At 42.1% G+C, this 288,358-nt stretch overlaps 4 protein-coding genes, 1 long non-coding RNA gene and 1 pseudogene across 13 annotated transcripts; 3 read left to right on the top strand and 3 right to left on the bottom strand.

Annotated features, from left to right (window-relative positions):
• The first annotated feature begins 15,030 nt into the window (after positions 1-15,030).
• On the top strand, positions 15,031-23,208 carry LOC123632498 (aquaporin-8). The gene is made up of 6 exons (XM_045542828.1): positions 15,031-15,042; positions 15,180-15,427; positions 18,283-18,409; positions 20,128-20,342; positions 21,766-21,900; positions 23,124-23,208. Exons 1-6 carry the CDS (start codon positions 15,031-15,033, stop codon positions 23,170-23,172), a joined length of 786 nt encoding a protein of 261 aa, XP_045398784.1. The 3' UTR covers positions 23,173-23,208.
• An 8,170-nt stretch (positions 23,209-31,378) lies between these two features.
• On the bottom strand, positions 31,379-45,217 carry LOC123632499. The gene is made up of 3 exons (XR_006733376.1): positions 44,991-45,217; positions 42,306-42,385; positions 31,379-31,663 (listed from the first exon to the last, which is right to left on the bottom strand). It is a non-coding gene; the product is annotated as an uncharacterized LOC123632499 (long non-coding RNA).
• A 13,538-nt stretch (positions 45,218-58,755) lies between these two features.
• Positions 58,756-134,760, top strand: ARHGAP17 (Rho GTPase activating protein 17). Of its 5 annotated transcripts, none has more exons than XM_045542819.1 (21): positions 58,756-58,920; positions 85,943-85,982; positions 88,001-88,105; positions 93,115-93,188; positions 94,892-95,003; positions 95,259-95,335; positions 98,466-98,577; positions 101,439-101,507; positions 101,668-101,749; positions 105,680-105,807; positions 107,258-107,369; positions 108,268-108,349; positions 110,671-110,751; positions 112,833-112,946; positions 116,260-116,351; positions 117,930-118,086; positions 119,967-120,197; positions 122,259-122,440; positions 124,981-125,601; positions 128,538-128,586; positions 133,915-134,007. In XM_045542819.1, the coding sequence occupies exons 1-20, from the start codon at positions 58,868-58,870 to the stop codon at positions 128,543-128,545; spliced, it is 2,532 nt and encodes an 843-aa protein (XP_045398775.1). In that variant the 5' UTR covers positions 58,756-58,867; the 3' UTR covers positions 128,546-128,586; positions 133,915-134,007. The 5 variants fall into 5 exon arrangements, with proteins under 5 accessions (XP_045398775.1, XP_045398774.1, XP_045398773.1 ...); XM_045542818.1 differs by lacking the exon at positions 128,538-128,586 and adding an exon at positions 126,738-126,785 and having other exon boundaries at positions 133,915-134,000; XM_045542817.1 differs by lacking the exon at positions 128,538-128,586 and having other exon boundaries at positions 133,915-134,760.
• Positions 134,761-136,733: 1,973 nt separating this feature from the next.
• Positions 136,734-182,947, bottom strand: SLC5A11 (solute carrier family 5 member 11). The gene is made up of 17 exons (XM_045542815.1): positions 182,934-182,947; positions 181,297-181,493; positions 171,800-171,958; positions 169,161-169,232; positions 165,156-165,260; positions 162,826-162,885; positions 157,084-157,188; positions 155,855-155,960; positions 153,351-153,431; positions 149,424-149,629; positions 147,719-147,854; positions 142,105-142,212; positions 141,641-141,791; positions 139,956-140,124; positions 138,957-139,172; positions 138,167-138,335; positions 136,734-136,975 (listed from the first exon to the last, which is right to left on the bottom strand). Exons 3-17 carry the CDS (start codon positions 171,932-171,934, stop codon positions 136,770-136,772), a joined length of 2,025 nt encoding a protein of 674 aa, XP_045398771.1. The 5' UTR covers positions 171,935-171,958; positions 181,297-181,493; positions 182,934-182,947; the 3' UTR covers positions 136,734-136,769.
• A 9,324-nt stretch (positions 182,948-192,271) lies between these two features.
• TNRC6A (trinucleotide repeat containing adaptor 6A) lies at positions 192,272-285,238 on the bottom strand. 4 transcript variants are annotated; one of them, XM_045542811.1, is made up of 25 exons: positions 285,110-285,238; positions 284,693-284,740; positions 265,061-265,148; positions 257,919-257,940; positions 236,121-236,552; positions 223,229-225,814; positions 221,688-221,864; positions 220,624-220,799; positions 219,408-219,440; positions 217,759-217,839; positions 217,348-217,399; positions 211,641-211,783; positions 211,108-211,254; positions 210,807-210,944; positions 210,216-210,344; positions 209,665-209,742; positions 208,822-209,032; positions 205,895-206,026; positions 202,204-202,362; positions 201,428-201,568; positions 199,786-199,893; positions 198,261-198,482; positions 196,359-196,429; positions 195,500-195,639; positions 192,272-195,063 (listed from the first exon to the last, which is right to left on the bottom strand). In XM_045542811.1, exons 1-25 carry the CDS (start codon positions 285,112-285,114, stop codon positions 194,688-194,690), a joined length of 5,895 nt encoding a protein of 1,964 aa, XP_045398767.1. In that variant the 5' UTR covers positions 285,115-285,238; the 3' UTR covers positions 192,272-194,687. The 4 variants fall into 4 exon arrangements, with proteins under 4 accessions (XP_045398767.1, XP_045398769.1, XP_045398768.1 ...); XM_045542813.1 differs by lacking the exon at positions 211,108-211,254; XM_045542812.1 differs by lacking the exon at positions 219,408-219,440.
• Positions 266,445-267,398, top strand: LOC123632494 (annotated as a pseudogene). Its single transcript, XR_006733375.1, has 2 exons — positions 266,445-266,731; positions 266,766-267,398. The product of XR_006733375.1 is annotated as a 60S ribosomal protein L15-like (transcript).
• Positions 285,239-288,358: the final 3,120 nt, after the last annotated feature.

Genomic DNA, 288,358 nt, shown 5'->3' with positions numbered 1-288,358 from the left:
TAAACAGTGGGAAGTTACATTCCACCTCCCTGAGGGTGGAGATTCCACAAAAATTACTGGGAATTCTTCTGCCTGGGAGATTTGTTTCTTTTCCCTCATTAATTAATTAATTAATTTATTTATTTGTTGAACAATTTATTTATATCAGTATGGCTTCGTGGACATTTATTTTATATTTTATACTTTTTCATATTGGTTTATAATCTAACACTACTTTATTTATTTTGTCACGTATAGGTCTTTTAAAAACTATCAAACTGTTTTCCAGAGTGGCTGAACATCCCCCGCAGGGACATGATATGAGTGATCCAGTTTCTCCACATTCTTGCCAGTTTGTTGTTATCGCTTTTTTTTCTTTTTAAGTGTTAGCCATTCTGATAGGTGTGTAGGCATGTCTCATTGTGGTTTTAATTTTCATTTCTCTAATGTCAAATGATGTTCAACATCCTTTCATGGGCATATTTGCCACCTGTGTGTCCTCTTTGGTGGTTACATGTTTCTTTATATCTCTTGCCCATTTTCTAATTTTTTTAAATTAAAGCTGTTGAGTTCTTAGAGCTCTTTATATGGTCTAGATACTAGTCCTTTATCAGACATGTGGTTTGCAAATATTTTCTCCCAGGCTGTGGTTGTCTTTTCATGGCCTTAACAGAGTCTTTCAAAGAGCAAAAGTTTTTATTTTGATGAAGTTCAATTTATCAATTTTTATTTCTACGAATCACACTTTTGGTGTCAAATATTTTACTTTGCTTAGACCTAGATGCTGAAGATTTTCTCCTATTTTTTCCTAAAAGTTTTATAGTTTTAGGATTTATATTTAAGCCTGTGATCCATTTTGAGTGTTATTTTACATGAAATGTGAGACATGGGTTGAAGTTCATTTACTTACCTATGGATGGCCAATTACACCAACATAATTTGTTAAAAAGTCTATCATTCCTCCATCGGATTGCTTTTATACCTTTGCGAAGATTGTCTGTCTTTTTCTGTGTATTTTATGTTTGTGTCCTGCTCAGAAAAATCTTCCCCATTTCAAATAATAAAAATTAATTAATAGAGAATTCTTTTACATTTTCTACATTAACATTTTTTCTCTACCAGATAATTATTTTCTTAAAAGAGGTAAGTCTCTAGCTTTCTTTTATTTTCCAAAAGGTTTTCCTATTTCCCCACTATTCCCATTGATTTGAAAGTTTACCTTTATCATGAAGTAAATTCCTAAAAAATATTTGGGGACATTCCTAGGCTCTGTATTCAGTTCCAGTGGCTTGTCTATGTATTTCTTCCCCAGTTCCAAACTATTTAATCTATTTTAATTATTGTCATTCGGTATCTGGTAGAGCTAGTTTTCTCTAGTTCTTTTCTTTCTCATATGTTCCTGGATATTCTCACACATTTACTTTTCCTTTGGAAATTTAGTGTTGGCAGATTTAGTTAGTGATGCCTTGAAGATTCATTCTCTTCTTCCACAGGGTTGCGTAGGTGGGTGGGGGCAGCTGCTGCTCAGTCTGAGACTACATTTCCTGGTCTGCTTTGCATATAAGCTGTGGCCATCTGACCAGATCTAATATGGGTCACTTTTGGCCTGAAGTGGCCAAGAAATGGGTCTGCCCCTCTACCTTTTTTGTTCTCCTTCTCTGGCAACCTTGGAAGCCAATTATTAAAAATGATGGAGACACAAGATGGAAGGAACTGGCCCCTGAATCCCTACGTAGATGGCCTCCTGCTCAACACCAACGAGTGATTAAAAAAGAACACCAACAAAAAAAAACCTTTAATAGGTTCAAGCCTTTGAGAGAGGCTGTTACAGCAGCTAGTGTTATTATAACCAATACATTTAATATCGTGTTGCCAAGTTCTCCCAAACTCCTGTTGTGTCTTATTTAGGGTTACATTACATTTATAACTTCAAGAGAGAACTGACATCATTACAGTATAGAACATGATGTCTTTCTATTTGGTTAAGCCTTCTTTTAGGGTCAAAGTAGAATTTAAAATATAAATTTTGTATCATTAAAGGATAGTGACAATTGATACATTGGTAATCATATTTCAGATCTCTCTTTGTGCAGTTACATATTGTGCAGTCTATGTATTTAATTTTACCAAAATGGAATCATAGGATACATGCTGTTTTATAAACTGCCTTTTTGCCCCAACATTGCTACAATCTTACATAGAGATCTACAACAGGGGTTGGCTCTTTTTTCTTAAACAGCTATAAAGTAAATACTTTAGACTTTGTGTAACAGAAGGATATTACACAGATGCTTGATAACCACTTAAATGCAAAAATAAACCTTCTTAGCTTGCAGTCTGCAAAATAACAAGCAACTAACCAGAGTTGGCCCAGAGGCTGCAATTTGCCAACCCTTAATTTAAATCATCATTTTTAAAACTAGGTAGTCTTCTATTAATACACATTTATGTAGCTTCCATATGAATTTGCTACTTTGTGGGAATGAACATCCTTGTCAGTAGATCTTTTTACACTTACCAGCTTATGCCCAAGGGTAAATTCCTAGAAACAGTGTTATTGGGGTCAAAGCATTTGACAGTTTACTCTTTGATTCACATCGTCAAATATATATATTTATATCCTTATCAAGTATGCACAAGAAAGCCTGTTTTACTATATCCTTATCAACACTGGACATTAGAAATGTTTGCAATTTGCAGCCCAATAAATGAAAAATAAAAGACCTATCTTTGATGTTCATATGCTTATGTCTTTGTTGAGTCTATTACTATCTTTTCACACATTATTATGAATTTATTATTTATGAATTCCTTATTTGTGTCTTTTGCCCATTTTTCTTGGTAATTTTTTTACATTGATTTATAAGAACATTTTACATAGTAGGGATGGTAACACTGTGTCACTTATATGCACTATTTTCCCCCAGTTTTTCATTTGTCCTTTAATCTTATTTCTGGCAATCATTTTTCTTTTCTGGTTTAGAGGTTCTGTTCTTTATCTAGTCAAGATCAATGGAATCTTTTCCTTTATGAGAAATGTCTAGTATTCATGTCAAGCCTCTCCCCTATCATCATTATAAAAATATCCACCCACGTTTTATTTTAGCACTTTTATGATGTGTCTTTTAGATTGTATGTAACCTTTGGCTCATTGCAAAATTATTTTGAGGTTAAGAATGAGACAAAGATCCAATTTCATTTGCCTTTATCATGAGGCTTCCTAGTTTTCCTAACACTGCTGAGGGGCCAAGGGAAATCTTCTCCTGTGCTTTCTGCAGACTCATGGAAAATTACTGACAAGAGACACATTCATAGGAGAAAAGGCAGACAAACTGATTTCGTCATAGTTTTATAGGACACGGGAGCCTTCAGAATGAAGACTCAAAGACACTGGCGAAACTGTCCATTTTTATGCTTAGATTCAACAAAGTAGGGACAGCCATGTAGAAATGAGATTGGACTTGAAAGGTACGATCTACTGCTACCAGGCTGAGTGGGGAAACCAAGCAAGGCCTGTCGGGTTAGGTCCTTCTTGGCCTCTTTGAGCAGCCTACCTTCCTTCTGGGTGTTAGGCAAGACCCTCTCTGGAATGAGGGTCTTATGACCTACAATCAACCAACGTAGGTCAGATAAATCCTTTATGGCTAGTTTTTCACGGGAAGGCGGGGGAAAGTTCCAGTAATATTTTTAGGTTTTATGGCTGGCTTTGAGCAAAAGGGGTTCTGATTTCTATGACCTGCCTTAGGGAAGAGGGATTCTAGTTTCCATGGCTAGCCTGCAGGGAGAATGAGGGCTTGGAGACAAGAGGGCAGGAGAAGGTCAAAGAAAAACTTTTGTTTTGGGGGCTGCTTCTGAGGCCTTTATTTGGGGGTATTGTTTTATGATCCCCAACAACTATTTAGATTAGACATCTTTGACTCATGACTGTAAACTTCAATATAAATTTCCATGCATGTATTTGAGTCTAAAGGACTCATTACAAAAACGTACCAGTCATTAAGGATTCTTGATGTATTTTGATTCTTGCAAATGTTCACTCCCGGTCTCAACTAAAGAATTCCTTGAAAAACAAGGTATGCCTTATCTTTCACTGGGAAGCTATTTTACTGGATAGCAATTTGTATCCCAAAGATAAAATTCTCATTATTCAGGTTGATAATATTGTTTGTATTTAACCTGAACAGAGGGACAAAATTATTTAGAATTAAGAAATACAGGTATCCTGAAGCTATATATTTTTGCTCCATCTGTATACATGTGTAACTGTGATTATGGAAATGACATAGTTTGCAGAGTGCGGTGCCAGACTTAAAGAGTTAAAAAATGATTGTAAGATGACATTTCCCCAAGTTAGAAGAATGAAAAGAAGTAAAGCACTGTCTTTGGAGGCAGAGTCAGTTGAATTCGAGCTCCATTGTTCACAGATGTGTGGTTCTGGTCTATGGCCCTTTACCTCTCTGGGCCTCAGTTCCCTTGTCTATAAAATGGGTATAATAATTATACTAGCAGCCTCACACAGTTATTGGGAGGGCTGAATAAAATGAAGACAGAATGCACGGTACCTGGGGTCGATCATGGACATCCAGTTACCCTTGGACCTGTAGTCTTAATTTAACCCCCACCCATCTCACACTGACAGCTCCAGCTGGGTTTCAGCTTCTGTTTTGTATTTACCAAGGCAGCTCCTGACTGCACAGCACACTTAGCTGAACCTTGACCCCCTGCCTTGTTCCCGTCACCCCCTATCCCAAGATTCCTATTACTGCCTGGAGTCCTGCTTCCATTACAGGCCACTGTCACCTGACTTCCATTCTTATTCCAGCCAGGAAAGGCCTGGCCCACCCATGAGTGAGACCTTGTACCTCCAGCCAGAGGTCACCACACCCTTAGAGCCTTGGGCTGCTGGCTGGGGTCCTCTGGGTCATGCCACCTTTGCCTTCTTATGGCCCATGGTACCAAGGTCCCAGGGGACCTTGTGGATAAGTAGGATACTTAATTCTCACTGAGTCATTTGCATTCCCAGGGAGGATGATTGGGAATGCAAATGACTACTCATACTGCCAGAATTTCTGGCATTATGACAAAGTAGGGGTCCGCCCTGCGTGTTGACCCAGGGTCGGTTCATCTGTGTTAGCCATAAACTCCAGGGCAGTTTATCTGATCATGGCTTTTGCCCTCAGGTTGTGGTTTATGGGACAGGTATTGATGTGCCTGACACATGTCCCTGATTTGACTGTAAATTGCATGAGAGATGATCTGTTACTCATCTCTCTTCTGGATAGATGGGTGTGTTATAAGGTAACTAAAGTGTTGCCCTGCCCCAGCCCAGGAGCAGGGGCCTGTCGTCCACGTACACCAAGGAAATGTCAGCTTGCTCCGGTGTGTGGGCTCCAACGTCTCCTAGGAATTCTGAAATCTGAAATGCAAATGGTATTTTGGAAACAGAGTGCAGGAAGCAGGATTCCTCTTTTTTTTGGCAAGGAACAAAATCCCAGCTCCAATGGGTTTAAGATAGGAAAAGACCTGAAGAGAGCAGGGCTGGCTAAGGCATAGCTGGACCCAGGGCACAGTATGGATTCACCAATTCACCTCCTTCTGCCCCCTCCTGGCTCCCTTCCCTTCAGCATCCTCCTTCCTGGCAGTGACCCTGGCTGCCAGCAGCCTCAGGTCTCTCTCCTCACTCTCAGCGACCCCACCGAAAGGGCACGTCTCATTCCCAGCGGTCTCCAGGAAAATCCCCAGAACAGCCTGTCTTAGATCATGTGTCCCTCTCTGAGCCAGTCAGTGTGGCCTGGGAGATGGAACGTCCGACTGGCTGACACAGGCTGGATGCCCAACTTCGAAGGGGTGGGGAGAATGAGGTCAGGGGAGCTGAGTGAAGGTGGGTGGGCGTCTGCTCTGCCCAAACCGTGTGAACCCAGAGTGCAGGAGCGGTGGTTTCCCCAAGGAAAACCAAGATGCCACCACCCAGAAGGAGGGAGCAGATCTTGAGTAGATATTCCTGCCAGATGCCCACGGGGTCATGGGACAGAAGACAGTGAGACAGGCTGTTAGGGAAGCCAAGCACCGAGAGGGAAACAGGAGACTTTTGGGATTTTAAGGAAACAAGTGCCTTGTTTTGTTTTTTTTTTTTGAGATGGAGTCTTGCTCTGTCCCCCGGGCTAGAGTGCCATGGCATCAGCCTAGCTCACAGCAACCTCAAACTCCTGGGCTTAAGCAATTCTCCTGCCTCAGCCTCCCAAGTAGCTACAGGCATGCGCCACCATGCCTGGCTAATTTTTTCTATATATTTGTAGTTGTCCAGATAATTTCTTTCTATTTTTTAGTAGAGACGGGGGTCTCGCTCTTGCTCAGGCTGGTCTCGAACTCCTGACCTCGAGCGATCCTCCTGCCTCGGCCTCCCAGAGTGCTAGGATTATAGGCATGAGCCACCATGCCCGGCCCAAGTGCCTTGTTACTATGACCAAACAATCATTGCATCAATATTCGTAGCAGCATTATTCACAATAACCAAAAGGCAGAAGCAACCCAAATGTCCATGGACTGATAACTGACAAACAAGATGTGGCCGAACAAGATGTACATACAATGAACTGTTAAGCAGTCATAACAAGGGATGAAATTCTAACAAATGCTACAACATTCATGGTCCTCAAGGACATCATGCTGAGAGAAATAAGCCAGACTGAAATGGACGAATACTGTGTGATTCCCCTTATAGGAGGTCCCTGGGGTAGTCAAATACACAGAGACAGAAGGTCAAGTGGTGGTTCCCAGGAGCTTTGGGAAGGGGCAATGGGGAGTCGTTTCAGTTTTGCAAGATGAAGAGTTGCCGAGATGGATGATGGTGATGGTTGCACAACAATGTGAATGTACTTAATGCCACAGAACTGTACACTCAATAATGGTTAAAGCGGTAAATTTTATAATCTAGAAGGTATATTTTATCACAATAAAAAATTACATTAAAAAGACACAATTACAGTTGGGACCAGGAGGAAGGAAGTCATTTTGCCCCATGCATCCTTGGCAATACCCTTAACTCAGACTTTGCCTGGAGCAGTGCTCTGTAGAGAGAAGAGGTCAATATGAATTTGCCGGATACATTAAGAAAGCATCTTACAATGTTCTGGCTCCATCGCCAAGCCAGCAATAATTTCTGAGCAACATTAAGACCCTCATCCCCCGAATGCCATGTCACAGCACTAAATGTTCGGGTCGGTACAGGGACCTCAGCACTGTCTCACAGAAACATGATCATTGCCATGTGCATGTGAGACAGAGGAGCCTTCTCCCAGTAGCCCAAGTCCCCTTAGGTTCCCAACCAATTTTGCCCCCCAGAGGATATCAGGCAATATCTAGGGACATTTTTGGTTACTACAATGGGGATAGGGGGAGTGGGACAGTCGCTACTAGCATCAGGTGGGTATAAGCCAGAGATGCTGCTAATGTACAATGCACAGGACAGCCCTCCACACCAAAGCCTCATCCTGTCCTAAATGTCAACAGTGTGGAGGGTGAGCCAGCCTAGGAAGTCTTCTTACATAACCAAGGGCTCAAACACACACACTCTCACCTGTGTCCTCTGAGTTAACTTCCTGGTTTTTATTTTCAATGAATCACATGAGTTTACAGCATAAAAATAAACTTATAAAACTAACTTCTTGCTCAATATCCCTTAAAGCAAAGAGCCATGCAATAAATCTGCCTTGGATTGAATTCTGTGACTGGGATTCTGCAGTAACAGTGCAGAGATAGGTAGTGGAAGGAAGAGGGTCATTGACATGCAGCTGTATCACAAATCAGGGCCAATACACTGTCCCTTCCAGATGGGCCCCTCTGAACCATCAGACCTCAACAGATGGATATAAACCACCCAATAAAGTCTGACGCACAGAATAGACGTCTGGAGGTTGGAGAGGGGGTTAGGGGTAAGGAAGCATGCTGTTTGAAAAAATATGTTTAATATGATCCTGTAGTTTTGAGAAAGGAACACATATTAGCTTTTTCTCTGTTTATTGAAAGGTGGTGTCACTTAAAGGATGTTGCAGTTTGACACTTTTTATCAGTCAGAAGTTACATTTTCTACTTGATTGACAAAATTTCTCTTTTAAAAGAAAGTCCCACGGCTGGGCGCGGTGGCTCATACCTATAATCCTAGCACTCTGGGAGGCCGAGGCGGGTGGATTGTTTTTGCTCAGGAGTTCGAGACCAGCCTGAGAAAGAGTGAGAATCCCATCTCTACTAAAAATAGAAAGAAATTATATGGACAACTAAAAATATATAAAGAAAAAATTAGCTAGGCATGGTGGCATATGCCTGTAGTCCCAGCTACTTGGGAGGCTGAGGCAGGAGGATCTCTTGAGCCCAGGAGTTTGAGGTTGCTGTGAGCTAGGCTGACGCCACGGCACTCACTCTAGCCCGAGCAACAGAGTGAGACTCTGTCTCAAAAAAAAAAAAAAAAAAAGAGAATATTGTTGGCTCCTGTTATAGGTAGTTTACCTCTTAAAAGCATAGTCTTTGGAGTTAGCAAACTGATTCAGACCCTAATTATATATGGCCTTTATTGAGTCGCTAGGTCTTTGAACTTCATTTCCTGTCTGCAAAATGGGAACAATAACTACCTTAGGATTGTCATGAGGAGTAAGTAGGATAATGTCATGAGGAGTAAGTAGGATAATGTCATGAGGAGTAAGTAGGATAATGCTTGTTGAATGCTCAGTGCAAGGAGTGAGCTCGCACTATGGGTTGTTAACCTTTATTGTTATTGCTATTGCAATAACAATAGTTATTGCTAACAACTTTAATTGCTGGAATAGTAAAGTGCATAGCAAAGGCTTCTGATTTTTAAAGGCAATTTTTTAAGGCATGTTTTTATATTTCTATTTTATGGTGATAAAATGTCTTAGCTGAAAGCATGGAGAATGAATTCAGTATTCTCTTCTTAGGTGCCATAGATCCACCTACAGATTTCCTCTCGGTGATGTCCAGGAGGTAACTTCCTAAGAACAGATTGGTTTTATTTATCTTCTTATTCAAGTATAACATACATTCCTAAAAATGCACAAATGGTAACAGTTCTATGAATTTTCGCAAAGTAAACTCACCCATGCAGCCAGCATCATCACCAAGAAACAGAGGTGACAACACCCCAAAAGTCTCCATGTCCCCTGACTTCCATGAGGAAAGAAGCTGCTCAGGTTCAAACTCATCCTGCAATTTGAGCAGACAGAACGTTGAAAATTAGACTCACGTCCAGCAGCTAAGTTGCCCTGAGTTCCCAGTGAGCATACACTGAAAATAATTCCAGAGCTATTTGGATAGACGAAAAGCCACAGTTTCAGAAGAGAATGAGAGCTTTTGCTTGAAGTTTCTGTGGTTATCCACAGGGAACAAATCTCAGGATTAGCCCAAATGATCAACCATCTGCGTTATAAATGGTGGCCAGTTTCAAGAAGAAATGATTCAACTGAAAGTCCAGTATCTCTGGAAGGTTGGGGATGATGTATCAGCTAGAAATATTCTCTCCTGCAAGTACCTGGAATAGAAGGACATAGTGTTTATTTCAGAGGCCTCCAAACTTTCTTGGTTCACTCCAGACATGGGCCAAAACGAATAAAAAGTAGTTCTGTTTATTAAATAGCTAGGTTCAAAAAACTTAAAAAGTGCTTATGTTCTAACAATTTAGTCACCATTTGAAGAAAAAATACATGTACATAGAAAAAAATAATACACATTGTCCATACATACAATAATATGCATACATTGGAAATAATATACATACACTGAATAGTATACATACATTGAAAAAACACACATATTTTATTTATATTTTTATTTCAGTCTTAAATAACTATAATTAAATAGCTCAATTTATTTGAGTGCTTAAATAACTTTCATTTTTAAATACTGCAGTTATTTACCATGGAACACGTGTGCCTTTGGGGCACTGTCCAATTTCATAGACCTCGGAATCAGATTGGATACTGCCACTCTCATTTCCTCTTCCACGCTGGTTTTCATGGAGTATTTGCATGTTATCACGGCAACTGCTATAAAACCAACATTGCAAAGATCTAATGTCATTGAAAGGAATGTAGGACCATCTAATATTAAAACAGTAAACTATTGAGCTAGTAGATCCTATGGTGTCTGACATATTGAGCATCACTGTGTTTCTCTTGAAAATTTAAAATATCCATAGCCCCTCTGTGAGTTCACTGTCGCTCCCTGGGGTCCCCTGGCACAGAATCTGGAAACTGTAGGTTAATTTAACAAGAAGTGGAGAGCAGGTGGTCTTAGAGTTGGTCTGGTGGCTTGGTGATGTCCTCAAGGATCCACCCTTTGGCAAGTTGCACCTCATGGTCTCAAGATGGCTGCCATGGCACCAGCATCACATTCTTGCATGACATTGCAGCCATCAATACAAAGAAGGAGGGGAGGGCAATGTGCCTGGGTAAAATGTGACCTGCTTTCATTTTCCATCTTCATTTGGTGGTGGATGTTACACGGGTGCCTATAGATGCAGAGACATATTAAACTCTTGCCATCCAAATAGGGACAAAAATTAGTGGCCTTGGTCATGTCAACTAGACCTGGAACTGGAAGACTGAGAAGTTTTCCCTGCCAAAGAAATTCTTAGGAAGACACTATTTCCTTAGTCCACTGGGTTTTATAGTGGTTTTGGGGAGACCAGTACATTGTGTATTAGGACATAGGGCCGTGCAAACATTCTCATGCAGTGAAAATACGTTGTTTTGTCTGAATGACATTCAGATTTTCCCTGTAGAGCCATTGGTTTTGGAGCTATGGAATCCCACCTTGCCTCTAGCAAGGGAGGGGCTTGTCTAGAGCTAACATCTAGTTGGAGCAGGAGTCAGGGAGGAGATCAGATATCAGATCTGAGATTTCAATGAGGAGTAGAAGTTGGCCAGGAGGGCAAGCAAAGAGCTCCAAACAAATAGAACAGCATGGACAGGCGGAGGTGAGGGCATGTGGTTAACCTGAGAATGTGTTTTGGGTTTATGAGATGAATTGGGGCTAGGACTTACGGCCAGCGAAGGGAGGATGTTTTTATCCTGACACCATGAGAGATACTGAAAGGTTTTAAGTCAGGAAGGACTTGACTGTATCTACAGTGTTGGGAATAACAACTACTATGGGGCAGAAATTGCTCGGTATTCATAAAATGCCTTTCTTTTCCTCCTGGGCACACAGTAGGCTACATCTCCCTGATGGATTGCAGTTAGGTGAAGCCATGTGACTGAGTTCTAGCCCAGCAAATACGGATGAAACGGATATTTACCAGTGTAGGCCCAGCCCATAATAACCTCCTGCACAACCCTCCACCTTGTCTCTTTCCCCATTTGGTGGAGATCCAAGGACCTAGATGGTGGAGCTCCAAGATGGAAGCAGCCTGGGTCCCCAAGTCACCATCTGGTGAAGAGCCTGCTATGCACTATTATGTGAGCAACAAAGCAATTTTTCTTATGCTGAAGACTTGCAATGTTGGGGTTATTTGTTACAGCAATTATCCTACTCTGACTAATACAAACCATAATAAGCGCTACTATCTGTTGGGGACTTGCTCTGAATTGGGCAATGTGCTAAGTGCATTACCTCATTCCACCTGCACAGGGATAGGGACCGCCATTAGCCCACTTTTATAGACGAGGAAACTGAGGCTGAGAGAGCAGACAGTAGGAGGACAGAGAAGCCTGACCCCAAGCCCCTGGACTCAAGTGCCAAACTGTGCCCTGCTGGCTCCCAGTGTGAAAGGAATTGATGACGGCTGGGTTAGGCAAGGAGAACAGATGAGGAGTTATCACAACAATCCACTCCAGCAGGGCGTTCCTGCTGTGAAATGGGCTAACTAATAGGGTTTTGTAGGATGAATTGAGAGAGTATGTCTGAAGTATGCAGCGCAGGGCCTAGGATCTGGCATGTGTACAATGAATGTTAGTCTGATGTTTCTCAAGGGACAAAGCAAGCACTGATGAAGGGCTGGGTGAAAACAGGAGAGAATTATCCTCATACTCCACCTGCAAGGAGGATCCCATGGTGTCGCCCCGGAAGCAGCACTGGCAGGAATTCAGCAAAGCATGAGGGAGACAGAGAAGCTGAGGGTTGGACGATTGTCTTACATTGCTATTTTTTTATTATTGATTTTTTAATTTTTAATTATGAGTACATAATAGTTGTATATCTTTATAGAGTGCATGAGATGTTTGTTCCGGGCATACAATGGTGAATTAATCAGATCAGGGTAATTGGGGTATCCGTCACCTCAGGTGTTTAACATTTCTTTGCGTTAGGAACATTCCAGCTCCACTCTTTTAGCTATTTTAGAGTGTAGCCTAACTTATTGTTGATTATAGGCACTGCTGGGCTATCAGATAGCTTATGTTGCTATTTACATGAACACGGAAGGAGGCCTAAGAAACATCTTGTACAATGTGTTGTAGGACACGGAAGAGGGAGAGGACCAGGCTAAAGACAACAAGCAAGAAAGCAGATCCTGAGACCTTCTAAAATGAGATTTGTTCAACAAAGGCCTTGGATTCCGGGCCTTGGGCTGACAACAGCTGTCAACAAGCTGTCCCGCCTTGTCCACATGTATCCACTTCTGTCCTGAAGTAGATACTTTTCATCTGCACAATCATGGGCCAGTTCTTTCACTTCTTTGTGCCTCAGTTTTATTATCTGAAGATGGGAATAAGAAGTAATGGGACTTCCAGCCTGAGCAAGAGCAAGACCCTGTCTCTACAGAAAAATAGAAAAATTAGCCGGGTGTGGTGGCGCATGCCTGTAGTCCCAGCTACTCGGGGGGCTGAGGCAGGAGGATCACTTGAGCCCAAGGACTTTGAGGTTGCTGTGAGCTATGATGATGCCACTGCACTTTAGCAGGGGTGACAGAGCAAGACCCTGTCTCAGTAAAAAAAAGGAAGAAGAAGAAGTAATGGAACTTATAGGGTTGCTGTGAAGATGTGCAGAGTGCTTAGCACGGTGTTGGAGATGTAGTGAATAGTCAGTAATGGTAGAAATGATCATTAAAATTCCCTTATCTTCTACATTGTTTCTGTCTCTGGCGATACATACAAACACGCAGACATGGCTATAAGCACGGAACAGAATCCTTTCCTGTCCTGTTCATGCTACATCCAGCCAGCCCTTAGAAGAGTGACTGGCTCGCTGCAGCTATTTACACATTTGGTGAATGAAGGAATAGGGAAAGCCACCTCACTGTATCTCTCCTCCCTCCCTCTCTCTCTCATCCCCTTCCTTCCTTCCTTTCTTCTCTTTTTCCTTCCACCCATCCAGCCAGCCAGCCATCCGTCCATTTTAGAAAGGCAGCAATGGCATATATCACGAGTGTTTTTTTCAATTGTAGTAAAATACAAATTAGATAAAATTTACCATTTTAACGATTTCTAGGTGTACAGTTCAGTGACATTAAGCACATCCATATGGTTATGCAACTATCTCCATCGTCCATCTCCAGAACTTTTTCATCCTCCCAAACAGAAAATCTGTACCCATTAAACACTAACTCCCCTTTCTCCCTTCTCCCCAGCCCCTGGGAACCACCATTCTGCTTTCTGTGTCTATGAATTTGACTACTCTAGGTGCTTCATATAAGTGGAATCATATACAGTATCTGCCATTTTGTGACAGCCCACAAGTTTTGTGATCACATAAGCTGTGTAATACTGGGAAACTCAACCTTCCTGAAACTCCACTTCCTCATCTGTAAAATAATTGTAATAATAGTACCTGCATCATATTGTTGTTGTGAGGTTTAAATGAGATTCTATATATAAGGTAGTTAGTCCAGTGCCTGGCACATAGAATGTGCTCAATAAATATTAGACCTAGCTATATTTTCTATTTTTATTTATATATATTTTTCTTACAGACTGAGTCTCATTCTGTCGCCTGGGCTGGATTGTAGTGGCACAATCATAGCTCGATGTAAGCTTGAACTTCTGGGCTCAAGTGATCCTCCCACCTCAGTGTCCAGAGTAGCTGGGACTACAGGCATGTGCCACTATGCCTGGCTAATTTTTTATATTTTGTAGAGTTAGGATCTCACTATGTTGCCCATGCTGGTCTCAAACTCTTGGTCCAAAGTGATCCTCCTGGCCCCGGGCTCCTAACGTGCTGGGATTGATTATAGGCACAAGACACCACAGCCCGCCCTAAGCAAATATTCTGAATGAATGGACACTGGTATTATGTTTATTGTTTGCATCTGGCACTGTCTTGAGCACTTTATGAATAGTAACCCATCTAAACGGCACAACAACCCTGTGACATGGCTACTGTCACTACCACCCACACTTGACAGAGGAGAAGACAAAGGAGCAGGGAGGTTGAGGCACATGCTCAGGGTTACATGGCTGGTTCACGGCAGAGCTGGGATTTAAATCCAGGAAGCCGGTTTCCAAGATGCACGGGTTTTACCACCGCACCACGTGGCCTCTTGCTAGTCTGTGCAGCTTCCCCCAGTGGGGGATCACTTTTTGCCACTGGGTCCCGGGTCAGGCCATCAGGGTGAGGGCAGGTGCTGGGGCCTCAGGTAGAAGGAGATGCCTGTGGGCATCTGTGGAAAAACAATCGAAGATGAGTTTGCTGTTTCTTAACCTGAGAGGTCCCAACGCGATGGGGCTCTCTGCGTGCCCCTTGACACGCGCTGGCCTCCTTTGGACAGTGGGGGGCTGGGGTGCAGGATCTGGGCTGTCCTGTCCAGGTGACGTAGCCAAGCCAGCGCCTTTCCCCTGGTTGGCAGGAAGCTCAGCAATCCTTCACTCCCCACCCCAGCCCTGCCCTGGTGAGATAAAAAAGTTTCTTCTTCTGGGCCTCAGGGCCACCTCCCACCTGGACTTTATTGGCTTCTGAGCACTGTCAGTGACCCTCTGCAGTCCTTTAAAAGGGACACAGCCTGTAGTGGGACCAGCGGGTCCTGTGTTGGAGATAAGAGTGTCCAGGACAACAGGTGCGGGTTTCCCAGCAGCTCAGCAAGAACCCCGGGGCTTGTGCCATCGCGTCCTGATGTCTGGAGAGGTGAGCCCACCGCCGAGTCTTCCTCTGCAGCCTGGCAGGGCAAGGGGTGGCTGCGAATGAATTCAAGGTTGGGGGTCAGGGCCTCCTGTCTGGGTTCTCCTGCCACCCATGTCCACTGTCCCTTTTCCCTGCGGCAGGTAGCTATGTGTGACTCTAACTTTGGCAATGTCAAGGTGAAGGAGCCGAGCGTGGGTGGCAGGTGGCGTGTGTCCTGGTACGAGCGGCTGGTGCAGCCCTGCCTGGTTGAGCTGCTGGGCTCTGCCCTCTTCATCTTCATCGGGTGCCTGTCTGTCATCGAGAATGGGCTGGACACCGGGCTGCTGCAGCCAGCCCTGGCCCACGGGCTGGCCCTGGGGCTCATCATTGCCACACTGGGGAACATCAGGTGAGACCAGCCCCAAGCACTCAGCCTGGGGCTCCCGTGGGAAGCTGGGGTGGGGGCAAAGCTGTGGTCAGGCCCTGTCACCACTCAGGACTCCAGGGAGCGCTGTGGGGTGGGGCCTCAGCCTGCCTGGGGTCCTCTCCTCACTCTGCAGCCCGTGAGCGCCTGGCTTCGGGCAAGTCCCTCTCCAAACTATAAAATGGGAACAGGAGTGTATTTTTTCAATGAATTTTTTCCAACCCAACATGGATATCTTGCTCACCACGTACCAGGCAATATTCTAAGCACTTTATAGATATTAATCATCCAATCTTTACAAGAACCTTGTGGGGTAGGTCCTGTTATTAGTCCCATTTTACAGCCGCAAATGAGGAAGGCCATGTAACCTGTCCCAGGTTATAGGGCTAGAAAGTGACAGAGCCAGGAACCAAGTCCAAGCTGTCTGGCTCCAGCACCCAAACCCAAGTGCCTTAAGTTGGGGAGCAGGGGGCCATTGAGAATGAAATCAAGCATTCAGCACATGCCAAGCACTCAGCCAGTACTGGTTGCTGTGTTGTTGTTACCACTACAAGGGGTTTAGGGAAAGCAGAGAGATGTGCAGAGGAACCGACCGGGGCCTTCCCCACTCGGCCGGTCGAGTGGTGACCAGGAGGGCAGGCAGAGGGGACAGGCTCCTCTGGTTCAGCTCTCACCTGGGTGGGGGCTCACAGGGGAGGTTGGCGGGTTCCCAGGAGTGGCAGCTGTAATGATGATCTTGAACAGGGAGCCTGGCAGGAGGATCTGGGACAAGGTTGGCCTATATTTAATCTCAATCAGGACATAGATCTGAATAGGGAAACTGAAATACTGTTTCTGAGAAAACCAGAATGGAAAGAGAACATCTCTTTCAATGTCCAAGGGAGGCTTCGACAGGAATGAAAATCATGTGATCCGTGAAAAGCTACATCTTACCTGGGTCAGCAGGGCAAGTTGATGAACCTCTCTGTGTGCAGTGGTATAAATGTGGGTAATAATAATAGCTGATATTTATTATATACTAACTATAGAGTCAGTACTATCTGCTGTACATGACGTAATTCATTATAGCTTTGCAACAACCCTGTCAGGGGGGATCGTTGAGGCACAGAGAGGTTATGAACTTGCCCAAGGTCACACAGCTATGCAGTGGCACAGCTGTGGTTTGAACCCAGGCCAGCTGGCTAGAGAGACCATTTCTCTGGCATTGTAGTAGCCTGCCTCTCTGTAATACCAACCTTTTATTCAATCATTGACTTTTTCCACAAATAATGATTCTTCCTGCGACACAAATATTGACATGTCCTGTGTCCAGGCACTGACTTTGAGGTTGTTGAATGGATCCAAGGTAAGGTGTGGAAAGCACCCAGCACAGCACCTGGCACATAGTGTTCAATAAATATTTGCTGAGTGAGCAATCAATGAATGAACAAAGTATTTTGACTGTTAGTCTAGGGAACATGTGTGGTCCTCAGGGCATCCAGCCCTCTCCTGTTGGAGCCATGCTCAATCACAGTCTCTCCCCAGGTTGGGCAGGTGGGATGGTGGAGGAGAGGCCAATGGCCTCAGGGGTTCTAGCTGTCCAGGATCCCTGGGGAGCCACCCCATCCCCCTGGGGAGCCAAAGCATCCCCTGTTTGCTTTGGCAGAGCCCAGGCTGAGCTACCTGAGGCCAAGTGGACCTGGCAGCCCCTCTTCCTGACTTTTGGAGACTGAGCACTGGCTGGTGCTTTCATATCATGCGGGAAGCTCACCTGAGGGCCTGGGTGTAGAGCTGGGCCTGACAAGCTGGGGGCAGCTGGTCAAGAAGCATCAGAGTATTGGACAAAGTCCTTTTGTCAAGAGCCAAGGTCCTCTGTCCAGTTTCAGCTCAATGCCCTGTGTCCTTTGGGGGTGGGCAGGCTCACTGTTGGGCTCTTAACATCTGGGGGAACTTTGGGTCTTGTGTGATGTGGGGGGTCATTGGGTCACTTTCCCCCTTATTGGGGGGTATCCCTTCCTGGGAACCAGAGGGATGTAATGGGCCAAACTCTGAGAGAACAGTCCCTCCTTCGGAGTGGGGCTGGCTGGGACACCAACTCTGATGGGGGTGCAGGAGCTTGGGGACCTCCTGGCTCTGGGGCCGGGGCGGGTTGAGCATCTTTATGAACAGGAAGCTCTTTACCCACGAGAAAGGCAGGGGCCAGACAACTGGAAGCTGCCCTCTGACCCCAGGTTCTGACTCATGTAGCTCCCACGCTCATCCCAAACCCCTGATCCAAATCCCTGATGCTATCAGGAGCCCCCACCCTCACCCCCGGTTCTCAACGCCAGTTCCAACCTGAATCCTAACCTCCGAGTTTCACTCCTCACACTCTCAGACCACAAGTGGGGATTGATTTCCTAGCTGAGCAGTTACATCAAGAGCTCTCATTCTAGCCTCGCTACTCATAAGGGGAGGCCGGGACATGGCTCTTGGGCTACTAACTCGGAGCCTGGGGTCTCAGTCTGAGCTGCGGCCACCTCTCTGGAGGTGGGAGGGAGCTCGGAGGGAGTCTGCAAGGAGTTAAGGGACAGTCTCCCTGCATATTCTTCCTCTGAGACCACCCTGAGGTCTGGGCTCAGGCTTGGGGGCTGCTCTCCCCTTCCTTTAGCTCCCCCTGTGTCTGTCACCCCATCACCGGACACCTCAGGGAAAATGGTAGCCATCTGGTGCCTCTTCCTATCTGGGCTGGACCCTGGATGGACTCTGGCCCTGCAACCTCATCTGGGGGGCTGGTTGGGACACATTTCTCTCAGGTGACAGACTCGTGGTCGGCCCTGGACCGTGGCCTCATGACTTCCTTCTGCTCTTGTGGGTTACAGTGGGGGACATTTTAACCCTGCGGTGTCCCTGGCGGCCATGCTGACTGGAGGCCTCACCCTGATGATGCTCGTTCCCTACTGGATCTCCCAGCTGCTCGGGGGGCTGATCGGGGCTGCCCTGGCCAAGGTGGGTGACCCCCAGGGGACTGGGCTGGAGGCTTCGGCTGACGGGACGGCTGGAGTTGTCTGTGTCGGTGGGGAGACGGTGGGCAGTGGGGAAATGCCCAACTCTTGGCTTCTTTCTGCCCGTGGAACTTGGTGGACCCTTTCCTACTGAGGAGGGGCACATTCTGTGGGGCTTGTTCCTTCCCAAACTACCCTGTTCTGTTCCCGTTTGGACACAGCCCTTCCATGCAGACCGTGAAGCAAATTCAGGACGTGGCATCTTCTTCCTGAGCCCATTTTTGGCTTTGGAGTTGATTAGGATAGTTGTAATGGCTTTTTTTGTTTGTTTTGTTTTTTTTTTTATTCACTCATTCACTTGTTCCTTCCTTCTACAAACATCTCACTAAGCACTTGGCTGAGGATTCCGGATGAATATGATTATTATTCTTGAGAAATTCCTGGATTAACTTCTGTATGTTCTCCACTTTGCTTGCCTTTAAACTAAGTTACCTTTGATGGGAGTGGATATTCAATTCCTGGTTGGAATCTTCCCATCACAACAGGAAGGCTAGCTCTTCCTCTCAGCCACAAGATTTATATAGCTCTACACACAAATCTATGGATGGACTCCTTCCCTCCTTCCTTCCTCTTCTTCCTCCTCCTTCCCCATCCCTCTTTCCCTCCTCCCTTCTGCCCTTAATTATCAGTGGAACCTGAGACCCCTGGAGACCTGGGCCTTGCGTGCCGTGTGTGGTGGACGGGAGGGCCGTTAGCCTGGCTGCGCCTGGGTCTGAAGCTCTCAGTCCTGGCCCACTGCAGGCTTTGGTCCAACGTCTCATTTTGTGTCTTCCCCTGCCCTGGTCTCTCCACGCCACCACGTGAGACCCGCAGCCTGTTGCCCTGTCCGTGGAAGGCGCCCTGGATCTTCCCCCTCTGAATCTCTATGGAAAGTGGGGCCCAGACCGGCCCTCAAGCCCTGCCACGTGAAACTTGCCGAACATGATTCTGACAAGTGCGCAGCAGCAGCTGCCGTTCACGGAGCACACCCTCCTTGCTAAGCACTTTCCACATATTCTCCTAATCTCCCAGCAACTTCACGAGAATCCACAGTGAGTCCTTAGAGAGCGCTCACTAAGTGCCAGGCATGCCAAGACCCTTACCTGTGACCTAGGAGCTGTCATCATCACCCCCATTCTGTAGATGGGGAAACGGCGGCACAGAGAAGTCAGTAACTTGCCCAAGTTCAGACGAGCTGGTGAGCAGCGGAGCCCAGGAGCCTGTGGGCTCCACTGTCCTCCTTCTCCAGGTGCTGTGACCACCTGAGGCCCATTTCCTGTGGAGCTCGGGGAGCCTCAGCTGCAGGGCTCTCCGTGCACAGGCCCCGCCCAAGGTCCTGCGGGGCCTAGCGCTGGGTTCACCTGATCTCATGTGTTTATGTTCTTTTTCTCAAAGAGGGCCATCTAAGTTACATAAGCTCAGGCCCATAACCCCTGGAGCCACTGCTGGGTCGTCCCCACTCCTCAGATGAGCAAAGTGAGGCTCAGAGAGGTCCCATAGCTCACACAGAGTCACACAGTCAGAACTGGGGGAGCTGGGACGTGAACCCAGATGTGTCTACCTGCGCATTAGCCTAACCCGTCACTGGCTCTTAAGGTGGGCAGCGTGCACAATTAGGCCTCCTCCCCTCAGCTCCCAGCTGTCTCTCTGCCCCCTGTGAGGCTCAGCGGCTTCTCTCTGCAGGCAGTGAGTCCTGCGGAGAGGTTCTGGAACACATCTGGGGCAGCCTTTGTGACAGTCCAGGAGCAGGGGCAGGTGGCAGGGGCGCTGGGGGCAGAGATCATCCTGACGATGCTGCTGGCCTTGGCCGTGTGCATGGGGGCCATCAACGAGAAGACCAAGGGCCCTCTGGCCCCATTCTCCATCGGCTTATCTGTCACCGTGGACATCCTGGTAGGGTAAGTGTCCCTTGGCAATGGGGCAACTGTGCCCAGATCTGGGCTGTCCTGGCTCTGGATGAGGTCAGGCCTGAAGGTCACAGACTCAGCTACTAATAGGGGCCAGGCTGCTACTGCAGATGGGGGCAGTGGGCTGGCCCTGGGCAGACAACAGTGGGTGGTGGGGACTTGGTGTTTAAGGACTGTTATCAATTCAACGCCAGTCAGTCAGTGCTTTGTGAGAAGATGGGTCTGGGGTGACCCTTTAATTTCATTCAAAAAAAAAATACAGAAATCTGGATTTTTATGCAACGTTTTCCAATTTTGATAAATAAAACATTGCTGCAGACTGTGTTCATTCAGTAAGTGGGAAGCCAGGTTTTAGCCTCGGGCTTACAAAGAGCATCTACAGCCACTGTGTCCTTGGTTTCCAGCCTCCCAGCAGTCTTGGAGAGGGAGGAAGGAGACAAAGTTGGGTCAGGGATTATTTCTCCATTTTATACCATGGATGACGAACCTGAGACAGAGAGGATGGAAGGGACGTAGTTAAGGTCAGTGGGCAGTGGCAAATTAAGCGACAGATCTGGGACAAGGGGATTCCTAATATACAACCCCTTCCTTTCTTTTGCACGCAGAGCCTAGTCTAGCCCTTCTCCTGGGTCAGCTCTGACATCTTCGGGAGGAGCAGTCCAAGCTGGGCTGGGGAATGTGTTCAGCTGTGGCCGTGCTTTGCTGCCCCCTAGTGGCCTGTGGTTCACATACAAGCCTTTCAACTGGTTGCTGAACACAGGGTGGGATGTGGTCTACAGGACTCCAGCTTGAGTGAATGGGCTGAGGATGCAGACCCAGAACTAGAGAGGTGCACCTGGGACCTGGGGAACAGTCCCCCTGTAGGAGACTGAAGGCCCAAACTTGTAGCACCACAAGAGTCTCCTGAGTTGGCTGGATTATAGTTAATGCTGCTATACATTAATTATATGCGAGGCATGGGCTCTATATGCATTTTCTCTTTGATTCCTGACAACCACCTATGGGATAGGCACTTTCACCTCAGTTGAAACACAGAAGGTTAAACGAAGGTCTCACAGCTCAAATGGGCTGTGAGTCTAGGTCAGCTTGACTCCAAAGTGGGTGACAACTGCTTGACTTTGCTTTATAGACTTCGGAGAAGACTGAGATCCAGCCTCTCTCCCTGCCATCACCGAACAGGCATTCTTTGCTGGTCATTTTTCCCTTGGGTGTATGGGAAGCGCCAGACTCTATGCTCAGAGAGGAGCCATGCTTTTTGCTTCCCAGTGTTAAGGATGCACCCTGGGAGTCCATGATATGGAAGTTTAGAGAGGGTTTCCAGGGTCTGTGTGCCATAGGCCTAGTTGGGGACATGACTTTGGGGGAGGTGGGGCCTGGCTGGGACTCTGGTGACCAGTGTGCTGGCTGTTTGCAGGGGTAACGTGTCTGGAGCCTGCATGAACCCTGCCCGTGCCTTTGGACCTGCCGTGATGGCCAACTACTGGGGCTTCCACTGGATCTACTGGGTGGGCCCACTCCTGGCTGGCCTGCTAGTGGGACTGTTCATTAGGTAGGAGTGTGACTCTGTCACTGGCCCACCTGTGGGCACCTGGTGACTGCTCCAGAGCATCCAGGAATGGAGGGTAGGCTCTCACTTCAGTTTGGAGAGGAAAGAAGGATCCTCTTCAGACACAAAGAACACGGCTCTATCTAGGGCCTTCGGTTGCAAGCGACAGAAACCCATCTCACAACAGTGTATGTCATAAAGGGGAATTCATTAACTCACATAATCCAAAAGTTCACAGGTAGCAGTGGCTTTGGGTAGAGCTCAAATGTCTTCAGGACTTGGACTTTCTCGTAGGCTCTTTCTTCTGTGTGGGCTTCCTGCTTAGACAGGCTCTTCAACAGAGAAGGTGCTCACCAGACTCTCTAGGCTTCTATCCTAGCAGCTTAACAACTCAAGAGGCAACAGAACAAGAGCTTTAGCAAAAACCCTGGGTCTGATGTTCCCTGGTTTGGACTGGCCCAGCTTGGGTCACATGCCCACCTTTGAATCCATCACTGCAGCTGTGGGGCTCAGACGCCCTTGTTGGCTGTGCCTGGAGCATGAGCCGAACCCTGGAGTTGGGGTGAGGCCAGCCCTACCCAGACAACTGAGAGTAGCACAGAGGGTAGGGGAGGAGTGGTACCTACAGGGGTGTGGTACAACTCCAGGGGGCCCATCCACATAGGAAAACCACGTAAATGGTGTGCCCAGCAGCATGTGTGTCAGGAGATGACTTCACATAAAATACAATGTGAAAACATAAGGGCGATGTTTCCAGAAGGGGATGTGGAGTCCAGTTAGGAAATACTACTGAGTTCCCTCGGGCTCTCCTCTTACACTCTGTTCCTTCTGCTCCAGGCAGCACGGGGATCTGTCTGGACTTAGCACATACAAGTTGGGCTTGCCTCACACTGTCTGGGGGAGGACAGAGCTGGGCTGGGCTGGTCTAGACGGCCTACACCACTGCCCACCCGCCGTCCTGGGGGCTCTTCAGGACCCAGCCTGTGGCTCCATGAAATGCATCGCTGATAATTGTCTGCTGCTTTCAGAACGGCAGCAGTGAGCATCAAGAAAATGGTTGGAAACCAAATAGGAAATAGTGTCTCTCCCTTTCCCCAGGGGGATCTAGCTATGAAGGCTGGGAAAGCTCAGGAAGTCACCTCTCTGGAGAATTCTGGGGTGGAGACATGATGAAGGGCTGGGTTTCTCCCCTCCAGGGCTCAGACCTCACTGAACCTCTTTTGTAGGTTCTTCATTGGAGATGGGAAAACCCGCTTGATCCTGAAGGGACGGTGAAGCTGAGCTGGTGGGATCCCTGCTGCTACTGCTGCCCTCAGCTGAGCCATCCTCTACTTGGGACAGGACAGCTTCTGCCCTTCCTGCCAGGACAGAGGCCCATTGGAGCGACTGACTCACTTCCACTAACTCGGGCCCGGCTTCTCACACAGACTGCTGCTCAGTCCTGAGGAGGCTCTAGGTTCCTGGAGTTCCTTGGTGCTCATCAGAGACCTCAGCCTGGGGAGCGTGTTGCCAGCACTGCCCAGAGAGGTGGAAGCAGCACAACAGAAGATTTTTCTTGAGAGGAAGCTCCCAGCATTGGGAGAGGAGGCTGTTCCCGTGCATCAGCTCATTTCCTGCATCCCGTCTGTCTCCCTGTCTTGTTCCTTGGTTCCCATTACAGAAGGGGCCTGACCACTTTTTCTTGCTTCCCGAACTGACAATCTTGCTTTGCAATAAATAATCCAGTGTTTCCTTCTGTGTGCCCATGGGCTTGCCTTTCATTTGAGAAATGGGCGCCACTAGGAGACATCCAGAGTCTGAGGTTGTGCCGTGGCTGCCCAGAGAGGCTAAGCCTAGGACCCAGCCTAGAGTCCAGTGCCACGGGAGGTAGAGTTCAGGCCAACCCAGAGCCTGTGTCCACTTGGCCAGGTGCATCCTGGAGCTCAGTCTAGAGCTCAGAGTCCATTCTAGACTCCAATGTGGACTATAGTCAGAGTCAATTCCAGATCATAGACCTCTGGGCCCTGCTGAAAAGTCCAACACAGAGCTCATGGTCTGAGTGACAGCCCAGTGTTGTCCTGGACACACATCAGCCCATTCACTGCACTCCAGCTGGGGATGTGGGTGGAGGTGGGGCAGAAAGGCAAGAATTTCCTGAGGATGTAGCATCCTGAGCAAGTGGCACAGTATAGGCCTGATGAGACAGTGGCCTTTGGATGGAAGATATGAGTGTAATGAATAAAAAGGGATAAAAAGACACATTCAGAACTTCACACCTTTCAAGTAGAGCATGTATCTTCTCTGGGAGAATCTATGGGTCATTTATAGGAAATGATCGTTACAATACCATAAAGGGCTATCAGGGAGATATGATTCTCAATAGCTAATAAGATGAGCAAAATGCTCACTGGGGAAAATGACCAATACAATAAGAGACTTCCTGTCGAGGAAACGGATACAACATATATCCAAATATCCAACATATTCCTGGAGAAAGAGAAAATAAGAATGAATGACAACATCCTAAAGGAGGAAATATGATGAAATCAGAAATAAACTACAACACTCACAAAGAGTAAAAAATGTTAAAAGTTACTATTTTATTTGGTGAAATAATGAAATAAACTCTTGACAAATGTAGCAAACAAAAGTTATATATACATATATATTTATACATACCCACATACATCATGTACACAGCTAACATTGAGTGTACACATGTACATGATGACATATGATTTCATCATATGCTGCTGGGAGCAGATCTGTGCAGCCCCTGGAAGGGCAACTGGGCAGGGCACATCCATTTCAAATGCTCACCCTGTCACCCAGCAATTCCTCTGACAGCAATTTACCCTAAGATGTGAGACTGTTTACTACAGCATTAGGTATAACAGGAAGAATCTAGAAATAAATACTCATCATTTGGAGTTAAACATATTCTGGCATATGCATACTACTATATAGCCATGAAATCAGAAAAGATAAATACATATATAGACATAAAATGACCTCTAAGGTAATCTCTCGAAAAGCAAAGTATAGAACAATATGCATAGTATGCTCCCATCTGTCTTTAAGGAAAAAAAAAATCTCTCTCTCTTTATATGTATATAGAATAATTCTGGAATATGCCAGCATTGCTTCCCAGGTTAAAAGGCTGAGGTCTAGGGTAGGAGAGAGATTGACTTTTCCTTGTCTACCCATTTGTATTGTTTTACTTTTGTATTCTATATGTGGTATTACTTTTTGAATTAAAAAGCTAGTTAAGAAAAACATAATACATATATATGCAAAAAGTCAAGACATAATATATACTGTTGTAGCATATACATTATTACTTTGTCATATACAAGGTATCAAAAATTCATCACTTTAACAATATGTAAAGTGATTCCTAGAGTTCATATGACAACATTGCCAGTCAAGAACCAATATTATTCTTTTAGTGGAGGAGTAAGGATTATGACCCCAAAGATCAGACTACACAATCTTCAGTCGGGGTAGAAGGTGTTTGTGAGCATACTCCATCATTTCGTTGCCTGGATTTGAATCCTAGGTTGACACTTAAGAGCTGTGAGGCTGTGGACAAGCTGCTTAACTTAACTCTCTGTGCCTCAATCCCCTTACCTGTAAAATCAGAATAGTACTAGTACCTACCCTGCAGATTGTGGTGATAATTAAATACGCTCATATATGTAAACCTTATAGAACAGGGAGGGCATGGAATATAGTAAGCAAAACCTGAGAATTTGCTATCATTGCTTTAGGATTATTGAAATTATTATCATCTATGTGGTCCTACATTTTAAACTACTGATTAGGAGATAATTTAAGGTATGTGAGCAATCAATATACATTGTGAGGAGGCTGATTTTGTGTTTGTTTGAAAATTATTGAATTAAGTTAAATGTTTATCGTTTACAAGGTGAGGGTGGTGGGTGGGAGTTAAGCCAGTTTAGGGACAGCTGCAGAGAACATATTACACACAGACACATTCCCAAGCTTGCTCCAAAGTGGCAGGGTCTTTGGTCAAAATTCACTAGATCCATCATCTCTCATCTGATGCTTTTTGAGCAAAAGAATACACCAGTGAAACAAGTGAACAAAGCTACAAATACCCGAAATGTGTGGAGACACAGAAAGGGGAATCCATACTCCCAGGTGTGGTATCTGAAAGCAAAGACAGGTTCCTGCATTCATTCACATCAAAATAAAAGACTGATATGGACAGCTACCTTCACATCTATTCATCAAGATGAAAGACAGAGTCTGAGGAAGGCTCCCAATTAAAGGGAAGGAAGGAAGCAACATCAACCAATCAACCATCTATGGCCAGGCCTGGTGGGTCACGTCTGTAATTCCACCACTTTGGGAGGACAAGGTGGGAGGATCACTTGAGATCAGTTCAAGACCAGCCTGGGCAACATAGCCAGACTCCATCTCCTAAAAATATATATATATATATATATATATATTTTTTTTTTAATTAGTCAGGCATGGTATTAATAGCACACACCTGTAGCGCCAGCTACTCAAGAGGCTGAGGCAGGAGGATCACTTGAGCCTAGGAGTGAGCTATGATAGTGCCCCTGTACTCCAGCCCGGGTGACAGAGTGAGATCCTGTCTATTTAAAAAAAAATGGTTGTGTGCACCTATAATCCCAGCTACTTAGGAGGCTGAGGCAGGAGGATCACTTGAGCCCAGGAGTTTGAGGTTGCTGTGAGCTGGGCTGACACCACGGCCCTCTAGCCTGGGTAACAGGGCGAGACTCTGGTCTCCAAAAAAAAAAAAAAAAAACAGTCAAGTTAAAAACTTAAAAGTTTATAAAGTAAAAAAGTTACAGTAAGCTAAGGTTAATTTATTACTGAAAAGGGGAAATTTTAAAAAATAAATTTAGTGTAGCCTAAGTGTATAGTGTTTAGGAAGCCCATAGTAGTATAGTAGTGGACAATAATGTCCTAGGCCTTTCTCACTCACTCACTCACTCACCTAGAGCAACCTCCAGTCTTGCAAGGTCCATTTACAGTTAAGTGTCCTATACAGGTGTACCATTTTTTATCTTTCATACCATATTTTTACTGGACCTTTTTTATGTTTAGATACACTTAGATACACAGATGCTTGCCATTGGGTTACAATTGCCTATAGCATTTAGTGGAGTAACAAGCTACACAGGTTTGTAGCCTAGGAGCAATAGGTTCTACCCTGTAGCCTAGGTGTGCAGCAGGCTCTACCATCTAGGGTTGTGTAAGTGCACTTTGTGATGGTCACACAACCATGAAATTGCCTCAGAATGTATCCCTGTTGTTAAGAGACACATGACTGTAGTCCAGCAAATGTCAACACTTGAATAGGTACTACTTGTAATTTGTATGACGGAAACAAAGGGTAGGGAAGATATTTTCTGTGGAAACTTTATTGGGACTCCAGTCACTAAGAGGATGAGTAATGCACTATGGTTGTACATGAAAGGGGGCTTATCTAGTTGCCTGATGTTTACCGTGTAATCCATGTTGAACATTTGTGAAGGCCATCCTCTCTGAGCTGAATTAATAATATCTCCCTTGATCTTCTAAGTTAGACACAAATGGAAAACAATGGAAGACTTACCCATGATTTGAAAGGCTCAGAAATGAGAAAAGTGTTGTTAGAAACATTCATAATTAAAAGTTGAGGGCAAAAATTGACTGCAGGGGTCAAACAGGTCACAGAAATGAGAGAAGCAAGGCACAGGTAAGACAACAGAGCAGTGGGGACAGAACCGGAGAATGCATGACTCAGCTCCAGGAGGGCCATCCCTCAGTTATCGCTGTGCAGGAATCAGGGTCTAATGTTGCCATGTATTCTGATTTTTCCAATGAAAGCTGGAAATCAAGATTTTCAGGAGAAATCTATTTTTGAAATGTTGGCAACTAAATCAAATTCTTTAAAAAAGGATTTAAGATTGGAGACCTAAGGACATCATATAGAAAGTTGTTTTACATTTGCTCATGGATACAAGTGCAGGGCAATACAACTGGAAATGTATCAGAAATATACATTGTGTAACATTACACCCTCTAATACGCATTCCATCTTTTTAAAAAAAAAAAAAAAAAAAAAGACATAACCTCTCATAGTACTTTAAGTACCATTTCCCCCAACTGTGTAAACCCCCCTTCACAGGGCTCTCATATTAACTCAGAACATCTTGTATGTAAAAGCACTTCATAAGTGTTAGTGGTCATATCATGAAAGAAGAATGCAGAGAGAAACAAATGCCAAGACCATGTTGAGGCCGCTGACTTCTCACTTCAGTAAGAGAAAGGTTGGGAGATCTGATGACCAAAGACCTTCTTATTAGGTGAGCTGATTAAGGACAAAGTAGATATGCAGGACTTGGTTTATGTCTGCAAGAAATCTGGGGAAATATACATACCATTATGCCACATGACCGACCTGATATGAAGAATCAAGCAAAATCTGTACAAACCTACAAAAAAGAAAATGCAATCAGTGAGGACTTTGTAGGGAAAAGATATGCAGTAAAAACCAAGCCAAAGACTAGCACTTTAGTCCTGGTTCTGCCACCACCGAGACCCAAGTCTCCTTCCCTGTGAGTGGTGTAATTATATCAGCATCCATACCCTAGCAGGGCAGTTAAGGGACCAAATCAGATAATGACTACAAAAGGACTTTCATATTAACACTACCTAGCCTTGTCAATCTCCAAATTTTATGCAAGATGCCACTGTGCCAACAAAATCTTTATCATCAAGATCACAAATGCTCTTTGTCCCAGGAATTCTACTGGTGGAATTTTTCATCCTGATATATTATATTTGCACACATACAGAGGGAAATACATGCAAAAATTTTTATAATAATTCCATTTGTAACAACAATTAGAAACAACCTAAAATATTCATCCCTAGGGCCCTGGTGAGACCAAATATGGGACTGATGGTGGTCATGGGGGTGTCTAAGCAGGTGGGGGCAGGGCTGGGAGACAGGCTGTCACTGCATGCCTTTAATATATATTTTTAAAATTTTCAACCAAGCGAACATCTTCAAAAAATTAAATCTAAACAATTGGGGAGGGAAGAGGGGAATACTGACTTACCTTTAATTTCTATAAGGCGGTATCCATCCCAGCACCAAGGTTGAGAATTTGACAATGACATTCTGTCTTTCATAGAAATGCCTTTATAATCTGACAACACCACAGACTTGAGCAAAATATAATGTCCTGAGACAGGGACAGAGAAACAATCTATCACCCAATAAGGACAGACATTACCCCTGCAAAGCCCACATTACCGGAAGATCAAAACAGAAAAATCATTCCCTTCCTCAGTGTCAGAGGTTCATCTGTAGATTTTACGGGAAAAACAGCAATTTTCAAATCCTTTTCTGTAAAAAGCCATTTGAATTAAAGTAAGTATAATCTATTAAGTGGAGGAATTAACTACCTTAAAAATTGTTCTATAGTTTTTTGCATAAAAGGCCAAGTGTTTTGTTTCAAAATATCTGACCCAAATGTCTCTCTTGAAAATGTCCCTTTCATGGCTATAGTGAAAGCTACTTGGGACTGCGGTAAAACTTAAAATTGGGAGGTCACATGGAAAATAATATTTTGCATAAGGCAACTGGACAGATGAATGTTAAAGCAAAGGAAGCCACATTTTTTATCCTTTTCATCTCCACACTGAATGGGTCATCATCTCTATGCAAAATAAGAGGTTTAGGGCATACACAAACGGTTGCCTAATAAAATGACTTGTTAAGCTTTGGGGCAGAGGGTTGGAGAAAAGGAGATGGAATTAAAAAAAAAAAAGACGACAAACTGTCTGCATTCTAAAGCTCTCCTGCTCAAAGTGTGTAGGCAACTGTTAATAGGACATGATTATATTAAGAACAAAATTTAAGAAGAACAATTAGAAACTTTTACTGCAATCTGAGAGAGGAATTATATGTCTATTCAATCTGCTTACTAATGAATAATTTGGAGTTGCATTTTGCATGTCTTTTTCATTTTATTTTTCTAGTAAATCATTTTTATTGTATTTTGCAAAGATGATATCTGTGATGAATTGGATATCAGGGGGAAAAAATCCTCACCAGACACAATAGGAGAGTGTTTGGGAGGCACTCTCCTATTGGGCTGCAATCCAGGAGAGGAAGAAGGCAGGCTAGCTGACACGCTGCCAGCAGGAGTGGGAGAAGGGAGGGGTGTTTCTGACTCTGCAGCATTTGGTACGAAACCTGCGTCCAGAACACGGGAGAGAGTACAAAGCAAAACAATGCGTCCTTGTTCTCAGGAACCACCGCTTTAGAACTTCTTTGCATTTCTTACAGAACCCACGTACAGGATCCATCTTTAGAGCCAGGGTTCCCTGCACACACAAGAATTATGGTCATTTCATCAATTTCTCCATCTGGCTGAGAAGAAGTCAAGCACGTATCTCAAATCCTTTGACTTCCTTGATTAAAATTACTGGCAGAGCCTAGTAGTGTTGCTAGCACTATCACATGGCAACAAAAAGTAATTCCGCATCTATTCCCTCTCAGGCTCTACACTGCTAAGACAGAGAGGAGCTGAATTCCTAGCATTCCTGCATACTCTAAACTGTTTTCTGGGATGGAAGAACCAGGAATTTAACTACTTCAGGCTGCTTCCATTCAGGTGTTCCAGACAGTACACACACACCCAAAGGGAGACTTCTTTGCTCTTTGTAGCTTATGAGGAGCAGGTGTTTGAAACTGCACCCAGTAGCCATACTCCAGAGATGTTCCTGAACAAGATGCCTATTGCTGCAAGCTTTAAGAGGGATAAATGGCCAACCCCATTCATACTGTGAGTCAGGAAAGGAAAATAAATCTGTTGAAGAATCTTGAGGGCCAAATCTGAGCCTAGGCCTACTGTTGTTAGCATCTCAGAGACCTCCTTTATTTGAGAATTACCAGATCTGAAAGCACTTTCTCTCCAGCCTACACTGAAGGACATGAAAGTTGTAGAAAACTCAAGTCCTCTAGACATACAACCCTCAAGGTGTGAAGCTCGGCAGGAAACTTATAATCTCCATCCTTAGGGAAGATTCAGAAAGACAGACTAGAGGGGTGAAAACTCAAGTATGCTCAGCTTGAAACAGACAAATGCCTTCAGAAAGTCTCCCACAGGGAAGAACCCAATTAAATCCACAGAATTAGTCCACACATCTAGATGAGCTGCAGGCAAAACAGAGTCCTTTCTTCCTCTACCGCAACAGTCTAAGTCTAATATAGTACTGTAAGAGATGTTCCTCCTCACACCAGTTTTATAAAGCAGTTTCACCATATTTATTTTAATCAGTGTAACAGGTGTGAGGAAAATAAAGATTTATATTTTTTAAAATTAGAAAAAAGTAATTCCTGATATGAACAGTTCACAGTAAAAGATGCATAAATGGATTTTAAACATATGAAAATGATGATTAACCTCAACTATAAATATAAGAGGAGCATAAAACAAAATTACAGTAAGATGCCATTTTTCATTTATCAGATTAACAAAGAGCAAAAAGTTTCATGATACACCGTGTTGGTGAGGATGTTGGGAAGTAAGCACTTTCCTATACTATCGGCAAAGATGCAGGCTGGAACTCCCTTGTAAGAATCTCTACAACCTCCGGCCTCCAGGCTGATGAAAAGAAGTTGGGGAGGGAGATGGTCACTTGCCTCTGTTAATTTCCGGGGCCTTCCTCTCTTTAGTCAGTCTCACAAAGTGCTGGGTGGAAGGGTCATGCCAGTAGCCTTACTGCAAACCTGCAAGGGATGGAAAAGGAGGCAGGTGAGGAGAGATCAGCAGGTTCAGGCCAAGGTTCCGCAGCCAAATTCCCAGGAACCAGAGGAAAATCATCCACCTCAAAAGGCCAACAAATGCACACGTAGTGCCTCACTACAAATGTACAGACTAGTCCAACTATTTATCTTTATATTCACATTTTCTGCAGTGGACGTTTTTCATCTCTCTTTCCTCATATTGTTAACTCCTTTCCCAGGAAATGGCAAGAGCTAGTCAGATACTACTAAACAAAAAGCTCTGAGGCCAAAGGAATGGAGACTCAGAAATATCTGGCAAACATCACTAAACCTAAGTATTTCTCCTGACTCTGTATTAGGTGCCAGTCATTTCGCCCTTAGGGAGGTCATAGTGGGGAAAACCAGGAAAAAATGAACAAAGCAAGTACAACTTGGAAAGTGCTGTGGTAGCCTAAATTCTCTCTACCCCAGTCTGCACCAAGGAGTCAAAGCTTAGTGTTTCAAGCCTGGGAGCTGAAGCCCTGATTAGCACTGGAAGCCTTCTTGCAGCCATCAGAAGAACCAGCTTCAGGACAACTGAGAAGTCATGAAAAGAACCTGGATCCCTAAGGCCATGCTCGGCTGCTGTGGGCCTGAAGACTGCTCTACAGCTCAACGTATATTTTGTAAAATAAGAAGTGTTTTCATCCTTTAAGCAAACCTGAGTTGGGCTTCTGTTACTTGCAGCCTAACACATCCTAACTGATACCCTGAATAATAACCCTATTTCCATATTGCTTGATAAGTGAACTGAAAATTAAGGTATTTGTCTTTGTATTTCCATGCTAGATTCTGAACTCCTCGAAGCAGATAATACAGCTTTTCCTTACATCAACAGACAAGGCTTACTTCTGCCTTGACTACAGTATGTGCTGAATTATGTACAAACATGTCTCCCACAGTGTCTCTCATCCACAGACACCCATAAGAAAGCACATATGTTCAGCTACTCTGTGTAGCAACTCAACAGACACATGTAAAATATTCACTAGTGGGCAGGATTTGCTAGCCCAGTCTTTCCAAGGAAAATAGCATACTCACAGAGTTTTATAACAGTAAACTGGTTCAGTTACCCAAACTAGTGGTTTCTAAACAGTGAGTTGTGACTCCTTAATATCATAAAATTAATTAGTTTGCAAACCTGCATTTAAGAAAAAATGAAATAGGATAGAATGAAATAGAAAATAACATGCATTACACACAGTAACAGTAAAACTTTCATGAAACTTTAGTTTCAAGTGTCTTTTGAGGGTGTAAGTGCAATGAAAAATATATTTTCTCACTGTGGATAGCAGTTTTAGAAACACTGATTTCAAAGGAATCATCTAGTGCCACCTAGTGGTAAAAGCCAGGGCTGCAGTTGAAACAAGAACGGTAAACTAGGAACTGCACAAATGAGAATACTCATCCCACAGTTTTAAGGGTTGGAAAGGGCCTTAGAAATCATCTAGCCAACCCCAACATCTACTGCAAGAATCGTTTCAATGGTATCAAGTCACTGCCTGACTACTCCTCCAAGGAAGGCACTCGCTCCACTGCTGAGCAACTTTGTCGAAAGCAGATCAAGTTGCCTCCTTTTGGAAGCCGTAACTTGTTGGACTTACTGCTGCTCCCTTGGACAACAAAGAACAGTTTCTGTTCCTCTCAGCTCTGGATTATTCAACACTATTCAATATGACTGATTTAGTCAAGCAACCTTTGAGTGTCTGCTAAGTGCTAGGCACTGGGGATAGAGTGGTGAACAAGAAGAGAAAGGAGACAAAAGATTATGAGGAATGAAGGGTATGACTAATACAGAGGATGAGGGTGAAAAGGGGAAGGCGTCTCTGCAGAGGGGATGGTCGTGCTGGGCCCTGGAGAATGGAGAAAGTCAGCTGTCCAAAAAGCATTGCAGACAGGCAGAGTAGCAGAGAGAAACACCCTGGGTGGGCACAGATGTGAGCCCTCCAGTAGCACAAAGGAGGCCTGAGGGCTGGAGATCAGTGAGAACCTGGAAAGGAGGGTGGAGGCAGAAGCAGGCTCAGGTACCCTGGGACTGGCAGGTGTCTGGGAATGTCCTCCAGAGCACACCGTCCGTGGTCAGTCAAGTACAGGAGGACAAAGAGGTGGTGAGATGCCTGGGACATGACATAAATATATCCAATCACTAATTCCCATCAATTCCCACTTCCTAATGCTTCTAACATTTGTCTTTTTCCATTCCTCAAAGCCAGATCACTGCAAGAGGTTTCCATGTCCCTAAGGAGAAAGGATCTTACTGTTTGGCCTATCAGAGTGGCAAAGAGAAAAAGACTGATGACACACTGTTGGGAAGAGTAAGAAAGAGGGCACTGTTGGGCCCCACTGAGAAGAGTTCTGAAGGAAGATGAGCATCAAGTTTCAGGATTTACAGCCATTATATATTAACTCAACAAATTACAGTGTATCCATATTACAAAATACTAACCAGTCATTTAAAATATAAACTAGATGGCAAAAACACATGTAGTGTGCATATGCATAAACACATATGTGTGTGTCTATCATACAGAGATTTATCAGGGGATTGATATCAAATTAATAAAAATTATCTCTCAGATTTCTGGTATTTTTTATTCATCTATATTTTCTAAATTTTCTACACTAACCATATGATACATTTCATCAACTTGAAGATAGTAACAATAGTAAGATAAACCACCAAGAAAGAAAAAACCCTGCCAATTAAATTAATTTTCTTATCACCTAGAATTTTAATTTTGTGGTTATTGAAAAAGTTCTTTCAGGCTTAAACACATGGTCATCATATCTCTCTGGCACACACATAAAAAGGAAAAGATGAGTGGAATAAGTTGGTTAAGTCTTCAATTCTAGGATGTTTGTGAGTTTTTACACATTGACTCTACTGCCATCAGGCTCCTTGGCAATGTGGCATTTTTAACAGAGCTCCACCATCCTCTCTTAGATTTTCTTCCAAGTCCTGACCCTCACTTTAAGGTGTTTTTTTTGTTTGTCTGTTTGTTTTTTTGAGACAGGGTCTTGTTTTACAGCCCAAGCTAGAGTGCAGTGGCACAATCATAGCTCACCGCAGCCCACAGCCTCAAACTCCTGGGTTCAAGTGATCCTCCTGCCTCAGCCTCCTGAGTAGCTGGGACTACAGGCACATGCCACCACACTCAGCTAATTTTTTTTACTTTTGTAGAGACAGAGTCTCACTACATTGCCCAGGCTGCTCTAGAACTTCTGGCCTCAAGTGATCCTTGGCCTCCCAAAGAGCTAGGATTACAGGTGTGAGCCACCACACCTGGCCCCTTTGTAAGTTTTAAGACTGATTCTTACTTGATCTCCTCAGAAGTTATCAATAGATGGTTTTCAAACAACAATCAGGATTTGTGCTCCTTCTTCAAATGGTCCCTAAATGGTTTGTGAACCACAGCATCCATGGGCTGCAGTCACAGCTGCCCAGCCATGCCACCTGGAATAACCACCACATCCTCAAGCACAGGTAAAGACAACTCTAACACGACTGACAGTGGCTGCAGGACACAAAGAATGAGTCACATCTGATTTCAAAAAAGTTAAATGAGACCATGCTTGTTATCCCAGTGCTTTGGAAGGCTAAGGCAGGAGGAGGATAACTTGAGGGCAGGAGTTCGAGACCAGTCTGGACAACACTGGCAGACCACATCTCTGCAAAAAAAAAAAAAAAAGAACATGTGAGTCATAGAATAAATCAAATATAGTTCTGCCTTCACAACAACAACAACAAAAAAGACAGTAAGTTTGAATATTATAAGTGAACATAACAGGAAAGTATCAAACTAGGAAAAATATCTGTAATATATTACAAAGTACTGACATCCTTACAACGTAAAGAACTCTTATAAATTAATAAGAACCCTAAAATCCCAGATTAAAAAAACAGGCAAAAGACTAATTGGAGGCAATTCACACAAGAAGAAACACAACTGATCAACAAAGACACAAAAAGTTCAGTCTTATCAATAATTGAAAAAATGCAAAATGAAAGCAAAAATAGAGCAATATTGCTATCAAATTGGAAACAAAACTATTGTTTAATCGAACTTGGCTGTGGAGAGGGATGAGGAAGAGGGTACTCAAACCACTAGAACCGTAAGTGGGCACAGTCATGCTGCAAGGCACTGTGGCAACAGGTATAAAAAGCCTGAAATAATATGCATACATGGTGACCAAACAATCCCACCACTAGGACCATCCTAAGGAAATCAACACTGGCACACCCATTTCTCTACAAGAACACTGAACATGGAGTTAGAGTATCAGGTGAACAAAGCAGGCTACACAATTACATGCAAAGGATGTTCCCATTTTGTTAGAAGACACACACATTTGAGTGCGCACACACACACACACGATTACCCAGAGCAGACACCTAAATGTAAATAGCAGTTATTGCTGCACCATCTATGACACTGAGCATCGAGTTCTGCCTGTCGATTTCTACTACAGTCCTCTGCTCACAAGACCCAGAGAATATCCCTTCTGTTTTTATATTCTGATTTCATATGGAAAGCCCAGATTCAAAGAATCAAAAATCTCAGATTTGGAAAGGCCCCAAAGGTTTTCCAAGTCTTCTTTCAAACTACTACTGCTTTCAATTTCCATGACATTCACACACCTGTTCCATTTAGTATGTCTTTAAAAGCCACTCACTTTTTTAGTACTCAGGTCTGATGTGCTACCTAATATTTTCTTTTAACGCAACACTGTTATAAATACCTGTCTATTAACATGAAAAATGTCTGCCTGTGTACCACCTGACGTCATCTCACATTCCTCCCGTGGGAAACACTGATCTGGGCCAACCACTTACTCATTCCAGAAACATTACTGTCTGTCCTATCTGCATGAGTGTCAACAGCAACAATGGGTCCTTCACCTGAAAGGTGTGACATCCACCTCCAACAGGTGTTTCCTCACCTGAGGCTTCAGGGAATGGGAGGGGCCTCCCTGCTCTCCCAGCCTGTAAAAATCAAGCCTGGCGCCTCACCTACTACTTTAAGCCACACGGCGGGAGCCAGGTAACACAGGCATTGACTATATGCCAGGCATTATTCCAAATACCTGATGAATGCGAGCACATATAACCCACATAACAACCCTACAAGGACGGCAGTGCTTTACAGAGGTCAAGGTACTTACCTCAGCTGTGGAACTTAATTCTATTAATGTGGGAACTTAAGGCTATTGCTTTTCAAACCCACTTACCCACCTGCATTTAGATTTCCCACACACACTTGTTTTTTCCCCCTCATAACTCTTGCATTGCTCAAATGGTATGCATATGTATGTTTGTGTACATACTATTATGTGCCACTTAACAATAGGGATACATTCTGCAAAATGCATTGTTAGGCAATTTCACCATTGTGTGGACATCACAAAGTATACTTACAAAAACCTAGAATGGTATAGCCTACTACACACCTAGGCTACATGGCATAGCCTACTGCTCCTAGGCCTCAAACCTGTACAGCATATACTGTACTGAATACTGTAGGCAACTGCAACAAAGTATTTATGTGTATAAACTAAAAAAGGTACAATAAAAACATGGTATAAAAGGCAAAAAGTGGCACACCTGTATAGGGCACTGACCATGAATGGAACTTGCGGGACTGGAAGTTGCTCTGAGTCAGGGAATGAGTAGTGAGTAAAAATGTGAAGCCCTAGGACCTTACTGTAAATTACTGTAAACTGCAAAAACACTGTGCACCCAGGCTATACTACATTTATTAAATTTTTTTCCTTTGTTCAATAATAAATTAATCTTAGCTTACTGTAACTTTTTTACTTTATAAACTTTTAATTTAACTTTTTGACTGTTTGGTAATAACACTTAGCTTAAAACAGACACTACACAGCCGGTATAAAAATATTTTCTTTCTTTATATCCTTATTCTATAAGCTCTTTATATAGTTAAATTTTTTGTTCTTATTAAATTTTTTTGTTAAAAACTAAGACACAAACACACACATTAGCCTAGGCCTACACACGGTCCAGATCATCAATATCACTGTCTCCAGCTGCACATCTTGTCCCACTGGAAGGCCTTCAGGGAGACTAACATGCTTAGAGCTGTCATCTCCCATGAGAACAATGCCTTCTTCTGGAATATGTCCTAAGAACCTAAGGTTGTTTTAAAATTCACTCTTTTTCTTTATAAGTAGAAGGAGTGCACTCTAACAATAAAAAGTATAGTAAGTACATAAACAAGTAACACATTATTATTATCAAGTATTATGTACAGTACATAATTGTATGTGCCATACTTTTACACTACTGACAGTACAGATTTGCTTACACCAGCACTGCCACAAGCACAGCCATGCCTTGCACTAGGACATTACGATGGCTACAATGCCAACAGTCGACAGGAATTTTTCAACTCTCTGATAATCTCATAGAACCATAATGGTATATGCAGTCATTAACTGAAATGCATCACTAGATGTTTTCAGGATTGCAAAAATCAACTGTTTTTAGCAACAAAATTTCATATACCAAATTTTAACTATATACTGCTGTGGTCTTTACAATTTGCACCACCTCCAATTTTAATTTTCCTGTTTTTCTTTTACACCTTTTAGTTTCATTTTTAGTTTTTATTTCCTATTGGTTTTATTCTTGGTTTATAAAATGGAAGGCAGGCAGCAAAGTCTTAAGGGGTAAGAGACTCTGGACCTAAACAGACCTTGGATTTATTTCCCTTCCTATGAGGCCTGTCAGTTTCTTAAGTGGACCTGCCAGAATTTAAGCGTACAATCAGCTGCAAAACTGTGTCTCAATAACTAGGAAGAATCACAGGCTACAATTCCCTCCCACAGCCGACTATGGGTGTTGCCTTTTGGCTTCATCTAACATCTATTTATTTTACAAGGATTAATATGATCTAAAATCGATGACTGTTGTAAGCAGTCACTAAATATTGGGCAAAGCGTAATAGGAAAAGGGATCACAGTCACAGGAGGGTGACATGAGCAGGGGAATCCAATCTCAGAAAGTTCCCTTGGATCAATGGTCTGTATCTAACTTAACAAAAAACCTGTTAATATGGAATATAATGGCAAGATGCTGTAGACCTAATAATGCTAAAGTACTTCAGGAAAAAAATAAAACATTTAAGAACATGTACTGTAAATATTTGATGGTTTACCTGTTCATTTTCTATTTTTCATTTATAGTTAGTGCTTTTTGTGTTCTACCTATGAAATATTTGCCCACTCCAAGGTTGCAAAGATAGTCTATGTTTTCCTATAGAAGCTTTATGATTCTAGCTTTTATGTGTAGGTTTATGATCCATTACTAATTAATTGGTTTGTATGCCATGAGATAGGGGTCAAGGTCCACTTTTTCCCCACCTGAACATCCAGTTCATCCAAAATTTAGTTTAAAAGACTTTCCTTCCCCCACTGAATTGACTTACCTTCTCTGTGCAACAATCAAATGATAGTATATAGGTCTATTTCTGGACTGTTTCATTGATCTATTTATGTATCTTTATGTAAAGATCACAATGTTTACATTACTGTGGCTTTATAGCAAGTCTTAAAATTAAGTAGTATAAAAAATAAGCAGAATAAGTTCGCCAACTGTGCTCTTCTTTTGAAGGAAGGATCTGGCTGTTCCAGATCCTTTGCATTTCCATACACATTTTAGAATCAACTCATTAATTTCTTTAATAAAAGAAATAGGATTTTCAGTAGGACTGCATTGACTCTAGAGATCAATTTGGGAAGAACAGAAATCTTAATAATATCAAGTTTTCTAACGTATGCACAAAGGATACCTCCCATTTATGTCTTCTTTCAACTGAATTTTAGCTCGAAAATGGCATATCTTCCCAGGGGATGAAAAGCAGCACCTGCCTTGAAAACACTGCAGATCAAAATCTCAACCTCGCTCTCTGAGGCATAGCCAGGAAGACGCAGTCAGTGTGCTGCAAAGGCCCAGGGCTGAAGCCCTCAGGACAAAGCTGCCTTTGCCAAGAGGTGACCCCATGACCTCCTTCCATGTCAACAAGGAACACTGTTTGATTCAGTCGAGAAATGAGATTAAGTTCTATAATTTTCACAATGAAATGTCGACTTTATAAGCCTTAGTCTAGTTTCAAGAACACACAGACCATTCAAAACCAGTAACATAGAAAACCAGAATTTTAAGACATCATCAGGAAATATCACCTTGAACATTTATATTCAGTTTGTAGTCATTTTGGCCAGCTGACAAATGTTTACTTGTGCACATGGCCCAAAGGTAGGCATGGTCCCTGCTGGGTATCCAGTTTATCTCAATGGGAGAGACAAACATTAAACCACGAATTTCTGAATTACAACCAGGCCAATAACCCCAAGGAAAAGCACAAGGTGTCATGAGAACATTCAACAGGGGCTAGATCTTGTCTATGGGTGTTAGAGAAGCCTGTTGGAGGGAGCCCCATCCCAGCTAAGCCAAAAACCTTGGAGTCACTTTGGCCCCAGAGTCTCACCTCACATCCGCTGTCACAATGTTCTAGCACCTCGACCTTCACAACACATGCAGAATCTGATGGATTCTCAGCACGTGCACCACTACTGTCCTGATCCAAGCACCAGCCTCTCTCATGTGGGACACTCCCACAGCTGACTAACTGACCTCCCTGCTTCTGTCCTTGCCCCCTCCAGTCTACTCTCAGCAGAGAAGCTGAAGTGACCCTGGTCAAACCCAAGGCAGGTCACCTCACTCTTTAGTTCAAAATCCTCCAATGGTGCCCACCTTGCTTAGAGTAAAAGCCAGGTCCTCACAAGGGCCTACCGTGCATGGTCTGCAACATCTGCCCCCACTGACTCCCAGATTCCACCTCCTGCTCTTCCCCATCACCTGCCCTGGCCTTGCTCCTGGAGCGCCTTTCTCCTCTCTGTTCCCTCTGCCTGGGAGACTGTTTTCCTGGAAACCCACAGGGCTCAGGGCTCACTCCCTCACCTCTGCAAGTCTTTCCTCTACACTGGCCTCCTCAGTGAGGCCTTCCCTTGCCACCCCACCTCAAATGACAACTCTTCCCAGCGTCTACCGCCATCTGACATGCCAGATATTTAGCTTCTTTCTTTCCCGTTGCCCCCACTGGAATCAATGCTCCTCAACAGCTCCAGTTTTTCTGTTTTGTTCACTTCTGTGTCCACAGTGTCTAAAGTGGTGCTGCCATGAAGTGAGCAGGAACTCAGTAAAGAATGTTAAGCAACGCCTTAATCTGAGAGATGATGTGGAACTAATTAGGCAAGGCAGGGTGGGAGGATGCATTCCAGGCAGAGGGAACAGCATGTTCAAAGCCCTGCCCCCACCACCACCCAAGGAAAGGACACAGCACCTGTGAGGAAATGAAAGGATGGCCCAGGAGAGGGGACAGTGGTATGAAGTGAGCTGGGGAAGTAGGACAGGGCAGGCGGGGCCCTGGAGACCACGGAAGGAAAGATGAGATCAGGTTGGAGAGTGTTGCACTGGTCATCTGTGAGGCAGTGAAGCATCGGGAAGGAAATACAGGGCATCGTGGCAGGAAGAGGTGACAGAATCTGATGAGAAGAGATAATCACTGCAAACAAGGCATTCAAGAAAGTGAGTGGCTGTGTGTAGGCTGCCTTCTTCGAATGGACACTGAGGTCACCTAGGATGATGTCAAGAATTGAGGTAGAGAGGAAGTCTGAGGGCCAGGCACCGAAGTCTTCAATAAATTAGGTGAATAATCAGGAGAAGGTGAACAGCAGCAGCAGAGTGGTCCAGCTGAGTATGATGGAACCCAAAGAAATGGGATGGCAAACAAACAGCAGGGAGTCCTGGAGAGAGCTGGAACCCATTCTACTAAGTGAAGTATCCCAAGAATGGAAAAATAAGCACCACATGTACTCACCATCAAATTGGTTTCACTGATCATCACCTAAGTGCACATTTAGGAATAACATTAATCGAGTGTCGGGCAGATGTTTCGGGGGAGGGGATGGGTGTATACATACATAATGAGTGCGATGCGCACCATCTAGGGGATGGGCACGCTTGAAGCTCTGATTCAGGAGGGATGGGGGGCAAAGGCAATATACATAACCTAAACTTTTGTACCCCCATAATATGCTGAAATAAAAAAAAGAAAGAAAAAAAACCAGCAGGGAGTACACAAATCTCAAAGCCCCTCATCCTGAGATATGCAGGCTATAAAAGAAGGGAGGCACCACTTGAGGGGGCTTCGAGAAAAGGATGTCCCTAGGGAATGGTAAGAGTTAAGGCAAAGGGAGGGAGAGAATGGTTAAGGAGAGGCTGAGGAAATAGAGGCACCTGTGGATTTAGGAGTGCTAATTTCTGAGGACACAGTGAGGGTTTGGTGGGAGAGTTGGGTCACAGGTAAAAAGAAGAGTAGAAAACTGACTTAGGGGCATAGCATGATGGGTATGATAAGGAGAGAGCACGGGAGAGTTAGCTACCACGGTAATAAGTAAGCAAAAACCTAATATATCCAATCAGAAAAGTTCTAACTAATAGTACAAGTCCATGGTGGTGGTGATGATTTGATGACAATGGGGGTGGTAATGATGACAGTAACTATCAATTTTGAACACCTACCGTATGCCAAGCACTGTTAGAAGCACTCCACATTTAATGTTCACAATAACCCTCTGAGACAGGTAATATTCTCATTATCCCTAGAAGGAGAAAGCAAATTTAAACATAGGTAACAGAACTCTAGGTGCCCTGGAAGGCTAATTGGCTTTTTAAGTGTTATTGTAGGGATTTTATGGCTGTAATTCACTTAGGGCCAGCCTGACCCACAGCTACTACATACTCAGCAAATTCAACCAAATAATACGCAGACTGGAGGGAAATCAAAACTACCAATAATAATTTACTAGCGCCTTCACTTTGTGCCAGACACCAACAGCTTTGAGTCAATTATCTCATTTAATCCTCACACCCAAAAGGTAAGTTACCCTTATTATCCACCCCTGCTTCTTTTTTGAGTCAGAATCTCAATCTGTTGCCCCAGCTAGAGTGTAGTGGCGTCATCATAGTTCACTGAAACCTCAAACTCCTGGGCTCAAGCGATCCTCCTGCCTCAGCCTCCTGAGTAGCTGGGACTACAGGTGCTGCTGATTTTTTCTATTTTCAGGAGAGACGGGGTCTCACTCTTGCTCAGGCTATTCTCAAATTCCTCACCTCAAACCATCCTCCCACCTCGGCCTCCCAGAGTGCTAGGATTACAAGCATGAACCACCACACCCGGGCTACCCTCATTTTTAAAATGAAGAGACTGAGGCAGACAAAGGAGGGTAATTTGCCCATGATTCACACCAGGGATTCTTATTTAATATTGTGATCTTTGGACAATATTTAGGGGCTTAATACATTATAGTGAACATGCAGATCACAATATCACAGAACCTGAAAGATAATTTAACTTCTCACAATCTCCTTGCACATTTTTTGAGGGAAAATCCAGTACAAAAAAACTTTCATGAGATGCATCCCAGATGCCAAACACCTGTGGCCTTAAAATCCAGGACTTATTCCAGAAGATTGTGATTCATGAGTCTAGAATAGGTCCTGAACATCTGTATTTTTTTTATTAAAAATCTCCACAGGCTATGCTGATGTGCAGTTCAGGTTGGGGCCTACTGCTTTATGTAACCTTGCAGTTCCAAACCCAACCTTCCCCTACTGTGTTTAGATGTTTGTAGACCCAAAGGGCATCAGAAACTGAGTCAGAGAAGACTTAAAATTATAGAAACTAGCCAACCGAGAGTCAATGAAAGGCATGAGCTAGTTATGCTGTTCCTCTGTACTTTGATTTGCATCTCAACTATTTATACCTAATTAATATTTTAAGTAAGTTTGTGAAAAATATTACCAACAATCAAATGAATCTAACCCTAACGTGCTACTTAAAAGAATTTTATTTCTCTCTGACAATTTTGATGGCACTTCAGATTCTCTTAGCAAACAGCAGTTAATATGAGAAAAATTATTTCTAATCCAACAGTGCTACAGATGTGGTCAATCCAACTGAAAGCTGGAGAAGAAACAGCTGAGTGTAATCCATTTACGTTCACAAACTTCACCTGGGACTGCCTCTAACCCTTTAATACTTACGTATTTTTTTATTTACTTAATCAGCCACTGCTGACACCTACTGCATGCCAGAGACTACTCTAAGTGCTCTACTACTGTTAAATACCATTTAATCTTCACAACCACCTACAAAATGGGCACTATTATCACTCCCATTTAAAGATCAGAAAACTGAGGCACAGAATTTTACACAATTGTACACAGCTAGTAGGGGGCAAAACTCAGTTTGACAGAGTCTGGCTCCAAAAAGTCCACGTTCTGCATCATTACGCTTAGTCTCCAAGAACCTACAAACAGTGCAAGCCTTCATTCAAAACTTTGGTTTTCCCCACTATACAATCCCTTTTGTTCTCAGCATAAACATCACTATCTAAATAATAAACTCTAATGGCATGCAGTATTTCTCAGCGCTCAACACAAAACTGTAATTATGTATTTCACGGGTTATTATTTGTTTCCTGCCTGTCTTTCCCAACTTGGCTGTGAGTTTCAGTACCTCTGACACTACGTCTGTCTTGTTCATCATGTATGTATTCCTATCATTGAATTCCTACTAACCAGCCCAAAGTAAGGGCCTGACACAAAAAAAGCTCTCAATAATTTTTGTTGAAGGAATGAATAAAAGAAGAACACTCAAGACTCACGTTTTCTCTTTCTGCAACACATACTTGTGCTGGCAACGCCCCCACCCCCTAAGAGTGGAGCCAGCGTGGTACCGGCTGCACAAAAAATATTTTGTGAACCTGTACGGGTCATTCCCCCCTCAGTGGCCTGAGTTACAGGTGCACAACGGGGATCATGACAGCCCTCAATAGAATGCACAAATTAGGGAGAACCTGTACTTCTCTTCCTCATAACTCATCAACTCATTATTTGTTTCATGTTTGTTTTTCCAGCAAGACTTTAGCTCCGAGAAGCACAAGACCACGTCTGCCTGGGTACTCCCATTCACGATACCCCAGGCTTGCACCACCCCGGGCACACAGCAGGAACTCAGAAATTATCACTATTATTATCAATGACCTCCTGCTCAGTGCACTTCACAGGTGTGAAGCCAGAATCCCTCGAGTCTGGTACCGCATCCCTTTGGGCGTCCAAGTGTATTCTTCAGACACGGGCCCGCCTCCCACCTGGGCCCCGGCACCCTGGACGCCGGCCCCTAACCCCGCGCTCCACACGCACCTTTTTCACAGAGAAGCATCTTCGCAGGTGCAGCGCACGCCCTCGTCGTCTGTCCCGCAGCTCGAGACAGAAGAGTGGGTTGCAGAGGGCTCCCTCTGGCCAGTGGCCATGGGCCTGGAGGTTCCCAGTACAGTGCCACCAGAGACATGAAGCCGGGTTTACAGGCGACATGGGCAGGTGAGTGAAGCCGGGAGAAAGCAGCAGCGAAAAAGCTGGTCTCCACCCAACACGCCTGGCGCGGCCTAGTGACTCCGCCCAGCAACCTTCGCGCTCATTGGCGCCTCTGCCGTGACGCTCATTGGGCAGTTATCCCGCCCTCTCAGCCCGCGGAGGCGCTTATTGGATGACTCTTTTGGCCCCGCCTACGTAACCCGGAAGTTAGCCGAGGGAGAAAGGAAACTGAAATTGGGCTGAAGAATGTACCGCAATGCTCTCTGGGAAATGTAGTCTTAGATACTTTGTAAGGCCAGTTGGTCACCCAGGTGAAATTTTATCGCTGTAATTCAGTTGGGGTGGAAGAACCAGCTGTATTCCCAGTATTGGGGTGAAGGGTAGGGATCCAGCCAGAACCAAGTGTAAGTTGTTACATTCGTTGGCTCTCAGTGTCATTCAACAATATAACAAAATTTTTTGAGTGCTGATTTTGTGCTAGGAACTGTGCTAAGGGCTTTGCACACATAATCACCTTTGAAATGTGAAGGAAATGATGTGTAGAAGATTAATACAATGGAAAAATATATACAAATGAAAATGAATGAACTAGAGCTATCAAGTGCAAGCATATATGGCTGAATTTCAGAAGCATATTGTCCAGTGTAAGAAAGAAGTATAACAACATTTTTATAGAGGTCAAACCAAGTAAAACTAATGTTGCTTAGAGAAACATACTTATGTGGCAAAATACTATATAGAAAAGTGAAGGAATGAAAAACAAAACAAGGAATCAGAATATTGGTGATCTGTAGAGAGTAGGAAGGGTAGGACGCAAAAGAACAGGGAAAGGGACTAGGGAAGGAGTACATAGATATCCCTTCAGTGCCTCAAGTTGAGTATACCTATGTTTGTTTCATTACTATGCATATGCAAGATGTTCATTACATATGTTTTGTACTGGATTTATTACAAAACATTCTAATGAAAAAAAATGTGTTACCTGTCATGTGTCGGGAATAGGGATGGATATACTCAAACTTTAAAAAGTTATGAGTAACCCCCATGAAATAAAATTTAAAAAGCAAAATAACAGCAAAAACCCAGGACACACATCTTGGGGGGAGATCAGATATCAAACCCTTGCTTAGTATTCAGTTGAGGCACAAGAGCTCACTGATAACCAAGGTAGAAATGACAGTGGGAGGCCAGGTGCAGTGGATTACACCTATAATCCTGGAGCTTTGAGAGGCTGAGGCTAAAGGATCGCCTGACCATGCTTGAGGAAAGTGATAAAGATTTCAAGTGACCCTTGAGGAAATGGGCAAGGGAGTTGACCACAGACATTTGATAAGATTTGGGGTAGAAAATGATAAATGCTGATCCATAGGAGCTAAAGTGGAGTGATTTTTTTTAGAAAGCAAGTCAAAGAATAATATATTAATACTTTCAGATATACAAACATATATATTTCTAAAAGATATGAAATAAAACAGGTTAACAATAAAGTGGTTTCCCGGGTAACAGAAAGGAGAGTAGGACTTAGTCAAAAGAAGAGAACTTTCATTGTTTTAATTTTAAGAATCTTGTACTTTTGTGCTTTTTACCTTTTTTCTTATATAAGGAGTGTACATTAGTGTATTCTATGATTTTTTAACCTTAAGACGTTAATGTTTTGATTTCCCAAGGTATAGTCAAATACTTGCTCCTTGTAAAAAAAAATTAAAGCATTACAAATACTCCTTCAAGTACCCTTTGACCACAACCTCCAATCCCACCAACACTCACCCTCACATGATGTAACCTGTTTTAAGTTTCGTGAATACGTTTGTAGCCCTTAAGAGATACTAAAAAAATCATTAAGAATATTTTTATTAAATTTAAAGAAAGGAAAACTGTACCCCTGTAATATTCTGAAAAAAAATTAGGAAGTAAATCTAAATGTTTTTCAATAAAAGCTTATAAAATAGATTTCTAATAAAAGTTAACTTCCAAATTCTTAGCAGTCAAAAAAAAAAAAGAAAGTAAAACTGAAAACAAATAAATGACTTTTTTCAAAAGGCCACTTTGCGATAAAATACATACATATAAGTGGCTTGGTTTCCTTAAATGTCTCTGGCTTGAGAATCTTCTATTGCTTTGAAAGGCCTTTCAGTACCACTCCTGCACTCTCACCAGGTGACACTAACAAAAGTGTATTTGTGGGCAACACCTCTGCAATAGCATGGTTTTTTAAGTCCATCTGGATTTATAAGAGACACAACTGTGGAGCAGGGATTGACATCTGCCCTTTTGGGTATGGATCCTGGGGTATTTTTAAAACTTTGTGCTAAGTTTTTAGGTAGTCTTTTCCCTCCTGGTGAATCTAGAGGCTTCTTATCATGAGGAGAAAGCCTCGTTGGCAGAGTAGGTAAATGAGATTTTGCTTCTAGAAATTTAACGTAAAGTTCTAAAAAAAAACTCTTAAGCACAGATTGCTGGTTAGGCCCCAGAGGTGTGTTGGGACACATTTTTTTTTTTCTGAGACAGAGTCTCACTCTGTCACCCCAGCTAGATTGCAGTGGCATCATCATAGCTCACTGCAACCTCAAACTCCTGGACTCAAGTGATGCTCCTGCCTCAGCCTCCCAAGTAGCTGGGACTACAGGTGCATGCCACCATGCCCAGCTAATTTTTTCTATTTTGAGTATAGACAGGGTCTTGCTTTTGCTCACCCTGGTCTGCTGAACTCAAGTGATCTTCTTCCTTGGCCTCCCAGAATGCTAGGATTATAGATGTGAGCCACCACACCTGGCCACTTTTTGATCCTCTTCCAAGCCACCCAATCATCCACCCAGTGACAGCACCTTGATCTTCCTTCAACAACTGCTCCATTTCCTCCCATTTGATACCCAGAGCACTTCCCACTAATCCTGACACTTCATGTCGTTCCCGTTTTGGTGTTTGAAAATATCCAATGAAGAGGTTTCTCATGAGAACTTTGTTCCCTTTTCTTCTGTGCTGTTTAGTAAGTCTATCAATTTCTTTGGTACATACTCCAGCTCTTCCCATTGGACCTCATTTTGTTTTTTCAGTTTTTCAATTTGTTCTTTCTTCAGCTCCAGGATTGCATTTGCTTTATCCAAATGCTCCTACAACAACACCAGTTTGCCTTCTAGATGTTCTGCCTTTTCTTTCCATTCAGCCAATGCAAGAGCATACTGCTTTTCTTGTTGCTTTGAGACAGAAAGCTGTAATGCCATTTCCTCTTTCTGTCTGGAGACTGTATTCGATTTTTCATGCAATGATACCACCTGCAAGCTAGCTTCCTGGCTTGCCTTTTCCATTTCCTTTGCAGGTGAAACTAGGTTTTCCTCCAATACTGTGACTTTCTTGGTTAATTTACCCACTCTGTCTTTTACAGCCAAAGCTTCACGAATACAAGAATCTTCTGATTCTAAAAGTTGTTTATGTAGTCTCTGTAGCTACTGGTTTAAATGTGATTCTTTGTCACATAAATGTTGAGCCTCATTCTGGAGCGCTTGGTTTTCATTTGTTTCTGTTGTGGGGCCAATGTGGCTTGATCTCTCTCCTGCTGAAGCAGAACTGATTTCTCCTGCACTGACTTAAGTGTATTTAAAATCTCATGTAATTCTCCACTTTTGCCTTCTTTTTCTTTCAATAGTTGCTCAAAGTTGTGGGCCTCCTTCCTCATTACACGACAGTCAAACACTTTTTCTCACAGTGTCGTAGAATACTTCATATTAGTCTCTTGTAATGCCTGGTATTCTGTCTCCTTTTCCCTGGATGCTTCTGCTATTTTTTCATTCTGCTGTTTCAGTTGACATGTCCATTTCTAAAATTGGCATTCTCTCCTTCAGATTTCTCACTGCTTGCCTCAAAATCTCATGTTCATTTACTTTATTAGTGAGATTTTTTCTCTCCAGGAAAGTAATTGACCACTTTTGGCTTTCATGAAAAGGCTTTTCCCCTTAAGTAACTTTTGCAGAACATCATCTTTCTCTTTTAGCTGCTAAATTTCCAAATCCATTTGTCTGTGTGTTCTTTTCTTTCTAGTTCTGAGGGTGCAGCAATCCAATGGGACAATCTCGGATTATCTTCCTGGAGGGTTCTAATGGTTGCATCTTCTTCCTGTACTTATTTTCTTAGTTCTTCAGTCTCTTGTTGGAGCAATTTAGAAGGCTCACTCAATGTAGCAGTTTACTTGTCTCAGGAGATTCTGCTGACTGTGGGGAGACTGATGGTGGGTAGAGAGTTGTAATAAAATATGGACGTGCCCTGAAAGACTCTCCTTCTTACTGCAAAGCTGCTCTATCCTGTGCTGAATTTGTGCTAATTCCTGCCCCCAATTTTTGAGTTTGGTTGCATTCCCTTCATAATTTTGGATGAGTTCGGTATAGTTCATCTGTAGTTTACAGTTATTATCACTGTCAAGTAAAATCTTTGCTTTAAGTTGGCAAAGTCCTTGAAGTTGGGCTGCCCCATGCTGCTTATTTTTTACTGTGGTAACTACTTGCTGTTGCCATTCTTCTATTTTCTTAACTTGCTATTTTAATTTATTATGCTCCTGTAGAAGTTTCTCAAATTGGTTACTACCAATACCTCTTGTCTCATTACCAATGCTGGATGTTTGCAAAATTGTGAATAAAGTCTGACACTTTTCTCTAATGAGACATGATAAATTCTGCACAGTGTCTCTAAATACTTCCTGACCACTACTTTCAAGTCTAGTGTACAATTTTTTATTTTCATCTTGCGACTTTCTGATGGCTGCTTCTTCGGCAACAATGATACCATCAATTTGTGATGCTCTCTTTTTAGATAGCTGTTTTCTTTAGCCTTCTCACTCCAAACAGCTAACATGTGTTCTTTTTCCAAAGCATATGCTTGCAGTTGCTGCTCAAGGTAAGCAATACTGTGGGTGTAAGAAGCTGAAACTATTCTAGGGTGAAGACCCTGTATCTCCAAATCTATCTGCTGGATAATCTGAATTAGTTTATCAACTTCATCACTGGACAACTAGCTGATCCATCTGTTTAGTTAAACACGTACTCTTTTCATTGAGCAGTTTAATCTCCAATTCTTATTCTTTAATTCCTTTCACTAATCTTTCAGTTTCAGCTTTAGATAAATCATGCCTTTCACTTCCTTTTTCTATATTCAGACGCTGAGCTTTTTTTACTTGAAAAACATCACAGTCTGTTGGAATGTCTTGTCCTGTTTCCTGCTGGGTTTTGATTTGTTCTATTGTATTTTGCAAATTCTTAGTTTCTTCATCTTTGGCTGAAAAAGCTGAGTATGTGTGACATTCATTTGCTCATGCTGGCATTTAAAATATATTATATCCATTTCCTGATTCTGCTCTTGGCAAAACTAAAGTAGTTGCATCTTTCTTTGTTTTTGATCTTCAGTTATCTTTGGATGATATTTTATTTCCTCCTCAAGCTTACCTTTGATTACTTTCAGTTGAGATGTCTCAGATTCTAGTTGCATAATAGTGTCTCACGTTTTAGGCCCAGCCATCAGAGCAGTTCCACTCCAGTTCTTCCTTCAGATAGTTGGTTTTTTTTTTTTTTCCTCTCATGAATGCAAGACTTCTACCTTTTTCCTCTATGGTTTGCTGTAAAATTTCATTTTTGCTTAAGGCTTGAGTATGTTTATCAAATCCCTCTGGAAGCTCTGAACTTCCTTTGTTTTTGTATTAAAATGTCTTTCTCTTTTATAAGAGAATCGCTTCTGCTCTTTTAAACTCGATGATAAAATTTCTTTAGTTTCTTTATGGTCAGCATCCATCTGCCTAGCTCACAGCAACCTCAAACTCTTGAGCTCAAGCAATCCTCCTGCCTCAGCCTCCCGAGTAGCTGGGACTACAGGCATGCACCACCATGCCCGGCTAACTTACATATATATATATATATGTATGTATGTATATATTTTTAGTTGTCCATATAATTTCTTTCTATTTTTAGTAGAGACAGCGGTCTCGCTCTTGCTCAGGCTGGTCTTGAACTCCTCAGCTCGAGCAATCCTCCCACCTCGGCCTCCCAGAGTACTAGGATTACAGGCATGAGCCACCACGCCTGTCAGCATCCATCTGTTCAATATTCTTTTTGAGTGCTGACATTTCAAAGTCTTTCTCTTGACTGAGTTTAAGTACTCATGCTCCACCTGTAAGGCAGAACTGGAAATTCCTATTAACAATTAACAATTCTGCCAGAGCTATCTAGGTTAGATGCACTGGACAGTTCTTTGACAGTTTGCTCATACTGGTTTGTTTCTTCCAACAGCCTCTTTTCAGCTAGACACAATTCTAATTTTAACTGTCCTTTGTGCATGTTTGGAGACTCTAAAATAGTGGGTTTTTTCCAGAGAAATCTGATTGTTACCAACAATAGATTCTTTCAGTTGATGATTTACATCTTCATGAGCTAAAACCAACTTTTTATTTTCCATTTTGAGATAAAAAATAACTTTAACTTTTCATTGAGCTGTTTTATTTTTGAAAGATTTTGCTTTAAGTTTCTAACTTCAGCTTCCCTCTCTTTAAGTCACTCTTAAAATTCTATGTGGTCTTTATTAGGTTTTGATTAACTAAGAAAACTGAACTTTAAAAGGGTTAAGATTTTTACACCCATATAACTTTCTGTATTGCCTTTGAAGTCTTTTGATGACTATCATTCTTGGTTAAATGAATGATTATCATTTTACATTGACTGATGGTTCTATTTTAAGCAAGTGTTTTAAACCTTTGATATTTGACAACTTTCCAAAATCAGAATTTCAAATTACCTCAGACTAACTTTTTGATATTAGGACTACTGGAAGTCCAAGAGATATATTAGACTTACTTAGTTTGTTAAAATTATACAGGAAACATTGTCACATATGCAGTGGTGTTTAACTTTCTTTGAGTTATATTTATATAAACATTATTAGTATGTGCTCCAAAATTATATGAAATTCCTAAGATTCTGATATGTCTTATTATATGTTATCTGGTAGTAATTATGATTATTATGTTAAATTGTTGCGTGCCATAGAAATAACAAAATTTCCTTTGTATCTTTAATCATGGCTATTCTAAGACTTTTGTCATCCACAGATAATTATTGTTTTACTTTGATTCTTTGCAAAAAACAGTTTATAATCAACTACAGTCCAAAATTTGCTGCTTCTTTAAGGAATGTCATGGGACAAAAGGATGATATGTACTCTTGAATATACGTTTTTTATAACTTTGGAACCTAGTACCTTAGCATTGATGAAAACTTGCAGGAGTTTAATTTAAAAGCTGATGCATACATGAAGATTGCAAACCCAACTGCAAACAGAACACGAGTGAATTATAATTACATGGGGCTAAACTAATAGAGGACTGTAATATTTTTATGACTTTTTGTTTAAAATATTACTGATTCTTTGTTTTATTTTCCAGAGTCAAGACAATTCTTTGTTTTATTTTCCAGAGTCAAGATAAAAATTAAGTAAATAGCAAAGTTTACCTGGTATCTCCAGAATTTGAAAACTATTCAATCCTACTGGACCCAATCTGTTCTCCATTGCTAATGCCCTGTTGTCAAAACTATACAAACATCCTCCCTCTAGGCCCAGGGACTATAGCGGAAGAGGTGGGCGTGCGAGATTGTACGGGCCGATTTCGAGGGATGAAGTTAGTTTAAACCCTCCAAATCAAGAACAGTCACACAGATGCCTAAACAGCTGGCAAACTGGGTGACCTTACCCCTTGGGCTATTATGTGGCCCCCTTTTCATTCATCCCAATCATAAACAATCCCCTGCTTCCCTTAGACTTAAAGGAGAATTACTGAGAGGATATCAAGATACCTGGTGGCAAAATCTGTTCTCAGTTTATAAAAATAAAGATATAATAAGGAATGTATTGGCTAGTTTAGGACAAATCACTAAAACAAAAAATATTGCAGTACAACAAAATTCTCTAAATTCCTTAGCTGAAATGGTTTTAACAAAATGCTTATGTTTTGCATAGCAAATTGCTACAAGTCTGCAACTAAAACCAAGACTACAGTAGCTCAACACTTAAAGACAAGCTAATTTTGTAATCTTGCTTTTGGCATTTGGGTTTTGCTTTTCTGTTGCTTAAAAGGCACCAACTAAAGGACTCCTTACAACCCTGCTGGAAAGGACCTTACCAGGTAATTTTCACTAACTCCTGTGGTGCAGAATTAAAGGGAGTGACTTCTTGGATTCACATCTCACACCTAAAATGAGCACCCAACCATGTTACCGATCATAACTGGATCTCCAGGCTGACACCTGCCTGTGATTTCAGAAAACATCCGTGGCTCAGCTGGTCTCCAGAGCAACAACCAAAGTAGACATTCTTCCAGAGACATGGGACCAGGCCAGTCCTCATGAGCACTGAAATAACTCTCATTCTTACTTGACTTGCTATAGAATATATTGCTGAAAACCCTGAATGCTTTAACCAAGACCCTCGAGAGGTAGTTTGGGATCTGTGGAATCTTCCTTGGTATAATTTTCTAAATGGGTATGGTTACTAATTTCTTTGTTAAAATTACAAAAATGTTTTACCTATTCACACTCATTCCCATATTCTCCTCTATTTACCTACCCCACTCTCCTCTCTTCAAACCTGAAAACTTCTCCTGATTCCCTGCAAACCTCACCAATTTCCCTGCTGACACGGCCCACATCATTTGGTATGCCCTTAGATTGGGATGAAATGAAGACCACTGAATAGAACAGTTCCACTCTAAACATTCCTCGAGGTGCCCCCTTTTCAGGATACCTCAATTATAAGGCTCGCACCAAATTAATTCCCTGCAGGAATATTTACCTAACAGCACCTTGGGAAGATTATTGAGGGGATCTAATCAGATAAAATATTGTATAACAATAGATATTGGTGATGATAAGCTTAGGAAATTGCCTGGGTATGTTGGAAAAAAACCTAGCTGCCTCTTGTGTAAACCGTCGCAGCATAACCTGCCCAAATGACCACCAGCCCTGTGCTTGTGGCTGGATGCCCTTATCTGGCACCAACCACACTGCCACTGTCTTTAAAGAACTATTTATGGGAGTCAGTTGGTGGACAGAAGTCCCTGACAGTACAAATTCCAGCCTAAGGCAAGGGCACCTCCAGAAAGCCTTATGGAATACCCAGACAAGGGCATACTTAGGCATAACCTCTGCTCACCTGACAATGGTTTGGGACACCCAGCAGTTCTGGGTTGACTCCATTTATCCAAATTGCACTGATGCCATTAACATACAATGGCAATAGCATTCCCGGTGGATACACCAAAATTGGCCATCCATAGAACTAAAATGTGACCCCACTGAAAGAAGTGGAACTGAGCTAGGCATACCGGGACAAGCCGAATTCATAGCTGATGAAGAGAGGCATTCCATACACAAAAATTCCGTCTCAAAAATAGACCACACAGAAGGAACGTTATTCCAAGAAGAGGGAAAGGGATGGGAAGCATTCATTAAATGGATAGAAGACATAAGACAAGCCATAAAAATATACTCCCAAACCAAAGGTGGGAATGGGTGTATACTCTAACCCAACAAGGGCTCAAGTCCATGTTATTACAAATGGCATTTGAGGTAGCCATAAAGCAATGGCCTACAATTCTCAGTGCTGAGGCTCAATTTAAGCACCTATAGAAAATTTATGATCCCTCAAATTTATGGAAATTTTTAGATGGTAAATGTGACCTCAGACATTGTATTCTTAAAGCTCAAGCACCAAAGGTGAACGAGGCTCAAGGTGTTCTGTAGCTCAACAAGCAGGTATTGGGACCACTGTAAATGACAGGAGGATACTCCCACGGGGAAGTCAGTGGGCTATTTTAGCTGGTGAAAACACATGACATCCTATTTCCCTCTCAGATTGTGAAAATAGAAAAAGAGAGTAGTTATGCTCTCAAACCACTTGGAACCCCAACTTCTTCAAAATTTGACCCCTAATATCCATCCCCATTGGACATAATGTTTGGTATATGGGAAAGGGCCATTTTGTTGGGAGGAATGACAAAATGATATTGTAGAATCATATGATTTCTTCTGTAACAAAACCTCTTTTTTTTTTCCCTCCCAAATACCAGTATATGGTGCAACACAAAGGTGGTGGGAAAAATAGATTGGTCAACTGTAAACAAGCCCAATGACAATTTAGACACTGAAGACCAGTGTTTCTCAAATTTGATTTATACCCTCTTCAGTATGTTATACCTACAAAGACCAAGTGGCCAGAAGAAAAATTAAATTTATTAGACTCTGATTTGGTGTTGGTACTATAATCCTCAAATAAAATGTACTGTAAGGTTCAAATGACCGTTGGTAAGGAGAGTAAACATATTGTAAGTCTGATTAAAGAATATAGTGATCTGTGCAGGGGATTTTTCAGCTGGTTATGTTGTTTACTGTCTTCTGATTCTACCTATAACTTTCTTGGATGCCTAATCTTCACTATTTTTATGACACTTATGCTATATTGTCATTATATATCTCTTAGAAATGCTATGCCAGATACAGGAAAAGGAAAAAGACACAAAAACTCAAATCATGATAGCTCATATTAATAGAATAGATCTGATTAGGATGTTTTCTCATACTGAACCCTAGGCCTGACTCTCTCTGGCCCCTTAAACGATTGGCTATTATTATTAACTATGAAATGTCCAATTTCCTTAAATACTAAGTTTGACCACTGATATCTCTGATATTTCACTTTGACACTTCCTTTTTTATATTTATTGTGAGGGAACATCCTCACTCTTTCAAACACATGGTTTGGCTTGTGATTATCATTCAAATTTGTTTTAGAGCAATTTTTGTGAAACCATGGATAAATCAAAAATTCATGTTATTTTCAAATGAGTTCTGTCATGGAGCCAGTGCTGCACAGACAGCTCAAAATATCAATGAAGTGTTTGGGAAGGATGTGGCTAATGAATGCACAGTATGTCAATGATTTGAGAAGTTCTGTTCTGGTGATTTTAGTCTTGACAATGAGCCACGTGGGTGACCTGAGACCAAGGTGGATAATGATGAGCTGAAAGCTGTAGTGGAAGCGAATCCATCTCAACCTACGCGTGAATTAGCAGCAAAGTTTGATGTTACTATTCAAACAATATTGGACCGTTTGAAACAATGGGCAAAGTTAAGAAGCTGGATGCATTAAACAAGTGTCAGAAGAAAAATTGTCTCAAAGCTTGCCTTTCTTTGCTGTTATAACATAAAGGCGAATCGTTTCTACACCACATTGTTACCTGTGAAGAAAAATGGATTCTTTTTGACAATTGCAAGCGTTCGGCACAATGGTTGGATGAAGATGAAGTGCTGAAACACAGTCCCAACCCAAATATTCATCAAAAAATAAGCTAATGGTGTCTGTTTGGTGGTCCAGCACTGATATTATCCACTATGGTTTCATAAATCCTGGTCAATTGATGACAGCAATGTCTACTGCAACCAATTGGATGAAATGATGAAGATGCTTGCAATTAAGCAGCCGAGATTGATCAACAGAGACAGGCCAATCCTTTTGCAAGACAACACTCGACTACATGTCACACAAAAAACACTGCTCAAACTACAGAAGCTGGACGTGGAAACTCCCTGTCATCCAGACCATATTCACCAGACCTTGCATGGACTGACTACCACTTCTTTTAGGCTTTGGACCACTTCTTGTTTTTTTTTTTTTTTTTGAGAGAGAGTCTCACTCTGTTGCCCAGGCTAGAGTGCCATGGCGTCAGCCTAGCTCACAACAACCTCAAACTCCTGGGCTCAAGCAATCCTTCTGCCTCAGCCTCCCGAATAGCTGGGACTACGGGCATGCGCCACTATGCCTGGCTAATTTTTTTAATATATTTTAGTTGTTCAGCTAATTTCTTTCTATTTTTTTTAGTAGAGACGGGGTCTCGCTCTTGCTCAGGCTGGTCTCGAACTCCTGAGCTCAAACGGTCCTCCCACCTCGGCCTCCCAGAGTGGTAGGATTGTAGGTGTGAGCCACCGCGCCCGGCCTTTGGGCCACTTCTTGCAAGGAAAAATATTCAATTCTCAACAAGCTGTGGAAGATGCCTTTTGTGATTTCATTGCCACTTGGTCTCCAGGCTTCTTTGGTGCTAGCAATAAACAAGCTTCTGTTAAGACAGCAAAACTGTGTCAATAGTTCAGGCGCATACTTTAATTAACTGTACCACTTCTTGTTTGAGATATAATACACTTTTGATTCAAAATCGGACATTTCATATTTAATGACCTAATAAATCAGGTCAAACTATGTCCTTCCTTTAAGATTCAACATTGCTAATATTGAAACTATCATCACCAATGCCAGATGACCAAATAGACAATTCTAGGAACGCGCTTTCCTAGCACCATGGGATCTCCGGCTGGTTGTTGGCCTGCACATGCATTCCATGGAATGATCTTTGGCCAAAAGGGGGAACTGAGGACTGAGCTTTGACCTTTCTTTTTTCTATTGCCCAAATTCCTTCCTAAGAGGCCTGGTGAGTCACGCCTACAAATGATAAAAACCTCATTAAATGAGTTTTTATTAACTGCATATAATGTGGTTTACTTTCCAATCTGATTCTGCTATACCATCACATGACAGAAAACCTCCTTATCTGAACTCAATCATTCCTTTCTACTGACTTTTGGTCTTTAGACAAAGCTTAACTCTTTCAACCAATTGTCAACTAAAGAATCCCTAAAATCCACCTATGACTTGTAACCCCGCTTTGAGAGATCCTGCCTTTTCAGGCTTAACCAATATATATATTTCATGTATCGATTTATGGTTTTACTTGTAATTCCTGTCTCCATGAATGTATAAAACCAAGCTGTAGCTTCTTGAGACCATGTTCCCTGGGCTGCAGCCGCACATATTTGGCTCAGAATAAATCTCTTTTAAATTATTTTACAGAGTTCGGAGGGTTTTTTTTCAGTAGTGAACCACATCCATCTTAAGAGTGCAAATCGGTGCGTTTTGACGAGTGTCTGCACCTGCGCATAAGCACTACCCTGGGGAAGATACTGAGTATTTCCATCACCCAAAAAGTTCTCCGTGCCCTTTGGCATTCCACCTCTGCCCTCCTGCTCCAGCAAGCCCGGTTCCGGTATCTGTTCCCGCGGATGAGTTTTGTCTGGTCCTGGAGGTCGCACACAGCGGGCGGCACGTTTACACTCTTGGTGTCTAGCTTCTTCCCACCCGTGTTTGAGATCTCAGGGGAGTGAGTTCTTACTCCCAACCGGTGGCTCTATTGATCGATCAGTTGATCGATCAGCCACAGAGCCTAGAGGTCCTAGCAGACTGCAAGGCACCGAGCTGGTGCCCAGCACGAGATGATTTGCATGCACTGGAATCCACTAGGGGGTGGCCGGGCAGCGGAGGCCGTGCGGTTTCGGCGCCCTGGGCCTGCTGCTCCACGCGGGGCCTGGCCTGGCCAGATCGGGGCCGCTCGGCTCGGCTCGGCTCGGCCCGGCCCGGCTCGGCCCTGCTCGGCTCGGCTCGGCTCGGCCGGGCTCGGCCCTGCTCCGCCGGCCCAGCGGGAGGGCGGGCGGCGCCGCTGGAAGTGACGCGGCGAGGGCGGGGCCGCCGGCCTGAGGAGCCGCCGCCGCCGCCGCTTGGGCCGGGAAGCGATGTAGGAGCCGCCAGGCCGTCCCCAACCCTGCCCGGCCCGAGCCCCGCGGGCCGCCGCCGCCACCATGAAGAAGCAGTTCAACCGCATGAAGCAGCTGGCCAACCAGACCGTGGGCAGGCGAGTGCGACGAGCCAGGCTGGGCCGGGCCGGGCTGGGGGTCGCGCCGGGGCGGGGGGCGGGACGGCTCCTCTTCGGGATCGGTGACTCTGGACCGGGCCGCGGCCCCGCCCGAGGCCCGCTGGGCCCGGGGCCGGGGTCCGCGCCGCGGCGTGGCCGGACGCCGAACTCTGGGCAGCCCGCCTGCAGCCGCGCCACCGCCCGGCCCCCGAGACCAGCCGGGGCGGGCCGCCACCTCCTCCGCAGCACCCCTCGGGGTCCCCGGTGCCCATTGTCCCTGCCCCGTGCAGCATCGCCTTCCGGGACTAGACCCGATCCCTAGGTTGTTCCCGGGACCGAGCCAGCCCGGGCTCGCTGCCTTGAGCGAAGACTCCGAAAACTTCTGTGCCCGTCGCGGTGACGAGCGCTGGGCTTTGGGGGGCGGTATTCCCAGCCTTTCCGGGCTGACCTGCTGTCGCGAGCCCTTCTACAAGTGCATGGTGGCAATAGATAACTAAAGGGTTACCGAAGCCGGTCGGATTTGCTTAGTGAGTTTCAAAACGCCCCGTGAGGGAATTCGGAGGTGGTGCTGTCTCAAAACCAGGGCTAATAGCGGAGGAACTTGACTGCTGTCGCAAGTTCTTGACATTTAGAAATTTGGAATTGGGAGAAAAGGATTGTGGAGACACCTTGCGCCAATTAAAAAAAAAAATCTTTCTCACTTTGGATTTGGAAACTGATACTTCTCCATGTTCCTTTGGTGCTGCTTGAATGCTTGACAGGAAGCATTATTGATTCTGAAATGACAGAACAGACCAGAGTTTGCAGATGATTAGGCTGTTGGAACAGGAATGATTTGTGGTTTTGAGAACTTCGAGAGGTGATAGTCATGTGCTATATGATCTGGGGCGAATATTTCAAGGTCTTTCAGGGCAGCTGTCTGTTCTGTACCAATTTACTGTTTATTCTGCGGAGAGATATGAAAGTGTGAATTTTTCACAGCTCTTGCTTCTTTTGTTTTTCTTTTTTTCAACAGTTAAGGGGAGTTTGGCTTGGCTGAAGCACATGGGGGCACTTCTTTTTTTGTGAGTGTATGAAAATACTTTTACTTCCTCTTGAGTTTTCTATATTTGCTTTTTTACTGTTTCATTTCCCTCAACTTTTTGCTTAGTTTTCTTGTGTAATTTTTCTGATACCCCACCATGTTATCTTGGTGTGCATTTATCAGTGATGAAGTGATTCCAGAGTTATTACCTGCCTCTTAAAGCCTAGACATGCTGCTTTTCTGTTATTTGCAGGAAAATTAAGGAAATAAGGCTGAGAGGAAGGTAGACACAAGTAGTAATGGGGGCTAATGTTTCAAGTGAATCTAAAAGCAAATGAAAATTTCTGATGAGTTCTGTACCCCACTTAGTGTTCTCAGCAATGTGCCCTGTGGAGCCGGTATTTATAGTAAGTGGTAAGGTACAATTGTCAGATTGTCATTTTGGCCTGTTTTTACATTGTTTGTGTCAGGCAAGGGATGTTTGCTCTTCTTATACAAAGTTCTGAGACTTCTAAATCTGCAAAGCTATTTAGGGTCTCTCTGGCTCCTGCTTCCTCTTGGCCGCTTCTCCTTTCAGGCTTTTAAATTCCGGCCGTACGTGCCTGCTTTCAGTTTCCAGAGGAGGCCTTGCTTTCTCTTACCTTATTAGTCTCTACCTGGATTTCTGGGAAGCCTCTTTTACGACGCCTTCCCTGTACCCCACATCCTACTCATTCTTTAGGTCTCCCAGTAAAGGTCTCTGTGCCTCTGGAAGGTCTTCCCTGATGCTCAGCATAGATTGGATCTTCCTCCTGGGAGTTTTCCTTAATCTTATGTAGCACCTGCTTTTCTGTAATGTAATCGCCTCTTGTCTGTGTTGTGCATTAAACGCCTTGAGAGTCCTTGCTCTATCCACTTTGATTCCCAGAGTCTGCTTTGGTTCCTATCACATGGTAGATGCTTGATAGACATTGTTAATTCCCGGATTCTAGTTCTCACTAGATTGCCTTGGTGGTGTGGGTCCAAGTATGTGAAACTGTGAACTGGATAGAGTGGATGGTGATTCATACTGGGACTGTAAATTCTGGGCCTGACCTTTGACTGTTTGAAAATCTTTATTGCTAGGTGCCAGTGGAAGCTGAAGCTATTACAGAGCTATTAAGGGAGTGGCAATTATGCACCCAAAGTCAGAACATATGTTCTTGCTGGGAAACCTGTTGCTTCCCTGCTGTTAATTTCCTGGATATTTTTTTATTTTTTTCCACTTAAGTAATCATAAAGGACCAGGGAAGAAAAATGGAGGCAGGGGAGAGCCTAGAATTGTTACTGTGTGGAAGCAGGTGTTTGGTGGACACCAGAATTGGGATTCTGGGAGTATTTGGGTCAACATGAAGGCTAGAAAGCAAAGGGTTTTTTTTTCCCCCTTGTGATCTAGATGGAGAAGAAAGTTATATATGTAAATGGCATGTCCATTGCGTGTTGGTTTATCAATTCTTCGAGTTCTAGGTGGTGTCTTGCAGTGAGGTACTCTACCCAGAACGGAGACATTGTAAGAAACCCAACAGTAGGGTTCCATGGGATGGACATGTGGAGAATTAGTAATGCCTGGAAGGAGTGAGTTCTCATGATGCAATTTGTTTACAATGGGTGGATGAGTCTATTTGAGGAAAATGGTCTGTGTATCATAGGGGCAAGGCTTATGAGGTGGTCTCATGATATGGGTGTCCCAAAGGAGAGAATTAGGATGGTTCTTTTTGTCCACTTGCCTTTTGTTGATTGATACATTCAATAGACACTTGTTGAGCCCACACTGTTTGCCACTGTGCAAGGTATTAAAGAATCAGAGGTGAATATGACATGGTTTCTGCCCTGAAGGAGCACAATAGTTATGTGGAGGATATAGGCAAGCAAAAAATAATGATTAATGTTTATGTTAGATAAGTGCTTACAGAGGGCTGGCTGAGGCACAACCTAGGTGTCATTGGCTACAGGGAGGTAACAAAAGCTTCCCAGAGGAGACAATTTGAGCTTTGTTTATCTTCCATCTTCAAGGACTTTTTCTTTGCATTGATTAGACCTCTTTTGGTTGTAAGAAAACCCAACTCAAAGTGCCTTGAGCAAAGACAGAAATTCATCAGCTCATATGTGACCAAAGGAGTCCAAGAACAGTGTGGCTTCAGGCTTCACTGCATCCAGGGGTTCCACTCTTTAGACAAGCTATATCCATCCACAGGGAAGGAATACTTTTCTCCCAGTCACTGTGGCCAAAGTCCCAGGATTGGCTTTGAATGCTTCTGGGTCACATGCCTGTCTCTGAAAAAGGAGTGAAATCAGCCCCACCCAAGCCATAGGGATGGAGATTAGAGGAGAGCTGGTTCCCCAAGGTAGGCTGGGGTGCTGTTACCAGCAAGAGGGGAGAATGGGTGCTGGTCAGGCAAGGAGTAAACGTCATGTTGTGTCTTTTGTAATCCTGCTAAAAAGAGAGATAATCTTGTTTCTTGAAAATGCTTAGATACAGATAAGCCAGTGGATGCAGATGGTGTTTTGGGGGAGGAGAGGGCCTGAATAGAGGAGAGTGTACACTAGGATGAGGAGAAATGAGGTTGTAAACATGTCAAGGGGAAAAGGAGTTAGTTGGAAGGACCTAACCAGGAAAGCATTGTACTTAGGCTGTGGTAGGGAGTGTCTCATTGGGCGCTGATTTCTGCTGCGATGGAAGTTTCCCCTGGAGGCCTGAATGCTTTCCCAGATAGTTGCCTTTAGATAAGCCAAAGTTACAAACTCTAATGCCTAGGGGGCCGGGCCAGTAAAATAAATGAGTGACTTGGGCCTGACAAAGGCTGAGGGTGTGGGGCAAAGGGGCTGTGTGGGAATGTGGGCCCAGTGTGGCAGATCTTTGGGATTTCAAGAAAAGATCTGCATTTTGATTAGATGGCATTTAATTCAAATTAAACAACCACTTGAGACACTACTAGGGACTAAAGACAGTGCAGTACCGAGAGAACAGATTTTGTCTGTGGGTCACCCTTTGGTAACCCCTTGTCTAGAAGAACCTGGAAATTAACAGTCTGTTATTCTTTTTCTCCGCCCCCCATACCTTATCCTGATATTAATACATTCTCAGTTTTTGGATTTGTGGAACACCATCCTTTACTGAAATCTTCAAAAGGTCTAATAGTAATAATCATCAACATTTCTATAGTGGTTTAGTTTACAAAGTGCTGTACTAAACCACCTGGCTCCATTCTCACCTATTGGTGATTATCATTTGTCTTTTGTAAAGAAGGGAAAATGACTTGCCAAGTTTGCACAGCTACTAAGTGGCCAAGCCAGAACTTGGGTCCAGGGCTTCTGACTCTGGATCCCATGTGCTTTTGACTACAGAAACTGGGCTGCCTTTTCACCAGCAAAGGATTAACATTTATTAATGTTTATTAAATGTCTTCTGTGCTTATTAAGCTGCTGGACTAGGTGGTTCGCATAAATTTATTTCACTGCACTCTCACAGCAACTCTCAGAGGTGATATTATTTATTCCTGATTGAATGATGAGGAAGCCAGAGATCAAAGAGGTCACCAAGCTAGTAAATGACAGAGATGCAAATCCAAACCCAGATTTCTGATTTTGAAGCAGCTATAAACCCTGATCACAGAGATCTAATGACCTTCTCCAGGAGTGGAGGGAGGACTCACTACCTCAGGAGATAGCTGGATCCATTACCAGCAGCACAAATTCTCACGCTGAGTTAAAAGGCATGTCTACCTTCTGATCCCAGAACAGTCCTCTGGTGCCACATTGATTAAATCTCATTTCTCTTCCATGAGACAGCCCTTGCTACGTTTGATGATCACAAACCTTATCCTTACTTGGCCAGCAGTAACATTCGACATCCTTCACCTACTCCACTGTCTCCTTTTCCTCCCACTGATTTTTACTCTGCCTTTTCTAGGGGAGCTCAGAACAATATTTCTGAGAAAGGGTAGTAGGTGTGTATTCTTTGCTTCCATCTGAATGGGTTCCATCCAGCTTCTGCGTAGAGCAGGGCTGGAAAGAAGTCCTGTATCTTTGTCGCTTCTTCTCAATTTGATCTTTCATGGCCTCGTTATGTAGTTTACATGTTGTGAAATCCTGGAATATCAGAGTATTTATAGGTGAGTGAAAATCCATTCTTCACTGGGGAAAAAAAATGAGCCCTAAAAGGATGTGGTCATTTAGCATCATCTTTATATGTGAAGGCAGCAGTATTATATAATGAAGTTACCTTTGTGGCAGAGGCTCTCAGTGTGTATGAGGCAAAACCTCCAGGGTAGAGGGTCCTAGAATCAGTACGTGCACCATGCATTTTTATTAGACCACAGGATGTTTTGCATATATCATTCTATTTCCGTTTCCCAAAAGTAGGTAATCAAGTACTAATCCATTTAAAAATATTATTACACTCCCATCTGCTTTGTTGTGTGCATATTTTCTTAAATGTAAACATTAAAGGTACAATAGACCCACAGTCCCTTATCTGGAACCTTTGGGACCAGTTGAAATTCAGAATTTTTTTTTTTAATCACATCTCAACCTTTGGCTAAGATCAAGTGCAGAATTCAGAATGTTTCGGATTTTCTAAAAGTAATAATGTACATATGCTGTTGTTATTAATATATAATACCTTTAGCAGGGTCTGAGGCAGCATCCTGTAATCAAACATGTTATTATTTCTGTAGCAAAATGTATGCACATATTCACACTGAATGGATATGTAAACATTATAAATAGCTTCATGTCAGTTCAGGTCAAGTTTTATTGCCAAATGAGTTACAAAAAAATTTTCGTTTCTTAGAGTTATTTGGATTTCAAAATGGTGGCTAGGGATTGTGGATCTGTCTTACCTGTAATAATGTACCTATTAAGAGAGTCTGTGAAATTTTTTTGCTTTAAATAATGTTTCCCATACTCCAAAAGGTTGGAAATCACACTTATATTGTATAAGCAGGGGTTACAAACTCAAGTGCTTGGGCAAGTAAAATAAATAAGTGAAGTGGGAGGTGAGTATAGGACAATAGGGAATGGTGGGGACTGCAGTGAACTGCTAAGTACATGTTCAGTTAAAGGGGATAGTTGCTCTTTAGCTCTAGCCACTTGTTGCCATGGTGAATGTGGGTATATCGTAGCCACATCTTCTCATTTTTAATGATACCCCAGAATGCTGATTTCTTTTTTTTTTTTTTTTTTTTGAGACAGAGTGTCACTTTGTTGCCCTGGCTAGAGTGAGTGCCGTGGTGTCAGCCTAGCTCACAGCAACCTCAAACTCCCGGGCTTAAGCGATCCTACTGCCTCAGCCTCCCGAGTAGCTGGGACTACAGGCATGTGCCACCATGCCTGGCTAATTTTTTCTATATATATTTTAGTTGGCCAGATAATTTCTTTTTATTTTTAGTAGAGACGGGGTCTTGCTCTTGCTCAGGATGGTCTCGAACTCCTGACCTCGAGCGATCCGCCTGCCTTGGCCTCCCAGAGTGCTAGGATTACAGGCGTGAGTCACCGCACCCGGCCTAGAATGCTGATTTCTAGGTAAAGTTTCTTGATATTTAAATGTTGGCAACTAAAAGGAAATAAAAGACAAAACACTGTGTAGGCCAAAGAAAAACATGTCTGCAAGCTTTACCTGCCTGCTTGGACCCCTAATTTAGAGGCGATGCTTATGGTATGAAAAGTTGTCAGTGGTGTTGGTAATGAACTACTTCTTAAGATGGTAGTGGGTACATTTGTTTTATTGTTATTCATTATACTTTATATATGTGCTAGATGTTTTTGTTTACAAAATATTTCATAATAAAAATAAAACATAAAAGTTGATAGGTATTTTATTTTCGAGCTGCCTGATTTTCTAGCCAATAAGAAGTTTTCTTTTTCATGTAAAAATTTGAAGCTTTAAAGTTATTTATCTTGGAAAAGGAATTGAAAACCCCACTTTAAAAATAGCAGCCCTCTTTCTGAAAAGTATGAGATAAGGGAGGTTAGATTGTAACGTTCCTACCTTTCCAGGGCCGTAGTGATCCAGGGTAATGTTGGGTATCCACCCTTGTATTTGGACAGTAAATGCCCTTGGTTTCCCCTCCTCTCGGCCATTTCTCTGGGTGATCTCAGCCCCAAACTATTACCTCATGGTTGATGACTGTTTTATGTTAACTCTGGCATTTCTTCATCCCTAGATTGATGCTGCCATCTCTGTCTAGAATGTCTCTGCTGTCATGTCCCGCTAAAATTGAACTCGTGAACTTCATCATCAAATTGGTCTCATTTCCCTGTATTCTCTAGCCCTTGGGTCAACAAACTTTGGCCACAGGTTAAATCCAGCCGACTGCCTGTTTTGTAAAACAGGGTTATCGGAACACAGCTACTTACTACAGCAGCAGAGTTAAGCAGTTGCCACAGTGACCCACAAGGCCCACGGAGCCAACGGTAGTTGTTGCTGGCCCTTTATAAAAAGTTTGCTGATGCCTGCCCTAGGGCATTGAATGGCATCACCACCACTTCCTCAGTCACCTGTCAGTCCTCCTCTTTCTCCTCCATCTTCTGATTTCCAGGCTGTCACCACGATCTGGCAGTTCTTCCTCTTTGGTTATCTTTGACTTGGTCTCTGCTTTTCAGTGCCCATGCTTCTTGTTACCGTAATCAGGAGCTCACTGTTTTTCATCCGGACTCAAAACTTTATCTTCCAACTGGCTGTGTTGGCTTGAGCTGGATTTTATCCCTTTTGTCAGACATCTAGGTGCCCCACCTCTGTTTGACATAATCAGTCTCCATTTTAATGATGATAGCTGTTCCCCTCTAGATTATTTTTTTCTGATGAATTCTCTAGAGTTTAGAATCAATGCATTTGTAGGAAATTAATATTTATATAGCCACAGTAATGCCAAATTGTCTTTTAAGATGATAATGCCATCATTTAGTTTATAGTGCAGAAAGTAATATTGCACCGTAATGCACATCATTATGCATGACATGAAGAATATCATTTTCACCATCACCTTAGTATTATGGCGTTAGATATTGTCTTTTAAAAAATTTGTTACCTATTTAAATTTTTTTCCACTAAGGTTAGAATATTTGTCCTTATATTTGTATTAATATTTATTTTTTTATTTAGCATATTATGGGAATATAAAAGTTTAGGTTATATATGATTTTTCTGTATGTGTCATTTGTTTAATTGCCATAGAATTAATGTTTAATTATCAATTTCATTGTTCAGTTACCAATTCAATTCAACAAATGTCTGCTGAGAACCTGTCAAATGGAGTTAAAATATAGAGCCAATATAGGGGCTGAGGTTAAAAAAATATAACCAATACCTGGGGACTTGAGAGAGGAGACAGACATACAAACAGTTAATTTGAATATAACCAGTTGTACCTATGCTAGCAGACCTTAGGTGTTGTTAATGAAATTTTAATGCCATTCCTTGATTTATTAATGTATTTTAATATAAACAAGTTAACATTCTTGTTCTCATACATTACTTAACAAGTACAGTGATGGAATCTTGAGAGAGCACATTCATAACTAGGTGTAGGTTCAATGCATGTTTCAGAAGACAGAGCGGATTCCAAGTTTCTATCAATATTGCTCAATATTTATATCTGTGATATATATAAAAAACTGTCTTTTGAATAGGTAGAGCCTATTTATAGCAAATAAAATGAGAGGCACATCTGATAGGAAAATAATATTCAGTTCATTTCAGCCATCCAGATTATATGACTGTGTTTCCTATGTCATGATACTTCACAGTAAATGCAGCTTATTGATTATTTGCATTGGTTACTTTTTTTTGATTGTCCTAAGATGTTTGTCTCTGCCTCTCCTTTCCCACAGTTGTTCTTTTTAGGTGTCTTCCTTATCAGAGACGCCTTTTGGTCCAGTAGTCAATTTGATCTCTCCTTTAATGTTTTATTAGCATTTCATCTATAGTTTCTCGGTGTTCTTCCACATGGTTCAGCCAAATGTATGCTTCTTACAGAGTTTAAGTCATAATCCTAGACTAGGTAAACAGGTGCTCAAATGAACATAAATCTTTAAATAAATAAATGTTCACAAATGCACAGAAATTCTTCCAAGCACCTACCAGCTACCAGTCACCTGTCAGTGTGAACATGTATAAATCAACCAGCTTAGATTTCACGTGGTCATTGGATACTTACAGATGCATAGGCTGAAGTGGCCACTTGAAACCATTCCCATTTGTACCTCAGGGAAATCCACCGAAGTATTTCTATTTCACTAGATAAGGTTAGTGCTAGGATAGAGGGAGCATGGGCACAGGCATGGGGTAGGGTTGGGGGTTCCTTAGGGATGTGTCTGGGGGTTCAGTGAGGGTTTGTTTCTCTGGCTACATAACACTTGAGGAATATTGATAGCAGGCAGGTAGAGATAACAGGTGATAGAGAAGTCCAAGAGGGCAGAAATAGGGGAAACCTAACACTGAAAATTTTATCCTTTAATTTAATATTTTTGGCTATAAATTGGAAGAGGGCAACCATTATCTCATTCTTGGGATGGGGAGGAAGAAAGTTGAGAACTGCTAAGTGGAGTTTTAATGGAGCATAAGTGGCAATACGTTAATGTCACTTATAAAGAAGTGGTTAACAGGTCACAAGGCAGTGGACTTAATTGTAGGCTCCAAATCCCAGGGCGGTCTTTAGGAATAGAAACCTTATTGCCTGTAGATTTAGATGGGGATTCTAACCACCCTCTTGTCAGAAAAAAAATCACCCTCACGTACAGATTTGCATATAACTTATTGATTTCACAGACATCTTCAAGCCCATGGACAAGAACCCCAGGATTAAAGAAAACCCATTAACATGGTTGGCCTAGTAGAAACCTACTCATCCGAGAGATGCTTAGCTACAGTGTCATATTAGGAACTGCTCTCCAGAGAAATGTTGTTTGTAGATATGTACCTCATGCATCTGTTTGTGTGTGTTGTTCTGCTAGTCTTCAAAATACGCCCTGAAGTTCTAAATGAGAGCCTTTCCCCCAAAAAGCAGAAATGTGGTTCTCTCCGTGGTGAGATTTGGTGATTATCAAATTACTTTCCCTTAAGAATCAGCTTTCTTGGCAATTAAAACTTTAAAACTTTTTGTTTTAAAACTTTTAGTTGAGGTCTTTAAAACTTTTAGATGAGGGCTGTAAAAAACTAAAACAGCTTTAGGGTAGTTGCAGTATAGTAAAAAATATATTGGATTTGAGTCTGAGGGGGCTGAGATCCTGTCTGTGCTAGGTCTCTTTCTGACGTTGGCCCCTTCAGCCTCTCTGCTGTGTTCCCATACTTGTGAAACATGGCTCCTGATACCGCACAGGAAAAGGCCCTGGTAGGTTTAAGAAGTTGACGTGTGATAAGGAGGCATCATAAGATAGTGAGGAAATAGTAGAAGAGGAGAGGTTAGTATTGAGAAAAATAGGTTCGATTCCACCTCACTGCTATATGCCAAAATAAATTCCGAATGGATTAAGTGTTTCTTGTAAAAAATAAAATCATAAAATAAATAGAAGAAAATAGAGCTTATCATGGAAAGTACTCCATGCTTTGGCATAAAAGTGCAGAGAAAGAATGATAAAAAATAACCTGTAGATTGTAACATTCCTACCTTCCAGGGCCATAGTAATCCAGGATAATGTTGGGTATCCACCCTTGTATTTGGACAGGTAAATGTCCTTGGTTTCCCCTCCTCCCAGCCATTTTTCTGGGAAATCACAGCCCCATAACTATTACCTTGTTGTTGATGACTCTGTTTTATGCCTCTAACCCTGGTATTTCTTCATCCCTAGATCATTGCTGCCATCTCTGTCTTGAATGTCTCTGCTGACATGTCCCTGGACAACTCTCTCCAGCTCTTTTATTTTCAAATCGGGTAGGGAATGGTTATTTGAAGATCCATTTGTTCTTAAGTCCAGAGTGACTGTGGTACTTAAATTTCCAGCCCCTGGTTGCATTTCCATCCAACAGAAGATGGAAGTTGGTTCTTCAAAGCTTTAAAAAGCTTTAAAACCGGCATGCTTTTGTTTTCTTTATATCAGTATAAACTGATGGACATATTTCCCCCAAATGGATAATTTTGTTATGCATTAAAAATCTGTCATATCATTTCTGACAGTGTAACTTTTTATTCTTTGATTAGCCCTAATACTTTGTCCCCCATCTGACTGCAATCTCTTCTCCTTTCAGAGCAGTTTCCCCAGCAGTTTCTTCTGCCCTCTGTTAGTTCCCCGTCCTTCCTGACTTGAGTTAGTCATGCTGGTTACTCTTTGACATCACTTGCACAGCTCTGTCCAGCTGGCCTTTTTCTTTCACCTGTTCTGCAGAATAACAGCCTGACTCACTTCTCTTTTTGGCTTTTTCACTCCCATACCTGGGATGCAGGGTGTGGCCCAGAAAGATCATCCACTTGTGTGATTTATGGCTGCCAAAATTTTATGGCCTCCAAGCTCAGCTGGGCTTTTAACACTACCTTTCAACCCTTGGCTAAATTTCCTATCCCGTTTTCCTGCGTGCTTTTGCCAGACTCTCACTCTTCTTTCTCAAACCCTACTCCTCCCTACCCCAGACACACCCACTCTCCTCAGATGACCTGTCTCCTAATTTCCAGAGAAAACTGGATACGGCCAACCCTTCCCCTAGTCTGGCGCTCAAGTTGGTGGTTGTCATGGTCGCCATTACTGCCTGTCAGTCTCCATCCTGCCCTCTGTCTAAGATGGCCCTTCCAGCCTGTGGCACTTTCCTGGGTGTGTCACTTGTTGGTCTTCCCCTCGCTGCTCTGCATTTGCAGCCTCCTTCTCTCTACTACTGCCTTCTCAGCTGCTAGTCATGTGCAAGTTTTCTCAGCATCCCCTTCCTTCACATGGCTTGCTTCGCCCTCTCCCATCAGTGGCCCACATTCCGGTTTCCAACAACCATCTCACACTTTCCTGTCCCTGCCTTTCCTGTGCCCTGGGACATTTTGCATCCTCAGGCAGTCACTTGTCCTTGCTTCATTCACGGCTTACTCTTGGCGCCTTCCCTGGGGACTCCTTTTCTGTTCCCTGCTGTGGCTCTTCCTGCTGTGTTCCCGAGGTTTCTGTCCTTAGCCTTCATCTTCTCTGCAGGATCTGAGTTCTGAGTGAACTCCCCCAAATCCATGTTTGCTGCTAATACTTAACGGCATGCTGTCTGGTCCAGATGCCTCTTCTGTGCTTCAGAACCATCTAGAAAAAAAAACCACACTGGACATCTCCACCTGAATGTTGAACAGATCCTTTAAACTCAGCATGTCCAGAGCCAACGTCAGTGGCTGCACCCTCAAATCCTCCCCAGTTTTCTCTCTCTGTGAAGGGTCTTATCAGCCAGTCCCTCAAGACAGAAACTTGGTGGCTATCCTAGGCTGCTCCCTCTCACTTCCCACCCACACCGAAGACAGTAAGTCCTCTTCATCTTACCTTTGTAGTAGCTCTCTGTCCCCTCCTTTACATGCCAACTGTTTCGTGCAAGCCTGCTTCCCTGCTCACTTGGATCTCATATTTTTGGGCCTTTTAATCTTCTTTTCCTTGGTTTTCTACCCTCCAGTAAATCTTCCCTCTCAACATCTTCCATATTGTTGGCAGAGAAATCCTTCCAAAAAAAAAATGGTAATGATAGTGATGATAGTGAAGATGTATTTGGATGTTTACCAGGTACCATTAAAAAAAGGCCATTCCAAGTGCTAGTTGTGTGTTGACTCATTTAGTACCCGCCAAACCCTGCGCGAGCAGTACTGTGCTATCCCCTTTTACAGGTGAGAAGGCAGAGGTACAGCAAGCTTGTGCAACTTGTCCGAGGTCATGTCTCCAGAGTCCAGACTCTGAATCACCTGTGTAATAACAAGAACAGGAACCATTTTTTGAGCTTTCTAGGAATTAGCACTTTGCTTATATTATCTCTTTTAATCCTTCTAATTCTGTAAGTTAGATATCGTTAACATCACCATTTTTACAGATAAGGAAAGAGAGACACATGGATGTTAAGTAATCTGCTGATAGTTACGCAGCTCTTAGGTGGTGAACTGGGCTTTGACCCCCAGTGAACTTGCTCCAGGCTCTCACTCTTAGCCACTTCACCCACCCACAAGGAGCCAGCATCTTGCTGGGGTTGGAGGTGGGGTACCTTGTGAACACACTTTAATGGGTATTTTTCTGTTCTGCTTTTTAGAGTTGTGGGTAGCAAAGGAGATATGTGTGTATAAGATGTTCTCATTAATAGGAGTGCTTGTGATTATAAGAACAGAGCAGTATCCTGTTTGAACAATATCCAGATAAGATGGAATGCTAGATTTGCCCCGTAATGCTGGAGAAATTCCTTTGCTAGTTCAAAATGTTCCATCTCCTGAATAGTCCTCCTCTTGCCATCATATCAATTGATTTTATAATTTGAGTGTTGATGAATCCTTAGTAATGCAGCTATCATAATAACATGTTATAGCATAACAGATTGAACCGTTGACTCCACTGGTAGGTTCCTGAAATCATTGATGGCAGGAAAATTCTCCAATGAGGAGAGGGACTTAAGACATTATGGGAAACATTTTAGTTTAAGGTGGTTGACGGAACACATGTGTTTATTCTCCCCCATTAAAATCCATTGAAATGTTAGTTAGAAAAGATGTTTTTAAAAAGTCTTAGAAATTAAAAAGTATGGTACTGAAAGCTATTCGGGAAAAGTCCCAGGTGTACTTAAGACATAAGTCTATAGAGAACTAAAGTAGTGCAGTTTTATTTGTTCATTCATTGTCCTAGATGTAACAGCCTTTCTGAAGATTTTTTCCTTATATCTGCTGCCTCATTCTCATTTTAAGGCCCAAAGTCCTGCAGGATTTCTCTCAGTTTTTCCATAACCCATTCAGCAGGCTCTGTGCACCTGTGCCTTGGCCTGGGGGAGGAAGGGATGTCTCTCTGCTCTCCTGTCTCTCCCCCAGTGGTAGATCCCTACTGCCTCCTACTCAATACCAGGCCCAAGGTCTTAGAAGCTTCCTCTCAGTTTTCCTGCTTTGCTGGAAGACTTAAGCAGGCCCCACGCATCTGAGCTTAAGGGGAGGGTTTCTCTCCCAGCTATATCACCTGTGTCTGTTCCTCCCATGCTCGCTCTTACCTCTCTTCTCCCTGCCCTGATTGTACTTTTGTACCATCCAACTTCCAAGTCTCCAACTCATCCAGTAGGTCTCAGAAGCCATCGCCAGTTTCAGAAAACCTTTCTGGTATCCTGGGTCTGCATTCAGGACCCCTCCTGTCATCTCTGTTATCCTTCAGCAAGTTAATCAGCTTCTGTGTGCCTGGGTTTCTAATTTCTAAAACGGATATATTAACAGTATTGATCTCATGGTTACCTTGGGGATTAAATGGGTTAATACATATAAAGTGTGTATTAGGTGGTTAAGAACAAGATCTCTGGAGTAATATTGCCCAGATTTGGAAGCTGAGCTGTGACACCTTAGGCAAGTCACTCAATTTCTCTGTGCCTCAGTTTCCTTGTCTGTAACATAGGGATAATACCCCATAGAGTCTTTATGAACTTTAAGAGAATTTATTCTGGCAAAGTACCGGAAACAGTGCTGAGCACATGATGTGAGCTCAATTGATGTTAGCTGTGATAATGATGACAACTCCCAGAGGACCCTGCACTTCCGCTATTGGAGCAGCCATGGCACTGAAGTATAATCACTTATTTTCCTCGATAGTCCTCGAGCTCTGTCAGAGCAGGGGAGGTATCTCTTACTCATGATGGCTCATAGAAGGAAACCCAAAAATATTTGTTCAGTGACTAACCAAATGAAAAGGTTAGTGGCAAATTATTCATGACACTAGCCTGTGGTTGAATTCAGTGATGGACTGCATAGCTCTGCTCAGTTCACATTTAATTATTGTGAATATTCTTTTGGGAAAAAGCCTCGTTTAAAAAAAAAAAAAAATCAGTTTTCTATTTTGAGTCATCTACAGAGTCCTTTCATCCATTAAGCAATCTTTTCTTTGACCTTTAGAAAAGGGCAAGTGAAGATTTATGGTGTTCCCCACCCAGAATCTACCCGTCATCCCATAAAATCTGCCTCACCCTGATTTTCCAGGTGAATAGTTTTTCCCTTCATTTTGTGCACCACAGTTAATCATGGAACTTTCTGGGCTACATCTGTGATGTGTATTCATTGTACAAACCTTCAGGGGCCAAGATTATCCAAATTCTCAGCACTGTGTGCCTTTTTAAACCATGTAACATTTATTGTTGTCTATAGAGATACAGTCTTGTATTTGCAAAGCACAGTTGTGAAGGTTTTGAAATGTTCTCTCCTTTGCTATTTTACTGTAGTCTCTTTAAAAGTCGTGTGAAAATGTTGATGCACATATAAATAAAGTGAGGGGCAGAAAGGTTAAGGGATGTATTTTTAGATCATATGGTTAGTTTGTGGTGAAGCAAGGACCAGAATCTAGCATGAAAATTTAAAAGAAACTTAACTTTGGCCGATGACCTTGAAGTTACTGTCTTTCTGAAGGTTCAAAGACTGATTCACATTGTGTAATCATTTAATGGGTGCCCGAACACCCACAACATAGGGATAATAAAAATTGCCCTATATAAGGGTACATGTAATATAATAAAATGAAATAGTATAGGTGAAAGTGCTTTCATAAAAGAAAATAATGTACAAATGCAAAATAATACTGTTTAAATTTTTTTTAGTTTAGCATTGGAAATCTGGTGTTAAATAAGCTCTTCTGATGAAAGTATGTTATGATCCATGAATTTTAGTTTCTATGTTGGATTAATTTCTTGACCAGAGAGAGTGCCATATTTTATACATTTTTCTTGTACTTTCTGAAATGGTTTTCAAGTGGACAGTCTGGAGTCAGAGTCTGCTGTACTAATTCTCTTAAAATAGCTGCGTGTTGTCAGGATCTGACCGCCAGGACTCTGTCTGGGTCTGTGCTCTTTCTAGAGGCCTCCAGGTGCTCTCTCTACCTCCATCCTGGACTCTGCTTTCAGAATTTTCACTCTAAACCTCAAACCTGATCCTTTATTGGAAAACCATCAGTGGCTCCCTGTTGCCCCCTAATTCCTTATCAGGCAAAGCCTTTCTTTGCAAGCACATCCCCCACTCCTATTCTGTGCCCTGTTGAGTACAGATTCCTCCCCATAGCCCTTCTCCCCATGTCTTTGGTTGTCCTGACTTAACCTGAGTTCTGCTTGGACTGCTTCCCTGTGAAGTCTTTTCTGGCCACACAGTCCATTACTCTCCTCTCAGTACCCTATAGCTCTCTGAAGGAGGTTGACTGTTGACATTTCTCTTTCCCATGAGCTCCTCCAGGGTGGGGACTGTGTCTCATTTCTCTCCTTTTTTTTTTTTTCTCCCCAGTTCTTGACATTTAGTGAGAGCTCCATAAATACTGGCTGAATGAATGAAGATCCGTGACCTGAATACCTTGGAGCAAGCCCATCCTGGGACGGATGGTTTATGTTTGGAGAATTGCTTTTACCCCTCTATGAATGCACACCTGAGCTCTGCTGGCACAGGTGTCTTTATAGCCCTATTACCAGCGTTGTGATGCATAGCAGCTTAAGAGGTTGAGCCTTTGATGAAAGGTTGCTAACTCTCCATGTATTCTGTCCCTAAGTTTCTGTTTACTGTGTGTCTGTGATTCTCTTTGGTGGCCACCATCCCACGCAGCGTTATCACAACCAACCCTTTGTCTTAATTGAGCAGCCTGCCCTGCTCCTGCTCTAAGTCTGGCATAGCTTTTTGTCTTTGTGTGGTCTGGGCTCACCAGTAACTCCTTCCAGAGAGAAGCTGGAAGAGCTTGGTAACTTCAGAAAGGTCATTCTTAGGTAAGACTTGGGATTTATCTCAAGGTTATTATTTGTTGTAAGTCTCAGAACACCTAACACTCTGTGAACCCTCACCAGGTGCCAGGGACCATGTTAAATGAGATGCATAGATGGTGTTTCTAAACAACCACTGTGGCAGTATTATTATTCTTCCTGTTACATAGTTAGGATTGTTCCCGTTTTATAGTGGAGGAAATGTCACTTACTAAGTTATAACTGCAAGTGTCCAACACTGGGATTCAAAGTCAGATCTGTCTGACTCCAGAGCCCAAATTTTACCTCCTGATGTATCTTTTATCCTTGTCCTTTGCCAAAAGTGAAACTTAGAATCTGGCATCTATCAGTTTCTTGTCACTTAGTTTACTCAATCTGCGAAGACGAGAGTAAACCCAATTATGAATCGTGCACACAAGAGCGACTTCTGGGCAGCCCTAGAAAGAGTGCGTTGATGGCCTAGTGCATGGGAACACTGTAGTCTGTCCTCACTATTGCCATCTGGTACTGCTGGGCCCCCTCCTACTCTGACCTGCTGGTCACTCTGCCACCTGCCAGCTATTGCTACTCTGAGCCTTCTCCTGCCATGCTCCTCTATGCCAGCTGCCCTTGGGAAGTGCCTGGGGAGCTTAAAAAAAAAAGGCCAAGCCCTACCCACTCGCGTTCTGATTTAGTTACTCTGGGTTGGGGTCCAGGCATTAGCGTTATTTTCTTTCAACAATTTTATTGAGGCATTTTTTTATAGATCATAAAATTCATCCCATTTTTCCCTTTTATCTTAGTTGACTCAATAATTGTACATATTTATGGGATACAGAGTGATATTTTGTACATGTATACAATGTGTAATGATCTAATCAGGGTAATTAGCATATCTGTCACCTCATTTATCATTTCTTTGTGTTGTGAACTTTCAAAATCCTCTTCTAACTTTTTGAAAATATACACTAAATTGTTAACCATATTCACCCTACAGGGCTACAGAACACGAGAACTTATTCCTCTCATCTAGCTGTCACTTTCTATCCATTAACTAACTTCTCCCTATCCCCTCCGCATGGCCCTTCCCAGCGTCTGATAACCACAATTCTACTCAACTGTGGGCTTATTTTTCACCTCCCACATATGAATGAGAACATGCAATATTTACCTTTATGTGCCTGACTTGTTTAAGAAATTTTAAGTGTACAACTCAATGATTTTTAGTAAATTTACACAGTAAATTTGTAATCCAATTTTAGAACATTTTCATCACCCCAAATAAGATCCTTCATGCCCCTTTATAGTTAATCCCCATTCTTAACACTCCCTGCCCCTGCCAACCACTCATCTATCTACTTTCTGCCTGTATAGATTTGCCCTTTCTGGCCATTTCATATAAATGAAATCGAATCATCCATATTATTTTTAAAGCCCCTAGGATTGTAATGTGTAGCCCGGGTTGAGAACCACTGTTGCCTCCTAGATTTTTTTTTTTACTATGGTCCCTCAGTTCAGAGAGGCTCAGAAAAATCAGTAGGCCTTTACCAGGGCTGTCTTTTAGATAAGCTGGGAGATAAGTGCGTTCTTGTAAGCTAGACTGAGAACTTGATGATCATTTATAACCTGCTTTTTATGGGAACATGCTTTTCAAAGTCCAAGTGTGCTGACCTTAGGAAGAAACGTTTATATGGGAGCCTACACAACCTGTCTTCAGATGTGGGGTGCCTCCCGGCCAGCACCAGGGGCCATAGCACTGAGTCAGAGCTGAGGTGTGGAGAGCTGAGCCCTTGACTTTGTGTGGCCTGCCCTTGGCACTTTTGCTTTAGATTTTTCACGGGGCTTTTCAGCTCCTCCTAGCCTCTTGTGTTGCCTTACCATGGCAGTAAATTGGACTCCCTTCCTGCACCCTCCACCTGTAGGTTGTAGCTCTGTGTGCATGCACTATCTGCATTGCAATATTTTGCAGATATTTTTCATGTGTTTCTGACTGCTTAATAAATTTGGAAATCTCAAACTCAGCTGTCTTCAGGTGCAAGCAGGTACCATAAATGACTAGAGCAAGCTGCGGAATGAGGCACTTGAAAGTCCCTTGAGGAGGTCGTTGAGGTGATTGGTGGCTGGGAGATTTCCTCTGGACTTTGCCATAAACAAGAATCATTGGTGGAGCTTTGAGATAGACCATGTGGTTAGCGCAGGGATAGCAAATAGATTCAATCTCATGTGCCAGAGGAGAAAAAAGCCAACTGACCAAACAGAAAGCTGTGTGGATAAGTTTACATGTGTAGGAAAATGATAAAACTCAATTCAATTTATTGTAAAATATAACCATTCATCTTAGTCATTGATTGGAATTCAAATAATATTATGAAGATTAAGCTAAGATTGATAGGGTTTTGTTAATATTGTTTAAAGTAAAAAATAAGTGTTTTAACCCTGTCTTAGAGAAGCTGTAAATATGTGGGCAAAATCCCATCATTTGGGGAAATAATTCAGGATATAGAACTGTTAGATCTATTTTCCCTATGCCATTGTCAAAATATCTTCTGTTTGATCATTTTCCCCCTGATAAATATCCTTTTTCTTTTCAGTGTTATGCATGGGAACAATTTTTTCCCAATACCATCCCTTTAGAGTTCTGTAAACTCTTTTATGACTTTTTAAACTGCTTTGTGGAATGTGTAACAAATTGTTTCATTTATAAAGTTTCAGAGCGTCCTTTATTTTTAAAATCCACCCAATAAAATCCAATTAAGTAGATTTCAGTTTCCTTCCCAGAAATTTAAGAAGACAGCTAATCCAATGAGATAAAACAGTAAAAACTCACTGAGAAATTGAATTATCGCATCCAAACTCAGCGCAAAGGCTAAAGTGGATTTTGTAAACATTTGTAACAGAAGATGACAAAGTTGCGCAAAATTGAGGTTCCCAGCAGAATGAAATATACTGGGTCTTAGCTATGGGTCTGGTCACTATAATTTCACTGTGAATACAAATTGTGTTGCATGCAGTATTGTTTATATTGTTGCCCTATGTTCAATATTCAGCTTCCTTGGGAGCTTAGTCATAATTTATCTTACTCCTCAAAGATGCATTTAAATATTTCCATGTAACTAGAGTTTAAAATCAGTTCATTAACAATTCCCTCCATGCCCCATTTCTTTTGTTCATTTAAATTGGTGTATCAAAGTGAATGTGCAAGTAAGAAAAACCAACAGAACCGTGAGCTCTTGTGTGAATTTGTAAACCAAAACCCAGCAGCACTGTGAGCTCAGGAGCAGTGGGGAGCCCTTGACGCTTGATGTTGGTATTGGTGCCCCAGCTGCATATTTGCCACCGCAGAGTAGAGAGTGCTCTGGGTGGTGGAAAGATGAGCCCCTTGCTCTCAAAGCGCCAGAAGGGCTGAAAGGATTGAAAAGGAGCAATTTGGTGAAGTCTTGAAAAGCCAGTGTCTCTCAACCTCTGAAATGCAAGTTGGGAAAGCGCAGAAATCCCCCTTCAGAGTAAGAAGAATTTGGATTTGGGAAGTGATTAAAAAGGATTGAAGTTTCATGGGAAAACTTACTTAACTTGTACATAGATCAGGGGTCAGCATACTACGGCCTGTGGGCCAAATCCGGCTGCCACAGGCTCAGAATGGTTTTTCACATTTTTAAATAGTTGAAAAAAATTAAAAGAGGAACAGTTCATGACTCATGAAAATTATGTGAAATTCAAATTTCAGTGTCCATTTATATATATAAAGTGTTATTGCAACACAGCCAGGTTCATTCATTTATATGTTGCCTATGGCTGCTTTTGTGCTATAATGGCAGAGCTGAGTAATTGCAACAGAGACAGTATGGCCTGTAAGCCTAAAATATTTATTCTTTGGTCTTTCTGGAAAAAGTTTGCTGAACCTTACATGGAGAATTGTGTTTGTTTAGATCTTGTCCTGACATATGTTTATAAGTAGAGATCAGAAAGAAAACAGTAGTTACAATATTTCAGTGTATTTGGGGGGAGATGAGTGGGTGGAGGTGGGTAGGTGGAAAAGGGACATAATTTCTGATTTCTTTCTGTCACCAGTGTCACCAGCACTGGGCTGTGCCTGCATATCTGGACTGCATTATTAGAGGCAGCCACCTCTGTGCATTTTGGCAGCTACTGCTTGAATTTGAGGCAGAATATTGAGGAAGAAAAAATACACCTCCAGACCCGCCTCACCAGTCCTCAAAGTGATTCTAAAAAGGGAGCAAGGTTTGCACCCACATCCTGTGAGAATCACTGGTACAGACCTGGGGTCGGCAATGTTTTCTGTAAATGGCCAGATAGTAAATATTTTGAGCTCTATGGGCCATATGGCAGTCTCTGTCGCAACCACGCAACTCTGCTGTTTGTTGTAGCTTGAAAGCAGTCATAGATAAGACATAAACAAATGAGCCTGGCTCTGTTCCAATAAAACTTTATTTAATACACACTGAAATTTGAATTTCATATAATTTGCATTTTTTTACATAACATTATTCCTCTCTTGGGTTTTTCCAACCGTTTAGAAATAAAAACTCTTCTTAGCTCCCTGGCCATACGAAAATGGGCAGTGAGCTGGATTTGGCCCACAGGTGTAGTTTGCTAAGCCCTGGTGTAGATAAACTAAGTGCCAGGGCTTGATAGTCAGGCAATCTGGGTTTGAATCCCACAATTCCACTTTCTAGCAGTGCGGTCCTAGGCAGGTTGCCTCTTGGAGCCCCACTTTCCTCATATGTGAAATGAGGGTCATAGTAGTTCCTTCGTAATAGGGTTGATGTGAGAATTAAAGTGAGAAAATAGATTTAAGTGCAAGCCCAGTGCCTGGAGCATAGAAAGCACCCAGCAAATTTAGCTGCTGCTGTTCTTGGCTATTATGAAGGTTCTAGAAGGACCCCTACAGCCCTGGAGGAGCTGTTTATGATGTGGAGGTTTGACATTCTTTACCTTTCTTCAGTCCACAATTCAATTAGATTTAATGTGAGGATGGAGGGTTTGGGTGGTATTGCTTTGAGTTCGTGCAATTAAGATTAAGTTCTTTAAATAGATCATGGTACAGCCACATAATGGGTTACCATACAGCCGTAAAAAAGAGTGAGGTAGCGATGTACATCTGTGTTCTGACCTGTAAAGATGCCCCTCATGTCTGTCGGTCTACATGTGGGTATGTATATATATAATGTATGTATGTGTGCATATGTGTATAAACGTGTCATTTGAAATCAGGGTTTCTCAGCCTTGGCATTGTTGACATTTGGATCTGTAGTAGGTAGAATAATGCTCTCCCCTCCCCAAAGATGTCCATATCTCAGTCTGTAGAACCTTTGAATATGTTAGGTTACATGGCAAAGGGGAATTAAGGTTGGAGATGGAATTAAAGTTGCTAATCAGCAGAAAGGGAGATTAGCCTGGATTATCCAGGTGGGTCCATGGTAATTACAAAGGTCCTTAAAAGTGGAAGAGGGAGGTCCCAGAGTTAAAGTCAGAGGAAGAGGTGATTGATTATGGAAGAAAGGCACAGAGCAAACGTTGCTGACTTTGAACATGCAGGGAAGGGGCCAAGGACTGTGGGCAGCCTCTACAACCTGGAAATGGCAAGGAAACAGATTCTCCCCTATTCAGTCTTGCTGACTGACACCTTGATTTGAGCCCAGTGAAACCTATTTCAAACTTCTGACCTCCAGAAGTATAAGATAATGAGTTTGAATTGTTTAAGCCATTAAGTTTGTGGTGATCAGCAGCAATAGAAAACTCCAATTCCTGGCCGTAAGCAGTCCTCCTGCCTTGGCCTCCTAAAGTGCTGGGATTACAGGTGTGAGCCACCACATCTGGCCACAATAGGAATTATAAATTTTTATATTATTTAGGGGAGGAGGGTACATTTAGGATATTTATCATCCTGGCCTCTACCGAGCAGATACTAGTAGCAACCCCCTACCATGACAACCAAAAATGTCTCCAGACATTGCCAAATTTCCCTGAGGGACATGGTTGCCTCCAGTTGAGAACAAGTAGTTTATATTTAGAAAAAAATTGGGAAGGATGCGTACGTAACAAATTGGTAACAGTAGTTCCCTCTGGGATATGGGATTGGAAATACAGAAGGATGGCTTTCAATGCCCTTTTAATACAAAATTTACAAAACTGTTGTAATATGGATAGTTTTTATGTGTTTTTTTTTCAATCTTAAAGACGATTAACTTTGAAAGGCAACATCACATTTCACTTTTAGTCACTGGATTTTATTGAGGAAAGGCAATTTTATACACCTATGGCTGCTTTTCTACCTAGTTTTATTGAATTTTTTTTTCTTGTTACCTCTTTTGAGATCTAGAAAGTTCTTTTTTCAAACCCTTCTTTATCATGGTGACAGTAGTGCTTTATTCATTCAGCGTATAGTTATGAAACACCTACTATGTGGCAGGCAGGTAGGTGCTAAACTTGGTGCCGGGGAGGAGTGATGACTGTAAAGATTTGGTCTCTGCCCTCACAGAGCTTGCTGTCTAGCAGGGAGGTCGGTCATGCTCATTGCTTGGAAGATCACAGCCTGTACTGATACTGTGGATTTGAGCATTCATGCCCATGGCTCCCACAGTACATGTATTATGAAGGTAACTGCCAGAAATCAGTCCATGATAAGAGATGGAAATTGTTAGCTCGGTCGGAAGTTTTCGTTTGATCCTGTCTCCTGGTCTGAGCAATTTTCTGTCATTTTGGTGAGGTGAACTCCTTCAGACTGGGAACATTTCTGTTTCCTCCTTGCCCTGTAGAAGGCTGAGTGAAACATCCTGTGTACCGCAGCTGAAGGGCTGGGCATTACCACACCTAGTCAAGGGAAAAGGTGCACATATCAAGGCCTGCACAGCACTGCTGCTTTGAGGCTTTGGGAATTAATTATAAGGAGAAAATCTTGTGCTTTACCAAAAAAGTAAGTTAAAAATCCTGCCTGATGTAAGCCTTGTTCGAATGACTAGTGAAATTGCAGAGTGGCTTGCATAGGAAAAAACAAACCCCAGAGTAAAATGGCGAGTGGGAAGTTCCTTCCTGATTCGTATTGTTTTTCCAGTTACAGACAGGAAACATTCAAGTGTGTTTTCAAGCACAGAACACTGGACACAAAGAAGGCTCTGACAAAGTAGAAAAGCCCCATATACAAGAAATGTAGGTCCATGCAGCAAAATGTCTATTTTAAAATAATTTGATTTAGCAAGTATTATTTTTAATATTGTATCACTTTGTCCACTGGTTTTGTTTTGGTTTTTTTTTTTTTGTCTTTAGGTACCCTGATAAAGCCAATCTGTTCCCCATGCCACCCCACCCCCACCCTTTGCTTTAATGAATTTTTAAAAACCCAACCAATCGAAGATAACGCTTCTCAGTAAAAAACAGCAAGTGTTTTATGGCTAATGTACATGCCTATTGACTGGCACTTGGGCCAATATTCTGAATAATTGCTAGACTTTCCCTAGGTAAAAATTCCACATTTCTGATCAAGATGAACACTCCAAAACAGTTCAACATAGAAAGGGCTGAGCCTTGGACCAGTAAGAGTGATGACAGAGATCAGGTTGGGGAAGGTGGAGACAGTGGTGGTTCCTAAAAATTAAGGTGGAAATAGCACAGTCCCGCAGAGCAATCTCGTGGGTCATGGAGCCACTTTTAAAAGTAATCTTTCCTGATTAGAGATCATTTTTAATAATTTCAGTGGACCCTAAAATCTGGTTAAAAAGACATATTGGATCTTTTTCTAAAATTAATTTCGTTAACGTAATACGCAGAGCATCCATACATGCAAGGAACATAGGGCAAACTTATTTTTAAACAGTATGCTAACATTTTCATATAACATGTTCAGTAAATTTTTCAGCCTCCAGATACCTTTTCAAGTAAAGTACCTCTAAATTGAAAGAGTCTAATTAATTTGAAAAAAGGACAATAAATATACTGACTTTCTTTATATTTTGGATTCTCTGAGGGATATGTTCTGTTGTGCTTTCGTAGAGATTGACAGTTGGACCCGTTGGTTGAACTCAGGTATATGTTACCTCTAGCTGTACCAAGCATACTACTTAAAAATGTAAGTAACATGCTATGTAAAAAAAAACTTAGAACTATGTATACATGTAGTTTAAAATGTCAAAAATAGGAAAAGGGTTATCACAAAATATTGTGGGTTCTCTCCTTACTCTCCCAGAGATTCCCCAACCCCAGAGGCAGCCACTTTGAAATTTAAGCTGTTTATTCTGGCATTTATTTATGTCCATATTTATAAATAATAGCTGTAAACTATCATTTGGGTCATCAAATTTGGGCGTTGTCTGTTGACTTTTTGTTACGATAAGTGAAAGTTTAGGGTTCTTGTATAACCTTTACCCTGTTTTTGCTCCCCTATCCTTCCAGTACAGTTACAATTCTTGGTTCTATTACTCTTTGATAGTTACATTATGATGTCCAATCAGTTATTTGCAGCTGAGCATAGTAGTGTGCTGTGAGTATTTCTGGTAGACTTTTGTTTTTCCTGAAGTTAATACTTGTGTTTTTACATTTGCTTTATTTTCTTTGTGACTCTTGCAGCACTGTGCTCTTAAATGTTTAAAAACTGCCAAGCCCCAATTTGAATTGTTTGTGGTTGTTTGTATTATGTTTGGTTTTTGATTTCAAGTACTGATGTGAGGTCACCAAACAAGGAGTCGGGAAAAGATGCTTACAATTTGGGTTCCTCTGAGCTGGCCCTGGCACACACTGAACTGTCACTAACTCTCACACCTCTCGTAGCCCACACTGGCATTGTAAAACAAGTTTTCCTCTTCTGTTCTTTTTAAAAAATAGTTTGTTTTGTAAGAGGACATACTCCTTTGTGATTCTCAGGTTGAGTCTTTTCTTTGGAACTTGTGAAGATTTTAACAGACCTTGGGCCTTTTCTCTGTGTACTCATACCTACAGAAGGAAGACATTTCAGAGTAGAGATGGGTTCTGTCTGAGATATACCGGGCCCTGTCCAGATTTGGGGGTTTTGGTCAGAGAAGAAAGGTTAAAGTTACCCAGTCCAATGGTGGTATTTTGCTGGAGGGGGGTGAAGCTGTTGGCGAGACTCGTGGCGGGATCTAATGGTGAAGCTGTGGCAGTCTCATGCCAGGTATGTGTGTCCCTGCTAGGCTGACTGTCAGGTTTCTTTTTGAGGCCGGTTGTTTAACCTCATAGTCAGCTGGGGCCCTGCTCCACTTCCCTAACTGGCATGACTACCCGTGTTTGGCTCTTCAGCAATGCCCAGCACCACGCGTGCCAAGCCAGGGCTAGGATGGCATATTTTGGCCTGCTGCTGGCGGAACTTGTTCGTAGAATTGAGAGTTGGCTGCTGCTGGAAGTTGGGGCCTTGACATTGTCTCCAGGCTCTGATCCTCTGGTCCTGGGAGGTATTTGAGTCAGGTCAGAGTTCAGTTTCCTGCAGAAACTGGTGAGTGAGCTACCCCTGCCGGCATCTCCAGGTTAACTGAGACACTGCTGTGGCGGCTGGTGTTGGGATCCTCTGTGGCTAGGCCGCGTCTGGCTGGCGTGCCATGGCCCTAAACTTAGGCCAGAGGGAGGCAGTAGGTTACTTCGTGCCCTTACCCATAGCTGTGCTACTCTGAGCTTAGCAGTGTTTTGAGGTCATTCTAGGAGACCCATTCACTTTCTGTCCAAACAGCTTCTCCTTCTCTTGCATTGGTTCCTGTCTGAGATCACGCGGCCCCCCATTCTGCAATATATCTTATAAAAAGGTCCCAGAATTTCTAGTTTACTCATGGCCTCCCCTTGACCCCCCTCACTAAAGAGCTGAAGCAGACTTTTTCTTTCTCCTTAAAAAATGTCCCTGTTATGTCAATGGGAATTTGGCAGGGATGTTAAATGACTTGGTTCAAATCACTATTTGAACCAGAAGTCCAAAATGGCACTTACATTCTAGTAATTCTGGGTATTATGTGTGGCAATGATGTAGCCCTTTCGAACTGCAGAGAGAAGTCTTCTTAAATTATTACGTTCTGGCAGTAGAGATACCACCACTACCCCCATCTAAATTCATTTCTGCCTGCTTTGTTTTAAACTCCAGGCCAGTAATTGTTACATTTCATGAGTTGCGTTTCATTTCTGGATTACTAACTCTGAACTTTTAATTTTTCCCACAGAGCTGAGAAAACAGAAGTCCTCAGCGAAGATCTGTTACAGGTAACAGAATATAGTCTTTTTAAAATGCCCTGTTTCAAGACACGAAAAAAAAAAAAAAATCCGTAGGTGAGAATTGAAGCTGGTGGGTTTGTTTTTCTTTAACCAGAAGCAGAATAAAATGAATTAGCATGGTTTTGAGCAGGAAAGAATAGTAGTTTTGTTGCATGTGTTAAAAGGAGGGATCTGAAACCCATCTGCCTGGGTTCAAATCCCAAGTCTGCTCCTGACTAGCTTTGTGGCCTCAGGGACTTACTTAACTTCCCTGTGCCTCAGTTTCCACTTCTCTTAACTGAGGGGTAATGGCAATATCCACCTCATGGGGTGGTTAGGAGGGTTTAATGCATTAATCATGGGAAGCTCTGGGAACAGAGCGTGGCACGTGGCAAGTGCTAGATATTAGTGATTTGTTCTTATCATCACTAATACTATAAGTCCCAGAGATTGTTTCTGATATGAAACTTCCCTTGATTTGCTCTGATGTCCTTTTACCTCTTTTCTTAGTTAGATCTCTTTTAGGGTACTTCAAGGGCTGGCTTTTATTTTGGTTGTATGGAGTTTACCCAGGAGGCTATGAATCCTAGGAGGCAGGAACCAGAATTTATTTACTGTTGTTTTTCTAATACCTCACATAAGGACTCAATATCCATAAGTCTTTTCAACAGAGAATAAAATGAGCACCTTCTGTTCCTGTGACAGACAACATTCTTGGAATAAAATCAGTGAACAAAACAGACCAAGGCTCCTGTCCTTGTGGAGTTTACATTCTCAAAGCATTTGGAATCAAAATTAAATTAAAAAATTTTGTTTGTTTGCATTTTATTTTGCTCTTGTGGCAAATGAAGAATGTGCATTAGTTTTCTAATGTTTTAAAATCTGGTCATTTTAAGATTTGGGGAAGGTGACATGGTATTTGCTCCCAAATGTTAATATAAACTTGCCTGCTAGATCCGAATCCTGGTGACGAGGGCTAGGATCTGAAGAAAAGCTGCTCTTTTGAGAAAGAGGCACAAACAATCTCATTGGGTAAAATATTTTGGGGTTAAAATGTATTCTGCTTTGAATTTGTTGATTTTTCTTTAAAATAGAAAGCATCCCCAAGGGCCTGCTCTCCTTCTTCATGAGTCATCAGAATACACATTTTTGGCATTCCTTCCTGTAAAAAGCAGCTCTCTTTGCCATAAACAGCCATATCCCAGCAATAGTATTTTGGGAAGCTACTCATGATGCGTGGGGTCCCCTAGGTCAATGTTTCTTACTGCTAGCTGTCCATTCTACTTAGAGGTTTATTTAAAAAAACAAAACAAAAACTCTCCATAAACCCAATAAGGAATAATTTTGAAAACACCAATCTCAAAGTTAAATTGTGAAACATTTATTTTAATTCTTCTATCTGATGTACAATGTGGCTTCATTGCTATGAGCTGGAGAGAGCTTCTGCGTATCCCTGTGGTTTTTCCCACTTGGCAGTGGATCTGGGCCGGAACCAGTTCATTTGCAGTGCTGCTTGGTTGGACCTGGGGCGTTGCTGGTGCTTGTCGCATGTAATTTGACTACCGCCACTCAGTCTGATAGTGAGTCTTAGTTAAGACTGTCCCTCTCCCTGCACCTAGATTCAGCCTTACAGGGATTTAAAATCCTCAGTGTAAGGGAGGTTGGCGGTTCTCAACCAAGGTGATCTTTCCTGCTGGGGGGATGTTTGATAATATCTGGAGAATTTTTGGTTTTCACAACTAGGAGAGTGGGATGCTACTGGCCTCTAGTGGGTAGAGGCCAGAGATGGTGCTAAACATCCCATAATGTATAGGATAGCCTCCCCAACAACCCAGAATTATCCAGCCCAAAATGTCATTAGTGAGAAACCCTGGTATAGGTGAATGGGAACCATTTCCATTTATACTCAAGAGTTAAAACGTTAGACTGCAGGATGCTTTTTCTACCTACATGCAAACGCCACCAAAGGGAGAGGCTGAGTTTGTTATTAAGCCCTGCAAATGATTCTTTTGTCTCTGCCTTCTCAGATTGAACGGCGTCTAGACATGGTGCGGTCCATGTGCCACCATTCCCATAAGCGCCTGATGGCATGCTTCCAGGGCCAGCATGGCACCGATGCAGATAGAAGACACGTGAGTATCAGATGCGACTCAGAGCCACAGTTCCTGCCTATCTCTGAGGCTTTTCACTCCCGTGATTGGTTGGTTTTTCCCAAGCAGCATCAGCAGATTTGCCTTTGGATTGGTACCTGCTATAACCAGGCATGCTCATGACACCTACCTGACCATAATAACATTCGTTGGTGCTTAACATATCACTGGGCTGAAAGCCCCACTCACACTGAATCTTCTCCAGGTGCTTTTAAAGACTCCATGAGCCATTTGTCATTGATAAGAGAATGGACATGTCGGTTAAGCATCCTTTGATGGCAGAAAGCTGAAAACCTGTCTTAAATTGACTTAGAAAGTAGAAGTAATTTATTGGTTTGCTAACTGAGAAGTCCAGAAGTTGGGATAGACTTGAATTATTAATAAGACTTGATCTAGCATTTCAGTAATGTAACCCAAAGTCCAGTTTCTTTCCTTCTCTCCTTTTTGCCTTCTTCAGTGTTTGCTTGATCCCTAGACAGGCGCTTCTGGTGGCTGCAGTGTGATCATGCACGCTGTTGGCACCAGCTGCTTCCACTGTGCATTTTGCTTTCTTGTGTATGTCCAATGGGAGTAGAGAGCATCTATTCCAGTAGTTTTCTTAATAGGGTAAGAAAGCTTCTTTTTCTAAGCCCTTGGCAGATAGAAATCCCTTTCCATTGTGTCAATCTGTAGCAAGTCACATTTTCCATTCCTGAACATTCCTGTTCCACCCACTTACCATGTGTAGGGAGTGATGTTGGGTGAGGAGATGTTATGTACTGATTGGCTTAAGCTGGTTAGGCCCAGCCCTAGAGCATGGGCTGTGGTCCTACCTCCAGCTCATAGGTTTTATAGAGGTAGATCCCTAAGAAAAATCAGGGTACTGTTACAGAGAGACAAGAGTCCAAGGATGGACTCTGAGAAAGCCATCCAATGTCTACTCCAGGGTGCCTTTGTTCAGAGCATTCAGGTTCTCAGGTGCCACCAGTAGAGCACAGCAGCCTTTGTTCATTAGGCAGTTCTGTCCTTGTGTTTACAAGTTCCTAGCTTACGAGCATGCACTATTCCTTAGAGCCCATGTCACATTAAAGTGACAGTTTCAGTGGCACACAGTGGACGTATGATTTGCTATGTTGTTTTGTCACCAGATGTCTCAAAAGGAAAAACTAGTATGTAGATGATCTATGTTCCTCTTCTACATTACCTACAGACATTATGGGGCATCTTGACAACAGGGTTATTCCTCTCTTGCACAATAGTTAGGATTCTGCAGTGGTGTATATCACAGGGGTGGAAGTTTGCATACACCTACACTTCCAGGAATGCTTGCTGCTGGGTCTCATCCCTCGGAACCAGGCCCAGTCTACTGGTTCTGCCCCCGCGGCTCCTTGTTCTCTTGCCGTGTTTTCTGCTCTGCTTACCCTTTTCATATTGTTTCCTAAGCTTCTGTGCTTCTGCTTATTCTTAAAGTCATATTCTCTGGGCCACCTCTGTTCTCATGGCTCCTAATTGATGTGTTTATGCCAGTGACTTCTAAATTGCTTTCAACCAAAGCAAAATACTTCCTCCCTCAGTTGTCTATTTTAGCATGCCTAACCAGTTCCTCCTTCTGCATTGACTCTTTTAAATTCCATCCACCCTATTATGCAAGCTAGACCAGTTATCTTATATTCCCTTCTATTTTATCATCCTCCCTCCCATAGCTGCCTGATTAGCAGTCCTGTGATTTCTCCTGTGAATCTTTTAAATTCCTCACCTCCACTCCATCTCCACCACCTTTGCCTTCATGCAAGACCTCTCACCTGGGCTGTTATAATCACCTCCTGAGCTACATTTCCTACCTCTAATTTCCTTCCTTCCCAGACTGTCTTCAACCTGATCAACAGAGTCAATTTCCTGAAATACAAATCAATCCTATCATCCTCCTGCCTAAAAAAAAAAAAAAAAAAAAAAAGGTTTAGGCCCCACACAGTGGCTCACACATATAATCCTAGCACGCTGGGAGGCTGAGGCAGGAGGATTGCTTGAGCTCAGCAGTTTGAGACCAGCCCAAGCAAGAGCAAGACCCCATCTCTACTTAAAATAGAAAAGTTGCCAGGTGTCATGGCATGTGCCTATAGTCCCAGCTACTCAGGAGGCTGAGGCAAGAGGATCGCTTGAGCCCAGAGATTGAGGTTGCAGTGAGCTATGATGACGCCTCTGCATTTTACCCAGGGCAACAGAGCAAGACTCTGTCTCAAAAAAAAAAAAAAAAAAAAAAATTCTTAGCTTTGTGGTTCTTAACAGGGACCAGAATTATACCTCTGGGGTTATTTGGAAATGTGTAGAGACAGTTTTGGTTGTCATAAGGACTGGGGGAAACCACTGGCATTTGGAGGATAGGAACCAAGATGCTAAACGTTCTGGAGTACCTGGCACAATAGTTCCACACAAGGAAGTATCCTATAATTCTAGTGGTGCCTCTTTTGACGGACACTGGCGGGTTCCCATTGCCCAGGATAAAGTCCAAGCTCTTTATCATGACTTAAGCCCTTTATAATCTGATCCCATTCTCCTTATCGGCTTCATTGTTCCTGCTTCCTCCCATTCACACTGTATATACCACCACATAGTACCCACCAGTCCCCAAATATGTCACTGTCCTTCACACAGTCATGGCTTGTTGTTCCTATTGTCTGCTTTGAGACACAGCCCAAGTGTCACATATAGTCATTAAAAATACAAATTAAATATTTTATCAAACACCTACTATATACAAGTGCTAGAGATATAAAATGAATGAAATGTAAGTATTCATAGCCTGCCAGGGGAGGTAAATACAAGTGGGTAATTATAAAACAACATGCTAAATAAACACCCACAGGGTATTATGGGAGGACCAAGAATGGGCACCAAAGGAGGAGGGGCATAGCCAGGTGAGGCTTCCTGGAGAAGGTGGTGCCTGAGCTGTAAAGGAGGGAACATAGTGGCAGGTGATGGGAATGTTCCAGGCAGCGGGGCAGAGGGGCTCAGCCCTCATTTTTAGAATCTAATTCCTCCACTTTCCTTTTCTGACTTTAAAAAAAATTGTCAAAGACAGGGCCGTGAGGATGTCTACACTTTGCACTTGGGAAGAGGAGTCACCATGACAATGATGAGAGAAGACAAGTGATCACAAGAGATCATATAATATGGGGAAAATCACAGCAGTCTCTAGAGCTCTAAGAAACACAGGAGGAGCCTCCCAGAGGCCCCACCAGAAGCTCCCATGCATGTGAAGAGGCAAGATGGGTGGGTGGCCTTCTCAGCCCAAGCCTCCATTGACATGGCAGAGCTTATGTTGTAGGTCATATTAGATCAGATTATTAGATTAGATAAATTATTTCTTTCTGTGCGCTTTGCATGCATTTTACAAATTAAGACTTTTGAACTTTTAAAATTCATCCCTGGTAATAGAAAAGCTGTTTACCTCTAGGAAACACAAAACCCTCTCTATGGAAGAGTTCAATGTTAGTAGACAATATTTTTATTAATGAGCTCATGTGTGAAGCAGAATTTCCTTATTTATGTACATCAGGAAACAGGATTGTTTTGGCTTCAGAGTCAGAGCAGGGAAACCATAAGGCTATGTAGAACTAGGATCTTGAATGATACTTGTTGAAATAGATTCTCTCTTTATGTGTCTTTTTTTTTCATAGACTCATAGAGTTCCAGAATTGCACAAAATATCTTTCTTTTGATTACTGCATTTATCTTACATTAACTTCTTTAGAAAGGCACCATAACTAAAAGGTGCGAATTATCCTCTATTATTCTCATGTCTTCCTTATCCAGAAGTGTGGCAGCTGGAAATGGCCTCCTTATGGGGCAGATAGAGCCCATTATTTACTTATGTGACAGTCATTTGGGGGAGGGGAGATAGGTAATTATCTTTGTTATTTACATTTAGATTTCAGTTTACCATTTTGAATAGGTTCTACACTTAACATGGTCAAAATTCAGAATATACAAAAGAACATAAAGTGAAGTGTCTCCCAGCCCTGTTCCCCAGGCACCTGATCCCCCTTCCAGAGCCACCACCATTAGCAGTTTCTTATAGAGCCTTCCAGAGATATTGCATAAGTAAGCATATCAGATGGAGCCCTGTGGAAGCAGAAAAGTCAGGTGTCATGCCAGGGATGGATGCTGTGTTTTTGACATGAATGCCCTTTCTACTGGGAAGGCAAAATTACAGGGAATGCCGCAGAATCGAAAACATTTTCTGTTAGCAGATTATGGTGTTGGAACCAACCCGCTTGTTACTGCCAGGCCTCTTCTCTCCATTGTCTGCGATAAGCCATTGGCCAGTGGTGAAAAGACACTGAACTGGGGTTCAGGCCATCAGCACTGAGGTCTGGCTCTCCTGCCCCTGCCTGGGGTGCCCGGCCAGGCCACTTAACTTCCTGACCGCACGGTTAGAACATTAGATCAGGTGATTCTGTGGTCATTGCCAAATGAAAAACAAATCTCTATTAAGAAAATGAGTGGCTTTGTGCTTAAAAACATTATAGAAAATTTTTTGGATATGTAGCTAGATAATTTTAGATATCTAACTAAAGCTAAATTTTAGAGTTATAGCCAAATTAAGAGTAGGTTTAAGAATGAGTGTTCTAGCAAAAGCTTTTGAAATTGAGCACTGTATTGTGTTTACTTGTCATGATAAAATCATTTGGAGAACAAGGTGTATGTATGTCTTATGTCCCCAGTGCCTGGAGCATAGTATGTATTTAATCAACAACAGTGATGGCAGCTAACATTTACTGAATGCTTACCACGCACTAGGTACTTGATGTTGAATGTCTCCTTTTGTCAACAGAAGCCCAAACTGAGACACAGAGATTAAGTCATACAACTACTACCTGTGAGACTAGAACCTGAACCCAGACAGGCTGTCTCTTACCTGTGCAAAGAATGAGGATCTGAAGCAGATCATTGAGAATGAGTATCAAATAATAATGGGAAAAAAAACACACACACTGTCTTCTGCCTTCCAGAAAAAACTCCCTCTGACGGCTCTCGCTCAGAATCTGCAAGAAGCCTCAACTCAGCTGGAAGACTCTCTCCTGGGGTAAGAGCTGGCTGCTTCTAGAAGGCTGAGCACCCTGTGACTTGATGGAAGTGGGTGGGCTGGGTGGTGTACATGGCAGCCACTTGTGACCAGAGGGACTATGAGCATGATGGCGTGGCTCATCTGCCAGGAGGATGGCTCAGATTCTGTGGGAGGAAGTGTGGTCAAATCCACGGGGTTGCTTTTAGTAGGAGCCAGGTTGGGGTTGGATGGCAGAATGGGCCACTAACAAAAGTAATGGATAGGGTCAATATTTATTCTTCTAAGCTTAGATGTAAAGAACTTGAGCCCTTCCCTGTTCCAGGTATTAACTCAGACTTATAAACTCTGACCAGTCCCTTTCAATCCTTAAGAATCACTTCCTTTAAGGATGGTCACCAAAATGTCCATGATAGTTGAGTATATTTTCAGAATTATTTGGATTTTTTTATAATTGACATTTATTATTTAAACAATATTTTAAAAAATAATAAAGCAGCTTTCATTGTAAGAGGAAGGTTTATCCTTTTTTTCATCTGCTTCTCCAGGCTAGTGTCCTTGAATCCTGTCTTCTCTCTCCAGCTGTAACATGGGGCTTGCTTTCCAGCCGGGCACGCCCTTTATACTTTGCAGACCATTTCTCATGGTCTTTGATCCTCCCTTCGCCCTTTCAAGGAGGATGGTTTCCTCCCATTCTCCATCTTTCCTTTGTCCTGTCTGTGCTCCCATGTTGGGGGCACTGGCCCTGGGAGGAGTGTGGCACTTGCCTGCATGCTGGCATCTCTGTTCCCTGCAGCCTGGATGTGTTTCCATGTTTGTACGTCCTCACACTACCGTTACTGTCATCACACCATAGTGGCACTGTGTGCTAGCACTGTTCTAAGCACTCATTTAGTCCTCACACAACCTAGGAGGTAGGTGATATCAGTGTTCCCATTTTACAGATGAGGAAATTGACAAACAGAGAGGGTAGGAAATTGCCCGAGACCACACAGCTGGGAAATAGCAAAGCCTGTATTCAAACTCAGGCAGCTTGGCACCAGAGAGCATGCTCTTAACTGTGACACCATGGCCCCCTCACACCAGTGCCATACACATTTCTGGTGTCAAAAGACCCCATAGAGAGCTAGCAGGGCAGAGTGGGAAGGAAACTAGGGATGGAGGCAAGGAAACTAGGGACACAGACAGTGGAGTCGCATCACCTGCATGTGCACTTTGTATGACATCAGCCGTATGTTCACAGGAAGATGAAAAGGAAATGTGAAGTTCATGTAACATGGCTCTTAAGTGTTAGCCAACTACCTCATCTGCACAGTAGCAAGGAAACTCTGCCGAGGCTGGACTCACTAACAGACATAAGACAACATACAATGAACTTTATGTCTGATTTAAAAGATTTTCAGGGTATTTTGAGAACTCTTGGTTTTCACCTGACTTGAGAACCTAATTCTTGAGTAAGTTGTGACCTTGCCGCGCACACGCATCTGCCCGCCCCACCCCTTACACGCAAAGTACATACCCGAGAGAGTCATTTTCATCTTAAAGCACGTATCTGTGGATTCACGTTTTAGGCAATGGGCTAAATTTACAATATTTTTAAGGCTCTGTTGGGTAACACCCTAATGTGCTCCCACCAGAGCAAGCAAAAGCACATCACCTGATAATCCTGTACCTTGTTTGATGAGCATGTGCTTGTTGTTTGTTGGGGTACCTTGTTTTTAAAGGAAGATGCTGGAGACGTGTGGAGATGCTGAGAATCAGCTGGCTCTCGAGCTCTCTCAGCATGAAGTCCTTGTCGAGAAGGAGATCGCGGACCCTCTGTACAGCATAGCAGAGGTGGGTGCTCGCGCTGCACGGCGTGGAAGAGCGGGGAAAGGTGTGGGCTGGGTGGTGAATGGTTCACTTGTGTCTAACATGTTAACAACAGTCACTGGCTTTAACCATACACTTCTTTTTGAACCTAATGAGAATAAATGGAGGGTCCAAAATCCTTTGCCAAAGAGAAAAACATTTGTAAATAAATATTGCACTTTAAAAATGTTAAGCTAAAAACCCTGAAGCTCATCCCATTTGGTGTGTTCTTCCTTTTAGGTCGAGATTCCAAACATCCAGAAACAGAGGAAACAGCTCGCGAAATTGGTGTTAGACTGGGATTCAGTCAGAGCTAGGTAAGGGAAAGCTGTAAAAATAACAGTCATACAATGTTATGTCACTTCTCCAGCATCCGTCACCATTCCCACCACGGGGGTGTTGTTAGAACATACTGTTTTCAGTGAGCCAACAGTGAAGGGAAACAAAAAAATAAGGAAAACTAAGTAGGTGTATTTAATGAGAGAGGGGGCGGTGGCAGACAGATCTAATAGCTCTTGGAATACTGGAGTGTAGGAATCAACAGACCTGTGACCCTAACAGCTCCTGAGGGTCACGCCGTGTCACAAACCCTGTGTGCTTATAATACCTTCACAACCGAGAAATGCCGCACTCACAAGGGAGGAACTCATGTAAACCTAAGTAACCAAATCTGAGGGCTGCTGACTTGGGGGTTGACATCAGCAGTGGAGTGTGTCGTAATTCTGGGCAGGACTGCTGCCTCAGCTCTGTCCCCGATGCAGGTTACCAGTGATTTACAGGAAGCGGGAAGTAGCTACCACCAGCCCCTGTCCTTTTTCCTACTTCCCAGGGGCTGACAAACTTCTATAAAGGCCTAGATAGTAAACCTTTTCAGCTTTACAACCCAGATGGTCCCCGTTGTAACTGCTTAACTCTGCTGTTGTAGCATAAAAGCAGCCACGGACAATGCATAAATGAATGAGCGTGGCTGTGTTCTAATAAAACTTTATTTACAAAACAAATGTCTTGACTGACCCCTGCTTTCTCAGCTCTTTTAATCCTCATTGCAGTCCTGTGAAGAAGATATGACTATCTCTATTTGACAAATAGACGGTGATACAGCTGTCATTCATTGAGTCCTTTGGTATCAGATGCTTTTATTACAGACTTACAAAGTGGCTGCATTTCCTTGTTTCTAAGATTCTACTGAGTATTACATGCATCACTGATATAATATCAGGTTATTTCAGAAATAAAGAAACACCAGACCGTTAAATGTACAAATGAATTGTTAAGATGTGTCCTGATTTCAGAAATGTTGAGATGATAAAAAGGTACATCTAGGAATTCACACATGGTGAAAACTCTAATAGCGCAATTATCGGGGAACAGTAAGTGTCTCTTACTGGACACTTGCCACATGCCAGGTATCGAGCTACGTTCATTAGATGTCTGCTCATTTGATTCCCCGCCCCCTGCCCCGTGCCCCCAGTTCACTTGCTCGTCTGTGTTTTCAACAGATATCAATTGAGTACTTAGCGTATATCAGCTTTGTGCTGGATACTAAATGCAGGGGCCCCTCAACTGGAGTTGGAGGGAACATGGGTAGGGTTTAATGTAACATCCCCAACTTTTGAGAGGAGACTTGTTTTGTGGGAGGGACCTGCATATATTATCTGTATGACTTGCTTCATGCCTTCGAGATAATAAACAGCAGCGCTAGGATTCTGACAGCAAAGTCCATGTCTCCTTATCTTGTGTACGTGTGTGATCAGAATCCTGTGTGACAGGGATCTCAGGCCACCCTGAGGCACATTTTTGCTTAAGAGAAGAGAAGGAAGAATGGTTAAACAAGCCCTTGAATGCTCCCTCCCTGGAGTTGGTAGAGCAAGATTATAGATGTTTATCTGCCAGGAACTTTACATCTTGAGTACACGTGTCCCATTGAAGGTTTCAACACTGATTCTTGATCTTGCATTCATGGTCATGTTCAAGTAGGTATTGGAGAAAGTGAAACAGTTGAATGTTTCTTCTTTACTTTTACTTATTCCTATGGTGTTTGCTGGAGGGAAATGATAATAATTAACATTAAGGCTCCATTATATGCCAGATATTTAAATACACATGCATATAGCATATGTATTTGTTCTGTCCGTTACTCCTTAGGACAGTTCTGCAAGGGAAATGGTGTTTGTCTTAGTTTTACAGATGAGGCAACTGAGGCACAAAGAGGTTAAGTCATTAGCTAGATCACACAACTATTTAAGACAGAGCTGAGCTTCAAACTTGAGCATGTCAGACTCCAGAGTCTGTCCTCTGTCCGCAGCATGCCATCTCCAGTTTGGCTTCTGCAGACCTACCGAAGCCTTTCTGTGGCAGAATGTGTCCCATCAGGAACATGAAGCGGGCAGAGCATTTTGGGGGCAATGCAACAGTCTGGGAAGTTTGATAAGTTGGTAACATGGGTTTTCATGCTGTTTCTGTACAATATCTGTATTTAAATTTGGAGTGTTAGAACTTTCCACAATACCAGACATATCCATATTCAAACAGAAGGTCAAAGTGCATTTGAAAACTAAAAAAAAATTGTTTTAAATTATTCCCTATCTCTTTATTATTACTATAATTTAATTCTTTTTAAAATGTTTTCATAGCTATAGATTAATAGCTACATTATTGAAGTTCTAGCTTTTGCTTGCTGAAGGTACTCACAGGTCACAGATGATAGGAAGAACTATAAGGAGTCCTCAGGAGCAGGAACTGACTCCCAGGGGTACAGGGAACATTTCAGATCAAAGCAGGAGATGGAGAGCCAGGAGCAGTGGCTCATGCCTGTAATCCCAGTGCTTTGGGAGGCTGAGGAAGGAGGATCCCTTAAGACCAGGAGTTCCAGACCAGCCTGGGCAATATAGCTAGATCCCATCTCTACAAAAAAATTTAAAAATTAGCCAGGCGTGGTGGCATGTGCCTGTAGTTCCAGCTATTCAGGAGGCTGAGGAGGGAGGATCGCTTGAGCCCAGGAGTTTGAGGTTGCAGTGAGCTATGATGACACCACTGCACTCTAGCGTAGGAAACAGAACATGACCCTGTCTCTTAAAGAAAAAAGAAAGAGTCAGGAGACTACTGTTCCATGGCAAGGATTTAATGATTGACCACTATAGGAAAGGGGTTCCATGGATTGCTTTCCAGCATTGGGGTTTGTGTGAGACAAATTGTAGTCCATTATGCTCAGAGCAGACCACTACTCCCAGCACTACGAGAGTCCTGTCATGGTGGGAAGCTAACGTCTCTTTTTGCCTGCTTCCATTCTTAGGGAATAAACTCAAGAGAAGTTGGCATCCTGGGTAGTGATACCTATCACAGATGGAATCAGTTTTGGGGGAGGATCTGTCTCTGTTAGGTCCTGACTCTGTAAGCTTGCGTATGTACAGCTAGTTTTCAAATGCTGACGATCCCTTTGTTTTGCAGGTGGAACCAAGCTCACAAATCTTCAGGAGCCAACTTTCAGGGGCTTCCATCAAAAATAGATACCCTAAAGGAAGAGATGGATGAAGCTGGAAATAAAGTAGAACAGTGCAAGGTACAAGAATTCCCGAATAAGTGTGTCCTTGCATCAGTTTTTTGGTTTTGCAAATTGTGGATGAAAGGTCAAGTATTGTAGATTATTTAATGTTTTAAATAATTCCTATCAGAATACTCTGAATGATATTAAAGGTGGTTTTTGTTTTCGACTTCTTTCTTTATTTTCCAAGACTGCATTATCAGAATAAAACATTATTTTAAATAAATTCAAATAGGATGTTTTTAAAAACTTGACAAAATGTCTAAGCTTTCTTAAAGATGAAGTGAAAAGAAGGAGAGAAAACCATAGTAAAACATATAAAGTTATACCAATTAAAGCAATGCGTAATAGGCACAAAAATAGATCTTTCAAATAGTATAGGCCTTACTGGAATGAATGCTATTATATTTTAAGACTTAATATACAGTAAATGGGTCATCATATATCCATAGGGAAGGGAAAGATTTTTTTTAAATGTTGTTAGGAAAATTGCTTTGTAATTTGGGAGAAATATAACTTTTCATCTCATAATTTAAATTTAGTTTAGATTAGTTAGATGGTTAAGTGATCTTATTCTCTATGCATCTATCTATATAGATATGTTCATTCCAAATTTTATACGAAGTGGTAAATTACTTGAGAGGGTAAAGAAATAGGTCTCTGTTGAGCCTTGGGATTGATTTATACTTCTCCTCCTCTTATTATTCATCATTTTCCAAAAATAGTTTCTTTATTTCATACTAGATAGTATTAGGACTTTTATGTTTTAGTTTTTTCAGGTCATGCTATTTATTCTTCACTTTTCAAAATAGCAAACCTTGATCAGTTACCTACAGAAAAATGACTTGTTTCATATAGTATAGTGGTAGTAATTAAAACTAAACTCACAAAGTCATGCCTTTGTTTTAAAAAGCCTTTATGTTTAAAAAGATGGTAGTCAGATAAGTGCTTCTAATAAACTAGTGTCACACTGGCTTATTTGTGTTCAGAATAGTTGTAGCTTTGCCAGTGTCAATTACCTAGAACTCTTCTTCATATCTGGTCTAACCTAGATCTTGGCTATTGGTTACTTATTGTACACAATTGGGAAGTCTGGTTGGTGCTTCGTGGGCTGATGTCCCTTCTTTCAGTTTCCACACTTGTCAGTATTTCAAATGGTGAAAACTAAAGAAAATATTTTCTGCATCCTTTTCTCTTTATACTACCTCCTGGGTAATTTCCTTAGATCTAAGTTCTGTTTCCCTGATTCTCTCTTTAGCTATGTCTTATCTGCTATTTAATTGATTAACATTGAGTTTTGCATTTCATTGAGAATATTTTTCATTTCTAAAGTTCTAATTTTTTAAATCTTTTTTTTGATAGTGTATTATTCTTTTCTAGTGTTTCTTTTTTTTTAATGTCTTTAATCCTTTTAAATATAGTTATTTTAAAGTCTCTGGTATTTTCTGAAGTTTTCTGTGAGAATGGTGGAAGTTTGCTTATGGTGGGTTGTGCCCTCGTGTGTTTCATAATTTTGTACTGTGAGTTCATTTTAAAAGGGGCTTTATCTGTGGGACTCCTGGGGATTGAGAGTGAATCTTAATCCAGAGAGTATTACCAGTCTAGGTCCATTTTAATTAAACTTTCTCAGTTTGGGGTTTCCTGGACCACATAAATAGTAAATTCAAACTTCAAACCCTCATGAAAGCAGGTCTGTGTTTGCGAAATCTCATAGACAATGTTTTTCTTTCTCAGATGCAGAGCCCAAACCAAAACAGACTCACTTCCCTATTATTTCCATGTGATGATGAGTGAATTTGTTCTGTCCTTTCATTGAGGGTATAGTTCTTCAGGAATCTTATCTTCATGCATGACATGTATGTCCTTATTCCTCACTTCAGCAGGCCCAAAGCTTCCTTTTCTGTCCTCTGATCCCACATGACTGCTAGACGCAAACTCCTTGGCCAGCAAGATTGGCCCAGATCCCACCAGGTCATCCCCAGCTTCCATTCATGCTTAGCATTCTGGCTTTTTGTTTGTCTGCTTCTTTTTTTCTTTTTGCTTTTTCTTCTTTCTCCCTTTTTGTTTGTGTGTGTATGTACGTGTGAGTGGTAGAGGGGGGAGATCAGGGAATTTACTCTATTGCTTTCTTAGTTATTCTAAAAGAATGTTTGTTAATCCTAACTAGCATTTCCAGGTTTTTATAACAAATGGGAGAACCTTCACATTAATTTGTGCACCTTGATGGCAAAAACAGAAGGCAGTACATAAAAACAAACCATATACATATTTTTTCTAATATATATAAATTTCTCTCTCTCTCTCTCTCTATATATATATGTATGTATATATATAGTAGAAGGTTGGAAATATAAATCCAATTGCCTAATGAGTCACTTTTAAAAAATTTAATTGTTATGTAATTCATTTACATTAGTTCAAATACTAAAAAGTATAAGACAGCATACAGGAAGTCTTTCTTCTACCTTTGTCTTCTTTCTGTGTAATTTCCACTGCTCTCAACAGGTAACCGCTGTTACTAATTTCTTGTTTTTTCTTCCAGACATGTTTTTGTACATATACAGCAATAAAAATACGACATTTTTCTTTTTCCCTTTTTTGTAACCGGATGGTAACATACCATCTAATGCTCTATACTTTGCTTCTTAATAAGGTACATTAACAATTTATCTTAGAGATCTTCCATGCCAATGTCATAATAAGCTTCCTTATTCTTTTTGTTGCTCCAATGTATAGTTGTACCAGTCAGTTGAAGGATGTTTTATCTGTGGCTGTTTCCATCACTTTTTGATCTAAGAGCTCATGGAGATTATTCTCAGATGCAATTTTCTTTCATCTCTCTTTTCTTCAATAATATATCTTCTCTTCCACTTACCCAGGATCAACTTGCAGCAGACATGTACAATTTCATGGCCAAAGAAGGGGAATATGGCAAATTTTTTGTTACGGTAAGCACCTTTCCTTGAGAGAATTCTAAAGCATTGTAAAAATTGAGTCATTTTAGCTTTTTTTTGCAAAAGATTTCAGTTTTAGTTTTGCTCAGCCATTGTGTGTGTGTCCATCTGATGCTAACGTTACTTTTGTTTTTGAATGTGGGTCTGTTCTCAGTTATTAGAAGCCCAAGCAGATTACCATAGAAAAGCATTAGCAGTCTTAGAAAAGGCCCTTCCCGAAATGCGAGCCCATCAAGGTAACGTAACCTGCGTGCGGCTGATACCTCCTTCCCGCCTCTGCCACTTCTGCCTGGGTTCTTCTTCAGCCTGACTCCTCTGCATGCCTTTCCTCTGGATAAAGCTTCTCTGCCTAGGAGGGTACTATTTCCCAGCATAATTTCATCTTTCTTGCTGCATTCTCTAATTTCTTCTGAACCCAAATTAACATACTAATGGAACAGTTGCAGTTCTTTTGAAACCTTCAGTTGAAGAGAAAGCTGGCCCCGTGGGGAGTGCCTATATGTTTTGATGTCTTCAATAGGCTTGAAAAAGTCAAGCATCTAATTATCCTTTTCCAAATCAGTTATTTGTTCTATAAGGCTTAATTCTGGCCCTGTGACTCCAAGAACATCCATGCAAGGGAAAATATTTTGGACTTTCCAAAAGAGAATTTTACAAGCCAGTGCTTGATACATCAGTCACTTAATAGGTGTGATTGAATCATAAGATCATGACCATTTCTTTCAGGCCCCTTCTTTGTCTTTACACAAGGCTCTTGTTCTTATCACCATTGATACTTTGCCTACCATATTCAAGCACATTGTAGGTTTTACCCACAAGTTATGAGTGGACTGGACTTTCCCCTGATGTTTTAAAGTGGGCATCTAAATCTTTTTTTCCTCCCTAAAGTTTTTGATGCCACTTCTCTCTGATTTACCAGCAGAGATGAGCACGAGTTGTTGAGGCGTCATTGGATCTGTTATGCTCTTCTGCCTGTGGAATAGACCTGACATTTGGAGCTCAGGCTCGCCCTGCGGAATCACTGGTCTTGAGCTGAGAGGGGGTCAGGCCGGGTGCTGGGTGTGATGACTGTGTGATGTGAGAGTGGGCAAGCGTGTGGGTAGAGAGTGTTGTGGATGTGCACATGCTGGCACCCTAAAGAATGCCACTTCTTCCCCCCAGAATTTCAGGAATTCCTAACAGATTCTGGCTTCGTGCTGGAAAGTTTTTGGATTATGGAATTAGAAAATTCCATATCTTGACTGACCCCGTGGCCTGGTCTTTGGTGATCTCGGGTGCAGCATGTCTGAGTTCCTCAGCCATTGCCCTTGCTTTCCTAAAGGATCCAGTTTCCTAGTTCCTGGACGATGGCGTTTAGTCAAGGTGCAAGGAAACGAAGATAACGGGCAATGTTCTGCCTTCCCAGGGACAGACTTGCTGGGCAAGTTCAGAGCACCAAGAACTGTGGGCTGGGCCCTGCATGGGACAAGATAGTAGACATATCATCATTTTAGCCTTTGAGTAGCTTAAAGTCTCAGTTGGAAGAGTTGACTCCAACTCTCCAAGCACAAAAACGAGAAGATTGAATTTCTTGAGCAGTCCTTTTTATAGAGCTCCCATTCTTAGTTTTTCACCAAGGCTGTTTTTCCTGGAGAAATATGTCAGAAAGTCAGAAGGAACAGGGGGGACAGGGAAGAGTTTAGGATGGAACGAGCTCCACACCAGCTGTCCCTTTCTCCCTCCGTATCTCCCTGATACCACCTTTCTCCAAACAATCTGGGTCTGAAACCTTGGATCCTTCTTCTCTTTCCTCTCTCCCACCCCGTCGCCGGGTTCTGTCCATTTTGCTCTTTGCTCTGCCTTCCTCTCCAGTCCCTCTGGGCTACTGTGCTCCACGTTCTTACCGCTTTGTGCGTGAGCTTGGGGTAAGATGTAAATTCCCAGACTTAGGATCCCTGGTCTTTTGTCAGCCTGTTGCCCTCCACACGTATTTGCCTGTTTCTCGGCCTATTTAATTCCTGTCCATCTTGTGAGACCCCTACGAAGCTCACTTCCTTTGAGAAGCCTTCTCTGACAACTGAAGCCAACAATAAACGCTTTGTCTCGTGAATTGCACTAGCATTTATGGTCTACACCAGAAGTCGCAAACAGCCATATTGCATTAAGAAAAATTTTTTTTAATTAGTTGCCATCATATAAAAACCAGGCACTTTAACATAACAATCCTGATTTCTGACTTCTCTTGAAAGTTCAGAACATCTGGTGACACTGAGTCTGCTGTCCCGCAAGACAACATTGGTCTGGCGCTGAGAAGTGGTGGCCACCTCTCTGAGACTGCGTGCTGCCCAGCACGATTTGTGTACTTGTGCTACCCATCTGGCCCCTATAGACAATTGTGTTTGCGACCCTTGTCTATACCATTGATCTGCCATGATTTAACAAACATGTCTTGTCTTATTACTATTCTGTGTTTACGTGTATGTCTTGTATTTCCTTCACAATTTGATTGTTCTCGTTCTGAGGGTGGGGAGTCTCTGTGAACTTTATGTGCCTACTGCAGTGCCCAGCACATAGTAGGTCTGTTGTTTGAGAGGCCAGCACCTAAGGTAGAATTTACCTTACAACTAACCTGTAGGTCAGTGGTTCTTACCTGTACCCTCTGCCACCATTACCCCAAGGTGTGGGCTGGAGAACACTCTGTTTCAGTGTTTACTAGAAAGTTCTGGCACAGGTTTAGAGGATGCCTGCCCCTCAGTATCACAGGGCCAGGCGTGTGGCTGAGTCTATAGCAGGTGTCATTTGCAGAACTCCAATGTTTCCAGTGTAGCTCCTAAGGGATAGGTTATGTGGCCATTGTTAGCCTGTGTTGAGTATCATTGCATTAGATAAAAGGGAAAAAGTATTCCAGGTAAGATTTGGCCTCTGAAAGGACTGTCACAGAACTCTGTCCCCTGGGAAGGGCCAGGCCCCTGGATCCTTTTTCTGTCAGAGATTCTACTGGAATGGGGCTGGGCCAGAGATGAGGAGGGCTCCCAACAGCCCCGGGGGTGGCTGGTGCCCTGCTTCTCATTTTTGTCTCTGGCCTTCCTTCCCCTCTCCCATTCTTCAGCCTTTACCCCACCTGCTCTTCCATCATTAATTTCCACAAGCTCTCAGGTCTACAGATTCGTGGGATTTTGTTTTTCTTCCTTCCCCTGACACGCCAGAGTGAATATTACCATCTCCCAACCCAGCTTTCTAACGGCAGAGTGGCTAAGAGACCAGTGTCCAGTACAAGTGCTGAGAAGGGTGTGAGCCCTCCCTGTTGTTGGAGAGAATTAAGTATTTCTCCTTGGAGTAGTTTTCACCAGCTACTTTTCCCTCTTTTGCTTCTGTGAGCTGCTCAGACAGCACTAGGTCTCTGCGGCTTCCACAGGCAGGCCAACCCCAACGAGATACTTCTTATTCTAATTTGATAATACCCATTTGCTCAATTCTTCTTTCTGGTTTACTGCTTTATTGTATGTATTTCTGCTAAGCTGCCTCAGATGACCTGAAAATAATATAAAATATTGCTTTACTGCTGTCAGCGCAGCCTTCAGCCTAAGCTGCTTTGGGGCTGCCAATACCACATTTTTTTCTGCTCAGAACTTTTTGGACCTACTTGGGGATGCAGCATTCTGAAGCACTGCATGTCGTGGAGTTGTTGCATCCGACTCAAGTTCACATGGACCATCTCCAGTCTTGTATGACAGATGCTTGATTTGTGTTTGAAATTTTTGGAGATTCTTTTCATTTTCACGTTGAAGGCGTCTGTTTCTGTGCCCCTAGCTAGAAGGCCAGTGCTGTCTTGCATGGCTGGAATAATTTCTTTTCAATGACAGCAGTCTGCTCAGATGAATCCTCTGTGTTAAGGTGGGCGTGGTGCAGGTGTGCAGCACCCTTGCAGCTTCAGCTGGGGCTGCTCACATTGGGTGCCATGCACACTGCTCAGAGCTTCGGCTCCACAAGGAACCAGCCCAGCCTGGCACACAGTTTGTGCTCCAGGAGATGGTAAATAACAAAAGCAAACAGAACAGCTGTATCGCCTTTTCTCAAAACCTCAGCTACCAGCCAGCTAGAAAAGCCCCTTTGGTAGTTTGGGGAGCAGATAACTTGGCAATGCCGTGAGGTTGTTGGGTGTCTTACTGAACGATTTGCTGCTCTAGATAAATGGGCGGAAAAGCCAGCTTTTGGGACCCCTTTGGAAGAACACCTGAAGCGGAGTGGGCGCGAGATCGCGCTTCCCATCGAAGCCTGTGTCATGCTGCTTCTGGAGACAGGCATGAAAGAGGAGGTGAGCGGCACATCGTGGTCCCGCATGCCAAGTCTCCGTGCCCTTGTACCCAGAGCACTGTGCTCTCTGCCACCCCCGGGTCCCCTTTCTGACACAGCCACTGTCGGTTTTATGTAAATCAGCGGCTTTCAAACTTTTCTCATCATGACCCACATTTTTTTTTTCTATTTCTTTTTTTATTTCAGTTTATTATGGGGGTACAAAAGTTTAGGTTATGTATATTGCCCATGCCTCCCCACCCATGACCCACATTTTAAATTGAGACCCTGTCTTTAAACGAAACAGAGGTTTTACAGAACAATATTTACTTTTCCCTGCTTACAGTACACTCTGACCTTTTTTTGTCCTGTTTGTTTCGTTTTAAACTCTGGTTGTGATTTGCGACAAGGGATTTCCTGATTTGCTAACGGGCCAGAGCTTCCACGAGCTTTAGTTTATAACAACAAGCATCTACAGGAAGAATCTTAAGATTTGTATAGTACTCTGCAATTTTTTTGGGGGGAGGGGGGCATTTACATACTTTATTTCATGGGATTATTACCCTAAAAATCCCCATGAACCAAGCAAGGCGGTTCTCGTTACTCTTCTTGCATAGATAAGGAAGTCAGCACGCAGGGAGTTCACACTGGGGCAGACCAGGAATCAAAATGCAAGCCTTTTTTTTTTTTTCTTTTTAAAACTCGTTATTGAAATAAAATGTACAAACAGAAAAGTGTGGCTATCATAGATAAACAGCTTGATGAATTTTCACGACTAAACCCGCCCATGTAATCAGTGCCCAGATCAAGGAACACCCTGAAAGCCCTCCTTGTGTTCGCTTCCAGTCACTTCCCCTGCCCCCAGCTCTGTGACCTCCACTTCTACTAGCCAAGGTCAGTGCTGTTCATCTGGGGCCACATTCGCTCCCTGGGAGACATTTGGCAGGGTCTGGAGACATTTTTGACTGTCACACTGTGGAGAGGAGGTTTGCCACTGGCGTCTAGTAGTACCAGGGATGCTGCTAAAGACCCCACGGTGACAGGACAGCCCCCACAGCAAAGAACTATCCAGCCCAAAGTGTCAGTAGTGCGGAGATCTGGGAACCCTGCCTGGGTACATTTTCTTTAAAACTCAAGTCTTTTTAATTCCTGGTTTAATATCCTTCATACTCCTGCATCTCTCGGTTGACTTTTTTAGATGGATTTCTAATAGGCACAGGTATGTTAGTCACGAGCCTGGGCAAGAGCTACCACTGATTAAAAGTGGACTGCTCTCTGCCTGTCGCTCTGCTCGGGGTACACGCCTGGCCCTCTTCTTTCCTCCCAGTGGTCCTGCGAGGCAGGCAGTGTGACCACAAGGAGGTGAGCTGAAGCTGGGGAGGAGAGTGGGGCTCCCTTCCCGTAGACCACACTGCCACTTAGTGTAAGACTCCCATCTGCACTTGATGCCAACGGCTTTTCATTGTCTTTAGGGCCTTTTCCGAATTGGGGCTGGGGCCTCCAAGTTAAAGAAACTGAAAGCTGCTTTAGACTGTTCTACTTCTCACCTGGATGAGTTCTATTCAGACCCCCATGCTGTAGCAGGTGAGCTGCAAGGAGAGTCTGCAAACTGAGTCACCCTCGAAGCGGTGGGCAAGTCTCCTGATAAAATTCCTTGTTATATAATGTAATATACACACACACACATACACACAAGCATACACGCGTTTTCTATTCCCTTTGTTTGTTTTCCTGTATTAAGTAAAAGTGAAAGTAGATGACAATGCAGATATTTTGGAGCTACACAATCACGTGCTGCATAATGACATTTCAGTCAAAGATGGACCACGTCTACAATGGTGGTCCCAGAAGATTATAATGAAGCTGAAAAATTCTGTCGCCTAGTGACGTAGCTGTATCTGTCATAATATCTTAGTGCAATGCATTACCTTTTCCATGTTTGGATGTGTTTAGATACACAAATACTTAAAATTATGTTACAGTTGCCTGTAGTATTCAGTGTAGTAATGTGCTGTGTAGGTTTGTAGCCTAGGAGCAACAGGCTATACCACCTAGCCTAGGTGTGTAGTCGGCTCTACCATCTAGGTTTCTGTAAGTACACTTTATGATGTTTGCATAGCAACAAAATCACCTAACATCCATTTCTGAGAACGTATCCCTGTCATTAAGCAATGCATTACTGTACTTGTATTTTCTTCCCTCCTTTTACCCCCAAAATCCAGATCTACCTGGGGAAATGATATTTGTCGAAAGGATGGCTTTAAAGCTAATTTTATTTTCTGATGATATCTCAATACATTTTTGGAAGAGCCTGGATTTGTTTTATGAGCATTTCATTCTCTAACTACTCCTGCCAAATTATGATTTGTTTTATATGCCATAGAAGATTGTAATTGAGATAATTTCCATTTGCAAAATAGTATGTTCTGCGATTCTCAGCTTTATCTCTTTTCATACTCAAAGAGAGTATTAATGATTTCAGGTGCTTTGAAGTCCTATTTACGGGAATTGCCTGAACCTTTGATGACTTTTAATCTGTATGAAGAGTGGACACAAGTTGCAAGGTAACTTTAAAGAACACAGAATTTTGAAAATTAAAGGAAATATGTAATATTGTGTCCTATTTGTAAATCATTTTATTATCAGGGATTGTAAAATAACCATCAGATAGCATATTTGTTAAATAATATGTGCCCCAGTTATTTATGTTGAGAGTAAAAATACTGAGTATTGTAATTATTAGTGTAGGACGGTCACCACTTACCTATTGGTTTAACTTTGTGTGATTTATGTGGATGAAGACATAGTTGTATCCATGTTAATGAATTGGCTGATCTCAAGGATCTGTTACATTGCAGAAAGCCCTGTAACTACGAACAAGTGTCGAACTGACTGGTGGCAATGTGCCTGCCAAGCTGCGTGCAAACTCAGCAGTGCAATAATACAGTTGACCTTGAACAACATGGAGGTTGGGGTGCTGATCCCCACGCAGTTCAAAATCCACATCTAGCTTTTGACTCCAAAAGTTAATTATGAATACTTAACTACTACTGGCCTACTGTTGACCAGAAGCCTTACTGATAACATAAGCAGTCGATTAACACATATTTTGTGTGTTGTATATATTATACACTGTATTATTACAATAAAGTAAGCCAGAGAAAAGAAAATGTTATTAAGAAAATCATAAGGAAGAGAAAATATATTTACTATTCATTTTTTCATTGAGTGGAAGTAGATCATTATAAAAGTCTTCATCATCTTCATGTTGAGTAGGCTGAGGAGGAGGAGAAAGAGGAGGGGTTGGTCTTGTCTCAAGGGTGATGGTTCATTCTCAAGTTTTTTCAAATTGTTACAAATCTCCCCCCCCCCAAAAAAAATTTCCAATACATGTATTGAAAAAAATCTGCATATAAGTGAACCCTGTGTTGTTCAAGGGCCAACTGGGTCGTGGTGACATTACTCAATAATTAATGTTTACTGAGCATTTACTATGTGCTAAGTACTGTACTTATACTACTCTTTACACCCTTTACCTCTTCTTATCCTTAATTAACATCATGAAAGGCAGATGTTGTTATCTTCATTTTGTAGATGAGGAAACTGAGGCTTGGGAAGAAATAGGGCCAAGGTAATAGCAAGTAATGGGCAGAGCTCAAATTCAGACCCAGACTTGTCTGACCTAAAGGCTCTGTTCCTATACTTTGTCCCTTTCCTTTCACCCTCAGCTCAGTCTGTCTAGGAATAGTTGGTTTTAAGCAGGACAGCCTTATTTAAAAAGTCACAGAGGCTTCTTTTTGGCCAGCCAGCCTGCTTCCTTCTTGCCTTTTCCCTTGTGGTTCTCACTTGCTTCCTCTCCAGGGTACCTAATTCCTCACCCCTAAGGAAAGAAGAACAAATCTCACTTCCACTCCTGTCCCCTTCCCCCATCAGTAGACAGTTTCCCATTCCCATCAGACAGGCCGTGATTAGATAGAAGCGCCTGTGAGTCCATCACCTGTCACATTAACCAGGTATTTGCATTTGAGTTTTTCTCTGTAGTTACGGAATAAGAGACTTTGTCCCTAGTAGATGGGGAGGGTTTTAAGTTCAGAGACAAGTTCTTAGGCATTGTTGTGTCCTTGGAACCCAGCCTGAGACCCAGTCTGCTGTCAGTATTGATGTTTATGCCACTGAATTAAATGGAACCCAACAATCCGTGTCAGGTAGAGGGGAGTTGTGGGATTCCTTTTATTAGATAACCTCCTTCATTCCTCCTACCCTCAACTCTCTCTCTCTCTAAGACGCCCAAACTCTTCCTTATGAGGAAATAAACTTAAAAAAGATGTCTGTTGGTATATTGATTCTATAGTTGAGAATGTCAACATGGGCCTCCATCCAGGTGATGCATCGACTAGCCTCTAAAGTATAATTATGTCTAACCCCTATCTGTAACTCTCCCGAATGGTTTAGTTCTGGAGGCTGTTTCAAGTACAAAGTGGTACTATGGAGACGTCTAACATTCTCTTCCCTAGCAGGCAGAGTTGACCCCACTCTACAGACTCCTCCCTACAGGTCCCTGTTTTGTGTCTTTGAAAGTTAGTACATTGCAGCTGTGTAGTACAAGAGCTAATCAGGAGACTGAGTCTTGGTGAGGTTCATGTAAACAATATAAATAGTTATGTTGGTGTTTGACTCCACATCTGTTTATTTCCAAAATCTGTGCTGTTTTCCAACTGTACCTTCTTTGTCAAATGGAAGCATCACTATTAATATAGCATATTAATACAGGTATTACTATATTAATATTACTGTATTAATACACAGGTGTTACCTGTGTAATAACATATAACACAGGTAATATGTGTTTTAATAAATTGTTATCCTTAAAAATGTTTTTTGTCAGTGTGCAAGATCAAGACAAAAAACTTCAAGATTTATGGAGAACATGTCAGAAGTTGCCACCACAAAATTTCGTTAACTTTAGGTACGTATGATTGCACCACAGTGACTCTGGAGTCAAGATAGGTTTAATCACCAGCAGAGATGCCCTTTTATTCAAGCATACTTGGCACATTAAAAAAACACTGGAGAGCAACTTGGGGCTGCTGGGAATGGGATTTGATGTATATTAGTGTGAAGCATCAGTATCTGGTATTAATATGTAAGTTATCATTTTACCACTGCAACTATTAGCAAAAAAAAAAACTCTTGTGAAAAGTTTGGGCAACTGTATGTTAGGTTTGGAGTCTTAATTTTCTAGTATGTAAAAAGCAAATCAATCAATAATTGTACTCTGTAATGTCTTTCATATATGCTACCTCCTTTATTTTAAATAGAGCATAAATCATAATCCTACTAATAAAATTTCAAGAAATAGAGATTACATATTATTTTATGGAAGAATTATGGTACTAAGAAAATTTACCATGAAACAGACTCCTAGAATTTAATTTCTATTTTCCCTTTGATATAAAATGTAACTTTGAAGAAGTGTAGAGAAAAGGAAGATGGCCCCAGGGAATAAAGTCATTTAAAACCAAACAAAGAAAATTCTCAAAGAGAACTTGATCAAAAGCCACAAATACTTGCCAGGTGTTATTTCTGGTATATTACCTGACCCTAAATTCAGTCTTGGGCTCTATCACTAAGCTAAGCTAAATATTTCCTTCTAATACCTGAAGTGTCAGCCTTGCCTTATGAGTGGCTTGGTATTTATAACATCCCTCATTGATTAACACACCCAGCTTGGAATGACAGATACTCCTTACCTATTCAATGTATTATGGTGGGAATGCAGTTATAGGTTGGGATTTGGCCTTTTATTTTATTATCTAATTTTTACTAATTGTTTTTTGAATAGGGAATACGTTACCATGGTTCAAAATTCAAGAGATACACAATAAAAAAATTACTCTCCTGTTCCCATCCCCCAACCACCTGTTTCCTCTCCTGAGATGCAACTAATATATACAGTTTCTTATATATCCTCTCAGCAAGAGTTAATGCATGTGTAAGCAAATACATTCATATATACATATATACATACATACATATTTTTTTCTTTCACTCCCCCTTTTTTAAAAGCCAATGGTAGTGTATATGGTAAACATCATTCTCCCCTTTGCCTTCTTTGCCTAACATCTTAATGTATTTGCTTAATACATCTTGGAGATTTTTCCATTTTAGTACAAAATTAATTTTTTAAGGTTGCAGAGTACTCTATGGATATACTATAATTTATTTAGCTCCCTGTTGATAGATAGTTGGGTTCCTAATGTTTTGCATTTATACTACTGTATTTATACATAAGAGAGTATATCTGTATGATAAATTGGATATTTTCATAATTATAAATACAAATACAGCTTCCTTTAAGCAATATACCTATGCTTCTATTTTTGTGTTAAAAATATATTGACAGCCAGGCATAGTGGCTCATGCCTGTAATCCCAGCACTTTGGGAGGCCAAGGAGGGAGGATCACTTGAGGCCAGGAGTTTGAGACCAGCCAGACAACATAATGAGACCGTGTCTCTACAAAAAAAAATTTAAAAATTAACCAGGCATGGTGGCGTATGCCTGTAATTCCAGCTACTTGGGAGGCCGAGGCAGGAGGATCGCTTAAGCCCAGGAATTCAAGGACACAGTGAGCTATGATCTTGCCACTGCACTCCATCCTGGGTGACAGAGCAAGACCTTGTCTCTAAAAAATAAATATATATATTAAAAAATGTATATATATTGAGCCCACTGTTAATCACAGTGTAATTTGGGGGTAGAATAGATAGGACACAAAGGAGAAATGAATTAAAAATAAACAGCAAACAGTGATGAACCATTGAGATATACATTTGAGCTATTTTCTTCCTCTAAGCACTAATTAGTATATTCTCTGAAACAAAGGACACAAGAAATTTGTAAAATGCTTCATCTGAGCCAGATTCTGATTTAGGAACACCCTGCAGTTAGTACCTGAGCAACCTTGAGACTGAGCACCAGGGCAGTGAGAACATTCCCGTAAGTATTTCAGAGAAGATGCTCCTCCCCCGTCTCTTTTATTCCATAGGTATTTAATCAAGTTCCTTGCAAAGCTTGCTCAGACCAGCGACATTAATAAAATGACTCCCAGCAACATCGCGATTGTGTTAGGCCCTAACTTGTTATGGGCCAAAAATGAAGGGTAAGTAATCTTTCCCCATATCATGTTATTTTAACTTCTTTCCACCTGATAATATGAATAGAAATATAACTCAAGCTACGCATTCTAGATTAAGGTGTACCACAGGATGTTCTGAAATTTGTTTTTTCCATTCTGCCAACATTCTCAGGCCACACCTGTGAACTGGGTGCTGCCCCAGATGCTGGCCACATGGAGATGTAGGAGAGATTGTTCCAGTCCTCAGAAAGCCCCTGCTCTTGAGCAGTCGGGCAGCCTCGTAGCAACAGTACAGTGATAAGATACACACACACACATCTGTGTATGTGCTTACGATACCGTAGCGAGGGCAAAACTTCACATTTATCCTCTTAGGATGTCTGGCTGGGCCTGAAAATTAAATTGACATAAGATACATTAACAGGAGAAAAGCATACAAGTTTTTACATGTACGTGAGAGCCTCCATAGGAAAATGAAGACCCAAAGAAGCAGTTAGAGCTGATTGCTTATTCTATACTAAATTGGACAAAAAGTAATAAATTGGGAAAACATGACAAGACAAAGGGGCTTGGGCTGGGGCAGTTAACTGTGAAGTGCCTAGGAAATTAAGGATTAGTTTAACAAGGTTTGTTGAGACAGATTTCCCTTGGCCTTGACTCCCTGTCTTTGGTGATAATGTTTCTTAATGCCCAGTTATAGGGAGGGCATTTTTCACACGGGAGTTTATCTCCTGCTTTCAGGAAGAAAAAGGAAGGTCAGAGCACCCTTCTTGCGTCTGCTGTTTTTCAAGTGCCATTAACTCAAAATAATCCTTATGCCAGAGGGGCATATTTTGGGGTGGCATATTTGGCCACCCTTAGTATCACAGACATTATAAAGTATGATGGCAACACAGATGAAGGAGCATAATTCAGGCTGAAAAGTTCAGGGAAAGCTCTGGTTAGGAAATGGCACTTGAGCTGTGCCTTGATGAAATAACAGTTTCCTACAGCTGGGATCTGGATGGGCGTTGCATTGCAGCATGAAAGGGCCTGGTTTCCAGCAGTGAGGGGTATGTCACATGACCTTGTATAACTTGCATTAGTTTGTGGCTGGGTAGACCAGCGCCAGAATATGAAGGGCCTCACGCGTCTTGCTGAAGTGTTAGAATTTATTTTCCAGGTCATGGGAGGTCATCAAGGCTCCTAAGCAGAAGAGCGCATTGTATTTGGAAAGATAATTTTGTTGGCATTGAGAAATGTAAACTGAATAGAGGAGAGGGTTCAGGGAAATCTGCGAAGTCACCACTCTGTTGGTGGCTTAATGCTGGTCTCATTTGTTCCTCACAAATGACCTTTCGAAGCAGGTACAGTTGTCCTCACTTTTGCAGATGAGGACCCTGAGTCTTAGAAAGGACAAGTAATTGGCTTAAGGTGGCAGAGCAGAGAAGTGGTGGAGCCCAGGTGCTGGCATAGAGCCTGTGTCCTTAACCATCACCCTTCCCTGCCTTCTGTTACTGTTAGTCAGCTTCGTAAAATCATGAACCATTCACGTTTCCGTTAAAAGAGAAATGACCTTTTTGAATCACAGTCTTTCATTCATGCACTCACTCATGATTACTTACAAAGATCTAATATCATAAAGCAAAATTAAAGGTAAATAGATATATGAAATTAACTACATATGTCATACAGCAAATAAATTCCAGATAGGGTTAAACATAAAAAGTGATGCATAAACATGGTAGGTAAATATTTGTCAGCTTTTGGGATAGAGAAGAATTTTCTAAGCATAAAAACAGTATAAGAAATGATAGATTTAAAATTGATATATTTGAGTCTACAATAGCTAGAAACATACATACATATATATATATATATATATATATGTATGTGTATATATATATATGCAGGAAGCACCTTAAACAAAAGGCAGTTCACAAACTAGGAAAGAGTTCTTCCAAAAATATCCAGAATACATGAAAAGGTCTTGCAAATCAATAGACAGATGGTATATCTTCAAAAAGAAAAATCAGAAAAGGACATGAGAGGACTGTTTCTCCCAGTCCACCAGGGTTCTAAGGCGCAAAGACTGACCAGAATTCCGATCAGAGGAAGGATGTGAAGGATAATTTGCAGGCAGAGCTTGCATTTTTAAGCTGGAATTGGAAAGGCGCTAGAACTGTTGCTTGGTTGGAAAATGGGGTGAAAATGTTCTGGTGGGAAGTGAGGTCAGAGCGATAATAGGAAACAAGAGATAGGTTTGAGGCAGTCATACCTGAGATCAAGCTTCTTGGGAAAACAGTGTTCTCATTTATAAAATAGGCCTCAAAACAGGTTTTCATAAAAACTAAATGAGGGGAAGAACCTGAAGCATGGTAGGTGCTCAGTAAATGGCAGGCCTTTTGCTGGCTTTTATGGTGTTCTGGCTCCCAACTGGAACATGAGCTTGGCAGCAGGGTAATGGTTCTTACTTATTTTCTTCCTTTTGAGCCCTGGCATCAGTCACTTTTAACTTCTGAACACTCATCTTGAGACTAGTCCATATATATTGTGACCTTAAGTGTGAATATGGGCGCTCAGGTTTTCTGGTATAAGAGACACTGCAACAATGCATGCTCCTAGTGACATTACCAGCACAACTGGTTTTTACTGATCTGGGGTCTTACAAGGTAGTTACAGTGTATGCTGTTGTGCCAGTGGAGAAGTGCAACCCTTGTTCCAAGCCAGTTTAAAACCAGCATTTGACACATTGAAGCCGGACACGGTGGCTCACACCTGTAATCCTACCAACTTCAGAGGCTGAGGTAGGGGTGGGGGAGATTGCTCTAGGCCAAGGGTTGCTTGAGGCCAGCCTGAGCAACATAGTGAGACCCCCATCTCTACAAAAAAATTAAAAAATGATCCAGGAGTGGTGGCATGTTCCTGTAGTCCCAGCTACTTGGGAGGCTGAGGCAAGAAGATCACTTGAGCCCGGGAATTCGAGGTTACAGTGAGCTATGATCGCACCACTATACTCCAGCCTAGGCAACAGAGCGAGACCCTGTCCCTGGGGAAAGAAACAAAAACACAAAAAGGATACACCACCAGTGTTTACTGGCTAACTGCTCACAGGGCCTGTGTACCATGGACACTGGTTGTTGTCACAGTGCAGACTGAGGAGTGACAGCAGAGTCAGCCTAATTTTTCTCCCTGGGTGACCACTGCTACACTCGTAGGTCAGGACCTTGTGAATTTGATTTTTGCATCTGTGTTTAAATATTTTATCCTTTAAAAATAATTGACTTGCCCTGATACAACCAGCAGAAATTAGAGGCTGCCTAGGGGAAATATTTAATTTTGCGAATGTCCTTTGCAGAACGCTTGCGGAAATGGCAGCAGCCACGTCTGTCCACGTGGTTGCCGTGATTGAGCCCATCATTCAGCATGCTGACTGGTTCTTTCCTGAAGGTACTTATCATTTCAATCTCATTGACTGCCAAAGCAATACAATAATAGTATAAAAAGTCTTCTTGTAATCTCAGCTACTCAGGAGGCTGAGGTGGGAGATTGTCTTGAGGCCATGAGTTTGAGACTAGCCTGAGCAACATAGCAAGACCCCATCTCTAAAAATATTTTTTTAAAAATTAGCCATGCATGGTGGCACACGCCTGTAGTCCCAGCTACTCAGGAGGCTGAGGCAGGAGGATCGCTTGAGGCCAGGAGTTTAAGGCTGCATTGAGCTATGATCATGCCACTGCACTTTAGCCTGGGTGACAAAGTACGATGCCATTTCTTTAAAAAAAAAAAGTCTCCTTAAAGAAGAAAGTACATGAGTAATCCCTTCAGTATTACATAATTGTTTTCACTTTTTCATATTTCTTTCCAGACTTTGTTCATTTGCATTCATATTTGGACATAATGATAATCACATCATTTTGTATTTCACTTAGTTTCAACTAAAATATATTCAGCCAGTGTATGTCAAATACTCATGAGGTGCTATATGTTTGCTGGTGAGACCTGCAGTCTTCCTTGGAGGAACTGGAGCCACCAGACAAGACAGCCACATAAACAGAAAAATTATAACACATGGCAGCTTAGAAAGATAGCTAGATGGAGAGAGATTTGACAAACTCTGGCGTTAGGCAAAAGGAGCCAGCGATTGCTTTATAGAAGAGGTGACATTGAATATGCAAGAGTTTTCCACATGGAAGAGGGCTTTTTGTTTCTCTAGCTAGATTTTGGATTTGTGTAAAGGTGGAAGACAAAGCAGGAAAGGTTACCTGGGGCCAGTTAGTGAAGGTCTGAGTTGGCCATGTTGGAGAATTAGAATTTCATCCTGTAGGCGATAGATTTTCAGACTAGGCTTGTTGCGGTCCAGGGGTCCACAGAGGTTCCCGTGGCCTCCTGTAGTGGTGCTGGTTGGGCAGGTACTGGGAATCTGGACCTCCCCCTCCTGCTTCCCCCAGAGCAGCCCTGGTGGCATGTCTGCTGGAGCATAAGCCCCATGAGGCCAGGCTGGGCTCATCTGTGCTTTACCACTGTCTTCCTGTCAAGAACCACACCTCCCTCGTGAAGGCTGCTGAGCCAAGATGTGATAGATGAATGGTATTAGCATTCTGCCCAAGATTTCCATAAAGGAAATGATTCTTACAAAAACTGCCATAGGAAGTATGGACTTGATGTTGCCTTTTATTTCTATTTTATGAGTGTAAATACCTCTCACTTTTTTAATAATTCAAATAAGTAATCCATGCTCGTTGTCCTCTTCTGTGTTATGGAAGTTTTTTTTCCCACTAAAGAGAAAGCAGAAGGGTTGTGTAACTTGTATTTTGAATCATACCTTCTCCCCTATCTCTTGTACTATTATGTTACTGCCCACTGGTTTGATAAACGATCCTTACAGAGAGAGTGCCAGGGGCTTCCACTTATGAAATATGGGGGCTTGTGGAATGAAGAATGAGGTTCCTGTCCCATTGGGGGGGTTCTTAGAGCTCCCTTGACCCCTGCATTCTATGTCTCATGCACTTATTTTTCCTCTTGCAGAGGTGGAATTTAACGTATCAGAAGCATTTGTACCTCTCACCACCCCCAATTCTAATCACTCATCCCACACTGGAAACGACTCTGACTCGGGGACCCTGGAGAGGAAGCGGCCTGCCAGCATGGCGGTGATGGAAGGGGACTTGGTGAAGAAGGAGAGGTGTGTTTAGACTGTTCACTTCCAAACCCGAAGTAGATACCACGTAGAAGACTTGTTAGACCTGCGGTATCTGGTACTGGCTCAGTGGACTTGGGATTTGAGAGTGGCCCTCAATGCACCCATGACTGATAGAATCCAGAGAGTTTCAGGAATTCTGCTGTAGGTCATTGCAAGCATTAATCTGACCATAAAGTAGGTGTGCGGCTTCTCACTTAACATTCGTACCGTATGTAGTCAAGCTTAACGTGGTGGTCTGTGTGGTCAGCCCTACAGTGGAATGGCATCATACACATGTTGTAATGCAAATTCACCAAAATGTACTTGATTAGGGGGAAAAGAGGGAAAGGGGAAAAAAGATAAATAGTGGTAATTAAGAATAATTAAGACTATTTGTGACTTTTGCCTTCAGATGCCAACCTATCCAACGTGTATGATGAAATGCCACTGTATTCACCTACACTGCTCAGAGTTAAGAGGCCTATTCGAAGTGACATGCTTTTCTTGAGTATATGTAATCTCTTTAGAAATAGTTTTACATTCAAACTAAATGACAAGCTTTTATTTTGGTTGCCCAGTCTTACAGTGAGGTGTGTTTTTTGTTTATTTGCTTTGCTTTGTTTGGGTTTTTTTTACCCATAGCAAAGGAAAGTGCTTTACTTTCCTATTTTATCACTCTGAAATCCATATGTATTCTGTGCAGAAGTTTTACTTATCTGAACGCTCATTCACACATTTGGTAGTGTTTTCTGATGACAAGTTCTATCCATAACAAAATTAGCTTTTTTATATTTGAAGTTTTAAAGTGCAGTGCTGCCGGGCGCGGTGGCTCACTCCTGTAATCCTAGCACTCTGGGAGGCTGAGGCGGGTGGATCGTTTGAGCTCAGGAGTTCAAGACCAGACTGAGCAAGAGCAAGACCCCTGTCTCTACTAAAAATAGAAAGAAATTATATGGACAGCTAAAATATATATATAGAAAAATTAGCCAGGCATGGTGGCGCATACCTGTAGTCCCAGCTACTGGGGAGGCTGAGGCAGAAGGATCCATTGAGCCCAGGAGTTTGAGGTTGCTGTGAGCTAGGCTGACGCCACGGCACTCACTCTAGCCCAGGCAACAGAGTGAGACTCTGTCTCAAAATAAATAAATAAATAAATAAATAAATAAAGTGCTGTGAGTCTAGGTAGCACATGACAGATAATTCTCAGTTATCCACCTGGTGGATTCTCCCTGCCAGCTGCAGCAGCGTACAGGAGATCAGGGAGCCATGTATCATTTTATTTTTTGAACTGAAAAAAGTTTCCAAGTCCATGCACCAATCGACTTAGTGAAAACTAAGTCTTCCTTCTACTCTGTCCTCCAGCCACCATCGCCTCCCCAAAAGCAATTATTTTTTCCCATCTTGTATATTTTTCAGATGTATTCTTTGTACGTGCATATTACGAATGTTTCTACATTTGATCTAATTAAGAGGCAGCGTAGTGTGATTACCTTACACTGCCACTGATAGGCCTTTTAGACTGGGCTTCAGCCTCATTTCTCAAACACAGTTTTGAGATGGGTATTAGGTAGTAGGGAAGTAAACACATTAACACGGTGTCACGGGAGATGAGGCCTGTCTGTTTGCTTTCAGCTGCTGACACCCAGATTGATCAAAGATATTGATCAGTACCAGGTTTGTTGGCTTTGCTCAGGTTTAAAGCCAAGCGCAATTGCTCTCGTTGTTAATAGGGATGACCACTAGTGTGGTCCTTGCCGCTTCACTGCATGCGGGGCAACTTGGGTGGCTGTCCCCATGTGTGGTTTTAACACATGTGGACTGATGGGCTTCTGTCTCAGTAGTCGGCTCGCATGGTGTGTTGACTGTTTCTTCTTTCTGTGTAGCTTTGGTGTGAAGCTTGTGGACTTCCAGGCCCACCGGCGGGGTGGCACCCTAAATAGAAAGCATGTATCCCCTGCTTTCCAGCCGCCACTCCCGCCCACAGATGGCAGCACCTTGGCGCCAGCAGGCCCAGAGCCCCCTCCCCAGAGCTCTAGGGCTGAAAGCAGCTCCGGGGGTGGGACTGTCCCCTCTGCGGGCATACTGGAGCAGGGGCCGAGCCCAAGCGATGGCAGGTAAGAAGGCTGACTTCTGCTGGCAGTGGAGGCTGGACGCCCCAGCCTTCTTGCAGGTGGTGGCCTTTGGGCATGGCATCTATGCCCAAAGAATGGCCCCAGCGTGGTGTGAGCCAGATTGGCTTTTCACTCCTCCAGTTGGCAAAGGACGGGGATAAAAAGATCGCAAATTGCTTGCTTCCTTTTCTGTTTTCAAAAGAAAGCAACGTTTGTTTGCATTCTTTGCCGTACTGCTGTGGTGCTGGAAACTGGAAGCCAATACATGTCTGGCAGTATGACAAACCTCTCTTACCTGTTTGATGTGTACTATCAGCATTCATGTACCATTTGCTTGTTGTCATCCTTTGTGCTAATAGTAAGCATTTGAATGTAGCAAGTTAGTTAAATGTTAGTATTCCTGGCATCCATTCATTTACTCACTCACTCATTCATTAAGTCATTCAATCAAACAGATGTACTAACTGGTATGTGCCAGGCACTGTACTAGGCACACGAGGTGACTATGACCCCACCCCCCCAGCTCAGCTTCCATCTTGTCGGGGAGTTGACACATGAGTCCAAGGTAGAAGATAAGATGGTAGATTTTCTTAAAAGGCTCTTTTAGTTGTTTAACCTTTTGATAAGCCACCTGGAGTGGGCTGCAGACGTATAGCAACTTTGAATAAAAGAAACCTTAAATTTGAGATTTTTATTTAATTGGCATTAACTCAGTTCTGCACACTGATCTGGGCAGATGACCACCAGAGGCTACTTCAGGTGGTCTCTTTCATGGTTTGGAACTGGCAGCTGCTATAAAAGATGAGCCCTGCTACAGAGTGTGTGCTAGAATTTTTATTGTCATTTTCTCTACTTTGACCATCTACAACACATTGAATGATCATATATAAAATAAAGTAAATGTGCATAAAACAAGGACAGCCTCTTTATCCACACACTCTTTCCGCACATGGTGAGATGAATTTGCCTCGGGAGAACTCTCTCCTCTCATCTTCTTTGGGATGGGAGGAGAGCCTTGCAGTGTGCGAAGTTGCTTATGAGACAGGAATTTTGTTCAGTCATCCCAGCTGAGCTTTGACTGCTTTGCACGTCCCTGAATTCATTTTCGTGCAAAGCAGTCCCTGAATTCATTTTCACTCATGTGATTTAGGAAAGTTCACTCTTTGGTTAAGAAAAATGAAGGCTTCACACTTCCCAGGGCTTTATATGTACATGGTAACCTCCACATTGGTTTGTCAGTGATGCCGCCCCATGCACATATTTGTTCTGGTTTAAATTTTTTTGTTTGAGAAAAAAAGTATAAGCAAATTCATACATTTTCATTTCCCCATGACATTCAGTTTGTTTAATCAAGCTTAACTATATTGTTTCAGACAATAGTTAGTCTTCACTACAGAAGGACAAATGGAATGCCAATTATCAATTTGCTCTTTGTTTTTTATATGATTAAAAATTTTATAGATATTTTTGTGTATATTTCACTAATGGCATTCACTCTTTGGTGACCTTGATCAAACGTAGCTCTAACGTTTGGTATAAAAGGTTCTGGGCCAGGAAGTAGGAAGCCTGAGTTCTGATCTCAGTAGTACCAACTCTGGACTTTTGAGTAATCATTTAGCCTCTCAGAGTTTCTCTTTCCTCAAGTCCAAATTATTGATAATAACTCAAGCACTTTAAAATTTAGGGTATTGTTTTGCCCCAGCTTTTGCTTAGTTTTGTACAATGTACACGTCAACATCCAAAAGCCCTTTCATGTTATTAAATAATGTCCATTTTAAGTACAAGCACAGTAGAAGCTGAAATTTCATATCATGATACTGAAGTGGCAGAATAGAGGCCAGTCTAGTGCAATCAATCTCATAAAATAAGTAGTTATATGTGACACCAAGTAAACATTAGCTTTATAGGCCCAGTGTGAGCTATTGAAAATTTCAGATCATCTCCTTCCCTGCCTGTTCAAGTGAAAACTCCGCTTGGAATCTTATAGTTTATAGTGTAGTACGTTTAACTTTTCTATTAATACTGGGAGTGTTTCACATCTAACTTGACTTTGATTCCTCGTAGTCCTCCCAAGCCCAAGGACTCCGTATCTGCAGCTGCAGCTGCACCTACGCCTGCTCCAGGGAGAAACAGCAGTCAGATGACCACTGGCCAAACCCAGACCCAGGCAGCTGCCAGCTCCCACCAGCTCTCTGCTGGCCCAGCCCATAATGCCGCCGGGCCAAGCCCTCATACTCTGCGCCGAGGTGAGTGGCCACCCTTCCTTCTTGTCCTGGGGGAAGGATGTGTGCAAAGCTCTGAGTTTGTGGAAAGATTCAGGTTGTGAGGCTTTCAAGCAGATCTTTTCCATGTCTGTTATAAAATGACAAGCAGGAAAATCAGTCATTAAAGAGAAAAATAATTAAAGAGAAAGGAAAAAATAGAGAACAGAAAAGCAGACATTTAGGAATGTGTTTTTTGGCCAGGCGTGGTGGCTCACGCCTGTAATCCTAGCACTCTGGGAGGCCGAGGCGGGTGGATCGCTCAAGGTCAGGAGTTCGAGACCAGCCTGAGCAAGAGCGAGACCCCGTCTCTACTAAAAGTAGAAAGAAATAATCTGGCCAACTAAAATATATATAGAAAAAGTTAGCCGGGCATGGTGGCGCATACCTGTAGTCACAGCTACCTGGGAGGCTGAGGCAGTAGGATCACTGAAGCCCAGGAGTTTGAGGTTGCTGTGAGCTAGGCTGACGCCACGGCACTCACTCTAGCCTGGGCAACAAAGCGAGACCCTGTCTCAAAAAAAAAAAAAAAGAATGTGTTTTTTCTTAGGAGCTACAAAGCTTAACACACAAAAAATGACTTCTCAAAAAATGCTCCCAGTTTTCCAGGAGGCTGGTGCTCCAAGCCATCACTCTGTTTGGGAACCCCCCAGAATGTCTGTACTACCCCGGTTTTGTGGGTCTAGGAGCCACTGTCCCCTCCGAATTGGGGTCAGGGCTTTCTGGGTCCAGATGAACATAATCTGAATTACTCCCACCTGTCTCCCTTGTAGGCCTCCACCCAAAAGCCAGGGAAATTGCTCTAAAACCCCAGGCAGATCATGTCATCTCTTACTTGAAACTTTCCAGTAGCTTCCATGCCAACCTCCCACCCTGGACCCTCTGTGGTCTGGCCGGGGCCTGCTTCTGAGCCCAGCTCTTACACTCCCCCCTCTCTCATTGCACTCTGCTCCCTGTTCCTCAGATGCACTAAGCTCATTCCCTCCTTAGGGCCTCTGTATTTGTTTTCTCTTCCGGAACATTCTATCCCATATCTTCACTCAGTTCCTTCTTATCATTCAGGACTCAGCTCAAAGGTCACTTACTCCGTGAGTGTCCCCTCCCAGCCACCACCTGTTCTGAATTGGTGACCATCCCCCATTCCCACCACACACACAAGTCATTCTCTAGCATGTCACTCTCTTCCTTTCAGAGCATTTTTCTCAATCTGAAATTTTTTTTTTTCCATTTATTGCCAGTGTCACCAAGTAGCTCTTAGTGAGCTGAGATCTTACCTGTCTCATGCATCCCCAAATTCCTAGACCCTGTCCCGTGCCTGTCACAGAGGAGGCACTCCATAAATACTTGTGGGTCTGGGATCTCTTAAGTGCCTCTTAGATCTAGAAAAGCTGGGGGTGATTTTGCCCCCACCCTCACCCTGGAATATTTGGTAATGTCTGGAGACATTTTTGTTTGTCACAAATGGGGAGAAGGGTACTGTTGACATCTAGTGGCATTTAGTGAGTAAACATCCTATAATACATGCATAGCCTCCCACAACAAAGAATTAACTGACCTAAAATGTCGATAGTGCCAAGCCTTTGAAACTGGTCTAAAAAGGCACATGATTCAATAAAGATGTTGGAGCCAGTGAAATTCCATATGAACCAGGGAGCCCTATGCGTTAACCCCTAACTGTATTTATTGGAGTCTGATGATCCTCACTGCAAAGTGACTTGTTTCAGGTAGCTCAAGAAACAGGTGAATTTATTATAGCAAGTGTATTTTGCATATAGTGAAAAATATATTTCTGAGTCCATATTCTTTTTATCTTCTCTGCAACCAAGACAGGGAAAATAGAATAAATAGCAGTTTTGCCATTGAAAAGCCTGAGTTTTCTTCTCATTGAAATTTAAAATGATAGGCTGTTAAAGGCCTCTATGTGTATAATGTACTTAATTTTTACAATAAACTTGTTTTGGAATAATTTTAGACTTACAGGAAAGTTGCAAAGGTGACACTAGAGTTCCCTATACCCTTCACCCAGTTTCACCCTATTGTTAACATCTTACATCACCGTGGTGCATTTATTACAGCTGAGAAACCAATGCTGGTACGTTACTGTTAACTAATGTCCATATTTTGTTTAGATGTCCCTAGTTTTTCCACTGATGTCCATTTTCTGTTCTAGGGTCCCATCCAGGAGGCCACATTGCATGTAGTCATATCTCCTTAGGCTCCTCTGTTCTGTGACAGTTTCTCAGTCTGGCTTTGTATTTTCATGGCTTTGACAGTGTTGGGGAGTACTGGTCAGGCTTTTAGAAGAAAGTCCCTCGATTTGCATTTGTCAGCTGTCCTTCTGATGGTTGGCCTGGGGCTATAGTTTTGAGGGAGGAAGAAACAGAGTGAGGTGCGTCCTGACCACATGCCATCAGGGGTACGTGCTGTCAGTGTGGCTTATTACTGTCAGATTTACCTTGGGCTCCTGGCCAAGGTGGCGCTGATGCCTTGTTCTTTCTGAAAGGTGTTTCTCTCTCTTTGTGCAGCTGTTAAAAAACCTGCTCCGGCACCCCCGAAACCAGGAAATCCACCTCCTGGCCATCCTGGGGGCCAGAGTTCTCCAGGAACATCTCAGCAGCCACCCAGTCTGTCACCAAAGCCATGCACCCGAAGCCCCTCTCCTCCCACCCAGCACCCAGGCCAGACTCCAGGCCAGCCCTCAGCCCCCTCCCAGCTCTCTGCGCCCCGGAGGTACTCCAGCAGCCTGTCTCCAATCCAAGCTCCCAGTCACCCGCCGCCGCAGCCCCCGACCCAGGCCACGCCGCTGATGCACACCAAACCCAGTAGCCAAGGTCTGCCCACCCCCATGGCCTTGCCCAGCGAGCACGGACTTGAGCAGCCATCTCACACCCCTCCCCAGACTCCAACGCCCCCCAGTACTCCACCCCTAGGAAAACAGAACCCGGGCCTGCCAGCCTCTCAAACCCAGGCGGTGAGTAACCCTGAGACGGCGCAGCCGCATGCTGGAACCTTACCAAGACCGAGACCAGTACCAAAGCCGAGGAACCGACCCAGCATGCCCCCACCCCCCCATCCTCCTGGTGCCCACCCAGCTGCGGATGGCAACGTGACCAACACCGCACCGACAGCTTCCAAAATAGTAACGGGTAAGTAGGAAATCAGGCCCGTACTTCCGCACCTGCTCTACATTGCTTTTGTACTACTTCCCTTCATTTAGGCTCTGATTTGTAGCAGGGGTCAGCAGACTACACCTGCAGGCCCCAAACTAAAGTATTATCAGAACACAGCCACGCCCACTTGTTTACATGCCCCCCATGGCTGCTTTGGTGCTAAAAGAGCACAGTTGAGTAGTCGCGACAGAGATCATATGGTCCGCAGAGCTGAAAATATTTGCTACCTGGCCCTTTCAGTTTGCTGACCCCTGATTTATAGTTGCAGTATGTGTCTAAGACCTATCTGCACTTACATTTTTCTAAGTATAATGACTTTTAATCCAGATGGGAACTATTGTACAACATGAGCATAAAATTCATTTCTTAGGGAATACCTCATTAAAATGCTTATTTTCCTTCTAAGAGTAAAAATGTTCATAGTAAGTCAAGAGTTTCAGGTATAACTTTAAAAAACACAATGTATGCCAAATTGGATGCTCTGGGTGTGGAGATCTTAAGACATGACTGTATCACAGTGCTAGTCCACAATGGCTTGGGAGGAAAATCAAGATTTTCCTGTAATCCCAGTGGAAACCTGTTTTGGAGAGGCGGTAATTATATAGATTTCAGTGGACTACCTAATGGGATTTTTTTTTTTTATAGGCAGTCTAGAACATGACCATCTTGTTTAATTATGATTTTTAAAAAATTTCCATCCCAAAAGCTTAAATTTACTATTTAAGGATTGCTAGGTTTTTTTTTTTTTCCTAGTGTATTTTTTAAAAACAGTAATTAGGAGCCTCAAATCATTTCTTACAGCAGCCTAATTTTAAATTTTTCTAAGTGGAGGCTTTTTAGAAACGAAGCTGAAATACACCTGTGGGCCCTCCAGCCGTATTGAGTGATTTCTCAGCTCATGAGCCAAGGGTATACCCAACACCAGTACACCCCGAATGATGAGGGTTAACTAACTCTGAAAAATATCTTTTGATAACTTTTTTTCAGGAATATAATGCATAACTTGCGAGGGTTATAAACGGTTAATGACTTTTTTTCTGATGACACCAGAGCTTTTAATTTTGAAGACAACAAAGCCACATTGGTTTGTCTGTTTGTTTGTTTCCCAATAGATGCCCTTCCTACTGCCCTCACAGGTGGGGAAGGTTTCCGGGACTAAGGTCTGTAGCCCCCACTCAGCCCGTGCTGCAGCTCCAACGCGCCTGCTTAGCCGTGTTCTGCATATGTGCTTATTTTTGCCTTTGTGTTTGGGAGCGGCCATCTGACCCCGGGCCATGGCAGTCAATGGGCCGGCCCTTCTGTAGCGTGTAGACATTCCTTTCGTTTTCATCAGAAGCACTTTGAGCTGAAATGCTCTGAATTCAAGAGGTAGATGTCAGTAGACTGAGAGCCTCATTTCAAGCCACTCAGATAGGATACTAAGAATATCTTCTTTCTTTTTGGTAAGCCTCTCCCCCGCGTTCTGCACTTCCCAGCGTGATTGACCTGTCATTGATTGGCTCATCAGCATCCAACAAATGAGGGCTCGGGTGCAGTCGGCACTGAACGTTGTGTCCTCTGTGTCTTGAGCTTTAATTTTTAATTTTTGTATCTTAAGGGCAAGTTAACTGCATGGAGCTTCTTAATTTGATATTTAAAATTCTCAGGAGCGCTCCCCCAAAAAATCTTTCCCCAAAGGTCCTACACTGAATTCTTTTAAATTCCTTTGTATTCTAGCATGCTTACATTTGCTTTCTTAAACCATATGAGCTTTTTAAAAGGCGCTGTGAGCTCACCTCAGTCTGCCTTCGGGTTCACATTTGGATGCCATAAGGCTCTCATTAGTGTACAGTTAACTTCATCAGCTGATTCGAGCCTTAAGCCTTTTGTGGGCTCCTTAGCCAGAGTGTTCACAGCTTTGGCATGAGTATGACTTACTGTGGGAACCAGAAGGGGAAAACCAAGAGTGCAACCTTTAAAACCAGGAGGAGGGCCCAGGCGTGGTTCCACCTTCCTGACTCCTTGGTGACGAACCCAGAAGTCTGGGGGCGCCCGGTTGGGTGTGGGAGCCATTTACAGAGTAAACCCTAATGAAGGCTGAGCTTTTAACACCTTCATACTTGTTACACAGCAAAATTTTATTCCCAGATCTTTCCTTTTATTTAGATGAAAAACTATAAACCAGAATTATGCCTGTTCTTTAATACCACTGTTACCTGAGGTGCATTTATTCCAGAAGGTTATTTTTTTTATCTGCTGCAACACTGTAATGCACTGTACTTTATAATTATTAGATAAGTGAAATTTTACATTAAAAAATACTTTTCTTTAAGATGTTAGCTAAGTATTTAAAGACCAGTCCATACTGTGAATTCTCCTAACAAAAGAAATTCCAGGTCACTACAATTATCTTTGTATTACAGAATTAACCTTTAATATCTCAAAATCCCCTAGATTATTCTTGGAAGTACACACAAGGCCAATATTTGGAATTTATGAATCTACTATTAGCCATTTTTGGCTATAGCCACTGGGTTTTTCAAATAGAAAGTGTAACTTCATTGGACAGAACAGTCGTTTATTATGACATGATGTTTTCACTTGGAAAACTTCAGAGGGACAAATTCCTGAAAACAAGTTATTCATTTAGAGCATTTAGTCTTAAAGAGTTGGATTAAGGCTAGTGGGATTAAGATAAACTCTTGGGAGAGATCATTGGTGCCAAGCAGGTTTGGCCGCCAACCTCTGGCAGCTGAGCACCAGCGCCGGAGGATGAAGGGATTCTGGCATCATTGTGAGTCTCCTCATCGTTGTGACTGTAGAGAGCAGTAGGGTTTTAATTCCCAAGTAGAAAAGCTCGCATCTTGCTGTTTTTAAAGTAATAGATTTTAGCAAAGAGTATTCTAATTTAAACATTTTATTAAATAATTTAGATGTATGACCCGCCATATTCAGTAAGAACTGAAATTGGAATATGTAATGGTAAGGAAAAGGCACCTGATTGGCCAAAGCATTTTTGCTACTTTACGATCATATTTGTGCACTAATGCCTGTCACTAACCAGTCACCCTAACCCTGCTTGCTTGCATCCCTACTAATAGTGCATGCACTAAAGGAGGACTGGCTTTGTTCATGCTTGCCGCCAGTTATTCTGAATACTAAATGTGTGCACAGACGTGTAACAGGTGGTCACAGGGCTGGCCTTGTTACTTCTTTAATTTCCATTCTTTTCTACATCGAGCGGGCTTGAGGTATAGTAGAACGAGCACATGCTATAGAATTGGAGATGCCTGAGTTAGAATTTCAGCTCTCTGTGTAGCGTAGGCAAGGCACAGCCTGGTGGATCTGTAAAATGGTGACATCTGTCACAGTTGTTGAAGAGATTAAATAGGAAAGCCCTAATTACAGGTCGTACTACACAGTAGGTCTAAATGAATGGTAGTTATTATCATTTTTATCTAGAAGAAAATATTTGTAATCAAAATTGCGTATTAGATTCATATGTGAATATTTTAAAAACTCACCTGCCCAGGCCCAGCCTTCTAAGACCCAGACACAGGGGCTCGGCAGTGGGGCCCAGGCTTCCGTATTTTGATTCTGATGCACCACTTGGTTTTCCTAGTATCAGTTCTCTCATGAGTTAAAAAGACAACGGTCTGGAGGAGAAGAAAAGGAATATTTTCATATAATTTAGTGAGCCTGAGAATACGTATGAGTCATTCGTCCACCATACAACAGATAAACCAAGTCACTCACATAGTAGCTATAAAACTGGACACTTTGCTGTCTCTCATAGTGTCCTCTTTTTTAAACCAAGCTCTCTTTGTAGCATGAAAGTAATGCATTTTTTAAAATAAGCGTGGATTTTTTTTTTTTTTTAAGACAGGGTCTCGCTCTGTCACCCCAGGTTGGAGTGCAGTGGTGCGATCACAGCTCACTGTAACCTCCAGCTCCTGGGCTCAAGCGATCCTTCTGGCTCAGCCTCCTGAGTAGCTAGGTGCACACCACCACACCCAGCTATTTTTTTTAATTTTTCATAGAGACAAAGTTTTGCTATAGGGTCTTGCTGTGTTGCCTAGGATGGTCTCAAATTCCTGGCCTCAAGCGATCCTTCTGCCTCAGCTTCCCAGGGTGCTGGGATTTATAGGTGTGAGCCACTGCGCCCAGCCAAAGCATGGATATTAAAGAAAATTTGAGAAATAGAAATAATAAGAAATCATAGTTCTACAATTGAAGCCTGCCATTTTATTTTCTGCTGTTTTTTTTCTTCTGGTTTTGTTTTTCTAAAAGGCGGGGAGGTGCATGTGCATGATTATAGTTATTTGGCAGATACAGACTTTGATCCTGTAGTTTTATTTTACTTGACATCATATATTCTTTGCCATGTGATAATATAGTTTTTATAACCATCTTTCTCAATGACTGCATAATATTTCATCAGGCATATGTATTATTACTTACAGTTGGACATTTAAGTGGCTTCTACTTCTACTTGCAGTTTATTTTTAGTAAATAGATAGCAGAGTTATGTCAAGATAGACATTCATCAAGACTTGAACAGAATCTCTGCTTTGGCTACAATAAAAGAAAGTTGTCTCAAAGTCTCTCATATACTAGCAAGTCTCTCATAGCCCTAGAAAACCAATGCAGAATAGAAAGCAGCCCTTCCCTCAGACCCCAAGTTCTAGAAGAGGGATGAATAGTGGGGGAGGGGGAGTTTATTCACCCTGAGTTATGCCTGAAGCATTTCATTTCAAGGGTGCAGATGGATTCATTACTTGTCAAAGTGGCTTTCAGAATAACCTAGGATTTTTTGAACGGTAGGTTTACAACCTAAAGCACATATTCAAAATTGTTGAAGTTAAATAAAGCTTCTAGAACCATACCCTAAATTATAAAATTCCTTGGCTGTCCACTTCTGCTTCCTGGATAGAGATATTCAATTCAGGAATGAACCTGGGTTACATTTGTCAGAGTCCCAGATCCAAGGTGGACCATATCACATTTTGCCCTTGGGCTGAGGCTGGTTACTGGCAGTCTCCCTTCTGGTGATTTGTTTTGTTTTGTTAAATATCATATCAGTCATAAGAACTTAGCTCCAAGCAATATCTCAAAGACCATCCCTTGTTGGAATGCAGATAATATATAAATTCATAGCCAAAGAGGATTAGAAGTGTTTTTTTAAAAAAACAGGTTCTTACAGGTATCTTTCTAAAATAAACTTTTTCTCCTTTTTACAACAATGAATCAGTGTTTAAAACTCAAACCACTATCTCCTCAGATTAAGGTCTTCTCTTTCAGGACCTTCTTTCAGGACCTTCTCCCAAGGATATACCAACTCCTTTCGGGAAAAGGGAAAACATTATATGGGTTAAGAACCAGAGTCCCACCAATCTGGCTGTGTCCCCTGGGGTGAGGAGCAGGGCCTCCCTTTCTTATCTTTCTTACCTCTGCAGGGGAGCTGATGCTGCCTTAGGATTTTTTTTTATTCTTTTTTTTTTTTTTGAGACAGAGTCTCGCTCTGTTGCCCGGGCTAGAGTGCCATGGCATCAGCCTAGCTCACAGCAACCTCAAACTCCTGGGCTTAAACGATCCTCCTGCCTCAGCCTCCCGGGTAGCTGGGACTACAGGCATGCGCCACCATGCCCGACTAATTTTTTTCTATATATGTTTTTAGCTGTCCAGATCATTTCTTTCTATTTTTAGTAGAGATGGGGTCTTGCTCTTGGCTCAGGCTGGTCTCGAACTCCTGACCTCGAGCGATCCTCCCACCTCGGCCTCCCAGAGTGCTAGCATTACAGGTGTGAGCCACCGTGCCCGGCCCTGCTTTAGGATTATTTGCTGGTGGTTCAATGACATGATGTGATAAAGTATGTGGAACACTTAGTGTAGTTTCTGGCATATAGTAAGTGCTCATTAATGTTAGCTACTGTGATCAAGATTAGTCTTTATGTGAAAATTGGCTCTGTACACATTGCCGTGATTCTTACTACCTTTCGTGTATAAACAGATCCATTGTTTTCTTTCAAGCAATGATTCATGTGAGGATGAGAGAGAGGCTGGGGAAACCAGATGGGGCAGGTGGGAGGCAAGTAAAGGAATTTCCCTTATGCCTCACGACGAATTTTTTTCGTGGGTATATAATTAGTGTGTTCACTATAAATAGTTGGAGAAATTCAGAAAAGTACAAATCTAGAAATAATTTGTATGTGATGTATTAGAAGAAGAGAAAGAGCAAGTTTGTCCTGTGGAAAGGGTTGGTGGCCAGTAGGTGTTAGCTTGCATGTAAATACAGATATTAAGTAGAAATCTCCTTACTATGTACAACACCTTTGCCTCATTCCCCACCAAGTCATGTCTGTTCCATAATTTCTTGTAAACTCTTTGGGCTGAGAAGAGCCCCTGCTGGTCGCACTGTCTGTTTTGTTGGGTTAGGATTATGAGAAAGGGATTGAATTTGCGATTTTTTTCTTGTTGCTTTTGAGACACGACTACTTCTTTGCCTGAGGATGTAAGAAGGGAGGATTGGAAAGATGGTTGCATTAGAGGACTCTTCATTTATCCATCCATCCAACCATCCACGTGTCCAGCCACAAAACTTACTGAGCATCTGCTATTTGCCAGTCCCTGTTTTAGGCACTGGGGACTGTGAACAAGACAGATGTGGCGTCTGCCCTCGTTTACTTCCATTCTGCTGGGGACAAATTTAAGATGTTCTCTACACTGTGCACATAGGCCACCTTTGGCCCCGCACCATCAGGTGGTAGGTATAATTCAGGTGGTTTTACAGTTATCTTGAGACCTGAATTGTAGGAAATAACATTTAGCACCTGAACTCTTTGACACCTTAGGCACCTCCATAAATCTAGAAATTTGAGTCGTGGAGCATAGGAAACCTTGAGGGACGCATCTGCCAACCCAGGAGTCAGTGTAAGAAGAGGGGTGCCCCAGGGGGCAAATAGATCTCATAGCTCAAAACTGTAGGGGCAGGAGCCAGTGTCAAAGCAGTGAGCCTCCCAGATGTGCACCAGCATTTGCCAGCTGTGCCTGCATAGAGGGGAGCAGGTAACACGGAAGTACTGCCAAAACTAGCTCGCAGCAAGGACAGACATGGCGTGACTTTGCACAGCAACTACAGAAAAGCAGGCCTTAATTAAGCATAACCACCTCCCCAGTAAACTTCCCTCCCCACTCCCTGCTTCCTACCATTACTAGCTCTAACCTAACAAACCTAATCATCTCTCTCCTCTCTTACACCAGCCCTAAAATATCTAACAAGGTCTCATAATTTGCTAGAACCCACATCTACTGGAGAAGCTAACCCCTCTCTCTGGGTTAGGGCCTGGCTCTCCTACTTGACCATGGGCTTCATTAAAGCTGTGCCTGTCTTGTTCACTCTCGTGTCCTCAGAAGGTGGAAGAGTGCCTGGCATATAGTAGGTGCTCAGTAAATATGTGTTCATGAATGAATAAGTCTGAGACCCACTGGCCTCTCTGGGACAAAGGCTGTGATTGATGAAGGTGTCTTTTGTGAGCATGGGAGTTTGGAACAATGGCTTGAGGACCGTGTATTTGCCATTTTGCTAAAGGAATTTCAGCCAACATAGTAAGACATGAAAGAGAAATTAGAAGTATAAGTACTAGTAGAGAAGGGGACATTAATATTTGTAGGAGACTAGGTGGTCTGCCTCAGTGATTGACTCCCCCCCGCGACAGGACACTTGGCAGTGTCTGGGGACATTGTTTGGTTGTCACGCTGGGGAAGAAGTCTGGGTGGCATGTGGTGGGTGGAGGCCAGGGATGCTGATTGGCACCTGCAGCACACAGGACAGCCTCCACAACAATGATTCCGCCCACGATCTCGCTAGTGCTGAGGTTGAAGTCGTGGCATTAGTGACAGGAGGAAAACCCATCTGCCGCAGAGGAGAGAGCTCTTCTTAGTGCCACTCGTCTATTCCTGCAGCCCAGATGGCATCAGGAGGTTTCATTTACTGCATTAGAAGCCCTGGCGAGAATGAGGTTTCCTCTCCTCAGTCAAAGCAAGCAAATCCTTCCAAGGTCGCATCCCTGAGCATTGCCCAGGCTCACGGAAAGGAGCCACAGAGCCAGGGGGCGGGCTGTGCCACATGCCACCCTCTGGGGTCTCAGAGACCCCACTGAACTTCTAAGGGTGCTGAGGCCTCTCGCAAGGGACTGTGTGTGCGCCTGGGCTGCCTCCCACGCTTTCCAGCCTGTCTTCTCAGAGTGCCCTCGGGTGGCCTCTCAGGTCTTACCACTCAGTGATGCCGTGTCTCCTCGTGTTTTTGTCCAGACACCAATTCTAGGGTTTCCGAACCGCTTCGCAGCCTCTTCCCTGAAGTGCCCCCCGACTCCGCAAGCAAGGACCTGCCCGGCCGCATTCTGCTGGATATAGACAATGACACGGAAAGTACCGCCCTGTGAAGAAAGCCCCTCCCAGCCCTCGACCCCGTCCACCTGCCAGTGGAACAGGGGCAGGCAGACCTCTGTCTTTGCAGACCAAGCAGCGAAAAGCTTTCAGTGGAGGGCAGAGAAAGGCCTCCCCCCGCCGCCCTTGGCCTTCTGCACAGCCCGTGGAGGCCGACACGAAAGCTGAATGACCTGTGTCTGGAAGAAGTTGGCTTTCTTGACGTGGGAAGGAAATCATGCCAAAAAATCAAACACAAAGAAATACCCAGAGTGGAAAAAGTATTCCTGCCGAGATGTGTATAGGAAGCTTCTGCCACTGCTGTTAATATGGGCAGCACCAACAGCAATTTGGGTTGAGTAAGAAGCAATGCAGTAACTATCTATTTAATAAAATACGTTAATTATGCAAGTCGCCTACTTCCTGCTACTTGGACTTTCGTTCTTCTATGTTAGGAGGGAGTTCCTTTCCTTCAGACTTGCTGCAGAATCATTTTGTACCAAGTATGGTCTGTGTCTCCCCACCCCCGTGCCCTCCAAACCATGAGCATTGATGGTGACTGCTGGATCTGTCACCCCATCAAACTGGATGTGACTCGTGCCTTGTTGGATTGCCAGAATGTAGAAAGAATTGTACTGTTCTTTTTTTTTTTTAATGTAATTGCTACTTGATAAGGACCGAACATTATTCTAGTTTCATGTTTAATTTGAATTAAATATATTCTGTGGTTTATATGAAAACTTTATCATTCTTGGAGGCAAATTGTGGGTTGTGTGTGTGCAGGAGCGTGTGTGTGGTCCCCTCAAATGGAATTGTGGATGGGACATCTTGCAGGTCTAATTGTAACTGTGGGAGTTGGAAGGAGTAGAGAGCAAGGTCACAGCAGTGAAAAAGGTCACCGGGTTTCCCCAGAGACCTCCCAGACTGCTGTCCCTCAGCAAGTGTCCATGGTCAGGGCTGTACCTGTACCCTTTTTTTTCTATCTGGAGATATTTAGTCTCCTAGAGGCTGACTCATGGGAACTCAGCCCCACAGGGCTAGAGCATTCGTGAGAAGCTGTTACTTGTCATGGGAATTCCCTTTTCCAGTGGCCGGAGTGCTGTCATGCCCTGTCCAAGGCACTTCTTTCCCAGGATTGAAATACTTGGAAAGAGTGGATGGAGAATTGGAGCAAAGTGAGGCTGAGTCTCTGGATGGCTGCTCTCCTGATGGCCTCTCTCCATGGCCCAGATAAAGTGGTTTTCTCTTGGGGACAGAGAGGGACATGCGCTGCTGGAGTTGGCTGTCCTGAGCCTCCCATTGACCAAACCGTCTGCTAGGTGTGTCTCAGTCTCTGCTTAGAAGACATTGGGCCTCCTTCCGCTGTGAACTGACTTAACAAGCCTAACTTGAAAAGGGCAACCATGGTTTCCTCTTGACTCAAAGATCCCTGTGCTCCCAAAGTACTCCCTACACTTACTTACTAATTACACTGAAAACATGCACCTATAAACCCATTTTCCCCCATATCTTAAATTTTACATTTGCTTAAGTCTCACCCCTCCCCTGTGCCACCCACGTGGGTCCATGGGTCACTTACCCAGCAGTCAGGGCCAGTCTCTCCCAGCGACGCAGTGCTTGGGGGCTGTGGGTGACCATCTGCTGCCACCGTGGATTCTGTGTTGCAGAGCAAACCAGCCCGCAGAGGAAGGAGTCAGGAGATGTGCAGAGAGGCAGAGGCGAGAGAGGAGCAGGAGGGCGTGCACTCTTCCAGCTCCCAGTTCACGGCCATCCTGCATTTCTTGCCCTTGCATCCTCACAATAAATTGCTTCTATTGTTTTTTTGCACAAACATGCCCAGGTTTGTTTCTGTTGCTGGCAACCAGATGACTCCCACTTGATACCCCCCGACAGAGGCTGTCCTCTTCTCACGCTGAGGCGTGTGGCTGTGCAGGCATCTTTCCTCTTCCCACACTCTCCCCACCCAACTCCACCTTCGCACCCACGCACGTGTTCACACACTCTACACATTGTGTCAGTGTGAATGACACACTCTGCCCTCGTGGAACTTTGACTCCCCCTGGGCAGACAGGTAAGCAATCAATAATAAAGCATGACACGATGGACAGGAAGAATAGATTACTAGTCTTTTTTTTTAAGATCTTATTTCTAATTAACCAGCTATAGAAACTGGCAGAGCTTCTTATTAATAACTATAGATCAACCCTGCATCCACTTTTTTTTTTTTTCCTGGAGACAAGGTCTCACTTTGGTGTCCAGGGTAGAGCACAGTGGCATCATCATAGCTCACTGCAACCTCAAACTCCTGAGCTCCAACGATCCTCCTGCCTCAGCCTCCCAAGCAGCTGGGACTACAGGTGCGCACCACCACACCAGCTAATTTTTGTTTTTTTGTAGAGACGGGGTCTCACGCTTGGTCAGAGTGGCCTCAAATTCCTGACCCCAAGCAATCCTCGCACCTCAGCCTCCCAGAGTGCTAGGATTACAGGTGAGCCACCGTGCCCGGCCAATAACTAGTCTTTTGAGAAAAGGAATCTTTTACACATCTCTCCTTTTCCCATCCTTTAACCTTCATTCCCTTTGAAGAAGAAAAGAGCTTAACATCATGTTGAAAATGGCCCGTAAACACCTTGAAAACCTTGTGGTAAACAAACAAAAGCTTTATTATTTTTTCTTTCATAAAAAAAAAAACGGGGCATTGAAGATAAACGGAGAGCTTGGGCCCCTGGGTTCACCCCACATTAAGCAAAGTAGCCCCAAAGGAAGATGGCGCAGCTGATGCAGATGATGAGGTTGATGTCCAGGAGGGTCTTCACAAAGGGCCTTTCTTCCAAGGACACTATGACGGGTTCCGCTTTGCTCGGAGGCTCCTCCTTGGCGTTGGTCTGCATTCCACAGAGCCACAAGATGGCCTTCAGCACTTTGGACCGCTTTGGGGTCACATCACCTAAAAAGAACTCAGCAAAGAAACGTCATGGGGCTGTGTCTCCCAGAGGAGCGAGAAGGGGACACTGACCAGGTGGGTTGCATGCAGTGGGATGAGTACTCTAGATACCTTTTCTGGAAAGTCTTCATTAATACCTTCATTCTGGGAGATTGTTTAATTCTAGAAGATTGGTATTTTCAGAATTGGCACCACTTCCAGATGAAAAATTTCAGATGAAGAAATCAAAGCTCAGACTGACTAGCTTGAGCAAAGCTACCCCGCTGGGAAGCAGTGGCAGGGGTGGGGTTGGACGCCTGCTCTGTCTGATTCTGTCCTGTGTCACACTGCCTTTCAGGAGACCGAGGGGAAATGAGTGCTCTGTGCAAAGCTCTATGTCTTCATTCAGAGCTGGGGCTGCAAAGCCAACTGCCTGCGAGGCCCGGCAGGGAGTGGATCTGAGTCAGAGAGGGCAGAGCTGCATATTAAACATGTTGAAATAGTCTTCAACTCTACCAAGAAGTAGGCTCTCTCTGTTTCTTGAAACACATGGCCTCCTGGATCTATCTTTGAGTTTCCCACATTGGGTTAATGTGGTTTCACCTCCACAATATAAAACATAATAATAATAACAAAAAAACACAACGTCCATGGCAAACCACAGCCTCAGGGTCATAGAGACAATAGGGACTGGTGGGGACCTTGGCTAACTGAAGGGCACGTCCCATATCTAAGGGGGACTTTCGCCATGTAGACACATGGGGCCAGTGTTGCTGGATGTTCCCATTTTCCAAGAGAAGGTGGAAATCTGAAATTTTATGTTAAATCTCTCAATTTTTAAACATTCACCCACATTGAAACAGTAGGTGGGCTAAACCAAAATACGTCTGCAAGCTGCCATTCTGAAGCCACTGATTTAGAGAATGCCAGTAGCGTTCCAGCCTGCAGTGCGGGGGTGCACGAGGAGAAGAGGAACCATGCTTTCGCAGGCGCTCAGCAAGTGTTTGCTGTTATGCCCGTCTGAGATTTCTGTTGAAAGTTACTAAAGAACCCCCTCCTGGTGGCTGGAACATGGGAAGGAGCAGACACGAGCCAGGGGATGCTAAAATGCCAAGTCTATCCCCTTTTCTGGCTTGTGATTTTATAGAAAAATTCCCCTTAAACACACAGTTCTTCTCGAAGCTCCTATTGTAATTTAGGAGAGAGGTGACTCACAGCTGTGGTTTTTGGACACGTTTTCTCGAACAATGTCGAACTGGCTGGAGGTGCTAGTGGCCTCTGGTGTCCCATTCTGAGAGAGGGTGACAGGCAGGGGAATCGCTGGTGGCACCTGTTCCTTCTGGACCCTGGGGTTGTGGCGAGTGAACCAGGTCAGGCGGCTGACCTAAGGAACGGAGGTGACTTGTGAGATATGGGTGGGGGGAGGGGCTGCCATCCTTTTCTCACATGCCCCGCCCAGCCCCACCCTCCGATAAGCCTCACCTCTCCGCACTTTCGGAATCAGTGGACGTTTCCCCAGCTCGTGCCCCATCTGTCTCAGTAATCCTCATTCCCATGTTGGGATCTAACCTTCCCTCGTTTCTAGTTCCCAGACCTTAACCCTAGCCCCGGAGTATTGAGGGATCGGCCGTTTTAGCTCATCCCTTTCTCCGGCCACAGGGATTGGGTTGGTTCACGGGTGAGCACGTGTCTTGAGCTGACTCCGTCAATGGGAATCAAGAACTTTGCTAGAAATCCTGGGTGAGTTTCCTTAATGACAAGAAAAGAGAATATATCCCTAGAAGATACCTGGCCCCACACAGGGCCCAGGAATTAAAGCAGAAGTGAGAGGTGGATCCTAATGACCTTTTCAGAGTCCTGAATCATCCCGTCCCTGCAGCCCAACCCTGGGCTTTTGAGCTTTTTGAACAACCAATCCTCTTTGCTTAAGCCGGTGTGGGTCAGTTTTCTATCACTTGCAACAAAAAGAGAGACTCCACGGATATAGCTGTCCGCCCAAACGTACCATCTCCTTGGAAGGGGGCTCTGTGAACCAGCTCACGGTGGACACAGTGATCAGGGTGGCTGTGGACAGGATCACGGAGAAGTAGAGGTAGTGGACGCTCTTCACCACAGCGGGGCGCTCATCTGGCTGGTTGCACAGAGGCTGCGCGTAAATGAAGTCCAGGACCAGCCTAATCAAGCCCAGTAACAGGCCCAGGATCAGGCCTGAGAAGGCACCCTGCAAATCAGAGCAAGACCTTCTTAAAGACGGCAAGAGCTTGGGCTTCCAGAAGCCTCAAGAAGCTATCGCAAGAGCTTGTTTTTCTTGGGACGGTCACTGCGCGGGTCAGTGATTTGGAGAAGTTCAGAGGTACTTATCTGTCTACCTTTTACACATAATGCATCGATTACATGTCATTTACTCATTCCCTGTTAAAGTAGCTTCCCTGTTCAATGACAAAAATGTATCGAGATACTTCTTTTTTTGTTTGTTTGTTTGTTTGTTTGAGACAGAGTCTCACTCTGTTGACCGGGCTAGAGTGAGTGCCGTGGCGTCAGCCTATCTCACAGCAACCTCAAACTCCTGGGCTCCAGCGATCCTCCTGCCTCAGCCTCCCGAGTAGCTGGGACTATAGACATGCGCTACCATGCCTGGATAATTTTTATATATATATTTTTTTAGCTGTCCATATAATTTCTTTCTATTTTTAGTAGAGACGGGGTCTCGTTCTTGCTCAGGCTGGTCTTGAACTCCTGAACTCAAACGATCCACCTGCCTCGGCCTCCCAGAGTGCTAGGATTACAGGTGTGAGCCTGCATCGGGATACTTCTGAGAAGCCCCATGGCATTTTGTCAAAGGCCAGGTAGCACCCTCCATGTGTCTTGCGCCACGGAACTCACCCTCTCTCATGACACCTGAGTTCAGCCTCGTGTCTCCTCGTCACACTTCCCCCCCCCATCCTCTCCCAGTCCTCAGGGGCAGTGCTTGGCTCTTGCAGGGCAGGGGCTGACCCAGAGCTACCTTTTCATTGGCCCGCTTCCAGAAGCATCCCATGATGAACACCACCGCCACAGGCGGCTGCAGGTAAGAGCTGACGGACTGGATGTAAATGAAGAGCTGGCCGCCCTGGCTGGCCTGGACCACGGGGATCCAGAGGATGGAAGCCAGCACCAGCAGAACCACAAACACCCTGGCACCGACAGAGAGAGGCCCCAGGTTAGTGCTGTCTTCCCTGAACATATACTTCTATCTTTTTAAGAAAATATTTATGGATGTTTCGTTTATATACCATAAAATCCACCCATTGTAAATGTACAATCCAATAGTTTTTAGTAAATGGACAGGGTTGTGCAACCATCACCACAATCAAGATCAATTACATCCATCACTCCAGAAAGTTCTCATGCCCATTTACAGCTCGTTCCTGCTCTCACCCTAAACAACCACTTACCTGCTTCCTGTCCCTCTATTCCATTAAGTGCCATTGTTTATGCTTCCCCAGTTGGAGAACATTTGGATTGTTTCTACTTTTCCATTCTTGTGAATAGTGCTTCTGTGAACCTTGGTATACACATCTTTGTGTAGACATTATGTTTTCATTTCCAGGAATCCAATTGCTAGATTGCGTGATGAATTTATATTTAACATTTTAAGAAACTGCCAAACCGTTTTTGAACAGTTGAACCATTTTATATTCCCACCTGCAATGTATGAGTTCCAGTTTCTCTGCCTCCTTGTCTGTCTTTTTGACTGTAGCCATTCTAGTGGGTGTGTTAGTGGTATCTCGTGTGGTTTTAATTTGCATTGCCCTAAAGGCTAATGATGTTGAGCATCTTTTCATGCACATACTAGCCATTTATGTATCTTCCTCAGTGACGTGTCTATTCCCATCTTTTGGTTGTTGGTCTTACCGTGTTACAAGAGTTTACCACATATTCTAGATTACAAGTTCTTTATGAGATATATGGCTTGCAAATATTTTCTTCCAGTCTGTGGCATGTCTTTTCGTTTTCTTAATGGTGTCTTTTGATGTGGAAATGTTTTAAATTTTGATGAAGTCCATTGTATCATTTTTTTTCTTTTCTGGATTGTGCTTTTGGCATCACATCTAAGAACACTTTTCCTTACCCGAGACTAGACAGCCCTCACGGTGCATCATCTTGAGTGATGGAGCCTCAAGGTGGTTATTTGCATGTAATTTACATAAAATTTATGTGCCACTCATATTTCAGTTTCTCCCATTAGGCTTCATTGCTCTGCAGAAGCCTTTGTATAGAAACCTTTCTTCCAGTCCCAAGAACACCCCCCTCCTTTTACCTGGCTGACTCCTACTCATCCCTCAGGTTCCAACCCTGAATCTCCAGATCTCCTGACTGCCCCATCGGAAGTCATTTGGGTTATAGTCATCTGTTTGCTTATCTTCCTTCTTCTCCTTTAGCTCCATGAAGGCAATAACTCAGTCTTTTCTTTTCATGGCTATATGCCCTCGTACCTGGGACGTAGTAGGTGCTCACTGAATAGCTCTTGAAGGAAAGAATGTCTTATACACGGAGTCCTGACGCTCCTCCTCTCTGCTGTCACAGGAGGCTGAGCCAGCCTGGAAAATCTGCTGGTTGGACTTTCTGCCTCTGGGTGGGCTCAGCTCTCTCCTCCCCAGGTATCTGGACTTTTCACTGCCCCTCCACCTCCATCTAGGAAGGCCTTACCTGCCCACAATCATGAGCTCCTTCTCAGATGCCCGAGGCCGGAGGTGATTCCAGAGGTCCATGGTGAAGATGGTGCTGGAACTGTTAAAGATGGAGGTGAGGGAGGACATGAGAGCCGCCATCATCACAGCCATCATGAGCCCACGGAGCCCTGGGGGCAGAAGGGAGGTCATGGCCTTGGTCTTTTCTTGTCAGCAGCTGCTGCCTTCTCTCTGTTACCCCAGGCCAATAGGCTCAACTCTGAGGAGGCAGAACCTCAGAGGAGATGGCTGGGCAGCGCCCCCAGGAGAGCCAGGACCTGGGCTTGGCTGGGGGGGCCCTGTCTCTGGGGCCCAAACCCTGAGCCCAGAGCCTGTTCCCACCCACAGACCTCCCAACTTTTCCCTATCTCAGACCAGAGCCCAGCCCATGTTCTCCTTTCTGGGTGCTCTAGGGAGCCCAGTTTAGGGGTGAGAGGACATTACCTGTGGGCAGGAGTTCCAGCACAAGTTTGGGATACGCGATGTCAGAACAGCCAGAGGGGTTGCTACAGACCTTCCTGCAGATCTCTGGATCTGCACACGCCACTTCATCTACGGAAGAAACACAGGCCCAGAGTTGAGCCCAGGCCCTCGGAGCCGCGGGCCTAGCCGGCACATGGCCCGACACAGGCCAGCACCAGGAGGCGGGTTGATTGTGTATAAGTTTATAGCTCAATGAAATGAAAAAGAGCCTAGCCTTTATCAGCTGTGACCTTGTTACTTAAGCGTTCTGAACTTTAGTTGCCATACCCATAAAATCAAGATAAGAGTGTCATTGTACTTCAGAAATTATAGTGAGAATTAGGCAGGGCATGGTGGCTCATGCCTGTAATCCTAGCTCTCTGGGAGGCCGAGGCAGGTGGATCGTTTGAGCTCAGGAGTTGGAGACCAGCCTGAGCAAGAGCAAGACTCCGTCTCTACTAAAAAAAATAGAAAGAAATTAGCTGGACAACTAAAAAAAAATATATATATATATATATATATATACATATATATATATATATGTAAATTAGCCGGGCATGGTGGCGCATGCCTGTAGTCCCAGCTACTCGGGAGGCTGAGGCAGGAGGATTGCTTGAGCCCAGGAGTTTGAGGTTGCTGTGAGCTAGGCTGACGCCACGGCACTCTAGCCTGGGCAACAAAAAAAAAAAAAAAAAAAAGAAAGAAAAAAAAAGAAATTATAGTGAGAATTGACTGAGATGACACATGCAAAGCACTTCACACAGAGTCTGCTACATAGGGAGCCTGCAAACACTTCAGCGACTGTTACCGTAACCCAGAGGAAGCTGTGCCACTAGTGGCCAGTCTTACAGAGGTGTCCTGATCGGGCTCCATCCCCCGACTGCCAAAAAAGGGGACACAAACATCTCACGTCTTTACTGAAGTTCCTCATGGCTTGACACATGGCAAACACTTTCAAAATTCCTCTTTCCCTGGCTCATGTGGTTCCACAGCTGTCCCTCATTCTAGACCCAAAGACTCCATCATGCTGGCTCTGAATTTCTCCCTCCTCTTTCTGCATCTCTGTATCAATTCTGTTCTGCCTAGAACAGCTCCGATTTCTCTCCTGTAAATCCATCCACCCTTCCTGGCAACTCTAGCTCTGCTTCTCCACCTGTTATGACGACCACACCCCAAGCACACAAGCATAGGCCTCCTGCTTGGAAGACAGAAAAGGAGATAAAAAACTATACTAGTGTGTGGCACGGAGTAGGGGATGAGTAAATTTCCACGGGGAGAGGCTAGCTATCACATTATTATCTTTTTCATAACCCTGTGGGAAAGGCAGAGGTTACTTTTACATTTCGCAGATAAGGGGAAGGTTTCAGAGAGGGGAAGCCATCTGATTGTGATCACCCAGCAAGATCACGTCACAGCCAAACTTAAACCCAAGTCTCCTGACTTTTCTCTTTTTCAGAGAAGGAAGGCCAAGAGGGCGTATCTTTTCTATCTTTCGTGAATCTGGCAGTGACCCCATCGGGGCCTAATCCTGGCCACCTGGGCCTTTAGACACTCCATGTCGTCTCAGTGGTTTAGCACCTGGTCTGAGTGAGACATTTCTTGTCACCTTTTGTCTTCCCAGCTTCTCATGTCTGAGCTAACCGTGTTCCTCACCTCCGTCCCAGAGTCTATCCAGCACCACCCACCCTATGTCGCCCCGGCCGGCGGGTCCCATGTTACTTCTCAAGTCTCTTTTAACAAGTGGGTCTAGGTGTGGCTCCCATGAATGCTTCCCAGACCCTCTCTCTGCTCAGTCCACAGGGGCTTCATCCTTCCTCCTCATTTGGGGGTGACAGGGCCTGTCAGCCCATTTTCCTTGGTGAGTGGGACCCGCCCTGAAGCTCAGTTTGGGGGTGGAACTGGAGTCCTTTACTACTTATGCCGGTTTCATCCTTGCTCCAATGCAATGTCAGTGTCGTGATGACCATTAGCTGAGGCCTCAAATTCACAATGGCCTCAAATGCAGACATTTGACAGTATCTCCAAATGAGGTGATGTATTTAGCCCCTATATTTTTATTTCCATTAAAAATGTTAATGTAATAAACATAAACATGTAAAGTACACCATGATTTTGAAATCTAGTATTACTGTATCTTCATTTTCTTTTTTGGTGTAGCAGGAGACCTAAGATATGGAAACAGCTCCAGGCCCTTTTATCCATTGGGAGGCCCGAGCGCTAACTGGTCTTTATAAAACTTGCCAACAGTGACGTCTTCTCATGGCTGGGTCTCTTCCCTCCACTAGCATCCACCGGTGGTGGAGAATATAGGTGCTGTGACCATCATTAATAATACTAAAGGCAATTGCTATGGAATAAAAGTATATGCCCCCCCCCCAAAACAATGGTTCAGTTTTGGATAAAATTAAGATGGCAGATCAAAATGATATTTGATGAGCAGTATTGAGAAAAAACAATCTTACTGAGAAAAATGCTTTTGAGAAGGTCAAAGTTCTTGGCTTTTTATTACTCTTCTGAGGACACTTAGGAGAAGATTAGAAAATATTTACATTCCCTTTGCCAGAACACTGCAAGGAACCTCCCAGGTAGGCCAAAGGTCTTGTTTAAGTTTAACTCTACATAGGCTCTGCTTCTTGTTGTCTAAAAACTCCTTATTTTCAAGTTATACCAAGAAAGAGCAAGAATTTCCCTGAGATATATAATTTTTAACTACAAAGTTTTTGTTTTACCTTCTAGGAATGCAACCTTCAACCATGAGACACGTGACAGACACAAAGTTTATGAAGCATGTTTGTTGCAAAAAATTGCGTTTGTTTATTCAGTCTGAAAAATATGTTCATCATGGGGGAGTTAGTTGGTTCAGCTTAGTTATAAATGAAATTCAGAGATTTGTGATCATTAACCCACCCTTCAATAACATCTGCTTCCCTGTCTTGGGCTAATCAACTAATTCCTATATGGAAAGGGTTCTCTTATCAGAAAGCTTCAGACCCTCTGATGCTTGAAATAAAGGATGCCTCTAGCAATCTAAACATAGCACAAAACCTCCTTCTTCCACAATTCCAACATTCACTGAAGGTTCTCTATACCTCAGATGCTCCAATAAGCACTACATATACACCTCATTTAATTTTCACAACTCTATGGGGAAGACATTATTATCCCCACTTTGAAGACAAATAAACTGAAGCCCAGAGGTTAAATAGTTTCTCCAAATCATACAGCTAGAAAATATTATGGCCAGGAATCAAACCCTTAGTTTATCCCATAGCTCAGATAGAGAAGATTAGCTTTGTAATTAGGTGCATCTCTAGACTCTTGTGATATATTGTTCTGAGAGTTGTTTTGCTTCTCTCTCAATTTCCATGTAAAGTTTCTTTAAAAATATTTGCTAATTCTCAAGTGGACTTAGTGGAAGAAGGTTTTTGTCCAGTATCACAAGAGCTCAGGACCAGAGCATCCAGTTGAAGATTTAGGAGGAAGCAGGTAGAGATGGGGCAGAGAGAGAAGTGGAAACAGGAGGGCATAATGACTTGGTCCCCAGCCTGGAACTTTAGACCTGGGGTTCTCAGTCTTCTGGTGGGCATGTTAGAAATAGATGGCTGGCACAGGTATAAGGAAAAAATGCTCAACATCACTAATCATCAAGGAAATACAAATCAAAACGACAATGAGGTATCATCTCACCCCAGTTAGAATGCATATCATCGAAATGACAAAAAATAACTAATGCCAGTGAGGATGTGAAGAAAGAGGAACTCATATGTAACACTGTAGGCAGGAATGTAAATTAATACAGCCATTATGGAAAACAGGATGGAGGTTCCTCAAAAAACTAAAATTAGAACTACCATATGATCCAGCATTCCCACTACTGGGTAGATATCCAAAGGAAATGAAATCAATATGTTGAAGAGATATCTGCATTCCCAGTCTGTTGCAGCACTATTCACAATAGCCAAGATATAGAATCAACCTAAGTGTCCATCAACAGATGAATGAATAAAGGATGAATGGATATGTGGTACATATACACAATGGCTTATTATATGGACATGAAAAAGAACAAAATTCTGTCATTGGCAGCAACCTAGATGAGCTTGGAGGATATCGTGTTACATGAAATAAGCTAGGCAGAGAAAGATAGATACCACATGTTCTCCCTCATATGTGGGAGCTTAAAAAGTTGATCTTACAGAAGTAAAGAGTAGAATAATAGTTATTTGAGGCTGGGAAGGGTAGGGGGAGGTGGGTCGCCAAAGGTTGGTTAATGGATACAAAAGGACAGCTAGATAGGAAGAATAAGTTCTAGTGTTTGATAGCACTACAGAGTGACCATAATTAACAATTTATGGTATATTTTCTGATAGCTAGAGGAGCAGATTTTGATTGTTCCCTACACAAAGAAAGGATAAATGTTTGAGATGATAGATATGTTAATTACCCTGATTTGATCATTACACATTGTATACTTGGTTTTTTTTTTTTTTTTGGAGACAGAGTCTCACTCTTTTTTCCTGGCTAGAGTCCTGTGGCATCAGCCTAGCTCACAGCAACCTCAAACTCCTGGGCTTAAGCAATCCTTCTGCCTCAGCCTCCCGAGTTGCTGGGACTACAGGCATATGCCACCATGCCCAGCTAATTTTTTCTATATATTTTTAGTTGTCCAGACAATTTCTTTCTATTTTTTAGTAGAGACAGGGGGTCTCGCTCTTGCTCGGGCTGGTCTCGAACTCCTGACCTCAAGCAATCCTCCCGCCTCGGCCTCCCAGAGTGCTAGGATTACAGGTGTGAGCCACTGTACCTGGCCTTATCCTAATTCTTAAGGGCCCTAAATTATTTTGACTAAACTGCTGAGCCAACTATAGACCATTTTCATCCTACCCTGTCTTTACTTCTGTTTAACGTCGTGTCAGATAAGGCTTAGGGGATTTTCACTCCCCTGTAGTTAGTAACACCCTTGCTGGATGTGGAGGAAAGCATGCTGTTTGAGAGCAGACAAGGGGAGCTTCTTTCCATACAGACCACCAGTTCCTGACACCACAGTGACTCCAAATAGCATCACCCCTTCCTCAGTATTGTTTAGCCCCATGGTACAAACCTATCCCTTTACCACATTAAAAGCAAAATAAAACAAAAACAAAAACAGTAGGGCAAATACTCTACAGGTCTTGATATCCCCTGATACTTGTTAAGAAAAGTATCCCAGAAAGGGTTCCATTGGGCCAAAGTCACCAAACCACTCAGCTCAACCATTAAAGCATGGGAGGAACTTCCACATGAGACTTCAGGGAACTGACATCTGAAGCCACAAGATTTTAGCCTCATTGGTGGTTTCAAAAGAATACAGTTGAGGCAAGGTCCCAGTCTAGTCTGCACTCCATTTGGCTTGGGACACCAATAGGACATGCCCATTGAACCAATGTTGCCACTGAACAGCATAGAGTCAATAGATGCCAGATGGAGACACCTCAGTCCAATCACCAGGGAAGGACTCTAGTCACATTGTCTTGGGGCAGCCAGCAATATGTTTAGAGCACTTCACAGGGGCTGAGACTCACAGGCAGATGACCTCTTCTCCCAACCTTCTTCTCACCTGGGAAGAGGATGCGGCTGACCATACCAGGGAACACCATTATGAAAAGGGGAAGCACCTTCAGGTATGCGGCCATCAGAGAGCCACCTTTGGCATGGGACAGGTTCTTGGCAGCCAGACTCCGCTGAACAATCACCTGGAAAACAGCAATGGTGGTTGGAAGCCAAGATGGCTTTCTCTTAAGGCAAACTAGGTGTGCATAGCTTCTTCGTAGATGCAGTAGACTTAGGATCTTGTCTTCTCTTTCAGGAAGCATCTCTTTCCTATTCTCAGTCCCTATGGTCCAATTGGGGTAGGTATGACTTCCATCTTGTTTCCTCTCTACTCCTTTATCCAGGGGTGAGACCTGGCCAATCAGAGTTCTGCACAGAATTACTCTGCCTCTCTGGCTACCATGATCAGTTAAGGAAGAGCATGCACCCAAGGCGATCCAATTACAACTCTCCATGGGACTTCTTCCCAAAAAAGTACAAAGGAAAGAGACACCCTACTCCCTATAGCCTCCACTGGAGTTGCTAACTGTGAATGTAGCATAGAGCTGCAGCCTACATCTCTGCTATCATATCGGGAAAGCCTCTTTGAGACTGAATTCATCTCAGAGGAAAGAACACCAGGAGATGGAGAAAGAGAAACAATTTCTCATCACATAGTATATATAAGCCCTTCCATCTAGTGGTGCCAACTCTGGAAACAGAGACAGTCTGGATTCAAATCCTACCTCCCCACTTCCTGGCTGTGTGACCTTGGGTAAGTAACTTTACCTCTCTTTGCCTCAATTTCCTCACCTATAAAATGGGTATAATACCAGGGTGGTTTTGACAATTAAACAAAGTAAAAACATTTAGAATACTATCTAGCGCATAGTAATTCCCCATAAATATTAATTGTTATCATTGCTATTATCTACCTCTGGCCTCCCAGTCATATATGCTTTATAAAATGCCTTCTTATGCTTAAACTATTTTTTCCTAAAAACAACTAAAAGAGTTCTCACTAAATCAGCAAAGAACCCTTAATGGGAAGAGTGTCCAGAGGTGAGATTTGTGGCAAACCACATACCACGCCCCTAATAACTTTTTTTGTTTTGAGAGGGAGTCTTGCTTGGTCACCCAGGCCAGAGTGCAGTGGCACTATCAGAGCTCACTGCAGCTTTGAACTCCTGGACTCAAGTGATCCTCCTGCCTAAGCCTCCAGAGTAGCTAGGACTATAGGCGCACGCCATGATGCCCAGATAATTTTTCTATTTTTAGTAGAGATGAGGTCTCACTATGTTGCCCAGGCTGGTCTTGAACTCCTGGCCACAAGTGATACTCCCCTTCTTGGCCTCTCAAAGTGCTGAGATTACAGGCATGAGCCACTGCGCCCTGCCTCCTAATAATTTTTTAAATTACACAATACAAATGTATACATATTCTGGGGGGGGGGATGGTCACTTTGAAGGGCATTTCATCAGCAGAATCCATGGGACTAAACCTTGTTAGACAATTGCCAAAAGACCTCAGAATGATCAAGGACAATGTAAAATATGCCTTTGGCCACTCAACACAATCCATTCAGCCAGTCAGGACTCAAAAAAGCCCTGGTTTCAACCTCCACTTAAAATGTATCATCTCCTTTGCTGACTGGATCTTCCCTGGCATTAAGTAGGATGTATTGAGAAACCAAAAGATGGAAGACAAGCTGCCCGCTGCCTGCTGTCCTGTACCTGATCCGTGCACCAGTACCAGAGGGACGGGATGGACATTCCAAACAGGACGCCCGGCCATGGGAGATCAGACGTCAGTGGATCTCGGAAAATATGGAAGGCGTCTTCTCGGGGCAGCCCACAGCTACTGTTCTCACTCCGGTTGCTAGCCAGGGCCAAGAAATACTTCTCCTTCAGGCCTTCCATCCCGCCAACGGCAGCAAAACCTGGAATTCAGAGGAGCCTGTTTGCCAGGAACTTAGCAAGTCCCCCAGAGCAAGTGACCACGGGGTGGTTAGAGATCAGTGAGCTCCTGGTAGGAGCAGAGCTACCAAAAAATGCTGGTCCCCTTAAGGGTTCTTAACCCCCGCCCTGTTTTTAAAATGCCTTTGGTGGTATTTTATGGATATGCATTGTGTTGGGGCTCAGAAACTGCTACCCCACAATATGGCGCTTTGACATGCTGACCTGACGCAGCCTCAAGGTCTCCCTGACCTTCCCCCATCCTGTCTGTCAGTCCTCAGATGTTCTCTAAAGTTCCCTCATCTGTCTAAAGTCTGGACCTGCCAAAGAAGAAAAGAGTTACCTCCAGTCCCTTCCCTGAGTTCTCATTAACTGAATTCATATCGCAGGAAGAAAGACTGAAGTCTCTAACACACCTGGACAGACTTTTGTCACAAACCATTGTCTGCTCTGTGGGCCCAACAGATTGTGTCCCAGGCCACTGTATCTTCTTCAAGCCCACTGAGTTCCTGGAAAAATCATTTACTACCCTCCTAAAATCATCCACTCTTCCCCATCTTCCTTTCCCCTAAAGAGGAGGGTATATAAGCATTAGTACCCCATTAGGATGTTGGGCAATCACTGTGTAATTCTCCCTGGGCATGCTTATAAATGTGTATGCCTCTTCTCTTAATCTGCATTTTGTCAGTTGACTTTTCAGCGAAACTTAAGTTTTCCCTTTGCCCTAGAATTGCTTCTCAGAACAATATTTCTTTCTTCCTCCCTCCCTCCCTCCCTCCCTTCCTCCCTCCCTTCCTCCCTCCCTTACTCCCTTTCTCTCTCTTTCTTTCTTTCTTTCTCTCTCTCTTTCCTCCCTCCCTCTTTCTTTCTTTCTTTTCTTTCCTTTCCTTTCCTTTCCTTTCCTTTCCTTTCCTTTCCTTTCCTTTCCTTTCCTTTCCTTTCCTTTCCTTTTCTTTTCTTTTCTTTTCTTTTCTTCTTTCTTCCCTCTTTCAGACAAGGTCTTGCTCTGTTGCCCAGGCTAGAGTGCAGTGGCATCACCATAGCTCACTGAAACCTCCAGCTCCTGGGCTCAAGTGATCCTCCTGCCGCAGCCTCTCCAGTAGCTGGGACTACAGGTGCGTGCCACCACACCTGGCCCCATATTTCTCATATCTATACTGGAGGACTTTTTGTGAAGAATGTGCAGAGATCCACACCCAACTGTGAGAGAACCCAGCTTATCCTGTGAACTATAAGATAACAGGGAGCCTTTTCCCTCTGCAAGAACAAGGAAGCAGAAAACTGTCAAGGGGACCATGAAAAGATGGTACAATCCAAAAGAAGGAGCCCAGAGCTCCCTGGAAGTTTTATCCTGTCCTTCCCAAATTCATAGAAATGATCAATGAAACATACAAATGGGGTTCTCCCTGCAACAGCACGGATGTGAGTTGTTCAAGGGTACATGTGAAAACCTGCAGGTGCCTTGCAGGGGGATGTCTACTAGAAATAGCAGATTGATGAAGATCATTCAGGGTTGATCTGTAATCTCTCTCCTGACTGGTTGTAATGATTTCAGTAATGAAACTCCCCCCTTGAGACCCCACACTTTTATGGGGAAATATCTGGAAGTTTGGCTAAGAATAACAGACCATGTGAAGAGCTAACTTTTGGCTCTCTTGCCTCTGAAACCTGAAGTATTATGAGCTGCTGGAGCAGTACTGAGAAGTTCAACAGTTTGTGATATTATTTATGATGGCGACCACCCCAAGCGTTCAGCTAGTGAGGCTAGACATTTGTCCTTCACATATTCATTACTTATTTGTATTTCCTCTTTGTACATAACAGTAAAGTTTTTTTCTTCATAAGGGTCCCAAATGTTTTTTATTGAAGTTAATCATAAGCAATTTTTTGTCGCTGTTTGTATTGGGAAACTAATGTATTATTCCATGATTATTTCTTTGGATTTTTGTTTCAAAGATAAAAGTGACATATTCAAACAATTCAAACTGTGCAGAAAGGTACAATGTTAAAGTACGGGTCTTGCCTGTACTCTTGACTTCTGCTCCTAGACTCTTCCCATAAAATTTGTTACCAGGTTACCTTCCCACTATTATTATCAGGTGTGTGATGGTTTTAATGGCATGAGGTCTGAAGTCAATCTGCTTGGGTTTGAATCCTGGCTTTGAATCCTAGCTTTATTAGCTGTGTGACTGTAGGCATGTCGTTTAACAGTTAGTGTCTTAGTTTTTTCGTTTAAAAATTGGTGACAATAATACCAACATTATTACATTGTTATGAACCTTAAATGGGATAATGTATATATCTGGATCACATGTGTTTTAATAGTTATTACTTTTTCAATGTTTTATTTAAAATAATTTGAGACTTACAGAAGAGTTGTGAAAGGAATAGAGAGTCCCCACATACCCTACATCGAATGTTATCATCTTACATAACCATAGTACGGTTATCGAAACTAAAACAATTAACATTGTCTATGGTCTGAATGTTTGTGCCCCTCTAAAATTCATATTTTGACATCCTAACCCCCAAGGTAATGGGAACTTAGGATGCATGACGATTAGGTCATGTGGGCTGTATCCTTATGGATGGCATTCATGCCCTTATCAAAGAGGCCCTGGGTAGCCAGCAAGCCCCTTCCAGGATGCAGCCAGAAGGCACCATCTATGAAGAACAGGCCTAATCGGACACCACATCTGCTGGCGCTTTGATCTTGCACTTGTCAGCCTCCAGAACTATGAGAAATACAAGCTTGTTGGTATTTTATTATATATAGCAGCTCAAACAGACTAAGACAAAATTGGTACAATACTATTAACAATACTACAGATCTGAAGTCTTCAGATGTCACCACTCATGTTCCTTCCCCCACCCCCTCACGCAGTCCAGCATCCCACATGGCATTTTTTATGTGTGTCTCCCTAGTTTCCAGCACTCCATGGTAGTTCCTCAGTCTTTCCTTGTTTCTCATGCCCTTGACGCTTTTGAAGAATACTGGTTAGGTATTTTGTGAAACATCCCTCAGCTTGGGTTTGCCTTATGTTTACTCGCAATTAAATTGAGGTTACGTATTTTTGGCAAGCATGTCACAGAGATTTTGTGTCCTCGGTGCACCATACCAGGAGACACGTGGCATCGGTACATCTTATTACTGGTGAGATTAACCTTCCTCACTTAGGTATAGTAGTGGGTGCCAGGTTTCTCCACTTGAAAAGTGACTATTTTTTCCATTGTAATTAATAAATATTTGGGCCATGATACTTTGGGACTGTGCAAATATCCTGTTTCTTCATAAACTTCCACCCATTAACTTTAGCATCCATCACTAGATCTTGCCTGTGGCAATTATTACTATGGTGCATTAATGGTGATTCTTCTATTTCTCTCACTCCACCTGCATGGATTAATTAGAATCTTCTGTGAGGAAGAGCTATCCCTTTGCCCTCTTTTATTTACTTATCCATTTTTCCCTATCAGCATAGGAAGGGATCTTCATTTTTACTTTTAAAAATCGTTAAGTTTCCATATTAAGCACAGTTCTCTTCTAACTAAAATAGCCATGCCTCAAGCAAAGCACCTGCAGCAGGAAGCCCCAAGTAGTGTGCTTTTTGATAGCTGGGTTTGCTGGTCACAGTGATGAGAGCAGATGTCCCTGTTTGGGAGAGGTGCTGTCATCCACCCAAGTGACCCTGGGACCCCACTTACTGTAGCCCATCAAGGTGACCGCTCCTATCAGCATGATCAGAGTCTGCAGAGCATCCGTGTAGATCACAGCAGCCAGGCCACCTGTGGGGATGAGCACACAGGTAAGGGCCAGGTGGTCTGACGAAGAGGAGTTACTCTGGGTCACGAAGGGAACCTGCAAGGTCAAGACTGACGGGAGATTTCTCAGCATTGATTGATTGCAAAGGTGGCCGCAATCACTGCTTTCTGTGTGCATGCCCATTTTGCAACGTGACTCCGCTGCCTCTTTGATGTTGAGACGATGTTGACCTCTCTACCTGTTAAATATGGGTTTGGCCATGTGACTTGCTTTGGCCAATAGAATATGGTGGAAGTGATGTGTATCTCCCAGCCTGGGCCTCAGGGGGCCCTGCAGCTTCTGCACACCCTTGTGTAGCCCTGAGACCACCATGCTTTAGGGAGCCCAGTCTAAGCTAATGGAGGATGCTGGCCCACATGGAAGAGAGGCCCAGCTGACAGCCCAAGATAACCACAGCCATGTGAGTGAGGCCACCTTGTCCCAGCCAGCTACCTAACTGCAATTCGGTGGAGCTGGGTGAGACCAGGCAACCCATGGAATTGTGGGGAAGACTAGACCATTGTTGTTTCAAGTCCTTAAATTTGTGGGTGGTTTGTTACACAGCAATTTCTAACTGATACAGGAAGTAATGCTTGGGCCATAATCTCCAAGCTCTGACATTGATTGATTGAATGATTGATTCAGGGTCTCACTCTGTTGCCTGAGCATGAGGGCAGTGGTGTCATCATAGCTCACTGCAACCTTCAACTCCTGGGCTCAAGCGATCCTCCTGCCTCAACCTCCCAAGTAGCTGGGGCTACAGGCAAGCACCACCATGCCCAGCTGAAACGTTTCTGTTTTTAACATTGGAAAGAGGATGCGAGTACTAGGTATTCAGAACCCCTTAGACTTCTTGAACAGGGGCGTGGTGGTCTGCCGCAGAGGATTCCTGCTGGGTTTGCCACGTAGAAAAATCTCTGGAATGACAATATTAGTAGCAAACCCGTCTGCATATGGACAGAGCAATCTTTCCAGCATCTTCCCAATATCTCCCTCCTTCCTCCTCCTCTAAGGAGAAAGGACACTTACCTGCTATAAACCTGTTTACTAGAGGGCACAGTCACTGCCATAAAAAGAAAAAAAAGCTATGCCCGCGGGTGTGGTGTCCTTGACTCCTCCTTCCATGCCAGCAGGAATGGGCCTCTCACAAGTGGGAGGAGACCTGGCTTAGATCCTGGCCTTAATTCTCCGCTGTGTGCTCGTGCAGTGAGTCAGCCTGAATATAGTGAGAGCCTGACGCACGGCACCACTTAACCCCATCCTCCTGTCTACACTAGTGTTTATTGAGCATCTACCCTCTGCCAGGCATTGTGGGAGCCTTTTATCCAGCCAGTCACCAAATACCTGGTGAGCACCTGCCGAGTTCTACAGAGTAGGAATTCAGAGGCCAACAAAATGGCACATCCCCTGCCCTCATAGAGCTACAGTCTACCGGGGGAGACAGACCCCCAGACAAGGAACATGAACATGAACTGGTTGCTGCAGTCATCCCTCCCCTCCCCCAGGCCCCAGGCACATGGCTTCTGTTGCCTCTGACAACTCAGCCAACGTCTTTCTGTATCAGAGGGCCTCGCGTATGTTCAGTTTTGCTACTTTTCTGTTTAGAGCATCCAACGGTGTTCCATGGCACTTAGAGAGGCCTTACCTGAACATTCCATGTAAAAAAAATAAAAATAAAACAAACAAAAAAACCTTCCTCCATTATTCCTCATCTCCTCACTGTGCTTAATTTTCCTTCATAGTACTCATCAGGTTATAATAATAACTCCAGACATTATTCACTGATCTCCTGGCTCACTGTTTCCCCATCTCCACTAGGATGTAAGTTCCTCTGGGGCAGAGATTTATGTCTGTCTTGCTTACACGCATGACACCTGGCACATGGTAGGTAACATTATTTATGCACACACACATACGCACGCATGCACGCACACACGTAGAGGGAATTATGTTATACCAAGAGGTGGAAATGGAGCAGACGATGAAAGCGTGAATATTACAACAGACACTTGTTGAGGCCCCATTACGAGCCAGGCAAGTCTGAGGGAGGAAGATGAGGCTGCCTGACCTCAGGTTCCGGAATCACAGTTGTTTATCATCCAGCCTCATATCGTGCATATTCATGTACGTGCTCAGCCCTTAGCAGGTTCTCAGCAAATAGTTCTGGGACACATGGATGGGAAAAAATGTTATGCAGTTGTGGTGCATTTTTAAAATTCTTTCTCTTATCAGGCAACCCTCTTCCATTGGATAATGGGCAAGAGAAATCTTATTGGCAAGGGTAATGGTGTGAGGTTTAATGAATAAATGGTCTTAACACACTGGAACATCAGAAGATGGGCCAGGAAATGATGAGAGGGGCACAGCTCCTGCCCATGACCTCTCCCAGCGTTACCCCCATTCACACCTGCTACAGTGTAGACAGCCGTGATGGCCAACAGCCCAACGATGGCCAAGTACAGATCCAGGTGCAAAGACTGCTGAATAAAAATGGCGCCTGCGTACATGTCCACCTGCGGAGACAGGAAGTCAATGGATGAATAAACGAATGGATGAACAAATGAATTGTTCCCTTCATCATCCATCTTATTCCAGACCAGGGATCTCACACGGGAGCCCTGTGAGCTTTTAAGTTTGAGACCCCTGCCCTGGGCTGATGAACAAGCTCCTCAGTGGTCTTCTGGCTTCTGCTTCTGTCCGTCCTCCACGCTGCCACCTTCATCAAACCATCGTGATCTCGTCATCCTTCTCCGCCCCATTTAAAACCCTTGAGTGGCTCCCCACTGCCCCAAGACAAACGCTGAATATATAAGTAAGTTAGAGCTGCATGCCAGGCCCTCGTGTCCTTCGCTCACTTTGTACCCAGGTGCTCTGTCATACTCCCCGTTTCTCCAACAAGTCATGCTGACCGGTGCCTCCCGGCTTTTGCTCGCGCTGGTCTATCCCTCTGGAAGGCCAATACCCCTTTAACTGGCAAACTCCTCCTGAGATGGAACTTCTCCAGGGTGGCTTCGCCACATCTGCTTCCCACCAGACTGCCAGTGAACATTCTAGAAAGGAGCCCATCTGTGTGTCCTTTGCCTGGAGCTGGCATCAGTCGGTCATTGTTTGGACTGAATGAAATTCCTTCTGCCCCCGCAACCCCCTCCCATAGGACAGGCTGTTCCCCACCCCTGGCTGGAAGGGAAGACATGCCCGCAGGTGGCAATGCACCTGCTCTTTGCCATTTTCTGGGAGATCTGCCCATCCAATGGTCAGGGTGGGGCAGGCCCAATCAGCGCCATCGGCACATCTGAGTAACAGCTGGTGACTGCCTAATCCCAGGAGGGAGAGAATAGCCCTTCCTAAGGGCTGGTGGGGCTCTTGGAGTCCCATTCCCCGGCGCACGCCATCCTGAGATGTTGCCGGAGAAGCTTTGGGGGAGGAGGGGAGGGAGTTCTTCCCTCGGCCTTTTCTCCCAACCTCCTCTGCCCACCCCTGCCCTCTCCCCCCACCCCTCCCACCTCCCTCTAACCTCCCCGAAGCCTGCCCAAGAGCAGGGAAAAGCGGATGGGGAGGCGACATCCCCAGCAAAGGACTGTGACTCATCTTCTCCCGATGCCGCAGGGGCGTGGCCAGGCTGTGTCCCCGCCTTACCGAGATCTTGGTGAAGATGTAGATAAACAGGTAGAGCACAGCCAGAGTGATGGGGATCCTGCTGCCACCGAAGCGCCTCCTTAGGTATTCTGGCATCGTGGTGACCTGGAGGTCAGAGCTGAGTAGTCACCACTGGCGGGTTCTGGGCACTCGGCCTCCCGGCACCAGCCCTTCCTGTCCCCCCCTCCTCCCCAAACTCAGAAGCATGAATGGGCCTTAGTCTTGGGGCTCCCACTGGGAGACTTGAGGGAGAAGAAAATTGGGGCAACAGGGTGGGCACAGAAGAACTGGGGCTCCACGCAAGGGTGTGAAGCCCATGGTCGTATTCCCAAACCAGAGGCATCTGTGCACCCCCACCCCAATGTTGCCATGGCCTACGTTGTTATTAGTCGATGTTTTTCTTTAAACCAATTCACCTTTTTATTTAAAATAAACGTATCTAAAAAGGGAAGTTTAAATCACCACTTTAAATGGAAAATCAAATTTAAGGGGACCAGAAAAATAAATATAGGGGTAATAAAACAATTCATTTACTTTCTATTCTCTTCTGGCAGTTTACACCAGTTGCACACCAAAGACTCTGGACCCAAAACCTACATATTCCTTCTTAGAGAGAGAGAGAGAGAGAGAGAGGGGAAAGAAGAGAGTCGTTGGAGAGAGGTGTTAAAGGCACACTGGCTGTGACATGAGACTTCCCCTTTCAGTGCATCAAAAAACTGAAAGAGAAAAAGTAGAAGAGGGAGTAACTTCACCCTGTGATTCAGTGTCGTTGGCTCCATGTCCAACTCCTAAAATCATCTCAAGAATCTCCCTCTGTCCATGTTCCAAACTTTGGGAAAACTGCTCCGCTGTAAACCCCGAGCCTGGTCACCAGGAGAAGCAGGGAATTCTAGCAGCAGAATGTGCAGGCTCCAGAGACGTCCTGCAGCAGGGAGGCACTGAATTTGGGGGGCTCCCTCCTGCCCTTGGAGGTGTAGCCTGAGGGCAGGAGGTACCCTGGGTACCCTGGAGGCTGAGCCATGCCGCTGAGAGCTATTATGTGGGTGGTAATTTTCTTGGGGTTTGGCATTTTCTTTCCCAATCTTCTTGCCTCCACTGCACCCCTCCAGACTTGGGGTGAAACAGCGCCGTACCTTGACTCTGGGACCTCAGACTGACCAGAGTTCTTCCATGAGGTACTGGATCTTGGATGGGGAAGGGAGTAATGATTTGCAGAAATGTTTGCAGCCCCTCCCCCAGGCTGCTGTGGCTTGGGTGGCTCCAAGTGTAACCCAGCAAAAAGACTGATGGGTCCCCAACTGGACGCTGATAAACAGCAAGCTGCCGGTCGCAAGGTCAGAGTGTGAAGGCAGAGGGTGCTGGAAGGGAGATTGGGAGACGCTTGCTTCAAGAATAGAAAATGTTAGCCGTGGAATACAGGTGTTCATGCGTAATGGGGGTGTTCAGTGTAAAATTAAACTTTATTACGTGTTTCAAAATTTTTTCATAAGATTTTGGAACAAAGTGAACTCCAGGAATGGCCATTTTTAAATAGGAAAATAATAAAAAGCTTCTCTTTCCTCTTCCTCCCCTCAAAAGGGCAACTCGGGACTCCGATCTTTTTTTTTTTTCCTTTGTAAATTTTTTTTTTTTTTTTTTTTTTTTTGAGACAGAGTCTCACTCTGTTGGCCAGGCTAGAGTGAGTGCCGTGGCGTCAGCCTAGCTCACAGCAACCTCAAACTCCTGGGCTTAAACGATCCTCCTGCCTCAGCCTCCTGAGTAGCTGGGACTACAGGCCTGCGCCACCATGCCCGGCTAATATTTTTCTATATATATTTTTAGCTGTCCAGTTCATTTCTTTCTATTTTTAGTAGAGACGGGGATCTCGCTCTTGGTCAGGCTGGTCTCGAACTTCTGACCTCGAGCGATCCTTCCGCCTCGGCCTCCCAGAGTGCTAGGATTACAGGCGTGAGCCACCGTGCCCGGCCGGGACTCCGATCTTGATCAATGTCTTGCCTCAACCTTCGGATTTGCTGCAAGGCAGACACAGCAAACCAGAAGTACTGGAAGTACCTTGACACTTGACAGGGAATAATACAAGGAGAGAGTCGATCAAACCTTATTGAACATGGGATGTATTCCTGGTGCTGGCACAAGGCCTAACCAGAGATGGCGTGAGGGCTTCAGCCTATTCAGGTGCACACACCCAGGGACACACTCCTTGGGCGGTTCACTATCTAATCTGCGGAGATAATCGCCACCTGGCCCTTGTTTGGAGTTAGAGTCCTGGCACTGCTGACAGCCTTTATTACCCTCCGACCTTCACTGCAATCTAGAGGGGGGGGGGGCACAGCCTCCACGTGCAGGGCGTTTCTAATGAGTGAAGAAAGGAAGGAGGGGTGGAAGTTACCAGAAAGCAAGCAGCAGCGGTATCTGAAAGCAGGCTCTGGGGAGGAATGTGAAGCTGGCTGACAGATGGGAGGCAGAGCCTGGGCTGTCGCCTGTAAAGTAGCAGAAAAGGCAGTTTGCCAGCAAGGAAGACAGAGAGAGAGAGAGACTCATCAGCACCCGGCACAAAAGGCCTTCCTGTCTCAAATATGTCCCTGATCCTCAAGGCCAGGCTATTTAGGAAATGCCCCAGATCCATGATGAAGATAAAAGAGAAGATCTTCTGACCCAAGCCCACAACGTTCCCCAAACTACACTCCTGGACGGCTCCTCGCTCCCCAGCCCTGGTGAGGAAGGACTCACTGTTACCATAGGAACCACCCCCTGGCTGGAGCGGGGTGTGTATTCAGGAGAAATAAATGTAGCCCATGCCAGCTGACTTGGAGAGATGACCCCAGGCCCCCGGTCGCTGCTGATGGCTGCTCCTCACTCCCTCACACTCCCTACCTCCCATTGGAGGGGCGGTGAGGGTGTCCCCCCGAATCACGTCCACAGGGTCACCCACCCACGATCAAGGAAAAGCCCTCCCTCTTCCTCTGCAACCCATGCCATCTGCTATGGCAACTTCCGCCCCTCCTCAGTGACCCTCAGTGTTCAGTGAGGATCCCCGCTCCTTTGCGCTCTTCCTGTCTTCTAGACTTTTCCCCTAATCTGGAAGCAGCTCCAATAACAGTGTGGAGAACACACACACACAGACGCCACGTACGGCATCTTGGTTTGCTGAGCTCCAACAACAGTCTGGCGTCTCCACTCCAGCAACCCATTTCTCTGACCAAAACCTGAACCCTGTCATCTCTGAGACCTCGTTCGCCTCTGAGACCCCAACTTTTCTATCAGTGCAGCTCCCCTACTCGCTGACTCTGATGACCGCTGCCTTGATACTCTACCGAGACTTCTAGTGCCTGATCAATGCCTCTTCTTTTGGTGTTGGCTCATTCTTCATTTCACGTCCTTCTGAATTCAGGTAAGACCCTGGTATTGACTCATTCCAACAAATATTTACTGAGCATCTACTTATGTGCCATGTAATATTCTAGACACTGGGAGAAAACAGAGATGTCACTGCCCTCCTGGATATTTTAGTCTTAGTGGGACAGACACACAGCCTAGTGCAATGGTACTCAATCGGGGAAGATTTTGCAGAGCCCAGGGCAATGTCTGCAGACATTTTGGCTGTCCCAGTTTGAGGGGTGCTACTGGCCACTGGTGGGTAGAAGAAAGCAGGGATGCTGTTCCACACCCTACAATGCATAGAACACCACCCCCACCCAACGCACACACGATGAATTATCTGGCCCCAAAGGTCCCTGAGGTTGAGAAACCCTGGCTTGTGGGAGGGACATGGTCTAACAGCAGAGACATATTAATTTAATAAGCACACAAGCAAATGCAAAATGGCAAATACAATGAAGGAAATTTGACTTCATCAGAGAGGCCAGAAAGGCCTACCTGGAGGAGTTGTTGCTTGAACTAAAATCTAAAGGATGATTAGGAGTTAACCAAACCAAGAAGGAAAAGGAAAACTTTCCAGAAGGAGGGCAGAGCGTTGCAATGGTCCAGGGAAGGAGAGAGGCCCATTAGAATGGGGAATTTTTTGTTAGAACAGAGCCTGGTGTGCGGTGGGCAAAGAACCCGGTCAATGACCTTCAGCGAATGAATGAATGAATGAATGAACTGATGGAAGAACGCAGTGGGTGGAAAGTAGGGCGGGCCCCATAGCTTATTTTCCATGTTCATAAGTAAAATTACTCTTTAATTGTCTTGATGGGTAGTATTCACATGATCCTATCTTCAAAATATGGTAGACAAAAATAAATTCTAGGTGGATAATAGATTTAAATGTGGAAAGTTCTAGAAGATAATATATAGGAGAATATCTAATATCTTTATGACCTTGTAATAGGAAAAATTTTTTAAAGCATAACATAGAAGGCAGTAGCCATTAGGGAAAAGTTGGTAAATTTAAAATTGAGATCTGCTTATCAAAAAACACCATAAAGATGGCAAAAATGCAAGCCACAGAGGAGGAAAAAAGAAGATATTTGCAACACACATAAGCCCATTGTTTCTAGAATATATAAAGAACTTCTACAAACCAGTAAGCACAAGACATATAACCTAATAGAAAAATGGGCACAAGTCCTAGACAAGTTACTTTCTGGAAGAGGAAATCCAAATGGCCAGAAAACATAAACAGAATTGCCGATCAAAAGCACAGTGAGGGCTGGGTGTGGTGGGTCATGCCTATAATCTCAGCACTTTGGATGGCCGAGGCAGGAGGATCACTTGAGTCTGGCTCTGTTGCCCGGGCTAGAGTGCCGTGGCGTCAGCCTAGCTCACAGCCACCTCAAACCCCCCGGGCTCAAGCAATTCTTCTGCCTCAGTCTCCCTAGTAGCTGGGACTACAAGCATACGCCACCATGCCCGGCTAATTTTTTCTATGTATATCTTTAGTTGTCCAGATCATTTCTTTCTATTTTTAGTAGAGACGGGATCTCACTATGTTGCCCAGGCTGGTCTCGAACTCCTGAGCTCAAACGATCCACCCGCCTCAGCCTCCCAGAGTGCTGGGATTACAGGCGTGAGCCACCTCGTCTGGCCAGGAAGTGATTTTTAATATGATTTCTGATCCTTAAACTCTTTCCAGTTTGTATATTTTTTAAAATCTCCATAATAAAAAGTTAAAATTGGTTATTTGTTTCTGAACAGCACTGTGATATCACATGATCTTGCCATGTAGAACATCTAAAATGGAATTAAGTCTAGAAAGTGTGAGTGACACAAAGCTGTCAATAAGATTGTGAATGATTTTTAAAACTGCTTCTCAAAGAGTCTAAAGCAGCATTATTTTGTAACAAAAATGTTGACATTTCACACATTAGAAATAGTGCAATTATTATAGTTTTGTGTGCAAAGGAAGAAATAAAATCACTCAACCATTATATAGAGGTATTAATAGATAGATTTTTTTTTTAGTTAAAAGCAGTAACATGTTATGGCATTAGCATTTATAAGAGATTGTGAGTCTTACATTTGTGTTTGGGTATCAAAAATTTTTTTTGAGCCTATGTTTTTTCCGGCCTCTGAATGTCCTCTGTGTACCTTGGACGTTGGTCACTTGGTGGGAACTGCTTAGGATGGGCTTCTTAGTGATCTCACCCAGGCATCATCCCTCCCCAGTGCTGGGACCCCATAGTGCCTGCCTGATGGATGCCCATGGGAGGGGGGATGGGTGGGGTGGAAGGCAGGGAATGCAGGGCTGAGCTTCCCAAAGAGTCTCCAAATTCCATAGCACCTGACCCCCCACAGACTCACCTGACCAGCCACGTAGATGGGGAGGAAGATCCAGGCCAACATCAGCACAGAGAACAGGCCCTGCCCAAGAAAACACGGTCAGGACTCGGCTCCCAGCTCACAACAAGGTGCCAATTTGGATTTTCCTCTGCACCCTGAGGAAACCTAGCCTGAACTCCACCTCTGGTTTATTCTCCTACTTACTGAGTGGCTCACCTTCCCTGGGCTTCATATTTCCATGTTTAAAATGGGAAGAAAGGAATTAGGCAGGGACGAGAAGAATGGAAAGAGAAGCCTTTTGCGACACCTCCTTATTATGTGTTTCCTAAACTTCATGTCATCCCTCCATCCAGCTGCGCTTCCTCCCCTCTTTGGAAGTGGTGAAAACAAGGCTGTGAGGTGAGGCAGGCCTGGGCTCAACGACTGGCTACACTCATGAGTAGCTGGTGATGCTGGGAGAGTTAACACAGGTCTGAGAGACTCATTTTTCTCACCTGTAAAATGGGCATACCAATGCCTTCCTATATTGTTGCAAGGAAATTTGGTGAGATGGTACTTCCTGAGGACTTAATATACGCCAGGCACTCCTCTGCATCCTTTACAAGCATTAATTCACTTAATCCTCACAATGACGCTACATGGCAGGTGCTATTAATATCCCTATTCTATATATGAGGCTCAGAGAGGTTAAGTAACTTGCCCAAAGTCACACAGCTTATAAGTGTTGCAGCCAGGCTGTGAACCTAGGCAGTCTGGTTCTAATCTATAATTGAACCCTATAATATGATAGTGTATGCAACATCCTTAAGTCTGTTCCTGGCCTAGAGTGAGTACCTAAAAAATGTTAGTCATTATGAAGATGGATGTCATTATTAATAATTACAACCTCCTCATTCTTCCCCAGAAAAAATCATATCCTCATTATTCATGGCCATGTTGGCCAGGTGTCATGGCTTATGCCTGTCATCCTAACACTTTGGGAGGCCAAGGCAGGAGGATTGCTTGAGGCCAGGAGTTCAAGTTCATAGCCCTGCTATGAAAGAGAGGGTCCCCTATTGTTAGAGTAGAAGACTAGGGAACAGGGCTGAGACCCGATGGTGGGGATTGCAGATTGGGTGCAGGTGTTAAAGTAAACAGAAGCAGAAGCTAATTAGAGAGGCTGATAAACACAGGCAAGAACCGGCTTTGCCAGGCTTGTCAGCCATTGCTGCCACCTTACACGAACTTTGGCTAATTACAATATCATTTACATTGTGGTTTTAAAATTTCTTCACCCTTGAAATCACTATGACAGTTCTGAAACAACCATATAAAGTATAAAAATGGGAGGGAACACGATTCTAGAAATTACTACTCAAATTCTTAGGAAAAGCCAACCCCTTAGTCTTGAATATTCCTCCCTTCAATTAGTAAGACTTCAAAAGACTGAAAAAAACACATCGTCCTGGTGCAGCTGCTCTTTTTGAGCCTGCTCCTCTCTCTTGAGAGTGTACTTTCGCTTTCAGTGTTTCAATAAAAAGCTGCTTGCTTGGCTTATACAGTGCATCCTGAAATTCTTTTCTCCCAGTGATCACCAAGAACCTGGAAAAACCTCCACTCGGAGGCCACTAACACTATCTCTTGGGTATCCCTGGGGTAGCAAAAATGTCAAAAATCATTGAGAGGCTGGGCGTGGTGGCTCACACCTGTAATCCTAGCAGTCTGGGAGGCCGAGGTGGAAGGATTACTTGAGCTCAGGAGTTCGAGACCAGCCTGAACAAGAGCGAGACCCTGTCTCTACTAAAAATAGAAAGAAATTAGCCAAACAACTAAAAATAGAAAAAATTAGCCAGGCATTGTGGTGCGTGCCTGTAGTCCCAGCTACTCGGGAGGCTGAGGCAGGAGGATTGCTTGAGACCAGGAGTTTGAGGTTGCTGTGAGCTAGGCTGATGCCACGGCACTCTAGCCCGGGCAACAGAGTGAGACTCTGTCTCAAAAAAAAAAAAAATTCATTGAGCCATATAATTTTTGTGATGGGCAATTGATGTCTAAAATACACAGAAATACCTTCCAGTTCCATGATACCTTCCTTCTTCTGCATCTACAAGGGAGGGATTCTGAGCCCTCTCTTCTCCATGCCCCTATTGTTGGGGTCATGGCCTTATGGGAATCCATCAGGAAAACACAGGGAGGTTTGAGACCTACAGACCCAACTGATTTTTGCTGACCAGAGGCACCCTTGAAGCCTCCTGTTTGTTTTTTTCAAGAAAGTACCATTCTATTTTTAAAGTGCAAGACATTCACACAACTTTCCCCCAGGATCCACCTAGCAGGTGGAGGTGAGCTATCTATGCTCTGAGTAAAATACTTACATGAAGCTCATAAGCAGCTACAGAAATGCCTGTGGCAGCACCTGACCCTGCCAGGCCAACAAAGTGTCCACTTCCAACATTGCTGGCAAACAGGGATGCACCCACCTGTAGGGAGAAGGACAGGTCAGATCTGGGGGCCAAAGTCTGGGGTACCTGCTCCCCACCCCCTAATTCTTGCCACGCTCCAAAGGGACCAAGAGAGAAGGAGAAGTGAGGAGGCAGGGCCATCCCTAGCCTATCTGGCACCTTTCTTTAAATTAGAAAAGGATTCTCCTTCCCCAAGACTCTTACTGGGTCAGAGTCCACCTGTCAGAAATGGGTATAATAAATATTCATACCTATAGTGCCTAAAATGTGGATCGCACCGCCTGGGGTTATGCAATGCATAGCTTAAACAACTGTATACAACATTCCTGGGGGGAAGGAAGACAGGTATTGCAGGGAGTGATTCGTGATGAGAATCAGGAAGCTTGTGATTCCCCAGCTCTGCTTCTAACTTAGCAAAGTAGACAGCCTTCCTTCTGGAAGAACGCTAAGTGTCTAAGACTGTACTTAATGACTCCAAGCCCTGGTCTCTGTTGATTGGACTGGACAGGCCTGGGCACCTGGCCCAAGCTGGGCAATTATATTGTCTTTCCTGGGAATTTGGAAGTGGGGTCCCGTCTTTGCTGGTCCCTTGGATTGGGGATGTGTAAACGAGGGTGTGTGTGGAGTGGGGTTGGGTGGGGAGGAGGAGTGGCCTGGAGGTGTGTTTGGCCATGAGCTCATCACTGCCAATCTGCTGAGAGCGAGGAGAATGGAGACATGCAGAGAGAGGCAGATTCAGTGAAGAGAGACGGTGGGGAAAGGGAGAGAGAAGGAAAAGAAGAGGAGGAGGAGGAGGGGAGGGTGGGGAGGGGAGGAGGAAGAGGAGAGAACTGTTAGAGGACTGTTGTGCCTCCTATTGACTTTCTAGTCTCTGGTTCTTATAGAATTCTGTTCCATTGATCTATATATCTATCCTTCTGCCATTATCACACTCTCTTGATTACTGTAGCTTTGTAGTAAGTTTTGAAATTGGCAAGTGTGAGTCCTCTAACTTCGTTTTTCTTTTTCAAAGATTGTTTTGGCTATTCTGGGTCCCTTGCATTTGCATATGAATTTTAAGATCAGCTTGTCAATTTCTGCAAAAAAAAAAAAGAGCTGAGATTTTGATGGGGATAGCATTGATTCTGTAGGTTGATTTGGGGAGTATTGCCACTTTAGTAGCATTAAATCTTTGAATCCAAGAACTCAGGATGTCTTTTTAATTAGTTCTTCTTTAAGTTTTTCCAATGATGTTTTCAGTGTGTAAGTGTTGTTCTGCTTTTGTCAAATTTATTCCTAAGTACTTTATTTTTTTGATGCTTTTGTGAGTGTAATTATTCTCTTAATTTCATTTTCAGACTGTTCATTTCTAGTATATGACAACATAATTATTTTTAATATTGATTTTATATTCTCCTACCTTGCTAAACTCATTTATAACTTCTAGTAGTATTTTCTGGGTTATTTAGAAGTTTCTATGTATAAGATTATATCATATGTAAATTGAGACAGCTTTGTCTCTTCCTTTTCGATCTGGATACCTTTTACTTCTTTTTCTTGTTAATTTCCTTGGCTAGAACCTTTTGCAAAATGTTGAACACAAGTGATGAGAAAGAACATCCTTGTCTTGGTTTTTTTTTTTTTTTTTTTTTTTTTGAGACAGAGTCTCACTCTTTTGACCTGGCTAGAGTGCCGTGGCGTCAGCCTAGCTCACAGCAACCTCAAACTCCTGGGCTCAAGCGATCCTCCTGCCTCAGCCTCCCAAGTAGCTAGTTCTACAGGTGAGAGCCACCACGCCTGGATAATTTTTTGTTTCTGTTTTTAGTTGACTGGCTAATTTTTTTTTTCTATTTTTAGTAGAGACGGGGGTCTCGCTCTTGCTCAGGCTGGTCTCGAACTCCTGAGCTCAAACGATCCACCCGCCTCGGCCTCCCAGAGTGCTAGGATAACAGGCATGAGCCACTGCACCCGGCCTCCTTCTTTATTTTAAGGGAAAAGCTTTCAGTCTTCCACTTCTCACCACTAAGTATGTCAGCTGTGGTGTTTTTGCAGATGCCCTTTGCCAAATTAAAGAAGTTTTCTTCTATTCCTAGTTCATTGAATGTTTATCCTGAAAGAGTTTTAGATCTTTAGGCTTTTTCTGTGTCTATTGAAATGCTGTGTGTTTTTTATCCTTTATTCTATAGCATGGTGTATTAACATTGATTGACCTTTTTGTGTATTGACCCAAACTTTCATTGCTAGAATAGATTTACTTGGTCATGGTGTAAATTTATTTTTATATGTTGTTAGATTTGGTTTGTTGAGAGTTTTTGAGTCTATATTCATAAGAAATATTTATCCAGAATTTTTTTTCTGGTGACATCTCTTTGGTTTTGGTATCGGGGTAATACTGGCCTTGTTGAATGAGTTAGGGCATGTTTTCATTTTTTCTTTTGTTTGTTTGTTTTTTGGAAAAATCTGTAAAGGATTGGCATTAATTCTATAAACATTTGGAAGAATTTACTGGTGAAGCCATCTGGTTCTTGGCTTTTCTTTGTGGGAACTTTTATGGTTACTAATTCAATGTCTTTACTTTTGATAGGTATAATTTGGGTTTTCTATTTCTACTTTGAGTCAGTTTTGGTACTTAGTGTCTTTCTAGGAATTAGTTCATTTCATCTAGGTTGTCTATCTTTTGGTATACAATTGTTCATTCATAGTATTTCCTCATAATTACTTTTTATTTCCATAATGATTGGTTGTAATGCCTTCTTTTTCATTCCTAATTTTAATAATTTCCATCTTTTTTTTTTTAGACAGGTTCTCACTCTGTTGCCCTTGGTAGAGTGCAGTGGTGTGATCATAGCTCACTGCAACCTCAAACTCCTGGGCTTAAGTGATCCTCCTGCCTCAGTCTCCCGAGTAGCTGGGACTACAAGTACATGCCAAAACGCCCAGCTAATCATAATTTGCATCTTTTCTTCTTTTTTCTCAGTCAGTCTAGTTGGAAGTTGGTCGATTTTGTTGATCTTTCTGAAGAACAAACTTTTGATTTTAGGAGCTCATAAGTAAAATTAATTATCCCCGATCCCCTACCCAGGACCCATGAAGTAGAGGCTCACGTGTATGTTTATGTATGGTGTTTGTGTGCATGTGTGCGTGTGTGCATGTGCATGTGCGTGTATCTGGCAATATCCTTAGATCCACTTGAAAAGAAAATACGATTTAGGCTGTTGTATTTGTTACCTGTGTCCTCAACCTCAATTCCACCTTGTCCTAGTAACTGCCTGCAATTTTCCTTCAGACTCCAGCCCCTCCCCCTGCTCATCACAGATGCCTCCATGCTCAGGAGCCTCCCTGCTCAGGTGCTGAGCATATGAGCCAGGTTGAGCTAATCAGCGTATCAAAGTACCCTGGCCACAATGATTGGCGCAGGATGGGCATGGAATGTAATCAGGGATGAAATGTTTTCCACGAATAGTGCCACGGAGGCAGATGCTCTTTCCATGGAACCAGAGAGGATGAAAGGTCTGGAGCAGTGTCTGCCATCTTGTGGCCGTCAAGTCGAGCCTGTTTGTGAATAGAGCCCATTCGGAATAACAGAAGCTAATAGTGATAGTAGGTGGTAGATAGATAGATAAGTGGGGGCTGGCGGGGGCGGAGAGAAAGAGAGAGAATAAATAGATGGAGAAACCAGGTCCTAGTGATATCACTTGAGCCTCTACATTCAGCCACACCTGAAACCAGCCCAACCACAGATTGTTCCCTTAGGTGAGTTGATGAATTTTCTCTCTCTTTTTAAAACAAATTTGAGTTGGAGCTAAGTCTTCTCTAGTTGAGGCTATCACTGCCAGACCACATGGAACCAAAGAGTCCCGAGAGAGCAAAGCTGGACAGAATACCAGCGCTCGAAGATTCTGTAAGAAGTGACTTCAATTGAACCCAAAGACCACTTACTGGCCACCACAACATGTCCCCTCCAGCCAGGAAATAGCCTTTTACTGTGTCTCTTTTGGTCTTCACTGTGGACTGAAACAAAAAGAGGGGAAGGGGAGGGAAAACGTTAGCAATCAGAGCATCCCAAAATGGCCTAGGCTGGAGGTGCAAAGTGGGGGTCCACCAGGCAAGACTCAGTTATCAAATGTATTTTGTTTTACCCATGGTTTTTAAGAAAATTTGAATTTGAATGTCTTTAGAGGAAACAAACTCTTTTTTTTTTTTTTTTTTTTTGAGACAGAGTCTCGCTCTGTTGCCTGGGCTAGAGTGCCGTGGCGTCAGCCTAGCTCACAGCAACCTCAAACTCCTGGGTTTAAGCGATCCTTCTGGCTCAGCCTCCCGAGTAGCTGGGACTACAGGCATCTATATATATATATTTTTTAGCTGTCCAGATCATTTCTTTCTATTTTTAGTAGAGACAAAGTCTCGCTCTTGCTCAGGCTGGTTTCGAACTCCTGACCTCAAGAGATCCTCCCGCCTCGGCCTCCCTGAGTGTTGGGATTACAGGCATGAGCCACTGTGCCCAGCCCTGCAAAGGATCTTATTATAGAAAACAGCCTCTGGGGCTCCTTCCTGCCAAACCTTGACACAGGACTATTTTCTAAATAAAGAATTCCTTGTGCTGAAAGAAATATGAAGAGGATCATCTAAACCCAGGGCTTCCTGGGCCAGAGATACATCAGAGTTGCCTGGTTCTCTTGTGACAATGCAGATCCCCAAGGCCTCTAACCCTCACCCTAACTCGAACTCTACCCCTAACCCTGATCCTAAGTCTGTCTGACTCAAAGCCCTTATTAACATCTCATCCATTTCTGTCTGCCCTACAAAAATAGGAGAAGCAGAGAAAGATCAGATCCATGGTCTTTGGGATGTCCAGCCCTTTTCTTCCTTTCTTGGTGCAGAGGAGAGAAAGCTAAGGGATAAGAGTAATGATCTATAAATAATCAGATCAAAGTGGGCACACCTCAGTGGGTACAATACACCTGAACCAGGTGACCTGAAAATCACATAGCAACACCTCTGCACTATCTTATCACAAAGTTACTAATATCCTTAATATATAAAGAACTCCTAGAAATTGATAAGTAAAAGAGCAAAAATCTAATAAAAAATAGACAAAGGATATGTAACCACAGTTCACATAAAGGAAATATAAGTGGTCTTTAAACATATGTAAAGGTGCCCAGCCTCATTTGTGATAAGGTAAATGTGTATTAACAATACATTGAGATATTCTTTTTACCTTTCAGTTTGACAAAAATGAAAAAGTTTGACAATACACTGCTGGCGAGGATGTGATAAAGCTTATTTTCTCATACATTACTGATGTGTACACCTCAGGAGGGAAATTTGACACAAACTGGCATAATTACCTGATAATTCTACTACAGGGAATTTATCCTCTGATACAGCTACAGTCCAAAGTCACGAGTGTACAAGGTTTGTTTATTACGGCATACTTTGTTTCGGTAAGGGATGGGAAACAATCCAAATGACCCCCAGTAGGATACTGGCTAAATAAATTACAGTTCAATCATCTAATAAGATACTGTGCAACTTTTAAGAAGATAAGGAATATTCTACGTACTGACATGAAAAGATATCTAAAAGATACTCATAAGTGAAAAACAGTATTATAATAAGCTACCTTCTGTTTAAGAAAGCTGGAAACAGACACATTAGTATTTGCTTGGATTTGCATACAAAAACTGGGAAAATACACTAATGTACTAACAAGCTAATAATAGTGGTTACCTGTGAAGGAAAGGGTAATAGTTGGACTTTTCAGTGTATGTCATAAGTTGTTTTTAGTTTTGAAACATGTGACTGTATTGTCTTTAAAAAATTGTCTTTAGGCTGGGCGAGGTGGCTCACACCTGTAATCCTAGCACTCTGGGAGGCTGAGGCGGGAGGATTGCTCAAGGTCAGGAGTTCAAGACCAGCCTGAGCAAGAGCAAGACCCCGTCTCTACTAAAAATAGAAAGAAATTATCTGGACAACTAAAAATATATAGAAAAAATTAGCCGGGCATGGTGGTGCATGCCTGTAGTCCCAGCTACTCAGGAGGCTGAGCCAGAAGGATTGCTTAAGCCCAGGAGTTTGAGGTTGCTGTGAGCTCAGCTGATGCCACGGCACTCTAGCCCGGGCAACAGAGCAAGAATCTGTCTCAAAAAAAAAAAATGTCTTTAAATAAATAACAAAAAGGAGCATGGACTCTAAAGTAAGAGAGATAGGGCCTCTAACCCCAGCTCCCCAACTTACTAACAGAGTAAGGACCTTTAATTCTTTGAGCCTCAACTTCCTTATCTGTAAAATGAGTATAGTAATAGCATCTTCCTCATAGGGGCCTGTGCAAATTACATGAGATAACATAAGTGAAAATGCTTAACACAGTGTCTGACACATAGTCAACACTCAGTGCACTTTTTAAATTGTAAAGTTCTGATTACTCTATGACCTTGAGCTATTAATAATATCTTCCTCTCTCAGTCAGTATCTTATCTCCAAAAGGATGGGGTTAACCAGGGTCTCTGGCCAGACATTTCCTTCTCTCCCCATCCCCTGACACACACCCCCCCCCCAACCCCGGCCTGGCTTACCCATAGTCCAACAGCCAGGACAAAGATGAAGTACAGAACCAGCACCGCAATGTCACCTGGCTCCAGGCTGTTCTGGGGAAACGCCTCCTGGGGACCCGACTGCAGAGGCTGAGGGCTGCTGGGACTGCTCTCCATGGTCCTGAACGAGCCCTCTTGATCCTGGGGAAGTGAAAATGCATGTCAGATGCCAGCGTCACTCCTCTCCCCCTTTCTGTAGCTTCTTCCCTGGGGCACCTGAGAAACGGGACCCACGTGGAAAGAGGTGTGGTGGAGACAGGTCTTCAGGGGAGACAGATCCATCCATCCACTCACTCATTCAACAAACAATGACATCACATCAAATCCATAGTTGATTTTTACCAATTCAACCATTCACTTGGCAAAACATAAAGAATAATAAACAATTTAAATGGACAGATGGTTTCAGCATCCTCTTCCACTTAGAAAGCACATGTCCCCAAGTGAGAGAAAAGTGAGACTCCTGAGTCTCATTTCCAAGGCACCTCACAGCCCGGTGAGGGTCAAGCCAACAATTTTGTCTGAGGCTTAGCCAGATACTACAATCTCATTCCAATGCTGGGTATGCCTATAAAATTGTATGTATTTAATAAACACCTATATAGCATCTGCTGTATGCCAGGCATCATTCTGAGGATTTACAAAGCTGCAAAATGGGTATCATCCCTATTTACAGATGGCGACACTGAGGCACAGAGAAGTTAGGTAACTTGCCCAAGGTAATACAGCTCAAGAGGTGAAGCTGGGATTTGAGCCTAAATAATCTTGCTGAAGAATCCATGCTTTGAACTACTATCCTAAGCTGTACCTCAGTATTCTGCACTTCGCTGGGTAATTTAAGGGATTCCCATGGTAGGCAGAGTAATGGCCCTCCAAAGATGTTTATATCTAATCCCCAGAACCTATAAATAGGCTGTTACATGGCTAAGGACAATTAAGGTTGCTAGTCAGCTGACCTTAAAATAGGGAGATGCCTGGAGTAACTGGGCAGGCCTAATGTTGCACATTAGGGAATGTTACACACAAGGGAAGACACAATCAGAAGAAATAAATGGAGAGACGACAGCATGAGAAGGATTTGGCTCCATTGTTGCTGGCGTTGAAGATGAGGTGACGGGGCCATGAGCCCAGGAATGTGGGCAGCTTCTAGAAGCTGGAAAAGGCAAATTAACAGATTCTCCCATAGGGCATCCACAGGGAATTTAGCCCTGCTGACACCTTGATTTTAGTCTGGTAAGACCCATTTCCAACTTTTGATGTCTAGAACTGTAAGATAATAAACTTGTGTCATCTTAGCCACTAAGTTGTGGTAACTTGTTACAGTCAGAAACTAATGAAATTCCCAAGGGAAATTTTTGACCGTAAGTGATTAGGGCACTGACTTATTCCTCTAGGGGATCAGGAATGAAAAGATTCAATCCCTGCCCTCTGTGAGGCACAGCCCAGGGGGGGGACAAATCCACCAGTCGGCAATAACACCACGATGTGATGCTTCATAGAGTGGAGGTGCATAGAGACAGATCTGTTAGGAATTCCAGCTCAGAAGCCGTAGAGCTGGATCTGCTATTTACCAACCCTGAGACCCTGGACAAGTTCCTTCATCTCTACAAAATGAGACAATGAAAGCTCATGCTTCATAGATTGCTGTGAGCTAGTACCTATGAAGCATTGAGCATGGTGACTTGCACAGAGACTGTGCTCAGTACATTGCAGCCACTATTGCTACTACTGTCACCATTACCATTATTTTCTACAAGGTGTAGTGAGGGAAGGACCACCTAATTTTATATGGAAGAATCCAGAAAGTAGCATGTAAGCCAGGTTTTGAAGAATGAGTACAGATCCTATGTGGATAAACAGGGGGTTGGGAAGCATTTCAGGCAAATGCAAACACTGAGGTGTGAATTAACATGTCGTGGTTAAGGGACCACCAGACTCTTGCATGAGCATTAAATAAGGTTGGGGGAGGGGGCCAGGAGATGAGGCTAGTCATATAGGAAGGAGACAGATTCTACCAGCCCTTTGAGGTCATTTGAAGGATTTTAGAAGGTCAGTAGTTCTCAACCTGTCAGCTATCCTCCCCTGTTCTTATAACACATATTTTGTAACACCTCTTTTACTGAATACTAAAGTGAAATTCATAGTTAATGTTACCTACCCACGTACATAATTTTTTAAAAAAATGTATAGTGTTCTAACTGTAGTATAAAAGTGAAATAAAAGGAAATCAACTCATGATAAAACAATGAATGCCTCAACATGTAAAAATGCTTTCATCTGATTCCACTAGAAGACCCAAGGGGTAATCTGATGCTTTCACCTATTATATGGAGTAAGTTCCCCATTTAAGAGAAATAGGAAAATTGCAAGCCATTCCCTTCCAGAAGCACAGGATAATTAAAGAGTGAATCTAGAGGGACACACCAGAATAGAAACTAGTATACACACCGAATCTTTAAACTTGCAAAACTGCTTTATGATTTTAAACATTATGAAGAAACCCAAGCAAGTGCCATGATAAACCATTTTTCTAATTTAAGAGAGAGTCTGCTAAAAAATAGCTGAGACAATGCTGTGAGCATAAAAAGCAGGTACATTTTTAAAGTAATAATACCCTAACACTTTGTGTTTTATGTAAACTGGAGGTGGTTCTAGACTTGGATAGCAATAAACATGTTTTGTGCCCACATGAATGTCTGGTGGAACATCTGAAAGCCTTTCTTGTGCGAGGTAGTTCAGTACATTTCAGGATGTCTAGTATCTCTGGCCTCCACCCACTGAATACCAGTAGCACCCCCAAATTATTGTGACAACCAAAAATGCTCTGATAAATTTTAAAACATCCCTTGAAATGCAGCAACACTTCCATCACATACCTCTGCTCTAGGTTAAAGGATGCCACTGAAGAATTTTCAATAAGAAAGTGGTATGATCAGATGGGGGAGGCTTGGCTAGAAGTAAGAAGGGAGGCAGGAAAGTTATTCTGGAGGTAATGACTCAGGCTTGAGATGATATATAAGGAGGGCTAAGATGATGTCTTAGTCCATTCTTTCTGCTAAAACAAAATACCTTAGACTGGGTAATTTGTGAACAATATAAATTTATTGCCCACAGTTCTGGGGCCTGGGAAGTCCAACAACAAGTCCAACAAGTCCAGAAAATTTGGTGTCTGGTGAGGGACCCTTTCTCATAAAGGACACCTTCTTGCTGTGTCCTTACGCAGTAGAAGGGACAAGCAGGTGCCTTCAAACCTCTTTTATAAGGGCAATAATCCCATGCATGGGCCAGAACGCTCATGATCTAATCACCTCCCAAAGGCCCCACCTCTGAATACTATTCCATTGGGGATTTAGATTTCGGGGTGGGGGTGTGGGGAGGAAATACATTCAGACCATAGTAGAGGGAGTAGATTTGAGAAATAGTTTGGAGTTAGAATCAATAGGACTTGGTGATTAGTTGACAGGGTAAGTAAAGGAGAGGAGAACTGGGGAACAATTTCCTGCTTCTGATCAGAGCTGCCCAAAGACAGAATGGCCTTGTGGTCTGGGCAGGATGTTCCTTGTCCTTAGAGCAGGGTTTCTCATCTTCAACGCTATGGACATTTTGGACCCGGGGGCCATTCTGTGCATCGTAGGGTGTTAGCAGCACCCTACCGGCTGCCCACCAGATGCCTGGAGTACCCTCCTCCCAGTTATGACAGTCAAAACTACCTCCCTTGAGAACCACCCCCTCAGAGGCGTAAAAGAAGAGACTGGATGTTCACGTAGAGAAGATGTCTCAGGGCACCTCAGTGATCTGTAAGTTCCCTTCTCATGCCAAGTGTAGCTTTGAACTTCTCTCCCTAGGGCTGGGCCTTGCTCTTGTGTCTGTTCAGAGGATGCTCACAGCTTCTCAGACCTGGGACATGGTGGCCCTCTCCAAGGAAGAGAAGACCCAAGCAACCTTGATCCACTGAACCCCACCTTCATGAGAGGAAAGATGGAAGGAAGAGAAGGAGAAAGAAGGAAGAAGGGATGACAGACAGCCTCATTGTTCCCAGGGAACCCCAAGTTCTATGATCTCTTATCTACTCTAAAGCAGGCATGAGTAGCAGGAGCCAAAATTCCAACCCAGATCACCTCCTACCTCTTTGAGCCTTGGTCAGGTCTTGGTTTTATGATCACTGTCATCCGTAAGACGGATGATAATGCTATTAGCTGCTCAGGACAAACCTAACTGAACTGGAAACCTCAGGTCTCTCCGCGTGAAAGTGGGAGGGAGCCCTGGAGTGGAGACCCCTTTGGGCTCCAACTAGGACAGGCCGACTCTAGAGGCTGGGGGAGGAGGGGGCTGGGTGCAGAAGGGGCTGGGGGCCGTGACGGGCTGGTTCAGGGGTGAGCCCCCATTAGACAGGTAATTTTCTCATTGCACTTTACAGGTGAGAAAGTCGTGCTTGGGAGAGGCTTAGCATCGTGTCCAAAGTCACACGGCTGATGAGCGGCAAAGCCAGGACTCGCATCCAGCCTGGCTGGTGTCAGAGCTTGCATTTGCAAACAGTCCAACCTGCTGCTTCCAAAACGGGGGACCCTGGGGAAGACGAGGACCAGGCGCACCGGAGGCAGGTAAGGGTGGAGATTGACAAGATTGGGGGCGGGGCGGAGGCGGGGGGGGGCGGCCGCCTGGGGAGCTCCCCGCCCCCAGCCCGCCCCTCCCAGCCCGCTGCCTGCCAGGCACCGCGAGCGGTGGGAGCAGCTCGAGCAGATAAACAAGTTATTCATCACCGCTGTGGGGCCCGCCCGGAGGCTGGCACCGATGCCAAGCTCTTCCTGAGCCTCAGGGAGGTGGGGCCCTGCCGACCCGGAGCGCTGCCGTCCGGCCCCCAGGCTCCCGGGCCGAGCCCTCGATGCGCCCCTTCTGCGACAAATCAATCCATGCTTCAGGTGTGACAGCAATCTTCCCAACGTGTGGGGACCACGCTGTCTATTTAAGTGCTGGGCATGGAGCTCACTTGACATGCGTCCTCCTGTTTCATCCTGCGAGGCGATCACTGTGACACCTCCGCTTTACAGGTGGCAAACAGGAGGCAAGAAGAGCGGAGAGCGAGCCCGGCTCGGGCCCCAGCTGTGCCACTCGCTTCTAGGTCACGGTCAGGGCTAGAGGTGGGTGGGATTCGAACGCAGGGCCTGAGCCCGAGCTCGTGGTGTTACCGAATACTGACTGGTCTGCCCTCCTTTCCTCCTGCCCTTCTCTTCTTCGTTCTCTCCTTCCCTCTGTCTGCCTCGGTTTCTTTCCCATAAACATTTATTAGGCACCAACTGTGTACCAGGCTCTGTGCTAGGTCCTGGGGACTCAGTGGAACAGACATTTACTAGGCACCAGCTGTGTGCCGAGTTCTGTGCTCAGCACAAAGAGCAAAGCCGTGAGAAAGGCAGACCTGGCCCCATCCTCCCGGGTTTTCAGCCCAGCCCCTTGTGGCACTGCGCACGCCCGGGACCACTCGGTGAAATGACCCCAGGCACCCTTTGGCCCTTGCATCGTGACTCTGTTCCCGGCCTGCTCAGCTAGGGCCAAGCTGGGGGTGGGCTCCTGCTTCACCTCTTCTGAGAGACCCTCCCTGTGTGCAAAGGGAGGGTTCACAGCAGCCTGTGTTATAACAAAGCCTTTGTTGGCAAGTAGAACAGCTACCCTTGAGGGTGCCCATTGGCCAAAGCACAAAAGGAAGCTCAGTTAAGCAGGGACTTCTCTCACGCCTTCCTTTGGCCGCTGACATAATTTGCTATGGTCGATGTGAAAATTTTCCACGCCCCAGCAGATGTGAAAATTTTCCACACCGCCGCGCAAGGAAAAGATCAGGAAACAGGTTCCCAGCACACAGGCTACAGGTAAGGGGAGGGCTTTGATCGTATTTGCTGCATTCATGCCTTAGGCTGGCTCCTGGGTGTGCACCCATTGCCGGGAGTTATTCTTTATAACTCTTGTGCATCTAAGAAGTTTCACAATAAAAGCAAAAGGAGAGAAATAAACCGAACAAGATTTACAGCATAAAGCCATCTGTGTATATTAGAAACACTCAAAGACACAAAATAGTACTAAGTATTTTGCCAGGATGCAGGCGTATTTGCCAACAAATATCAAACACGTTAGAAGGGGTGGCAGGAATGGGAGGAGAGACAGAATGAGAGAGAGAAAAAAACAAGGAAAGTTCCCTGCACCGATCAAAGATGACAATGACCATCTAATTACAATTATTAACTATGAGCAACAGACTCTCCAGGAAATCGATGTGTCATGATAAAGACTTTAGAACTGCCCTGCCCGGGCTCAGATCCCAGCTCTGCCTCCGATGAGCTTCATGATCTTGGCAAATCGCCTCCCTGTGGGTCAGTTTCCCATCTATAAAATGGGCATGATGTATGTCAGATGTATGTCACGGGTTTGTTAAAAGCAGTAAGCAAGTTCATCCTCTATATAACGTGATTACGTACAGAATACTTGTTCTGTCCCCAACTTTCTTCTAAAGCCATTTTTTCAAAAAAGAGCATGAACTTTGTGATCAGGCAGACCTTGGCCACTTACGAGCAGGAATCGCAGTGTGAGCACGCAGTACCCCTAAGAGGTCAGGGCTCTGATTAACCCCACTGAAGAGGTGAGGAAAAACAAAGCTGAGGCCAGGTCCAAGGCCACACCTCTGGTAAATGACTGAACCAGGGCTCCTACTCAGGTTTAATCGCAGGCTTCCAACCGCTCGGAGACGTGTGGACCGTGGTGGGGAAAATTCCAGAAGTGATAACAGAGACCAGCAGGGGCTATTCTTCCCGGGCCGGCAGGCAGTGAGATAGTGAGATACAATGAACAACATTTGATAGCACAACCCTTTGCTACCAAGCCTTTGTGGCCACTGCAGTGCAGGTCACTGCCCACCTGACTGCCATGAGCTTGAACTTCTGCTTAGAACTGCAGAAGGAGAGAGCTGAGCAACACCCTGGCCTCCTCGACCAGCTGGTGCCACGGGGTTCATTAGGAACAGGTATCTAGAAAAAGGCCAACAGGACAGATTGTAGGACTTCGGGCTGAAGCAGAGGCCGGGATCATCCCCAGCCAGTTAGGAAAAGCCACAGCTTCGATGATTTGGAAAGAAATGCTGGGCGTGACGGGGCAGGGCATCTCTCCCTGTGGGGTCCACTGCAGGGGAGCAGATATGCCCAATGAGTACAGGGGACCTGGGTGACATTCTCCTCCACCTACCTTGCCCCTTCAGGGAGTCCTTGTCTCAGATTCCTAGAGAGAGCGGAAGTCACCAAGAGCACCTCTGAGTCCAGACTTGTCCATCCAAATGCCAAAGTGGCATCTCTCGTGTGCCCAACAGACACCTCAGAGTTAACACTGCAAGTTAGAGACCCAGGGCTTCAGCACCACGCATGCTCCTTCCAGTCCTCTGCATCTCACCAAAGGGCAACTTTCTCCACTCTGCTGCTGCTCATGCCAGAAACTGAGAGTCATCCTTAAGTCATTCATTCATTCATTCATTCATTCATTTGTCATTCATTCAGCAAGTGGTCTGGGCACATCTCTATGTGCCAGGCACCGCGTCTAAGCACCAAGGATGCCTGGCGTGCAAAGGTACCAGCAAAGAATGTACAGCATCTCTTTCTCAACTCCCCAAATCTATTCACCCTCACTCTGTTCTCCTCTACTTCCAAAATAACTTGAATCTGCCCATTTTCCCTCACCTTTACTTCTATCCCCCTGGTCCGAGCCACCATCACTGCCATCTAGGTTAGAGCAAGACCTCCCGTCTTGCTGCCCCAAGGCCAGGCTTGCTTCCTTTTCATGCACCCCTCACAGAAGCCAGAGAGATCTTCGGGCATGAATCAGATCAGATCATTTCCCTGCTCAGGAGATCTCAGCATCCCCTGAGATGCTCCATCTGCCCCTCAGACCCATGGCTCACTGGCCTTCTTGTTATTTCTTGGACACTATTTCTGGCCCCAGCCTCTCTGCCATTCGGTTCCCTCTGCCTGGGGTGCTCTGCTTGATGCTCTTGGCTTAACAAACTCCTATTCATCCTTCAGGTGGCAGCCTACCGTACACCCCCCGCAGCCCTCTCTTGGCCTGGATCTAAATTGGATCCCTGAGAGCTAAATATTAGAAACAATTGATCTCATGGAGACAGAGAGTAGAATGATGGTTACCAGAGGCTGGGAAGGGTAGCAGGGAGGTGGGAGATAAAGCGGGGATGGTTAATGGTGCAAAAATATAGTTAGCTAGTTAGATAGAATGGACAATATCTGATAGCACAACAAAGAGACTATAATCAACAGTAAGTTAGGATTTACTGTAAAATAACTAAAAGAGTGGAATTGGAATGTTCCTAACAGAAAGAAATGATAAATGCCTGAGGTGTTGGACACTCCAATTACCCCAATTTGATTAATTCACATGTATGCCTGTATCAAACATCACACGCACCCTATAAAGATATACAACTATTATGTACCCATCATAATTTCTTAAAAATTGGGTCCCGGAGTTATTGGCTCTCATAGCAAACATGACTTGTCACCTGAGTTTAATCAAGCATAACATTTGATTTGCATGGTTTTCCCATTGCATGTGTCTCCACTGCACAGAGGCAGGGACCCTGTCTGTCTCTGTCACGTTGCGTCCCCCAAGCGGGAACTCAATACACGTTGGCAGAACAAGCAAACGTGGGATTTTTAGAGCCTTGAACACTGTGACCTCCTGAAAAGGGGCAGCATTTTCCAAAGTCATATCCACAGGCTGCCCGTTGGGGGGGACCCCACTATCAGCCATTCCTGGAACCATTCAGCAGACACTGTTTGAAGACCACTGATGGTGGTGGGGATAAGCTCCTGGCCACGGAGGCTGAGTCTCAGCTCCGCCACTCACTGTGGGTGTGGCCTTGGCCAAGTTGCTCACTGGCTCTGGCTGTGCCCACCTTACAGGGTTACTGTGTCAGTGACATGAGGTCCGGATGTAAAGCTTTCTGCACGTGCCCAAAAAGTACCAGTGAAAACTTGTATTTGCCTTGTAGGTAGTAGCAGTTGTAGTTGCAGCAATACAGCCCTCTAGCTTTTTGTTGTTTATGTAGATATAGTCACCTTCCTTATCCCTTTGGGTCCTTCCACACATCTGTGGGCTGGGCCGGGCTGAGGTCTGCATTCCCATTTGACAGATAAGGAACCCAAGGCTCTCTGAGACGAAATGATTGGCTCCGTGCCCTTGAACTTGGTTAAGTGGAAGAGCTGGACCTATGCCCAGTGCTGCCGGCTGCCGGCTTCACGCTGCCATCTCTCCCCCCAAAACATACTCCCTCTGCCTGAGGCATGACAACCTTGCCTGCAGAGAGGGACTCAGAGCCCCTCGCCCGGCCAGTCATCCCCAGCTGGAGTCCTTCCACCAGCACTGTCTCCCTGTCCCCAGACTGGCTTCCCAGTTTGGAGAGGGGATATCTGTTGGGGGAAGGCGGAGTGTCTTACCTTATCCTAGACACAGGGCTCACCTGCCTGGGGGCTGCTGGTGGCTTCTGAGGCAGGAGGAGGCAGAGATGGCCGTGAGGAGGGGACTCCTCTCCCTCTGCAGCCAAGCGCTTCGGAGGACAGCAGTGACTCTCCGTCCTATATGCCCACTGCTGAGAGGGCCTCTGAGCAGGTCAAACTCCAAACTCCAGCCTCCGCTGCAGCAGGGAGGAAAGGGAGCGTGAATGATCTCCCCAGGGGCAGAGGAGAGGCCCAGCCCGGGCCCCTTGAACCCCGAGCAGGCCCCGGAGGGGAAGGTGTCATGCCCTGTGCTCTGACCGCACCTGGGGGGAGCCCGTGGAGGGGGAGACGCTTGAGCCCAGGGCACCGCCGGCTTCACTCACCCACTCTTCCACGGTCCCGCCTCCACGCTGGGGACAGGCGGGCTTGGGACGAGCTGGAGGCAGGGGGAGGAGAGATGTTGGCGAGGGATGCGGGATAAAGGCAAAGTGCCAGGAGGGACTTGCAGCCACAGCCCTCACCACGGAGGCGGCGGTGGCAGTGACAGTGACCACTGCTTGGGCAACCCCCGCTCCACGCGCTCTGCGGACCAGGGCAGGGCAACGCAGAGGCATCTGGAGCCCTGAAAAACCCTCAGGAATGACCACGCCACGGCCAGGGCGTGGGCCCAGGACACCAGGAAAGTTAGGGGGACACAGCGGAGCCTTTCACTGGATGCTCCCAGCATCCAAAGGCTTTTAAAAAGAATGACTAGCATTTGCAAACCGAAGGGCTTGGAACACAATTCTGGATTACCTTCCTTTCTAGACCAATCTGAGGCCACGTAGCCTCCCCATAACCCTCTAAGACAGGTCCCAATATTATCTCCATCTTACTGACGTGGAAACTGAGGTAGAGAAAGTGAGTAACGGGCCCCAGTAAGTGGCAGAGCCAGGACGTGTCACAGCCATTTAGTTCCAGAGTGGGAGTGGCTTAGAGATGCGTCCAGCAGGATGGAGGGCGACCTGGTGATTCGAATGACACCAGCATAAATGGGGCCTGCAGGGTAGGGGCCTGTCCTGGGGGACAGACTTACAAAAGGAACATCTGGGATTGGAGAAGGGGACAGACAGGCCAGGGACCTGTGATCTGCAGCCAGAAGCCACAGCATGGGGAAAGGCAGTGGGGTGCAGAAGCTGCATTGCTTCACCAGCCTGGGGGCCAGTCCTGACTTCCTGGGGCACATCTGCAGGACCCTGGGCATGTTCCAGGCACCTACAACAGGAGGCATGTCAGTAAGCAAAGCCGGGCATGTGGGCTGTGGCCGACCAGAGAGCATGCGTTTCAGCAGAAGGGGACAGCCATGACCCAGCTCCAACTGGGGCAAGACAGGCCCAATGAGGTCAGAACTTCTGATTGTTCTAGAAAAGTTCTTCAAAGTCTTGTGATTATTAATCTGTGAGGGCCAAATGTGGCCCACTTGGCTACTGGCCCATCACAATTTCTCTGACTGCTAAACTTTCCAGTTTTTACACTTGGTGCTATAAAGAATAGGAGAGAATGATGTTCTAACCCCTTTGGAGAACTATTTGGAGGTTCCTTATAAAGTTAACATGTACCTCCCCCATGACCCAGAAATTCTACTTTTAGGTACTTACCAAGAGAAGTGAAAACATACGTTCCCGAAAGATTTGTGCACAAATGTTCGTTGCAACATTACTCATAACTGTCCTAAAGTGAAACAACCCAAGTGTCTAGCAACAGCTGAATGGGTAAACAAACCACAGTGCATTCATGCACCAGGGAAAACTGCCATAAGAAAGGAACAAAACTAGTGACACATGCCACAGCACGGGTGCATCTAAGAAACAGGATGCTGAGCAAAAGAAGCCAATGCTAAAAGAGTACAAACCTTATGATTCCATTTATATGCAATTCAAGAACAGGAAAGAAGAATTTGTGGTGATAAAAGTCAGAGGATGAGACAGGAAGGTGATGGAAATTTCTATCATCCTGGATTGGGTGGCAGTTACATGGGTGTGTGCAATTGTTAAAACCCACTGAACCGAACAGTTAGGATTTATGCATTTTATTCTGTGTAAATTATATCTTAAGAAATGGAGCAAATGTATAGACAATGAGTTCAGCAAATGCAGTTATTGCTCCTCCATCTCCCAGGATTTAGTTCCAGCCTCTTGTCACCACAGAAGAACGCGGATCTCATGTCGCCAAAGTGGCTGATTTTTAAAGAGAAAAACATCTAGGTGTTTAGAGGGACTCTGCTGATATTTACCGTTTGGCAAGTAACTCAAAATTAACAAAAAATAGTTCAAATGCTGTGTGTGTCAAAGGATGCACCTGGCTTTCAGTTTGTAGCCCTGTGTCCCTGAGTTGCACGTTTTCCTAGTCTGCAAGTCCAGGCTGAGCTCTACATGAAGATGTGATTCCTTCCTGAATTTTCTACAGCCTTTAAAAAAATTTCTGCGCACCTTCACCCACTCGCCTATGTGCCCCCCCAACCCTAATGTTGCTATTTGTTGGGTAAACCCCCAACACTGAAACAGATAAACTTCCCAGCCAACAGGCAAGTATGGGAGAGAGTCCCAGCTTTGAGCAAGACAAGATACAGTTTTTTAATTAGTAACTGTGAGACCCTGGGCAAGTCACTCCACCTCTGTGAGCATTCCAGGTGCTCACAATGCCCACTTTGCAATCTGTTCCTAACGTCCACGTTGCAGGGGATTAAATGAGGATTAAACGAGATGCCACAGGTGAAGCACCTTTCCTGTTGGTAGGCGCTTGGTAAACATTGGCTCCCTCCTTCCTGGGAAATGCAATTCCCAAGTTAACATGAGCTGCTTGCCTTGCACTTAGTATCCACAGAAAATTTCAAGGCTTATGCATTCCCTTTACGATGGCTTCCAAGGGGTGTGGGGAACTGTACATTTTTTCTCCTCTTTGTTTTGTTTTGTGTGTTCCCATCTCCCCAGAGTCACGGTTCTCATGAACCTGTGTTGCCTTTCATCCTCTGCAGCTGTAGGAGATTGTGGGGTGAAGAACCCAGAGATGGGAGTCAGTTAGACCCAAGCCCTCATTCTCTGCTCCTAACTGTGCATTCTCCTATAAATAACATAAGTGCTCCGAGCCTTGGTTTTCTCATCTGAAAAAGAGGATGTTGTGTTAATAGTACCTAGCTATTTTATCAGGAAGATTCAATTAGATAATACATGCAACGTCCTTCTTAATATTAAGATGTTGTTTTTCTTTTTGTTCTCATTCTTTCGTGAAGGTCCAGCGCAGTTTTCCAGAGGCTGTGTGACCTGAGATATGCTAAAGAGTGAATGCAGAAGCAGGTATGAGAATCTAGCTGTCTCCTCTTAAACCGGGCATTAAAGAGATTTGCAAAAATGTAAAACAATGCCACTCTTTTCACTCAATCTTTTGAGAAAATATGGTTGATTTTTATTAAAATGTTATTTATTGAACATGCAGTGGGCTTGTTATTGTTCTTTTGAAATCAATACTATTTAAAATTGTTCCTGAATTTAAATGTCTAATATGGTAAATATTAGTATCTATAGATATATTCCACGTAACAAAAGCTCTTTGGGGTCCTTCAGTGTTAAGGGGTCCTAAGACCAAAAAGTTTGAGAACCGCTGCTCTATGGCAAACTTGTATGGGCTTGTGCATCTGGGAAAACTCTCAGAAATATTCTAAATCCAAAGCCACGTAATGTGTGTTAAAAGATGTCATCTGATGAAAGTAGACCCTCACTGGAAAGCCCGTTACTGGCAACAGGGTCTGTGCAAGAAAACGGTTTGTATCTCAATAAACCTTGCCAGTTAGTGCACAGTGGATTGTTAATTAATCAACAAAGTCTTTTAAAATTAATCACTAAACACTTTAACAACAGGTCAACCATGGCAGAGAGGTTGAAATTTGTAGTGTGATTTCAAGACACTTGGAAATTATTAGAGTGGAACAGGATCCCGTGGAAGCCAGTTGACAAAAATTTCCACTGGTGTAAATCTGGGTTACTACAGGTGATTTTACTGAGTAGGAGTGATTTACCAGCTAGGAGTGGTCGAGCCCCACGTGGCTAGGAGTGGCCAGCTCTCGCCGGTGGAATGAGAGCACGTGCCTGATGCAACTTCTGCCTCTTTTGCCGAAGAGGGAGGTCCTGGTCCTCGCCTTCCTCTCCTCTCTGCCTCCCTGCTGGTCAGGATGGTGGCCACCAGAATGGCCTTTGAGGCCACGTGTGAAACTACAGAACTGCTAGCAGCCTGGGTTCCTGACAGAACAGAGAAGCCGCTGACTTGGAGCATGTTCGGGGACTGAGAGGTGAGACAGAATGCATTTCCTTTTTTCGGCCATGTTGTTGCTGGGTCTCTTGTTACAACAGTGCAGTCTTTGACCCTCAAACATTCATGCAGATCCTTTGGAAATGTGTCTGCCCATGATAAGCGCGGGGTAAACTTTGCAATTAGGACCCTGCTGTCTTGCTGTGGAAGGATACAGCTACCCTAGTCTCTCAGCACAGGAAAGACATGTGTAACGCGTTTGGAATCTTTTGCAGTATGGCAGAGACACTCGACTTTGCTTTCAGACTCCATGACTCACTGGGTGTGTGGCTTGGACAGGTGACTTCACCTCTCCATCATCTGTTAAATGAAATAACTGCATCTCCCTCACAGGGTAGAGGTGAGACTTCAATGAGTTAATACGTGCAAACTGCTGAGCTTTATTTTGTGCACGTTAAGTGTTTTTTTTTTTTTTGAGACACAGTTTCACTCTGTTGCCCAGGCTAGAGTGCCATGGCGTCAGCCTAGCTCACAGCAACCTCAAACTCCTGGGCTCAAGCAATCCTACTGCCTCAGCCTCCCAAGTAGCTGGGACTACAGGCCTGCCCCATCATGCCCGGGTAATTTTTTCTATATATATTTTTAGTTGGCCAGATAATTTCTTTCTATTTTTAGTAGAGATGGGGTCTTGCTCTTGCTCAGGCTGGTCTTGAACTCCTGAGCTCAAATGATCTGCCTGCTTCGGCCTCCCAGAGTGCTAGGATTACAGGCGTGAGCCACCGTGCCCGGCCCATGTTAAGTATTTTAATGACTATTTTCAATATTCCTAGTAGGGACCGTCTCAGATATTTTCACCTGTTGAAGTTGTTCTGAATCTTGGTTTGATTGCTGTACCTTGCAGGTGTTTTGCCCAACTCGGTGATCACCTGACAATTAAAAACATCTGGTTTTCAGTCCCAGACCCTTCCCTGTCCCCACCCAGCCGTAGTCCATTGGGAGCTGGAATAAAAGAAGGCAGCTATGGGACCCACTGGCCACGCATTAGAAAATGTCACTGCTCTCCTGGTGCCTGTTGCCATTACAGCTACAGCCTAGGTCTTAAAAGCTGGGCTCAAACAAGCAAATTATTCCAAATGTTTCTATCTTTTTTTTAAATTTCAAAATCTTAAGGGAGTACAAATGTTTTTGTTACCTGGATACCATATATAATGCTTAAGTCAGGGCTTTAAATGTGCCCGTCATGAGAATAGTGTTCATTTTACCTGACAGGTAGGTTTTTACCTTCATCCCCTCCCACTCTTCTCCCTTCTTGGTTTCCAATGTCCTTTACATCTGTTTGTGCCCATGTGTGCCCATCATTTAGCTCCCAATTATTACAGAGTACATGTGGTGTTTGTTTTTCCATTCCAGAAATACTTTGCATAGGCTAATGGTCCAAATGTTTCATAGGTTGCATGTTATATCATTGTCTCTAACATCCTCTAAATTCTTCAATCCCCATCATCATAGTAACCCACATCCCATAATGAGCAGCAAAGGGGAGGCTTTCAATGACACGCCATTGCCTAAAACAAAGGTGGGTAAACTAGTCCCCTATGCTCCAAGGCCAGATCTGGCCCACCGTTTGTTTTTATAAATAAAGTTTTATTGGAACACAGCCATGCTTATTTGTTACCTGTTGCTGCTGGCTGCTTTTTGCTACAGTGGTAGGGTTGAGTACCTGCGACAGAGACCAGATGGCCTGCAAAGCCTAAAATATTTACTATCTGATCCTTTCCAGAAAATGTTTTCTGCCCCCTGACTTACAACGTCACCCAGGGAGTTGCTGTCTCTGGAGTCCAGGGAACTGGCACAAAAACTTTCATCCCCCCCAGTCCTTCTCAGAGGGCTGTAAAACCCTGTGGGTGGGAAATGGGAGTAGAAGGGACTGCAGCCCAAAGCAACTGTCTGGTGACCAAGCTAAGCCATTCTCTGAAGCCCTCTAGTTTGACTAACGGGCCATGTACCATCAACATGGTCATTTTGAGGATTTTAATTTAAACATAATCCTTCGAGATGTGGGTCTAAACTACTGAGAAAAGCATAAACAGAGCAGGATTGTAAACAAAGCACTCTCTAGAGGCTTTTCTCTCTTAGATGCTTTCAAACTTTAAACATCTCAAAATAATTTTGCCAAGGGACGAAGCCAGACAAAAAAAAGGGTGCATACTCTATGATTCTGTTTATGCAGAATTCTAGAAAAGGTGGACGAATCTCTTGCAATAAATCATGGTTTGCGTAGGAACGGGGAGGGGGAGGATGGCGGAATCTCACAGGGGACAAAGGAACCTTCTGGGGGTGATGGGTATGTTTATTCTCTTGATTGTTGTATGTTGTATGGTTCTCTTGTATGTTGTAATGGTTTCATCAGTGACCCCCATGTCAAAGCTCTTCAGGTTGTACGTGTACGTGCAGTTTGTGTGCCATTTATACCTCTACAACGTTGTTCTGCAGAAGCACTAAAGTCTTCATAGAAATGGGTTCTTACAGAGAGACACAGGCAGACGTAACATGAGAGAGAAGCAGTGTGACTGATGTCGAGGCGGGCTTGGGGCCTGGGGGACACTGCTTGGCTTCTGGAAGCTTCCGTGACATCGTGGGGGCTCTACGGGTTATTTATAAAGTGTGTCAGTATTTGGGGTTTCTGTTTTAAGTACATTTCTGTATGTAAATGGGTATATATTTCTTGGTAGAGGTAAATATCGGTGCTCTATTTCTTCTATTCGGAGTTACAGCGTCTAGAATTTATTCATTCACGGATTTAGTTATTCAACAGATATTTATTAAGTGCAAATACGTGCCGGGCAGTGTTCTAGGCTCTGGGGATGGAACAGGGAACATGGCGGGTCTATCCTCACTCTGGGATCTTCATTCTCACCCTCTTCAGGGGCTCCTTCTCCCAGCCTAATGTCACACTCAGGTGTGTCCCCAGTATCAAGCGTTTCTACCGAATGCACCCAAGCGCTTCGACCCTTTGGCTCCCTCTGGCGGCGGCTCCGGCCCTGCGCAGGCCAGACCCGGGGGCAGAGTCCGCGCTTGCCCTGCAGGGCGAGTGTGGCCCAGGGCTCCACAGGAACCGTCCTCGCCGCAGGACAGGGAGCCCGACCCCAGTGATGGGTCAGGGGGAGGTCACTGCCCTTGCCTCGCCCCAGGGCACCGCTGAGGGTCACGCCAGCCGCGCAGCCCCCCTCCCCTCTGCGCCGTCCTCCCTCCCTGCCTCCCCCTACCCTGCAGTGTGCTCCGAAGGCCTTTTCCAATAAGCTACCTCTGTGATCCCCAGGGGAATCCAACCTACAATGCCACCTCCGCTTCCAGTGTCCGTCAGCCCCTCACCCCGCTGGCATCTGGCTTCTGCCCCTACCCCAATAATGGCCTCCTGTGTCACAGATCCACGCGTGGCATTCCCCCTACCCACCCCATTTTCTCTTCACAGGCATTCTTTGGGAATGGGGACTTCTCCTTCCTGGAAATGTCCCCTGTCCCTGGATTCTGAGACACCACTTTCTCAAGCCACCCCTCCCTTGCCCCACCTCCTTGAATCTTGACTCTTCCTTCTCAGGCATCTGGTCTCCTTTTTGCTTCTCAAGTGGTGGCATTTCCTGACCCCTCAATCTACGTGCCTGTCCCCTTCCACGGCATCAGCCATCATCCCTGACTTATAAACCCCAAATTGGTATCTCTACTACTGGCTTCTTTCTTAAACATGCATAGGTACATACATCTCTCGTCCATCCTAACAAGTATTTTCAGGGTACCTACTCTGTGCCCTGGGCTAGGTGCTAAGGAGAGAGTGGTGGACAAATACAGTGGCCATGCCACTTACACGCAACCGGACATCTGTGTTGGGCTGTTCCCCAGGCTCCTTGACCCACCGCGTTGCAAACCAAACTCCCTGCCGCTGCCGCCACCCTGCCACCCACTCACCCTCTGGGATCCCTTCCCTTGGCTATTAGCAGTCTGCCAAGTCAGAAATGTGGGGGCTGCCCTGGGCTCCTCTGTCACTCCCCGCAGACCCCAGCATCAATCTCAGGGCTTCTCCTTGTACTCATCTCCCCGCATCTCGATGCTACGACCCTGGTTCTGCCTTTTATAATCCCTCGCCTCAACTTCTAGAGCACCTTCCATTTCCTCTTCCACGTCCTTCCAGAACGAAATGGTTAATGCCCACTCTTCAAGCACATCACTTGCCCTGGATCCCCTTTCTTCCTTTCCTGGCTGTGTTCTGTGCCCCAAGAGGCTGGTTTATGCACGGGTTCTGAGCACTGGGGTGACCAGGGATTGCCTGTGTGCCCAGGGTCACCTTCAGGGAACACTGAAGCCACCTCCTACCCCGTCTCGCAACCTCTTGTCTCCCACTACCCTGTCTCCCACTTCCCTGTGGAGATGGGGGGAGGTCCCAGTTAGACATGTGCTTCCCATGGAACACAGCGCCAGAGCCTTAAAGCAGGACTGAGGCCGGGTGCGGTGGCTCATGCCTGTAATCCTAGCACTCTGGGAGGCCGAGGAGGGTGGATCGCTCGAGGTCAGGAGTTCAAGACCAGCCTGAGCAAGAGCGAGACCTTGTCTCTACTAAAAATAGAAAGAAATTATCTAGCCAACTAAAAATATATATAGAAAACATTATCCGGGCATGGTGGTGCATGCCTGTAGTCCCAGCTACTTGGGAGGCTGAGGCAGGAGGATCGCTTAAGCCTAGGAGTTTGAGGTTGCTGTGAGCTAGGCTGACGCCACGGCACTCACTCTAGCTGGGGCAACAGAGCGAGACTCTCAAAAAAAAGAAAAAATGTAAGTCACAACCTTTTTTATATTAAAAAAAAAAAAAAAGGACCAAGCACAACACATTTGGGAACAGACCTCAATGCCCTGCACACACCACGGGCCTCCCAGAGGGGCAATTTCTAAAGACGGGGCCCTGCAGCCCGGGGCTCTGTACAGGAGATGACTAGATAAGGCAGAGTCACAGATTCACAGAGCTTTCCCTCCTCCGCAGCACATCTGACCACACCGGCAGGAAGTCTGTGTGGTGACAGGATGCCTTTAGCCTCTCTTGAACACTTTCTACTCTCCCCCTTTGACAAGTTGTCTTTTCCCAGAGTTGAAGACATTTTTTTTTTTTGGTTTGGTGAGTTTCTTTTATAGCTCTTTTATGGCAAATGACACTGACGGTGTGAGACAATGACATCAACTTACCTTTGTAAAGAAGTTAAATCGAGGAGTTTGTTTTAACAAACTATGCAACTGAGTAAAACCCAGGTGGTTTAGGGATATGGCAATATCCAAACAGCCAGGACAGGGGTATCCTCCTCTCCCTGGGCTTGGGCAGGGCCCTGGGGATGTCACGCTCTGGCCTCTTTGCCAGAGCTCAGTGACTCCCAGCTACCTGTCATTTGTCACAGTCACAGCAGCTCTGGATGAAGCTGTTCAGCTGTTTCTTAAAGGGGTTTGTGGGTCTTGACTGCACCCTGCCATGGGGTGGCTCATCTTTCTGAGACATTAGAGACTTTCTGAAGAAAAGCAATTTAACTATTTAAAACAACTTTAGACGAAAAGCTATGATAGAGCAGAATGCAAATCTGTATGCAGTTTTAACCTAAAATTCAAGCTTAAAACTCTCGGCCCTTCAATCCCAAGGGGACCCACATTCTCCATCCTTTACTAACTTTGGGATTATAATATAAGAAACCGTCCGGTAGTCCCAAAGGCACTATGGTTTTGCTCCTAGGCCCTGGCTGGCATGCTCTGAAAATGAAGTGAGAAAATGTGTACAACGCACTCGACACGCAGAGAACCCTGAACGCACCATTCCTGTTACTCTCCCTACCCGTGGCCCGTGCAAATGCTTCCTCAGGAAAAGTTCCACCAGGGCCAAAGGCTGCTCTGTGAGGGGCTCTCAAGTTTCATTTGGGCTCTAATTCCAGGTCCTGTTCAGAGACCCCACTTCTCATATCTGAAACCAAAAGAACTTTAGAGCAGAGGGAAAAACCAGTAAGTCCCAATGCACAGAAGGGATGCCTTTGCCAAATGTTACGCTAGCTCCCCAGTGCCACCTACATCGGTGACCCCTCAGTCCTGATGCAAATACATCCCCTTCCTCTTGATCCCTAGATTCAGTCTGACCTGACTTTGACCCTGTCAACCTCAACACATCCCGGGTCATCCACCTGCACAACCTAACAGTGTGACACTACCAGTCTGTGTCCTCCAATGGCAACAGGCAAGAGCTATTTCCTTCCAATATTTATTCAGCAACTACTCTATGTGTGACAAGCAGGATTACAAAGATGAGTGGGAGCTTGCTAGGCACATGCTGGCCTAGCACAGTGGCCCGGACAGTGATGACAGATGGGATCCCATTTCTGCAGCAGGCAGAGGTGCCTACTCTTGATGGGAGAGGAAAGCACAGTGTAAGCTGTCCTCAGGTCGCCGGGGGTGACGAGGGTCCCAGCAGGCCCACTGGGGCAGGGGAGCAGAGCGGGGAGGTACATTTGAGAATGCCTGAGTGACTGTGTTAGGTTTACAGCGACTCTTCTAGGCTGTGGGTGACTTGAGGTTAAGCCAGGGCCGTAGCACGGTCAGGTGCAGGTCTGGCTTACAGGTGCTGAGAGAATAGAGCTGTGTTAGTTAAGGACTAGGCAAAAATCAAAACCACTTTAACAATTTTTAAATCAAACACTTTATTTCCACATAACAAGCGCAAAAAAATCCCAAACACTTTAACAATACAATTAACGCAGTTATGAAGTCAATTATATACTACTCAAAGCCCCAAAAGGTCAATCAGCTTAACGTTCCAAACATTTCCAGACGTGGTTTTTCAAAGCTACCTTTGGTTTTTGGAAAAACCAGTATGGAAGTCAATATACATTGAACGCATTGAACAACAGTTGCTTATATTAAGGTGTTCAACATTAGCTTACACCTGGCAAGTTGGAGCATGATTTGAAGTCATACACTGAAATACATACACAGGTTCTGCCCCCGGCTCCTGCAGCGAGGAGGGAGGGCCGTGAAGGGGGAAGAAAAGGCCAGTCCAGGCTGCGGCATTTCTCGTTTTGTAACAGAGGTATGAGAGTTAACACTAGTACACTGTCAAGTCATTAAGCTTCATGTTCCAAATGGTCTCTTGCTGAGGCTTGAGATGGGCACAAATGGTGGGGAAGATGAAGTCACAGAAGAGTTTTGAGCAACAAGATCCCAAAGATGCTCAAAGAGGGTAGGAAGGAGCAAGCTACAGTTTCCCATTGTTCTCACATTATTTCAGGGTGAAATTGTGGAGAAGTTCAGATAAAATGTTCAAATATTTGCTTAGATTTTTAATTGGTTGCTCTATGAGAACCCTCATACATAGCAACTTTGAAACTTTCATTATAAAAAAGAGCCTACAAATAAATTCACAAAAAAGAGACAATTAATGTTGAGCAGCCAAAAAGTCATGGTTTATTATATATGAAGAAATTTCATAATTCAAACACAACCAAACTGTACATTTTACAATCACATTCTATTTGTAAACAGTTAAAAGCCACTGACTTCTTTTGCATCTTAGGACACAAACAGTTAGAATCAAGGCAATGAAATGATGGCAAATTCTGTACTGTTAAAATTTTTACCCTTGTTTAGTCTCTCTTCTTTGACTAAGCAAGCATTATAATACCATTTGTGGGCAAAAAAGGGGGGAGGAAAGAAATTTAAAAATGGTGTAACTCGTTAGTTTGCAACAACATTTAAAATTTTCTTTATACAACAAACAACTCTGTAAGCCCAATACCTTGGTTACAGTATGCATAGTTACTGATTTCGGCTTTAAGGTACAACAGTTAAACATTAACACAGTCACAAGAGAGCAGAAACATATAGAGCCACTTGATGGGATTACAAAAAATTATTACCTATTGATTATTAGCAAACCATCATCACTCACTAATAAAAAGACAGCATCTGAAAGCAGAATGTTAAACTCCAGCTTTAAGCGTTTTTTTGTTTTTTGTTTTTTTGTTTTTTTTTTTTTTGGCAGAGAAAATTCTTTAACAGAGCAATACGTAGTATCAGTGCTAAAAGTTGGGGTTTTTCTTTTTTTCCTATAAGAAACTACAAGGAGTTTTTTTTACTGGGGAACTGGTTTTCCTGAGAACCATGCTCTTTGATTTAGGACAGGAATAGAAAAACAAAAGAACATGGCCAAATGCTGCTCCTTTTTTCCCAGAGATAGAAAGCATCTTTTAAATCATCCTCCTTTTTTTTTGTCTTTTAAATTTTTTTTAAATGATGGAAGAGTAAACATTTTTTTCTCAAAAAACAAACAAAAAAATCTGTAAACAAGAAGGTTCACTGTGGGAACCTTCAAAACAAAATGGAAAGCCTATTCAAAGTGCAGGGCCCGTCCTGGGTGGCAGGTGGGCTGCAAGTCACAGCTGTGGCCACAGTTTTTCAAACTGCAGAGCGAAATTCTTTAGTTTTACAACATGAAAAAACTGGTGCAATACTTTCATTAATAATCCTAAAGTCAGTATCATAACTTGATCTTTTAAACTCCACGATACCACAATAAGGTAGGCAACATCAAGGCATAGTAGAGAGCGCACACCTTTTAAGAACATCCTTGAGTAAACATTTACACTGGAACAGCTGCCCCCCCATATTGCCGATTAGACGGAGAGAACATCATTCAGTGCAAAGGTAAAAGCTCATACATTATCAGCCCAAAAAATGGTTTGCAAAAAAAAGGGGGGGAAGGGGTAATCAGGAAAAAAAAAAAAAAAAAAGGAAGAAAAGAAAAGGAAGAATGAATCCAAAGGCTAAACATGATGAATATACACAAGTGAGCTCATTCTATACGGTTTAGCATGTATGGCGCTATTTGGGAGTGTAAATAGATAGATACCTTTTCACATTATAATATTGGCCTGCATGATTCAAGTATTCAAACTGATATGTTTTGGGGAAAACAAAGTGGAAAATGTGCAGAGAATAGCTGTTCCCACAGGTGGCCCCTGGCTGCAGGCGGCGAGCCCAACTTAGTGCTCCTTTCTTTCGCGTCTGAGGTCACAGTTTGTGAGTCTCCATCTACACTGTTACATGGACTCTCCACCCCCACCCAGGTGGTCAACAGAAAGAAAAGCATTAATGGGGGATGGGCTGCTAATTCCCCGGGGGTCGCTGCTGCTTGGAGGACCCCACAGGCTTGTGGAATAATGTGGGGTCCCCCAGAGTGAAGTGCCGTGAAGGTCTCCACAGTTAGTTCCCGACAGCCCAGCACCATTCCAGTGATTGAGATCGGTCCGGCTGGAGAATGAGTGGGAACAGTCGAGGGAGCCCAGCCGGCTCTGGCTGGACCCAAGAGACTGCCAGCCAGGAGAAGGGGTCAGAGACTGACTTTGTGCAAAGAAACGACTGATCTCCTCTTCACTGGCAAACTCAGCAAGAATAGTAGTGTTCCCCAGTACACACCTAGAGGAGAGAGGCACAGCAGGCTGTGAGCACTCGATAAACGAGAGGGGCTCCATTAACTCAAAAGTGAGGGCGAAACTTGTCTCTGCTAGAAAAGCCGGAGAGAGGGAGAGAAGTCACCAAATAACGAGCGTGCCCACAGCCCCCCCAGGGCCTGATGCCTCGCCCAGAGCGAGCCTCCCCTGGGAGCACCACTGTGGTGTGCCAAGGTCATGTCTGTCTGGCTCCTGCATAAGGGATCTTCTAGGGCCCTTTCGGTCAGGTCTGATTGATTCTTCCCCTCAGGAGTACTGATCTTGGAAGCCAGGGTACAGTGAGGCTGCAGCTGTCAGGAGGCACCTCCCGAGGGACCCCTCACTGCCCGGGGCCATGCTGTGCTTTCTCACACACTCCTTCCCCCACGCTCTTCCAGTGAGGAGCCGAATGGCCAACTTACATGTGCAGAGACTTTTGTGCCTTCACTACCTCTTCTTTTGAACTGTAACGGACCAAAGCATTTCCATGTGGGAGGTTCAGGTGGAATGTTATCAGTGGGCCATGCTGCATGCACAGAGTACGCAGAGTTGAGCCATCGATCTAGGAGACAGTGTGAGGACCGCAAATTAGATGTGTCATCATGAGGGCCATCCAGGGAGGCTGTCCCAGGCTGCAGCTCTGGTCCTTTTCTCTTCCCCAAGGTTCTTCACTCCTGGGTACCACTCTTCACTGGCACTTGCTGCTATGATGGGGTACAGTGCCCCCCTCCCCACCTCCACTGGTCCCAGAGCCATACCTCTGTGGCCTCTAGACTCCTGGACACTCCCCAGATCCCCAATTCCTTAGTTAGCCATTGCCCCTGCTGTGGCTTCATGTCTTCTCTCTTCCTGCCCTGAGGACAGGATCCACCAAGGCACTGCTCCCTGGGGGGAGGGGAGGGAGGTGGGCTCTTAACATCCAGCCTCCAGAGGAGGGAGTAGACCTGGGTTTCTCAAAGTGCAGGACTAGGACTGCATCAGATTCATCTGAAGGCCCTCATAAAAATGCAGATGCCCAGATCCTAGCCCAGATCTACTGAATCTGAATCACGGGGGTGAGACCCGGGCATCTGTATTTCTGTCTGCTCCCATGCACATCGGTGTGAGGACCACTGGATCAGACCACAGCCTGCCTGAGGCATCTCAAGACCAGTCCTCTGCCATTTCCTCTGCATGGCCTTGACTATCGCTTAGTAGCTCTTGTCTCAGACTCAGACCTGAAACCTTCGTTCCCATGCTCCTTGGCATAGCCATATAAAGCAGGATATCTGGAATCCTTACCTGAGGTGTAAGGTTTTTTAGAACAAGCCAATTTGTTATTCTCCCTGAGCTGCTCTCACCCCAGCTGGAACCTAAACAAGGAAAAAAAGGACAAGTCAGTTTTCCAAGACTGCAGCCCGAAGGACTGTTTAGGACAAACATACCCCAGTCAAATTACAGGTACTCAGTAGATCACCTGGCCTCGCGGATTCCTTCTCATCCTTGCACTTCTACACGGGATACTTTCTCCCTTGGCCCAGAATTTGAGCTCACTCCAGCCACGGCCAGGTAAGCTCCTAGGGCAGGGAGCTTTGCTCTGGGGACAGTGAACTCAGAACTGTTCCCAGCTCACTACATGGTAGGGTAGTAAGCCAAAAAAGGGCACATCCCTTTGGAATCTTTTCATCTATACAGCTAAATTTATCTCAAAAAGGCACCATCTAAGGGAGGCCTCGGTTTGTGAGTGTCTGAGGTTTGATGACCTACATGTTATGTTCCTCAGGGTGTGAAGCTTTAAGGGGATTTAAGAGCTTGTAATCATCTAGACGTCCTTCGTGTGGAAGCTCCCCAACTGGCCTCCCTGCTCGGCCTCCATGGCATCCTCTTCCCCTAGGAGCAGAGCTTTTAATCATGATCCAGCCCCGTCCCATCTCCATCTCCAGCTAAAGGTGCCTCACAAACACTTCAGTGTGGCTGGGATTGTTCCATGACATAGTTCCTGCCTAACGCACTTCTCACGGAACCTTGCCCCCAGCCCGCATTCTCTAATAAGTCCGAATGGAACCTCTGCGCTGTCTCAGGTCTCAGCCTCGGCACAGGCAATTCCCGCTGCTTGGCTCAGCTTCCTGATCCCACTCAACTCCACCAACCCTCCTTAGGGTGGGGGCTCCTTGGCCTTTTATTAGCTCCCCCTCCCTGTGTGCCACCAGCCACTTAGTGGGCACCCACCCACTGGAGTGGCATACAACACACCAATGACATTAATCTGCATTTATAGCTTGGAACGGACCCAGGTATTTGTTTCATGTAATTAAAACTTTCCCCTCAAAGGAAATGCTGCAAGTTTTTTGTAGCCAATTACCTGTCTAAAGATTTGAAATTATATATTAGATCAGAAAATATTAATGAAGTTTTATTATTCATTTTCAGCTTGAAGATGAGAAAGTTTGGTACAGTTTCTGGGCAGAGTAGAAAGAGGGTCTTTAAGACCATTCCTACTGGGAGAACCGCTGGACCACTGTGAGTACAAGTGGCTGTGTGTATGTGTATGTCTATGGCCTGGGGGTGCAGGCAGGGACATGATGCCAGTACACATGCAATGCCAGTCATTTACAGAATGAGCGAAAGCAGGGGAACCAGTTTGCCTGGGACAGTCTGGTTTATGCCTTGTTGGCTCTATATCATTAGTTAACAGCACCCTCTTTCACTCCCAAACGTGTCTGTTTAAACAGTAAGTTGTATGGTCATCCCAAGTATAAGCCAAGCTCTTACCCAAACAGGCCCCATCTTTGAGGCCCAGATGGGCTACTCCCACCTTCCCCAGCCTTGCCACATAATGGCTTCTGCCCTGTGTGACACGGTGTTATTCTGCAAGCCTGCCATGAGCAGGAAGATACTACACAGTTTAAGATGCACTCTTGAGGAACTTCTGAAAGAAAAGTGCTGCCCATCATTAACTTTACTACTGACTGTTGTGTATCTTTGGGTAAATATTCTTAAGTAAACTGGGATGAGACTCTCAAAGACATGGCAACTGCAGAAGATGGCAATGCACTAGCAATCGTATATTTATTTCAGTTCTCATTCCACCTTACAGAGGGTAACAATAGTTTACTGTTTAAGTCTCTGTTAAACTAGACTGTTGGTACTGGTTAGCATTCAGCAAGTAAACCACATGAAACCAGCTTACATATTTCATCTTACCTGGGGTATATCTGGCGTCAGAATTTCCCCATCCTCCACCTACACGAAGGGGAGAATTATCCCACGTAGACAAGGGTGGCTTCTGACCAGTCAGTCCCGGAGGTGGGCGGGACGGAGCAGTGATGTTTTTAGGTGGCAAAGGGACCTTCCACAGCTCATGAGCCAGAGAGGTGTTTGTAACTGAACCAGGAGACCATGTCAATTTGGAATCACTATTTCTGGCTACTCGAAGCAGGGGAAAAGTGGAGAGGGGTGGAATAATGTTTAAGAAAAGAGAAAATTCAAATAACACCCATTCTCCCACAAAAAACAAACCAAAGAAAATGAAATTCTATTAAAAACTCCCAAACCAAACTTAACTGCCAAAAAAGAAATTCAAAAAGCCCAAAGGAAACTGCTCCCACCTCTCAAAACACTCAGACCATTTATTTGTTATTAATAGTTTTAAGACCTACGAGATTCTTAGGCCAGTATATAAAACTGCACTTTAACTGAAATCAAAACCAAAAATGCTTTGAATTCCTCTAAAATGGCAACTGTGAACTCCTAAATAACCATAACTGAGTCACTCAAGACATACAGGCCATTAAATAAATTTCAGAACTTTGTTGGTTACTCATGGAGAAATGGACTACACAAGCGGCCCCCACTCAGAGTCAGCATGACAGATACAGCCACTGGGTGCCGGCCGCCCTGTGCCGAGTGCTGGGCTGCACACATGCATCTCCAACCCTGACACGCGTGCTACTGGGCAGACAGGTTAAGTAATTTGCCTGTGGGGCTAATGCAGAGCTGGCTGTTTGAAAAGCAAGCCAGCTCACTTCCTGATACACACTGCCTCACAGCAATGGGAGCACAAGGGCGTGTACAGGGATCAGGCACCCAATAAACTACATCAAAAATAATGCTAAAAACTTAAGAGGAACAGAAAAAGATGGAAAATTTCCTATCTTCCATCAGTTAATTCTTTTTTCTGCTTGGCTTACAAAGTGCATGTTCTTTAAATCAGTGCTACTCAAAACGTGGTCGAAGACTGGCCACAACACAGTTGTATTACTAGCCTGCGCCAGAATGAGTACAGAAATTTAGAGTGAACATTTGAGAACTTCAACATTGCTGTAACTCTTAAGTGTATAACCATTTTTCTAATAATTCAAAATTCATGTTTACTGTATTCTATAGAGGATTGGAAATTAAAAAAAAAAAAAAATCCTTTACTGCAGATAGTTTGAGAACCGCTTTGGCTTAAATTACATTTAATTACAGAGCCGAGGTAGCTCTCAAATGAGAGTGAGAGCTGTTCAGTGCAAATTAATTATTTTAGTAGATGACTGCTGGGTACAATAAATTTTAGAGGAATAAATGATGTTGAAAATATTTCCCTAGGCTCACATAGTCTCCTGACTCCCTGAAGAGAAGACTCTGGATAAAAAGAAGAGGGCATTAAAAACAGCGGCCACAGCCCCAGCTGTGCTGACACCCTCCCCTCCCCGGCGGGCCCTGACGTGCACAGGATGAGGCTCACCTGAAGTGCTTTGTGCTGTACTGCTGAGGGGAACGTTGTAGTTGGAGGCACGAATGGATGACCAGGCACTAGTTGAAGGCAGCGTGGTGTTCAAGGATGAGGATGACCCTACATGGGGGGAGAGTCCGATGAGAGCGACCAGAGCAAGAGACATGGAGTTTAAGAACAGGCAAAACCATCCAGAGAAACTGAAGTGTCACTGCATGCCACGAGAAAGAAAACAGGTATACCTGGGATAACATATGGTGCCTGAGACTGCATCTTCCTTTTTGCCTTTGCGAAGGTATTTTCCTTCCTACCCTATTTTCTCAAAACTGTAGGGAGGATACACTCTAACAATAGGGTACAGCAACCAAGACAACATGCAGCTCTACTGCCCACGACTGGGCTTTAAAAGGAGGTTCAAGCCTTGCTGCTCCTAATCTGTCTCTGAACTTTTACAGGCCAGCCAGTGCCCAAGGCACCCTGTCACTGGCCATAAGCCAGGCCTTCAGCCTTCTCCATCATACCCCACACTCAAGAGTCCAAAACCTAGTGTTTCTTCCCATTTTTAAAAACCCTCTTGACCAACTACTCTAAATGAGCCCTAGACCTGACCACCATCTGGATCACTATGCCAGATCCCCATCTGGTCTCCCAGTCCAATCTACTCCCCACTGTCACGTCACCCCACCTTGAAAAATGAGTCTTCTCAAAACATTCAATAGTGTATTTCCTTTAACACCAAATCTAAACTCCTCTCCTGCCTTTCAGCACCTTTCTGTAGGCCAACTGATTCTTCTATTTATTAACTGGCATGCTGTGAAGTTTTATGCTTGGCTTTTTATTCTCCTGTGAAAGTAGTAGCTTTAACTACTTCTATATGGTTATCTGCTAAATTCAGCCCTTTTAGAATGATGAGGATTCTTTTCTTACCACTGTGATAGAGCAAAAACTTGTTACCTTAGAAAATTATATATTTAAACTGAGAGGATACATTTTACGAAAACAAAGAAAATACTTCTCAGTATTTCAAAAATGCCTTTCATTTACCTTTCTTCTAGAAAATCATGGATGGAATACAAGTAAATGCCTAGAGGTGAAAAGTAACCATGTGGTAGGTAATAGGATGGTTTTATTTGATAACCCATATGGATTGCAGGGATCCATAAATTGGACTTATTTTTACTCTCTGAGAGAAAAAAAGGCTAATTTGCTCCACCAGAGAAAAGTCCTTCAATATGCAGAGTGTATAAACATATAATATTATGATCACATCCTTTACAAGAAACACCCATATTTAAATAACCACAATCTCATAACTTGGTATAAAGTAGATATGGCAATCCTCAGTATGTTTGTTCATACAATTACTGGAGAGCAAATATTCATTGGTCCTTTGTGTTAACTTATTAAATTAATATATGTGTTTTACCATATCAAGTGATAATAAATCCTCCTCATTTTTTAAAGTGGGCAAATTAAAGAGTCACTTATGGGAACACTGAGAATTATCTTCATTTTCATGATTCCGTTGGTTGTCAGGTGCTGTGAGGTGCTGGAGTGATTCTGGCTGCTGAGAGCTTCATACCCACTTTGTGCCATTCTTAAACTGGGTTACTGAGCATCACTCAGAAATTAACTTGCGCCCCCCCTTACGTACCACTGTTCCTGTCCCTGAGGTGGTCAACTTCCCGCACAGTATTAATTGAAAGATTGTTTATGACACTGCCAGGAGTGACGTAAGGGTCAGTTTCGGGGTCAATGTTTGGATAACCTTTCCATGGTTCACCAGGGCGAAATTCTGAAAGTGGAAATTTAAAATTAGTTCAAGGTTTCATCATCATTTAAAATCCATTATTAAATATCATTTATTCCTAAATTTTATGCAACTCTCAAATATTCTCCAATTTTACTACCAATAACCTTAAGAGGCTGGTTCAGTAATACAATTAGTACAACAAAAGCGGTTCTTTATGAATAACTTGTAAGTTTTTACAACTGAAATCACTTCTCTAGATTTATACATTTTTAAACAGTAACACTTTAAAGTGCTTTATGACAAATCACAAAGGCAATGCAACTCAAGTAGGACAAAGTAGGCCACAGATGCATTTCTTGTGATTCCTCAGTGCAAATGAAACTACCTGACACAACTGAAGAGAAACAATGAATTAAAGTCTTTTATGTAATTCTTTATGCTGGTTAACGGGACTCATTCCACCTTTGCTGCTTGGAGCATAAAGGCACCAGGAACAGGCAGGCACACTCATTTGCCCAAGACTTTATACTTAACTTTTCCTTCATCATTTCTGCATTCCTTCTTATCAGCACAGATCAGTCCAATCACACAGAATTGGGCTAAATTACTAGTAAATCCAGATGTAACAAAACCTTAATGGAAACATAGTCTCAGGAAAGACGGTATTAGCATTTTACCTGGTGGCCAATTAACACTGCTAGAGCCATTAGGCGATTTGGCACGTGGCCAGCCATCTCCTATTGAACCTGGAGGACTGGCTGGTGAAGTACTGCTGTTCATAAAGTCATAGGGAACAAATGGAGACTCTTCCAGCCTGAAACCACTTGAAATAGCACCTAAAAAGAAAAAAATGATAGTGAAATGTGACTAAAATATAGCATCAAATTTATGTCTTATAGTTTCTCAAATGTAATAAGAAAACTTTCCATTAGATCTGTGGGCTCCAAAAAGTGTTCTGCAGATTATGTGAAGGTGCAAGGAAAAGAGAGCTCTGTGCTCTTTTGCAGACTTCAGCTGCTTTTAACTCTTACAGAGTAAGATTCTAATGTATCATTTGAACAAAACTAACTAAAAATGAAATATCCTTCTATATATGTCATACCCTCTCCCCAACATTGTAATTTTCTATGGATGCTGAGGAAGAAAAGGAATTTTATAAACTGTCTGGAAGTTGGAGAGTCTTAGGACCATGAAGTATCTCAGACATGCCAATTCAACCCTTCCTTAATGCAGAATTTCCTAGTCAAATGTCCATGACTACACTCCACTTTTCTCCCCTTAACAAATCTGGCTTTTCTCATTGTAGGTGTACAGTAAAAGGTTAGCACAGCAGACCTGGACTTCACATTCCAAAGTGCCTCATGACTAGCACTTATTAGGCTCCTGAGTACCCTAAGCCCATGGAATGCTCTGCCAGGTGAGAGTACCTTTGCATACCTAGGGCATGCCAGATAGTTTATGACACTGACCATAATTTATGATGAACACCTATTTTTATGCCTGGGGCTCTGGCCCATAGTGTACTTGTCTCACCTCTGAGGAGTCTGGTGACTGAACAGCTAAGATCAGTTATGCAGCCGTTTCAGATGTGTATGAATGACCTCTTATAAAAACCCTGAACAACATTGCTTGGGTGAGCTTTTCTGATCAGCAATACTTTGTTCATGCGTTCACACATCATTGCTGAGACCTAAATGCTGTCCATGCAATTCCATTGGGAGAAGACAACAGGAAGCTCACTCCTGGTTTCTCCTGGACTCTATCGTATGCACCTTTTTCCTTTGCTGATTTTTATCTGTATTCTTTTGCCATAATAAACTGTAACCATGAGTATGAAAGCTTTTTTGAATTCCACGAGTTTCAGCAAATCACTGAGCCTGAGGATGCTCTTAACACCTCTGATATAGAAGGCCTCTTGGATTTGCTATTTCTTCTATGCTCAGCAACTAATGAGCTTTGGTAATATGGGGATAAAAATAACACCCACTTAAGATTGTGATATGATACCCCATTTACACAATACATACTACATACCAGCATACTTTAAGTAAGTGTACTGAGTATTTAAAATATATGATGTATATTACACCTACGACAGCAGTGAATGGATGGCAACAATTTGTTTTTATAAACAAACGGAGGATCAGATTCTCTGTTAAAAAAACAAACAAACAAAATAGACATGGAAAAACTCACCTTAACCTGACAAGACAGAAAATCACAATGGTAGAAACATTTTTCTAGGTCTCCATATCACCTCTCTCTAGCCGTTCTTTTCCAAGTTTCTGTAATACTAGTAGCTCCAGGATCTTTGTTCTTTACTCTATGTTCTCTCCCTCTGGGCAACCTCATCCATGTCGATGACTTCAATAAATACCAAATCTTCCTCTGGTCCAGACTTTTTTCCTGGATGCTAGACCTCTGTTTCTAATTTATTACTGGGGTTTTCCACGTTGAGCTACCCCCAAATGCCATATTCAACAAATCTAAACCTGATTCATCATCTATCACACCAAGCTTGTTTCTATTCCTCCATTTGCTCTATCATTAATTGCATTATTATCCACTCATCCCTTTACCTAGCAAATGCTCACTGAGTGAGCACTCCAATGTGCTCAACGGGGCTAAGTGTAGTCACTTTTCTCTAGGAGTTTATGCTCTTGTGATGGAGACAGGCCTCCTAAGTGGATACTTATATGAAACAAAGATATATAAAGAGTTGCTACTAGAGAGCACAAAGCCTGGGGGACACTTCTTGGAAATGACACGAGCAAAGTCTTAAAGGTCAAGGAAAGGACTGAAGAAGGCCAGAGGCACAGGAGGCATATCATAAGTAATCATGTGTTTGCTGGATAGAAGAATGAGTTAAGTTAGTCACCAAGTCCTTTGGCTTTTAATTCTAAAACTCTCTTCAACGCACTCCCTCTCATGCCCATTGCCCTTTCTCTCTCACCTAGACTACTTTAAGTTTAAACTGGTCTAGATGTCCACTACTTCATTTGTAAGATCATTCATGGCATAAAATTTTCCCATGGTTTGCTCCATACCTACTATTCCACCTTCACCTGCCTCCTTTCTCTCACTTGCACATTCACCTCCAGACATGCTCGGATACAAAATTCACCAGGCTCTTTGAAGCTCATATGTACTATTCTCTCTCAGTTGTTCTTCCTCTTCTTGTTTGTTTGGTTCACTTAAGGACTCATTTCAAGATAAGGCCTTCTATCCTTTCCAGACCCACATCCACAGTTATAACTGACTCAATGCTCCTACAGAACTTTATGTTATTATGCTATTATAAGTATCAATGTTTATATTACCTATTATAATGTACTACATCTATTGATATATTTGCTTTTGCTCATAATAAGGCCCTCCAGGGCAAGTATTTTTACATAAATACATACATATTTTGACAAACATACACTTAACTGTGTACTATGCACATATGTGTCTACGTATTCCAGGTACTGAACACAGTCCTTGGAAAGCAGAATATATTCCATTAACATTTGCTGGACGAATGGATAATATTAAATAAGATGAAAATGGCATTTCTAAAAAATAATTTAACTGAGGAGACAATAATAAAACTAGATGACTTACACATATCAACAAAATATATAAAGAAAACATGTCAATATACAAGAAATTGACAGAAATAAAATTACAGAAGTTTTTAATACCCTACTATGCACATATCAGATTAAACTCAGTAAATGTTAAGAAGAATATAAGAACAATAGGCCGGGCGCGGTGGCTCACGCCTGTAATCCTAGCACTCTGGGAGGCCGAGGCGGGTGGATCGTTCGAGGTCAGGAGTTCGAGACCAGCCTGAGTGAGACCCCGTCTCTACTAAAAATAGAAAGAAATTATCTGGCCAACTAAAAATATATATAGCAAAAAAAAATTAGCCGGGCATGGTGGCACATGCCTGTAGTCCCAGCTACTCGGGAGGCTGAGGCAGTAGGATCGCTTAAGCCCAGGAGTGTGAGGTTGCTGTGAGCTAGGCTGACGCCACGGCACTCACTCTAGCCTGGGCAACAAAGTGAGACTCTGTCTCAAAAAAAAAAAAAAAAAGAATATAAGAACAATAAAATCACTTAGAAAAAACTTCACAAGGTGAATAATTATTTTAAAAAACTGCATCATCTGATCTCTCCTTTGTAAAACAGAAGTGAATTTTGTTTTTCCTTTGAAAGTCTCTCCTTTTAACTAAGATTTAATAATTAATGGAGAACTTTGTTAAAATGAGGAAAAGTTCTAAGATAATTTTTCTTTGAAAAAATATATTTAAAATAAGATAAAGGCCTAAATTTAGCATTCTGATTTGTCTTTTAAGGGAATATGTAACAATGTATTTTATACCATGTTTGCTGGAGTTTTGATCCAAAGATGTGTTCACAGAAATGCTGTCCACTGTAGTCCACTTCCTTAGTCTTGACTGTGGCTCTTTAATACTGTTCATATCCATATTTACATTCAAGTTTGAGTTCAAGCCTTAAAAATTAAAAAAAAAAAAATCTTATGAAATATAGCATATTTTCCTTCTGTTACCGCAACTTCTATTTTCTAGAAAAACGTATGTAACTAAGCTAATGATTTAAATCATGCTTATTGTTCCTAATACCTGCAAATGTGGCACAGTGAAATGATAATAATAAAGGCAAGGCAGGCAAAATAGGCACTCTGGGCTCCTGGGCGCAGTCGTGCAGAAACAGTGCTGGGAGAAAGCGCCTCAGCTCGGTTATCAGAATAACCAACACATACAAATCCTAACTAGCTCTTCTAACACTCAACACAGTATAATATTTTCAAACCATAAGACTCTTAATACTATAGTTATGTTATATGTGGAAAAGGATTTCTCTATATAATTTTGATTATTTTTAAATTCCTTGGCAAAATAAGAGGGGAAAAAAGTTTTAAGGAAATCAAATTTATAGTTTACCTCTATTAAAATATATTATTATCTGTCTAGCTATTTCCCGAGGGTACCATGGATGAAGAAACTGTGATCACTTTCAGATGCTATCTTTTGCTTGCAAACTGAACAGTCAGCTAGCCTGACCAGACAAAAGATGTTGTCATTTTAAAGTAAACATATCCTGCTCTGACAATCACACCTAAGGAGGAGATACCCATATCCTAAGGCACAATTTACTTGAACTTTGCTGATGAGGCATGTCAGGCTCAGATATCCTCTGGGACAAAGAAACAAGGACAGAAACTTCAATCTTAGATACTGTCCTCCAAAAACTGACCATTAAGTCAGTCTTTCTTAAAGTGTGATCCAGGGACTATTAACATTAGAATCATCTAAAATGCCTATTTAAAAATGAAGAGTAAGCCGGGCGCGGTGGCTCACACCTATAATCCTAGCACTCTGGGTAAGCCGAGGCAGGTGGATCACTTGAGGTCAGGAGTTCAAGACCAGCCTGAACAAGAACAAGACCCCTGTCTCTACCGAAAGTACAAAAAATTAGCCTGGGTGTGGTGGCATATGCCTGCAGTCCCACCTACTTGGGAGGCTGAGGCAGGAGGATCACTTGAACCCAGGAGTTTGAGGTTGCAGTGAGCTATGATCACACCACTACACTCTACCTGGGGTGACAGAGAGAGACTCTGTCTCAAAAATAAATCAAATCAAATCAAATCAAATCAAATCAAATAAAAATAAAGACTTTCTAGTGGAAGCCAGAATCTTTGTTTAATAAATTCCTAGGTGTTTCTTTTATTCTAAAGTTTCAAATTAAATGGTTTTCAATTCTTTGGTCTGATGAGAATCCATGTGATACTAAGGTCTGTCAAACTTAAAAACTTTAATAATACGAATCCTCTAATATCCCCAATTTTACAAACAGTGCTCAAATTTGCTGCTCTTAGACTCATCAGTCAGATCAAGAGTTGGCAATTTTTCTCTGTGAAGGTCCATATAGTAAGTATCTTAGGCCACATAGTCCCTTTGTCTCTATGCAACTCTGCTCTTGTAGCATGAAAGCAGCCATTGATATACGCTAAAGAAAGAGTGTGGCCATGTTCCACTAAAACTTTATTTGCCAAATCATGCAGTGGGCCAAATTTAGCCAACAGGCTGTACTTCATCAATGCCTGATTTGGACAACCATATTGGTGTAGGAAGGCTTGCTTAATCAAGGGAAAGTATGCCTTGCTGAAAAGCCAAACAGATAGAAAATGTCATGCTTATACTCCCTGGCCCAATTGATATATCAAGGGTGTAGTCAAACAGTAAGAGCCACCCCCTTCACTGGTGAGACTGAAATCTGTCAGTATAGTTGAGTATTTTTTTGCCGCTATATTGTTGTCTCTTAGATCACCTAATCACCAGCAAATGGCTTCTACAGTATTCACCCACAGTGGTGGGTGACGAGGGAGCTGTTTCTAGAAATGTATGGAGACTGCTAATAATCCCAAGGTCTCAAAGTGCAGTTTATGTCCTAGCTGAGAGTCCACGGCAATACCAGGTAGAGCCAAATCAGTTCAGTCAGAGTGAAGCACAGCATGTGCCAACCTCTGCCCACACCCCAGAACGTGCTAGTTAACCAACGGTCTTCAAACACAGCTTGGCTAGCAACCAACAAAGCTGGTTTCTAAGAAACCACTGTACAGGAAAAGAGAGAAAGAAAAAGCAAAATGAACAGGGTTCAAACCATCAAGAGTCAAAATATAATCAAGGGCACAAAAAAAGAGGGACCTAAGAAGACATACAAGCCTGAAATTTCCACACACTGAATAAAAGCCTGCAGACAGGAAAAAAAAGAAGGGGTCGGGAAAACTATTCCATATGTAATAAAGGCAATCCCTTTTCTTACCTCCATTTCCTTATTTATACCAGTAATCATTTATAAATATTTAGACAATAATTAAAATTTGAAGTTCTAAAAACTAGGAAATGTGACTGTGACATTCCTAGCTGCTTCCCCAAAAGAGCACTGCTCAAAAATTCTCTGGTGTGCTGTTTCTAATAACCATAACATCAGCCTTCCCCACCTATTCATATTCTATTAATACAATTCAGATATTTGGGTCTTACAATGAAAAGTTTCCTTTAATCTACTTTAAATGAGTGTGGAATTTGTGAAACAGTGTGATTATCTTAAATGGAGAGAGACCATTCTCAAAGCATGAAGACAGGCTGGCAACTCTTTGAGTGGGACCAGCTAAAAGACCAATGCAGCCTTCACGAAGGAACAGAGCTGTAAGGGTAAGAGAGAAGGATGCATGCTTGTGACACCCACGCATCAGCTGGATGTTATGGCCAAGGGAAAACCCACCTATAGGGAAGTTGCTGAAAGCATTTATTGGTGATGGCCCTTTTTGCAGCTCAGGTGTAGTGTGGGGCATGACGTTGTCAAGGAAAGATTTCATGGCTGGCTGATGGAGTGACTGCTGCTGAGATGGCGGAGTCTGCTGCTTCACCAACAGGTTTGGATCAAGTTGACGAGATTGTTGCATCATTTGCTGTTGCACACTAAGAGGTCGACCCTTAAAACAAAATGGAGAAAATTGTGAGGAAAAAGTCTTTAGAGATACCTACATATGCCTCTTCATTTTTTAGTTCACTTTCTTCTCAGCAGGAAGGTAAACAATCACAGTGTAACAGTTAATATGACTCAAGAGTAAACAGCAGTTTAATAAACAACAAACTTCATTGTATTTAAAAAAAATTCTATTTTAAGAAAGACATTTCCAATCTCTTGTTAAAATGGAAATGATAGAAGTAGAGTTAGGCCGGGCGCGGTGGCTCACACCTGTAATCCTAGCACTCTGGGAGGTCGAGGCGGGTGGATCGCTCGAGGTCAGGAGTTCGAGACCAGGCTGAGCAAGAGTGAGACCCCGTCTCTACTAAAAATAGAAACAAATTATCTGGCCAACTAAAATATATATATAGAAAAAATTAGCCGGGCATAGTGGCGCATGCCTGTAGTCCCAGCTACTTGGGAGGCTGAGGCAGGAGGATTGCTTAAGCCCAGGAGTTTGAGGTTGCTGTGAGCTAGGCTGACGCCACGGCACTCACTCTAGCCAGGGCAACAAAGTGACACTCTGTCTCAAAAAAAAAAAGAAGTAGAGTTTACCAAAATAAAGGATAGCACAGCAAGTGGAAGGATCTGATCTACCTGCTGGTCTTGCTGCTGCCGGTTACCAGAAGGCACGCTTCTCTGACTCTGCGCCCTTTGCTGCTGCGCTAACAATCGCTGGAGGGAAGACGGCAAAAAGGTTGTCACTACCACACTGTTACATACGAGTATGCTTCAGAATGACTACAGCAGATGGACCTACAGAGGCATGACTTCATCTAGCCAATGCTGACACGTCCTGACTCATCTAGAACAATCACTTCCTTGGACCCTCTGGCTTTCAAGCCATTCTACTGAAACTTAGTCTTTAGTTCAATCTAAACTTTCACTTCAACAGAGAAACTTTTCCTGATCATTCTACCTCTCCCCCAGCCCCCGACTTGGCTGGGCTTCCTCTTCTAGCATCCTGCACTTCTTCAAAACACTCCTCACAGATGTTCACAATGTCTTTCCTGACAAACTGTAAGCTCCGTGAGGGCTATGACTGTAACTGTTTTGTTTACTGTGATACTTCCTGCACAGAGTCTAGTGTCTGGCACAGAGGAGACACTCAGTAAAGTTGTACTAAATAAGACTATCACTCTACTTACCTGTAACTGGGAGATCTGAGAAAGCTGGTTTAGTTGGGATAGCTGGTTCAGCATGGCTACCTGTTGGGGGCCGAAGAGCGGATTCAGGCCACCGTTGTTTGGTGCATACTTCAGCAATGAAACTGGAACCTTAGGATCACAATGGTAAGTTAATAACGTTGATAAAATAGCTCTAACTAGCTATATGTACTGTGTAATTTAAATTAGCAACAGAACAATTAAGTTAATGGACTATTCATTGGCGGGCTGTGGTCTTTGTCTTACTAATTTATCGCTCACTTATACTTTTTCTTGGGTTAAGCAAAAGATGACAGAGATTGTCCTCCTCTCAAGATGTTTTATAGAAGAATCTCATAAATTTCAGATTTAAATTATCCTTGACTCATGTTCTTCATCCTTCCTGCATCCTTTTGTAACAGCTAATTCAGAACTAGCTCTACCTCAAAGATGCTTCCAGCCATTCTGCTAAAATCTCAAAGATGCAGCTAGTTGGGAATTAGCTATTACAAAATAGTCATCTCATTCAAATATAAAATTATTCAAGGTTATTTTCCAGGTAAGCAGAAGGGAATATAAGGAAAGCTTACTTACCTGAGGGGAGAGTAATGGAGGAGGCACTTGAGCACGGAGATTAGGCTGAGATGAACTAAGAGGTTGTGCTGGAGGCTGCTGCATGCCCCGGGGTTGTGCTGCTGTGTTTCCAACACCAAACATACTGGGATTGCCATTCTACAAAAACAAACAACAACAGATAACAGTGGGATTCTTTAGGGACCAACATCTCATTACCACATAGTACTACTGATTTAAACACAGTAACTACAGGTAAGAGAGATCTTATTACTAATACAAATCATTCAACAGAGAGCCTAAAATACACACCTGGACTTACCTGTCTAACAGAATTCAAGTTTTGCATACCCAGCCCTGCTATGGAGCCAAGGGTCTGGTTAGGTAGTGCACTATTTGAAGGGGGAAGCTTCATGCTTTGACTGGACATAAACTGCATGTTTTGGGATTCATCTGCTACAATGCCATCCTGAGTGGACAGACAGAAAGATGTGCAACACCAGCCAAGCAAACAAGTGGAAGGGAGAAATCATTGCAGGAACAGAAGAGAAGTCACATGACATTCCAGCATCAACAGGAAACAAGTAGAAAACAGAAGAGATCAGATTAGTGTTAATTCTAGAGCACATAAAAAGAGCCAAACATATTTCATGGGATTAAGAAGAAAATATAAATGCAACTCCTATGCTAAATTGAGACATGAAAGGACAATGAGCTACAAATCCAGTAACAGGATTTAGTACTGGATTATAACATGTTAAATTATATAAAATGTTCTAAAATATTAATGTGAAAATTATGCTAGTAAGCGTATTGGTTTATTAGTCACAGAGGTAAAGGCAAAAAAAACTTTACCTTATCAAAATAAGGATTGCGCTCCATGGAAGACTCTTTGGAAATCTGAGGCCGAGAACCAGGGCCTTTCCCGACCGTTCGATTGTAATCACCAATATTTAGGCTATGTTTATCTATTTCCATTCGTTTGTCTTGTAACATTCCTAATAAATGCAGGAGACTATGTTATCAAATAGGAAGACAACCTAATTGGTTTCAGATAAATTTACAACAGAAAGGAAAATACTTTCCAAACTGAAATAACTTCTGCCAAAATAAGGATCTATGAAAAATATACTTGGATTTCATAAATCTTGCATTACTCACTAGTTGGGTTTAGCAGATAGTGTTATTTTATTGAACAAATTAACTTGAAAAGACTAGTAAACAGAAGGTGGCTAACACCTCCTTTTCAAAAGACTTCTTAGGCAACATAACTTAAGACATCTATACTTATCTCTAACATGCTTGATTTTATAATAAAGGTAAGTTTCCATTAACAAGTAACAAGAACAACAACCAGCACCCACCATAACCACCATTTAATAAATGCCTAGTATATGTCAGGCACCATTCCAAGTGCTCTACGAGTACTAATTTAATGCTTATCCTGTTAATCGTGCCTATTCAGCAGGTGGGGAAACTGGAGACCAGACAGGGTAACAACTTCTCTTCTCCAAGGCCTTGCTAAGTCTGTTACTCTCCTCATTCTGACTGCGCTGCAAAAAGAAATGACCTTCTCTCATGGAAACTTCTCTCCTGCAAAATCTTCTTTGCCGGATACAGCCAGCCCCAGCCCATAAGCTACCACCCTATTTCAACAAATCTTCAAAGTGGGGACCCTGCTCTCTGCCTCCCCATCCTTACCATCTGCCCATTGTGGTTTCTCCTTTTTGTGCACAGCCGAGCCCGCCTCCTTCTGCTTTCCATTGTTGGCTTAGCACACTCAGCATCTCAGTCTTTTGACTATCTCTTTGTATACCTACTTCCCCTAGATTATTCCCCGTCAAGGTATCAACATTCATCCCCATTCAAGTGACTCCCAAATACAAATGTGTGAGCTTTGATTTCACAACTGAGCTCAGTTCCACATCTTTAACTGCCTGCTAGGTATATTCACTTCAATGCCTCATTGTCACTTCTAACAGGTTTTCACCTCCCTATTCCTCATTCTCTACATTTTCTCAATTCTCAAATCTCATCCATCATTTCTTTGCAATTGCTGTTTTTTGAGACATCTGCCACCACCATTATATTTACCCTTACCTACCCTCATTCTAGGGAAGTAGAAAAGGAAAATTTTTTAACAAAAGGAAAGAATTCTTAAAATAGGTACATTTTAAACATGCCATTAGTTTCCTAAAGTACTGTTCCAGCTACGGGTCAGGCATCTGAATAATCTACCTTTTAGCACTTGTTTAAGAGCCCTCCCTTGAAGGACAATAATCCTTTGCAACAACCTCTTCCTCTGTTCTCTCCCCCCCCCCCCCGTTAATGGCATCATTATTCACTGATACACCCAAGCTACCCATATTAAACACTTTCCCTCACTCTCTACATCTAATCCTATAACCAAATCCAATCAACTCTTCTAAGTCTCTCTCCAAATTCCTTCCTAATAATCCACATTATTTTTGCCTATGCAAATTATATCTTTTAAAAGAGTAATGTGTTACATCTTCTCCAAAAACCATTCCCCAATACTTCTACATCCCTCTAAAAACTAAGTGTCAAATGTGGCACTCTACCCTTAGGCCACCAGCCCGCTAAGAAGGGCCTTTTGCTACAATACTCTTCCACAGCTCCAATGTCACATCCATTCCCGGACAGCCATTCTCCTGTTTTCAAAACTCTTGGCTTCTGAAAAATTATTCTATTCTACTTCAACTCATCCTACTTCTTAGGATATTCCTTAAATTGTCATTATTCCCCAGAATTCTGCCTTTGGGCCATTACTCTATGACTCTCTCTGGTCAATATAGCCTTATGGCTTCTACTACCATCCATGTCTAATTAATTACACTTATTATTCCAGCCCTATCTATTCTGAGCTCCACATTCAGATTTTTCTACTGCTTACTGGACATTGCCACATGGTTTTCATAGCAACTTCAGACTGAGTATCTTATCTATCAAACCTGCTATTCCTACTATATTTATCTCAAATAATGCCTAGTTAATGATTTATTATCTCTCAGCTCCCAATTCACCCTTTTTGATTGCTCTATTTTTGACACCTGGCCCTAAGGCATTGTCACTAGAGGGTGCTGGAGAGACAATGCAGGAGGAAACAGTGTGCTCGCTTGGCGGGTTCCTGCAGCACTCACAGCCTCTGCGGTGCCTGCCTGGTCAGCCAGCAGCACTCAGTGCCCAGCTTCTCGCACCATCCCCCAGACCTCCACACAGTTTTGCTGCAGAGTGTCTCTGGTGAGATACTTCTCCATGAACAGCTTTTCCTAGCACCCTAGAGGGCAGATTTCCAGCAAGTTCCACGGCAACCTCTGTGCCATTCAGCGAGGTGTGGAGGAGGCAGAGATTTGTTCTCATGGGAATAGACATGTATTCTGGACACGGATTTTTCTTGCCTGTAAGGCTTCTGCCATCCATGGTCTCACAGATTGCCTTGTTCACCACCACGGCACTCCTCACAGCTCCTCGTGTCTGATCAAGGAACTCAGTTCACAACAGGGGAAGTGCAGTAACGGGCTACTGCCATGGGATCAAACGGTCTTCGCACATATGCCATTACCCGAAAGTAGCTAACCAAATTCACAGGTAGAATGGCTTACTAAAGACTCAGTTACAAAGCAAGCTGGGAGACAATATCCTAAAACGATGGGCTTCTGCCTTACAGGATGCAGTATGTGTCTCCCCCATTACCAGAATACACAGGCCTGGGAATCAAAAGGGGAAAGTATGAGTGGCTTCTCTCATAATTATACCTAATAAGCCACTTACAGAGAATTCTTGCTTCCTGTTCCAACAACTCTGCTGGTTTAGAGAATTTAATCCTTGAGAGAGAAAATACTTCCAATGGTTCCACTATGTTGGAAGATGACGACTGCCACCTGGACATTCTACACTCCTTGTAACATGAACTAGCAGGCAAAGAAAGGCACTAGTCTACTGGCTGGGGTGACTTGATTCTGATTACCAAGGGGAAATTAGTTTCCTGGTACAAAATGAAGGCAGTGAAGACTGTGTGGAACCCAGGGTATTCTCTGGGATGATTCTTAGTACTTCCATGCTCAGCAAACAAAAGAAAATGAAAAACTACAGCAACCATAAAAGGCAGGACAACTGAGGACTCAGCCCCTTCAGGAATGAAGGTTTGGGTCACTCCACCCAGAGCAGCCGAGGTTGAACCTGAGAGTGGGCTAAGTTTGGAACAGGTAGTGAAAAAAGGAAGCCACAGATACCAATGATGGCTTGTGACCAATTACAGAAATACCAGTGGTAGTAGCTTTGCATGTCTTCTGTTGTTTGTTACATGGATGTGTTAATTTGTATAGGCCAACCATTTTCTTCTTCTTTCTCTTCCCCATTTTTACTTTATTCACAAGTTGCTGGTTAACTTTGTAAATTAATCTTCAGATAACAAACTGTGCCTGAATGTAAGGGATAATTAATACAGCCAGTGATGAATACAGTGATTCTTAGGACTGTACAGCTCCTCATTTTGAAGAGAGAGGGAAAACTTCTTCCCTTTTAAGAACGAACACTGTATCTTGTTAAGTACAAATATAGAGTTGTTTTGCCATTGTACTGGACTTCAAATGTGTGGAGAAGAGTGTATATGGAAGGTGAGCAGTCAAAGGTTGGGTGAACTGTGCTGCTTACTGACTTATTTCCTCTCAGCTCCAAATTCATCCTTTTTGACTGGTCTGTGAAAAAAAAAAAATGGATCTGGGCCAATAACATATTTTTTCCTTTGCCGGCTGGCACTGAAGCTTTGTGGGTAGAGGGTGTAGGACAGACACTGTAAGAGGAAAGTTTGGTTTCCTGGCTCTGGTGTGCTCTATCCTGCAGCACAGGTAGCTTTTCCAGCACCAGGATCCTACAACGCTGGCTCACCAGAGGCCAGCAGCTTCCACCAGCATCCTCTCTGGCAGCTTGGTAGCAGGGTGCCTCCTCCAGTGAGACACCTCTCCTCTGAGCTGTTTCCACTGGTATCTTAGAGGGTACATTTCCTACCATTCCACTGTGCTAGCACCATAGTGAGGGGAGAGGGCTCTTCCTTGGGCATGCTATGTCGGTCCTCATTTAGTGACTTCTTCTATCTGCTATTCACACATTCTTTAGAGTTCTTGTCACCTCTTACTAGCCAGTACCTCACTACTCCAATTCCTTGTTAGAGTTAATAATTCTTTATATTGATATTAAACCTTCTCTGTTCAAATGTCACATGTTCTCATTCATATGTGGGAGCTAAAATTTTTAAAAATTGATTCATGGAAATGAAGAGTAGAATGATAGTTACCAGAGGCCGGGAAGGGTAGCAGGGAGTGGGGGACAAAGTGGGGATGGCTGACTAACAGGTACAAAAATACAGTTACATACAATGAATAAGATCTAGTATTTGGTAGCACAATAGGGTGACTATATTAACAATAACTTATTGTATATTTTAAAAGAACTAAAAGAGTGGAATTGGAATGTTCCTAACAAGAAAATGATAAATGCTTGAGGTGACAGATACCTGAATTACAGTGATTTGATCATTACACATTGTACGTCTGTATCAAAACATCACATGTACCCCATAAATATATACAACTATTGTTACCCATAATGATTAAAAATTAAAAAAAAATTTTTTTAAACCAACCTTCCCTATTCAAATTACTGTATAGTTTCTCTCTCCTGACTGGACTCTGACTAATACAACAGCACCACGATCTACTAGACTGTCCATGCAAGAAAGCTGGCAAGTTATCCTTTACCACACTCTCCCTCACCCTCCATAACAAATTGGTTCAAGTTGGTCATCAACTTTTGCTGACTGTAATTTCTATGTCTCCACTGAATTAGATTCTTAAAATCTATTGTCTTAGCTTGGAGCTTTGAAAATAATCACTGGCTACTGCAATACATCTCTAACTGGTTTTGCTATCTTTAGTATCTTTTTATCTGTCTTCTGCTGCCAATGTTTTCTGTCTTAAGATATTTTCAATCTATACCCAAGATTATTTTTCTAAAACATAAATCCAAATCATGTCATTCTCCTGCTTAAACTTCTTTAATCCATAGTTTAGGAATAAAGTTCAGATGCCTAAGCTCCTCATGACTTGGCACCTACCTAGTTTTTCCAGCACCCACCTAGTGAAGTTTCACCATCATGCCCCATCCCCCACCCCAATTTTGTATTTCCTATCCCATTATATAGAATGACTTGCCACCCCTACAGTATAGTCTAAGATGTCTCTGTCCTGCCTAGGTATTTATACATGCTGTGCCCTGGTCAAGAAGACAATACTCTCTAATCTGGATAACTCATACTTTGACAGGATTATATTTAGGTAATCAGAGTAGTATCACCACTGCCTTAGCTCTGCACAATGATTTGCACTTTAAAGGCACATCAACATATTTAATCACAGCATTTTAATGTATATTGGGCCGCAAAGATCTCCCCTCTCCTGGTCTAGGTCCAGTCCAGTAGGTTCATGTCACAGATATGCCTGCCCATCAGTGAATATAAACTCAAACTGATTTAACTTTCTCTTACCTCCAGAAAGGTCCATCTTATTGCTCTGTACATTTTCTTCTGGTGAGTCTCTCTGAAGAAAGAAAAAGCAACATGTTAGCAGACCTTAGTTTATCAAGGAAAACAAATGAAAAATGAAGAATTTTACTATATTTTACTATGTGAAATGCAAGTGGATCATAAAGCTCCATTTTCATTGCCTAATATAATTTTAAAAATGTTTTAAAATAAGACATGTAATCAATGTTTTTAGCTAAAACATATAAAAACAAAGAAGGTTTGAAGGCCAGTTTTACTCTAACTTCAAGCATATTCATAAGGACTCAAAGATTAAGAATAATTCTCAAGAAAACAAAAAAAAAGAGAAATCAGGATAAATTTTAATAGAATACCATTAAAAGGGGAGGGCAGGTGCTAAGGAAACATACTTACCGAGAAACTGATATTTGAAAACTGTTTAACAAATGGATTTATCCATGCTTCTTCTTGTTTGTTTCCACCTTTCATCATTCCCTTTGTAAAATAAAAAAGTAGAAAAGATGCCATGGCCATATCTATTTATCTGGGTATAGTGATGGATTAATAAAACTTCAAGACAATTCCCAACTCTCATTTTTAGCCAATAATTTTTCCTCCAACCAACTCTTAGTAGAGTTGTTAACAATTAAAAATCAACTTATTTGATTTTCAACTTCCTTTGCTCCAGTCCTCTGGTATAGCTGTAATGTATAGAGAAATCTCTAAAGGCAAGCAGTCAGAAGGAAAAGACAGAAGCAAAAGGCCTCAATGACCCACAAATAGGAAAAAAAAAAAAGGGGCCTCTGAATAATGGAGAACTGTCTATCAGGCAGTTTCCAAGTTACACATGGACTGTGTTTTATAAGATTAATTATAATTTAGATTTTTGGAATTCTTACTCCAAACCAAAGTAAAAAATAGCAATTAGGTTCTCAGGTTAGTATGAAGAAGCCAATTTAACCCACAATTTAATTATGCTAAGTACACTGTACAAAAAAAAAAAAAAAAACCACCATGTGTTTCCACATGAAGTATTTTAAAATTTTTATTTGTGTTGCCAAGAACATAACACCCCAGCAGTAGTTGAAGCTGGGATTCCTCCCACTTAGTGTTGGCTTTCTGTGGCTGGCTGGGGTATTGGTGGTATGGAAACCACACTGAGTTGAAAGGATGAAGGGTCCATGACTAGCAGTCTGGTAGACAGGGAGGCTGGAAGCCAGAGATCTAGGTCTCTCATTTATGTGTAGATCACAGGACCATTCTCAGTCTGTTGCCGTAACTGCCCTTTACCTTTGCTACTACCTGTTCCTTCTGACTGTGGAACAGAACACAGCTTCATAATTTCCCCCCTAAATGCAGGTTTCTGAAGCAAGCACCTAACCCTCTCCGAGGTTTCTAAAGTTGCTGTGACTCCTTTTCCTCTTTTACCCCCCATCCCCAGATCTAACTAATTACCAAGTTTTTCTCTCAAATTAATCCCTTCCACCATACACCCATTCTTGTTTCCCAATTCAAGCCCTCCTTTCTAACTTGAATTAATGCAGAAGCTTCCTGAAATCCCAAACTCTCATCTCTCCTCTGTTCCAATTTATATTTTATACTCTCATTGGTTCGCTTTCTTTAAAAAATTAATAATTTAAAAAATCCACTGATGTTGTCTTTTACTCAATTTCATTGGCTCCATATTTTATACAGAAGAAACTTCAAGTTCTTTGGCATGATACTGAAAACACTTTACAATCTGTCCTTAATCTAACTGCAGAGCCAGATCTCTTATCACTTCTTTCTAGAAATTCTACATTTTAGTTATGCTGGACTATTATTTTCCTTAACACATCCCACCCAAGCATCTTCCAAATTTAAGCTGACACTCTTTGAAGTTCTTCTAATGCCCCATATGACTATGAGCTCCTTGAAGGTGTAGCTCATATCTTAGTGCACTTGAATCCCCAGCACCAAGCACAGTACCTGGCACACAGCAGAGGCTAAATAAATGTTTGCAGTTGCTTTCTAAAGATTTTTACTAGTAGAAACAAAGGAGAAAGAGTAAAAAGGCTACACACCCTTTCCCTTCTCCTTTTTTTGCCACTCAGACCCTGTAAGGAAAGACAAAGTCACAAAACAGCATGGTCCAGTGGGAAGAACACAGGGTTTGGAATTGGAAGACCTAAACTTAAGTCCTTGCTTTGTCTCTTACTAGTTATGTAACTTTGGGCAAGTCACCACCTTTGCCAGTCTCAAATTCCTCATCAGTATCCCATCTTAGAAGGTTATGAGGATCAATGATTTATGTAAAACATGTAAAAGCACTTCATAAGCTGTATGGCAAGGCAATAGGCAAATTCAGCCAAATGAAAAATTTTTTAAATGAAAATGGCAGGTCCTAGACTTAGAATCCCAGGATTAAAAGGGAGGGAATTTGGCAGTCAGGTAGTCCAGCTACCCACTGAACATTTGACTTCTAAGGTCCCTCAAAAGGCAATTATTCTCAGGTAGGATGGAGAAGACATATTAGAATCACTTGGGGGACTGGGCACATATTTTGAAAACAGTCTCCAAGAGAATATGACACCGGCCCCCAATACCACCTCTTAAGAGCCAGTGCTCTAAATCAGTGGTTCCCAAACCTGGCTGTGCATCAGAGACATTTGGGGGAGCTTGTTTAGAACAAAAACCTTGGTTCAATTTCCAAAACTTCAGTAGACCTAGGGTATAGGAAGCTGTACTTTTAACAAATGCCATATGAGTTCTGACGTACAACCAGATTTGGGAATGTGATTTGTCAATGTATGAAGGCAAAATCAAGCTCAGTCCATTCCTAGGGATTTTTGTCACAGGACCTATTGGGATGGGGAAGGGACAATGATGACAGGTGAATAAGGAGGATGATGACTCTGGGTAAAAGGGAGACTGGGGACTCCAAGTTAGGAGGTGGAATGGGAGATGAACTGGCAGTGGGATGGAAAGAGTCAACATGGAGATTTGTCCTCCTCTTCCTCCTCACCACTGCAGGCACCACCCTGGGGTAAGGGATCGTCCCAGGCAGCACTGGTAGAGGGGGAGGAGGAGAGAAATCCCAAGCTGTAGCAGTGGGGAGAAAGGAAGTTCCTGTGGTCTTGTGTTTTTCTAGGTGGCTGCCCATACAAGTGGCTAAACCTAAGTTGGGGACTGCCTGGGCTGTACTGATTGCCATAAATGGGCAGACAGAAGATTAATTTTCTGTGGGTAAACTACCTTTGGAATTTAAAGTTTCAAGAGCTTTGCCCTTGAAATGTTTACCTTCGATGACATTTTCTTTGTATATGGTGGCCAATTTAAAGATGAGTTAAGCTCTTGAGATGAATTACTATTCCACATTCCAATCTCTACATCCTCTTCCTCTTCCCAGCCAGTGGGGCGATTTCCAGGCAATGGCATATCATCACCACACCAGCCATCTTGCATAGATTTTGGCCCTGATTATGGATTTGTGACACAAAGAGAAATATATTTTGAAATAAAACAATTCTTTTGGGAGGACAAGTACACATTAAAAAGCAGGGAGGGGGGAACCTAAAAACAAAAAATAAAAAACAGCACACTTTTATTTCCCTTCCCAAGTTTGCATACTAGGAATGCACGTTTTATACTGAGTTAAAAGTGCCTTTTAAAAAGTCAATAAAACTTCTCCATGCCTTTACAAATCAGGGCTCCTAAATATGGACAATGGTGGCATTCCTGTTCATACCCACTTAACAACCTGCATAGTGACGCACCAGACAAAGATGACGGATGAAATTTCAAAAGATCAATTTTGATTTATATAATTCAAGCAGAGTGCCAAAGAGCATTGAAAGTCATAAGCAGAAAGCATCATATCTCCACACATGGCCTTTGGGATTCCTGTAGGTTATCTTGTACACACTCTATGGGATAATGACAATCTTAACCTGAATCTCTGGGTCCTTTCTGAACTATGCTAATTTTCTGTGTAATTTTCAGGGAATCATCTGAGAGTCTGGATATATGTCTCTGTGGCTACACTATTCAGTCTCTCAGGTTGGATGGCATGAATGTTGCAGGGCTATTTCTAGAAAATCTAATTTGGAAAAATATAATTTAGATTTAGTGAAATACATGCAAATTAATAGTTGCAATTCTAAGAAATATGAGAAAAGAGGAAAATTCAGAAAGATAAAAGAGAAAACCATTTACAAATTCAAAGAGCCAAACACTAAACATCATCTAGTATATCATATGGCTACATTATCAATAACATAGAAACCTTATCCAATTATTTAATTATAGTCAATGAGTGATCACCACTGCTACAAAAGAGCTACCAGGGATTCTCAATAACTTACCAGATTTGCTTAATGCTTGTGGACCAACAGAGCTGGAGCCCCACGTGGATGTGTTGGATGCCGCAGCAATGGGTTCCCCCCAGCTGGGACCACTGTCTATGGGTTTACCCCATGCTGAAGTACCATTATCCACAGTTGTGGCTGGAGTAGAAGGCTCCCCCCAGGGCTCACCCCAGCCTTTAGAAAGTGTGGGAAAAGAAGTCATCAGCATAGATGGTAAGGAAGTACAGTAGAATAAGGGATAATAAAGAATACCTAGGGAACCAAGGATGAAGAACTCCATGTTCATGTACTGAATACTGATATTGTGACAGGCAGAAAGATGGCATCTGCTTCATGTAAAGAAGACAAAACATTTCCCATTAACATAACAACTATATGGGAAGAATATTTTTTAACCTCTCCTTTCATAATTGCCCTCTGTGCCTAGAGTTGATTCTTGAATAATTATGGCAAACCATCCTCCTCTGAGGATCTGAATTTAATTCCTGGAAAAGCCAAGTCATTCTGAACTAAACCTAGTGTACTGAAGCAGGTGATGAAGCTGGAGAATAGTATGTGAATAACATTTTTACCAAAAGTGTAACCTTTCCACATCACTGTACTGAATAAACAATTAGTTACACGGCTAACGATGGGTAAGCAGCCTACTTTTATACATGCTGGATAACGCTTATTTAAAAATCTGAAGTATTAGGTTGAAGTTGTCCAAAGCAAAGAAAATCAAAGCCATAAACATATTTTGTTTAAAAGAACTAAAGCAAACAGGCTTCCACTTAGATACATACTGGCCTCTTCGTAGAATCAAACCTAAATTAATACAATAAACTATACTAAGACTAAAAAAAAATTAGGTGATGAAAAGTTAGTTCATGAAAGCACTCCTATCTCTATGTCCAATGAGACTATTATTCAATAAAACTTTTATTAACAAAGACAATGTATGCCAATCACGATTAATAGAAACAGTGGTACCAGGGTAGTCTGCAGAGATAGGAATTCATTCGTTATAAGAGAGGAAAGTGAGAATATGCTAGAAAAGTATTGTCAAATGTTTTCAATATACACATACACAGTGCATCTAAGTAAATTTGTATTTCTTGTCTACTTAAAGAATCTCTTCTAAAACCAAATATAACACCCCTAATGTTTAGAGTATACTGTACTTACTTGTTTTATTTGTCGAGATATTTTAGTCAAATAATAAGAGTTAAGGCCTAACTTGTAAAAACTCAGAGAAGTGTACAGCATATGCTTACCTGTCCCCCTTTTCCCAATTTTGCCATCTATTGCATTCCTAATACAGAATGGAGTATGTAGGATTCACAATACTGCCAAAGGCAGAGCTCTGTTCCCTGATGGTAAAAATTGCCCCTATAATTTTCCTCAGCTTCTTCTGGAGTAGAGTAAAAGGGGCCTTTGTGTGCATATCTAAATACTTTGTTAAACAAATCTTATAATATCAGTAAGTTGAAACAAGCTTGCTTTCAAAATATTAAGCATTTTATAAAACCACTGGACTCCATAAAATAAGAACTTACCAGATCCACTGCTTGCCTCTTTGTTTGAGATGGCACTTGCAGACGGTAGCAGCTGATGTACCTGTGCTTGCTGGTCTGAACGGCTGCTGCCATTTGGGACATTTTTGTTCCACATGTTCACATTTTTGTAGTTGTATTTGCTTGGATCTCCCCAAGCTGAAGTTCCATCATCAATCTCCATTTTGCGACGTATAGATTCTGGGGATGGTTCCTCCCAGCCTGTGGGTTCTTCTTCTTTTGTTGGGGCTGGTATAGGTCCCCCCAGCCAGCCTGTACCAGGAGGTTTGCCGGTAGCTGGTGGGATTCCCCAAGATCCAACAATGTCCTGTTGCTTGTTCCAGTCTGGAGAACTGACTGGCTTTGACGAATCTCCCCAACCTAGAGACTGATTAGACTTTGGAGGGTCTCCCCATCCCTGGGAAGGATTAGGTTTAGAAGATTCATCCCATCCTGATGAATTATTTGGATTTATGTTATTTCCCCAAGTAAAAGAACTAGTCTTACCAAGTTCGTTCCAACCAGAAACAGACCTGTCACTGTCACTACCTCCTGAGCTGGATTTCTTATTGGCCTCACCCCAATGGTTACTCCTTGAAGTTTCTCCCCAGTTATCACTGGCAGAAACAGACCAACCTTGGCTTGACTTTTGTCCATCACCCCATCCCTGTTTGTTCTTTTGCGAATCATTCCATGCAGACTTTTCTTCTTTGCAATTGCCCCACTGATTGCTCTTGATCATTCCTGTAGCAGCAGAATCATCTTCCCACCCCCCCTGGCAGTTTGAGCCTTTGGAATCTCCCCACCTCAGAGTAGGTTTGGGATCGCCCCACCCCGATACAGATGAGGTATCATTACTATTAGGGCTAGTCTTATCTATACATGCCCCTGAGTTAAAAGTCTGTGTTGCAGAGCTTCCCCAGGCCTCTGTTCCATTGTCAGTCTTTCGTTCCCCTCTAGGTGATGTTTCAGTATCCCAGGCAGTATTCTGCTTAATAGGAGTCTGTCCCCAACCAGAGTTGGATAGGACACGTGGATCTAAGTCAGTTCTGTTTACAATGCTTTGGAGTAATGTGTGCTGATCAATTTTTCTTCTGTCTCTACTCTGACTTTCCCCAGCTACTTTTTCCTCAAGGCGTCCAGTGCTTTCTGTACTACCATCACTCTCCACTGTACCTCCTGTTTTGGCCCACACACTGTTTTGCTCATTTGTCTGAGATGTGGCAGAACCCTGATCCTCTTCCTCAGTAGATTTCCATCCGTTTGTAAACTTCTTACCATTGCCATTTGCACTGTCATTGGAATGCTGATTGCTAGGCAGTTTGTTCCACTCAACGCTGGGTATATTAGTGCCAGTGTTTTGTGCAGGGGTTCCCCATCCTCTTCGACTTCCTCCAGAATTCGCACCATTTCCACTTCCCCATGACGTACTCTGGGAATTTGCTGCCCCAGACTCCCATACACCTCCTCCTTTATTTGTGTTAACTTGAAAGTTAGTGCCCATAGGCCCATTTACACCAGGCTGCATTAGAGTTGCATTCACAGTGTCACCATTAGCTTGGCCGTTAGGGCCTGAACATTTGTCTCCAGAGTAGTTAGAACCATAGGCACCCCATGTAGTACCGTAAGAGCCTCCACTTTTTGACTCTCCATTGCTAAGATGAGAAAGGGAAGTGCCATTCATAACTGATGGAGCCTGTATCTGAGGATGATTCATTGTGCTCACACGCCAGGCCCCTGTATTACTACTAGGCAGTTCATTATTCTGTACGGAACCGGAGTTTGGTAAACTAGAGGTCATAAAGTTAGTAGTGTTATTTGGTCCAGTCATTTCAGTGGTAATATTTTGAGGTTGACCACTGAATGAAACCTTCTGTGTACCACTTACTTCAGATTCACAAGTTTCCTGAAGGCTTCCCCAGGTACCATGGGTAGAAGAACCACTCACTTTAGAGTTAATACTCTGATTGTTAGGCATCTGGCCTATGGTACTGCACTGAATATTGATGCCAGAACTACCACTCCCTACAGGCCCTTTTAGGGCAAGTCCATTGTTCTCTAATACTGGCCAGGCACCATGGTTGCTAGCTGAATTCAAAGTGCTTGGATTTAACCCTCCATTTGATGAAGAACTTACAGTGCCCCAAGCATTCATTCTATTGTTGCTACTTTCGGGTTTGCTTTCAGGAGCATCCACAGAGACCTGACATGTGCTTATTATGGCCCCATGGGAAAAACCCCATGGCCCAGTACTATTTCCATGGCCCACATTATTGCTGCTGCTACCAACTACAAACTTGTTTTGAGAACCAAGTCCAGTGCTATTCCGAAGGCCATCTTTTTCACCACCTGTGCTCCCTGAAGCCATGATAGTGATGTTTCTCTCTGATTCAGAACTGGAAGCAGAATCAGCATCCATACATTCTGAAGCCAACTCTGGATCACTGCCAGGGACTGAGGGCCATGCTTCTTTTTCAGACAAGTCACTTACAACAGCATTCTTACAGTTTGTGCTAGAATCACTCGTAGAAGACACAGGTCCCCGCTGGGAATTTTCATAATGGGATCCTGAAATATTGTGGTTTATATCTAGAATAAAGGAGAAGTACAACTATTTATAAAGTGTTAGTCAATTTCAAAACAACAATAAATAACCTAAGAAAATACATATATGTGGCTCCTTAGCTTTAACAAGACATGATACTTGACATACAAGACATGATACTTGACAGTATGGTTACAGGGGCATTGGTTATCTTCCAGCCACCAACTTTCCATAACCAATAATTCCACAAAGGCAGGGAATTCTGCTGCTTTGTTCACTGATATTATCACAAGATCCTACAGGAGTGCCTAGAACAGAACAGTCCCTCAATAAATATTTCCTGAATGAACAAATATTAACATGTCAGTAAGTAAAAGAATTTTGGAGTCAAGAAAGACTGGTAGGTAGTGATCTATTAGGATAATGGAGCAACCAGGCTCAGAAGCTTGATATGGGAAAGAAAGAGCTGAGATGCAGATGGGTAGGGGTAAGTGAATAGCCCAAACTTGATGAAATGTATTAGGAATACATTAGGAATCTTTTCCCAACCTCCACTTTCTAGTATAGCTTTTTCATACAACTGTTTTGGGTATTATGAAATGTTTTAAGAATTCCAAGGTCTTTTCCATTTTATTTCCATTTCATTAGTGTCCATATTCAACCTGAAATACTATATCCAGGTGAGAATATTTTTAGTTCAACTCTCCCTCATAAAATTTTACTTATCTTCATAGCCATGTTTGTAAGAGACAACAGAAAAATAATGGTTAATTGATATGCTGCAGATCACGGAACTATGATGATCAAAAAATCAGCTGCTGACACTGGAAACCATTACTGACCAGACAATCCTATAGTCTTAGACTTACTGTTATATATTATTATCTAGTTATTTTACCATAGGTAGGGCATTTCTAATGCTCTGATAGTTCCCCAGATTATTTACTGTAATTTGGTTTAAGGATCTGGTGGGTAGAAATTTGCTCAGATATTAACCTGCATAAGATATTTGCATATAGATTGTTTTGAGGGAGTTGCTTATATTGTAGTTCTCTATTTGAGTAGGAATCAGAATCATGTGTTGTGCTTCTAAACACACACTCACGTCATGTCCCAGACCTAATGAGCCAACCTCCAGGAGCTGTAGGCCTAGGAAATAAATGAAAGTCACCTGTAGGATGATTTGCTAATATGGAAAATCAGATTCAGTTTGCATCATTTTTTCTGAAGCAAAATCATGACAAAGCAAAAGATGATGAGCCGGAAAGAGTGGCAGGAAAAGTGACTGGAGAGAGAGCAGAAATGTATATATAATTCACCAAATGATACATTTTAAAGTTCCAGAGGTGAATCTAATTTCCACTCTGTTTAAAAATCATTTCTTTACGCTAACAAAATGCATCATGTTTCAGTACCCATGAGGAGGATTTGTCATGAAATAAAGGGTAAAAGTTAGTCTCACTGGGTAAAAACAAATCAACATGCCAACACCTAACACCGGCACCAGCACCATCAGTGACACCAACAAATATCTGGCTTTCAGTGCTGGGGACTGCGACCTTCATACATACTTTGATCACTGAATCCTTTGAACAACCCTAGACCATGGGGATTACCTTCACTTGCAGATAAGGAAATCAAGGTTCGGAGGTTAACTTATGGAAAATCAAGTGAGAAAGGCAGGATTCATCAGAATCCTTCATAAAGCAAGGTGGCCAAGAACATGGCTGGGACTCTAGAGACACCTAGATTCCAGTCTGGACTCTGTATGATCAAATCTGTAAAACGAGAATAGAAATAGTACTTGTTAACTGTACTATCATATATAAAGCATTTAGCTCAGTACTGGCTGCAAGTAAGTGCTCTATAAGGGGCAGTTTGATGTAGTGATTAAAAGCACAGACTCTGGAGCCAGACTGCTTAGGTTTAAGAGATGGTCCACCATTTACTAGCTGTGTGAACACAGGTAAGATCCTCAATCTCTCCGTGCCTTAGTTTCCACATCTGTAAAGTAGGAAAAACAGTACTAATCTCACACAATTGTTGTGAAAATTAAATGACTAATAAATAGAAGTGCTTCAAACCATATCTGATCCAGATTAGGTGCTTAATAAATGAAGGCCATTGTTATCATTAATTAATGCATGCTAACGATTATCATCATTCCTCAGTCCTCTCTCCAAACCATGTTTTTCATTCTACCATGTCTCCCTCATGAAGAAGAAAATGAGAGATCATAACAACTTGCTTACTTAAAATCTCCACTTAGATATTGCAAACAGAAGGTTAACTACTGGGTTTACACTCCAACAGACGCTTCCTCCCAAAGCGGGGTAAGGAGAACTGCTTCTGTACTAGTTTTCCTCATCTTTAAGTATTCTAAAACCTAGAATTTATCCATTATTCCTCCCTGTGCACATCAATTCCAAAACATCACCAAGTCACAAACCCATACTTTTTTCCCAAATCTAACACAGTCCAGCCATCATTGTCCTCTCCTGGACTTTTACAAAAGTATTTATGCTGCCATTACTTGCCTATATGTGTGAATGTGTGTGTGTGTACACCTGTGTGTGCACGTTGCTACTTCCGTAAGGCAGGAGTAAGAAAATAAGACTGGACATCTCAAACAAAACTACCCAGGTGCAAAATAAAGGAATTAAGGCAGAATCAGAATGTAATAGCAAAACACCGGAACATTCCCATAATGACAAGAAAAAGACAGGAATACTTGTCATCACCACTACTATCTGACCCTATGCTGGAAGTACTAACTGATGAAACATGACCCAAAAATGAGAGATAAAGATAATGGAATAGAGACAAAAAGAGCTAACATGTAAAAAACAATAGTTTTACTATACACCAGGAATAATCAATGAGAAAATGTTATAGAAAAATGATCCTAACCACTAACAGCCATAAAACAACATGAAATAAAGCTAATAAAATTAAAGTCTTTTATGAATTTTAAATTTTATTGTAAGCCATAGAAGGCAACTTATAAGCATACAAACTTGTTCCTGGATAGGAAGATGTAACAAGAGTCTGTAGTATGATCAGAAGTTATTTCAAAATTCTACAAAACAAATGGAATGGAAGAATAATCACTAAAGAAGAGGAGTTTATGAAGGAGAGAATCTGCATTACCATGCAAGTTAAGCAGCTTTGCACTGCCAGAGTATATAAGCACTTTGACTGAACAGAAGTAGTAACCCAGAAACAGATCCAAGTATGTGTCAAAGATAATATATCAAGGGTTAGTATTTTAAATCAGTGGGGAAAAGGAATATTCAACACTCAGAAAATATTTTTAAAATGAGACAATATATTAAAAATAATTCCAAATGATTAAAGCATTAAAAGTAAATGATGAAACCATGAAGTTAGCAGTGAATAAGAGTTTTTAATACCTGCATGACAGATCTGACTACTTATTTTTTAAAAAGTGAAACATTTTAATGTCAGAATACATCAAAAAGCAAAGCAAAAAAGCAAACACCAGAATACATTCTGCAAATGGGTTCTACCACCTTTAATTTTCATGAAAAATGTTTTCAGATTCTGATCATGACCTGGTTTGCAGGTGGTGGTGGTCTGTTTGTCTTTTGCTCTATCTTCCTATGTATTTTAAGAAAATCAAGAGAGGTGCCATCAGTAATTACTAGCTCAAACCCCTTTTGAATCTGGAAGCCACTTGACCAAAACCTAAATTAAACTGTTTCAAAAACTGGGTTACCAAGGGTGAGTTACAAGGCACTTTTGGTTATAAAGAAGGCTGCAGTTTGGAAAGAAAAATTAAAAGGTGTTTGGAGGGGGTGGTGACAGACAACACTACAACTGAAAGAGTGAAAAGAATAGGACTACTCAGGAATCACAACTAAAATGTTTCAGAGTCAGAGACTGTTCCAGAGTTGGAGGAAGCCAAATAGTATATCTCCCTTATAGACCAGGAGTACAAAATCCATTGTTTTAACTTATTTAGAGAATAAATACATAAGATCATTGAATATAAGATTATCACTCAGATTTTCTAGGAAGTAGTGGGAAACAGTAAGATTGAAAATCCCTGCACTAGTAGGAAGAAAGGGGGCAGTTGAGTTTTACTGAGTGTAATGCAAAATACAAACTTTTAGACACCGTAATGATGTAGGCAAACTAAGATTTGGAAGCTTGCAGGTTACTTAGAAACATCTGAAATCCAACATATCATTAGCATCCTACTCTCATACGAAATTCCCATAGGAGAAATGGGGGCAGCTATAGTACCACATCTCAACAAGAACATAACAGTGCATTATAGAACATCTATTCAAAACGATCAAAGAGGTTAGGTGGGGGTAGAGCAAAGACTCATGGTAATTTAAGTGATTTATAAAGAAATCGCCTAATTTATTCAGCAAGACTTTATATCCACGGAAACTCATACATTCTTCTTATAAAATATATAGCTTGTAGAAACAAAACAGGTAAATATTTGCTTTTTGCCTTGAAGACTTTCAATTTTGCCAGAAGGGGGAGAGCTTCAAAAGTAAATGACAGGCCGGGCGTGGTGGCTCACGCCTGTAATCCTAGCACTCTGGGAGGCCGAGGCAGGTGGATCATTTGAACTCAGGAGTTCGAGACCACCCTGAGCAATAGTGAGACCCCATCTCTACTAAAAATAGAAAGAAATTATATGGACAGCTAAAAATATATATAGAAAAAATTAGCCGGGCATGGTGGCGCATGCCTGTAGTCCCAGCTACTCGGGAGGCTGAGGCAGGAGGATTGCTTGAGTCCAGGAGTTTGAGGTTGCTGTGAGCGAGGCTGACGCCACGGCACTCTAGCCTGGGCAACAGAATGAGACTCTGTCTCAAAAAAAATAAAAATAAAAAAGTAAATGATACTTAGGTTTTACAGTGTTTCCAAGGAGTATGAGAGAACCTTAGATGTACAATTTCAAATAGCTCTTAAATATGAAAGTTCAAAATGTCTCTTTCAGTTGTTACAGTCTTTGGTCCAGGGGTTGGCAAACTTCTTCTGCAGAGGTCCTGTTAATAAATATTTTAGGTTCTGCAGGCCAGATGGTCTGTGGCAACTACTTAACTTTGCCATCATAGCTTGAAAGCAGCCACAGACAACATGTAAATGAATGGGCATGGTAGTCTTCCAATAAAGCTGAACTAAAATAGGTCCCAAACCAATCTCTGTTCTAGATTAAAGAAGACAAAAGCAATACCACAACGAAATGCAAGGCATGGATTGTGACTGGCTTCTGGTTTGAGAGACAGGGTGAAGCTGGTAGGGAGTCAGCTACATAAGACATTCTTGGAGATTTTGCTCTAGACCAGAGGGTGAACATCTCAGCCAGGGCAAGTGATGGCAACAGCAAGTAAGGGAAGACAGGAGAACACACACATAAATTCTGGCGCTAAAACCAGTAGGGCATGGTAAACCCAGTGGCCTGTGAGACATGAAAAAGAGGGAAGAATAAAGCATGATTTTCAAGGTTTCTAGATGGGTGACTACGTGAATGGGAGTACCAACCTTTAGAATAAAAGGACCCAGAAGGAGGAAGAGGGATGGGGAAAAAAGGAATGAGTTCAAGTTTGGATATACGGCGTTTGAGGGGCCCAAGAACAGCTGAAGACATCCAGAAAACATGCACCTAAAATGGGGGGAGATCTGAAATAAAACCTTGGGAGAGAATAAAACCTGAGAGCTTGTCAAAGAAAAACTATGCGAATCACAAAAGAGGAACACAGAGGCATGAGGAAAACAAGGGATATATAGTGGCATAGAGGGCAAGGAATGAAAGAGATTTAAGAAAGAAGAAATAATCAACAGTAAAAAATGTAGATATATCTACTAAGATAAAAATGAAAAAGACTTTTTTTTTTTTTTAAACCACAATTGGGGGGTGGGAGTGGGAAAGTCTGGATTTGACATTCAGGAGATCAGTGACTTTAGTAGTAGAGCTATTTTAGTCCAGTGAGCAGAAGCCAGATTATGGAGGACTGACATAGTATATTAGAGATTGCAAGACTATTCCTTCAAGAACTCTGAAAAATAGGGAAGAAGAGTAATTCTGTAATAGCCTCAAGATATGGAAGTTTAAAGGAATTCTTTTTTTAAGGATAGCAGAGACTTGAGTATGTTTATAGACCAAGGGGGAAGTGCAAGTTGAGAGCAAGAAGTAAAAGTTATAAAATAGCAAGGATGTAAACTGCATTGAAAAAAAACCAATGCAAGAGCACACGTGCTTAAACTGTATTTTAATTTTTAAACATCTTCAGAAACTTTAGCATTAACATTTTTGCTTAAAACATCCCAGTTCTTGGTCATTCACCATTATACCTCAAATGTCCTTTATGTTTCTTTGGAAAAAAAAAAAAAAAAGAAATATTTCTAATATAGGAAAGGCTATAAAGAGTAATATAAAAAATACCCATATGCCCCCACCTTAAGAAATACATTACTAATATAGCAGGAAAAAACTCCTGGGTACCCTCTTCTCTGATTCCATCTCCTTCCTTCCCCAGTGAGTATCCCAACGCTAATCACTGTTGTTTTGCATGCTTTATATTTTATATGAATTACAGTGGCTCACACCTGTAATCCCAGCACTTTGGGAAGCTGAGGTGGGAGGATTGCTTGAGGTCAAGAGTATGAGACCAGTTTGGGCAACACAGTGAGACCTCATCTCTACAAAAAATTTAAAAATTAGGTGGGCTCTGTGACATGTGCCTATAGTCGCAGCTACTTGGGAGGCTGAGGCGGGAAGATTGCTTGAGCCCAGGAATTTGAAGTTGTAGTTAGCTACCACTCCCATTGCACTCCAGCGTCAGCAACAAGGTGAGACCCTGTCAGGGGGGCGGAGGCAGGGGGAGTGAATGTGTATATGTACAATATAAATGGTATCATACTGTGAACAAACAAAAAAATACACTCTTGTGGCAACCGGTAGAAATATGAACACAAACTGTAGAAAATGTTGTTAAACTGTTAATATTCTTTTGCTTAAAGGTGATGATGGTATTGTGGTTATACAGGAAACAATCCTTATTTTTAGGATAATTACCTGTGGACATATTAAAAGTAAAGTGTCATGATGTTTACAACTTGCTTTTAATTGGTTCAACAATAGTAAACATGTGCACATGTATGCATTTGTTATATTAATATACATGAGAAAGAGGCACAGACACAGAAAGGTATGTGTGAAGTCAAGATGGGACAATGTTAACTGTTGGATCTGGGTAGAGGGTATTCAAGTGTTCACTATTCTCATCTGTTTAACTTTTCTGCATGGATCATATCAGTTGGATAATAAAAAGTAGGACAGAACACTTTTGCCCATAAGAACAATGTTGCTGCCAGCCCTGTTGGGCATACTTGTCTGCCTAAATCCTTCATTATATGGCCTATGAACCCCCCAAATTCAAGAGTTATTTGGGCAGCAGCAAGGCCTGACCCCTTAGGGCTCTAAGAAGTCAACTGAAAAAAAAGAGAAGTTAATTCTCAATTAAAACCATCAATAAGTGTTTGAGGCACAGCCACAAACTCAAAGCCCAAGGCCAGCCTGCAGCATTGTCTGACCAGCATAGGGTTTTAAAAAAAAAAATTAGAATATGGTATTTAGGAAAGATACAAAATCCATACAGTTACCATCGGTAACATCACTCCTTTTCATCACTTACTTCATATACCACCTGCTCATCCCTGAAGGCATTTAGTTTGTGGCTTCTGATTTAGGAAAAACTTAATCTCATCTAGGTAATTTCCCTACTCTCTGAATGAGAAATGTATTATTGTATATGAAGATAGGGAGGCATACCCAGTACTTTTTTACCATGAAAGCTGTTAAGTGAATTTCTATGTATCACATTAAATCCCACATCTACTCCATTAACTATTTCTGTTCAAAAGAGCCAAATAAAAATAGAAAAAAATAAAAAGAGTTCAGATTATGCTGCCACAATGCTGAACTACATGTAGTCCACGACAAACAATTTTCATGTTTCTGGGCCATTGATCATGCTGTTTATACTGTCTAATATACTGTTCTTCACTGACCAGTAGGCTTTCTATTCTGTAAGATAAAGATGATGCTATCCAATCTGTAAAATAAGTATTAAAAGAGTTAATACAGGGCTAGTCACTATATCATTATTGTTAGTAACTCTTTAGCAGCTGAACAGACCTAACTTCTCTAAGAAACCTTCTGACTTCACTGACTCCCAATGGTCTATTTTATGGCTAAAGTTCCTATTACCACTCATAATAGCATCCACAAAGAAATATGTAAAATATGCTGGTAAGTGGGATTCACAAATGTTTTTAAAAAGACAAAAGTACAAATCTGGTTCTTCTTCAGAATGCTTTGTCTTCATCATCTGCATTCTCTAGTTGTTTGGGGATTTAATTCCAGAACTCAGGTTGCTAAACCCGCCTGACTTCGATCTTAACCTCCACATTAATGTAGTTCACCCTTGTAAAGTTCTTTGAGAAATAGGCAGGATGTTTTTCCTTCTCAGCCTCTTTTGAAGACTTCTTCCTATGCCCATGCCTAAGGCCTTCTTCTCATCTGAACACACACTTGCAACATTTTTGGTCTTTTTGACCCATGGTCATTTTTGAGAAGATTCTTATACTCCTATTGTTTCCATTTCAAAAATAGCTTTGTTCTCTCATTTCCCAAACTGAAAAAGCATATTTGACATATTTTCTAAATATACTATCCTACCTCACCATTTGTTTTGTTAATTATCACATCACTTTGCTTAGTTCACAGTAAGTACTCAAACATTTGTTGTTTAACCTCTCCCAAGGTTTTGAATCACATACTTTATTATGCTGATGATCAATACATCTGCTTCCAACCTGACTTCCCAGATGACCTTCAAATTACTAATTACCTATACTTGGCATTAGATGTAATATGTCTAAACCAAACTCTTCTTGAAGAGTACAAGTCTTTCTGTACAAGTCTTTCCCCCCTCTGTTAAGGGGAAGATAGTTTATTCAGCATCTAAACATTAGGCACCAAGCTAATTACTTTAACATGTCATATAATTAAGTCCTCAAAGTAACCTTACAGGGTTGGGTACTATTGTCTACACTTTACAGATTAGAAAAGAGGGTCAGATGAGTTGAGTTATTTGACCAAGCTCACACAGGTAATAAGTGGCTAGGAAAGTAGGAAGTAAGTATTAACTCAGGATGATAACTTAAATTTGTATCCTTTCCAATAACAACGTGCTGCTCTAAGTACCTATGCTAGAAAACTCACATTTGTGTCCTCTTCCTCCTTACCTATCACATCCAGCATGTTGCCAAAGCACAGCATGGTGGTTATGAGCATAGCTTTGGAGTCAGACAGATCTTGATGTGAGTCCAGGATCTGCTACTTATTAGCTGTGAAATACCATAATATATTATAATGTACAGAGTAGTTCTTGCTAAATATAAGAGAGTATAGAGTAAAAAGTGATTAACTCTATCTGGGACAGTTAGGAAAGGCTGCTCAGACACACAGAGCAATTAAGTAACCTACCCAAGGTCACGCATGCTGGGATATGGTGGAGCTGGGACTTAAAAACCAGGTCCATTTGGCTCTAGAGATGTCTTTCTTCATCAGTATGCTATACTGCCTCTATACGTGTTTCTGTGTATGGGAACCTTGATCCTCCTCAACTCTACCATCTAATTCTCTATCTGGCTTGTGGTAAAGCTTTAAAATGGCTGGATAAATGGCTGGACAGATCAACCAACTATTAAAACCTATCAGAACATGCTGAAACAAACTGGACCTTGAGAAAATCTGTAATCACATACTATTTTCTGCTTTACAATCATTATTGAGCTGAGAAAAGCCATTCTAAGGCAAGTAATTGAATACATTTGCTGTTTCAATATAATTTTCATGAGTGTCAGTCTTTTTATGGCATGCAGTAACTGAATGATCTTGGGCAAGTTATTTAATGTCTTGGTGCCTCAGTTTCCTCTACTGAAAAGTGGAGATAAGAACTACATCTCACAGGGTTGTTGAAGACTAAATGCAATAATATGTGCAACTGCTTAGCACATGACTTGGGGGGAAGTACTCAATTTTAGCTATAGTCTTATAGTCAATTTTAGCTTTAAGCTCCTTATTAACATGGATAAAACCTAAAGGGAGAGTAAGTGGTTAAAATAATCATTTTTAAAGCAGTATGGGCAGGTAACTTAAAGGAAATATTTTAAAATTCCCCATTCATAACTCCCTGTACAGAATACAAATACATCACCAAAAAGCTATGAATTTATAAACTTGCTATACTGCTAATGATGATAAAGTTTGAGTCTGTAAGAAATGCCTTCTCTCACCTGACTGGTTTTTGCTGTTCTGCACCTCTCCGTTATTTTGTGGCTGTTGATTTGTTAAAGCACTGCTTTCTGACTGGCTGTTTAACACTTTAACAGCAGATCCCAGGTTTGCTGCTATGACAGGAAAATGCTGACCCCTCTTTAGAAGCTGTTTGTGTTCCTGGTGGCGAAATCGTGGAGGTACTTCACGAGGATACCGAGGCAAAGCCTGTGGCGGCTGCGGCGGCTGCTGCTGCTGCTGCTGCTGCTGCTGCTGCTGCTGTTGCTGCTGCTGCTGCTGCTGCTGCTGCTGCTGTTGCTGCTGCTGCTGTTGCTGCTGATTGTTGGCTGTAGCTCGCTTGGCATTATTATTAGTGCTGGTTGCTGTGGAAGTGCCGTTATTAGAGTTGGCAGGCTGAGGCTGGCTTACACTGGGCTTTATCTGTTCTGGCACTAATCCCAACAAAAGAAAAGGGGTGGAAAAGATTAGCCAGTAAAGTGTACCTCCATAGTAAGCCATCTAAATTCAAAGGCACTAAGAAAAATAATCCTAGAGAAACAGAAGCTTTAAGTGTGCAGGGAATCTCCTCAGTCATGGACTCAGGCTTTCTTAGAATCACTGCCAAGAGTCAAATTTTACTTCTGTTAACTACCTATCTAATAAGAGCATAAAGACCCTTAGCCAGGGTGACAACTCATGCTCGCCATCTCTCTTACCATATTACGCTCTGATCAGAGAACAAGCATTCATTACATAACCATGAAACCCACAATGACTAAAAAAACAAATGGGGCAAATCAATTTTTGGTAGTACTACAAGAATCCTCAATTCCCTGATAACTATTCTTATTATGCCTCCTTTTTAATATGTTTGGTCCGTATTTTTTAATCTCTGGAATACAAGAACAAGGGTAGAAAATACCCTGCCAGTTTCCTTACAAAAAAGCAAAGTTAACAATGGTTTTCATTGTTAAAATGTAAAGTCTGAATCAGACAAGACAAACTCAGAATATAGAAATAAATACAAAGATCAAAGAATTAAATTTATGAGATTAATCAAAATTAGAGAATTTGGATACTCTATCTTAAGCAAATATGAAAAATAAATCAGAAACTGTAAATAGTGAATTTTTGGACTTCTACAAGAAACGAAGTAAATAAACTGATGGAAATGCTTTAAACCAATGAAAATATACTCAATCTCTAAAACTGCGAAGAAATGGCATGGAATATGCATGAGCTTTTCGTGCCAGATAGACCCAGGTTTCAATCCCAGTTCTACCTTTACCAAGCTTTGTGTCTTTGGGCAAGTTGCATAAACCTGACTGATCTGCTATCCCCTCAGTAAAGCAGGGATCATATCTATACTTCACAGGGCTATCCTAAGGTTAAATGTGTTAATGCTTAGAAAGCACAGAACATAAGGCTATTCTTTAATAATTGGCACAATACCAGATAATATTTTTGTAGCAGTTTAATGTTTCTGTGAAATTTTGATACATTTTTACAGACAGATACCACCGTCAGATAAGAGAAGTGAAGCAACACCTCTGTGTTACTGGTGAGGACACTCACAGAAAACTCTGTTCAAGGGTTAAGAGCTCCAGTCCTGGAATTAAAACAGCCCCAGCACTCACCATCTGGGTTATCTCCGTATCTTTGTCCTCTATAATTTTGCCTCCCAGATAATTTAATGCTCTTTTAAAGTAGGGACAGTCTTGGTCAAGTGCCCAGCATACTGTAACCCCTCAGTAAACAGAAGCTATTATTGTGCCCTACATGAGATAAATATTTATGAAATCCCTACAATGTATATGATGCTCTGATTAAAGCCATGGTCACCTGTATCGTTTATAACAGTAGCCCAACTTCCTCTTCCACACTCTCAGCTCCAGAGCCTCCCTTCAGTTAACAATCTAGCCTCCCTATTGTCTTTCTTCTCTGAACATCTGGTGGAGTTAGTCTATATCAGTCACACTAATATGTTTATTTTTTTTTACTTATTTTTTTCAATATGATTTCAATTTTTCCAAAGTAATACAAGCAAATTATAGTACAGGAGAAATTATAGCAAAAAATTACAAACATTCTATCTGTTGCTTGGAATCCTTTCCCTTCTTCTTGACACTAACAAGCCTCTTATTGATAATCTGGGTATAGTGCTTTCTGGGCCTAATTACTTTATATATGAAAATTTTGTCTCCCAGACAATTTAATGCTCCCAATATGTAGCAATAATGTATATTCCTTTGTGTGCCACACACAGTAATAAACAAATATTAGCTATTAAAAACATTTTGTAAGGACAATATGGCATTAGAATATTCTAAAGTACCTCCAAAACCAAAGGAAGATAGTAGACCCACCATATCTGTGGGTTCCTCATCCAAAAATTCAACCATCTACAGATCAAAAATATCAAAAAATAATAATACAACAATAAAAACAATACAACTATATAGCATTTATACTGTATTAGATATAAATAATCTAGAGATGATTTAAAGTACACAGGAAGATGTGCATAGGCTACGTGCAAATACCACACTATTTTATACAAGGGACTTGAACATCGCAGATTTTGGTATCCCTGGGGAGTCCTGGAACTAATTCCCTGCAGATATGGAGGTACAACTGTATATGTAACTATGAAATTATAGGGAACATAAAAGCTCTAACCTGACTTTTACATGCTTAGTACTTGGTTATTTGTTTGCCACTTTATTATTAAAAAAATTAAACATTCTAAAAAAATAACATTGTGACAATTTTACACTCAAGCAAGGTGTTATTTATGTGAGAAAGCATAGGAAAATGCTCTTTTTATATCTAAGAGACTTGAAGATAGCCTACATGCAAACTGTGAATGACCTACATGAAGACATGTATAAGAACTCTAACACTAAATCAGAAGTGACCAGAAGTTTAGAAGCAATACCTACATTTGTTACCCAGTAATCCCACCCCTACCTCAAACCCCGATAACGGATGTGCTACTTCTCATCAGTAAAATATTACGTGGAAAACAAGGCTGAGATAGGTACTCTTTTCTGGGGCCAGAAAACTTCACTGAAACCAGTAAAGACATTAAGACAATGTAACAACTGATTACAAAATTAAACTAAATAGTCTAAAGTAGAATCTCAGATATAAAATAGGATACACCTAGCCTGAGCAAGAGCAAGACCCTATCTCTACTAAAAATATAAGAAAATTAGCCAAGCATTGTGGCACATGTCTGTAGTCCCAGTTACTCAGGAGGCTGAGGCAGGAGGATCACTTAAGCCCAGGAGTTTGAGGTTACAGTGGGCTATGATGATGCCACTGCATTCTACACAGGGCAACAAAGCAAGACTTTGTCTCAAAAAAAAGGCGGGGGGAGGGTATATGTTAGTGATGCACGACTAAAGGAGACGCTAACAGTAGGTGTAGGTAGGGGGGGTCAAGGGTTGCTGGGTAATACATAAATACTGAATAATTTTGGCTATTGTATATGTGTAGTCAAAAATTTAAGTTACATATGTCAGTAGGCACCCAAACCATTAAAAGGGAAAAAAATGAAAATTAGAAAACTTGTTCCATTTAACAGACACAGAAAATGGAATTTAAAAAAATCCAGAATTCTGCTTAACACAAAATAAGATGCTATATATAAGCCCCAAAATATCTGTATCATAATTAATGTGAATGGGTTAAATTCACTTGTTAAAAGATAAAGCCTCTTAAACTTGGGTAAAAAGAAACAAAATTAAGAAATATACTTTGCAAAAAGCACTCATGAAAACAACGCAGGAAAATTGAAAGAAAAAGTATAAAGATATACCACCAAGAAATGCTAAGAAAATTTAAATGAAAACAATGTTACTATCAAAGCAAAATTCAAACAGGAAAAAAACCATAAAAGAGAAATTTCATATTGATAATAAAAGAAATAACTAAAAAGATACAAGCAGTTAAGAACTTTTATATACCAAACCTCACAGTATCAAAACATGTAAAACAAATGGAGAGAGAGAAAAAAAATAAGAAAAAGCAAAACCATGTACCTTGAAAACATCTTTTTGACAAGTACCCATGAAACAGTCATAAGAAGTTAACACGCACATACACACACCATACAGCACTAAAGAAAACATCAATAAATTGCAAAGACTATAAATAATACAGAGGATATTTCTAGATTACAATACATCACTAGAAATGATAAAACTAGCAAATAAAAAACTACCGTAAATAAATTTCAAGTTGAACACGAAATAAATACCAAACTACAGGGTTGCCAAGAAAATAGCGAAAAGGCTGTGTTTAATAATTTTAAGATATAGTTAAACCAGTGCTCAAAGAAAAATTCATAGTCTCATTTTTTTTTCCTCCCACCCTCCATAGTCTTATTTCCAACAAACAAGAAAGGACATAAAGTATCCAACTCAAGAAGGCTTAATAAAAAAAACCCAAAAAACCTAAAGTAAGTAGAAAAAAGGAATTAATACAAAAAGTAGAAATCAATGACTTTAAAAACCAACCAATAAATCCAAGGCATAGTTCTATGAAAAAGACTACTACTTAGCATATTTTTTAAAAGATGAAAATTAAAACTAAGAAATGATTTTCTAAAATCAAGATACTTCTTTATAGTCAACTCTATAAATAATAGTTTGAAAAGCTCGAAGAGGTAACAATTTAACACTGGCCACAGAAGAGGCAAGAAATCTGAATAGATTATTTAGCATAGAAGAAACGAAGAAATTTATGAACTTACCCATCAGGGCTACATAATTTCATTGATTAGTACTACCATACTTTATCTTTTTTACTACTGTACCATTAAGAAACATGTATCTCTAAGTTTAATGACATTTAAATTGTTGCAGAGCATAGTAAAAGATGGAAGACAAACATAACACTATTACCAGTAAGTCAGTCAAAATTTTAGTAATCCCAAACAGTGACAACAAAAAGAGATAAATTGTACTAGGAATAAAAAAGGAAGGCATAACTTCAAATATAGACTCTGAAAAGACAAGAAATACTATGTACCATTTATAACAATAAAACCTAAACCCGAGCTAAACTGAAAACAATGTTATATAACAGAGGTTGGCAAGCTCTTTCTGTAAAGGATGAGAGATGGATATATTAGGCTTTGTAGACCATACAGTCTCTACCACAACTACTCACTTTGCCCCAGTAGTACAAAAGCAGCCATAGACAACAGGTTAATGAATGAATGGATGTGACTATGTTACAATAAAATTTCATATACAAAATCAAGCCTAATTTGGCTTGCAGGCTGTAGTTTTCCAGCCTCTACTCTATAAAATATAATTTACCAAAATAGGCTCATAGAAGTAGAAGGTCCTATAGTATAACAACAGAAAACCTTGCAAAGTTCTTCTAAGATTTATCTCTCTAAAAAGCCCCAGGCAAAAAATTAAAATTAAAAAATACGGGGTATTGTGTCAGGTCCCCACTACTAGGGAGGCTGAGGTGAGAGGATCACAAGCATGGGAGTTCAAGGTCAGCCTGGGCAACCTAGCAAGACCTCATCTCTAAAAAAAAATAATATAAAAACTAAAAAGCACCAGATCCAGATGACTTTGGGAGAGGAGAAATGGAGTAGGGAAGGAAGCCTCAAGAAACATGCAATATCAATCTTACATAAACTGTTCCAGAACAAAGAAGGGCAGGTTGAAAACACTGGCTGGATTCAAGTCTCAGCTTCGAAACTTACTAGCTGTATGACCATGAGCAAGGTACTTAACCACACGGTGCCTCCACTGCCTCATCTGTAAAACAGGGATAAGTATTAACACTGACACCACATAGGGTTGTTGTGAAGCTTTAATATGATACTGAATGTAAAGAACTAAGAGAATAGTACCTAGCACATGGTTAATACTCAATAAATGTCAGTGATTACTATTATCATCTGGGTAAGAAAAGGAGGAATAAAGGATGACTCCCACGTTTCTGGCCTGAAATCTGGGTAGACAGTGGTACTACTTACCAAAATATGAAATAGAAGACAAAAATTAATTTTGGGAAGTATGTGAGATAGAATGAGTTTAGTTTTGGATACCATTAGGTTTGTTGTTAGTAAAGGACAGCAATTTCCAACGTTATGGTCTCAAAACTCCTTTAAACTTTTAAAAATAGAGAACGCCAAATGGTTTTGTTTATATAGGTTATATGTATGCATGGTTACCATAAGTTTAAACAGAAAATTTTTAAAGATTAATTCGTGTAAAAATAAACCCACTGCATATTAACACAAATATATTTTTTGAAAAATAACTGTATTTTCCAAAATAAAATCAATAAGAAGCATGGCATTGTTCTACATTTTTGCAAATCTCTTTTAATAGGTGGCTTGACAGAAAGCAGATGGATTCTCACATATGCTTCTGCTCCAATTTGTTATGGTATTTCACATTATGTTGACTCTGGAAAACTCCAGTATATACTCATGAGAGAACAAGAGTGAAAAAGGCAAATAAAGTCTTCCTGTTATTATGAAAATAGTTCTGACCTTGTGGATCTCATGAAAGAGTTTTAGGGAGCCTATCCTTAGATCAACTTTGAGAACCTCTGTTACAGGATATTCATGCATAGAACGCAATTGAGTATTCGGTTCTGGAGTTCAAAAAAGTTTGCACTAAAAATATGGACTTAGGATTCAATATACAGGTGGAAAAAGAAGTTATTAGAGTTGTAGAATGAGAAGAAATGGCAAGAGCTAAAGAGTGGGTTTAAGCAGCAGGCAGAAAGGAAGTAAAAGCAAGAACAAGTCCCAATTGCCAGAGCAGTAGGAGAGAAACTGTTCATTTCAATGAATGGCTTAACTATCTAGTTACTCCAGCAGGAATATCTTCCCTAATTTCTCCCTATCTCTATCTAGTCAGTCAGCAGGCCCAACAGATTATCTTCTTGATAAAATTCAAATGCATCCTTGTGTTTCCAATGCCATAATGTGATTTAGGCCCTCATCAATTTATTCTTACAAAAACCTCCTACTGGGTCTCCTGGACTCCAGTCTTGACACCTGACCCACCTACTTTCACACCTCCCCAAATCTATCATCTACCTGCCCAAGTTATCTGTATCTTAAAATCACTTTCAGAATTAATCTAACTCCTTGGCATGGCCCCTCTGTACCATTTTCCCAGGTGCATATACTGCTACATCCATATTCATTTCATTCTATCTATCTATCTATCTATCTATCTATTTATTTATTTTTGAGACAGAGTCTCGCTCTGCTGTCTGGGCTAGAGAGCCGTGGCGTCAGCATAGCTCACAGCAACCTCAAACTCCTGGGCTCCCGAGTAGCCGGGACTACAGGCATGTGCCACCATGCCTGGCTAATTTTTTCTATATATATTTTTAGTTGTCTTGCTAATTTCTTTCTATTTTTTTTTTTTTTTGGTAGAGACAGGGACTCGCTCTTGCTCAGGCTGGTCTCGAACTCCTGAGCTCAAACGATCCACCCGCCTCAGCCTCCCAGAATGCTAGGATTACAGGCATGAGCCACTGCGCCTGGCCTCATTTCATTCTCTTTTATCAATACACCAAACACTTAAAATTCCCCAAAGGGTATCATGCTATTTCTTTTGCTCAAAATGCCTAAATACCTTTCTTGCAAATCTTTCTGTTCATCTTGCCTTGGAAACAACTAATCAACCCCTCTTCCAGATTGAACTGATCTCAAAAGCATTTTATGACAACCAATTTTCCCTCCTCCATTCTGGTAAAACTCTTCAAATCACTTGTGTCACAGTCAATGTGCTCTTTAAGAGCTGGGTTCTTATTTCTCCTTCACTTTATCACTAGCATCCCCTATACCAAACACAGCAAATGCTCAAGAACTGTTGGTTGAATGAACAATTCAAGAACTGTCAGCATATACAAAATGACTGAATCTACAGAACAATATAGAACAATACTGAGGATTAAACACTGTGGAACATCAACATTCAAGAGGTGGAATAATCAAGAACCAGTAAAGAAGAGGGAGAAGGAATGATCAAGAGAAAGAGTACAGACAATGATGGTAACTGGTTAGTATGCCGCTGAATAAATCTGTAGTTTTAAATAAATTTCTGCTCTAAAAAAAATTTAAAGCCAGTATGTAGACAGCAAGACAAGTTCAGTCGATGTGATCATTAATGTGAAAAGATTCTCTAATTAGCCCTAACATTACATTGTCTGTAATACTGAGAAAAATATTTCAAAGAAAAAGAATTTCACTTAGCTAGTTTAAAAGATATATATCCAGCAAAAAAGTTATATTTTTAGATTTTTTGCCATACTATGACCCAACTTATCTATTTAACAGTTTAAAGGAGATGGGAAAAATTTGAATTGGCTAAGAAGTAAACAAGTTGAACTTTTAAGAATGGAAAAATTACTTATTCAAAGAATTCAAACAAACATTTTCCTAAATTGTGCTCCAAATCAGGACGTTCCATTTTGCAAAACAATGAAATGGCCCAATAATACAATTAAATTATTAACATTTGCTAAGTTTTACTACTTCATGAGCTTTCTAATATTTCTTATGTAAAAACAACATTCTGTAAACCTAAAACTGTTTTAAAAAATAAAACCTATACATTGAAAAAAAAATATAGCAATTGCTTTATATTTAAGTGAAAAACCAAGAATAGATATTAGACTATTTAATGTCTAAAGTTCTAAATATACCAAGTTTTAAAATTGTGAAAACACCATTTTAATATTTACTTCTTTAAATCCTTAAAATAACATTTTATGCCATTTTAGTAAGCTTATTTCAGAAAATATTTAATAAATGAACTTCACTTTGACTATCTACAAGTTTAATAGAAACAATTTAAATATGAATCAGCTATCAATCATCTTTGATTACTACCAACTCCCAAAACACCAATTTCCATGCCTTAATACCTCAAGCACTTAAGATTATTCCGATCCTTCCAAAGTCTACAATTTAGCTTTGTATAATAGTTTGCATATTGGCTACACTGTAAATCTTCTAAAATACTGGCAGAATAGGCATGGTATACAAAATGCCATTTTAACACATGTCACTTTAACAGAATGAAGTGTTAAGGTGACCTCCAGAAAACAAAATCACCACATATAGATTTGCATTTGAATTAAAAGAATTGAAAAAGTTAAAACTACCAGCTAAAAATATTACTGACTAACATCTGTGGAATATAGACTGCTTTTGTCAAACTTTACAATTTACCTAGAAATACTATTTCTAATCTCAATATTTGTCATTATATAGGAAACACAAAACCATAAGGTTAAGCTCTTTGTTGACAAGATGGTGTGTACCAATGAAAGATCCTGGAAAATGTTATTCTTACAAAAGAGCAACAATATAGGATATTCCTAAGTATCTTTTATTTTTATTAAGAAAAAATTTTCTACCTTGTCAAACAAATGAAATTAGGCATTGTCAGCAAAACAAAAGTCTACTAAAGCATTCACTAACAAATCGCAAAGTAAGGCTTTTAAAAATTACAACACAAAATTTCTCATTTCAAATAACTAGGTTAAATTCTGAATGTCTGATGCTTAAAAAATCCTTGAAGTACAACTGTCCAAATGATATTTTTACAAGTATGATCTACAGATAAATATTCTTTAAAATCTTCACTACAGACAATTATTTTATGCGCTTAAGGGCCATAAAACAGGATCCTTATAGACAGAAGAAAAGTTAACATATAACCTAACATATTAAAATTCAACTGTTTATCAGGAAACATCACATATATTATCTTTCTTCTCTATTGTTAATGCTTGTAACAGGTAATCATATTCTCTTTAATCTTAAACTCTCACATCAATTATTCTAGCTGCTTCACTAAAATAATAAGGTAGCTTTCAACAACACTGACATTAAAAAATCTGCCTAATGATCAGAGGAGGAACAAGTTAATTTTGGGGGAAATTAATTCTTCCAGTTTTCCTGATGAAGAGTGGCAGCATTCTCACACTGGGGCACAGACTTTCCAAAGGCACAAACCTGGTAAGAACTTCAAAGTAGATGAGAAATTTCTCTACACCAAGAAATTCCAAAGAAAAGTATTTCCAACTTCTGTTGCTTTCCCACTCTGCAGCTTTCAGGAGAAAATGGAGGAAAAGCATAGCATCATTTTACTGCTATCAGAAGTACTATTTGCCAACTTCTTCCAACTTATATTTGAGGCCCAATAACTGGAATTCCATTTCCTTATATTTTAAGTGGAGGCAGTAGGGGAAAGAAGCCAGCTAGTTGAACAATGCAAAGAGCAGTTCTATTCAATTAAAATGAGTTTACAAATCAAATTTATTTAAAACATGGCCAAACATTGTACTTCTATAAAAAAAATCCTCTTCTTGCTCATTAATAAGCATACTGGATGATTTATAATATACTTCACCTGTATAATATACATTCCCTGTCCTGTACTAACTTCAGTCAGTTCTGGAATGCTAAAGGGCACAGAAGGGAAGTCTGGCTTTTAAGCTAATAAACATAAGACGCAGCGATAGAATTTTTATTGTGGATAAATGGCTGCAGCTTTCAGTGTCAGTAGTTGATCGAGAAAATATTAAATGCTTGCAAATCCATTAACTTCTGCTAATTCTTAGCAAGCAGTTTGAATTAAACGGCTGTTTGAAAACTTTAAAATTAAGATTTAAAAACTAGAGTGAAATATAACAAAGTGTATTTATACTTTATATAAACACAAGCAAGTCTTAGTATTTTGGTTGAAAAATCCCTAAGAAAAAATAGCAAACAGCAAGACACTAAAAACATCAGTTCAAAATCAGATTATCAAATTTAAAATAAATATTAAATTGAATTCACTTAGTTTTAATTCACAAATTATAGAGAAATGGGAAGTATACATTTTCCTGGGTCTTGGGGAGGCACCTAGCTCTGCTCCCTCAAGGGACTCTATCTTCTACCCAAATATCTCCCACCTTAAATTATCAACAGAAAGAGAAACACACCTGATTTGTCTTGATACAATCCTCCAGGTCTCTAGATCACTGATATTTCCCTGAGTTTCTTCACTAATGAAATTCAGGATAAAATCATCCTATTACCAAATTCTGCTCTTCAGTAGCATATCTGAGCGATTTCTATCTGTTCTAAAGTATAGGATCTTCTTTCAGAGATGGAGGACACCCACAATATTCACAATAAGGGAATTTCAAAATCTTTGGTTAATCTATCCATTCATTGAGTCTTGTCCAAACATATAAGATTCAAAAAAGTAGGATGATCTATTTTTCACATACAGGCATACCCTTTAAAAGAAAAAAAGTCAGATTACCCATTAGTCTCTCTTCCATAACATACAATTCTAGAACAGTGATCCTCCTATTTCCTTAATTAGACCTGGTTAGGAGCAACAGATTCGTCAGCCTCACAGACTTACTAATCAGAATCTGAATTTCTTTATTTGTTATTATTATTATTATTTTGGAGACAGCGTCTCACTGTGTTGCCTGGGCTAGAGTGCAGTGGCGTCATCATAGCTCACTGCAACCTCACGCTCCTGGTCTCAAGTGAGCCTCCTGCTTCAGCCTCCCGAGTAGCTGGGTCTACAGGCATGTGCCACCAGCACCAGGCTAATTTTTCTCTTCTTTTTTTTTTTGGTAGAGACAGAATCTCACTCTTGTTCAGGCTGGTCTCCAACTCCTGAACTCAAGCAATACTGCTGCCTTGGCCTCCCCGGAGTGCTAGCATTACAGGCGTGAGCCACCGCACCCAGTCAGAATCCGAATTTCTTAACACAAGTATCACATGGGGTCCTCATGTCTGAGTAAGTTTGGAAACCTGTTCTGGAATATACTATAGCAACATCTAAAGAGCTTTGGCTTCCATCTGTGACTCAAACAACAACAACAACAACATAATACCTAAAAATTCTGTAAGAAGTTAGTAGCAGGAACAACAAAAAACTTCCAATACAGTGGAATTTAAAAAAAAAAATTCAAGAGGATCCCAAAAGTTATACAATAAAGAAATTGTCATGAAATCACTGAAGATATAAATTAGTTAACAAATACAGGATGGTTAGTTGATTTTTGAAATTAGAAAAGAAGTCCCAAACATACAGTATAAAGTTCAGCTAAATTAAAGTTATTACTATAACATGCTAACGTCTTAAAAAGCTTTTAGAAAACATAGGCAAAATTTTTCTAAATCTGGATAAATGGTAGGTTTGCTTAGCATAAAAAATGAGTCATGAAATCAAAGAGTGAAAAAATTGATGAGTTTGATCAAAAAAATGCTGTACATGGGTGTATATTTAATTTTTTCAAATCTGTGGGTATTCCAAATTAAAAGGCAAACTGGAAGATATTTGCCTTTTAGAACAAATTAAAGAGGTATTCATTCTCTCCCCTCCCACCTTTCCTACCTCCACTTTGCCTAATCTAAGGAAAAGCAGTACGGTTTCAGTTTAGGGATACTAGGCCTAACACAGGGAAGCATTTAACACAGTCACTAGAGTTTAGGACTGAAGTTCAAACTAATAATGCAAATGTTATTTAATTTTGCTTTCCTCCTTCTGAATAAGTATTTTCATCTTCTGTGTATGTGTCCCCTACAGGGCCCGGTATGGGGCAAAAATTTAGATATTCCTGCCTGGTATCTCATCTTCAGAATGACTTTATACATACAATATAGCCCATAATGTTAGAAATATTTGCATCAAATACATCCGATAAAATGTTAATGAGGCCAGGCATGGTGGGTCACACCTGTAATCCTAACACTCTAGCAGGCCGGGTGGATCCTTTGAGCTCAGGAGCTCGAGACCAGCCTGAGCAAGAGCGAGACCCAGTCTCTACTAAAAAATAGAAAGAAATTAGCTGGACAACTAAAAATATATAGAAAAAATCAGCCAGGCATGGTGGCATATGCCTGTAGTCCCAGCTACTCGGGAGGCTGAGGCAGGAGGATAGCTTGAACCCAGGAGTTTGAGGTTGCTGTGAGCTAGGCTGACACCACAGCACTCTAGCCGAGACAACAGAGCAAGACTCTGTCTCAAAAAAAAAAGGAAAGAAAAAAGTCCAAGTGATTACGCACAGTATTACATTTTACCAATAAACAAATAAATATAAGTCAAAGGAAGAAATACCAATTTTGGCCAGCCAAATTAAAAAAGATGAAATATCATATTCTCATGTTGTAAGACATATTCCTTGCACTATGGCAAAGACACTGCACTGTGATTCACCCTTGCTAGGTTGGGTTCTACTTTAATAGAAGGAAAAAGCAAATCACATCTGGGTGGGGAGAAACTGCTGGCATGTTGTTTCAAGGGGCTTAAAGGGTTGCTAGGATATTGTAAAACCACAGTGGTAATTTTAATTTCCAAGTATGAGCTGGATGCCAGGAAAAATATCTGTTATCTCATCATGATTCTATAAATTTGAAATGTTATTCCCATAGGCAACTATGGTTCAGAAGAAGGCTGCCCATGCTCAGACATCTAGTGAATGAGAGCTGAAACTTAAAATCAAATCTGATCCCCAAATGTTCCTTCTAGTATACATGAAGATTTATCTTAATTCTATGAGCAAAAACAAGCTCTCTAAAAATAAAGGAATGGCTAATTATAGATTAACCACCTCAAAAATTATTTTATAGCCATTAAAACTAATGCTTTTCTCATATCTGCTTCCTGTCTCCTTTGTCCTGCTCAGTCTTATCACAAACATCTGAAGATACAAAATCTTTCACTTCTACCGATTTTAATAGTTTATTAGTATTTATAAGCAAACAGACCTACATTTGTTAGAAATCATTCTTGCCTAAAGCAAAAAGGGGTCTTCAGCACTCTTCATAACCTCCCTGAGTACGTAAATCTAGACTTACATGTATAAATTTATGTAAATCATTTTCCTTTCACAATAGGAGAAAAGGAAATATGGTCATTTTACTATTTCCCATGAAAGGTCATTTTTTTTTCCATCCTGTTAGTGCAGAGCTACAATCTTATTTGTTCTATATTGCAAAGACATCTTCCATAGGAAGAAAAATACCTGCCATTAGTAAATTCTTAACCAATAAGAACCTAAGCTTCTATTTTAAAGAAGTCAGCACACATTTGTCTTCAAAATATCTCATAAAGCAAAAGTACTATCATGGCACATTTGGAGTCATACTTGGTCTTTCTAATATTAGTTAATGCCAGCCTATAACATAATACAAAAGTCACAATTTCTACTATGCATTAAAAAACATTAAACTAAGCCCCAAATTCTAACAGCAGAACCACCCAACCTATGTGACAGAAATGAGTTATAGGGAAATGGGGTGACCAGACTCTCTGGGATTGTCATTTTCAGCTGTGAGTGGCCTCTTGTGTTTACCCCAATATCCCCCACAAGTATCACTTTCTATATGTGCCATTATGCTATCCACTTGAAGTCACAACCTACTTGGACCTCAGTTTTCTCCTCTGAAAATCTATGCAGTACAGTAATCCCTGCCAAACCATCAAAACTCCTGAAATTCATTATAGTAGGCAGCTTCATCATTGAGAAACTTAAGGTCTTACAGATTCTCAAATAATTACTACCCAGCAATCCTTCTTCTGTGTATATACAGTAGTCCTCCCAATTTATCCCCAGTTCTGCTTTCCAAAGTTTTGTTATCTGTGGCCAACCATCGTCCTAAAATAGGGTAGGGGAGTACAGTCCAATAAGATATTTTGAGACAGAGACAGACCACATTCTCATAACTTTTTTTATAGCATATTGCTATAATTATTCTATTCTATTATTAAGTTATTGTTATTAATCTCTTACTGTGCCTAACTTATAAATTAAGCTTTATCACAGCAAGTATGTACGGGAAAAAACATAGTATATATGGAGTTCAGTACTTTCTGAGATTTCAGGTATCCACTGGGAGTCTTGGAACGTTCTCCCTCCTACAAAGGAGGACTACTGTATACCCAAAGGAAATGAAATCAGCACCTTGTAGAGTTATCTGCACTATGTTCATTGCAGCATTGTTCTCAATAGCCAAGATATGGGAAAAGCTAAGTGTCCACTGACAGATGAATGAAGAAACTGTAGTATATACACACAATGGAATATTATTCAGCCATAAAAAAAGAGAGAGAGCCTACCATTTGCCACAACGTGGATGAACCTAGAGGAATAAGCCAGACATAGAAATAAAAATATTGCGTGATCTCACTTATATGTGGAAACTTTAAAAAAAAAAAAAGATAGAAACAGAGTAGAATGGTATTACAGTTATGGGGTGAGGGTGGGAGAGAAAGGGGAGATGTAGAACAAAGAGTACAAAGTTGCAGTTATGTAGGATAAGTCTAGAGAGCTACTGTACACCACAAGGGACTACAGTTAATAATACCGTAACTAGAAATTTGCGAAGAGTAGATTTTAGGTGTTCTTACCACAAAAAAAGGTAACTATGTGAGATGATAGATATGTTGTTAATATGCTTGACTGTAGTAATCATTTCACTATGTATACGCATATCAATACATTATGTTGTACACCTTAACTATATACAATAAGTAAAAAGATCTTAAAGAGGAAATGAAGTGATAAACTGACATTACAGGTAAACCAATGAAGGCCCTTAAACATATATTTACCTTCACTAAAATAAAGATGAGAATGGAAGTACAGTGGGACCAGAGACTTGGGGTTTGTTTTGTTCATGCTTATTGCCAGTGACCGTAACAGTGCATGACACAGGTATGGCACACAATAAATATTTCAGAAAACAACAGCATTTTATAAAAGCTAAGTTCGGAATAATGGATAACTACACAATTATTTTCCATTTACCTTTGTCTCCCAAGATGGCCTCATAAGACAGTGAAACAGCTGATACTGGCAGTGTGATTTAAAGAAAAAAAGAAGTAGTACTCCATTTATTAATGAGAAGGGGACAAATTAAACACTTTTCTTTCTTCAGCACAAACTGAGTCATCTCAGCCATATTCTGAAAGCTAAACTGTGCTATGATTTTATCAAATTTATTAGTCAATAAGCATAACAGAAAGGGACTTTACTATTGCCCAAGCCCTTCAGAAGGGGCTCTGTCCACCCTTTTGAAGAATGATGAAATGGAGGCCATGTGGTTTTTAAGCAAAATTCCCTTTACACCTCCCTTGGAGCTGGAGGAAGGACACTTCAAACATGATTTAGCACTCTGGTTTTGCTCCATAAAGAGATTTTATTTTGTACAGGCCAAAGCACGGAGAAAACTTTTAGAATCGGCTTCTTGCTTGGTCCTCAAAGCTCTTGTTCATTTTCATCAACACCCAAAGGTGTAATAAACAATTTAAAAGCCAATCCCCCACTCATTACAAAGTTGTTGAGTACTCTCTGAATTCAATTACGCTGGTGTTACAATTTCTTTATTTCTTTCTTTGTGCTCAATTAACAGGGAAATACTATAAAACCTGTTATAAGATTTTTCTGGATTACTTTTAAGAGATGAGTTATTTTAGTTCATCCAATGACTATTATTGCAGTATAGGTAATGGTGCCCTTCCCATTTCATCTTCAATGTATCTGTGGGGGCTATTTTTAAAGAAATAGAAGCAGTAGAGCCCAGTAGAGTTAAAAGTCAAATGTTGGCTCAGGAACTACACAACCATTAGAAAAGTTATCTAACTTTTCTTAGCCTTAATTTCACCTTAAGTAGCAATAATACTATCTACTTTCACAGGGCTGCTGAAGGAATTAAATGCAGACTTAAATTATGCAAGTACACACTCATGAAGCCCTACTCTCATATCAGGTTTTAAATATCCACTGCATGAAGTCCCAGAGTACCCAGCCTGCTGCGCTGGCCCCTCCTCAGGGTCCCACAGATTCCCAAAATTCAGTAACTAATGGGATACTCAACACATTAAGAAGCTTTTAAGACCCTGCTCTAGTATGTGTTCTGAATTGCTGGTGCCTGTTCATTAAATACTCAGAATATTTCCTTGATTAAATGAAGTATATATAAAGCATAGTGCCTGGCATACAGTAGGTGCTCAAAGTTAGCTATAATATCCACATGATTTGATGTGCAGCTAACTTAGTAGCTCTTGAATATTTTCGTGATTCCCTAGATCAATGGATTTAAGGAATGAAATTGTGTTTGAAAGATAAATACTAAGGCCAGGATTGAGTAAGAATAATAGTTTCTAATTGTGGTAGGAAAAAAATGTGTTTTAAACGGTGATTCAATTTCATATGAGTTTTTAATTAACCCAGAAAAAGAACAGCAGTAATAAACTATGCTTCCCTATTTCATTATCAGAAAATCAAGGAAAATCTTAATCCTTTTTTCTCTTTTTCTGCTTCTCACCAGGATCTCCCCAGGCTCCCTACATCTCCCTTAGGAGCTCAGGAAGTTATTATTCTTTGGAATACAGCTTGCTCATGAAATTACCTAAAGATAGCATTGACAATGATATGCGGTGGGGAGGCGGGTGAGGAAGAAAATTAGCTGTCAAAAATCAATGGTGCGGCCAGGTGCGGTGGCTCACGCCTGTAATCTTAGCACTCTGGGAGGCCGAGGCAGGAGGATCACTCAAGGTCAAGAGTTCGAGACCAGCCTGAGCAAGAGCGAGACCCCGTGTCTATTAAAAAATAGAAAGAAATTAACCGGACAACTAAAAATACATAGAAAAAATTAGCTGGGCATGGTGGCACATGCCTGTAGTCCCAGCTACTCAGGAGGCTGAGGCAGTAGGATTGCTTGAGCCCAAGAGTTTGAGGTTGCTGTGAGCTAGGCTGACACCACAGCACTCTAGTCAGGGCAACAGAGTGAGACCCTGTCTCAAAGGGAAAAAAAAAAAAAAAGTCAACAAAAGTCAACAGTGCTTATTCTTTTGCAAGAAATGTACAATCAACATGCTTCCCAAAAAAAAAAAAAAAAAAAAACATGCTTCCCAAAAAAGCCAGTGTCAGAGTTGAAAAGCTATTTTAAAAAATTACTTTTATTCTTAATCAAGTTCCCAAAGACATTCTGAAGTTGAGACATTAACTCCTTCCCTGCCTTCACATTATATAGGCCATAGGGTATCTTAAAACTTATTTATCCATCCCTATACCTCACTATAAATTTTTTAGCACTTCATTGCCCTGGTATTTCAAGGAGACACTCACAATATACATATTTTTAAAAGGCATTTTCAATATTCAAAATCAAATATTCATGCTCTTTACAGTTTTTCAAAGTTCAAGTCACAAAGTAAAAATAAAACTTTCAAGAATTTCATTATGTCATTCAGTATCCTGGTCCACAGCTTTATTAGATGAATCACAAATCCACTGCCATCAAGAAATAAGTATCTAATTGTATTCATTTAAGAAACCTGGTTAAGAACTTACTTTAATTTATGCTACTTTACAAAAGTCCAACTTTTATAAAAACAGTTTTACCACTGAGTGGCAGCAACAGTAGCATTTAACAGGAAAGGGCAGTACTCATAGAAAGAAATGAGCTCATTAAGACAGAATTCAATACAGGAGGTGCTACAGCCTAACTAGTTACGCTCAGTCTGATTATAACCATCAAGAAGGCTTTAGAGTTACGCTGTCCAGGAAGATTAAAAAATTCAGTCCCTCAAGTCACATTAGCTTCAAAAGTACTTGATAGCCACATGTGGCTAAACTTGCTCTTTACATAGATTCTTATAATATAGGGGGACAAAAAATGATATTGACAGTATGAACTGGAAATCTGAAATAGGCAAGCTCTTTTGATTTTTAAATGTTGGCGATCAATTAAAAATTTACAGGATAATAATAAAAACACTGTGGAGACCAGGGAAACCTGACAACTAAATGCATTGTGGCATCTTGCACTGGATCCTAGGACAGAAAGTAGTTACTAGAAAAACTGGCGACCTCTAGATAAAGTCTAGAGTTTAGTTAGCACCAATGCTGGTTTTTTAGTTTTGACAAATGTACCCACAGTAATATAAGGTGTTAATAATGGTGGAAAAGGAGTGACGTATACATGAAAACTCTCTGTACTATCTTTTCAACTTTTCTTTAAATCTTAAATTATTCCAAAATGAAAAGTTTAGTAAAAAAAAAAAACAAAAAACCCAACACTGAGTGGGCCAAACCTGCCCCTCTAGTCTCCAGTTTGTAATCTCTAATCACTGTAAACCCCAAACCATAAACACTACATAGACATATACATACCACAAAAATAAAACAATACATTTTCATGAACCAGGAAAAGCATAACCAATTATGAAAGGAGCCTCTGTCAAAAGAAGGATGAAGTGAGTGAAACTGCTGGCAAAGCAACATAATACATTTTGAAGTGACTTTCATATACCCAGCCTAACATTCTCAGAGTTGTGGAAAAGTCTGAAAACAAGACCCAAATATGTTCATATTTTATGTAAAGATGTAAAAGGATGATTTACATTTGGAAATGATATAAAGAGTAGGTACTCAAAGATCATGTTGCATGGGTGGTATAGTGGTGAACATAGCTACCTTCCAAAGATCATGTAGAAGAAACAAATACCCACGGGTCAAACAATCTGAGGCAGAATATAATCAAGTGCCCAAATTTAAGAGATAGCGTAACATCCTAAGAAACTAAAAAGGTAGAGACTGATGGTAGTTGGAGTGACCCATTAGAAGAAGAACTTGGAGAAGTTTAAAAAGGCATGATAAAGACATCCTAGGCTGAGAAACTGGATCAAAAAGAAACAGGAATGAATATGAAAGAGATAAGGCAGCTCTAAACAGAATAAGGGAGTGATGAGAAACAGATCCCGGGAGGTCAGATTAAAGCCAAGCAGAGGGGTCTTGAAGCACGAACTGGGGACAACTTAACATTCCTATGCAGGGGGTGGTATGAGGAAGAGGAGTTTTAGAAAAATTAATTTGGTTGTGTTCCTACTAATCTGGCAATGTTCCTATTTACGTATGTTCCACATCCCTGTAACTGTATCCAGGTTCAAAGCCACAATATTACCTTCAATTCCTCTTCTGATCTTTCTTTGCCAGTCCTGTCAATTATACCTCATGCATCTCTTTTACCCCTACTGCCAAGACCTCAGTTCAAACCCTCATTATCCTCTCCATCCCTTTCTTCCCTCTCCAATCTTGCTTCTATTGGTGACACTAGGTAGTAATGACAAAGATATGTTCCTAAAGCATAGCTTATGACCATGACACTGTAAAGGCAACCACCTTTGCTGGCTCTCCACTCCCTAACTAGCATGAAGCCCTCTGGCGCCCCCTACCTCCAGGCCTATATTCTGTCGCTTCCTAATACCCCAATGCTAAAGACAAAAGCTGCATACCCATATTCTCTGTTCCTATCTACCTGCCTCCTCTGTGTAGAATGGTTTTCTTCTCTTAGCTCTATCTTTCAAATCCCTACCCATCTTTCAGCCAGTATTTTCCATGTAGTGATTACTGGCTTTAAAAAAAGAAAGAAAAAACAAACCATGTCACTCCCCTGCTTAGGCTCTTCAGTGGCTCCTAACTGCCTGTAAAATAAAAGTCCAAGCTCCTTGGTACATATGGCATGTAAGGCCCTCTTTGACCTAATCCCTGTCTATTTCTTCAGCCTCAACCCTGCCCACTTATCGCTGGGTATTTGATTCTCTAGGAACACCACCACTGCATATCACATCACAAGATTTCTTTTCTCTGTGCAGATCCTGTTGCCATTTCAGTCTTCGGCCATTTCATCTTTTTTTTTCTTTTTTGAGAGACGAGGTTGTCTCACTGTGTTACCCAAGCTGGCCTCAAACTTCTGGGTTGAAGCAATTCTTCTGCCTCAGCCTCCACGTAGCTGGGATTACGGACACACACCACCATGCCCGGTTTATTTCATCTTTTAAGATTCAATCTTAAAGAGGTCTTCCTTGACCCCCTCTGTTAAGCTAATCATCATATCTCTGTGCTTCAGGACTATACTGTGTTTGGGTATGTCCTCCCATCACCTCTCTCTCTCTCCAGTAAAATATAAGTTACAAGTGTTCTCACTCACTCTTATACAAGTAAACCTAATGAATGTTACCTTAACTGGCACTGACCTCTAATAAAGATAGGCAGTACTGTGAGTGCATATACCAACCAAATGCAGAGATCATACTTTTTTGATAGAGCTTAAAATCAAAATTCAGAATACTGAGGCCTAACAAGTTCAGCATCTGAGAGCCTTCCACTTTTCATTACCAAATAGTCAACTCCTGGGAGGATGAAGGGTTCCTGACTCAGGACCTGAAAGGAATTAGGCCCTGGTTTCTTTATCACCCTGACGTTTTTTGCTTGGGGTATACTGGGTGTTGTTCAACCTGGCACAATGGCCATAAAATTGACAATGCACTATTCTAAGTGATAATATAGAGATGGATGTCACTATCTGCCTACAGGAAGGAGTAGGGGTCAACAGTATCCTGAGAACAAGAAATAAAGCAGGCAGAACCCCCAAGGGATGGACTGCGGTCCTAGAGGTAATCCCACACAAGAAGACTTTTAGAAGGAAGACTAAAGAAAAGGTGTATGTGGCTCAAAGACTCAAACAAGGGAGTATGTTAGGAAGTGGTGTTTATCCTAGGAGACAGTTTTAAGGTAGGTCTTGAGGCAGCAAATTCTAAATGTGGTAAGATATACCACGATAAACCATAAAACCCCAAAGGATGACTCCAAGGTGTGTATCACTGAAGAAGTCTGTTCCCACCCTCTGTTTCTTTCATGCTCTTCTCACTCCCATCCTGGAGCTGGATAAAAATTCATACAAACAACCTTGCTTTAATGAAAAACAGAATAAAAAATAGCTTTAAACAACGTACCTTTGATTTTTTGTTCAGTGGCCTAAAATAAAAACAAACAAACAAAAAACAATGTAAATATGAAACTGAAAGAAATGGATTGTTATGATAAAATGCTCATATATTACTATTATATAAAACATAGTTTCATTAAATAAGGAATTTGTCATTTAGATGAACTGCATAGGAAAAGATATGCAAAGAAAGCATGCTTTTCCCACAGATGTGCCCCATTGTCCTTGACACTATGTTTATTAATAAAAAAATTCTGTAATGTTTCTTTAGACACAAAGCACAGAAGACATCATTGTATGACAATACAATTTTTAAAATGGGAGCTACACTTTTCTCATCATTTAGTATAAAAATGATTTTTATATATAACTGTCACCTTTCAATTTAATGGATTTAGTAAGTTTTGTATATGTTTAAATGGCTTCAAAAATTGCTACAAATCAAAGGAAATTAAGTTTTCTGTAAGAAAAGCTATACATAATCACTTTAGCCAAATTAATAATAAATTTAACCTCTGGAGGTTAGGCTGCTATACACAGTTAAACATAGTCAACTTTCAAGTATTTTTGAATGGGGAAAAATTTTTGAACTAATTTGTCATTTCTGACACATCTGAAAATTCATTAAAATTACTGTGTCAGATGTTAAACTCACACGAACTGTTTTCACTGCTTTCCAATACCTGCTCCTGCTCTACCTGTTTTCTGATACAACTGAGGACAGGGGCTTGAAGACACCCAAGTTGCCTCAAGGTGAACAGCTCAAACTTCCAAGGGCCTCAAAAGAACCACAGAGGACCCAAGCAAAAATCAAATTTTTTTATTACGATCAATCGTATGGGAGTCCTGAAAATAAAAGATACAAGAATAGGCACGGAAGTGAGGAAAGACTGAATAATAGTAGTAACTGAATAACCAGGAATTGTTTCTAAATGAAGATAAAACTTTTCTTAACAGTTAAGGGGCATGATAATTCCTTTTGCCTAGTTAAATTGAGAAGTAATCAAAAATACCATTTTAAATTATATCATTATGGAATATATGGTAAAAACTATAGTAATTTCCCTAACACTGAAGCCACATCAAACATTAATCTTTCTCTGGAAAGCCAGAGAGTCAATCTAGGCACTGAGGGGCTTTACGAAGTTTTAGAGCACTAGTGACATATGAAATAATGGAGGCCCATCTTTATGGATCAAAATTTAAAGGAAAAAAAAATTGATGGAAGGACAATGCAAAAAGACCAGCCAACTAGCTTGACAACATTTATTTCTGAGAAGTCATTTTCAAAATCTGATAGTAAAAAATAAGTCTTATTAGAGAGAGTTAGCATACGAACACTTTTAAGTATTAGAAATGTGATGTCAAACAATAATACATAGTTTTCTGAAGCCTAAGAATACAAAAATTATTTTGCATGTTGAAAACTTTTTTTTTTTAACTTTCTTGGTCTCTTTCACAGTTTACTTCCAAAAGAAGCGAAATTTCAGTACATGGAAGCCATGAGCACATTATTAAAACCCAAGGTCCACAATGTTGCTCTTCTAGGCCTTACAACATAAAAGATGTCTGCTAGGCAACTCCTTGGGAAAAACAACTCCATTTTGCTTCAGAACAATGGTCAACCTCATTCAGTATTCTGTCATCTACAGAGAATGGCACCAAGGAGACACCATAAGGTGTGTCTGCTCCTCAGTACACTGACCTAATTAATATAGTGAGGGAATGTAAGTAATAGAAACCAAGAGCTCCTAACTGATTAGGAGGAAATGGAATTGATAAGAGTTCCACTTCTTTAAAATAGGTTTTTGTGGGCTGGTCTGAGGACCTAGTACATTACTCAAATTATTAAAAAGAGAATTTTCCAAGTGAGGTCAGTGATTTTAAGAGTAATTGTCTGCACTGTCCAAAACAATAGCCACTAGCCACATGTGGCTACTGACTATTTAAATATGACTTGTCTGAATTGAGATGTGAAAATGTTAATACATACTGGATTTCTAATAGTATTTTTAATAGAATGCTAAATGTCTCTTTATATTTTACACTGATTACATGTAAAAATAATAATATTTTGGCAATATTAGGTTACATAAAATATATTAAATTAACCTCAACTGTTTCTTCTCACTTTTAAATGACCTTGTCATTTAAACCTCTGGGTCTCAGTTTCCTAATCCTTCAAATGGAGAAAATAATTGTCCTGCCTACTTTCAGGGCTATTATGAGGGTCAAATAATAAAATATGAAAGGCTTTCTTTGGAAAAACTATACAACAATGTTCAAATGTGAGGTATCAATATAGATACTCTTGTACATGAAAATTAAGATTCTGGAAGCAAAACGGTTTCCACTTTTAACATTTTTTTCTTTAAAAATATCTGGGCTGTGTGTGATTCCACAAGCAATTATCGTAATTGCCTCAGTTCATTAATGAAGGCATCAGACAAGTGGCAGGACATGGCACACTGGGTGCTTTGTCTCCATCAGGCTCTGCACTCCTTGTCCCAGCTCCAAGATCCTCAAGCATACTTCAGTGGTTGAGATCTCAGGGTCTGAAGCCAGACTGCCTGCCTCGCTTTGAATCTTGGCTCTACCACTTACACTGTGTGACCCTGGTTAAATCTATTAACTTCTCGGAAGCTTAGTTTCTTCATCTATAAAACTGGGGCAGAAAACACCCACCTCAGAGCTGTTGTGAGGTCAAAGGGATTTAATTTACGTAAAGCACTTTGGACAGTGCCTAGCATATAGAAAACATTCAACAGACATTATTAGTTGCTGCTGTTGCTATCATCAGCCCCACCGAACCATGCTTTGCCTTAGTGGCTTCTCTCCCATTTGGAAATGAGCTGACTCTCCACTCATTCCAGTTCTCAAGCCTTGTTTTTCTCTTTTTGTAATCATTTACAATGCCTTAACAGTGCCAAATATTATGACCTAACACTAGGAATAAAGAATTAATCTAGTTCAATTTGCTTATTTTAAATAAGATAATTAATTAGTGTTCCAAGAGCTTTCCTGTGATTTTAGCAAGCAGCACTCAAGTATAGACCCCAGTTCTCCTGAAAGAGTTTTTTTTTAAAATGAAGAAAAGAGAAGACTAAGGTAAATTAAGGAGCAAGACTGTAAGAGAACACCTAACTGTCCTACATAAGCCACACAGTTCCAAGCCTGGTCATGTTACCATCGAAGTTACTAAGAAAATTTACTAATTAGACTGCTGAATATGATCCCCCAACAGGGCAATGAAGTTTTCTACAACCTAAAAATCTCATTTAAACTTGAATTTAGTACATTTAAGTCAATAAAGCCTATAAAAATCCCTTCAGCTCTTAACACAGTAACAAAAAACTCGTGAATACTGAATCATTCTCAACACGAAGAGATCCCAATTTGTATTGTTGCTTCCCCCCAGCCCTCAACTATTATACGCTTTCTAGAAACTACAATTACATGCTTAAAGGAAAGGTTATACTAAATTATCCCTCTATAATTAACCTATTTCTGAACCTCTTTTTTCCTCCTCATTACATTTCCCTTAAGATCCCCTTGAGAAATTTCTTCTAAAAACAGAACCTGGGGAGAAATCCATGATAACCTATTGCTACTATTGTTGCTCCGTTTTTTATAAAGTATGGAAACATTTCCATGAGCTATCAAATTACTTTCTACAACTGAGAATCAGAAGATAATCGCCCTCTTAGATATTAAACAGAAAACAGTGTTATACATAGCAATTTATGAAAAAACTTTTCAAAAAAATTAAAAGCAAAAGACATCTTCTGGTCATTTATCACCATATTAATTAGAGATGTTTAGGGGCTGAAATATAAGTCACCTAATTTTTATGTAAAATTTCTATAAAAAACCTAAATACTTAAATTTATACTTCAATGACAGAATACGAAAAATTATCATAGTAAAAATATTGTAGAGAGTCTAGCTGTGTTATCTGTTTTGGTATTTTTAAATAGAAAAATAACCCATGGTATGAATTTAAATGGCTTTAAAAAGACCACAATGGCTATTAGCCATAATGGCTATATATAGTATATCTACATATTTTCTGGATTCGTGGCATAGAGACCTCCTTTATGCCCTATTACAAAAACTACCATAATATGTTATTTTCCAATTTTAAAGTTCACCTTTAGATGGTAAAAAATAAAAGCAAAAGTGTAAGATAATGTTCTGCACGAAAAGGAAAAAGTCATGGCACAGGGTTTTGGAAAAGCACCAAATGGGGGAATTAGAAGATTTCAGTTCTATTCCTAGTTCCGTCACCATGATGAAACCAAGGTCAGCAACTTAATACATTCTGATGCTCAGGTTCCTTATATTGAAAACGACATATTTATTAGAAGAGATAATAGCTGCTCTTTTTCAGAAATAAGAGTATATGTATTACATAAAATAGGCAGACTGTTGTTACTGTAATGAGTTTATGTTCCAACGTTTATAAAATGGGCCCGCCCACCTGGCTCATTTAGATGTCTGTCACCTGCCTGGATACACCTGCTGACTCCTACTACAGACAAGCTCCAGGAAACTTGTCTTAAAGCTCCTGTGACTCACAATCCTTCATATGGGCTGTAAGTGTGCCAGTGTGGGGGTTCTTTTTCTTTCTTTCTTTCTTTTTTTTTTTTTAAGAGCTATTTGGTAACACTCTCTGGAAATAGCAGCTGTACTCTCTTCACCAACAGATTGTATTCAGATTCAGTTGTAAGCTGGTTATTTGAAATTTGAAGAACAGTGTTATTTACAGTGGCAGTCCAGCTCATTAAACTTAACACTTAAATTGGAGATATTACACTTACCCTTACATTGTGTTCAGTGGGCATATATTACTATGTGTTCATGGGATACATAGAAATACCCTATCAGTGCTGAAGATATGGCAAAAGAGGAGAAACTCCTTGTATCTCTAAGCCTTTGATGATGGTTCTATTAATAACAGGACTTGGTTGTAGCGAGACACTGAAACCATGGGGTAAGGCAGAGATGAAGTGGAAAAGAGTATGAAAAGCTGTCACTTCTCATTTGGTGAGAAGCCAAATGGTACAATAACCACCAGTCATGTGTTAGAGGTTTATTTATAAGCTGGTCACACATAAGTGACCACCTATACTGACTTGGTGATTTAGAGATTTGATTATAAAAGAATATAAAGATGAACTTTAACAATTAGATCCATTATTTGTATGTTACCACTTAAACATTATATTCACAAAAATACAATATTTAAAGAAATCATTCAAGTGATTCCTCTTTTTCTTAGAATATCCTCAGTAAATACGATAAATTCCAAATAAATATACTTATATACCATCTTAGGCCTCTTCTCTAGCCATTTCACGTATATTCTGACTTACCAGCTAAATCCTAAACTCCTCAGATGCAAAGACCAACAGGGCCTAATGCAACATTCAGATGCTGGCCAAACTACAGATTCCACACAAAGCATGTCTAAGCATCCTCCTCAACAAACCTCTTAACTTTCTTAGAAGCTTTTCTCATTGGGTAAATGGCCTTCACATGATGGAACAACAGTCTGATAAGCCTTCCTCCAACCTTAGACCTACAGAGGACACAAGTTTTTCATAACAAATCCTGAGCAATGACTGACCAAGCTGCAAAGACTGTCCTACATAAATAGGCCCCTGACAGAGAGGCCCAAGGCATCAGTCAACGCCAAAACTCTGCACCAGAAACCTACCCAAACCCTAACTATAACATATACCTATATATCCCTTCCCCATCACCCAAGAGCAAGCAAAAGGCAGATGACTAGGGTCACCTATCATCTCCTCCTATCTCATACTAAATTCTAAGTGCTCTGTACTCTGTTCCTCCCCTAATACTTGCTGATGATACCCTAAGCTCAGCACATACAGAAATGCATTATTTATCCTTTCTCCTTTCTTTGTATTCTCAACCCTGATAACTGTTCTCAAAGTGTACTTAGTCACTCAATCTGGAACCTAAGAGTCAATCTAGGTTACTCTCTCTTCGTGTCCTTTAAGAAACAAATTCCATGGATTATTTTAACAGTCTCGTTGACCAGTATTTCAGCCTCTAGTATGAACCTCTTCCAATCCAGTTCCAATTTTCCAAGGTAAACATTCTAAAATACCAACTTTTATTTCAATCCACTAAAATATCCTCAGTGTTTTCCCCAATGGCCAAAGCCCTGAGACAAACCTACAGCTACCACCAAGCTTTCCTGTCTCATCTCCTGATACTATTTAAATATTAAAAAGTAATAATTTTTCATCAGAATGGAGAAATGGAACAGTAATTTCACTGGGTCTTGGAGAATATTTTAAGGTGCTTGAAACTTTGACAGAGTAGGAGATGAGTACCCAGTTTAGTTAACCGGTATCAGCTTTTATAACAATTCGTGTTTTTTAAAAAACTTTACAATTATAGACATGGTCTTTTCTTTTTGCCTTAATTTGTATTGTTTTGGTTACAGTTTCTTATGCTGTATTGGCTAGAGTTCTTTTGCAGTAATTAATGTCTTAGGCTTAATTAAAAGTATCTTAATGTAAACTGCAAATTTTAAAAATCAGTCCAGGTACTAAATAAAAAGGGAAAAGGAAACTGACATTTTATTTATTATGTCTATTACTATTTCCTTTAATAATGTATTCCTGTATTACTTTATTTCCAATTATGTGTAATATTATGTGTATACATTACATTATCTCATTTAATTCAACTCTCATTTTACAAAACATAAGGAAACTAAGGCCCAGAGAGGCTAAACAACATTTAAGGCCACACCATTCTATGTGCGATGTGGGAGAGTGAGGTTTCAAATCCTCTCAATATGGCTACAAATTCCATGCTCTTCCCACTTATAAAATAATACACTATGAAACACCTAAGAACAGCTAATTCAAAGATAAAGACCTATAAAATGTACTTACCTTTGAAAAACTATTGGCAAGATTAAATTATTATGCATTAAATTGTACACACTCAGCAAGCTACTTTATATGCATATACAAAGACATTAAATATTAAAACAAATCTTCATTGAAGCTAAAACATTAAATCAAATGCCTTAAAAATATCCAATGAAATTTTCTTTTTTAGTCTATGTTTAAACTGCTTAATATAAATAGTTTATACACATACTACCTTCTTTTGAGCAGCTTCCTTCTTTTTCTTGTCGTCTTTTTTCTTTTTCTTTTCTTCCATCAACTGTTCTTCTTCTTGCACTAAATCCCTGAACCACACAGTTGCAATTAACTTTCCCAAAATGTACTAAGAAATAAAAGTAATGTCGCATACAGGTTCATTTTCACTCTTATTAGATGTAAATACACAGCAAATTCTTTTATCATTCATTGATATAAAACACAACTCGTAACCTAAATCTAACTATATAGTCACTATATAGCACAACTCACTTTTCCTTAATAAGTCACAGTAGTAGGGCTATTAACTTAATGTTATATCAAGGAAGACAACCTAAAATTAGCAAAGTTTACACAGGGAAATAAGCAATTTTTCCCTCCAATTCTAGAATGTAAACATTCTTGTAAACTGGAGTTATCTTGCTACTGGCCCCAATTATCAATTAGTAGCTAATGGCAATGGCTGGGACCGTCCCACAATCCTCTTCTGCCCAGGTTTATGGGGAAACCTTTGGCTTTCCTTACTCTGAACAGTTTTTAAAACATTTTTTGAACATGTTACTCATAAATAGGTCACTTGTATTTCTACAATAATTTCATATTTGTTAAACATTCCAAGCTAGTGTATCAATTCTTGGGAAATAATAATGTACTCTTCATATAAGTTTAAATTTTTAAAATCTCAAATGCTCAAAGTTATCAACAGAACCTCTAGTTCAGGATTTCAAAATGACAGCCTAGGACAATGTGCTTCAGGAAAGATTATTACCTTTTCACTCTATTGAGAGCTGATGAATAAACAAGAGCAAAGGAGGCCACACCAAAGAATAAACACAAGAGAAGTCTTAAATGGATGTATGTGCCATCCTTTCTGGTGGAGCTCTAGAGAAGCTCCGAGATCAGATCAGAGAGAACAGAAATAGGCTTGGGGCAAAAAGACTGCCTGAGAAATAGAAAGGCCATAGCTACTCAACCCCTCCCACTCATTCCCATCCTTATGCCTACACAGCCACAGGTAGCAGCTGCTTTCGAATCTGGCCTAAAGCCAAAGAAATGCTCTCTAAAGAAACTAAACCTTCTGCTGGAGGCCAGCAGGTTCCTACTATGGGTCTGGCTGTCCCAGAACAAAGCCCTTCTTGTTGGAAGCTACTGCCATTTCCTTTATCACACCCTAAAATAAAGCCTGCCAGTCAACACCCTTCACATACATCAGCCCTCCCATTCAAGGTGGGAGTCTATTGGGTAAAGAATTCTATGCAAAGGTGGAGGAAAGTCACTTCAGCTACCTAGGTGAATCACCCTGGAGTATAGAACCAAAACCGTCATTCATAAGAAAACCATCATACAAAAAGAAAATACCACTTCATTTCCGTCTGGCAGCAGCCATCAGGTAAGCCAAAATGGGTGCATACAAATACATCCAGGAGCTATGGAGGAAGAAGCAGTCTGATGTAATGCCTTTTCTTCTGAGGGTCCTCTGTTGGCAGTATCACCAGCTCTCTGCGCTCCACAGGGCTCCCTACACCACCCTGCCAGATAAAACATGCAGACTGGGATACAAGGCACATACAGGATTCGTGTGTACCGTGGTGTTCGCAAACACTCAGTTCCTAAGGATGCAACCTACGGCAAGCCTGTCCATCATGGTGTTAACCAGCTAAGAAATAGAAAGGCCATAGCTACTCAACCCCTCCCACCGGCTAAAGTATGCTCAAAGCCTCCAGTCTATTGAGGAGCGAGCTGGATGCCACTGTGAGGCTCTAAGAGTCCTGAATTCATACTGGGCTGGTGAAGATTCCACATACAAATTTTTTGAGGTTATCCTCATTGATCCATTCCATAAAGCTATCAGAAGAAATCCTGACACCCAGTCAAACACCAAACTGGTCCACAAGCACACAGGGAAAAGCATGGGCTGACATCTGCAGGCCGCAGGAGCTGTGGCCTTGGAAAGGGACATAAGTTCCACCACACTATTGGTGGTTCTCGCCGTCCAGCTTGGAGAAGGCGCAATACTCTCCAGCTCTACCATTACTGCTAATATAAGTAATGTTTGTAAAATTCACACCTAATAAACAATTTAGGATGGTCATGTCTGCTTAAAGGTGTTATCTGTCTGTTAAAACTAGTCCGCAGATAGTTTCATGAATGCTTTGCCAAATTATGAAGTTAAAGTGCCATAATGTTTGAAGACTATAAGTGATGGTGTGTCTTGTTTCAAATAAGATAAATTTTTTTGTCTTTGCTTTATCTTATTAGTGAGTTATATGTCAGTGTTTAAAACATGCTATGTGGTACAACAGGTGTAAAATAACTTCTTTAAAAGAGGAGTGCTTAAAAAAAGAAAAAGAAAAAAGAAAATACCTAACTCTGCCCTGAGGAACCTTTCCAGAGAGGACACTATAAATATCAGGCAGACAAGGAGAGGTTCAAGGGATATGAACTAGACACATTTGGGAAACTGCAAATCAGTTATCAAGGCTGGAATGCATATGCCAATAGAAATGTTGAAGAAGATAAAATGAGAAAGACAGGCAAGTGCATAAGAAACTGGGAGGAGTACTACAGCTGCACTGGAATGAAATCAGACAAAATTTAAGTTGGCTTGGCTGATAGAAGAGACTTAGAGGAAATGCAGGTAGACAGTGACATTTTGCATAACTAATGGTAATTTAGTAAAGTTAAGTATAAGAATACTAAAATCAGTTAAAAGCTAGAAGAAGGGTATCCTAACTGTTGCTGTATTTTGTTACAAGTAGAACTGTCATGCGGTTAACGGAGTAGCATAACAGATTTGTGCCAACTGTAACCATGATTCACCCTTTGCATAAGAGAGGTGGTAAAAGTGAACAAGCTCACTCACAGTATAATCCTGAGGAAGTGAAGGATCAGGACAACCACAGCATATGAAAGCCACAGAGTAAAATTAATAAGCAAGGCAATTAGTTTATACAAGTTACCTATCCTGAGACATGCAGAACTCAAGAGCAAAAGCTGATTATCAGCTCTAAATACTTCATCTTCTTCAGCCCCAATTTCTTCATATTAAACTGGAGATAAATGACCATACATGTCCACTTCATATTAATAGTTATTTTATAAGGATTAGGAGTGCTTGCTTAGCACAATGCTTATCTAGTAAGCACCCAAACGCCTAGTCATGACTTCATCTCACCAATTGTCAGTGGCACCCAAAAGACTGTCTTTACCCGAGTTATGTGAAGATATTATAGGTTTATCATTCAGAAACATCTGGCACCTTGAATTAGAGACATGTCCTTTTCCAATCTTCTTTTATGTCACTATAAATTTACTCCATGGTATTTTCCCTAACTACCTGGAATTTTTTCTCCTTTCTCAAATTTCATTTAAAGGCTTTTTTTTTTGTTTTTGTTTTTAAATTCGAGACAGGGTCTCACTCTGTTGCCTGGGCTAGAGTGCAGTGGAGTCATCATAGCTCACTGCAACCTTCAAACTCCTAAACTCAAGCAATCCTCCTGCCTCAGCTTCCTGAGTAGCTGGGACTACAGGCACACACCACCATGCCTGGCTAATTTTTGTATTTTCTGTAGAGACAGGGTCTTGCTATGTTGCCCAGGCTGGTATCGAACTCATAGCCTCAAGCAATCCTCCTGTCTCAGCCTCCCAAAGTACTAGGATTACAGGCGTGAGCCACCACACCCAGACTTAAAGGCTTTTTGATGAGGTTATTAGCAAGTGTTTTCCTGGCCAGAAATATTTCCTTTAGTACTTAAAAGACATGCCACATTTCCTCTCAAGGAAATATTACAGTATCAGCCAATATTGTAAGCATAGAAGAAAATGTTCTGTTTAACACTGTCATCACTGCCAACTAACCATGCTTTTCCCATATCTCCTCCTTCAGAGGGCCAACTGGAAAAAAATATAAAAGTGCCCAAACACTTCAGCTTTCAGGATATAAATGCCAGTAGGGATTCATTTAAGATATTTGTATCATTTACCATATTTATCAAAAGGAATAAGCGCTGATGGATTTGCTAGGTCTAAGTGGGCCACTGCGTTTGATACATGCTCCACAAAGACAACATTCCAGTTAGCAATCATCCATCCCTTGAAGGTTGGTTTGCAGGATACCTCAAATCTGTAAGTTCTGTGAATCTACCTTGTTGTGCTATAAAAACTGTACTCCCCTTTATCAGAATTTGGTATTTTTATTTACTTATGCCCTGTATCTCACATATAAAGTCTTTGAGATGACTTATAAGAATCATTACCACTGAGGTAATTTTCTAGGAAGATGGAAATGTTCTCTTAACTTGACTGGAGTGGTAGTTACATGCATTTGTAATGTATGAATTTTACTGCATGTAAATTATATCTCAAACTTGATTTTAACAAACAGAATGAGGGGAAATGCAATATTTGGATTCTAAAAAATAAATAGATCAAGATTAGGACAGTACATTCCACACAACTATTTAAGCTAAGCTTCAAATTTTGCCCTCATCTTCCAGTAACCAATAGAAATCATTTACTTGTACTGCTCAGGAATGAGTTTCCTCAACAGCAAGCAATGACAGATTTATCTGTGTTAGATGCAGCCTGTTCAAAAGTTAGGCTTAATTTTTAGAAAATTCTCCCTTCATTAAGCCAAAATCTACTCCCCTGTAAGTCCCACTCATTGGCCCAAAGAACCAAGGAATGAGAACAAACTTCTGAGTGATTAAAATGTTGCAGTGACTATGCTGGGCACTTTATATTTTCTCATTTAATTATCACCTTTTTTTTTTTTTTTTTTTTTTTTTGAGACAGAGTGTCACTTTGTTGCCCTGGCTATAGTGAGTGTCATGGCGTCAGCCTAGCTCACAGCAACCTCCAACTCCTGGGCTTAAGCGATCCTACTGCCTCAGCCTCCCGAGTAGCTGGGACTACAGGCATGCGCCACCATGCCTGGCTAATTTTTTCTATATATATTTTAGTTGGCCAGATAATTTCTTTCTATTTTTAGTAGAGACGGGGTCTCGCTGTTGCTCAGGCTGGTCTTGAACTCCTGACCTTGAGCGATCCACCTGCCTCAGCCTCCCAGAGTGCTAGGATTACAGGCGTGAGCCACTGTGCCCGGCCAATTATCACCTTTTTAAATGATAGGTAAAAATATTCCCTATATTTGTATTTATAAATGAGGAAACTAAAGCTCTGAAAGGTTAAGTGACTTGTTCAAGGTCATACAGCTAGTGCAGAGTAAAGTCAGGACTACAGTCTAGGATGTCAAAGTCAAGGTTTTTCTTTCCTTTTCCCTACACCATGGTACTTCCCAGAGTAAAGTACTGTACGGGCTCTCTCTTCAGGAACCACAAAGAACAAATCCTTTTCCTTTAGATCTGTTAAGTGATAAATCTTATTTATAGTATATCTTTCCCCCAGACTGTATGCCTCCACAATCCTTTTCTTATTTCCTTTCACCTTTTACAAGAACCCTTTTAACAGAATGTACTGCAGGAAACACAAAGTATTAGAGTTCCAAGAACCACGGGTATGTAATTAGGAGCAAGAACAGTAAAAATATAAAGGAAGACAAAAGACTGAACAGCCATACTTTTACGGTTTTTAAAACACCATACTTCCAGGATTTGCTTTCTCTGCTCCAGGCCCTCCTCCACCTCCCAGAAAAAGAAAAATGAAATGAGATTGACAAAACGTTGGCAACTGCTGAAACTGCGTAATGGGTACATGTAGGTTCCTTATTCTATTTTCGTATATGCTTAAAATTTTCCATAATAAAAGACCTAAAATCACAAGTTTCCACACCAATGATTAAAGGCAACAAGATAGGCCAATAGGGAGATTAGACATTTGAAGTAGACCAAGAGTCCTGGGAGGCAGGAAGACAGTGTGTGAGGCAAGGGTCTACAACAGCAGCAGGATACACCTCAGAGCTAGAATGTCCCTCCTCCTCTTGTGCTTCCTGATATTAGATGGTCAGTTTTTCCTACATTCCCAGCACGAATATCATTAAAATTAATCCCTTCCAAAGGGTACTCTTGTACACTGCTATTGGAAGTAGAGACTAGCACTAAGCTCTCTGATGAGCAACTTGGAAGTACCTATTCAGAATGAATTTTTACATGTTATTATCTTATAATCCATCAATTCTAATCTAAGCTTCTAGAAAAGAAATTACACAAAGGTGGGTACTGCAAAATAACAGCCTAGAAGCTAATCAATAGGGAAAAGTTAAACCATAATGTAGTCATTCCATGGAACACCACACAGTAATATTAAAAGGGGGCAGATCTCCACGGTGTGCACAAAAGAGTTGATGGAGTCAAGACAGCAGGTCTGAGAATGTGGTCCTTAGAAAGGACTGCAAAGGTGGCCCATGGTCGGTGGCAGGCGATTCAGATTTCAGGAGAGTTCACACTGTTTCCCGATCAGTTAAGAGTAGTTTTCTGTACCTAAACTATACAAACAATATGATTTATGCTGAAAACTGCTCTCCTTTTGGGAGAATGGAATTTTGGTACATGCCAGGCAGAGACTACCTGCAGGGCCAGCCCCCGGTAGAAACCTTGGGTACTCAATTTCTAATGTGCTCCCCGGCCAGACATTGTACAAGTCACAATTTGAAGCTGATGAAATTAAGTATGTCCTGTCTGACTCCACAAGGAGAGAACTCTTAGAAGCTTGTGCCTAGTTTCCCCCAGACTTTACCTCACATACCTTTTCCCTTTGCCGATTTTGTTTTGTGTTCCTTCACTGCATTAAATCATAGCCATGAGGACAACTATATGCTGAGTCCTGTGAGTCTTCCTAGTGAACTGTAAAACCTGAAGGTGGTCCTGGGGACTCCAACAAACAAAGAAATACCTCTTGGACACACTGCAGAGTTAAAGAAAAGTCAAGGTCTGGATCACTGTAACATTTGTTAGGAAAACAAAAAGAAACTTCCATTTAAAAAGTACACATTTTCCATGGTACAGTAGGAGAGTAAAGAGAAGAGCTCAAAAGATACCTGAATAAATTGATCTCTGCACCCAAAATTATTTAATAATAACCTACACGTTTAGTCTCTCAAACAATAGGAATATACCTAGGGATTCCTATAACATAAGCCAAGCAATCTGCTGTGCACTGGAAGAGCCCGAGTAGAAAACATGATTTTTTTGTGGGGAAAAAAATCCTACAATTTTGTAGGAACAACTGAACACACCTGAAATAAGAAAACAAGCAAACATTTGCTACAGGTTGTAAGCAAATTTAGGAAAATAAGATGTGCACAAGAGCTGTTATAACTATGGAAGCCTTCGTGAAGCACTGGGGTCTTGAGGAAGCAACAGGATTTTTTAGAAACAAGAAAGGCATGTGCATGAGCAAAGCATGAAGACTCATCAGTATAACAATTTCAGGTACTAGTATTGACTGAAATTGAAAAAGGCAGGGAAAGTGTTGGATAGGAATAGGCAATAAATTGCCTCAATAGGGTAAGAAGACTTGCAGTAATCCAAATGAATGTATTAACTAACGTCCTTGGTGGCAGTGGAAAAAGAAAACAAAGAATAAATCTAAAATAATTCCAAGTAATTATAACAAACTGGAATAGTCAGCAATATTAAAAAGAATGGTAAAAAAGAGATATGTAGATGACAACTCCAGATTTTTAAAATAAAAAAACTTTAAATGGTGGCTATGTGGTCAGAAATGACAATAATGGGACATGGGTTTGCATGTTTCTATTTAGCCTTGGGAAAGAGAAAATAGGAAACAACTTTCCAGAGGGTCCAACTAGCCTATCAGTCAGCAACTCACCATAAGCCAGCTCATACTCACACACAAGCCAGTTGTATGTTACAAGCTAGTAACAAAAATATACTTCACATCTTCTGCCAAAAAACAATTTTGTTCTCCTACTTTTTGCCTTGCAGATCCCACCTTATTCTATTTCTTTCCAGTGTTCCTGTTCCCCTTTTTGATCACCAACCCCCATTCTTTTTTACTCCTTTTTATCCTCCTACCTAAGTTAATCAAAGCCAGTCTAGCACTACACAGTCAGAAGCCACTGGTAACCTTCAAAACTATAATTCCCCAGATGGTAGCGATGGAAACCCAGTTACAGCAAAAATAGGTAAGGGAGTGAAGTCAGAGGTTTAGTTCATTTTTTCAAAAACTTTGGCAGTGAAATGAAGAGAACAGGATAAAATGAAGTGTTGCAGATTGTTTTTAAAATAAGGAAGACCAGTACTTATCTAGAGATGGAAATGGATTCAGGAATAAAAGTATAAAAGAAAGTCATGGACAGGCGGACACACTAGAGGCTATTTACAATCACAGTAGTTAAATATCTGCAAATATGAATATTAAAGAAAATCAATACATCCATAAAATGGAATACAAAACAAATAAACAAAGTCCTTGCTACATCCTGATATGAAAGAATTGTGAAGGAATAAAGTTAATTGGAAGAAAAGCTAAGGTTCAGTGTGCTATCTTTTGTGTTGGGGGAGAATACGTATATCCACATATCCTTATATATGCATAAAGAAAATCTGGAAGTGCACACAAACACTAATAAAAATATACGTTTGTGACATGAGTATGGGGAGAAAAGAGGACAAGAGACAAGGTGTGGTAGATGCTGTACATTTATTCCTAGAAAGCTTAGCTTTGGAGGCACAAACAGTAGTAACAAGTTGGCACACCTTCCTCTTAAGATATCTGGTTGATTGGGCAGCAGGGAGAGAATGAAAGGAAAATAGGCACAAAGAGGTAGCAATGAGGATCCAGATTATAGTCTGGATCTCTTCAAAAATGAGAAGGTTAAGCTTGAAAGAGACTTCCACTAACACCATAATTTGAGCAATAAAATAAATAATGCTAATAAAAGATTATAAACCATTTAATAAAACAAGAACCAATGTGTCCATACTGATATTAGTAAATGAATGAATGAGTGAATGGGCAGAAAGACCAGGTCTTACAGTAAAATGTCAACTAATGGAGAAAGAATGGTTGATTTAAAAAAATCACTATTTGACAACCCACTGATTCAGGCAAGAATATTAATGAGAAACAAGACATTTACATACTCTCAAAGTATCTTCTAACAATATTATTATTAATTACAAGGGGAAAATTCTAACTTTACAGTAGTAAAACCTGACAGATACCACCTTAACCAAGTAGCTGACGTTACCACTACCAGTAACATGATAAGTGAACATGCACCTCTTGACATGATGTACCGAGAAAAACACAGTATCATTTTGGTACTATTCTTGCCAAAAATGCATAACCTCATCTAATCATGAGGAAATGTCATATAAACATAGACTGAGGGTCATACTACAATATAACTAAATAACTAGGCTGTAATCTTTAAAAATATCAAGGTCCTAAAGAACAAAGACTGACAAACAGTTCCAGAATACAGGCAACTAAACAAACATGAAAACTAAATGCAACTTGCGATCTTGAATTGAATACCTGACTAGAAAAAAATTATTTTTTGTTTTGCTCTAAAGGGCATTATTGAGACAATTGGCAACATCTGAACAAAGTCTACAGATTAGCTATTAAGACTGTGCCAATGTTACTTTCCCAATTTTGATAATGGGACTGTAGTTACTAAGAAAATATCTTTGATTTTAGGAAATACATACTTAAGCATTTAAGGGTAAAGGAGTATCACGTCTGCAAATTACTCTCAAATGGTAAAAACAGTATGTATATAAAAAGAGGGAATGGTAAAGCAAATATGATTACATGTTAACATTTGAGGAATAAGAGTGAAGGATAATCAGAAATTCTTTGTTCTACTCTTGCAGCATTTCTCTGTATCTGAAATTCAAAATAAAAAGCTCAGGTTGAGCAAAGTTAGTGAGATTAGAAATTGAGAAAATAACACTCTACCATAAGGACAGAAGCACTCTAAAGTTTATAAAGTGCTCTAAGATATTACCCATTTTGAACCCACAACCCTAAAACATAGAACTGACGTTATACTCATTTGACAGTGAAAAGAAACTGAGGATCAGAAAGCCTAAGCCACTTGTCAGATGGTATAAGGATGTGGCAGGGCTGACCCAAAATCCAGTTTGCTAAATCTACCCACCTAAATCCTACTCTTCTTTTCAGGCTTAACTTAATTACTAACTCTTTCATGATTCTTTTTAACCACACAAACCTCAACCTTGACATCTAATTAAATAATAATCATTTTCTAACTATTTTAGATGTTAATCTCACTCTTCCAAATAGGACTAATTACTGATTTGGGGACAAAAACCAGTTCTTCTACTTGTATCAGACTCCCTGGTACTGACCATTCAAATTAGATGCCAATTCCTGCTTCCTTGCCTTATTAAAAACGCCCACCACCACCACCACCAAAAATGGATTCTTCTCACTCTTACTCCTACCCACACTCCAGTTCTTTAAGAACCAGTTTAATTCCAATCTATTCAAACAAGCATTTCCTAGGCAGCATAGCATGCACTGAAAACCTCCAGGTCCAATGGCAAAGTGAAGTGGACTTACATCTCAGCTCTACCACCTACTTGTGTAACCTTAAGCAACTACTTAATTAAACTACTTGTGTTTAATTTCTCTAAAGCCTCCAACTCCTAATTTGAGAGGTCTCAAACTGTACCTTCCTCAAGGGGTTGTTGTGAAGATTTAATAAGGTAATGCAGATGAAATGCTTAACAGCTGACCATGAAAATATACACTAATTGTTAGCTCTAAGAGACTAGGTGCCAAAAAAAAAAAAAAAGAGACTAGGTGCAAAACACTGCACCAGGCTAAAGTTAGGATACAAAGAAGGCTGCAACCAAAGGAGGCAGAGCATACAATAGAAAATGAAATTAAATATAAAAAAAAATTATTATAGCCCACTGCACAATGAGGTAGATGCAAAACCAACAACTAAAGGTGTCAGATTCCAAACCAGACCAAATCAGCTACAAGGTACCAAAAGCAGACAAAGATATCAGAAGAAAAAACTACATATCAATAACCTTTATGAATAGAAACACAAAAATCCTCAACAAAAGACTAACAAATCAAATTTAGCAACATATAAAAGGGACTATACAAAGTGGATTTCTTCCTGGAATGCAAGGTTGGTTGCATGAAAATCAATCAATGAAATACAATATGTTAACAAATTGAAGGACAAAAGCTACATGATGATTTCAATATACACAGAAAAGCATTTGACAAAATCCAGCACCCTTTTAGAACTAGACAAAAACACTCAAACAGGAATAGAAGGAAATTTCCTCAATCTCATAAAGGCCCACAGCTCAGATCATATTTAATGGTAAAGACTGAGTATTTTTCCTCTAAGATTCGGAACAAGAAAAGGATGTCTGATCTTGCCACTTCCTATTCAACATGAAGCTGGAGGTTCCCGTTGAAAAGTCAGACAAAAACAAAGAAAGAGAGTGACAGCAAGAGAGAAAAAGGGCACCAAGACTGGAAAAGAAGATGTTAAACTATCTCTATTCATAGATGACATAATCTTGTACACAGAAAGTCCTAATGAATCCACACACATAAAGACTACTGGAACTAATAACAAGTTCAGCATAGCTACAGGACATAGGATCAACATATAAATTGGCTGACACATTCTACAACATGGATGAACCTTGAGGATATTATGCTGGGTGAAATAAGCAGTCATAAAAAGCCAAAATATTCAATGATCTCATGAAAAAGGTATCTAGAGTAATCAAATTCATGGAGACAGAAAGTACAGTGGTGGTTGCCAAGGATGAGGGGAGTTACTGTTTAATGGGCACAAGATGAAGAATTGCAGAGATGGACAGTGGTGATGTTGCACCATAATGTGAATGTACTTAATGCTACCAAACAACATGATTTAAAATGGTTAAGATGGTAAATTTTATATTTCACCACAATTAAAAAAAAATCTATTGGATTTCTATATAGTAGCAATGAATAATCTAAACGTTAAGACAATTCCATTTACAATAGCATCAAAAAGAATACTCAGGAATAAATTTCACAAAAGCAGCACATTCATATGCTGAAAACTACATGACATCTTTGAAAAACATTAAAGACCTGAATAAATGGAAAGAGATTCCACGTTCATGAACTGAAAGGCTAATATTGTTAAAATGGCAATACTATCCAAATTGATCTACAGATTCAATACTGTTAGTATCATAATCCCAGCTACTTTTTTTGCTGAAACTGACAAGCTGATCCTAAAATTCATATAGAGGTGCAAGCAGAATAGCCAATGCAATCTTGGAACAAGGACTCAACATTTCCTGATTTCAAACTTATTACAAAGTTACAGTAATCAAGCCAGTGTGAAACTAGCATAATGATGGGCATATAGTATCAATGAAATAGAACTGAGAGTCTAGAAGTAATTCCTCACTTTATGATCAACTGATCTCCACCAACAGTGCCAAGATGAACATTTTTTCAACAAATGGTGCTGGAACAACTGGATAGTCAGTCGCATAAAAAGAATGAAGTTCTTTTGAATTTGAATGAAATGCAAATCAAAATTACAATGAGATATCACTTTATATCCACTTGGATGGCTACATTAAAAAAAGACAATAACAAGTGTTGACAATGGCAAGCATATGGAGAAACAGAAACCCTCATACATTGCTGGTGAGATCGTAGAATTCTACAGCTGTTCTGGAAACAGTTTCGCAGTTCCTCAAAAAGTTAAAACATATAACTTTTAGAAATTCCACTCCTAGGTATACACCCAACAGAATTGAAAGCATATGTCCACACAAACACTTGCACCGGAACATTCATTGCAGCATTATTCCTAATAGCCCAGAAGTGAAAACAGCCCAAATGCCCATCCACTGATAAATGCATAAACAAAATGCAGTACAGCCACACAATGGAGTATTTTTCACCCATAAAAAAGGCATAAATTGGAGCTTCCAGATAGCTGAATATGTGGAGGATCCCGGAAGCTGGTATGCCCAGGGAGGGCATGGAAGCTCCACACCCCTTCCCCCGTACCTCACCCTACATATCTCTTCATCTGTATCCTTTGTAATAGCCTTTATAATAAATTGGTAAATGTTAAAAAAAAAAAAAGGAATAAAGTACTGACATATGCTACAACATGGATGAACTCTGATAACATTATCCTAAAAGAGACAAACAAGACAAAATATCGTATGATTCCATTTATATGAAATATTCAGAATAGGCAATCCCACAGTCAGTAGATTAGTGGTTGCCAGGGACTGGAAAGGGACAAATGCAGAGTGACTGCTGTTAGGTATAGCATTTTTGGGTGGGTGGGTCAGTGGGGGCGTGAAATGTTCTGGAATTAGTGTTGATAACCACACAACTCTATAAATATACTGAAAACCACCAAATCCTGTTTGTGTACACACGTGTTTTAGGGGGATACTTCAAAAGAATAGAATGGACGGAGGTCGACAAAGATGTCATAACTCTAAAAATATTCAATGTCATTGCAGCAAACTGCTCAACAAATGCTCACTGACTGAAAACCACTAATAAGAACAGCAAAACAAGTGAGTTAGTTTAATCTTATTTATTATACAAAATCGAATCAGCCACTGTTTGCAGAAAATATCTCGTAAGGTTCAAAGTATAAAATTCCTCAACCAGGTTCAATCTGTTTTGAACATTCCATCTGAAATGGGAAGTCAGCTGAGTCATCGTCACATAATATACTACTGCTGAACATTCAAAATGCTTTTCCCTAGTTGAAGAGTAGAAATGCTAAGATTTCTGCTTTATAGCCAACTCAAACACAGAGTATGCAAATTATTTTTAAAATAAGACATCTTAAATAGGAAATTTAAACTATATTTATTTTCATGGACTTTTTAAGATTGAGAGAAACTACGCCTAGTGAAATATTACTTTCTCTCTTTTGAATCCAAAAATCTTCCTTCCTTTTATTGATACTATTCAGCTCCTCTGACAATCTCCCTGTAATGCAATGTCTCTTAATCTTTGAGGAGTAATTACTCTGTGAAATGTCATAAATTAAGGACTACATCTGCTTTTTTTTTTTTAAGCACACATTCAATTTTTCAAGCTACTTCATACCACCAGCGGTCCCTCTATGGAACCCAGGACGAGAACCTTTGCTCTGGTGGCTCAGTGCCACTCTAACTTCAAATGTGGCATTCTTTTAAGAATACCAATTACAAGCCCAGCCAGTGTTTCATTTTGTTACCAAGGTTATCAGTTCATCACTGGTCAAAGCTGAAAACAAGCAACATTCACGTTCAACAATAAGGGAGCTACCTTCAGAATAACCCTTCATAAAAGTAGCAATCATTAAGACTGATCAATTTAAATACAAAAACCTGTAATTATTGTAGCCACAAATATTTAAAATTGTATCTCAGTTTAGATTGTTTGGCATTTCCTAAAATAAAAGGAACACCAAATCAGTGTAAAGGTAAAAATATTATCTAATTAACCTTTTAGTTAATTTACTTCAAGATGCTGGGGGAGGGAGCCTGATGTGATGCACTGAGAACATACCATCACCTATGGCATATTCCCACCAAAAAGGTTTAACCTGAATCAATCACACAAAACAGACAAATACAAACTAAAGTCTGCAAAGACAACCAATCTGGAGTATTCCAAAGTATCATTTTCACAAAAGGGGCAGAAAAGGATAGGAAAATGCTCCTGATGCAAAGAAACTTCGGAGACAACTAAATGCAACCCTGAATAAAGAAATTGAGTAAAAGAACAAACATATCTTTAAAAAAATTATCAAGACAATTGGGAAAATTTGAAGATAGACTGAAGAGTATTATTAATTTCCCATGTAGGATCATTTGATTGTTGTTATGTAGAATGCTCTTATTCTTGCAAGATATATATTGCCATATTTTGGGGTGAAGTACTATGATAAAACAATATGGCAAAATATTAATAATCAGTATACCTAGCTAAAGATATACAGGTATTCACTGCACCATTTTTAATACTTTGCATAAGGTTAGAATGATTTTTTAAAAATTTAAAATGGGACAGGGACTTTTTTCTGTTTGGAGTGACAGACTTGTCATAAAGTTAGCCTGAAAAGAATACATATAATGCATACCATTTTAGTCTTTCCAATCATGGGCAATACTTTTGAGGTTGTCATAAAACAGAACTATAAAAGACTTTAAGTCTTTCCAATTTATACTTTCAGACATATCTCAAATGCCAAAAATCAAAAGAGGTTACAGAATGGTATTCTTTTTATGTTTATATTCAAATTTTCCAGAGGGTTGTTATGCATTTTTAAATTAAACTTACAGTTTGTGATTCATTTATTCTATCAATTGATTTACCACAGTTGCCAAAATAAGCTAGAAAGAAGCCCACCAATATGATTCTGGCCTGCAAACTGTATCACAGCAAAGCAACAGAAAAACTTATCAAAATCAGAAGATGATTTTTTTCCCCCAGATAAAGGTTGATGAACTGCAAGAATAGGACCCACCTTAGCGAGGGAACCTAAAGCCCTGGTTTACTCCTGCTCTAGTCTCTTCTGATGTAGCAACTGTCCCAAGCAAAAGTGTCTCATACATAAATGTCCAGTTTGGATGCAACATTATATCGTATGGTACCTTTAACAATTCTTGTTGTATGATGACATTCAACAGGTGATTTGGGGGGTGGGGGGAACTGTATAACATAAAGCATGTTTAACTTCTACTTCAGACAATATAGCTTATGTCATAGCTAACATAGCTAAACTCATCACTAAAATGGGCATAAAATGTATTCAGAAAACTACTCTTACTCTTTCAGAAAGAAAGGAGAAACCAAAGTTATATTTTATCTATTGTGCAATATAAACTAAAATACTGCATAGTGGGAAGAACACTGGAGTTAGAGTCAAAAGGCCTGTTTAAATCTCAGCTCGGTCACTTGCTAAAGAATATAACCTTGAGTTAAATTACTGCTCTATCTCCACCACAGCTTTCTCATTTGAAAAATGAAAGAGCCAGAATACTGGCTGATCTCTATCTAAGGTCATAGTCTAGCTCTAAAATATTCAATGATTCTGTGACTTTGGCCTCCAAAATACTTTTTAAAATGAAACCAATTGAGTTATACTAAAGGATTTTTTTTTTTAAACAATTGAAAATGTAATTTATCCTGTTTTTTCCCCCGAACTCCTATTTCTGCTCTGACTTCTGTTCAGAGGCTGGGTCAAATTCCCGTTCACCCAAGATGGAGATCCCTATATATTTTGACTCCTCTCCCAACTAATCAGCTGCCAAATCCTAGGTTCTGCTTCCTTGGTATCTCATACTATCATCTCTCTTCTACCACCACTTTAATTCAGGTCTTCTTTATCTCTTGCCTAGACCACTAGTTGTCTCCCATAAATACACCTGATCATCACTAATCCCAGACTAGAAGATTATTCTATCACATCAGTACCCTACCCTAGATCATGTAATAGTTCCCCATACCTAAAGATTTATGCACAAACTCCTCAACCTGACCTTCAAGAACCTCCACATCTGGCCCCAACCAGTTTACAACAAATGCCTTATATGATGATAATCCTATGACTATTATATCAAAATCCCTTGTGATCTAAGGATTTTGACCCTTTAGTTCTGCTGTTTTTCTTACAATACCCTTCTCTCTGCCTTTCAAAATTGATTGCATTCTTTAAAGTTCAGTTCCAATGGTGATCACCGTCACCTAGACATTACAGCTCCCTCTTTTAAACACCCATAATACTGACATAATATGACAATTTTAATGGCCAATATTGAATTTTAAAAGACAGTTTAGCTATAATAGTAAACTAAATTTATCCCTTGTGCCAATTTTAACTGGCACTGGCTACCAGGCACACTGTCTTGAGGAGGATTTGCAGCTTAGCAGAGGAAAAGGAGAATGGCAACATGTTTTTGACGTTCAGAGACCAGAACTTCCAAACTGGGGGTCCACATAATGGAGTTTGGGCTTCCATGGTATTGAAAGATGTTTAAATTAATTCAACACTTAAAGGTTTGAGGCTTTCAGATTAAAATTCCAAATGAAGATTTAGAACAGTGCTTCACAACCAGGGTCAATTTTGCCCCATCCTGGGGGAATTTGACAGTATCTGGAAACATTTTTGATTGTCACAACTGGGCAAAAACACTACTGAAGATGCTAAACATCCTACTGAATGCAAAGGACAGCCCTCATAATAATAAATTATCTGGTCCAAAATGTCAACAGTGCCCAGGTTGAGAAACTCTGTTCTAGATGTACTGCATGCATCTTTGGGTTCTGCCTCTCAAAAGAAATTTCCAAATTTTTCAAGGTGAAGAACCATGCCTCTAATAAGAGACAACATAGTTCAATGTCTGACAGCATTTCCAATTACCAGTGGTGTGGCCTCCTGCAAGTTACTTAACCTCTTTATACCTCAAATTTTTCTGATAATAGTACCTACCTCACAGGGTTTCTCAAGGATCAGATGAATCCGTGTAAAGTCTTTGGAGAAGGGTGCCAAGCAGAAAGCAATCAATATACTTGGTTACTTATTCTATCCTCCCTAGTGGGTCCCACATTTGAAATATAAAATGCTCAACAAACGTTTACTCAATGAATACAATGCCTTGACTTCCTGCAGAGAGCACTAAAGACAGATATATTCTTGTTTGGGGAAAAAGGAAGCATAGAGCTAGAGATGGAGTTGAAAGGAAGCCTCTGTCTACCTAATCACATTTCTCCTTCCTCAAATACTTTTAAAACCTGTAAGAAACGTTCCCCTCTCACAGGATCCTTAGTACACACTGCCCTACCATCTCCTTGATATTTGTTTTTCCTTTTCATACTTTCTGACCAACTGAAGATCCTCAAGCACTTGAACAGGATGTTATCTTCTTTTGACCCCTACATCACCTACATTGTATTACAGTTATTTATGTACTTACTATAGTCTCCCTTCTACATTGTACATGCCCTCTGTGGATGTGGGCAGCACGTCACTCCTTTTTATGTAACCCAAGGGGCCTAAAGACCTTAGCAACTGACTGGCCTCTCATTTTATAGATTAGACACAGAGAGGCTAAGTGACTTGCCAAAAGTCAAGGTCATATTGTAAGTGGCAGAGCTGGAATTCAAACTCTGATACATAGCCAATTCAAAAACTCAAGTTCTACCCAACTGTAAACAGCATGAAAATTATACTTGTGGTACAATTTTTAATTAAATCCTAGAACACTTTCAGATACCGTTACCTGACAAAACAAAAATGGAAGGAGAAATAGACCTAAACCCCAACCTCCGTTCTGCTGCTGAAATCACACCTTAATAACTCAACCTGTTTTCTTTAATGGTTCCATATCTTAACATTTCTTTAATAGCTTTTGACCACAAAACTTATTTAACTGTACAATGAACAGTTATTTAGACAGTGATGTCAACCTTAATTTCCTTTAAATGATTCCATAATTATAACAGAAAATCTCTTACTACGTAAACCAATCATGCCCACCTTTACCAACTGAACACATTCCTTAACCACCACCTGAACAGATTAATATCTATAAAACTCAAAAGGCCAGCAATTTGGAATGATTCTATATGGTGAAAAATATTCAGATAATTTGAATTATGAGTGTTAATAACCCCAAAATAAACCTAAAATTTATAATCATCGAGAGCAAACTGCATTAAGACCTGAAATAGGAGAAATTTTTTCCTGTCCAAGGGGGGAGGTGGGGAAAACTGTCCCCTAATTTGGTTAACTGGTTAAGTTTCCAAGTGTCCCAATATGATGCAAAAGAAAAAGGTGAATAAGAAAGGAAAAGATTGTAGGACAGAAAATGAATGTGAAAGGAATTAAATACAGTGGAATTCCCTGAAGCTTTAGCAATTACAGCTCAATGACGCTAAACATTTCCATAAAGGCATCTTGTAAAAAAAAAAAAAAAAAAGCAAAAAACAACAAAAAAAACCCCACCTCTCTTCGCAGTGACGCTTTAAGTTGCCAGTGCAAAAGCACTTAGGCCCAATAGGAACGGTAATCACTTAGGGGGAACAGATTTTTAATTATTTTACCAGCTGATAAAAAGAGCACACATCGAACATAGACACAAATGTAGTTTCAAACGAAAACAAAACGCAGCCTATACTTCGTAAAGTTCAAGGGCAAAACTGTTTCCAATGCAACAGAATCCGCCTGACTACAATGTGTTAAAAAAAAATGCGAACACATAGTATCTTTTTATAAAGGCAACAATTTGAGATACAAAGTAATAACGGGGAAGCCAAAACAGTTTGACAGCCCGCCACAAGGGCCGCCTCAATCATGAGTCACACAATGCCTGCAACCATTTACAATAGTAATTAATGCACAAGTCCCCTAATTAAATTCTAAGAGGGTGAGAATGCTTTAACTAAGTTTACAAGAATTGCTTTTCGCTTTATTTTAAGAAAGAAACACACGCGTAATTACGCATCTCCCCGCAATCGCTCCATCCAGTATTCCCTCAGGTCGCTTCCCCCAAACGTCTGTTCTCTGCGTGCGAAAGAAAATGACACGGGGGAACTTCTAAACCCAGAAAGGGCGAACCGGAGTGGAAACACAGGATTTTAATGGGGCGGGAGACGAAAAGCTCGCCCATCTTACCTGCTAAGATTTCTTTCTAGGTCTTTGGTAGCTTTAGCTTCCAATTCTCTGAAACAGAAAACAAAAACAAAAAACAAAAAAACGAGATGCGCGTGAAAACGGAGCTGCTGCGGCAGAGGCTCGCGCCGGGCCGGGTGGGGGAGGGGAGGGCAGCCGGGGGGAGGGGGACTCACAAAGCTGCGGGGCTGCAGCCCAGACTGCGGTCAGGCGGCGCGGGCGAGACGCAGACCCCGCCCGGCCCCAGGGGCGCGGCGCAGCTCCTCCGGGCCGCCCGCCCGGCCTCCGCAGCGGTGCAGCCCGCGCGCTCTCGCCGAGGCCCGAGGTCTCGGGGACGCCCGGCGCCACCGCCGCGGTTACCGGCCCTGCGGCAGCGCCCGAGGCTCCTCCCGCCCGGAGGGAGGACCCTGCTCCGCTCACCTCATGTGTGTAAAGTGCACGAGCAAGTGGGGCGCGGCGAATGAGGCTCGAGAGCCTCAAGCCCTCCGCAGCGCCGCGGGGACAGGCCCGAGCCGCTGCACCAGCGCCATTTTCTACACCGACCCGCTGCCGCCGCCGCCGCCGCCGCTACCGCCGCCGCCGCCGCAGGCCCCAGACCGGAAGTGAATGCCCCACTCGGCAACCCCTTCCGGGGGCGCCGCGGCCACCGGCCCCAAGATGGAGGCCCTAGCAACTGGACCCATAGGCAGGGCAGGTCCTTGGCAACCGCCCGGCCCCGCGCGCTGTCCCAGGCCGGAGCTCCCTGGAGGTCACAGCCTCCGAGGCGCCCCGCAGAGCGGCTGGGGGGCCCGCCGAGCCCCGAGCCCAGTCTTTCTCGTCGTGGCTGGCTCTGGCCTGACTAGAGTCCCTCCCCTCCTCCTCCTCCTCCTCCTCCTTTGCTGCGACACAAGTTTCCTTCCCCGCGGTTCGTACCCGCCCCCACCGAGAAAACGCCAAAAAAAACCAAAAATCACCTAAACCTCAAACTCTACCCCAGCCACAGCCTAATGAGCCCGCGCGGCTTTTAAATTCGGCCGCTTCTAATTGTTTTTAACCTTGGGCCAAGTAACCTCTCTGCTTCTCTCTTTCCTTCTCAGGTAAACAATGCATACCTGAGGCGGGCTGTGAGGTTTAAAAGCGATTTTTCGCCACCAAATTTTGCAGACCCTTTGACTCAGCAATTCCGCTTTCACGAATTTCTACTCAGGAAATAATCCTGGGTATCTACAAATATTTCACCATTAAGATGTTAAGTCGTAGCATTGATGATGTGAAGAATTGTAAACCGCCAAACTGTCCAACATCATGGGGTGGCTTTAAAAACGGACCGACTGGCATGTATTAGGATACCGTAAAAATGATGTGGAGGAGGAATACCCACCCGCACGAGGGAAATGGTTGCAATAGAATAAATGAAAAAGCAGGTTCCAAAGTAGCTCACACAGTAAGAAACACGTAGACACACTGAGATGCATATATATATATGTAGACACAGATACGTGTAAAGTAAAAAATATATATACATGTAGATGCAATAAGGTATATGCATACCTACAGGTAGATACATTATACATACATGTAGATACAATAAGATACATATATTCCCGTGTGTGTGTGTGTGTTCTTTTCATCCTCTCACCACGCAACGCTTTTTCTTCCAAAGATAATTCCTCCTCTGTGCTTAAAATCTATTCCCTTTTACGTTGTCAGAAACCTCACAAGCTCGAATATCTCCCATTAACAACAAAACTTCTCTGGACTGTTCAGTTCCTATCCTCTCCGAGAGAGGATAAGCTGATGAATGAATGCACAGAAAGGAAGAAAGCATATGCACCAAGATGTTAATTGATGCCATTAAAAGTTTTTTGCTTCCGTCTTTTAGTGTACCTGTTTTGTTTTGTTTTCTTTTTTTTTTAACAGTGAGCATATAAAAAAACCAATTTTTTGGAAAAAACTTAGATTTACAAAATGTAAAACATAGGGGGCACTGAATAAATCCTAGTGACTTTCCTTTTCCTGCTATCATCCCTGACATCCATTCACTCATACACATATTTGTTTTTCTTTCATGATCCTTTCTACTTTAAATGTTAAAAATTATATTATAAGGTTTTGTTAGGACTTAACAAGATAAACATATATGTATGACACAATATGCTTTCATACCAGCTGTATGAATAGTTTTCCACAACAGCATAAGGCAATGAAAACAGTAATATTTATTGACATTTGCACAGCTGTTAAGTTTAGCTGATTTTTTTATTAGACTTTCTGAGGTTTGAATAACTCAGTGGTTCTCAATTGGGGCCATTTTGCCGCTCCCCCCACCCCTGTGAACATTTAGCAATGTCTGGTTTTTGGTTGTCACACTGGGTGCTACTGCTACCTGGTAGGGACCAGGGATTTGGCTAAATGTCCAGCAATGCGTAGAACAGCCCCCCACAATACAAATAGCTGAACCAAAATGCCAATGGCACCAGGGTTGAGAAACCCAGAAACTAATTCCCAGCTCCTGAGAAGCTAAGATGATATGATTTCTTGAAGGTCTGTCCACAGTGGTTTGACATGTCCCATATGACCCCTCCTGGGCCACAATATAGAGTGTACCATATGAGGCCATGCTAATCACTTTCTAATTATCTCTTACTTATACTTGTTACGTAGGTTGAAGAAGAATGGTAATGGTTGGCATGGTGGCTCACACTTGTAATCCTAGCACTTTGGAAGCCCAAGGTAGAAGGATTGCTTGAGGCCAGGAGTTCAAGACCAGCCTGATCAGCATAGTGAGACCCCCATCTCTACAAAACTTTAAAAGTTAACTGGGCATGGTGGCACACTCCTGTAGTCCCAGCTACTCAGGAGATTGAAGCAGGAGGATTGCTTGAGCTCAGGAGTTTGAGGTTGCAGTGAGCCACTGTGACACCACTGCACTCTGGGTGACAGAGTGAGACCCTGTCTTAAAAAAAAAAAGACCAGCAGGACTGATTCCCTACTGGGGACCTACCTCTTTCTACTGAATATTTCCCACCCAAACAAACTGTTTTTTAACTTTCATTTAAAAAAAAAAAAAAAAAAGGCCGGGGCTAGTGGCTCACATCTGTAATTCTCACACTCTGAGCGGCTGAAGCAGGAGGATCACTTGAGCTCAGGAGTTCAAGACCAGCCTGAGCAAGAGTAAGACCCCATCTCTACTAAAAGTAGAAAAAATTAGCCAGTGTGGTGGTGTGCATCTATAGGCCCAGCTACTTGGGAGGCTAAGGCAAGAGGATTGCTTGAGCCCAGGAGTTTGAGGCTACAGTGAGCTATGATGAGGCCACTGCACTCTAGCCCAGGCAACTCTGAGTGAGACTCTGTCTGGGAAAAAAAAAGAAAAAAAATTTCTCTTGATGCTTTATTCCTTTCTCCTTCCTGGCAAAGCTTCTTGGAAAAGTGTAAAAGTGTTGTACACAAGCTGCTTCCGCTTGCTCACCTTCTTTTCCCAGCTTGCTTTAACTTGACACCCCACCCCTCCCCCAGAAACTGCTCTTATAAAGGTCACAAATGACCTGGAAGCTGCCAAACTCAATGGTAATATTTCTGTTGTCATCTTGATTTACAGCTGACTGCTCCCTCCTTCTTAAGAGATTATCTTTTCTCAGCCATCTTGACAGCATATTCTTCTGGATTTCTTTTTACCTCAAAGCCATTTCT

The sequence above is a fragment of the Lemur catta genome, chromosome 2 (assembly GCF_020740605.2).
Source record: "Lemur catta isolate mLemCat1 chromosome 2, mLemCat1.pri, whole genome shotgun sequence".
Taxonomy (NCBI): Eukaryota; Metazoa; Chordata; class Mammalia; order Primates; family Lemuridae; genus Lemur; species Lemur catta.
Note: the sequence above shows the minus strand (reverse complement) of the source record. Positions and strands in the feature narration are given on the sequence as shown.

Bases quoted from the DNA above. Each gene is read 5' to 3' on its own strand.
- LOC123632498 (XM_045542828.1), top strand. The intron at 18,410-20,127 runs GTGGGTGACCCC...TTCTCTCTGCAG, and splicing joins TCGGGGCTGCCCTGGCCAAG to GCAGTGAGTCCTGCGGAGAG. The intron at 21,901-23,123 runs GTAGGAGTGTGA...CCTCTTTTGTAG, and splicing joins CTAGTGGGACTGTTCATTAG to GTTCTTCATTGGAGATGGGA.
- ARHGAP17 (XM_045542817.1), top strand. From the start codon at position 58,868: ATGAAGAAGCAGTTCAACCGCATGAAGCAGCTGGCCAACCAGACCGTG. The intron at 88,106-93,114 runs GTGAGTATCAGA...TCTGCCTTCCAG, and splicing joins CCGATGCAGATAGAAGACAC to AAAAAACTCCCTCTGACGGC. The intron at 95,336-98,465 runs GTAAGGGAAAGC...TTTGTTTTGCAG, and splicing joins TGGGATTCAGTCAGAGCTAG to GTGGAACCAAGCTCACAAAT.
- SLC5A11 (XM_045542815.1), bottom strand. From the start codon at position 171,934: ATGGAGAGCAGTCCCAGCAGCCCTCAGCCTCTGCAGTCGGGTCCCCAG. The intron at 147,855-149,423 runs GTACAGGACAGC...GCTGTTTTCCAG, and splicing joins GGTACTGGTGCACGGATCAG to GTGATTGTTCAGCGGAGTCT. The intron at 138,336-138,956 runs GTACGTTTGGGC...TCCGTTCCTTAG, and splicing joins AGCCCCCTTCCAAGGAGATG to GTCAGCCGCCTGACCTGGTT.
- TNRC6A (XM_045542811.1), bottom strand. The intron at 211,255-211,640 runs GTAAAGTTTTTT...CTGTCCACTCAG, and splicing joins GCAATCCTTATTTTGATAAG to GATGGCATTGTAGCAGATGA. The intron at 199,894-201,427 runs GTACGTAAGGGG...CCCCCCATGTAG, and splicing joins CCTCAGGGACAGGAACAGTG to GGTCATCCTCATCCTTGAAC.